The 247,473-nt window shown below is 42.9% G+C and overlaps 3 protein-coding genes and 2 pseudogenes across 10 annotated transcripts; 3 read left to right on the top strand and 2 right to left on the bottom strand.

Annotated features, from left to right (window-relative positions):
• Gm7395 (predicted gene 7395) lies at positions 31,087-32,128 on the bottom strand (annotated as a pseudogene).
• On the top strand, positions 86,127-144,287 carry Ube2q2 (ubiquitin-conjugating enzyme E2Q family member 2). Of its 4 annotated transcripts, none has more exons than NM_180600.3 (13): positions 86,127-86,584; positions 99,726-99,827; positions 104,961-105,065; positions 112,949-113,005; positions 117,231-117,371; positions 119,860-119,944; positions 121,662-121,722; positions 122,428-122,518; positions 128,600-128,658; positions 131,745-131,793; positions 132,182-132,277; positions 140,459-140,525; positions 142,718-144,287. In NM_180600.3, the coding sequence occupies exons 1-13, from the start codon at positions 86,393-86,395 to the stop codon at positions 142,747-142,749; spliced, it is 1,137 nt and encodes a 378-aa protein (NP_850931.2). In that variant the 5' UTR covers positions 86,127-86,392; the 3' UTR covers positions 142,750-144,287. The 4 variants fall into 4 exon arrangements, with proteins under 4 accessions (NP_850931.2, NP_001333586.1, XP_030099863.1 ...); NM_001346658.1 differs by lacking the exon at positions 86,127-86,584 and adding an exon at positions 86,841-87,159; NM_001346657.1 differs by lacking the exon at positions 104,961-105,065.
• A 1,405-nt stretch (positions 144,288-145,692) lies between these two features.
• Positions 145,693-161,191, top strand: Fbxo22 (F-box protein 22). Of its 2 annotated transcripts, NM_028049.2 has the most exons (7): positions 145,693-145,946; positions 146,111-146,249; positions 150,667-150,754; positions 151,661-151,756; positions 155,073-155,237; positions 157,780-157,945; positions 159,998-161,191. In NM_028049.2, exons 1-7 carry the CDS (start codon positions 145,810-145,812, stop codon positions 160,413-160,415), a joined length of 1,209 nt encoding a protein of 402 aa, NP_082325.2. In that variant the 5' UTR covers positions 145,693-145,809; the 3' UTR covers positions 160,416-161,191. The 2 variants fall into 2 exon arrangements, with proteins under 2 accessions (NP_082325.2, XP_006511522.1); XM_006511459.3 differs by lacking the exons at positions 145,693-145,946; positions 146,111-146,249 and adding an exon at positions 146,257-150,539.
• Nrg4 (neuregulin 4) lies at positions 156,980-220,412 on the bottom strand. 4 transcript variants are annotated; one of them, NM_032002.2, is made up of 8 exons: positions 220,255-220,383; positions 219,309-219,374; positions 217,648-217,741; positions 178,819-178,965; positions 173,198-173,277; positions 164,611-164,696; positions 163,374-163,512; positions 156,980-158,166 (listed from the first exon to the last, which is right to left on the bottom strand). In NM_032002.2, exons 2-6 carry the CDS (start codon positions 219,316-219,318, stop codon positions 164,680-164,682), a joined length of 348 nt encoding a protein of 115 aa, NP_114391.1. In that variant the 5' UTR covers positions 219,319-219,374; positions 220,255-220,383; the 3' UTR covers positions 156,980-158,166; positions 163,374-163,512; positions 164,611-164,679. The 4 variants fall into 4 exon arrangements, with proteins under 4 accessions (NP_114391.1, XP_017169195.1, XP_017169194.1 ...); XM_017313706.2 differs by having other exon boundaries at positions 158,056-158,166; positions 163,374-163,474; positions 220,255-220,412; XM_017313705.2 differs by lacking the exon at positions 156,980-158,166 and adding an exon at positions 158,183-158,370 and having other exon boundaries at positions 220,255-220,409.
• Gm15625 (predicted gene 15625) lies at positions 242,046-243,141 on the top strand (annotated as a pseudogene).

Consider the following 247,473-nt stretch of genomic DNA (forward strand, 5'->3'; position numbering starts at 1 on the left):
AAGCAAGCAGACTCCAACTGAATCCAGAGTCTGATGGAAGCATTCATTGGTCAGCTGTTCAGAGCCCTAGAGATTCTGCCCCTGAGGCCAGGGCCTCCAGAGGAAGGGAGCTAGAGGAGGGCTTGGTCTCTGGCTGAGCAGTTGGATGCACCCAGCCCAGGTGCTTTGTGTTCTGGCCTCTCCCTTTCCCCCTTCAGAGGAGCAATGCACCACTTGAAGAATGATTACATGGTAGATTCTGACACCAGGGTGGGAGCCAGGTGTCTAAATTCTAACAAGCTCCTGGGTCCTATCTAATAGAGGCTCAGAGTGGAAGAGGGTCAGAGATAACAGGAAGGGACTGGGCCTGTGCTGTGCTATCCTCTATGAGCACAGCTCCTCTTCGTCTCTCTGTACCCTAGTCAGTTGTCTTCAGTAACCTTTCTCAACACTGCTCCCTACCGACAGTGCAAAGGAAACATCAGGGACCCTGTGCTCTTGTCCCTTGAGGGTTGGGTACCTAATAAAGACCCCAGATGGCAGTTGAACAAGCTCTCTCTTGCTCTCTCTCTCTCTCTCTCTCTCTCTCTCCCTCCCTCTCTCCCTCACTCCTGCTCCCTGCCCCCAGTTTTCTGGGGTTTTTTGGGGGGGGCCTGCAGAAGAGGCAGCTGCTTGCCACATGCCCCCACCCCTCACCAGCTTGCTCCTGCCAACTTGACAGAACCTAGATCATCTGGGAAGAAGGAACCTCAATTGTAGAGTTGCCTTGATCAGATTGGCCTGTGGTCTGGCCCAACATGGGTGGCACAGCCCTCGGTAGGAGAGCCTGAGATACAGAACAGTAGCTGAGCATGCGCCAGAGAGGAAGCCCATAAGCAGAGTTCCCTATGGCTCCTGCCTCTAGATTTCTGCCTGGAATTCCCTCTGTAATAGGACAGGTTGTAATGTGCAACAAACCCTTTCTTTCCCAAGATGCTTTTTTTTTTGCTCATGGTGTTTTTCACAGCAACAGAAAGCAAACCAGAACAGTCAGAGACCCAAAATATAATGTGGAGAACAATGGAGGAAAACAACATCCACCAGCTTATAGCCTATAGCCTACAGCACACACACACACACACACACACACACACACACACACACATACACACACACACACACACACACATACACACACACACATACACACACACACACACATACACACACACACACACACACACATACACACACACACACATACACATACACATACACACACACACACACACACACGGGGGGGGGGGCAGGGAATAGGGTATGACAAGATGGATCAGCAGGTCAAGTCACTTTCCTTGTAGCCTGAACTTGATACCAAGGATCCTCGTGGTAGAATGATAGAACTGAGTCCTATAGATCCTCTGAACCTCCACTCACTAGTGTCATGGCATGCACATGTCACTCCCACCACCACACCATAATGTAAGAAAATGAAATTTTAAAAATTGGTAGAAATGAAAAAAGACAGGATTTAATTTTTCTCCAAGACACCTATTAACATAATTTTGAAACAGGATAAATAACTATATATGAAAAAATGATACTAAAAAGATAACTAGACTAAAGCAAGCCAGCTGAAGGAGGAAGATTAGTGTTAGGGCCAGCCTGGGCTATATAGCAAGGAGCCTGTCTCAAGGAACTAAAAACAATCAGACAAAAGGATTTAGATAGAGTTTTATATTTATCAAATTCCAGTTTAACAAAAAAAAAAAAAATCAGACATTATAGAGGAAGGATTTGAAAACATGACTGAAAATATTTTACATGAAATGTACAATAGACTCATAATAAACTGGGAGAATGCAATAGTATTAGTCTCAGGATTCATGGCAGCAGGAATCAGTAGGAAAAAGACATTAGAACAGGGCACCCAGCATGGATGTGTGGTACAACGTAAGTACAAATGACCAGTAAGCATATGAACTATTTGTAAATGTACCAGTGATGTTTTTTAAATGCAACTAGACTCATAAGATACGTATTTTTATCTTCCAAGCTGGCAGAGACCAACAAGATAATCTAGGAAGGGCATCCAGAGAAGGAAGGATTTGAATCGGAGAGGCTCATCCTGCTCCTACTTTATTACTGTTCTGTGGGGCCAACGCCCTGGAACCTTCTATCTGCTGGCACCGGAGGTCTAATTTCTAAAGATGGTTCCTATCGAGATAACCAGGCACTCGGCCAGCGAGGAGCCATATGTCTCCATTGCAGAGCTCCCAGACATGGAGCCTCACATCCAGTCATGGCTCCTCCAGCTCTCCCAGGTTGCTTCAGTCCTCCAGTCAAGTTTGAGAACAGGAATAGCTGTTATTTCTGCTAATGAGCCGTAACCCAGTTTTCTCTACCTTGAACCTCTTAGTGCCCCGCCCACCGAGTCCTTGTGTGTAGGGAGGCAAGGAGGTCAGTTTTCTAGAAGAGTAGAATGTGTCTCCTAAGACCAGAAAAGGATGGTTGCTAGGATATCACCTGTCCTCTTGGTGTCTAGAAGGAACAACAAACACTTCCTGTTTCCATAGGGACATGCTTTGGTTTCTATTATTTTATTTTACTTTTTGATAATGTCTCCTGAAGCTGCCCAGGCTGGCCTCAAGCTTGCTATTCTCCTTCGGCCTCCCCAGGGCGGGATTGCAGGTGTATACCTCCACACCTGGCTGCTTGATACCTCTGCCCTGGACCCTAGAAACTCCCTGGCAGCCACCTGGCCGTAGGCCAGCACCTCCAGGCTTCCTGTGCAGTTTCTGGGCTTCTGCTCCCTAGGGTTTGCCCCTAAGATCTTATCTCCTTCCCACTTTTCATTGGTCTACTATTTGGCTTGAATCCTGCTTGCCACGAAGCCTCACCACTTGTCCACTAACTGCAGGTGTAGGATTGTCATCCCTGTACTTTACACCAGGTGAGGTTTCTGAGCCTGCTCTCCTGCTCCTCACTGGGGAAGTCACCATGCTCCTTTTGCCACCACCATCTCTGATTCACCCAGTTGCTACTCATCGGCTTCACTTTCCTGCCCAGGGCTGCCTTGATCCTGCCACCTCCAGATTCCTTCCTACGCACACTGCCACAGTGGACTTCCAGATACACAGGTCTAAGCTCAGTGCTTCCCTGTGTGAACTCTTCAGCTGACCTTTAGAGCCAGCTGGGACAGCTCCGCTATCCTTAGCATGACATTAGAGGCCTTTGGTGAACTGGCCCCTGCCTGTGCTTCTTTGTAGTTTCTCAGTGAGCCATACTTTCTTAGCAGCCTCCCAGCCTTGGCCCATGCTGGCCACAGAGTGGAGTGCCCTTTCATTCCTTTTATTCCTGGATAGTTCAAAGCATTTGTTAGTGGGAGGAACCCTTATACTCCACCTTCATTGTTTCCTTGAATGTAGAAGGACATCTATTAATGAAACACCCCTAGAGTCCCATCTTACTATATAACTCTTTCTCTGCCTTCAGCTGCTCTTAAGAAAGCTCTCTGTGACTTCCCAAGTTGGGGTTGGTCTTCCACAGTTAAAATGTGCATATTTCATCTTTTCTAAAAATTATGTTTATTTACTTACCTATTTTCTCGCTGCACGTGTATGTGTACACACGTGGATAGCAGTGTGTGGAGGGACAGGGACAACACACAGGAATGTTCTTTCCTTCCACCATGTGGAGACTAAACTCAGGTCATCAGACTTCTTAGCAAATGCCTCTACTCACTGAGCCCTGGCCCTGGCCCTATTTCAGCCTTCTGTAAAGCTGGAGCACTGGCGTAGAAAGGTGAAGAGAGTCTGGAGTCTTTCTCCAACTTGGTCAGACTGTAAAAGAAGAGGAAAAGAAAGAGAGAGAGAATAAATGAATGAACGAATGAGTGAATGAATGAAAAAGTCTATTTTCTTTTCCAGTCTCGTTTTTCTAATTTCTTTCCAGACCCAGAGAATCTAAGGCAACAGAGTGCATACATTTTACAGACAAGCTTTCTAAGTCCACATTGTAACTAACCTTGAAGAAGTACAAACCACTTGTTGAGTTTTTGTATCTTTTTTTTTCCAATCCACAATTGTCTAAAGGAATGACTAAGGCATGCGCCCCCCTCCTCTGTGACCCAACCCCCACCCCACCCCCACTAGGCACTGATCACATCCTAGCCTGCTTCCATGGGGTTTATAAAATAAGGATAAACAGAGAGCCAACAGGTGGCGGGGAGGCACAGTCCACTCTCGGGAACCAGCAGATAAATGAAGGTGTCTGGGGCACCCAGGGCTCCAAATACTTAATACTTATCAGCGTCTAAAGCAGCTGACACAAAGATGCACTTAGCCGGGCTGCTCCAGGGAGAAAATGAGGGTAATTGAAATTAACTTGGCTCCTGCCGTTTTCTCCCTCCTCTGCTAATCACCAGGAAATCTGCTGCTGGCTGAACAGGAGGGCCTAAGGGCCAATGCCCTAGGGAGTCCAGGGCTCAATTAAGCTCTGGAAAATTGGATTTCTGGCCCTGAGGCCAGGGGGCTGGGGTTGGCATTGAGGCATGAGCTGCCAAAAGGTATTAGGCCAAGAGCTGCCCAGATGGGTTCAGCAGCTAATTCAATCTGGCTTCCCAGAAACAAGACTTGGAAGGTTGGAGCCGTAAGCCTGAAGAGCCATGACTCTGGCTCCTAGGGCACTGCCCTGTGGTATACTGGGCTCTCTTTGTGGTCCAGCTCAGGGAGCTCTGTGCCTGGCACCTGGCCTCTGTCGGCAGCACATTGACAATCTAGACAACCAGTGTCGAGTAGTGTTAGTGCTAAGAAAATCCATCTCCGTGTGGGTGTCAGCTCGATAGAGAAGTGGGTGTGGGTGACCCTGCACCACAGGCACTCACATTTCTGCAGCCTGTCAGAGTCTGTTAGGGGGGGAAAAAAGTCAGGAAATGAGGTGAGAGAGGCTGACAAACAGACCATGGGCACAGTGTGCAGGACACAGATCCTCAGAACGGTGACAGAGGACAGGTAGAGATATAAACAAACGGCAGAGGGGAATGGAGGAACACTAGGCAAAGTGGGACAGAAAGAAATTTTGACAGGCAGCTTAGAAAAAGGAGAGGAGGGAGAGGGAGCCCGAAGTGAAGGAGACAGGCAGGAAGGCAGAGAAACCCAGACACGGAAGCAACCAAGGGAGCCTGGAGCAGGGCTTCTGGGGGTTAGGGCCCAGAAGGTGGGAGAATTCAGTCACAGCTGGGAGCAAAAGCTCATGTCTGTTGTTGGGATAGGAAAGGCTGTGGCAGGAAGACAGCAGAGCCATTACTTTTAAGTGGGACGTTTAGGACCTATCTGTGACTGGAGTCTCCTAGCTCTGTCCCTGGGGTGCTGAGGATTGAATCTAAAGTTTCGTGCACACTAGGTAAATACTCTTCCTGACTCTGAAACATTTTTAAAACTCTTCCTGCCTCAACCAAGAATTATAAACTTTTAAGCACCTACATTTCCTTATTCTTGATTCTTCCTCTTTATTTTGTCTCCCTGACTCTCTTGTTGCTTTCTTTCCTGGCTTCTGAATCTCAGATTTTGACGTTGGTGACAGTCTTCCCTGAGCCAGCCGTGTTCTGGGCTGTGTTAGCGCTGTGATGGATAGGTGCTGTCAGGCTTGCATACTATTATTCCCATAGTACTAACTGACATGTCAAGGTCCTCCATCCCTTCCAGCTAGTCCTTCCTCCCAGAGGAAGTGGGGAAACTGTTATGTCTCAACCCCAAGGCAAATGGCTGCCTATTTTACATGACAAAATGGACTTGGATGCCAGGTTCTCCCAGCATCCCTCAGTCCTTACCTATTACAAGGTATGGCTGGCATGCCCCGCCCCCTATCCTAAACTTCTCCAGGGACTGGGCTGCCCTGCCTTACATAATCTAGCCATTTGTTTACCTGGTGTTTTTCCACCCTCTACCCTCCTGGCCCCTTGGTCTCCTGGTCTCCTGGTCTTCTGGTCTCCTGGCTCTCCTCTCTCCTGTCACCTGTCACCTCACATGGTTCGGGGTCCTGTTCACTCTGGACTCCCCAGATGTCCCAACCTCTGGCTATGTATGCTCTCCATTTTATCTGCAATAAATCTTCTCCACCATACCTAGGAACACTCATGTCCTTCCTTTTTTTTTTTTCCCCCACTCCTTAGTTGTGTAAACCTCGCTCCCCAATTTAAAGCTATTGATTAAATAAAAGTGGCTACAGCAGCCAATTACTGGGGGAAATAGAGGGGAGGGGGTCTGCAGGTAGAGAGGGGAGTGAGGAAGAGAAGAAAGAAGACAGAGAGAATAGGAGGCCTCCATTGGACAGGATGGACCAGGAGCACGTGGCTGGAGAAGTTTTCCCCAAGGACAGACTGATGGAGCAGAGAAAACCCAAGTGAGACTCGAACAGTGAGCATCTTGAAGCACAACTGGGAAATGGCCAATCTAGCATAGAGAAAGAGTTTAGGGGGAATCGTCCAGTATTCTTGCTAAAGCTGATTAAATAAATCCATAGGACTATTGGGGGGGGGGAGCTGGGTCATAATACAACATAATAGTTATTATATTCTTTACAACAACATTCCATCGTTGGTGGGAGAGCCCCTCATAAAGCCCCATTCTTCCCTAAGGAGACAGAGGCAGTCTGAAGGGGGAGTCACTTTCCTTCAATGGTGTAGCCACTGGTGAGTTGTTTAAGTAACACCCCATCCACACATATGCAAGAACCCTAAGTAAATCCAGTGGGCCACTGGGCAGGGTGGTAAAGAAATAAGGGCAGGGCTGGAGAGATGGCTCAGGGGTTAAGAGTGCTTGCTGTTCCTGTAGAACCTAAGTTCAGGTCCCAGCACCCACATGATGACTCACAACCATCAGTACCTCAAGTACTAGGACTCCGACATCCTGACTCGACCTTTGCAGGTACAGCATGTCGCACACACATATGCAACTAACATCCATGCATATAAAATAAATAGACCTCAAATCTAAAAATAATTATAAGAGAAATAAATAAGAAAGAAAAATCACGAAAATAGGTGAGGGGTTATTGGAAGAAGTGATTCGATAGGAGGGGGAAGGGGTCCCAAGGGGGAGTATGAACAAAGTATATATGTATGAAGTTGTGAAGGTTGTATGCATACATTTAAGAAAAAGATGGTGTTCTTGAGCCATGGCTTCCCGAGTGAGGAAGAAACTGTGAATGCTTATTTGACAGAGGCCCTAAGTGCTGGCTTCAGCTGGAATGGAACAGACAGGAAGGCAGAAAGGTGATGCCTAGAATCCTTCCAGAACCCCATGTTTTTTACCCTCTAGCCAGAGGCATGACTGCTCTGTCCCTTCAAGAGGATCTTCAGGGTTGCCTGCTTGCTCCTGTTGAAACATCACCCCTAGGCAGGCAAAGGGTTCAGCCCTGAATTGCCTGAATTAGTGCTATAGGCTCAGGCATGGGTACCTACTGGAACTGAGATAAGAATCCCTGTCCCTGCAAAGGCCCCAGACAGTTCCTTCTCATTTCTGAGTCTCACCCACTTCCCAAATTTGTAGATCTCTCACTTTCAGGGAGTCTTGCGCGCGCTCGACTCGACCAGCAAGAACGACGCTGCAACAGGATCCTTCTGCACACGTTTATTGGGAGAGCTTGATTGCAGAGGCGAAAAGACTTCGAGCCCAGAACTGGTGCTGCTTTTATAGGCCTAGGAGGGGCGTGTCTCATACCCGGATTGGTTATGCACTAAGCCTCATTTGCATGTTCCTCATCTGATTGGCTACTCTCTCTCAGTACCTCACAGAGCCTCATTATCATATCTCATTTGCATGTCTCACATCTGATTGGCTACTCTCTTAGTACCTTACAGAACCTCATTATCATGCCTGGGCCAGGCAGTGTTTTTGCAAAAAACTTTCCTGCATATGTACACATTGGTTGTTTATCCAATCTTATGTGTGGTGGCCAGCAGTAGTCAGTGCCACTCAGCAACGGCACATGTGGCTTCCCACATCTCCCCCTGTTTGTTTTAATAAAATGAGGCTGGACTAGGCCTGTGCAATTATGCCCATCCGCCGTGGCTCCTGTTTTAGGTCGTTCCTCTAATGTCACAGCCTTACCCGTCATAGGGTAACCCTATCGCCACCGGGCCCCATGTCTTAGGTTGGACTGTGCACGAGGAAAGTTGCCCGTCTCTGGATACCGCAGTGCTGTGTGACAATAACTGCTAAATGACCTAGGGTGAACTCTGCAAAAGAGGCCAGCCAAAAAATGAATTAGTGGTGAAATCATGATCACTCTATCGCTTGCAATGAGGAAACCTCAGTGATGTGCAAGGGCTGATCAATGATCGTTGAGTCTCTCTCATCTCAGTGCCGTGGAGTGCAAGAGTAGAGAACTCAGATGCCAACTAATTCTTGAGCATGGATAACCAAATTTCAGGGGAGGAGCCGTTTTCAATAGCTAAAAGTGCCTGAGTTATAATCACCTTGTCACGTTTTTGTTGGGTTCTGAATTTGCATACCAACCAGAGCATGAACGCCAGTCCACAGCATATGGCAGCACCAAACAAAATCACTCCCACCCATTCCTTAAAGTAAGAAAAAGCAGAGGTAAACCAAGAGGTAAAGTCTCCGAGGGTCACTGGTTCCACTCTGGTCCCATTAAGGTTCAGGATCTGCATCTGCAGTCTCGTCTGCAACCTTTCCAGCTCCCGCGACCAGTTCCCTTTCAGGTAATTTGATAGGTCTGTACTTTTAATAAAAGAATTATTAATATACTTATTGGGAGTAATGCACACATGCGATGTGGATGCCACACAACTCATTTGTATGACATCCATCATCCGTTCCATATTATGTTGTAAAATATCCACTCTCTGATTCACTAACATTAACCCTGAGGCGATATGAGAATCCACCTTTTGCAGGGTAAGCAATGCTTCAGAGGATTTTTCTGCTATCTGACTTATGGTGTCAGCAGTATTAACTTGATGGGCCATTGCAGTTCCTGCGGTAACTGCTGATGCCGCGGACACCACAATGGCTGTAACAATGGCAGCTGTGATTCCAAAACCTCTCTTTTGCCGAATAAGACTCGTTATTGGGAACTTCTCTGGATCTGCCTCAACAGGCACAGGGACAAAGATTGGTAGATGAACCACTAAGGCTAAGAATTTGGTTCCATTCCAGCATTGCATCAAAAAACAAGTAACATTTGTACAATCTAACCATTCTGTATTATTTTGAAATTCAGCCAATATAAAGAAAAATGGAGGATTGACACAAACTTCTACTGGAGAAGTAGTCATATTTTTGATAATTCTATTAGTTGTCACATTATCTAAATGAGTAGAGGTATTGGAAAGAGTGGCAGAAACATTCAATATCTCATGAAAGGTTCCAGTCAGCAATGCAAAGGCTGACAGACTGGTACTAGCACCTGCCTCATTGCTTAAAATCCATTGGTAATATGGCCAAATATTTTCTTTCCCTGTAGCATCTCCTTTATCGCTCATTATAGCAAAATCTAGTGGGGGTGACAAGACAAAACCCTTTGCTATTTCTTTCCGAGGAAAAATTTTTGATTGACAAGGTGAAAAAACTATAGGAAATGCGAGGTCTGGATGACACCAAGGCATGCTGCGTATAGCAGTAGCATTGCCAACAGGCCATCGTGATCTTTTGGGAATGGTCACCTTTCCCTTTATCATAATAGTGGTGATGTTTATAGGTGAAGTTATATTATTTTCAACATCACCTGAGCCTGATTGCGCTCCTTGAGCAACTTGCGTTAAAGCATTAAACAACACTCCAGAGCTCACCTTATTTTTGGCTAATGGGATCTGCCCAATTAGAGATAATCTTTTTCTTTAAAAATATACAGGGTGTAAAAGGTTTATCCACATTATGCACAAAGCATAGTGTATAATTCAAATGAAAACTAGTATTATTATACACCCGTGGCTCTTGAGGAGTTTGTCGTGCACAAGGCGCATCCAAATAACATTCCGTTGCAAAAAATAAAGGCAAGGTAGAAGAATTGGAATGTACCGGTAAAGGTACTGGCCATGATCTTACTATGGCCCACAAAGGTATACTTATCCCAGTCTCAATCATCAGGAGCAGGAGAATCATCTTGGGGTTCATCTTGCTCTTTCACGGTCCTTGTCAGTCGTGTCGGGACCCAAAGTGGATTTTCTTCACCCTGTGGAAAAACACAAATAGCTCCCCGGGATCTGATTAAGATAGGATCCGGGCCATACCATTTATTATCAAGGACATTTTTCCATTTGACCATTTCATTGGGCGATTGAGGCCATTGTCCGTGCCTTTCAGCTGGTGATCTTCCAGCATCATCCAATTTTTAAAAATTAAGAGTAAATATTGTAAGGGATAGAGCCATCTTTGGCGTCATAGCCTCTATTCCCCCTTTCTGTTTTTGCAAATATTGTTTCAGAGTGCGATGGGCTCTCTCAATTATGCCTTGGCCCTGTGGATTATAGGGCAATCCAGTAATATGTTTTACTTGCATTTGTTTGCAAAATTGGCTAAATTTAGAAGAAGTATATGCAGGACCATTATCTGTCTTTAACACTAGGGGCTTGCCCCATGCAGCCCAAGCCTCTAAGCAGTGAGATATGACATGAACTGCTTTTTCCCCTGTCAAGGGAGAGGCATGTAGGACACCAGAACTGGTATCGATGGATACATGTAGATATTGTAATTTCCCAAAAGATGGGATATGCATGACGTTCATTTGCCAAACATCTAGGGGTCGCAATCCGCGAGGATTAACACCCACGGAAGGTGCATTAACAAATTCTACACATTTACCACACTGTAGGACAATATTTCGGGCTTCTTTTCGTGTGAGCTTAAACTTTTGTCGTAATGTAGAAGCAGGGACATGATAAAGTTGATGAAAAAAATTTTTTGCACTTTCTATAGAACCTTGTAATAGAAAAACCATGTCTCTTGTGGCTGAGTCAGCAATGGCATTTCCCTTAACCATAGGTCCAGGTAATGATGTATGTGCTCTAATATGTTGAATATAAAAGGGATGCTCACGCATCAAAATACAATTTTGTATTTTCATCAAAATTTCAGATACAGGACTGGACTGTTTAAAATTTCCGGCAGTCTCTAATGCTAGAACCGCATTAACTACATAAACAGAATCAGAGACAATATTTATGGGCATAGGAAATCTTTTAAAGACTTCTAAAACCACCAAACATTCTACCAATTGAGGGGCTCCTGGTGTAAATTGCAACCTTACAGCCTTTTCATTGATTACATAACTTCCAACTCCTGTTTTGGATCCATCTGTATAAATAACGATGGCTCCCTTTAAAGGGGTATCAGCCGTTACCTTTGGAAATATTACTGGATGTAATAACATAAAATGTAATAACGGATGTTTAGGATAATGATTATCAATTAAACCAGAATAACTGCATCTAAGAATGGCCCATTCATCTATAGTAGCACACAATATTTGCATTTGTGCGACAGCATAAGGGACAATTATGCTATCAGGCATTTTTCCAAAGTGAGTGATTGAAGTTTTTATCCCTTTGTGGGCCATATTTACTACCATGGTGGGATAATGCTCTATAGTCTTATTAGGGGATATATGTGGATGTATCCATACTAAAGGACTATTTTGCCATAACACAGCAGTTGGCAGATTGATGGTGCGTAATATGCATAGGCACAAAGGTTCTTGCTCATTTATACGAGTTAACTGTGCTGTTTGGATCGCCTTTTCCACTTTCCTAAGAACATCAGAAGCCTCAGGTGTTAATTGTCTCAATGAGGTAATATGTGAGTCTCCTTCTAGAATTTGAAATAAAGGTTTTAACTCCGAAGTAGGGGTCCTTAAATAAAGTCTAATCCAATTTATATCTCCTAATAATTTTTGAAAATCATTTAGTGTCTTTAGATGATCTTTTCTAATACTAATCTTTTGTGGGGTGACACATCGTAAAGTAATAGTGGCTCCTAGAAAATGACTAACATTAGACTGCTGCACCTTTTCTGGTGCAATACTCAAACCATTATTTTTAAAGTTTCATTAAGCAAGCCATAAGCTTGCTGTATACTTTCTTCTTCAGGTCCACAAATTACAATGTCGTCCGTATAGTGACAAATTTTTTAAGGAGGGGGAACCATCCCTAACCGGTTGTAAAGCTTTTCCTACATATAACTGACATATGGTAGGGCTATTTGCCATTCCTTGGGGTAATACCCGCCATTGGTACCTTTTATCAGGTTCCATATGATTAATAGAAGGCAAGGTGAATGCAAATCTAGGTTTATCTTTCTTATTTAATAGAATTGAAAAGAAACAATCCTTAATATCTACTACTATAATTCTCCAATCCTTAGGTAGAGCTGAGAATAGGGGGAGTCCTTTTTGTACAGGACCCATAACTTTCATTTGTGCATTAATGGCTCTTAGGTCATGTAACAATCTCCATTTACCTGACTTTTTCTTTACAACAAAAATGGGGGTATTCCAGGGTTATTGAGTGGGTTCCACATGTCCCAGGTCTAATTGTTCTTGTACTAATTCTTTAGCTGCTTTTAACTTCTCAGAGGGTAAAGGCCATTGAGGCACCTACACCATGTCCTCCGTATGCTACGGGATGGGCACAGGCTCTTCAGTGGCCCCTAGAAAAACCCCAGCCCTTTCTTGTCTGCCTTTACAGTGGCTTTAACTGGTGAAATTCTACCTTGCAAAATTTTTCCAAGACCTAGTCCAGGTATATATCCCATTCCTTTCATCATTTCCTTGCTTTTCTGAGAGTAATCATTAGTCAATATAAAGTTCATAGCTGATAACACATCTCTCCCCCACAAGTTTACAGGCAAAGGGAGTACATATGGTTGAAAAAGCCCTGTCCTTCCTTCTTTATCTTTCCATTGTAAGGATTTTGCACTTATAGTTGGGGTAGCCTCATATCCTAATCCTTGTAAGCTATGTGACGATTGATTAACAGGCCAAGAAGCAGGCCACCACTTACTAGATATAATGCTTTTATCTGCTCCTGTATCCATTATACCTTGAAAGGGTTTTCCTTCTATTTGTAAAGATATGTACTTTATTTTCAAACATACTCTTTCTACCCTTTGTACACTGCTTTTGCATATTACCTGTTTTCTTATGTTGTTTAGAATAACTCCAACCTTGGGTTTCCAATTTTAAGCTAACTTTCTGTTACAATCAAAAGGCTGCCTGCCCCTTTAAAAGCTCCATTTGCAATCAGCCTTCAGCAGGGCTTTTTCAGCTGTACTTGACTCCCAGCCACTGTGCAGCTAACTTGTCAATTTTTGCTGTGCAGACTGAGACTGCTTTTTTATTTTTCAACATGAAACACAGAACAACAATCATTCAATCATCCAAGCAAAAACAAACACGAGTTGACAGACATATAGACAATTTGGTGCACCAAAAAACAGAAAATAGAACACAGATATCCTATTCGAAGCTAAAAATATTTCCATAGGAGCCAGAGAGGAAGCAGGACGTCTCCCGTTTTCCGTCTGTCCCTAGGAGGGCTCTGAAATAGCTTATTTTCATTTTTTTTTCCTTCTTCTAGGAATTCTGCACAGTGGCTGCTTCTAATAGTTACTCCTCTTTCCCTGAGAGCTATCTTTAAGCCTTTGATGAAGGCTGCCTCTTTAGTCAAAGTCCTCGAGAGGAGGGTAAATTGACTTAATTTTTTGTTCTTCATTTTTTATATTATCCTTTATATCTTTATATTATCCTTTGTATCTTTACATTTTATATTATCCTTTGTATCTTTATATTTTAGCTTCCTTTCTTTTTCTCTTTTTATATTTCTTAAGTTACTTATTTTTCTGCGCGCGTCTTCTTTTTCCTTTCTCTCTGTTTCTGATATGCCTTCCTGGTACTCCTACATAGTCGCTGCCCTTCCTTAACAGCTGGTCCCACACAAACCCAGCAATAATTACCAGACCCACTGCGTAAGAAAGCATACCTCTCAGAGACTTACCTTAATTTCTTTATACTTACTGGTACCACCGTTCCTCAGCTGAAGAGTTCTGAATCCACGCAGTTGAATCCTTCTCAGCAGTCTGTTTTGCAGGAACCTTTATTAACACCGCTCCCCAGCTGAAGAGTTCTGAATCCACACCGGATCCTTCTCAGCAGTCTGTTTTACGGGAACCTTTATTAACCGCTCCTTCCCCGCGATGCAGTTCTGAATCCTCCCTGTAGCAGGGGGTCTTCGCTCGTGCCTGAAGATGTTTCTTGTCCCGGGTTTTCGGCACCACTTCTTGCGCGCGCTCGACTCGACCAGCAAGAACGACGCTGCAACAGGATCCTTCTGCACACGTTTATTGGGAGAGCTTGATTGCAGAGGCGAAAAGACTTCGAGCCCAGAACTGGTGCTGCTTTTATAGGCCTAGGAGGGGCGTGTCTCATACCCGGATTGGTTATGCACTAAGCCTCATTTGCATGTTCCTCATCTGATTGGCTACTCTCTCTCAGTACCTCACAGAGCCTCATTATCATATCTCATTTGCATGTCTCACATCTGATTGGCTACTCTCTTAGTACCTTACAGAACCTCATTATCATGCCTGGGCCAGGCAGTGTTTTTGCAAAAAACTTTCCTGCATATGTACACATTGGTTGTTTATCCAATCTTATGTGTGGTGGCCAGCAGTAGTCAGTGCCACTCAGCAACGGCACATGTGGCTTCCCACAAGGGAGAAATGCTCACTGGGGTCAAGTTCCCAGAAGCTAGGCCTTGGCAAAGCTAACCACAGCCTCTGGAGGGGAGTTGGTTACCCAACTTTACCTACCCAGAATTGCCCAGGCCTGCGAGGTCCAGGTCGCCAGAGCTAATGGCTAATGTAACTACAGAGGTCAGGCCTCTCCCCAGATGGACTTGCAGAGAGTGAGTTCCAAGGAGGTACTTCCTGTGGACTATTGTAAAAGCTTCCCCGTGGTCAGCCGGGGGCTGTCATTAGCAACCAGGTCACTGGTTCTGGTTCCTGGCAGGCTTCTGGGGTCCCTGGAGGATTTCACATCCTGGGGCATGAATGGAAGAGCTATGAGTGGTGGTGCAGTCGAGCCAGCTGAGAGACAAGGAGTGGTCAGCCTCTGAGGGCCACTCACCGACCCAGACCTCCTCAATTGACCCCAGATGGGAATGGCCACCTGGGTGACACCAAGGACAGTTTTGTGACCACAAACTCTAAAGGGAATTAGAGTTTACTGAGTCCACTAGCTCCATCACACAGCCAGAAAAGCAGGCTCAGAGAGGGGAGACTCTCAGGTTGTGACCAGCAACTAGCAACAGAAAGCTGCCATGAGATCAGGCTGTGTCCTGTGGGAGGGTGGAGCACAGACAACTCAGTGTGCCAGTGTGGTCCACGGGAGGATGGGGCACAGACAGGTGAGTGTGCCAGTGTGGTCAATGGGAGGCAGTGTGCCAGTGTGGTCCACACTATGTGAAGAAGCCAAGAGAAGTTAGACCTGACCCCTTCCTCGAGAGCTCTGGATAACCTGAGAGGCATCAGCCACAAGTGCAACAACAGAGCTTTGGGGGAAGAAGGAGTGGGAAGGAGAAAGGCACAGCTGATTGATGGCAGGAATAATCCATGGAGGACAAGCCCTGGCAGCTTGTGCTGACTTTTCTATCTTGCTCTCGGAGTTGCTCCATTTTTAAACCACACCTCCTACCACATACCTAACACCTACAAGAGAAATGGGGCATGGAAGGTGGACAGAGGTTTCTACCCCGCCCCCCAGCACTGCCAGCATCTCACCAGATACTTCAGAGGACAGAATACAATTACAGGCATGGTGGGAAGTGTAGTCGGGGCAATGAAAAAGAAACTCCATCTCTGCATCTAAAAGCAAAAAGAAAAAAAAAAATTTTACCACTTAAAGAAGACTAAACAGGTGGGAAAATTGCCTGGTGGTAAAACCTTTAGAGAAAGCAGGTGAATGCTTGCGAAGCTTTCTGGGCCAGTGTTCTTCTAAAAGGACTAAGAATAGCAAGGCTGGGCAGAAATGGGGGACAGCAAAAGGTTGGAGGAATGCTCTCCCCCAAGCAGAGAACAGAGGTAGGAAAAGAAAGGGGGTAGGAGTGTGATTGGGAAATGCAGGTGAGCTTCAGAACTCCACCCCCACCCCCACCCCACTCCCACCCCACTCCCACCACCTCCCACCACCCCAGACCCACCTACTCCAGCCCCCTAGAACTGTGACAATGGCTTTGCATCCAGGGGCACCCAGCTTACAAACTATTGCCACCAACCAGGAGTTTGCTCTGTGCTCCCTACCCTCTCTTGGAAACTTTGGGGCTTTTTGCTTTGTGTTTCTTACACATTTGGTTTATTGTGTGTCCTGTGTATTGGTGGGGTTCCTGGCTTAGACCTGGAGCTCCAGGATAGGTCTGGTGAGGGCGGGAAAGAGAAAGGGCAAGGCAAACCAAACTGAGTTTTCCTCTTCTTACCTGGGGCTTGGGGGATTGTGTATTAGTGAGGGTTGGATGGCTTGTTGATTAGCTGGTTGGTTTTGAAATAGCATCTTGCCTGACAGCCTAGAACACCTAAGGACTGACTTACTGTGTACCTAAACTGACCTCAAACCAGAGATTCTCCTGCTTCAGTGATGCACCACTATGGGCAGCTCAAGAAAGTTGTTTTGTTTTTTAACTGTTGTAAAATACGCATAAAAGTTACTATTTAATCATGTCAGTGTAGTCTCCATTGATGTTCTACACTGGGCCCCCCATCTTGCCCCAGAACCTTGTCTCTGTGGCTTTGCCTGAGTCAAAAAGATGTTTTGATGTTTGTGTTTCATTTAAAATGCAAATAACCATAGAGGACCCAGAATTTGCATTTTCAATTCATTCAATTCAATTTTCAATTTCATTCATTTCCACAACACAGACCATCTGCCCTCCTCCTTTCCTGAGTTTACAGAGAAGACACTAGACCTGAGGAGACCTGGCTTCCCGGAGCTCCTGTCAGAGGCTATGAGATACCATGAAGGATTCTGATTATCTCTGGGCTTCAACATCCCTCTCTTAAAGCAGGAGATGTGGACTGAGCAGACCTTCAACCCTCTTCCTGACCCCTGTATAGTAGTAGAACTGTACTGCCTTGGGGTTAGATGCCTGCAGTTAGGTAAAACTTTGGGTACCACTTAAGGCCAGACCTGCCTGACCCACATTAACTCCCTGGCTTGTCTCTCTAAGTTAAATGTAGCCAACCTGCATTTAATGGGAGAGCCTCCTGGCTTCTCTGGGCAGCTGTGGCCAGTGTGGTCTGGGGGATGGAGGGGTTCAGAGAGCAGGGAGAGTGGCTGAGTGATAGGGCACAAGTACCTAGCTGGGCCTTAACCTTTTGTCTAAGATCAACTGCAGAGTCTTTTGGATACCACTTGCCCAGCCTCATGGACAATGGGGTCTGTGATCTTTCTAGGACCAGGGCTCTGCAGTGCCTGTGTAAACAGACATTGCAACAAAGAAACGCAAGCATTTGCCATGGCCTCTCCTCACTATGAGCAAAAGGAGGGTCCCTTGTTTGTGGTTCTTGTCCTCCTAGACGTTATCATGTAGTGAAATGGGGCAGAGCGGAAGCTGAGAAGGCCAAGCCAGAGTATTCGAGGGAACTAAAAGATGGCAGGGAGGACTTGAGCAGGCCTGAAAGAGAGTGTTCTCCTGGTGTGCTCAAGGAGAGGGCGGAGCAAGCTCAGGAAGTCAGGGCGGGTGTTGAGTTTCCTGGAAAGCAGAGAGATTAAGTTATGGACACTTGTGGAAGGACTGGGCTTTGGGACAGCAGTACTTAGAAGAGATGCAGGGATGTTGGATGGCATTGTATGAGACATCGGTGTGTCCTCTGGACCGCCAAGAAAGCAGCACTGGGGGGGGGGGGGGGCGGGGGGGGCGGGTCCTCTGTTCCAGTCCCGTCCTTTTGCTCTCGGGTTGGTTGGTTATATTCTCTGTATTGGTTCCGTTCCATCTGAATTACAGAAAAATATCTCTAGTGAGTTTTATCACTATTCAATTAGCCAAATATGTGGCTCCCTGTTTTTCAGGTTATGTTAACCACTTTAAAAGCCTGTCTGCGTTGGTGGCACCTTACAGATCACCTCCAGAGCGCTGTCTCTCTAGTTCAGGGTCCTGAGTGGGTAGCCCATTCAGAGGATACATTGAATGGGGTCCTGTGCTCCAACTGAGGCAGCTTGCTCCTCCCTGCTCTTTGCGCTCCTAATACCTTGCCTCAGGCTTCCTTACACCCGCTGAAGAACAGACTTCTAAAGCCTCTTCTGCCTGCCTGAATGCATAGTGGGCCACCAAGGCTGTCACAGGATTCCAATCAGGGACAGGCTCTTGGGACCAGCAGGATAGACATCTTTAGTATAAAAAGTTCTTCCACTGGGATACTTGTATTGCTCCAGCAACACAAGGAGGCTCTGTGCCTGTATCCACTCCAACCAGCTTTGAACCTGCCAGAGTAGCCTTTTGGGAAGATGTGGGTCCCTGGCCTAACCACAGCTCAGCCTCAGAGTCCATGTACCTGTTTGTTTTCTCAACGATCTCATCATGGCCTCAAACCACCTTTGAAGTAAGTCAGTAATGTCTTCTTCTGTGGGCAGCTGGGAGGCCAGAAAGAGTAGATACAAAATGATGCCCCCCCCACCATCCCACACTAAATTCAATGAGGCCCTGAAATAAAACAAGCCCAGAACTTGGATGCACCGCTGCTGTGTGTGTGTGTATGTGTGTGTGTGTGTGTGTGTGTGTATTGATAGCATTTTGTCTAAGCTCCGCCCCACAGCTACCTGGCAACAGCCAGGTATGCTTTGCCCCATAGTTACCTGGCAACAGTCCTGTATGCGTGACTCACTATAAAAGGGGGCTGCTGCCCCCTCCTCTCTCTCTCTCTTGCTCCTCTCTTGCCCCCTCCTCTCTTTCTCTTGCTCCTCTCTTGCTCTTGCCTTCTTGCTCCCACTCTCTCCCTATTCTCCTTCCCCCTCTCTCCATGTGCTCATGGCCATGGCCAGCCTCTACTTCTCTACTCTTTCTCTCTCTCTGCCTTTCTCTGCCTCTACTACCCCCTTGACTCCCTTCTCCATGCCCTGAATAAACTCTATACTATACTATCCTGTGGATGGTCCCTCAGGGGGAAGGGATGCCTCAGCATGGGCCCTCGGAGGCACCCCTTTCCCCCATACCTCACCACACATCCATAGAATATATTCCCCCTCTCTTTATCTTTTTATAAATACAGTGTGTGTGTGTGTGTGTGTGTGTGTGTGTGTGTACTCTTAGAGGATATCAAGGACACTGCATGTCCTGTTCTACCAGCTCCCTGTCTTATTTCCCTTAGACAGCATCTCTTACAGAATCAGAGCGAGGTTGGATAGGCAGCAAGCCCCAGCAATCTTCCTGTCTCTGCCTCTCTACCCCAGGGCTTTTCCAGGAGCGTGCATGGTCATGCCCAGCATTTTACTTGGGTTCTGGAGTTTGGTTTCAGGTTCTCATGCTTGCACCAGCACCCATACCTGCTAAGCAATCTCCCCAGTCCTCACCCTTGACCTCAAACACAGCTTTTACATTTCCTTCCTGGGTAGTCAGGAAGACCTCAAGTCCGTGGTCTTATACAAAGTCAGGAGCTATAGGATGCAGAAGGATACCTTTATCTCTCTACCCAGCTTGCTACTGAGGCTGCCATCTTTTCCTTCATCGTTGCTACCCCATGGAGAACATAGGGTCATTTTTGATACACCATCCTATAGTCAGGACTATACCCTGTTTATAGCTCCCTGACTCTCCTCTGTCACCTCCCACCCCGTCCGTATCAATGAATTAAGCTGCCCCTGCTTAGGAGTAAAAAAAAAAAAGAGGACAGAAGCAGAGAAAAGCGATAATACCTCAAAATACGGTCCTGTTACAATTATCTGCATGTGGGAGTAAAGCTGTCTCCCTGAGCATCCCTCGGCCTCCCTGCAGCAGTAGGGCCTTGGGCCAGAAGGGAGGCAGGCATTTGTAGACATGAGGTCTCAATGGGGAGGGTGCAGGGAAGTTCAGAGTCTTGTCCTTCCTGCGGATGCTTCCCACAGCCCCTTCCTAATTACTTTGCTTGCTTTAAAGCTAATTATCTGAGAGCAGTAATGGGGTTTCACAGCGGGGCTCCTTGGCCATATGGCTCGGAGCCTCCTGGGTACTCCAGGGATGGCATTTGGGAAGCTGAGGAAATGACAGATGGGCTTGGTGACATTCAGCAAATTATGCAGACCTGCTCAACCATGGGCCTGGGGCCCTGATTCATGGTGGGCCTTCGAGGCCAGAGCTTGAGAGGGAGGACAAATATGAATTAGTGATCACGGGAGTGTGTCCTGCCAGCTGCTTTGAAACTCAAGGGCCCTTTAAATAAAACTGGTAACAGATGTGCTTCCGGGCAGGGGTTGGGGGGTGGCAAGGGGGGGGTTTCTCTCTTCCCAGGAACTGACTTGTACTGGAGATAGGGGAGTAGATTCAATGCAGTCCTACCAAAGATACAGCCATCTCACACATCTTTCTGAGCCTTGGACTCCTGTCTGTGAAGTGGGGTACAGCTACCTTTCTTTGCTGAGGCCTGAGTAGAATTCTGTATGTATATAATCTCACCAGTATCAGTACTGATAACTGTTTAGTATTCTACTCATAGACAGTCAATGCCTTCCTTGCTGTGGGGAAAATGGATGTTATTCTGAAATAGTTACCACAAGGGACACAGGGAGTAAGGAGAAACAGTCACCTCCCACCCTCACCTCAGGGCCTCAGGAGGAAGGAGGAGGAAAGGAAGGCAGGCCCAGTGTCCAAAGGCAGACAAGCAAAATCAGACACAGGGTCATCTGCTGGATGGGTGCTGCTCATGAGTCGGATATGGGAAGAACTGTGGTTAGATGCCTAGTGAAGAATGCAGACCTTCTGCCAGCTCTGGGGAATGATTGAAGACTCAGGAAGTAATATGTGTGCTAGCACAGAGCTGGAGATACCATAGAGAGAAGTCTAGAGGTGTTGGGACCCCCCCAAGGTGCAAACTATGTGTTAAGGGCTAGGGAAGGGTGGAAGAGAGGACACCCAGAGTTTTTGTAGAGGTTGTGTGGTACATCCAGCAGTCACATAAACAGTGGCCATAGTTGGTGAGGAGAATGGTATAGAATTATGTCCTAACAGCTTGTTCTGAAGTCCAGGGACTGGAATAGGAAAGGTGCTTAAAATGGCCTTGAGAAAGGTGATGAGATTGTGTTTGAATATGGTGTGCCTAAGGAGCGATCCAGGAAATGACCAGTAAGATGAGTCAGAATCCCAGACATATCTTGTTTGCTTGAGGGTCTTCAGGCACCCTTACTCAGATGTCCCCTTCACTGCTGTCTATGGAGAAGCAGGACAGTGAGGCTTAACAGTGTTTGATGCTCACTGCAGCTCTTAGTATCTGACACTGGGTGCTAAGCCTGGCAGAGAGGAGGGATCTGAAGTGTGGTGCAGCCACTCTACGCCTCAATCCTATGGCAGGCAAAGCAAGTGTCCTTGTTTGGGGCTCAATGCTGTGGCTCTGCTGCCCTGGATTCTGCACCTTCAATCTTACAGGGTCTCTGTGCTGGCTAGAGAGAATATCCCTCAGAACGGGAGACTGGGACTCTGCCCCACCGTTAGATTAAAAAGAAAAAGTCATGCCCTTTTAAATCTCAATTTCCTTTTAATTTCCATTTTAAAAAGGCCATTTTAAGATAAATTTATTTTTCCTTTTGGACTCAATGACTAAAAATGAAATTGGAATTTTAATTCTCATGCTCCCTGGCTGAAGTGAGCAGGGTCAAGCCAACAGGAGGCAGCCTTCTAATGCGACGTCTTGCCTGGCGAAGGTACTACCGAGGCTTTCACGGATGCTGCTGGAAGACGCAAGCAGCTTGCTGGGCAAAGGAAAAGGCTTGCTGGCTTTTGTTAGGAATTCACCATTAACTGCACAACGCCTCAGAAAATGAAATGCACACACACATAGACACACACACACATACACACACACACACAGACATTCTCTCTTTAGATTCTATAAGCTTCACTTAATGGTGTTGTCTCACCATCTCCTGAATGTCTGCAGCACAGCTAGGTTTTGGAGACCATGTATGAAGACAAGAGTCCACATAGATGAGTCTGGAAGTTAGGGTACCTCAGGATACGTGAATGTCCCCATGTCTCCATCATAATCTATACCTAAGCCAATCAGAGCACACCATACTCCCAATCCTAACGATCACATTAAAGTATGAATTATTCTATCAGAGCCAAAATTAGAATGTTCATTTAATAGTTAAAGAAAATAAAAGTTTTCTTTTTCTTTTTTTTTTCTATTTTGACTCAAACTCTTTTCCCAACTGGGCCCCTTTGTAACAGAGGAATTTTTCATTATTTTTCTCTTATGTGCATTGATGTTTTGATTGTACATGTGTCTGTGTAAGGGTGTCAAATCCCTGAAACTGGAGTTATAGACAGTGTGAGCTATCATATGGGTGCTGGGAATTGAACTCAGGACCTCTGGAAGAGCAACCAGTGCTCTTAACCACTGAGCCATCTCTCCAGCCTTCACCAGGGGGATTTCTAAGCAACATGGGTTTGTAGGTATATTAAGTCAAACATTTAGTGATAATAAATCATAAATAAACTTATTTTAAAACAAATACTTAGTATAAAGATAATTTAGCAGCTATAAGAGAGGAAACCAAAGTCACATCACATGAGGAGGGCATGCTTATTTGTTCTCACACAAGGAATTAAATTGTGACTGATGCTGCAGGATAGAGAACATGTTTGATGATTTTTGGAGTTGAGTGATATATTGATTCCGTAATCTGCAAAGCCGAGAATAGCACTTTATATAAATCTGCAGTACAAAAATGGCATAAATATGTTTAGGCCCATTACAGAAAGTGGAAACTCTGTTGTAATTGTTGACACTCTCCTGGGGCAGATGCAGGAAGGGCTCAGAGTAAGGTGATTGTCCTCTCTCAGCAAGATCCAGAAGACATCATCGCCTTGACAAACCTTTGCAATGGTCTGTCTTCAGGCATCACATTGCTACCGTAGAGAATTTCACATGTTAATGAATAGACAGACTCTACTTATTCTAGAGTTTGACCTCTACTGGCCCATGTTGTCTTACACAGATAAACTGTTTCAAGAAGGGACAACCCATACAATAAAAAGTATGTCTAGCCGGGAGGTGGTGGTGCACACCTTTAATCCCAGCACTTGGGAGACAGAGGCAGGCGGATTTCTGAGTTCGAGGCCAGCCTGATCTACAGAGTGAGTTCTAGGACAGCCAGGGCTACACAGAGAAACCCTGACTCAAAAAAAAAAAATGTCTAGGCTCCCAAGGTCATTCTGTGGGTAAAGGTGTTTGCCTTCAAGCCTGATGACCTGAGTTATAATCCCTAGGTAGGAGATTGTAGACGGAGAACCTACTCCCGAAAGTTGTCCTTTGACCTCACATGAATTTTGTGGCGTGTACCCACGAGCACGTTTGCGCGCACACATACAAACACACTAAATAAATAAATGTAAGAAATTAAAACCTGCTGGAGAGATGGCTCAGTGGTTAAGAGCACCCTGACTGCTCTTCCAGAGGTCCTTAGTTCAATTCCCAGCAACCACATGGTGGCTCACAACCATCTGTAATGGGATCTGATGCCTTTTCCTGGTGTGTCTGAATGTCTGAAGAGAGCAACAGTATGCTCACATAAAATAAATAAATCTTTTTTTTTCAAAAAATAAAGAAAATTAATTAAAACCTATTCCTCTACAAAATAGTGAAATGTGTAACTTTAATTTTTTTCAAACCTTATTTTTGATGATTAATTTAATGATCTTAAATGCTTTAACCTTCTTTGTAGCCCACCATCCGCCAGAGGTAGTGGGGAAGAAAGAATATGTGAGAAGTGAACCTGTTTAGAAAGGTTCTTTGGAGCAACTCCCATCTGTGTTGTCTGGATATTGGCAGTTCAGCTCACAGGTTAACAGCAGCAACTTGATCCACTCACAAACACTTCACAGATACACTAGCAGTTGAGTTTAGTAGAGTCGGGTTAGCAACAGTGGTGACATGACCTAGCAGAGACAGCCAGGCCTCAGCCTTGGCTTGAGTCAGCAGGAGGGACCAGCAGGAACACCAGAAGTTCTCCACTGTGCCTCTCTCAGGGAAGTGAAAATCAACAAAGATTCAAGACCCACAAGCATTGCCCAGCTAGCTGTACCAGCAAGACAAGCTCTGTCTCTGTCACTCACTCCACTGAGTCCTATTTATACCCTCCAAACATCACCTGTCCTCCACATGCTCAGGTCTTGCCTCAGAACATACATCCAATCAGCCCTAGTCCACAGAAGTAGCAAGAAACTGCAGCATATCACAAGAAGTTTTTTAGTGCATTTTTCTCTATGGAGTCCCAACAAATGCAGCTCAATTATGCAATGTAAAGCAGATCAATACATTGGTGGTGGTAGCAAAGAATCTTTTTTTTTGTTTACTATTTATTTATTTATTCGTTCATTCATTCATTCATTTATGAGTGCACACCTGAAGAGGGCATCGGATCCCATTACAGATGGCTGTGAGCCACCATGTGGTTGCTGGGACTTGAACTCAGGACCTCTGGAGGAGCATCCAGTGCTCATAACTGCTTAGCCATCTCTTCAGCCCAGCAAAGAATCTTTTATCACATGTCCTTTCACGTGCTTGCTTTAGCAGAACATCTTCTCTCTTGTGTCTGCTTTAGTGAAACATTTCCTTCATGAGTCTGCCTTAGGCTTTTACCTGTGTCCACTTTAACGAAACGTTTCTTCATGTGTTTGTCCCAGCAAAACACCATCCAACTAACTTTCCAAAGAACTCTTAAGTTTCTACTTCAGAAATGTCCATTTAATCATCTACGTCTGAGCCCTACACAGGTGTTCCACCCAGTAAGACCTAATCGGCTGGGACACTGACTTGGGAACATCAACAGATTGACTATGTTATCTGCCTCTTCAACCTTGCCACCCCATAAAAGCAGCACTCGAACCATCTCTTCAGAGTCTGCCTCTGCAAACCATGCCACAGTATAAACAGGCTACTTTTGTGTTTTTCTGTTTTAGTGAATTCTTTCATTTCTCATACCTCACTGGCATGCCAATACCATGGTACACTAGGCCAAAATTCACTTAGTATTTTATGAAATTCAAGTCAGCCATTGAATCAGCATTTTTCTAAGTTGTTTCTTGTTTGTTTGTTTGTTTAAGACAGGCTCCCTCTAGGTAGCCCTGTCTGGCCTGGAACTTACTATGTAGACCAAGCTGGCAGTGAAGTTCTATAATGCATCATGAGCAAGTATATCCAGAAACATCATGGATTTGTCATATATTTGAATTATTATTATTATTATTATTTATTATTATTATTATTATTATTTTGAGAAGGGTTTCTCTGTATAGCCCTGGCTGTCCGAGAACTTGCTCTATAGACCAGGCTGGCCTTTAACTCAGAGATCTATCTGCCTCTGCCTCCTGAGTGCTGGAATTAAAGGTGTGAGCCATCATTGCCTGGTTTGAATTTGAATTATTAATAATGTGAGTTGTTTTACATTCAGAAACCTTCTACCACTGCTAGCTCTTTTGTAACTCCCATATTTGGTAATGTGACCCCCATGGGGTCTCCTCCTCATTTAGGACCTAGACTCTGGATGATGCAGAGGGTAGAGATGAGACCTGAGTCAGGTGTGGTAGCTCATCCATTTAATGTGAATTTGAAACCAGAATATCTACATAGTGAGTTCTAGGACTTCCAGAGCTACATAGAGAGACCCTGTCTTTAAAAAATAGAAAAGGAAGGGTTAGGGAGATAGCTTAGCATGTAAGGACACTGGCTGCACTTCCAGAGGTCCTGAATTCAATTCCAGCATCCACATGGTGGCTCACAACCATTGGATCTGATACCCTCATCTATCATGCAGGCATACATGTAGATAGACAGAGCACTCATACACATAAAATACACACATAAATAATTTTTAAAGAAGGAGAAGGAAAGGAAAGAAGAAAGGAAAAAGTCAGACCTGAAGTACCGTCTGCTATTATGTGGTCATGAAGTCAACGGATGTTCAGTAGAGGGCCAAGCCCTGAGGATGTCATGGAACACCCCCAAGTTCCAATCAATCTTTGACCCATTGCCAGACTTGATTGGCCACTCTCCACATTCCTCCTGTGTAAACCAATTTGTATCTGATAGAGTTCTAATTGAAATAGGCACATGCAGTGTACCTGTCATTTACTTGACAGATCTAATTTAGTCCTCACAACAGCATTCTCATATTAAGATTGACAGCTTTGTGGAAATGCAAAATCCAGAGGTGAAATGGTGTCCTAAGAAAGTAAGTGTGTGTGTGTGTGTGTGTGTGTGTGTGTGTGTGTGTGTGTGTGCATGTGAGATAGACCAACAGACTAGACTATTTGCTGTGTTGACTTGGTATCCACCCCTCTTCACCCCACCCCTTTCTGTAGAATCTTCCTGGGTGGTTGCCCTTTAGACAAGGTCTCACTATGTTGCTCTCACTGGCCTGGAAGTCACTATGTAGACTAAGCTTAAACTCACTCTATAGACCAGGCTAGCCCCAGGCTCACAGAGATCTGGCTTCTGCCTTCTGAGTTCTGGGATAAAGGAATCTGCCAACATAACCAGCTTGTTTCTCTGTTGTCTACAGGAGGAAAGAAAGGACCTAGCTTTGTGTTTGAGTAGACAGGCTTATAAGACAGACCTGGAAAAGCAGCCCAGATCTCAGCAGATAGTTTGGGGATGTTGGTCTTATCCATGTGGCATTGCAGAATTAGGACCACAGGTCATGAGATACAAGAGGCAGGGGCCAGGCTGATGGCTAAAATCATTGACTTGCAGAAACAAACATCTGCCCCTTGATGAGTCTCCTGTCATTGCATACAGAGTCTGTTTGGCATTAATATAGATTAATTCCATCTTGACATTTGAACTAAAGGAACTATTAACCCTTCCCCTCCTGCAGGCCTGACCGGGAGGTGACCCCATCAAGCTGTTTTATTCCCTCGCCCCGCCTCACATCTTTCTCTAGGACACAGGAGTTATGATCGAGGGGAGGCACAGCTGCTGTTTCCTGAGCTCATTTTTCACACTGGCCATTTGGGCAAGAGGCTGTCAGAGCTAAGTCTCAGTGGGTGAGCAGAAGGGGCAGGTGGTGGCAGGCCGTGTACTGACCTGCTCAGAGAATCTTTCACATGCCCTTTGTAGTGCAATTTCAAGACTAGAATGAGAAGAGCTTTGTTGACAGTTGTTTTCCTATAGTGTTTTCCTCCTGCTCCTGCTCCTCCTCTTCTTCTTCCTCCTTTTCCTTCTCCCCTCCCCCCTCCTCCTCTTCTTTTACTTTTTGAACTATGTGCTTTCACTCTGCTGGTTCACCTGACCCTGACCACAGACCTATAAAGGACCAGGCTTGTGCTGGAGTGGAGACCTTTTCAATATCAAAGTTCAGTGAGAACAGGTTAGTTAGTTTTCTCGTTTGTTCAGTGTGTCAAGTCAATGCTTTTAGCCTCTGACAAGGACCCTTTCTACACACTATACTGCTTCCTTCCTATAAATAGAGGAAAAAGTTTAATGACTCAAGGGCTGTGGATATAGCTCAGTTGGTAGAGTGCTTGTCTCTGAACACACACAAATGCGCACGCACACACACATACACACACACAAAGCCCTGGGTTTGCTTGCCAGCACTCTATGAACAAGACATGGTAGTATATGTCTATAATCCCAGTACTTGAGAAGTAGAAGTAGGACAATCAGAAGTTCAGGGTCAGTCATCCTCCACTGTGAGTTCAAGGCCAACATGGGACACATGAGACCCCAGAGGGGGAAAAAAAAGAAGAAAAAGACAAGAAGATAAAAAGACAGCTAAAACAGTATGTACCAACTGGCCCAGCCAGCCCTTCTGCCAGCATAGCTACCAGGGCCTTCCCATGTGCCCTACAGACACTAGGTATTGCCAGATCTCCTCTCAGGGAACCCATGTCCCTTGGAGCTGTGAGCTAGTTGTGGAATCTCTCTTGGCAGAGCTATAGAGAATGTTCCTTCATGGAGTATCACTGCTGTACAGTATATAACTTCCTTTTACAGATATTTAAATGGTACTGTGGGGCCTTTAACATTCTTGGAGCCTGGCCACTAGGTCCCTGTTGTGTCTTCCCATTCTTTAAATCTCCTAGCTATTTCCAACCCTCCAGCAGTGGTTGGAGTTGGGTGGAGAGACAGTAGGTAGTTCTGCCCACAAGCTGAGAATGTGCCTTTTGGACTAAGATGCCCGTGGATCCAAGCCTTTCTCTCCTTTCTATAGCAGAGTGGACTTGAAAGTGGGGCTTCACCGGGCAGTGGTAGCACACACCTTTAATCCCAGCACTTGGGAGGCAGAAGCAGGTGGATTTCTGAGTTTGAAGCTAGCCTGGTCCACAGAGTGAGTTCCAGAACAGCCAGGGCTACACAGAGAAACCCTGTCTTGATAAACAAACAAACAAAAAAACAAAAAACAAAAAACAAAAAAGAAAGAAAATAGGGCTTCTAGATCTTGAAATTTTGCCCTAGGAAGTAATCATGAATGTGACATAAGCTAAGGGGTCAAAAGCACAGGACTATGCCAACGTGATGTATTTCTAAAAACTAAGAAACAATGTTAAGTCCTATTGCTTTAAGTACCACGCCTGCCTATGCAGTAGGTACTCAACAAAGAGAATTTAATCGTTTTATTCTCAGCATCTACCTCAACAATCAATCATGTTGTGGTTTGCATAAGAATGGCCTGCATAGGTTCATGTATTTGAATGCTTAGTTATCCGGAAGTGACACTATCTGAACCGATTAGAAGGATTGGGAGGAGGATGTGGCCCTGTTCGAGTTGGTGTGGCCTTGTTGGGGGAAATGTGTCACTGGGGTTAAAGTATCACAAGCCTGTGCCAGGCCGAGTCTCTCTGTCTCTCTGCTTTCAGATCAGGATGTGCCTTGCTTTCTGCCATGCTCCATGTTATGATGATAATGGCTCATCCTCTGAAACTGTAAGCCAGCCCCCAATTAAATGCTTTCTTGTATTAGAGTTGCCATGCCCATGGTGTCTCATCACACACAGCATTAGAACAGTGATTAAGACAGATAGTAGCAATAGAAAACATGTATTGTCTCCCTATTATATATCAGTGAGCAAAACACCCAGCTCATTACCCCCACTAATTCCCCATGCAATCCTGTGACGTGGGTCCACCTTAGAAATGAGGCAGAGCATGGCCCACTGGGGCTGCCACTGCTTGCCTGTTGGGGCCACAGCTACACTTGGGCATGTGCATGCCACTTGTGTGTAACAGACATGTGTGGTCTTTAAAGCCTACAGCATTTCCCATCTGGCCCTATGAAAACACATTTGCTGACCTTGAGCTACACAGCTCATCTACTCGCCAGGGATTCTAAAAGCAGAGAGAGCGAGAGCCAGGGTCCAGAGCAACTCAGTCTGATTTCAAAGGTGGAGTCTCATTGTCAAACACTAGTGGGTTCTGGGGAGATTTTTACATGGTGGTTACTGAGTGAAGAGTTGAGAAATGTGCGTTTTAAAATGAAATATTCTAGTTTTGTCATAAGGCATCTAGATATTTTAAAGATGACTATGCAACCATCACCACTGCCCTGTTCCAGAACTTTCACCATTCCAAAGAGAAACACCCAGTTCAACAGCAACATCCAACTACCTTCTACCCCAGCTGCCAATTAACTGTTCTATCTTCTGCCTCCTGTGAGTGGGAAACACTCTGCCTTGATCTTTATTTTATTAGCACACTGTTTTTAATGCCCATGCTTATTGAAGATGTATCAGGATTTCTTTTTCATGACTGAGTAATATGCCAGTGTATGTTAATAAAGAAAACAGACACAGAGTACAAAATTCTGGATGAAACAAAGGAGGGCTTTGGGGGTGGGGGCTATGCAGTAGGTACACCTGTAAGCATAAGGACCTGAGTGTGGTAGCAGAACCTACATAACAATGCTGGGTGTCGTGGCACACACCTGCAACCCCAACACTGTGGAAGTAGAGGTCAAAGTTCCGGACCTGGAGCTCTCTGACCAGCCAGTCTAGCCTAATTGATAAGCTCCAGAGCTCCAGGCTGATGAGAGACACTATCTCAGAGGAGATGGACAGCTTAGATTTCCTCCGGTCTCTACCTGTATGCACAGAATGAGAGAGATGAGATGAGAGAGAGAGAGAGAGAGAGAGAGAGAGAGAGGAACCAAGATAAGGCAGAGGACCTAACTTGCCGAGCAAATCTCTCTCCTCTCTGTACCCCAGCCCCCCTCCCATGACAGCAGCTGCTACATAACACTAAGGATCCTTCCTGGCGTCTGGGCAAGCACCCTGCAAGCACCGTTATGTAGCATCTGTGAACACAGTTTCACACGGGGATGAATAAGCCAGACACGTTCCTGCATCCTGCTGATATTCTTTGTTTGGTTGGTTCATTTTGTTTGTTTGTTTGTTTGAGTCAGGGACTCTCTGTACAGTTCTGGCTGTCCTGGAACTCATTCTGTAGATCAGGGTGTCCTCAAACTCACAGAGATCCACCTAAGCTTGCTTCCTGAATGCTGGGATTGACGGCAAGCACCATCACTGCCCAGCTTTGATAGACTTTTTAAATTTTTTTTTTTAAGTTTTCCATGTATATTTAACCATTGCTACCCAGGGCCTTGCTTGGGTCCGTGGTCCTGCTGCAGCTGGGGGAGGTATTAAAGTTGGTGGCCTGTGTTACCACTGAAGGTCATGCCCTTGTGTCTGGTTTGTGCTGCCCCCTGCCCCCAAAGTTATGTTGACGTCACTGGCCTGTGCTGCTGTTGAGAGCTACTGTCTGTGGTTCTTGCTGTGGCAGAAGGCCCAGCTGATGTCCAAGATCTGTTCTGCCACCAGAGACCATGTGGATGTCTGTGGTCTGTGCTATCACCAGAAGCTGTGTGGAAGTCCATGATTGATTGGTACTCGAGCTGAAATACGGTGTATGAGATGCCTTAGTTCTCCATGTATTCACACTCTCAGCCCAGGCCTGGGCAAACTGTCATCATCTTCGTCCTCACATAAATATTTCTCAGTGATGTCCAGGGCACCATTTCTGATGTAAGTGTTGTGGTGGTGCTGTAAGGACTCAATTTTGTCAAAGCCACCAACGTCCTCTGTCTGAAAACACAGCCTTTTCTTCTCCTGTAGATTGTCTATCAAGACACTGAGTTCCAAGCTGGTCATAGCTCTACAAGCCCGGGCAAGATGCGGTAGTCACCACATGATGGATGCACTCTTTGCCACCCTCAGTCAGGGAGGACAGGGCCCAGCAGGTATCTGAGAGGACCTCATTATCATGATGCAGCAGGAGCTGAGAGAGGGTAGGTAGCATCTGCCTCACGGTGTGGATTTTTGTTTCTGCATGAGTTGGACAAAGTCCATGTGATGATCTGAAGAAGTGTGATTGGTATGTTTTTGGATCAGGTGCGGGATGGTGGTATTGGAAATGACATTGTCTCTGAATTTTGCACAGTCACCAGCAATATTCCCAGGGACCCACACTGCCTGCTCAGACATGGTCAGGTGTAGGGAATGGAGGACTTCAATCAGGGGCTGAATGGCACCCCCTTTCACAACGGTTCAGGTCTGCTCTGAAGTTCCTGAGGCAATGTGGTGAGCGCCCATGCAAGTTAGGGAGAGGTGTCGCCTTCAGGAAGTCCACCAGCTTAGGGATGAGCCTGGCCTCCATAATCAATTTTAGAGGAGGGTTATTTTCCTGAGATAGCATTTCCCTGGCAGCCTGGGTGTTGAGGAAACGCAGAATTGTATCTGAACTATTCACCCCTTGGATGTTGTCATCCGGAGTGAAGTGGCCTCTTTGACTAGTGCTTGAGGAACCATGTCACTGGAGAATAAATCGATATTTCTTCTCTTTAACACCTGCTCATCTATCCTGGTCTTCCGGAGTTGTATGCTGGAAGCAATCCTCTATTGTTACAGCAAAGACTTTTCTTTGCATTCATTGGTACTTATATTTCTTCAGTCTCTCTTCAGGAGCCTCTGAGGTAACCATGTTGACTGGAGGAAAGACACCACCTTTTTTTTTTTTTTTTTTTCCCGAAACAGGGTTTTTCTGTATAGCTCTGGCTGTCCTGCAATTCACTTTGTAGACCAGGCTGGCCTCGAACTCAGAAATCTGCCTGCCTCTGCCTCCCAAGTGCTGGGATTAGCCTCACTCAGCACGTTCCCAGCCCTCTTCACAGTGTTCCATTAAGAGCAGATCCTGAGCCTTCTAGTCTGGGCCGGTGCCCTGAGCAGACCTTGGTTTTGAACTCTGCAGCCAGTCCCACAACACCCAGAGGAAGCTCCACTCCCAGGCTTTCTGACACACCCAGGATCATAGGATCAGAGGTGAAGAGGACACAACATCTGCACCAATACTGAAAGTAACTGGGACCAGCGGTACCTGAGCACCCAGGAACTCCACCTCTGGCTTTGAGAGTCTTGACAGTTGATCTTGAGGCTTGCTTTCTCTACCTTTGGGTCCACTTCAGTCTTCTCAACAATTACAGATAATTCTACCAGATGAATGTGCCATCATTTATCCATAATACATGTGTAGAACTTTTTGGTATTTTCCTTGGTTGTTCATGGTGTTATAGTAAATGCCCTTAGCTACACTTTTCCTTTGCTAAACACTTGCTATGTAACAAAAAAAGGCTTCAAAATCAACGAAGGGCCACTTCCCCCTTGTGTGTCTTACAGACTCTGTAGGTTATTTTTGGTGGCTGTGTATCATGTAGAAAGAAGTTGGTACTCAAGTGCCAAGTTTCAGGTTTCAAGTGGAGGGCAGTAAGATAGAAGGGGCTCTGAGTAAAAGCATTACTCAATGTGGGGTAAAATCTTCGTGTCAGATGTGCAGCCCTTGGTTGCTGGGTGATGAGAGAGGCAAGAAAGTGCTGCTCCCTGCAGGCCCCAGTGAGAGAAGCCTGAGTCCCAGGATGCAACAGTACCTCCCCAGAGCTCACAAGCCAATCAAGTGTTTCCGCTCTTCATTCCATGCTCTCTGTGACCCTATGCATTGGTTACATGTGTTGCTCTCACAAAGTCTCAATGGGAAGCCGGTATATAGGGAAGGAAGGGTTTACTTGGCTCACAGTTCCAAGGTACAGGCCACCATGGCTGGAGGCAGCTGGTCGTGTTGTATCCATCGCCAGGAAATGGAGATGTACACTGGTACTCAGCTCACCTCCTTTTTATTCAGTCTAGCAGTTAGGATGGGTCTTCCCACCAATTAACCTAATCTACACAGTCTGCCAGATATACTGAGATATTACCCTGATCTGCACAGCCCCTTACAGGTATGTTCAGAGGCTCACCTCTTATGGTGGTCCTGTGAGGTTGGTAATATTAACTATTACGACCCACAAGAACTATGGCTTTTGAAACAAGTGAGGTGACACAGATGAACAATAAGCCAGCTTGTAGGAGGAGGTAGCTGTCAATCCTTTCCCAGGGGACACCTCACTTCTGATACATAAGGGGGGTGGGGGTGGGATGGGGCAGGGCTCCTCAGAACAGGATTTAGATAGGGGAGGTTAGAAATCTTCTATAAAATGACCTTTTCGGACCGCAACACCTTAAAAGGGGACAGTTTAGATTACACATCAGTGTGTATTTCTGCTTTGGGTAGTCTTTCCTTGGGAGGTTAAATTGCTTCTCAAACCCAGTGTTAATTCTACTCTTTGCAAATTGAGCTTTAAATAGCAGTGAAGTCTCACAGTGAGTCATCAGTCCTGTGAGGTTCTCATCTTTAACCCTCATTTCCTCACCTGGGCCCTCAAGGTTTCTCTCCCCTATTGGAGGTGCCCCCCCTTCCCATCATTCTTTTTTCTTCTTTCTATTGAGGCCTTCCGAGCGATGAGAATGGGATGCAGATCTTTCTGGAGAGGTGTATCTGAGTGGCCTCTGTCAGGTTCACAGTATTGAGCTTAAAGAATGGAAGAAACTGAAGCAGCACACACAAATAACAAAACAGCAAGGGCTTTTGCCCAGAAGCAGAGCGGAAGTGCAGGTAGACACTGTCGGAGAGCCACAGGCTCCGCAAGAGTTAGGCAAGCATTAGTAACCTATTACACTCCCTTGTGAAGGGTCAGGAGGAGGATGAGGAGTTAGCTGTTAGCGATGGGATAGAGATGGTTTTCTGTTTTGAATGACAGACTTGGATTATATAAGCCTTTATTTCTTGCACGTGTCCTTTCCCACGATATATCTGATTTTAAGCGTGGGCATACAATGGTAAATGGGGAATTCCCCTGAAAGCTCATTCGGGGACAGAGGTTACCTTTCTGTGTGGGCACCTAAAAATAGCTCAGCCTGAATCCCATTTCCCTTGGTTTCGGGATATGCTTTAGAATGTACTTGGTCATAGAAGGGGGGTTACAAAGGGAGGAGGCACACATTATGATGTTTGGAGCAGAGGGCACATGCAGCTTAACGCAGGTCGGATGTCCAAGGTTGCTAAGCTATTCTGAGTGGTTTCTCTGCATCAGCTCCTGGGAAATTCTATATCCTTCCCTCCTCCTTTCTTCATTCATACATCCAATTAATTGTGTTTAGCTTTTCTTTTGGTGGGGGGGGGGGTTTGGGGTGTGTGTGAGTGTGTATGTGTGTGTGTGTGACAGAGAGAGAGAGAGAAAGAGAGAGTTTATTTTGTTACCTGAAGCTCACAATTCTTCTGCCTAAGTCTCCTGAGTGGTGAATTTAATTTGTTTTGAAACCAAGGTCTTACTCTAGATCCTAGGTAGGCTTCAAACTTGCAGCAATCCTCCTGTCTCAATCTCTCAAATGATAGGATTTTAGTTGTGTGCCACCATGCTTAACCCATGTATAGTTCTCTTCTGTTCCATGGTGCTGGGGACTTAACCTGTGTTGTGCACACTTAGCAAATGCTCTACCTGGAAGGCCTCCAGCTTCCATCTCCCAAGTAGGGATCATAGGCCTGAGTCACAATGCTGAACACTGTTATATAGACACACAACTTTGCTGTGTTCCCTTTGAAAACAGAGACTGCTATCACTCTCCATGAAGCAAGGGATGTGGGGTGAGGCTCCAGGGACTAAGTTCACCTGAGCCTGCACAGTTCGTGTGCAGCATCAATCTACTGAGACTGAGTTTTAATTCAGTAACAATTTCTAGTGCCACACTCATATCCAATGTTCTCTTGGGGCAGAAGCAGCTGCATGGTATGTGGCCTGAGGCTAGGAGAGACCGGACTGCTGAGGCAGAGAGGCCCATTGCCTGAATGTCTATAGGCAGCCCCAGGTCCTTAATGTCACTAAAGCAGAACCTCAGCATGGTGGGAAAGGACAGCAGGGTATTCTTGGTGACCCTGAATGCACTCTGTTGGAGGACACTTGCTTCATCTATTAGCTTTCGAGTTCTGGCCATGTGCGAGGCATTGGCTCTGCCCGGGCATCCCACACTGTGCCCACCATTACTGTGTGTCTGTGTCTCTGATGCAGCTTCAGGAGCTCACTCTCCCTGCTTCCCACTCTTGGAGGATCTTGGAGTAGGGTCAGACCAGCCCTATAATCTCTAAGCTCCTGGGTGCCAGCAGCCCACGCAGTAGGGACAGTGCCGACCAGAGTTGTTCCTCTGCTGCTCTGGGTCCAAGCCAGGGATGGCTCTGCTCAGCTGTGTCTTCCCTGACCCCAGCTCAGCTCTAGCACACAATGAGGTTCAAGTTGTGAACCCTCAGTGAATTGGCCTGGTGAGCCCCAGATGAAATGGTAGAGCCTCTGTCACTGAACCTGTTGGGCCATTAGGGTCTGGTGGGGGTAGGAAAGGGATGGATAATAACACGGGAATCTGTGCTAGCTCCCTCCCCCGCCATCCTAGTTAAAGCCATGAGGCTCCAGTAGTGCTACCCATCCCTTGGTGTGCATGACAGTCCCCAAAACGCACAGAGTGGGATGAACCACTGAATGGGCAAATCAAGGCAAGTATAGTAGGGTAACTATGATACTGGTTCTTAGGAGATTCTAGATGAGTCCAGCAGTTGGCATTTGAATCCACAAAAATAATCTGTCTCCAAATATTTATTCATATATTTATAAATAGAAAATTTCAGGAGAAAACACCAATGTCTTTGAAGCTTAAATATGAGTGTTTTGCAGAATTACAATTCTGCTTTCATTTGAAATATCTCCCTGGGAAGAGGTCCTAACGTATCTTCAATGCTTAGAGTGTTCAAGGTCAAGGTCCAGCCTGCAGAGCTAATCACAGCCACTGAAGGATGGAGCCAGCAAGACCCAGAACTGACTCCCACCCTCAGATCTGGACAACCCAGGTCAGTTCAGGCACCTCCTTCTGATTTCTCAGTGGAGAAGCAGAGAGCTGGAAAGCAATGAGGAGGAAGTGGGAAGGGGTTGAAAATCAGGCCATAGAGTTTTGGATTCCTCAGGGCCTTACTGAATCCAGGAGCCTTGTGTCTGTGTTCCTCATGAAGGATTAGTGTAGCAAGAAGAAAAGACATGAGAGCTTGCTTCCAAGACAGCATCTCTGCAAGGGAATCAGGAACAGCATCTATCAGAACTTGACCATGCTGGTAGCCTGATCTCAGACCTCCAGCTTCACAGGACTGCAGGAAATCTGTGTCTGTGTTATAAGCCCACACATCTGTGGTGATCTGTGGTAGCAGCCTGACAGTTAGGACAACAGGCTGCTCAGCCAACCAGGCTCTCTGCTCTCTGTGCTTGCTGCATACACACCCAGAGCTTGGAAGCATGGAGGCCAGAGGTCAATGTTTGGTATCTTTGCCTCTTCACCTAATTTTTTTTTTGAGACAGGGTCTTAAGTCATCTCCTATTTACCATCTTATGTGTATGCATACTTGTGTGTGCACCTGAGGGAAAAAAAACATTATAACAAAGGACACAGTAGGGAAAAAAAAATGAATGTGTGACCCAGGCTAGCAATGAAATCAGAAAGTCACCTTTATTGTGCCCTTAGACGTCAGAGTCCTCCATCTCTTGAGACCTACAACAGGAATCTCAATCGACAGTGAGAGCGCCCTTGCGTATCTTCACTCCTGAATTCTGATCTCTCTGTTGCTTTGCTACTTTCATGAATCTGAATGGGCTTTTATTTCACTTCCTTGATAAAGAGGCTCAGAATCTGGAAACACGAAGCCCCGCCCACTGGGAACACCTGGACCCAGGCAAATCCAACCAATTCCCCAATTCACAGAAGGGTTTCCCACCTCTGTCTTGGTGCTCTTTCCATGACTTTCCTAGGAGTCCAAATGTCCCAAGTCCAAATGCTATAAACTGAATCGTGTCTTCCCCAAATCCTGATGTTCAAGCTCCAACATCTAGGTGACTACATTTCAAAACAGGGCCTTTAGGAGAGAATTGAGACTATATGACAGTTGTAAGGGTGGGCCCTAATCAGAGAGGCATGGTGGTGGTCAGGAGGCAGCTGCTGTAATCAGAGGCCTCTCACCAGACATGGGCTCTGCCAGTGCCTCTACCTTGTTAGTGGACTTCCTGTGTTTCAGACTACGAGAAAATACGTTTTTGATGTTTAAGCCACTCACCATGTGGTATTTTGTCATAGCAGTCGAAGCTGCTAACATGCCTAGGATGTGGATTCTGTGCTAAGTCCCCCAAGATCAGAGCTTCTCTTGACCTCAGCCCACGCTGCTCCTCTGCAGGCCCAGCTCACCACGGCACTTAATAACTTGAATGAGGAACAGAACAGGTAATAAATGCTATGGGAGTGAGACCAGAGGGCAGGACTCACCTGTAGGGCCACAGTCAAGGGAGGTTCCCATAGGAAACTTTCAGAAAAGAAGTCTGTACAGGCACAAGAAGGAGATGGGAAGACCTCAGAAGTGGCCTCATTCAGGCCTGGTAGAGATGATCAATCAGGTAGCAACCAGACCAGAGCAGAGGCTCCCTGGAGAGACAGGAAATGGCCTGGAAAGAAGGATTTGGCGCTGCCAGTCACAAAGGCAGAAGAATGGTCTTAATGGCCGTTGGAGATAATGAACCTAGGGGGTCAATGCTGCAGTCTTTATCATTTGAAAGCCCCAGAGCAGTCTTCCAAAGTAAAGCAAGATGCTCATCTACTGTAATTACCGTGTGTAGCTCAATTAGCAAAGTGCTTGCCTAATGTGCATTAGGCCCTGGATTTGATCCCTAACACCACTGGAAATGACTGATATACAACTGTAACCCTAGCTTGAGGAAGGTGGAGGCAGGAGAACCAGAAATCCAAGGTCATTCTGGGCTGCATAATAAGTTTGAGTTGTCTCAGTTACTCTTCTGATGCTGTGATAAAACACCATGACCAAGACAACTTACAGAAGGGTTTATTTGGGTCTTGTGTTTCCAGAAGGTTAGAGTTCATGATGATAGAATAACAGGCACTTTTCTAGGAGCTGCAAAGCTGCCCGCTGCCAGCCCCATGTAACCATGGAAACCAAGCCATAGCATATGTGTGTGTGTGTGTGTGTGTGTGTGTGTGTGTGTGTGCATAAGTGTGATAAGGTTGGAGTAAGGACAGATTGATGAAGTAATATGTAAACACCTTAGTTAGGATTGGCTGAAATTAGCTTAAAATCTCCAGTCTGGCCACTGTGACTCACTCAATCCTGAGTCCAACAGAGATGCTGAGAAACGCATCCACGTGGACACCCACTGCCAAATGAGAACGAACCCACATTGCATGAAACCAGCTCCAAGCGGAATCCCGAAAAGCAGGAGGAGACATCTCCAGCCTTACCTGCCGCCTGCCGCCATTGAGCCAGGCTACCACATTGGCCAGACTGGCGGTTACTGAAGCATGTGAGTGTGAACGAATGTGATCCCATTTTGCCATTTACTTGTTTACTGCTACTTATGATTAAATAAGCGGTTTTAACCTTTCCTCTGAGTGGGGGTTCCCTTCTTACCTCTATCATCAACCCTGATTCATGACAGTTTTGCGACAAGCTGAGAGCTCGCATCTCCAACCACAAACAGGAAGCAAAGAGAGTACACTGCAGTGGCCTCTCAAACCCTACCCACAATGCATTCTTTAAGTAGCGCATACCACACCTCCTAAGCTTCTCAAATAAGGTCACCAAGTAGGGACTGAGTATTCAAATGCACAAGAATGTGGGGAACATCCCATTTAAACTACCACACTGAGTCACGTGAAAACTTGGATGGACACATACACACAGAGTGAAAGAGAAGGAGAGATACAGAGATAGAGCCACAAGGAGATGAACTCACTTGTATGTTCTGGAGTAAGGACTTTGCTCAGCGAAACCCTGGGGTTCACCCTCATTGCCACATGAACCAGGCTTGGTGGTACACACCTGTGTGCTAGCACTGAGGAGGTGGAGACAGGAACATCAGAAGTGCAAGGTCGTCCTTAGCTAACTGAGCTACAGGAAACTTAAAACAAGCAAACAAAACCAAACACAGCAAAAGAAAAGGAGCGTGGGAAAGCTCAGAGAAGCAGTTTCTGGTTATTTTCCCACAAAACGGCACAGTAATGAACTCTGCCAGGACAACGGGCACAACTCACTGAGTCTCCTCAGCCTTGGGTTCAATGCCAGAACAGAGATCCGTAAGAACCCCTCAGCCCTGGCCACACTGGCTTAAAGGACATCTAAGGTGACTGGAACCCACTCTATGGTTTATTACAGGAAAGGATACAAATGAAATCATCCAGAGACCAGAAAAGTCCCAGACATGGAGTTTCTCTAGTCTTCTCCACAAGTGGTCAGAATGAGCACCGCCCCCTGGCCTTGATGGGCGGCTGTGATCACCAACCAGGAAGGTTCCCAGGCCTCTACACAGCCACACAGTAATTCAAAGCCCAACCCTACATTCATAGATTATCCTTTGTGACATTTGTTTCCCCCCAAGAAACACAGATGCTTGCTGAGTCCAGCTTGACCATGTAAGGGACAGTAAGACATGGTTTCCTGCCTGTGGAACAGACCGAGCAGTGTGTGGAACTCCACAAGTGTTGATGGCTGCTGTGGGCATAAGGCTTGTTTGAATGATAGTGTACACATTTTCACGTTCCTCCTTCAAGGAATGTCCTCTCTGCCAAGGTTAATGCCTCCATGATAATTAGAGACAGCAAGAACTGGGGAGGAGAGGGTGTGGTTACATCTCAGCAAAATGGTAGAGTGCTGTGACCTTCAGGGCAGCCCTTAAGGCTGTGGGAATGAAGTCTAAAAATATGAGTTTGAAAATATATAATTTCTCAACTATGCAAAATATAAGGATGCAATATGAATTATACGAGGGGCTTTGAGGACCTAGAAAAACAGAGGCAACTATACTATGAGCTAGTTTGACAGAAAGATACAAGGACAGACAGATACAAAGGCAGTAGATTCCTGAGTTCAAGGCCAGTCTGGGACACAGCAAATTTAGGTCCAGGTGTGGTTGGAATGCTAATCTCAGGGCAAGGTTCAGCTCCTCCCCCCCCCCCAACCCCCAAGCTAAATTTATAAAGGCAAGCATATCTCTAAATTCTTCTCTTGTAATGCTTTTTAAAAATGTACTTGCTGTTCTTTATCTAAGAGCCAAGGGGCTAAGGTCATAGAATGCTGATTTGTGGGATGGTCCGAAGGGAACCTGAAATAAATAACTGAATTGATACGTAAATAAAAACTGTGCTTTTTGGTCTGCATGAGATGAACTAGCAGAGAGTAAGAACAGTTCTTCAGAATTTTTCCTAGCTGTCTAGAGATCTATGGAGAGCGAGCACAGCTCTTCAAGGTTTTTTTCCTAAAAGGATTTCTGATTTTGGTCAGAAAATATATGGAAAGCTAACACAGCTCTTTTAGAAGTTTTCATTGCTCTTTTAGACTTTTTTTCTAACAGGATTTCTGACCTTGGTTGTATACGGGTCCCAAAATCGTTGAAGGAAGACCCCAGTCTCAGATAGTATGCAAAAACAAAGAACATTTATTCTGCAGAAACATCCAGTATGCAGGGATCAACAATTCTCTAAAATGGTAACAGAGACAAAGGCATGCAATGCAGGCCTTCTTATAGGGAACCAGAGGAGCTCTCTAGAAGGATTAGGTCATCTAAAATGTCATTGGTGGGTGCTAGGGAGTCACAGGTGGTCACTGGTCTGCATTCCTATGTCTTGAACACTTAGCCTTAGGGCTAAGGCTTAGATGAGATAGGGCTGTCCAGCACAGATGGCCCATTCTGAGATAAGATTTTTCCCTATCTGGTTATTCCCAGATGGGAAGTTTGGGAGGGAGTTTTATGATCTTGTTCTGGATTTTATGGTCTGTCCCTGGAGCTGGTGTCTTGTGGCCTAGTTTCTGGGACTTATGGTCTGTTCCTAGAGCTGGTGCCTTAGGGCCCCTTTTTAAATTCTGTTTGGTTCTTAAATGGAGACAAATGGGGTTTATGTTGTCCTTTCAGTTGGAAATACCAAGAATTACATAGAGAGCTGACACAGCTCTTTTGGAATGTTTTCTAGCAGCTACCCAGAGAGAAAGCTGTCCAAAGAGTAAACACAACTCTTTTAGAATTTTTTCTGGCTTTCTGATTTTGATCGGAAAATCCAAGAATTACTTTTATAATTTTTAAAACAGGACTGATTTCTGACGTGGTGGGAAGATCCAAGAATTTTTATAGCAGCTTTTCTGACTGTGGTCATGGTCGGAAAACCCAGAGCATTTAGACATGTCTCAAGCAGACTATAGAGCCAAGAACTGTCTAGGGCACTGTCTCAAGCAGAACCTAGGCCATCAGCTTGTCCTAAACAGCTGAAGTACACACAGATGAACATGAGCATAAACATTTGATTTTGTTTTGTTTTTCAAGACAGGGTTTCTCTGTGAGCCCTGGCTGTCCTGGAACTCACTCTGTAGACCAGGCTGGCCTCGAACTCAAGAGATCTGCCTGCCTCTGCTTCCCAAGTGCTGGGATTAAAGAAGTGCACTATCACCACCCAGCTAACATTTGCTTTTTATAAAAAGAGCACAGTCACATTTTATCCTGTAGAAAGGAATCTGCACACACACTGCTGCACACACACTGCTGCACACACTCTGCTGCACACGCTCTGCTGCACACACACTGCTGCACACACACACAGCTGCACACACACTTCTGCACACACACTGCTGCACACACTCTGCTGCACACGCTCTGCTGCACACACACTGCTGCACACACACTGACCATGGATCCCGTGTTGTGTGTTCTGAACCAGCCTAAATCTGGATGTTACCCAAATGGCCGCTCAAGAGAAGCGTGAGATTTGGTGGTCTTGGTGTAAGCCCCGCCCTGTTCCCCTTCAGCAGAGTCTCAGCCACAAAGTCAACCTCATGGTCAGAGAAGCAGGAGTAAACTGTGGATTGGCTGATTGTTTTTGTCCCCTCCCTAAGTCACCTGCTGGCTAAGGATGAGAAGGAAGACAGACCTTCAGGAGCCTAATCTGGTCTCAGGTTGTTGGCCCTCAGATAAAGAAATTTCCCAGGGCTGATGAGAGGTCTCAGCAAGTAAAGATACTTGCTGCTAAGCTGGATGACCTGAGTTCAAGCCCCAGGACCCATGTGGTGGAAGGAGAAAACTAGAGTGTTCAACACATGCACACAGGTGCCCATGCACTCTCACGTATGCACACACAGACACACACACAGACATGCACACACACAAAAATAACAGAGGCTCACTTCCTTTTTCCCCTATATGTCAACACCAAAAAAATCATTGATCCCATGTGTGGTGGTTTGTATATGCTCTGCGCAGGGACTAGCACTATTATAAGGTATGGCCCTGTTTGAGTAGGTGTGGCCTTTTTGGAGTAGGGGTGCCACTGTGGGTGTGGGCTTTAAAACCGTTGTCCTAGCTGCCTGGAAGCCAGTATTCTGCTTGCAGTCTTCAGATGAAGATGTAGAACTCTCAGCTCCTCCTGCACCATGGCTGCCTGGATGCTGCCATGCTCTTGCCTTGATACTGGATTGAACCTCTGAGCCAGTAAACCAGCCCCAATTAAATGTTCTCTTGTAAGAGTTGCCTTGGTCATGGTGTCTGTTCACAGCAGTAAAACCCTAACTAAGATACCATGCTAATGGCCAAAGCTCAGATGACCCCACTTAAGAAACATCTTTCTTAAGCCCTCTGTACTCAAGTAGCATCTTCTCTTTCTCAACAAACTAGGAACCCACAAACTCTCCCATTGCTCCACCAAGGGGCAAGGGGAGTGTGATGAGGGTTCACTGTGAGTTATTCCCGTGGCTGAGCCCAGCTACTCCTCGTAGAGAACAGTGAAATGCAGCTTGGCGCATTATAGTCCTGTCTGATTGCAGCCACGGGATAAGCAAATCATTTTTATTTAAAACCAAAGAGCCCTATAATTTATTCATGAATGCCACACATTAGATCCTCCATTCTGATTTAGTTGCCTTCTTTGAAGCAAATCTATAAGATCTGAATTATGCACAAAATGCTCCCAGGCTAATAGAAGAAAATGCTCAAAATATCCCCAATACAATACAGTGTGGTGGTGAAGGGCACAGGTTCTTAAATCAGACCACAGTGCATTCAAATCCTGGCTTTATTACCGCAGGCAAGTTATCCTCTCTGTGCCTTGATTTCCCTATTTGGGGACTGGTGATGCTGATAGTGGTATCGCAGAGCTGTTGAGAGGGTTACAGAACAAGCATGAGTATAAAACACCAGGAACCATAACAAGTGCCACACAAGCATTTGTTATGGTTATTTCAACATTTCTGGTGTAAGCCTCTGCCCAGTGAGATGCCTTGGCAGGTAAGGGCAAGCCTGACTTTGATCCCTAGGACCTACACAGTGGAAGAAAAGAACTGATTCTTACCTCTGTCCTCTGACTGCCACACTTACCTTCACATGAACACACACACACGTATGTGTGCACACACAATAAGTAAGTAAATAATACATTCCTTAGATGATAGACATCCCCAAGCTGATGTTGCAATGCACATGCGTTTCTTAAATTTCCAGCTCCCAAACAAGGAAGAACCATGGAGGCAGGAGGAGGGATCTTGCCTAAGATTTGGGTAGTTTGGGTTCTTGGGCTTGTTGGTGCCAAAAATACAGCTCTCACCTCAAAGGGCATAGGGATAGTTTATTCTGGAGCTGAAGTTGAGTGACCATGGCCTGAGAAACATGGAGCAAAGTCACCCTGGGGGCCCACGTTCCGTGCAGAAGTGGTTCCATATAGATCAGAGAAAGTTAGAAATTAAGACAAGTTTAAAATGAGTCGGTGGGTACAACAGAGAGGTGGTAACAGCAAGATGAGGGAAGTCTGGTCTGTAGGCCTCAGATGCTACCTCACAGCACTTTTAGCTTTTGAGTTCTCAGGAGTTAGTGGTCTTTTAAGCTTATAGATTCCAAAAGTTTTTTTTTTTTTTTTTTTTTTTTTTTTTTTTTTTTTTATCTATTAGTGACAGCATGTTAGCTCTGACATGGAAGTGGGTGAGGAAGTGGGTTCAGGGGTCTAAAGCTAGTCCACAGAAAAGTAATTAGCCTCTGGACCCACAACATTCCAACCCCTCCACATCCAGTGTGGTTTAGCTCACTCATGAGCATCCCACCTCATAATTTTGTTACTGAAAGAGGGGTTTCCCCTTTGAGATTCTTATACAATTTAATAAGAGAACTTAGAAATGAAATCAGGGGCTAGAGAGATGGCTCAGCGGTTAAGAGCACTGTCTGCACTTCTAGAGGTCCTGAGTTCGATTCCCAGCAACCACATAGTGGCTCACAACCATCTCAAATAGGATCTAATGCTCTCTTCTGGCATGCAGGTGTACATGCAGATAGAGCACTCACAAGCAAAATAAATAAAATAAATCTGAAAAAAAAAAAGAAGGAAGAATGGAAATCAGAAGCTGGAGGATATTTTATTAGAATTTGAGAGAAAACATCAGCATAGGCAAGCTGAAACCCCTGCCTGCTGCCTGGAGGAGGGGATGGAGGTGAGGAACTGGTGGAGCCTTGTAAGTCATGGCCAAAGAGAACAACCAGGTTTGGCAGCAGAGGCCAGCAGGCTGGTGAGGGTGAGGGCTGGGAAAGCAGCTGCTTGGCGGGAGGGCGGGGAGCTTCCTGGTGTGTGGGAAGTTTACTTAGGGTTTTGGCCAGTACCCAAAGGAAAACAACGAAGGAAAAGGGAAATTATCATTTCCTGAGAGGTGAGAACAGTGAGCAGACACCACGGTGATACATGAGGACGCCCTGCAGGTGAGCATGCCAGGTAGGACTCCCTGTGTGCCTGCTGCCTTCAGAGACAAGTGGAAACCGTCGGATCCAGTATCCTAGGGAGGGGGAGCCCATGAGCTCTTTGGGGAGAAGGGTGTAATTAGTCCTCCGGAGTCCTTAATGTGTCTTTGGGTGAATCAGCTTTCATTTTTAGGGGGCTACGTTATTGACAGGGCCAGGTGAATTAACTCTGAAAAGGAGGAGACAGTAGTACGTAATATTTGTGTAACTTAGAATGGCTGGTCACCACGCAGGGACAGGGGCAGAATGGAGACTATTCTTTTCCTTATTGGCCCTCAGCTAGGTCTGGATACTGCTACACTTTCACTTGGTAATTATGAAGGGGGTTCCCGAAAAGGGACTTCCCTTCCTAGAGTTTGCGGGAAAGTGCAAGGCAGGGTCTGTTCTCTGTGGCCTCCAGGGCTGATGGTGTCTGTAAAAACCTTAAAATCAGTAAGGGATCAGACCAAGGACAGGAGCCCTCGAGTGCTTGTGGCATGTTTGGCATCCTTCCAGGACAGGTTCTTTCTAACTTCTGCCAAGGACCTGAGCCAGACCCCTGACCCCAACTACACTGAATCTCTCTCCTACCGTCAGTGATGTGAGCATCTTCCAAAGTTGAGGACCTGAAGCCTTTAGGAGCTTAAGGATTTGTCTCCTAATTTCATCACACGCAGATTAAGTTTTAATACGAATTCAGACAATACAAACACTGAAATGATAGAGGAGATATTTTACTGAAAAGGAAAGACGATGGAGCTAGGTATAGTGGACATTCCTGTGGTCCTAGCCCACCAGAGACCAAAGAAGGAAGGTCTTTAATTTTGAGGCTAACCTGAGCTACAAATTAAGGTCATTCTTGAACTATTTAGCGCTATCCTGTCTCAAACAACAAACACACCAAACAACAGCAACAACAACAGCAACAAAGTCTTGTTTCCCAACTTGGCCTTTCCTTAGATTTCGTATGTTTACAGCCCATTTTTTTTGTTTGTCACGTGATAGAGACCCTTAGGGTCCTTCTCAGATGAGAAGGGTTGTAGTAATTTTGAAGCCTCTTATACCTGTGTTATTGGGATAAACCCACATTTCTAACTTAGATTTATGTTAGGACAGAAACTCAGGGCCATTTGTAGCAATGAATGACCGCCAGAGAGACCATTATATAGCACACACAATCCAGCTATAAAGACAAGTATTAGGGCAGGACGCCCAACCAAAGACTCCTTCACGCAAATCCCTTGTTTGAATAGCAATGAAACATCTAAAAGTGGAAATGAGGAAAGTTTGAGCCCTTTCTGCTGCGGATGGATGTTTGTGGGCTATTAACTGAAGAGGGTTCAGAAACAAGGGATAAATGGCATGCTAATTCGGGGTTGAATAGAGTGATGGGACACTCTTGGGACTTTAAGAATCATCTCTAATGGGACTTGTGTATTTGCAATTCAGTGGACCAGTATGCTTAAATTCAGAGATGATGAGGGCACTCGGAACAAAATTACAGAAATAAATTTAGTAAGGAGGGTCAGAAGAGGCAGAAATTGAGATAAGGTCAACATTCTAGCCCGACGTCTATTTCCTAACTCACTAGCAATCATAACTGAGGGGTGGTGTTCTAACTAGAAGCTAAAAGCAGCCCTTGGGCAGATGGTTAGACCCTAGAAGGTGCTGCAGGAGTGATGTCATTGCCAGATCACCTTCGAAGACAGTGATGTTTGGAACAGAACATTGGATGTTTGTAAAAGAGAAACAAAAGGTGACCGAAGGGTCAGTGAGCATATATTCCAGTTACAGGTGAAAATATGTTTACACCTGTCGTCCTGGAATTCTTAATAGTGCCCATTTCCACTCACTGAAGTATGCAGAGTTGGTTGCTAATCACGTCTTCCACAGATGAAACTGGTCAAAGGACCCAGGTTTGTAAATGAGTGTAGACTTACAGTCCACAAGCAGGCCTCTGCCTAGCCAAGAGGTGAACACCCACCCCGGCCTGGCTAGGCCCCGCCCCCGCCCCGCCTCACTGGCCCCGCCCTGCTCCCTCCACCTCCCTTCACTGTCCTTCCCTGAAAGGACTGAACTGGAGAGTCCAGCTTCCACGTTGTTCTAGTGCCACCTGCAGGACATGTCGGGGAATCGCCTGTCTTGCCACAAGCCATGGTTTTGACTAACCCTTGAGCGTGGGCCAAGCTCAGGTTTTGGAGTGAGCTGGAATCTTCAATGAGGTGGACCCAGCTGAAGACAAGAAAACCAAGCTCTTTTTACGCACTTGTATTCATGTTTTATGTCATGTTTTATGTAATTTTCCAGAAGGCAAAAGAAGTCTTTAAGTGCACAGGATTTTGATGCCCATGAAGCAGGTCCAAGCAGCTAGCTGCCTCCAATTTGTTTCCCCATCCTTAACAAAGATCTTAGAAGGGGAGGAAAGCCAGCAAGCTGAGGAGAGCAGAGTGGCCTACTAACCTCTCTCTCTCTCTCTGGAATCTGAACGGGGAGTTTTTTTTTTTTTTTTTTTTTTTTTTTTTAGATTTATTTATTTATTATATGTAAGTACACTGTAGCTGTCTTCAGATACACCAGAAGAGGGCATCAGATCTCATTACGGGTGGTTGTGAGCCACCATGTGGTTGCTGGGATTTGAACTTCAGACCTTCGGAAGAGCAGTCGGGTGCTCTTACCCACTGAGCCATCTCACCAGCTCGAACGGGGAGTTTTTGTGAAACTACTCTGATTTGAGCAGTATTTCAAAATTACAAAAACAAAAGCCCCATACAAATCTATTATTGGCCCATGTGAGGCTGAGTTGTGAATAAAGACAAGGTCTTTTCTTTGACGTGGAATTATTAATTTAGAAAATCTCCTATAGTCACTAAATGACCCCAGACTATGATAATTTTTGATAAAATTTGTCAGAACAGATCTCAGGGGCCTCAAGGTTCTTGGGTGGTGCAGACAGCAGACTACTGGCTGGCCGTGTCTGGAAATGTTGTTTACAAAATGACTGGTTTGCAAGGTTTTTATATCCTTACTAACATTTACCCGGCCTGGAAACCTGTCTCCCAAGCGGCTCTTAGATTTATGCCTTGATAATAACTGTTACATTGCAGGAGTCATTTACACCTTAGTGAGAATCATCTCAAATTCCCATTTCTCCCAAGTTAGGTTACCAGGAGAGGATGGGAGGGGAGAAGGTGACAAGAATGTCTTTGCTCTTGAAATCTCACTTGTCTTTCTAATTCCCTGGCAATGGTGTGAATTTCAGTCTAAATGCCCATGTAGGGCCCCCCCTTAAGATAGATTTGTTTTGTTTTGTTTTGTTTTGAGACAGGGTTTCTCTGTGTAGCCCTGGCTGTCCTGGATCTCACTCTGTTGACCAGGCTAGCCTCGAACTCAGAAGTCTGCTTGAACTCGGAGATCCGCCTGCCTCTGCCTCCCGAGTGCTGGGATTAAAGGCGTGCACTACCACTGCCCAGCTAAGACAGATATGTTTTGCCTGTACTAATTCACAAGACAGAGCTCTGGGAGGGACTGGGACCGGGGCCTGGAGGTAACAGGAAAAGGTTTGTCTTAGGGAGACACTGTATATTCCCGTGCTGCCGGCTTGGAGCAGTAGAGACCCACACCAGTCACCTCCATGGGTGTGGCTCTGCCATCAAGAACTTCCCCATCACAGGGAGCTTTAGTGGTATTTTGAGTAGATTTGATCAATTGCTCTTTTCCTAGACTCTGGGTCTTCAAGCCAGACATTTTCAGTTATATACTCAGAAGCTAGAGGTGTATTTCCAGAGGCTCAGAGCCAAATGGGATTCACTGCGAGCTTCCCCAGAGTTCCTGAGGGCAGCAGCCCAGCCTGAGCAGCCCTGACATGCACACCCTTCTCAGGCCATGCCCCAAAACACCTACTCTCAAGCTTGGGCACCTGGAGGGGCACAAGTGGGAAAGGCTGTGCCCAATGTCCCTTGCTAATTCTCTCAGTAGACAAGTCGTTGTGCCAGCTGCTTTCCTTCATGAAAACTGATCAAACTAAGGCCCCTTCCTAAAGGACAGGCTGAAACTGACCAGCTTCCTGCTTCTAATGGAGGGTGCTCTCCCTGGTGGAACTGTACCAGCCTCTAGTCAAAGACGATCCTTCTGAGTGCCACAAGACTCATCTGAGGATTGTTTCCCCTCACCCAACACAAACAGGAAGTTTAATTCAAATAATACCTAGAAGTTGAGCTGGGGCTATGCCTCAGAGGGTAAAAGCACTCATATGAACCTGAGACCTTGAGTTCAGATCCCAGCAACCACAGAGAGAAAAGCCAAGCATTGTAACCTGGTACTAGCATGTTCAGAGATAGGAGGCACACTGGAGTATCAGGGAAAAATACAGGACACGGTAGAGCAGGACACACAGTGGCATCCTCTGGCCTCCATACACATACTTGCAGGCTCTTACATATGTACATGTTCACCACATGCGTGTGCACACACAAAAATCATGCCCAGACTGCACATGTATGCCACATGCACGCACACACATGCACACAAATCATGCCCAGAAGGAGCTGATGGTCCCGTCCTGACTGCATGGAAATTGAGCTGTGGACAGCTGAAGCTAGTTAGAGCTTCCATTATCACACACCACCATGCAGACCAGCAGCCCGAGCAAGCTGCACATGAATGGTACTAGCCAATGCATGGCACCTTGGTCTGTGTGCAAGTGCACAAATGCATTGAGGGAAAATCTAGAAATAAACAATTTTACTCTTAGCTGCCCTGTAGGTCTTTGTATCACTTTGTTGAAGTTCAGCTTAACTCCTGTAGCCTTTTTGGTCACTTTTTTTTTTTGAGTTGATAATAACTCTGTTTCAGTACCACATAGAAAAGAAAATTATAAGCTGATCTTCTTGACAGACATGGATGCAAACATTTTCAATAAAAATGCTGGCAAACTGAGTTAAATATCACAGCAAAAAGATCATTCATCATTTGAGACTATTTGAGCCGAAAATCTTCTTTTTGCTATACTGGGAATGGGGATTGGGGGTAGCAGTCACAGGTTGAACCCAGGGTCTTCTATATGCTAGAAAAGCTCTCTTTTGGTCACGTTTTTAACTTACTTGTTTTGTGTGAGGAGGTGAGTGTGGAGGTCAGAGGTCAGAGTGTGGAGGTCAGAGAGCAGTATGTGTGGAGGTCACAGGACAGTGTGTATGGAGGTCAGAGGTCAGAGTGTGGAGGTCACAGGACAGTGTGTGTGGAGGTCAGAGTACGATGTACAGGAGGGGCCAGTTCTCTCCTCTGCCACTATTGTTTTATAAAAACACAAACCCCAGCCATTCGGTTTTACCAAATGAAGGCAGACTCTGTGGAGAAAGCCTGCTAGCTCAGAGAGGCAGAGAAAGCACATAGCTTGCCCTCCTACTCTACCGATGTCCCAGAAGGAAAAGGCTCTCTCTTCTTCTCCACACTCTCTTAAATCCCCTTCATCTCAAAGACCCTCTGTTTATTTACATTCACTCCCTGTCAGCTGGTTGCTTGATCTGCCTCTTGACCTAGAGTTGACTTCATTTAGCTCTGGAGTAAAGGTGCATGCTAGGGAGCCATGCCAAAACAAGGTTTTTTCAGTAAGTAACACAATCTTGGGGTTCACAGTGTGATCAAATATCTTGCAACATACCACATAGGTCCTGAGGATTGAGCTGAGGTCGTCCGGCTTGGCAGAGGATACCTTTGTCCATGGAGACATCCTGCTGACCCCATATTTGATTTGATTTTGTTTTTAGTTTGAACAGTTTAGGATAAAGAGGCCTAGACAGTTTCACCAAGTCTCAGGCCTCTGACAATCTTAGTTAGGACATAGACTCAGATAAAGCTACAATCCTGGGCAGGATTGCTTTAGACACAGCATGAACACCTTTCTAGAGGCCTTCAATAAGAGGACACCGAGGATGGTCTTGGGAGAGGAGCCTTGACTCCAGCCTGGCTGTTTGTTGGGAATGCCTCATATCTGCTGTCACACCTCCTTAGATTTTTTTCTTACATATACTTAAACCCGAGGTTAGCTTTCCCACGAGACAAGTACCTGTTTGTATTCCATTTACTATAGAAGCTCTACAGCTTGGGGGTATGGGAGGTGTAAACTAGGAGCCATTTGCAGCAAGTGCATCGGCTGTGCCGACTTGTATCGCCTGTGCAAATGTGACTTCAAGCAGTTGGGCCACTTCTCCCTGCCTAGTGTCCCTAGTGGAGCTGTGGGTGTCATAAGCTGAGAGCTAAGCCCCATTTTCCCTATCTAGGAGAGAGAAAAGCTAAAGAGAGTGCAGACTCAGATGTAGGACTGCAGAATATCTGCCCTGCTTCCCTCTCCCAGGGCTGTGAGTCACCCTTCCAGGGCCTGCAACACTGCCTCTGCAGGCATGGAAAGGCCACACTCCACACCCTCACTCTCAGTTGCTGGCATCTCCAGCTGAGCCATGTTAACAGTAGTACTGGGCATGTGAAAGAGGAAACATAAACCCATTACTTGTCATCTTGAATCTGGGGCAAGTGGGTCGGGGTTGCTGAGGAGGTTGAGCATTTTAGTGGAGACCCCTGGCTGGCCTTGAGGCTCATGTGTGTCCCAAGTATTCACCAAATGACTTGGTGCTCATCCACCATTCTAATTGAGTGGGGCATCCCGTACGGTGCTCAGGCTGTCAACCTTCATGTCTGGGCTTGCTCCATTCCTATACTGCTGACTGCTATGCTTAGCCTCTGCTACATTACCCTGGGCTCTCTCAGCACAAAGAGAAATGAGGCAGGACCCTAGCCTGAAGGAATTTGCTGGGTGGTGCAGGGGGCAAGAATGTGAGCAGAGATTTCCAAAAGTATGCAAACTGTTCCAGAGAATCTGGAGTCCTTGGTGGAACAGGGACAGAGTCAGAAGTCGGAAAAGATGACAGGACAAGAATAGCAAGTCCAGAAGCAAACATGAGTCTGGAGTATTTACATTACAGCCGGAGATAAAACCCCTAAGAAGAGGGCAAGATAGTCCAGTCAGCAAAGTGTATGCTGCCCAAGCACAGGGACCTGAATTAGACCCTCCCCCTTCCCAGAACTCACATAGGAAGCCTGCTGGCATGGCACATGATTGGCCCTAGGGCTCCCAGCCAATCCACTTGCCTAATTGGTGAGCCCCTGGCCATCGAGAGACTCAAAAGATGTACTGCATCCAAGGAACAACATACACAGGGTTGACCTCTGGCCTCCACGTACAAACACACACAAACACATGTGTACATGTACCCACGTACACCATGTGCAGAGTCCCCCAAAAGATCCTTGAGAAGAGAAGAATTATTCAGTACATTCTACTTAACAGCCTGGAAAGAAATCAAGCTAGAATCATCATTGTCTTAAGCTGCATACCCCAAATTAAAGGGTTTAGCTGATATAGAACTATAAACCCACTACCAATCAACAGAAGGGGAAAATAAATGTTTATGTGATCTTCAGGGTGATAAGAGAATTTTTAAGCTAAATACTCAAAACAGGCATTATAAAGAAAATTAAGCCATTGCCACTTTGGTTTTTCTCAGCATCTCTTCTGCCTTTTTTTTCTGGTGTTTTTGAAACATATAGTTTTGACTTTTATGTAATGAAATTTATTAATGTGCATATTCTATAAAAATACTTATCAACCAATAGGAAAGATGAATATATTAATGAGAAATGGATCAAGTAAAGGGATCAACAATTCAGCAAAGAAGAAATTGACAAACATACACACTCTCATACACTTGAATACACACACATATACTCACACATTTACATACATACACACACACACTCACATACTCAAGCACACATACACATGTATATTACACACACACACACACACACATACACACACAGAGGCAATGCAGTACAGTGGGTAGAAGCATTTGTTAAACAAGTGTGAGGATGTGAATTTAAAACCCCAGGGCCACGGAAAAGCCAGATGTGTAATGTAAGTGTCAGCAACTCCAGAGCTCCTGGGAAGATAGTGGGCAGAGAGCAAACGCCAAGGTCCTCACAGGCCAGGGAGCCTGGCATCTGTGGCAGCAAACAGCATACAGGTTCTGTCTCAAAGTGGGAGGTGGGGGTGCACATTGAAAGTTACCCTCGGGCTGGTGAGATGGCTCAGTGGGTAAGAGCACCCGACTGCTCTTCCAAAGGTCCAGAGTTCAAATCCCAGCAACCACATGGTGGCTCACAACCATCCTTAATGAGATCTGATGCCCTCTTCTGGTGTGTCTGAAGACAGCTACAGTGTACTTACATATAATAAATAATAAATAAATCTTAAAAAAAAAAAAAAAAAAAAAAAAAAAAAAAGTTACCCTCTGACCTCATCATGTCTTCTGTAGCATTGCTACACACAGGCACACTCGTGGGTATGTGCACATGCACACACACACGCACAAACACATACACACCAATGTACATATAGTATTTAATTTCACTAGTAATAAAAAAGGAAAAGTGGGGGCTGGTGAGATGGCTCAGTGGGTAAGAGCACCTGACTGCTCTTCCGAAGGTCCAGAGTTCAAATCCCAGCAACCACATGGTGGTTCACAACCATCTGAAACAAGATCTGACACTCCCTCTTCTGGAGTGTCTGAAGACAGCTACAGCGTACTAACATATAATAAATAAATAAATCTTAAAAAAAAAAAAAAGGAAAAGTGTCTTAGGTTTTCCATTGCTGAGAAGGTTCACCATGACCAAGTCAACTCTTATAAAGGACAACATTTAATTGGGGCTGGCTTATAGGTTCAGAGGTTTAGTCCATTACCATCAAGGCACAAAGCATGGCAGGGTCCCAGCAGGCATGGCACTGGAGAGGGAAATGAAAGTTCTATTTCTTGTTCTGAAAGCAACCAGGAAAAGACTGAGTCACACTCACCATACTTAGGCCTTCACAGTGACATACTTCCTCCAACAAGGCCACAGCTCACAATAGCGCCACTCCCTGAGCCAAGAATATTCAAACACAGGAGTCTAGGGGGGCCAAACCCTTTCAAACCACTACAAAAAGCAAGTCTAATGCTTAAGAGGGTTTGAGAAAAAGAACTTTCATCCCATGTTATACAGATGTAAATAGTAGCAGCCTGTACTGGCTATTCAGTCAAATATATGAACTCTAACTAGTAATTACTAATAATTGTTATATATCAGAGAAGACTTAAGTAGACGACGTTTGTTACAGTATAGTTAATGATCGCCTAAACAACAAAACAATACATCCATTCCACAAATAAGGTAACCAAGGTAACCATTGAGTGCAGTGGGCATTCAGTTCACAAGTCCTGTTCTGAACAGCCCCAGCTTCAAGTGTGCTTGTTCTGACCCTCAACTCTCAGAGCATGCCCAGTTTCCTAGATCCCGCTAATCTGTACTAAGATATAAACAGTATACCTTTTTGTGATAGTCTGTATATCCTTGGACCAGGGAGTGGCACCATCTGAAGGTGTGGCCTTGTTGGAATAGGTTTGACCTGATTAGAATGGGTGTGTCACTGTGGATGTGGGTATAAGATCCTTCCCCTAGTTGCCTGGAAGTCAGTCTTTTTTTTTTTTTTTTTATTACGTATTTTCTTCAATTACATTTCCAATGCTATCCCAAAAGCCCCCCCCCCCACTCCCCTACCCACCCATTCCCATTTTTTGGCCCTGTACTGGGGCATATAACGTTTGCCTGACCAATGGGCCTCTCTTTCCAGTGATGGCCGACTAGGTCATCTTTTGATACATATGCAGCTAGAGTCAAGAGCTCTGGGGTACTGGTTAGTTCATAATGTTTTTTCTCCGATAGGGTTGCAGATCTCTTTAGCTCCTTGGATACTTTCTCTAGCTCCTCCATTGGGGGCCCTGTGATCCATCCAATAGTTGACTGTGAGCATCCACTTCTGTGTTTGCTAGGCCCCGGCCTAGTCTCACAAGGGACAGCTATATCACCGTCCTTGCAACAAAGGCTTGCTAGTGTATGCAATGGTGTCATCGCTTGGAGGCTAATTATGGGATGGATCCCTGGATATGGCAGTCTCTAGATGGACCATCCTTTTGTCTCAGCCCCAAACTTTGTCTCTGTAACTCCTTCCATGGAAGTCAGTCTTACACTAGCAGCCTTTGGATAAAGACATAGAACTCTTAGCTCCTCCTACACCATGCCTGCCTGGATACTGCCATGCTCTCACCTTGATGATAATGGACTGCACCTCTGAACCTGTAAGCCAGCCCCAATTAAATGTTGTTTTTTATAAGACTTGCCTTGGTCATGGTGTCTGTTCACAGCAGTAAACCCCTAACTAAGACAGAAGTTGGTACTGGGAGTAGGGTATTGCTGTGATAGGCCTGACCATGCTTTTATTTGAAAGAATGTGTAATTTTGGACTTTGGATTTGGAACTCAATGGAATGCTTTAAATGGGGCTTAATGTGTCATCCTAGTAGGAATATGGAAGACTTTGTTGCTGGGAGTAATTTGAACTGTGTTGACCTGGCCCAAGAGATTTCAAAGGAGAAGAATTTCAGTATGTGGCATAAAGACTGTTTATGTAGTATTTTAGTGAAGAATGTGGCTACTTTTTGCCCTTGTCTGAAAAGTCTGCCTGAGGCTAAGGTGAAGAGACTTGGATTAATTGCATTGACAAAGGAAGTTTCAAAACAGCCCAGCAGAGACTTTGTTCTGTGGTTAAGTCTCACAAAGAGACGTTTGAACAAGCATAGCAAGCTTAGAAAGGCAAAATATAAAATATATGGTTCGAGTATTAAAGGCATACGAGGAAGTGAAATGGAGCAAAATCCTGTGTTCTAGAAAATAACAGATTAAGGGAGTGGGACCTTGGGGCAAGACCCTACCCAGCTGAATTTAAAACCAGGCATGGTGATACACACCTTTAATCCCATGAGACAGGCATGCTGATCTCTGCATTCAAGGTCAATCTACAGAGCAAGAACCAGGATAGCCAAGCTTAGGCAGTGAAGGATTTAGAAAACATAAAGCTAGTGATAATGTAATAGTACAAGGGGATCATGTTCTAGTTCCCGTAAAACATCAGAACTCGGCAGCTTCAGCCATGTGGCTCTGGCTCTAGAGTTAAGAATGGAAGGAACTACTTGATTGATGCTGGTTAGCTGGAGCTAAGGAATTAGCAGTGATTAAGAAGAGACCAGCATCACTGAGGTGAAATCTTCTGGAAAGTGTTTTCTGGGAGCACAAAGAAGCTGTGTTCCAGAGATACCCAAGGTTGTATCTCATGCTGCGGCTGGACTTGGTAATGTGTAAGAATCACTCAGGTGGTACTGCTGTGAAGGAATGAAGGGATCATGGAGAGAAGCTGAGGCTTAGCACTGTGAGAGGCCAGGGAAGGCCATTGGAGAAGGTATAGCCTCAGCTGTAGTTGATGGCCCAGGACTGGAGGGGTCATGCAAAGGATTTGAGACTTGGCACCTGTGAGAGGCTATTGGTGAAGCCTAGTTGGAGTGGAACACCCCAGTGTATTGGAGATGTCAGTACCATAGGATGATCACCAAGAACAGCAGCCGTACTGGAGTGGATCAACCTGAGCTTACAGTGCTACAGAGGGCAGAGCTGGAAAAATGATGCCAGCCCTTAGGAGGAGTCCAAAATATCAAGTGGAATCCCAGACACTGAAATAAGAAGCTGTAACATTGAAATTGCCTTGGAGACTCAAAGATGTTAAAGATGCCAGAGGCATGGGATACATGCTGAGGAAAGCTGCTAACAGGGAGTGGAACCAGCCCAGGAGAAAGCAGTTTGTTGCAGTCAACAAAGATGAAAAAGGAGTGGAGATCTGAAGACCACTTTGACATCAGCCATGGAGATGCAGAGTTTGGAGTTTGCCCAGCTGGTTTCCTGCCTTGCTTTGGGGATTACAGTTAATTAAATTGAATTAATCTCAGAAGAGACCTTGAACTTTGGACTTTTAACATTGTTGTGACTGCTATAGACTATGAGGACTTTGAAAGTTGGACTAAATGCATTTTTGCATTATGCTATGTTAGTATGGCCCCCATAGACTCATGATTTTGAACAAGTCTATGGGGACCAGGGAGTGGAATGTGATGGTTTGTATATCCTTGGACCAAGGAGTGGCACCATCTGAAGGTGTGGCCTTGTTGGAATAGGTTTGACCTGGTTAGAATGGGTGTGTCACTGTGGGTGTGGGTATAAGATCCTTACCCTAGTTGCCTGGAAGTCAGTCTTACACTAGCAGCCTTTGGATAAAGACATAGAACTCTTAGCTCCTCCTACACCATGCCTGCCTGGATACTGCCATGCTCCCACCTTGATGATAATGGACTGCACCTCTGAACCTGTAAGCCAGCCCCAATTAAATGTTGTTTTTTATAAGACTTGCCTTGGTCATGGTGTCTGTTCACAGCAGTAAACCCCTAACTAAGACACTTTTAGAAATAAGTATTTTGGGGGCTAGTGAGATGGCTCAGTGGTCAAGAACACTGGCTGCTCTTCTAGAGGTCCTGAGTTCAACTCCCAGAAACCACATGGTGCCTCACAACCATCTGTAAAGGGATCTGATGCCGTGCTCTAACATGACTCCTACATTTAAAATAATACACATAAATTAAAAAAATTATTGCAAAAAGAAAACACAAAGCTTTCTTTTCTGGAAGATATAGGTCAGAGAGCTAGATGCAATAGCTTATTATAGAGTAATTTTATAAAAATAGCCACTGTCTGGTGGCTCAAGAACATTTTATTCTTCTAAGGGGGTTAGAAAAATCAGGAGTCAGGGCTGGAGGGATGGCTTACATATTGGAGTACTTTCTGTTACACAGCCACAGACATGGTGCTCACAACTGTCTGGAACTCCAGTTCCAGAGCATCTGATGCACCCTTCTGGCCTTTGCAGGCACTGTACATACGTGATGCACATACATACACACTCAAGAATAGGCATACTGTAAAATAAGATCAAGTGTCCCCTATCTATCTTCAAAAGTATTTACTTACTTGGGGTCTTTCTGACATATTCCAGCCTAAATTGGGAGATCCTTACAGATTTCTATGGATCTGGCTTGACTCTTTTGGCCTGGAGGTAATCTAAGAGACAGGAACCCCCAAATTCCAAGGACTAACCTGCAGTTGAATAGTACAGCCAGCATCTACCTAGGCCAACTTAGACAAGCTACCTACTATTCCCAAGTCTCTATTATCCATTAAATGGGTGTAATTGCCAAATTTCTTTTTTAAATGATTTATTTATTTTGTGTGTATGTGTTTTGTCAGGCACACCAGAAGGCATCAGATCCCATGGACTACAGTAATAGATGGTTGGGGGTAGTCATGTGGGTGCTGGAAAATGAACTCAGAATCTCTGGAAGAACAGCCAGCTCTCTAAAGCACTGAGCATTTCTTCAGCCCCTGCTTGCTTGCTTGCTTGAATTTACTTTTTTAAAATTTATTTACTTTTAAAGTGTTATTCCCTTACCTGGTTTCCGGGGAAACCTCCTATCCCATCCTCCCTCCCCCTGCTTCTATGAGGGTGTTTCTCCACCCACCCATCCACTCCCACCTCCCTGCCCTCAATTCCCCTACACTGGGGCATCTATTGAACCTTCATAGGACCAAGGACCTCTCCTTCCACTGATGCATGACAAGGCCGTCCTCTGCTACATATGTGGCTGGAGCCATGGGTCTCTCCATGTGTACTCCTTGGTTGGTAGCTTAGTCCCTGGGAACTTGGGGGGGGGTCTAGTTGTTCTTCCTATGGGGTTGCAAGCCCCTTCAGCTCCTTCAGTTCTTTCTCTAACTCCTCCATTGGGGACCCCCCCCCACACTAAATGCAATGGTTGGCTGCGAGCATCCGACTCTGTATTTGTAAGGCTCTCCCTGCCTCATTTCTTAGGACAGAAAGGGGAAATACCTACAGGGCAATAGTACCACCTCAGCACAGAGCAGGCTCATCTGTTCCAGGCCTCTCTCTCACTTGCTCTCCGGTGGTAAACCCATTCCTTTTTATAGGCAGCTGCAAAAGAGTGTTCCCAACAGGCTAGTACTCAGATTGTATCTTCATGCTCTGTAGTTTTTACCTTGCCTGGGGGCACTTGAACCAGACCCACTGACTGTTATGGGCGTTGAGGAAGAGCTTGGACACACACCAGGTTATCTAAATGCTCCTCTGCGGCCAGTGTTACCTGAGCCCTACTTCCTCTTGTGCAAAGAATGAGGCCAGACCAGTTCCTTCCCAAGCCTTCCTTGGGGCTCCCTAGAGAGGAATGCTGTTTCCATTTGGAAAAGAGGCTGGCCCACTTGATGCTAAGTTGAATCTAGGCAGCTAGCTGGGCAGAGGTTATGAGACATCCTCTCATTATTCAGGGAGGGACAAGATGTTAGCCCGTGCCCATTCAGAGTTAATAGGCTGCTAGTGTGGGGCACTAAAGGTATTTAGTTGCTGTTGGCTATCCCCAGCTCTGGCTAGCATCCTCAGTAAGGCAGCCTCAGAAGGCACCAGATCTTCGCTTCAGCCTCCACAGTCACTGCACACAAACTAGTTTATAGATTCCTGTAGTTTTATCTCATTTCATTTATCTGACAACTTGGAGTTTGTAGGTTTGCCTGAAGAATACTGCCATGACAATTTGTGGATGGGGATGATAGGAAGAGCCAAATTAGGCAATCACATGAAAACTGCTCAGGCTGGCAAAGGGGCCTGGAATTTATGGGGGAGGTTCCTGCCCCAGGTCTGATGGTGGTGGTATACATTCTGAAAAATGCTGGACTGGGAGAGGCGCCAGAAGAGTTTCATGGATGCTTCATCCCTTCACGGTGGAAGGCCTCAGTGGGAGCAGCAGTCCTAACAGAAGGACAGAGAGTACACTGTCCACAGACAGGCTGAGGAGGCTGAGTTCTGCTCACTGAGACAGCATGGCTGCCATTCCTGTGATAGTGAGAGTATCCAGTCACTGTTAGAACTGTAGAGGGGAGGCGGACCCACAGAGTCCATTGATACATTAGTATTCTGTCCAACCATTATAAGCTATAACTTTCTATAAGGAGGAAACGTCTTACAGGTGCCAGAAAGCTCACTGAAACTGACACAGGGGAATGTCCCTGGCTCAGGTTCTATCTGAACACTGAAAGCAGTGGACTCAAGGGGACTGGTACTTAGAAGAAGGGGGACATGCTGGCTCTCATATGACCTTGGATGAGTCAGCCTCATAAAGGACAGGGAATAACCAAACTTTTGCTTCTTTGCCTGGTTGCCCTTGATCTTGCTGGCAAGTTCATCTATCCTGCTGCTGAGCCATTCCTTCCTGGTTTTAGAACCTATTTCTTTGGGATTCAAATGAATACTGAAGACCAGCTGAGACATCCAGCCTCATGGACTGAACAACTGCTGTGTTCTTGGCCTTTCTGTCAGGACACAGTATTGTTGGATTAGTCAGACCACAGCCTGTAAGCCACTCTAATAAATCCCCTTTTGATAATATATATATACACACATATACATTCATATACATATACCACCTATATTGTTGGGTCTGAAACTCCGAAACAACCCAAACAGGCACAAGAGTCCAGCAAAGCAAGATCTTTATTTGAATTAGGCAGCAAAAACTGACCAGTCAGGGGCAACAGCACAGACTCGGGAGCTAACTGTGTTGCACACATTCATCTTAGTATTTAAGCAGATAACAAAAATATCTTGTACTCAGGCACCTACTGATTGATCAGGGCTGCAGAACCGACTTGGGAGCTGGACTGTGACCCCCTGAGCCACGTTGTTATAGAGTTTGTAAGCTTGAACCCCACAAACATCTGTACCATGCTATAGTTACAATTTTTCATCAGTCAGAATAATTTGTTCTTTAGTGGTTAGGAACAACCATTACGTTTTTGGGGAACAAAAGAATAAGGAGAAAATTGGATAGCCATATGGAAAGGTCCCCTAGAGTCTAGGAACTTGAACTTAATTTTATCTTATCAATTTAGTATGATAAAATATTTAATATGATCAAATTGAGTCTGAAAACAAAATGGCAGTACTTAGGACAAGTCTCATTTGTTTGATATATATATCAGTCTGTTCTTTCAAGCAGTGGTTTTTATCTTAACACTATGACCCTTTAATACATTTCCTCATTCTATGATGACCCCAACCATAAATTATTTTGCTGCTACTTCATAACTGTAATTTTGCTACTGTTGTGAATCATAAATATCTGATATGCAGGATATCTAGTATGCGACCCCCATGGTGGTCAGGACCCACAGGTTGAGAACTACTGCTCTAGAGACTCCTGACTGAAGCATAGAGGGTGCAAATAAGGTTTATCTTGTGCTCTGATAGAATGGCTGCATAGAGAACTATGTAAGAAAGGATTCTAAAATAGACCAGGCTTACTGGTGCACTATTCTGTGATTGATTAGCAATGCCTACCATGGGCATAGGCTTGGAGACAGGAGTATGCACCAAACATCTGCCAGCTCTAGAAAAAAATGCCAGTCCCCACTTCTCCAGAGCTGGTATGCATCACTTTGACTAGCTTTTTTTGTGGCTGCTGAGGTCCCAAACTCAGGTCTTCGTGTTTGTGTGGTACTTTACCAGCAGAGCCAACTCCTTCCCAAACTAGTGAGCAAATTTTGTTTGTGTCTTCTAAGTGCCAGAAATCTCACTGAACTTGCAACAGGAGTTTTCCTGGCTCAGGTTCTATGCACAGCTGTTCTTGGAAGGGCTGTGTATTTGTTTGCTTGGTACCGAGAATTGAACAAGTGTGTACTCTGCCACCAAGCCATAGCTGCAGCCCCAGGAGGGTTCTTTAAATTGGAGCTTTAGGAAAGTAACAGGAGGAAACAGTTATTACAGATGATGTTTTCAGCTTTACTGAAAATTCTAAAATAGTTCATAATTTCTGGCAGAGATCTTTGAAAGCAGATATTTTTTTCCCACTTTACTAACAGAGAACTGGATTTGAGTAGTGACCTGGTTCATGATGGAACCTCATTATTGATACATATAGACACATTTTAATATATTCTGCGGTGGTTTGTGTGAGAATGGCCACCATAGGCTCATATGTGTGAATATTTCCCAAAGGTCCATTATGTTAAAGACCTGGTCCCTCGTCTACAGTGTTTTGGGGAGACATAAAACTCTAAGATGGGGGTGGGTAGTGGAAGGAAGTTTCGTCAATGCAGATATGTCCTTGAAGGAGATATGTGGTTTGTCCTCCCTGTCTCTTTTGCTTCCTGACTACCATGAGGTTTCCCGACTGAAACCTACAAAGCTCTGAGCCAGGATGAACTTCCTGTTTTTTTAAGGTGATCATCTCCGGGATTTTACTATAACTTGACAAGCTGGGATGGGAAGATGACTCAGCAAAGCGCCTGCCAGTCCGGCATTAGGGCCTGACTTTGGAGACTCCGGGACATGTATGGCAGCTCATGCCTGTAACCTCAGCCTTGAGGTAGGGTGAGGGCGAAGAGTGACAGACTTCCTCAAGCTCATTGGTCAGCCAACCTAGCCAAATGGATGGGTGTCAGGTCCCATGAGTGAGTCTGTCTCAAAAACTAAAGGTAGAGAATGCTATAGGAAAACACCTCGCACTGGCCTTGGGCCTCCACATGTGTGTGGACATGCAGTCATCCCTTCCTCACCATGCACACAAATAAATACAGGGGAAAAAATGGAAGGCTGACCATCATACCACTACGACCATTTTCAAGTGTGCAGTTCAATGGTATAAAATACACTAAAAGTGCTAAGCAAACAGTTTCTAGAATCATCTTCACCATGCAAAACTAAAACTACCTACTAAATAACTCCTGAGCCCTCTTCCCTGACCTGCCAGACACTCTGTTTTTCTGTGTTTGACTAAACATCTCAGATAAGGTGAGTCAGACAGGATGTGGTTTTTTGTGAGTATACTTACTTAGTGTGGTATCCTCAAGGTCTGTCCCTGTTGTAGTATGTCACAATCCTTTCCCCTTTTATGGACAAATAACATCCCATTGTATGAATGAATGCCTTTGTTTCTTCATCCATCGTGGGTACCCAGATTGCTTCCATCTTTTGAGCATATTTTTAAAAGATTTATTTATTTATTTACTTATTTATTTATTTATTTATATGTAAGTACTCTCCAGAAGAGCACATTAGATCTCATTACAGATGGTTGTGAGCCACCATGTGGGTACTGGAAATTGAACTCAGAACTTTTGGAAGAGCAGTCTAACCACTGAGCCATCTCTCCAGCCCCTTTTGGGCATTTTGAATAGGCCTTTTACATCAAGAGAAATTATAAGCATTAATGTGGAACTACAAGGCGCTCTGCTGTGAGGGTGGGTGTGCCACGCTCCCTCTGCCAGTCCCTTGTGGTACAGTTTTGTTTGTTTCATCTTTGTATAACCCCACAGTATAGCCATGCAGCCCATCTCCCCAGCTGTTTCCTGGGCTTTATAAAGAATGTGGTCCTTTCCTTCCTTGGGGAGTTTGCCTTTTTCACCTACTGCCATTGCTAAGGTTTATATTTCCCACTATATTTCATTATATTTTCATTGCTGTGTGACACATCAGAGTGCACAGAGCCCAAGGCCGCTCACACTGACATTTGGGTATGAGTTGGTGTAGCCACTTTGGAAAGCAGCTTGCCACTACTTCAAGAGGTCAATATTCCTGTACTTTGTACCCTGGCAGTGTCTCTCTTAATGGAGAAGCTCCTGCCTGTGTAAAACCTGAGATGTGTTTGCAGAATGCCACCAGCAGTTCTGATGGCAGCATCAAAATCACCAAGCAAGAGCAACTGACTGGGTGGTCGTGCAACAGAAAGGCTTTCATCCCTGTGGTGGTTTGCATATGCTCGGCCCAGGAGTGGCACTATCAGAAAGTGTGGCCTTTTTAGAGTAGGTGTGTCACTGTGGGTGAGGGCTTTAAGACCCTCATTCTAGCTGCTTGAAGCCAGCATTCTGCTAGCAACCTTCAGATGAAGATGTAAAACTCTCAGTTCCTCCTGCACCATACCTGCCTGGATGCTGCCATGTTCCCACCTTGATGATAATGGATGGGACCTGGGAACCTGTAAGTCAGCCCCAATTAAATGTCCTTTATAAGATTTGACTTGGATGTAATTCACAGACCATATGAAGCTCAAGAAGAAGGAAGACCAAAGTGTGGATGCTTCAGTACTTCTTAGAAGGGGGAACAAAATATTCACCGGAGGAAATACAGAGACAAAGTGTGGAGCAGAGACTGAAAGAAAGGCCATCTAGAGACTGCCCCACCTGGGGATCCAGCCCATATACAGTTGCCAATCCCAGACACTATTGTGGATTCCTGGAAGTGCTTGCTGACAGAAGCCTGATATGGCTGTCTCCTGAGAGGCTCTGCTAGAGCCTAACAAATACAGAAGCAGATGCTCACAGCCAACCATTAGACTGAGTGCGGGGTTCCTGATGGAGGAGTCAGAGAAGGGACTGAAGGAAAGGAGGGGGTTTGCTGCCCTGTGAGGGGAGCAATAGCATCAACCAGCCAACCCTCCCATCCACCCCACCCCCCAGAGCTCCCGGGGACTGGACCACTCCGGCCATACATGTGGCAGAGGATGGCCTAGTTGGACATCAGTGGGGAGGAGAGGCCCTTGGTCCTGTGAATGCTGGATCCTCCAGTGTAGGGGATGCCAGAGCAGGAAAGGGGGAATGGGTAGGTGAGGGAGCACCCTAATAGAGGCAAGAAGAGGGGGGAGTGGTAGGGGGATTTTGGAGGGGAAACCTGGAAAGGGGATAACAGAAAATATCCAATAAATTAAAAAAAAAAAAAAGACTTGACTTGGTCATAGTGTCTGTTCGCAGCAGTAAAACCCTGACTAAGACAATCCTGTTGCCTTTCCTTCAGTCATGCAATGCCAGCATTATTCCTGTAATTAACTTGAGAGCAGATGTCTTGTAGCCATTGATACTTTGGTGACAGTCCTACTTAGCTACAGGACAATTGTTACAGACCCAAACAGGGACAGGGAAGATGAGCCTCCCCAGGGCCCACTGAGCAAGCAGCCAGGTCATGGGGAGGGGCCACAGAGATCGAGAGAAATGTGTACCTGTGGGAAATAGACACGTTGCAAGTCAGTCTTCACAAATACTTCAGTCACTCAGGTGAGTCCAAGTGGCACTTGTCACCTCAAAATGCTGTGAAGTCTATTGGGGTAACCGTTTACGCAGCACCCAGTGTACCTGACAGTGTGCTGTCATATTGATTTTGTTATGTCCTCATCGCTGTGCAAGAGTTCATGACAGTGCACCGCAACAGGCTATGTTATCTCCATCCATAGACGAGGAAGTCAAGACTCAGCATGGTCAAGCAACTCCTTAAGAGTCACACAGCTGGAGAACAGCTGACTCCGAAACTGCTCTACCGGTAAAAGCAATCATTGCCTGAGAGCTCGGGGCAAGCTCTCTCCCAGTAAATCTTTCTCTACATGCTCTAAACATAGCAAGCCCTCATTCTTCATACAGTGAACAAAACCAGCAGCTCTTCCTTTTCAGAGACAATTTTAAGGGCAGCCTCTAGGGCAATGTTCCAAGCCAGAAGAACTCTCCTCCACATCAGGCTCTGCAGGAGGGCCCTGGTGTGTCCATGTATGGAAGGATTCCCCAAGGTGGCCTTCTGGCCTCCAGCACTGTCCTCAGATATGGGTCAAAGGCAGCACAGCACAGCCCGTTCACATCCATTGCAGGAGCCCACTTGGCCTTTCAACTAGTTTTCAAAGACGCCCTGAGCAGCAGGCGATGTGGTGATACTGTCTGACTCCATTGAGCTCCTAAGGTGGACAACCCCTCCGAGTCTCAGAGCTGAGCACGCCATCTGTACATACAGCCCCGGGCCATGTCCCAGACCGTCTTCTGGTTAAACACATGTTATCCCTCTGCTTCGCTCTCACAGATGGCTGGAGCTGCCAGAGGTCCCTGAAGATGTGCAGCCTGGGCCTGTCTTAGTTACATCACCCAAGAGATGCCTGTAGGTGACTCCATTTCCTTCCCTTGGTTCAGTGACTCCCTTTAGAGTGTGTGTGTGTGTGTGTGTGTGTGTGTGTGTGTGTGTGTCCCAATGAACAGGCACTGCTGGCTACAGGCAGATTATTAGCTCACAATCTGCTGGCAAAAGATGTTCACGAGAAAGCCACATGCTGCCTCATCTCTGGAGTGACATCGTGTGGCTTCTGTTGTACAAAGATCATTAGGGTTTTGTTCTTGTTGTTCTCAATCTAATCTAATTTCAATGGATTGTATAAGTAGAATTCTTCCAAACTCACAGTCACCTACTTTAGACATAGTTGAAAACACACACCCCAATTTTGTATAGCTGACTCTAGATTCTATAATGACCAAGGGCATAGGATCTGGGCTCAGATACGGGCTCAGCACACACAGGCTGTAAAATACACAACAGCTTATGGTCTTAGTTGCTTAGTGTGTAGCAGGGATTATTAACTGAGACAGGTGTGAAAAATCAGCACACTCCCTGGTTCAGAAAGCCACAAGCATGATCACTACCATTCTGACAACACATACATTAGTGAGACAGAAAAGTACTCATAACCACAGCTGAATGTGTGTTCACGGTAGGAGGAGCATACATCTACATGCTCTTGCCTTAGCTCAAAGCCCTGTTCTAGCAAGGCTCTTGAACTCAGTGCTCAGTTTGCATTACAGCACAGCTGTCACATGGCCTGATAAATAAAGTTGACATAACACCCTGCTTTTTAAAATCATTTTGTTCGTTTACATTTCAAACGATATCCCCCTTCCTAGTTACCCCTTCACAAACCCCCCATCCCATTGTCCCTTTTCCCCCTCCCCTTTGCCTCTATGAGGGTGCTCCTTCACCCACCCACCCACTCTCACCTCACCGCTCTAGCATCCTCCTACGCTGGGGAATCAAGCCTCCATAGGTCCAATGGCCTCCCCTCCCATTGATGTCAGATAAGGCAGTCCTCTGCTATATATGTATCTGGAGCTGTGGGTCCCTCCATGTGTTCTCTTGCTTTCTATGTATCAGTTTCAGCAGTAACCATGTGTCAGGGTCAAGAAAAGCGTGCTTCAAGGGCTGGGAACATGGTTCACTGGGTAGAGTACTTGCTATGCAAGCATAAGCGCCTGAGTGTGGATCTCTGTCACCAGTAAAGACCTGGACATGGAGATACTCACCTGGAACCCCAGCACTGCAGGTGGGTGGGTGAAGACAGGATGATCTCAGAGCCTCACTGCTCAGCCAGATTAACCAATTGTTAAGGTCCAAGTTCAGTGTGAGACCCTGTCCCCAAAACTAAGGAGGAGAGTTATAGAGGATGGTACCTGCAGTCAGCACAGGTGAGCACATCTGGATATGCACAAGTTCACACATGCATAGGCGAACACACACACACACACACACACACACACACACACACACACACACACACAAACACACATAGGAAGAGCATGCCTTAACTGGTCGAAATGAACAGTCCAACTTGGGGAAGAACATTGAATTATCATGTTGAAATGTGGAACTGTGGAATGTTTGTGCCATCTCTATGAGGTCAGTGACTGCCCTGGGTTAAGAGATGAGCATCTCACCAGGTGGTGGTGGTATATGCTGCTAATCCCAGCACTTGGGAGGCAGGTAGATCTATGAGTTCAAGGTCAGCCTGGTTTATAGAGCAAGTTAACAGTCAGGGCTACACAGAGAAATTCTGTCTCAAACACACACACACACACACACACACACACACACACACACACACGAGGGGGCGGGGATTAAGTGGTGCCATCACCAGTCACCAAGATGCCCACACTGGGAGAGATCAACTTTGAATCAGGTCACAAAGAAAGATAAGGAACTGCTGGGCAAGATACCATGCTTTCGAAAGTTCCCTTGGGCTCAGCAACTTGAGCAGGGACACGGGAGGCCAAGGCAGCTGCCACCTGAATTAACTCAGTGCCTTGATTGAGCAGGGCCACAGAAAGAGCCTGTCACTTGAATTGGCTCAGTGACTTGAGCTGGGCTGTAGAAGGAGCCTGCCACCCAAATCCAGGCCTCTATTCCATTTCTTTCTTGAAATCTGATCTTTATTATCTAATCCAAGATACAAAGTGAAAATTATCGAGGATCCTCAATAGGGGCTGGAAGAGTCTGTGGAGCCCAGTTTGGTGCTCAGGACCATGTACCAAAGCTGAGTGTGGATGGGCAAGATGGCTCAGCAGGTAAAGGCTCCCTGAGTTTGATCCCTGGGTCCCACATGGTACAAGGAGAGAACCAGCTCCCACAGGTTGTTCTCTGACTTTCATAGGAGTGACCTGGCTGGCACCTCCCCAACCCCTGTATACAAACAAACAAATATTTTTTAAAACTTCAAAAGTAGGTATGGTGGTTTGAAAATGGCCCCCATAAACTCATAGGGAGTGGCACTTCTGGAGGTGTGGCCTTGTTGGAGGAAGTGTGTCCAGCAGGTGGGCTTTGAGGTTTCAGATTCTCAAGCCCAGTCAGTCTTCCTGCTGCCTGCTGGTCCAGATATAGAACTCTCAGCTACCTCTCCAGCACCATGTCTGCCTGCATGCTTCTATGCTTCCTGCCACAATGACAATGACAATGGCCTCTGAACTGTAAGGCAGCCCCAACTAAATGGTTTCCTTTATAAGAGTTGCCTTGGGGGCTGGTGAGATGGCTCAGTGGGTTAGAGCACCCGACTGCTCTTCCGAAGGTCCAGAGTTCAAATCCCAGCAACCACATGGTGGCTCACAACCATCCGTAACAAGATCTGACTCCCTCTTCTGGAGTGTCTGAAGACAGCTACAGTGTACTTACATATAATAAATAAATAAATCTTAAAAAAAAAAAAAAAAAAAGAGTTGCCTTGGTCATGGTGTCTTCTCACAGCAATGGAAACCCTAAGGTTTGATGGGAGGCTAAGACTAGGGCAGTAGAAACAGGCAGATTCCTAGGGCTAGGTAGTGAGCTCCAGGCCAGTGTGAGACCCTGTCAAGAAAATCAAGGTGTACTGAGAGAGAGAGAGAGAGAGAGAGAGAGAGAGAGGGAGAGAGAGAGAGAACGAGAACATATGGAGCTGGACTGCATAGGCTCTAAGCCTCGTTACAGCTGGGTGAATGCAGGCTGTTCCCCCAAACTTTCTGTGCCTCAGTTTACCCATATACAGTTGGAACAACCACAGCCTCTCTTCTGAAGCATTACTGGGAGTACTGAAGGACTAGTTTACATTCTGAGAGCCCAGACTTTCTATGCTACCGTCACCACAGTTACAGCATCCAGATTGCTCTGCCCTTGACTTTTCCTCTGGCTTTGTGTTGGAGTTAAGTCCTTCTCAGTTACTCCTTGTGTAGCTCAAATTTTATATTTGGTTAATTCCAGGATACAGTAAAACTTCAAGCCCCTAACCAAGGTGTCCCATGAATGGACCAGACTTTCCCCTTCCGTCATTTGGCTTCTGTGGCTCTGTATAGGCCATTCCCTTTGCTGATAGCCCTGCCCCCACTCTGTCCAGCTTATCTCCTGGCCACTGTTCTCATCTCTTCTTCATCTCTTAGTTCATCATGTTGCCTAGAACTTCACTGCACCCCTTGCCACCCTGCCTGAACGCCCAGGCCCAGGGAGATAGGGTTCCAGGACCTCACTGCCACCAGGTGGTCTATTTTCCTGTTACCTTGGGACACTGGCTGTGGCTTTTATGTCCTCTTAGATGTGACTTCTTCTCTCATTCTCCTTCCTCTCCTCTGTCCTGGAGGCTGGCCAACTCGTCTAGACATCCTGGAACACATAACCAGAAGAAATATAACGTAGAGAGAATGTAATTATCAAAACTATTCATGTTACTCGGTGAAAGTGCACATGGTAATAACTGTGGGGACTTGCCATGACTTCACAGCTAAGAAGACCTTGTCATTCCACAGTCACCGTCATACCAAAGCATCATGAGGTTCTACAGTTGCCCATACTAAAAGCTTGCACATGCTCTAAAAAGGCAATGTGTGTATCAATACTTGACATTTTTATAATTGTTTGTTTTGTTAATTTATCTAACCTAGGTTGGAGTGACAAAACTGATAACTAAAGGGTACACACACACAAATATATATGTATATATATATATATATACATATATATATATATACATATATATACACACACACATATATATATACACACATACATACATATATATACACACACATATATATACATACACACAAATATATACATACATACACATATATACACATTCATATATATGTGGTAAGTGAAACATTTTTAAAAATTATACTGTGTTAATAAGGTACGCTGACCCTGTCCTGGTTAGTTTTTTGGTCAACTTGACAGAAGCCAGACTTATCCGGGAAAAAAGAATTTCAGTTGAGAAAGCACCTCCATTGGCCTGTAAGCACATCTTTAGGCATTTTTTGAGTTGATGTGGGAGGGCCCAGCCTTCTGTGGGTGGTACCAACCCTAGCAGGTTCTATAAGAAAGCAAGCTGAGCAGTATACAGAGCAAGCCAGAGAGCAGTGATGCTTCATAGTCTCTGCTTCAGCTCTTGCCTCTGTGTTCCTGCCCTGGATACCTTCTTTGGCTTCCCTCAGTGATGGTTATAAACTGTAAATGGAGATAAACCCTTTCCTCCCCAAGTTGCTTTTGGGCATGGTATTTATCACAGCAACAGAAAGAAAATTAAAACAGGCATTTGTGGAAGATATGTCCTAAGCAATTTTAGAAAGCTTGGACTATTCACTTGTAAATTTCTAAATGATGCAAATAATACTGCTTTCAAAATTCATCTTTAATCTCTGTCATTAGCTGAAATGAACAGTTCCTCCTATGAAATCATAGAATTTCTGGGTCTATCCATTTCTTGTGTGACCCCCCTCCTTTGATATGAGAATCCAGTGCTTTAAAATCGAATATGTTCTATCAATTGCACAATGTGTTTGGTGTGAACTTTTTATACATGTGACGTGCACCAACCTCTCTGGTGACTAACAGACCTATTCTACCAGCTATTTGAACTGGGAGAAGGTCTGTTTTTCAAGTTTCTAGTCTTTCCTTTTTTCCTACAAAGATCACTAGTTACGCAAGACCTTAAGCCAAAAGGCAAGATGGTCCACACCCTGGAAGTTTCGTTGCCAGATGAAACACTAAGGTTTGGTGCTAACATTCAACTCTAAGTGCAACGTTCCCTTCATCACCCACCATCCTTCAGCATGTAAGCAAAGCAGTCTGTGCTCAGCTTCCTACGACATCACATGAAAATGTCTCCAAATGAACACCTGAGCCAGCCTTTGTGGGTCTTTTCCCATGTCACCTATGATACCAAATGCTTCTGTGTGTGTGTGGGGGGGGGAGGTTTAGCACCACGACTTTCTTTGTGAAGGGGCCACATGCCCTCTCACCTTCTGCTGCAAGCACCTTAGTCTTTGACTATCATTTCTGTGGCATTATCAGACCATTTTCCTACATAGAATCCAGCTATATCAGCTGACAAGGTCATGTACTTGGATGTCTGACAATGGCCGACTACTTACTGTGTTCTATGTGTCTGTTTTTGATTACCATCCACATCCTGTCACCCACCTCTGCACAGCACACTTTGGATGATACCACTCTATCTGGTTCCCTTCTCCCCAGCTTCAGCCTGCATGCGCTATGCCTCTCCTCTGCTCTCTCTAGGTCCCTGCTCTCTCCCTCCTCTCCCTCATGTCACTCTCACAACCACAATAAAAGATGCTTTGTTATCATTTATGGACTTCTTTTTGAAGCAAGGTCTTACTATGTAGCCTTGGTTGGCCTATAACTCATTATAGTAGATGAAGTTGGGCTCTAGTGGTAGCGCGCACCTTTAATCCCAGCACTCGGGAAGCAGAGGCAGGCGGATTTCTGAGTTCGAGACCAGCCTGGTCTACAAAGTGAGTTCCAGGACAGCCAGAGCTACACAGAGAAACCCTGTCTCGGAACAAACAAACAAACAAACAAACAAACAAACAAACAAAGAACTCTGCCTGTCTCTGCTTTCCAAGTGTTGGGATTAAAGATATTAAAGGCTGTGAGGTATACACATGCATGTGCATGCGTGTGAAAGCCAGAGGTTAGCTTCACGTGTCTTCTATGTCACCTATTACATCACCGTCATCATCGCCATCACCATCACCACCATCATCATCTTTTTTGAGACACCCTCTCTTACTGAATTTGTAACTTGACAATTTGGCTAGACTGACTGGCCAGCGAGGCCTTGGTGTTCCTCCTGTCTCCACTTCCCCAGTGCTGGGACTACAGATGCACACTGTCACACTCAGCTTTTCATGTGGTTGCTGGCAATTCGCACTCACGTCTTCATGTTTGCCTGGCTAGTTAGCTGTTTCTCCAGTTCTCCATAATTTTACCTTGGGTTTTTAATAAAGATCTTGAGTTATCCTAAGATTGGTATCTTTGTTCTCTTTGAACATGCCTTTGATAGAACCTCCCAGTGTAGCACTTCAGTCATCCCAGAGAAGACAGAAGATACATGTTAACTGGATAAATAACAGCTATCTGTTTTGAAGGAAGTCAAATGAAGAAAGAGCAGACAGATCTAGGGACTCCCAAGGTGTCCTGTTTGCTCTGAATCTGGAGTCCTTGGCAGAGACATTACTGCCTTGTGTAATGCAGTTGTGTAAGTGGGAATAAGGCTCAGGCGTTGGAAGGACACAGCCCCTCCGAATCATAGGGCTTGAGGTATGGGCTCCCCAATCCAGGCATTCCTTGCTTAAACAATGCACGCAGTCTTGGGTCATTCCATCTTAGATGGTGATGTATTACATGGGATTCTCTGAGGCAGCCTTCTGCCACTCAGAATTTGTGGGAAAATGTTATTCTTGTTTGCAGGGTGATCTTTTCCCACACATTTTCTCTTTGGCTTCCTGGGTAGAAGAGGAGAGTCCTTACTGCCATTGTGAGCAAGTAGTAATGTAGTTTGAAGGACCACAGCAGTTCTGGGAGAAATGCTTCTGAATATAATTGTGTCGTCTCTGGGAGGCTCACTGCCTCTCTGTGACTGAGAGCAGCCCTGGGGAGCGGATGGGGGTGGGGAGGAGGCACTGGGAACAATTTCTCTCTGGCTGGAGCTCTGCATCACTCCCACAGTGGTGTACTGATCTCAGAAGTGGGCTAGGAAGCCAGGAGGAGGAGAGTAGTGTGAGGAAACCAAACAACTGTCAGTACCTTGTGATTCAGACCTTCCAGTTGTAGAGGGAGTGATTTGAGTTGACACGAATTCCCAGAATGCCTGACACACCCACAAGCAAGCGGGCCCCAACCCATCCCAGGAACCTTCTGTCGGCCAGCTGAGAGCTTGTGTGGCTTCTCTCAGCACCATGTTCTGCTCTACAACAGCATGTCCCCACGAGATCATCAGTGAGAGTTTGTTCCTGTGGAAAATGGTTCAGGAGGCTTGCCTGATACTAACCCCTTAATTTTCAATGGGGAAGGTTGTTTCAGGAGAACTGGTGTCCTGTCTTTGCTGGAAGCTTGACACACCTTAGCTTCTCTTATTTCTTAAATTACTCAAGCAGATTGGTCAGCGGTTGGCTTGGTGGCAATGACAGGAATATTTACTTTGTAAGCCTGGGAGGGCACAGGAAGGTCTGGAGAAACACCTTTCCCTGCGGCTGCTGGAGTCAGCACTAGAAAGGAACACTCTCCGTATCTGGGAAGCTAAATATATTACTGCTGAAGATTACCCAGGAAATGATAAAGTCAGGGTTAGAGTCCATGTTGGATGGCTGCTAGTCCCGTGTAACTTTCAGTATGCTCTGTGCCACCCAGCATAAATGTCTCTCTATTCATCCATTTGTTCATTTATTCATTCACTCATTAACTCCATATTTGTTGAACAATCTTAGTTGGCCCTATGATATGAGCATATAGATCTAGAGCCATAAATGAGATAGACATGACATTTAAGTGCCATAAGACACATTAATTGGGGAATTATCCAATAAACGATGGCAAATGTGGCTCCTTGCAAGAATCCGAGGGGGCCAAAGATACTGGCAAGTATAAACCTAACCTGGCCCTGTTGTTGTTGTTGTTGTTCTCCTCCTCCTCCTCTTCTCCTCCTCCTCCTTGTCAAGGAGATACAAGCTAGTTATATGGAAAGACAGCCTCAATTAGGAAAATGCCTCCGTAAGATTGCCTGGAGGCAAGTTTGTAGCACATTTTCTTGAGTCCTGATAGATGTGGGAGGAGCCAGCTTGCTGGGGCTGGAGCCTGGGTTATATAAGAATGCAGGCTGAGCCAGGTTATAGTGCACACTCATGCTTTTCATCCCAGGAGGCAGAGGCAGGCAAATCTCTGTGAGTTCAAGGACAGCCTGGTGTTTTCGGAGTGAGTAGAAAAGTCAGTGCTAGCTACATGTGGGACTTGTTTGGAAAAAAAACAAAACAGAGAGGATGGGCAAGAGAGAGCCATGGGGAACAAGGCAGAAAGCACTGTTGTTTTACAGACCAGTTCTTGCCTCTAGGTTCCTGCCTTGGCTTCCCCTGATAATAGGCTGTAACCTGTAAGCCACAACAAAAAACAACCACAAAAAACTGCTATCTTAATGGCCATCAAGCCCCAGGACTCCAACTGTCTCGGTCTCCCCAGAGCTGGACTTACAGGAGTCTGCCACCTTACCTGGCTTGCTTGTGTGTTTGTTTTAGTTTCGTTGTTTTGTTTTGTATTTTGAGACAAGGTTTCTCTGTATAGTCCTGGCTGTTCTGGGACTCGGTTTGTAGACCAGGCTGGCCTCAGCTCACACATATATGCTTGCCTCTGCCTCCCATGCCATCACACATGGGTTCTCCTATCAAACTCAGGTCTGCATGTTTTTACGGCTGTAATCAGGTTTGCATGCTTTTATCAGCCTTGACTGGCTGAGTTATTTTCCCAGCTCCTCCCATCCCAGTCTTCTTTTGAGTGTTTTGTGTGGAACAGCTCAGAAGTCAAAAAAGAAACAATGTAATCTGTTTTAGCCAACACTGAGACAGGCCCCTGCCCGCCTTCCCTTTCTTAGGACATTTATTACAAAAGGAAATATTTTCTATGTCTTTGGTGTGTGTGTCCATCAACGCATAGTGTTTTGCTCAAGGACCCAAAAACCATTACTTTGAAACGTATCCATCAGAACGGACAGGGAAAAGTGGATCCTAACTTTGAGAGTGGCACCATCGCATCCCTGCAAGCCCTCAGCAAGCTCTTCCCCTAGGACCAGTTCACTCCCCTGACCCTCCTTCTCAACCTGACCTGTCACCGATGCACACACTGGAACGGAGCTTGGCCCTTTCCCCTGTTGTCAGAAGTTACTGAATGAAAAATCTGTTCTCCTCACTTTAACTATTGTCTGGCTTTATTTAATCACTGTCAGAACCTTCCCCAGATACAAAGATTATTTAAAGAATGGTTGGCAGCCGTGAGTGATGCAAACATCAGTAATAGGTTTATTTGTTCTTTTTTTCTCCTTTATTTTCCCTTTGTGACTTGTCTCTTTCCAGGAAGGACACAGTCCAGAAAGAGTAATACAATAAGGCCCAATGGGAAGCCAACTGTCCTGAGAGGGAGTCTGTTGGTTAGGGAACATGCTGAAAACAAAGCACCTAAAATAGAGTACTGACATTCGAGAGCTTCTTTCTCTCTTACATAGTAGGTAGGAGGTGAGTTCAGCAGGAGAAGGGCAGCTGTGATCCCACTCTGCCACCATGGAAGTGATAACGTCTTTTCCAGGTGTACCCCCTTGTCCACATCTTAGCTATTGGGCCCCACTGATAGTGGTGGCTCACACCTTTAACCCCAGCACTCAGGAGTCAGAGGCACGCAGATCTCTGTGATTTTGAGGCCAACGTGGTCTACAGAGTGAGTTCCAGGACAGTTAGGGCTACACAGAGAAACCCTGTCTCAAAAAAAAAAAAAAAAAAAAAAAAAAAAAAAACAACAACAAACCAAAACAAACCAAAAAAAAAAAAAAAAAACAAACAAAAAACCCAAACAAACAAAAAAACCAACCAACTAACAAACCAACAAACAATCTCCTCAAAAGGGAAACCCAGGTGCAATTGGCATAGTGAATATCCAAAACAGAACAGAAGTATCCTGGGGGAGGGGGGAATGAAATTGGGGTCCAAAGGGATTCTAGAATATTACCAGTTTTATCAGAGAGACCATATTTGTATTTGGAATCCTTGTTCAATGGCTTACTTCTGGGACAGTGCCGACTAAGACCAAATCTGGGATCCTTTGAAATTCAGAGGGAAACTACACCACATAACTGTTGCATTTAGAAAGTAGAAGAGAAGTCAGTTCTTCAACCAAGACAAAGTATTTCTCCCTGGCCTTCTCTGTTCTCTGCCAGGAAGCACTACTAACTACTGGGCATGCCTTCTGTCCAGCTCCTGTGGCACTTACGTTTGCTCTGTTCTCACACCTGTGGGCTCCTTGACCATTTCAACCCTTTGAGCTAGCAAATTCCCTCACGCATTCTTGGAACTAAGCATGTCTGGATGGTGGAAAATATGAATTCTGTCCAAGACCTCTTGACACACAAAGAAATCAAGTATCAGAGAATGTGACTGGCCACATGTTCCCGGGAGAGTAACCCCGGAAGCCAGCTCAGTGCCATTCTGGTATTCTGCCATGAGCAGATTTTGTTTTAACCTCTGAGTGGAGCTCCAGGCTTTTAGCTGGAGCGTGTTTGTAACTGGTAAAGAGGCCTCCACCCTGAGTGGGCTGTGTTGTCTACCCTTGCCCATGAGATTTGAAGGACTGTGCTCATCACTATTTAATTTTTCATACTTTGTAAGATGAGACCTAAATGTAACCAGGGAGATAATCTATTGATTTCAGGCTATTCAGAATCCTATAATGCATTCATTGATTATGGAAAATGCAAACAGAATCAAGCTCTTGTTTCCATGAATTTCTCTTGGAAATCACACCCCTTGATGACCCGAATCTGATCCCAGAGGAGGAAGACCCCCTTAAGCCAAAGTGAAAGCACCAAGACACTTACTCAGCTTGGTCTGGGGAGAAGGATTTTTTTTTTTTTTTTCTGAAACAGGGTACCATTTAACATTTGTGAAGCATCAGTGAATTGGCTGTTTGTCTAGAAGCCTGGTGTTCAGGTGTTTGTAAATCAAGCTCTGAATCACTTCTATTTCAAGAGTCCTTTTGTGATTAGAAAACAGATCAAATCAAACCAGGAGCTGGGGAAGTAGCTCAGTGAGAGTCAAGGGCTCACAGTGTAAACATGAGCTCCCAATTTGATCCCCAGCAGTCACATAAAAAAAAAAAAAAAAAAAAAAAAAAAGATGCCTATAGTGGTACAAGCCTATAACTCCAGAGCAGGGGAGGGGGGGGGGCGTGCAGGAAGATCTCCCAGCTTTGCTGACCAGCCAGTTCAGCTCAAACTCTGAGCTTCAGGCTCAGTGAGAAACCTAAAATACAAACAAACAAAAATAAAGTTGGGGCTGGGAGGTAGGGCAGTGACAGAGTGCTTGCCTAGCAACTTATGAGGTCCTGGGTTCAAACCCTAGCAAACCAAACAGATATGTACTGACTTTTTAAATTTTCTTTTCAAAATTCTTCCATGACTGACATCTCTCTATCTTAAATATGTAGAGACTAGTTTAAAATTATGTATTTAGGCTACTGACATGTATCTATCCAATACCAATATTTTGGAAAATATAAATAAGCAGATAGAAAATTGAAATAGCCTCAAGTCACTGCCAGGAAATGTTCATTATTAATATGATGGTGCATCCTTCCAGGTACTTATACAGCCTGGATAAAGGCCCTCAGTTATTCCACTGGGTAGTCCAAAATGTTTGAAATGTCCAGTTCTAAGACTTGGAATCCTATTTTATCTTTTACAATGATAAAAGTGCTTTTCTATGCACAGACATACATATTTTGTGTGTGTTTTATATGTGTATGCTTGCGTGCACACACACACACACACACACACACACACACACACACACACAGTCTCCTATATAGAGGCCAGAAGTCAACATTGGCTGTCTTGCTGAATTGCTCTTCATGATATTTTCTGAGACAGGGTGTCTCACTGATTCAGTTGACCTGGCTGGCCAGGAAGCCTAAGATCCTTCCATCTGCCTCTCCAGGCTGAGGTTATAGTTTTCTGTTACCAAGCCCAGTTTTTAATTTTTAAAAATATTCCTTGCCCTATGTTCCTAGGTGCAGACCTGAGATACAAAGTCTCTATCCGGAGATACAAAGTCTCTATCCTGAGGCTCCCCCTCACCCCCAGCACACCACAGTCAGCATCTCTTTAGGCTGTGTGGCATCACTGCTTTCCTGCCGGTCTTCCATCCTATTCACTATTACTCTGAATAAAACTCTTTCTGGACTATCATCACCCCTCAGATTCAGCAGCTCTGCCCCAGGCACGTCCCTAGAGTTGGCAGGATACTTTCTGATCTCACTGCTGCTCGCTCTGCTTCAGCTTCTCTCACTACTGACGTGGGCTGATCCAAAGTCTCTGAGAAATTGTTTGTTTGGGCTGGAGAGATGACTCAGCGGTTAAGAGCACTGACTGCTCTCCCAGAGGTCCTGAGTTCAATTCCCAGCAACCACATGGTGGCTTATAACCATCTGTAATGGGATCCAATGCCCTCTTCTGGTCTTTCTGAAGATAGCTACAATGTACTCACACATAAATAAATAAACAAATAAATAAATCTTTTAAAAAATTGTTTCAAAAAAAAAAAAAAGAAAGAAAAAAAAATTTAAGCCGGGTGTGGTGGCGCACGCCTTTAATCCCAGCACTCAGGAGGCAGAGGCAGGCGGATTTCTGAGTTCGACGCCAGCTTGGTCTACAAGGTGAGTGCCAGGACAGCCAGGACTACACAGAGAAACCCTGTCTCGAAAAACCAAAAAAAAAAAAAAGTTTCACCAGAGCATCCTCTCTCTCTCTCTCTCTGCCTCTCTGTCTCTCTCTCTGTCTCCTCTTCTCTCTCTGTCTCTCTCTCTGTGTGTCTCTCTCTGTCTCTCTCTTCCCCCCCCCCCCCCCGCCGTGTGTGTGTGTGTGTGTGTGTGTGTGTGTGTGTGTGCATATGCATGTAGAGGCCAGAGGACAACTGAAGTAGAAACAACATAAGGGTTCTTTGGAAAGTTAGTATTTTGCTGGGGCAAACACATGAAGGAATGTTTAGCTGAAGCAGACACAGGTGAAAGGATGTTCGGCTAAAGCAAGCATGTGAAAGGACATGTGATGAGGGATTCTTTTCTAACAACATGCATGCATTGGTCTGCCTTATATCTCAGAGTTGAGCTGCATTTGTCGAGACTCCATAAAGAAGCATACCAAAAAACTTCTGTTAGTGCGCTGCAGTTTCTTGTCACTTCAGCAGACTTGGGTTGATTGGTAGAGTGATGTCAGCTGAGACGGACACACATGCTGAGGCAAGACACTTGGAGGACACCTGATGTTGGAGGGTATAAATAGGACTTGAAGGGCAGAGGCAGAGGCTGAGCTAGGCTTGCTGACAGAGCTAGCTGTGCAACACTTGTGGGTCTTGAGTTTTTCGCTGATTTTTGCTTCCTTGAGAGAGGCATAGCTGAGAACTTCTGGTGTTCCTCTTGGTCCTTGCTGCTGGCCACTGCTGAGGCTGAGTCCGAGTTGGCTCTGCTAGTCAGTGCCTCGGCTGCTGATTCGTGTTTGCTATCCCAGCTCTACCAAATTGGACTGCTGGTGTATCTGTCAAGTGTTTGGGCGTGGATCAACCTGCTGCCTGCTAACCTGTGAACTGAACTGCTGATTTCCAGACAACATGGACGGGAGTTGCTCCAAAGAACCTTTCTAAACAGGTCTACTTCCCCCCTATCCTTTCTTTTCCACTACCTCTGGTGGGCTACAAGGGAGGTTAAAGTGTTTAAGAACCATGATTAAAACTAAGGTTTGAAAAAATAAGATACAGACAAACCTCGCTGTTGTTCATCAGGAGTTGTCATTATATATATATATTTAATATATAATATATATATATTTTAATAGTCTTTCATTGGCCTGTGGCTAGCTGGTGACCCCCAGAGATCTGCTTGCCCCAATCCCCTAGTGATGAGGTTACAAGCATGCACTACTACATTTGGCTTTTAAAAACTATGATTTTGGGGGGGGGGGGCGTTGGTTTCCTGGTTAGCTTTCTACTGCTGTGATAAAACACTGTGACCAAAAGCAACTTAGGGAGGAAAGGGTTTACTTCAGTTTACAATTTCTAGTCCATTACCCATGGAAATCAGGAAAGGAAGTCAAGGCAGAATCCTGGAGGCAAGAAATGATGCATAAGCCATGGATGAGTGCTGCTTGCTGGCTTGCTCCTCCTGCTTGCTTTCTTTTTCTTTTCTTTTCTTTTTCTTTTTTTTTTTTTTTTTTTTTTTTTTTGGTTTTTTGAGACAGGGTTTCTCTGTGTATCTCTGGCTATCCTGGAATTCACTCTGTAGACCAGGCTGGTCTCGAACTCAGAAATCCACCTGCCTCTGCCTCCTAAGTGCTGGGATTAAAGGCATGTGCCACCACCTCCCAGCTCCTCCTTCTTTCTTATACCACTTAGGATCACCAGCCTAAGGGTGCCACCATCCCTAGTGAGCTGGATTCTCCCACATCAATCCTTAGTAAAGAAAATGCCCAGGGAAAGGCAAATCAAAACAACCCTGAGATTCCATCTCACACCAGTCAGAATGTCTAAGATCAAAAACTCAGGTGACAGCAGATGCTGGCGAGGATGTGGAGAAAGAGGAACACTCCTCCATTGCTGATAGGATTAGAAGATGGTACAACCACTCTGGAAATCAGTTTGGTGGTTCCTCAGAAAATTGGACATAGTACTACCTGAGGACCCAGCTATACCACTCCTGGGCATATACCCAGAAGATGCTCCAATATGTAATAAGGACACATGCTCCACTATGTTCATAGCAGCCTTATTTATAATAGCCAGAAGCTGGAAAGAACCCAGATGTTCTTCAACAGAGGAATGGATACAGAAAATGTGGTGCAATTACATAATGGAGTACTACTCAGCTATTAAAAACTATGAATTCAGCCGGGTGGTGGTGGTGCATGCCTTTAATCCCAGCACTCGGGAGGCAGAGGCAGGCAGATTTCTGAGTTTGAGGCCAGCCTGGTTTACAGAGTGAGTTCCAGGGCAGCCAGGGCTATACAGAGAAACCCTGTCTCGAAAAACAAAAAAAAAAAAAAACAAAACCCTGTCTAGAAAAAACAAAAACAAAAACTATGAATTCATAAAATTCTTAGGTAAATGGATAGAACTAGAAAATATCATTCTGAGTGAGGTAACCCAATCGCAGAAGAACACACATGGTATGTACTCATTGATAAGCCCAAAAGCTTGAATACCCAAGGTACAATTCACAGACCACATGAAGCTCAAGAAGAACAAAGTGTGGGTGCTTCAGTTCTTCTTAGAAGGATAATAAATTACTCACAGGAGCAAATATGGAGATAAAGTGTAGAGCAGAGACTGAAGGAAAAGCCATCCAGAGACTGTCCCACCTGGGGATTCATCCCATATACAGTTATCAAACCCAGACACTATTGTGGATGCCAAGAGGTGCATGCTGAAAGGAGCCTGAAATGGCTGTTTCCTGAGAGGCCCTGCCAGAGACTTACAAATACAGAGGCAGATGCTAGAACCACTGGACTGAGTGCAGGGTCCCCAATAGAGGAGTTAGAGAAAGGACTGAAGGAGTTGAAGGGGTTTGCAACCCCATAGGAAGAACAACAATATCAACCAACCAGACCCCCTGGAGCTCCTAGGGACTAAGCCATCAACAAAGGAGTATTCCAGCTGCATATGTAGCAGAGGATGGTCTTGTCATGCATCAATGGGAGGAGAGGTCCTTGGTCCTATGAAGGCTTGATAGATGTCCCAGTGCAGGGGAATCGAGGGCAGGGAGGTGGGAGTGGGTGGGTGGGTGGAGGAACACCCTCATAGAAGCAGAGGATGGGATAGGGGGTTTCCGGGAGCAGGGGAAACCAGGATAGGGGATAACATTTGAAATGTAAATAAAGAAAATATCCAATAAAAAAGAAAAAGAGAAAGAGGAAAAAAAGGAGGAAGGAGAAAGGAAAAAGAAAAGAAAGAAAATGCCCCACAGGCTTGCCCATAGGCCAACTTAGAGGGCATATTTTTCTCAAATGAGGTTCCTTCTTCTCCAAGGACGATAGCTTGTATAAAGTTGACAAAGCAAGCAAGCAAGCAAGCAAGCAAGCAAGCAAGCAAGCAAGCAAGCAAGCAAGCAAGCAAGCAAGCAAACAACTCTAACCAGGACAAGGGGATCTGCACATGCTACTGCATGTGTGATGAGGATGGAGAAGTCAGCTTTCTCTTTCTGGTTTTACACAGGTTCTAGGAATTGAACTCGGCTTCTCTGGCTTCAAGTCCAGCGGGGGCTTTCACCTGCCGAGCCATTCTGCTGGCCAGTGCCTGGCGTTTTTCTCTTCGGGGTTCTGGGTACCAAACTCAGGCCCTCATGCTTGCCAGGAGAGCACCTGATCCAGTGAGCTCTCTCCCCAGCCCCCATCAGGACATTTTCATCCCTATGCCACTATAGTTTGTTCTTATTTGTGCTTCTTCCTGTCTCCCACGCAGCTCTCCTGGCCCCCTCCCTCTCCCCTTTTTACTTTCATGACACATATTTTATTACCTGCCGCCCCCATTTCAGGATTTCCCCCTCTCCTTCCCCAATCCTCCTACTTTTATGTCTTCCATTCTCCCCAGTCAGAATGACTGAGCTGTAGAACCTCACAGATGGTTATAAGCTACTCCACTGAATTAGGGGTAGGGCACTATGGAAACAGGCTGGCACTTGTCACATAAGCATGAAGACCTTAGTTTGATCCCCAGAACCCATGTAAAAATCTGGGCACGTGATAGAGACAGGAGACTCCTTGGGGTTTGATGGGCAGCCTAGAAGAACCTATGTGTAAGCCCCACACCAGTGAGACAGTGTATTTCAAAAAGTAAGATGGACATCTCTGAGGAATGACACCGAGGTTGACCTTTGTGCACCACCCCCCAATGAACACACACATACAAAATAATTTTTAAAAATTAGGGGCAGGCCAGATTTAGAGAATCTGGGTTTATTGCCTCCCCTTAATGGCTATTTTGTTTTCTTAAACCAGGATTCATTCTTTTTGTGTAGTAATGCCAAACTAATTGTAAAACTAGTGACCCTCACCAGGTGAAACTATAGTTTCTGGCATGTATGCCAGGGCTCCAAAATTTAGTCACACATGACATCTCAGCTTGATCGATCTCCTGGCCCCTGACTGGACTGTAGCCAGGAGAGATATGTACTGGCAGGGTTCTTGAAAAGGCTCCGAAGTCTTGCAAGGAGAAAGAGCTAATGTATCCTTCCTGTCTCTGATACTTCATCTCTATGTGCTTGCTTTCAGCCTGACAAACTAATCTGAGGTTTTGATGACATTATTAAGCACCAAGCCAACCAATCCTGGAGATGGGTTTGCTTTTGGATATCTCATGACATGAAGCAATGTATTTCTTTATTGTTTACGCTATTTTCAACCTCTCTCCTGTTATTTGCAGCATGGTACACCAGGAGACAGTGTTTTGTTTTGGCTCTTTTTTTTTTTTTTATGTGATAGATTAAGCTTCTTTAATTCAGATAATCTACTTATCTCTTTATGCCTCTTAGGGCTTGGTCCACTTTGATCCATTCAACAGAATAATTGTGAGATTAATACTTGTATATATCTCTAAGATATAATAGGTAAGATTAATCACAATACAGGAGCTTTTTATCATCTTATAGCATTTAGAGATAATCAACTGAAACCTGTTCCATGAGACCCAGTTCTGACCAGAATGCCCCCTGCCCTTTTTTTTTTTTTTTTTTTTTTTTTGCCAATCTTTGTTTAGAGCAGCTATGTCTGTTAGGCTCCTGAGTACCAGGGACCAGAAAAAGGAAATGACTGGTCACATCTGTGCTTAGGGCAGCAGTCACGCCTGTGCAGTGCCTTACTTCTAGCTCGAGGCCCAGGTATACGGTGCTGCAACTGTAAATCTCCATTAAGTACAAGGTTTATTGGTGAAAGTATTTTTCTGGAAAGATAAGTTGCAACTTTTCTTGGGTTCTCAGTGGAATCTGGGCCCCTTCTGAAAGCTAAGACTCACCATAACATGGTACCTCACAAATGAAAACAAAACAAAACAAACAAACACCAAAAAAACCCCAACAACAAAAACCCCAAACAATGTCTCCCCATGTTGTTCTGTTGTAATTTTAGGAGGTCAGAATCAGGTACCTCAAGACCAGTGTAAAGGGAGAAAGCAGGTTCCCTCACAGAATATAAGAATTTCAAAGCCTAGTAGTATATGCCTTTAATCCTAGCACTCAAGAGACAGAGGCAGCTGGATCTCTGTGAGTTTAAGGCCATCCTGGTCTACATAGTGAGTTCAAGGACAGCCACTGCTACATAGTGAGCCTATTTCCAAAAACAAACGAATGCATTCCTAGTCTGGCGGTGGTGCAGGCCTTTAACCTCAGCATTCAGAAGGCAGACAGTCCGATCTCTGTGAGTTCGAGGCCAGACTGGTCTACAGAGAGTGCGTTTTAGGACAGCCAGGGCTACATAGTGAAACCCTGTCTCAAAAACAAACCAATAATAATAATAAAAGAATTTCAAGATGGTGACAGCAGGGCACTAAACCAGGCCCGGGAGCCTTACTAAGCTAGGAACCCTGGGTACTACATAGGTGACATGTCTAGAAAGTTGGTCTTGCCTCTGGAAAAATGTAGTCCTCTAGTTATTTGTGAACGAACCTAGGTTATTCCAGAATTGTGTTAAGTGCTGGGGAATCAGGTAAGAGCAAGAATTTATTAAATGACACAGGTGTCATTAGGCTTTTCCTCCCCTCAATCCTAGGGGTGCTTCTCTGAATGAGATTTCAGTGTTAAGCAGAGACAACAGAAAGAAGCAATAAGTTAACCTAGGAAAGGGATACATGGTATCTACATGGTTACTTTAGCTTAGTTGGTCAGGAAGGATCAGTCTGACACATTTGAGATGTGACTTCAACAAACATGGTCCATTCTGGGAAGTCCAGCAGAAACTCAGGACGCAGAGTATCCACATTAGCGCGAGCACATAAATGTTTACGTGAAAGATTGAAATGATGATGGGAAGAAGCTGGCAGGCTCTATCATCGTCTTCGGCAAATGGGAGCGAAGGAGGGAGTACAAGTCTGGAGAGAAGGACCTTTCGGGAGTCACACTTAGAAAAGTGGTGGGTGGTTCAGCGCGGAGCGAGAGCAACATACGTGAAGGTGCTAGGCGCACACCTCTCATCTCCCCATCCCGGCCGCGCCCAGGCCAGGTGAGTGGGTGGCCGGTGGACAACCACGCGGAGGAGCAACCTCCAGGGGCCCGCGCGTTTCCTACCCGAGCCGACGTGGCCGGCGCGATAGGCCGCGCACGTGTCTGGCCAGAGGCCCCGGTGCAGCGCAGAGGCGCGCAGGGGAGCTCAGGTTCATCCTCGTGCGGTGCCGCCGGCCCAAATCCTCGGGGCGAGCGGCGGGTGCTGGGCGCGGAGCCCCGGTGTGGGGCGGAAAGGGGCTGGGTCATGAGAGGAGGGGGCGGTCGGGAGCGCGCGCGGAGCTCGCGGGCGCGCGCCGGGGCGGGGGCAGCCCTCTCCCAGGCGGCGGTGGGGGCGGCGTCGCTGTTGCCCTTTTAAGCCGCGGGGCCACCGCCTCCTGCGGGTGGAGTCGGTTACAAAGGCAGCAGCCGGCCCGGCTCCCGCACGCTCGCTCGCTCCCTCGCTCGCACGCCCGCCCGCCGAGGCCTCGCGCTCCTCGCCATTTTCCAGCCGCGCTCGGACGCGGGTCGCGGCGGCGGGGAGAGGCGGAGCCGCGAGAGCGCGGCCCGGGCCGGCCCCGCGGGGCGGTCGCGGCCGTGACGGCGGCTCCCGGCCCCGGCTCCCTTTCCTCACCCCTCCCGCTGGAGATGAGGGGAAGATGTCCGTGTCAGGGCTCAAGGCCGAGCTGAAGTTCCTGGCGTCCATCTTCGACAAGAACCACGAGCGATTCCGCATCGTCAGCTGGAAGCTGGACGAGCTGCACTGCCAGTTCCTGGTGCCGCCGCCGCCACCACCGCCGGGCAGCTCGCTTTCGCCGCCGCCGCCGCTCACACTTCACTGCAACATCACGGTGAGGCGCCGGGTCGTAGCCCCTCGGGGCCGGGCGGGGGCGGACCTGGGCGCCGCAGTCCCGGGACAAAGGGCGCCTGCCCGGGAGACCCCCGGTGTCCCGGGCACGGCCGGTTGGCGGCTGGGCCCTGGGCCCGGCCGGGAGCTCGGGCTGCCTGGTCGGGAGGAGGTGGAGGCGCGTCGCAGCACGGCGCGGGCCGGCTTTGCTCTGTTGGCCCCTCGCGGCCCCCGTCGGGCCCCGAGGTCGCCATGGCCGCCCGCAGCCGGCCTGCTCTGGGGACCGCGGCTCGTCCGTGGGCTCCTGTCAGTCGCTCAGGTGGAAAGGCTCTCAAGTATCTGTTTTAGCTACTCGTTTTCCCATCGGGTTCCAAAACCCACGTCCTTGCTTGTTCAACCAGTTCTCGTTTGTGTTTTGGTCTCCGAGGACAAACGAACACTGAAAGCCTACGTATTTAAGGAAAAAGTTTAGGACGCAACCCCGGGGGATGGTGTGGAACCATCGTTTAGCCCTGACCTGGCTTTGCGCTTACGTGTTTTGGAAAAGCTCATGGAACCTTCCACGCGGCAGGTGGTGTGGTGAGTGTGCAAGCTGTCCCACCTGTGCCCTGTGCGGAAGCCTGGACGTTACCAGGAGGGGAAAGGAGATGCTTCGCAGTTTATTACCGGGGAAGATCAAGTGGGATTGGAAGGCTGGAGAAACACGTGGGAAGTTACTTTTCTGTTTAAGGGAAATGCTCTTTAGAAACATTCAGTTGGTAAAATTATCAGATTGTAAGTGAACTCTCTCCCCCCCCCCCCTATCGAAGTGTATTATGAGGCTGACTGTTCATTGTGAAATTGATCTCATGTGCAGAAAATACACCTTATTACAACTGGAGTTAAGGTGGTAGTTTTTATATGGCTAAGATTCCTTCTGTTAAGTCAGCCAATAGATAACCCCAAGTGTGGTGGGAATTTCAAAGGCCTTAACTTTATGATAGTTATCAAACTCTATTGGAGAAGGTGGATAGTGTTAGTACTATTAGGTACTGCTATATCTGGCAAAAGAAAAAACTGCAGCAGTGTGCTTTAGTGAGGAGGGAATTCACTTTCTGAATATCTTGTTAAGCTGTTGTGGGTACTAGTGTTTGAGAACTTGGCAGGCCAGTGCCTATACAGAGAACTCAGACTTCTTGGAGCGTTTTATATAGCTGCGACAACTACTTTGATGTTATGAAATCTAAAGGGAGCATCTAATTTTGCGTAGGGAGCTGTGTTGACTAGTTTTCTGTTAACTTGACAAGTAATAAGAGAGGGAACCTCAATTGAGAAAAATAACACCTCAAGATTGGCCTGTAGGCCAGCCTATGGGGCATTTTCTTCACTAATGATTGAGGAAGGGCTCAGCCAATTGTGGTGGTTTACCCCTGGGTAGTTGGTTCTGTGATGGTGGGTATGGGCTTTTTAATCAGCACTGCATAGGCAGAGAGGCAGAGAGGGAGGCAGAGAGGCAGGCAGAGAGGGAGGCAGAGAGGCAGAGAGGCAGAGAGGCAGAGGCAGAGGGAGGGTCTCTGAGGCCAGCCTGGTCTACAGAGTGATTTCCAGGACAGCCAGAGCTATACAGAGAAACCCTGTCTTGGAAAACAACAACAAAACAAGACAAAAAAACTCACAAAAAACAAACAAACAAACAAACAAAAAAACCCCACCTAAGTAAGAAGTGTCCTCACCCCCTGACTTCTGCTTCAGTTCCTGCTTTGAGTCTTGCCCTGACTTACCTCAGTGATGGAGTGTGACCTGAGAGTTGGAAGCTGAAGTTACTCTTCTCCCATCCCCCAAGCCCTTTCCCAGTTTGCTTTCAGTCATGATGTTTTATCACAGCAATAGAAGCCCTAAGACAGGAACTGAAGGTGTGCCTCTGAGAAAGCTTTGAGTAGTTGAATGGGTGAGTACAATTTTGGAAGGCTGGCATAAGCGAGGGTGTTCCAGACCTAGGAAACTCCACCCAGATGAAATACCGACTCTTGAGAAGGATGATTTCGTAGGAGTGGACAGTTAATGCTAAGACTTGAAAAGTCCAGGCTTGTAGGCTGGTGAAGATTTTCCAAATATGGAAGGCAGAAAGTAGTAGTCAGTGAAAAGGATGGTAAGTAGACTGGCCTGGACAGCTGGAGGGTTATTCAGGTAGAACTTGGAGGTATGGGAAGAAAAGGAACAACTGACCTACATGATAGGACACTCAATTTATAGACTGGGAAGCCACACCCTTATGTTGATAAGGTGAGAAATGGTGTCTGCTTTCAGAACTACCAGTTCTTTACAGTGGTGTGGTATTAGAAAATGCATGAATGTATGGTTTTGGTTATTCCCATGAGTGTTAGGTGATGGTGTTGGTGTGCTGGCATTTACTACCAGGGGATGCAGGCAGTCAGCCATGTCAAAGAATTATCTGACCTAAAGTGCCAGCAGCATCCCATGGGGAGAACCATTTTGAAGACAAATAGGTCAGACAAAGGATAATGCTGGTGAGGATTAGGTAGTGGCAATGGGGATGGAGTAAGAAAAGACTACTAAACTGGGTGAAGGATGTGTTTACGTGTGCTAGTGCAGTGGTGCTGCTAGCAGGCATTATCACAGTTGACCTACTAATGATTGTGGCCAGACACGATCAGAAGACAATTACAAATTCTCTAGGTGTGTATGTTAGCTTTATTGTGGAAAACTAACAAATATACAGAGCAGAACAGAGAGACATTGTGCACCCAGGCTCAGCTATGATAAACTTTTGGCCAATCTTATTTCATGTATATGCCTATTGGATTAATTTGAAGAGTAGTCTAGACATACAATTTTTTCTATAAAGATTTCAGTATGTGAGTATAAAAGGTATACTTTTAAAATATGTTTTGATAATGTATAGGGCCTGCTTTTATAGGTGTAATTTGCTCAGAAGGGAAAAATGTTGGAATTCAAATACAAGTGCCTGGTCTACTAGGTTTGTGACCTGCTATTTTGCACAAAGTTGTAGGTCATTAGTGTAGTGGGCTTAAGTCGTTCTTGAACTTTTCCTCTTTACATAGCAGTATTTATTAAGCTCTCTGTACACCAGGTTTCCAAGCTCCCAAGCAACATGTGAATGGCATCGTACTTGTGGACCAGCTTCTGAATAGTCCTCTGAGGACACTGCTCACTTTCTTCCTAACCTTCTATATCAGCTGTTCTTCCTCAGTGGGACGAGCTCCTGCCTCTCGCCTCTGCCCTGTCCCAGCCTGCCTTTTCTATGGTTGATTGCCTTTTAAGACTTTCTGTGTCACGCGCAGTTCATAATAACATTTCCCCTTTTTCCTTTTAGTTCTTGTGATTTCTGCTTTTTTTTTTCTTCCATGTTTACTCATAATTCTGATTATCTTTTCTCCAAGTTGTAATAGTGGCAGAATATTATATAATTATAAATTTGTGCCTTATATTTTCTTTCAGTTCATACTTGTTCTATTGACTATATGGCCACTGTTGTAGTTATATTTGAAGGGAAGTTTTCCTGCCTTGAAAGATAGCTGGTAAGAATTTCTCAGACAGTATCATGGGCAGTAAAGAGATACTTAAAAGGTCATTGTAGATTTGATAGGACATCTGTAGGAAGACCAGTGTCAGAATTAAAACCACAACATGAGTGTCTGCTTTCCTGGGCCAGGGAAAGTGGGCTGGTTTGGTTTATTTTTTCCATCCTGTTTTATAAATTTGTTGTACTCTCGAATATGAAGCTCACAGAGTCTTTATTTCTTGTTTTCTGTGGACTCATGAAAGATTATCTGTTACATAAACGTACGCATTGCTTTTTCCATTTCAGTAAACAGGCCTGGTTGCCAGTCTTCACTAACATCTAGTTGTTATAATCACAGTCCAAAGCAAAGCAGCTTATTTTAATAACCAGTATGGCCATTTTGGGAGCTAATATGTGGCTTTTTTTTTTTTTTAGTCATTTTAAAAATACTTAAGGTAGCAGTTCCATTACTCCTTTTGGGGGGTTGGGGGGTGGGGGACGGTTTGTTGAGATAGGATCTCTCTGTATTGCCTTGACTGGCTTGGAGCTTACTCTGCAGACCAAACTGGCCCTGAAACTTCATGACTATCCTTAGAGTGCTGGGATTATAGTCCATGTATCTGGCTCCATTCCTTCTTGTATAGACTTGTTGGAATTTTAAGAGAGAGTGTGTGTGCATGTTCATGTGGGTATATGTGTTTGTGGGTACAGGTAGAGGTCAGAAGTCAGCTTTGGGTGGTCTTTTTCAGGAGCTATCTACCTTTTTTCCTTTGAGAAAGGGTGTTTCATTGGCCTGGGGCTCATCAATTAGGTTAGGTGGATAGCCAGTGGGCCCAGGCATCTGCCTGCCATTACCTCCTTGCTACTTGGCTTAACAGAGTGTGCCACCATGCCTGGCTTTCTTTCTATTTTAAACATGGATTCTGAAAAACAAGCTCAGGTTGTCAGGCTTGTGTAGTAAGCACTTTATAGTCTGAGCTATCCCCCCCCCTTGTTTTTCGTTCTCTCTCTCTCTTCCTCCTCTCTCTGTCTCTCTTTCTCTCGTGTGTGTGTGTGTGTGTGTGTTTGTGTGTGCGCGCGCACGTGCGTGCGTGCGTGCGTGCGTGCACGCACGACATACATGTGTTTATAAGAAGACCAGAGGCCAACCTTGAGTGTTTATACTTAGGAGTTGTATACGTTGTGTTTTTAAATTTTTTATTTAGTTTTGTTGGTGTGCGTACATGTTCATCATATAGTTAGGCATCAGCCATGGTGTGTGTGTATAGGTCAGAGGTCAGTCTCCACTATTCTTGTCTTCTGCTTTTTTGAGGCAAGGTCTCATTGTTTTCATTTATTTGACCAGTCAATAATACAGGGTCAGACTCCTTGTGGTTGTCTGTCCTTCTCCATCTCCATTTTAATGCATTTAAGGTCTTTTACCTTTTTAAAAATTTTTTTAAAGAATATTTTCACTACTGTAAGGCCAGATAATTGGCCTTGGTAGCTGGCTAGTCACTGTCTCCCCAGCACTGGGACTATATGAATGTACCACTATATTGGCTCTCTGTGCATTCTGAGATTCAAATTCAGGCTCTTGTGCTTTTTGCAAACGTTACCAACTGAGCTGCCCATCCCCCCCCCCCCCCCCCCAGTTCTCCCCACCTATTTTTTTAGAGTCTCATGTATTATAGTTCAGGCTAGCCATGAACTTACTTTGTGAATGAAACTCCTGATCCTCCTTTCTCCCCTCTGTGTTCTCTTTCACATGCCCAGGAACACCTGGAGACTCTTGGTACTAAGTTGCTGTTTTAGAGTTAAAACAAAAAACAAGAAACAAAAAAACTCCCACAGGAAGTATAAATTGGTATTAAATTGAAACTTTATTCTTTGTTACTTGTATACATAAATTATTTCTTAATGAATGATTGTCAGGCTAGTTTTGATGAAATACTTTTTGTTTAGCTAATTTCTATTCTTTGTTATTAAAAAACACCTTTCCCAAAAGCAAGCTACTAAATTAACAAATATTAGCACTGAATCTGGGAGGGAGAACTTTAAGCATTACTTAATATTTAGGATCTTAAATAATTTCTTTTATTGTTTCTTCATAAAACAGTCCCCCTTTGCCCTGGGATGTATTGGAAAGCTTCTTGTCAACAGTATTGTACTATACTGTACAAATGGGAAAGTGATAACCTTTACTTAAAAATACTCTGAGCTGGTAGTTCAGTGGTAGAGTACTCCACTTTGCCTAGTGTATGCAAGACCCAGTACAAAGGAAGGAAATAAATTATCTGCTTTGTAACATCTTTTCTTGGCAAATAAGGCAATGCTGTTAACTTCATGCTTTGCTTTTCTAGTCTGTGTACTGATACAAAGTCATTCGGCTGAAGTTGTACAAAGGAAATTATGAACAAAATGACCACAGAGCCTAAGGATCTTTATTTAGCTTATTCTCCAGTGACAGCTTACCTTTCCAAATTGAATTCATGGAGAAGCTGTTGGAAATAACAGCGCTGATGTGTTAAGATCCTAAATGGTACTTTCAGATTAGAAAGACTCATTGTTTTCATTTATTTGACCAGTTAATAATACAGGGTCAGATTCCATGTGGTTATCTGTCCTTCTCTATCTCCATTTTAATGCACTTTCTTGAGAGAAATGGGATTATGAAGAGGCTTGGGTTTCCTTTTTATGAATGATGGTATACGTTAGTAAGTTTTTGGTGATGTCTGCAGGGTGGGAGTGTTAAACTTAGACCTGGCAAGGAGTAGTGTTGGATAAGTGTCAGGTAATCGAGGGAGGGAGTAGAGACAGAATGCTAACTATAAAACATTACAGGAGAGAAACACAACAAGGCTTGCCCCTACCCCAAGGCTTTTGTAATAGTGGTCTCTAATAGCTTCTAAAGATAATTATGAAAAACAATGGCTAATCAGAGCTACAGAAATCATCCAGGGGAATTTGCAGCCTAGTTGATTCAGATCAATTTCATTATTTTATCTGCCTTAGTTCATTTTAGAAAAATATTCTGAGTATATGTAATTTGTTCTCTACCTTAGCTAGTTAAGCAACTTTTCGAATATGATGCAGAGTTTGTGTTGAAAGTTTTTTCCAGTAGTGTGGTGGAATGTATTTTGTAATATTGAAAACAAAACATTGTTGCGAAAAATTTAGAAACCAGAGAAGCAAAACAAAACAACACAACCTCTCTAATTATACTACTCACTGCTATAAATTTTGGATTAGTATCTTTCTAGTCATTATTCCCCTCTGTTTTATGCGGTTCCCCCCCTCCCCTTTTTTTTTTCTTTTTTGGGGATAGGATCTTTCTGTAAAGTCCTGGAACTCTGTGTAGACCAGGCTGGTCTTAAATGAACAGTCCTCCTCTGCCTCTTAAATTTTGGGGCTAAAGGCATATGCCATCACATCTGGCTACCATTTTGAAAAATGATAAATGGGATTGTTTTGTCATATTCTTCTCACTTAACAGTGTTGTGACTCTGTATCTTTCGTTGTTTGCTCTTCTATGATACGATAAATCCATCTAGCGAGTTCTGTCTCCTAATATTGGCCATGCAGGTGGCTGTTGCATCTGTTTTCCTATTTTAAGTAGCACTCTGAGCATCAGTAGATGGAATCCTAGTGCACATAGGAAATGCCCGTGAAGTTTTCCTATAGGTTGCTTTTAATTCTTGTTGCAGATTTGGTTTCTGAAGGTAGAACAAATTATATTGTACTATATAGAAACTTTGCTTTCAGCTTCCAGTTTTATCAGATGGGTAAAAATGTTAGCACTGGGTACTGAGTGAGATCACCACAGTAAGACAGGAGGTATAGTTATCTATAGCCCTCTGACCTCATGCGTTCTCGCAGAACGCTGAGTACTCCACACTAGCCAGAATTTACCTGTGACCGACCCCAACTGTCCCACAACAGGACAGTCAGAGAGAAGACTTTGTGGCTCCCCCCACCTGAAAGCTCATTATTGGGAATGGTTAGAATGTGTTCTGGCTAGTTTCATATTAGCTTGACACAGGGTAGAGTTATCTAAAGAGGGAACCTCAGTTGAGCAAATGAAAACATAAGATGGGACTGTAGGCAAGCCTGTAGGGCATATTCTTAGTGATTGGTTGGGAAGGGCCCAGCTCATTGTGGGTGTTGTCATCCTGGGCTGGTGGTCCTATAAGGAAGCAGACTGAGCAAACCAATATGTAGCACCCCTCCACATCCTCTGCATCAGCTCTTGCTCCCAGATTCTTGTCCTGTTTGAGTTCCTGCCTTGGCTTCCTTCAGTGGACTACAACTCAGGATATGTAATCCATATAAACCCTTTTGATCATGGTGTTTCATCACAGTATTTGGTCAGGTTTTGTGTCAAGGGAGGGAGGTATCAAAACCAGCCCCAAAGGAACATGTAGGTTAATGGAGAATGGAGAAAAGGAGGTGTTTTTTTTTTTTTTTCCCAGGAGGAAAGGCTAGGGGATTTGGCAGGAGAGAAGTTGGAAAGTTCTTAATATTTTTGGGAGTCAGGACTTACTTAAACTCTTAAATATATCACAGGTCTAAGGAAACTTCATTTTTATCAGCTATACCTTTGATATTTATCATTAAAAATTAAAACAGATATTTAAAACATTAATAACTAATACTGCAAGTTTCTTTGATACTTGTTCTGTCATTTGCTTCTGCACTTTTACATATATACTTAAATATATTTATATGTATTACAATATATACTAATTCTATGTATTTAAAATATATTTTTAAAAAACATTTTTATAGTATATGGATTGTAAAACTATATATTCTAAAAATTTTTGTTTGTTTTTGCTTTTGTTTTTGTTTTTTGAGACAGGGTTTCTCTGTGTAGCCCTGACTGTCCAGGAACTCATAGACCAGGCTGGCCTCGAACTCAGAAATTTGCCTGCCTCTGCCTCTCAAGTGCTGGGATTAAAGGCGTGCGCCACTACGCTTGGCCTAAAATGTATTTTATGTGTATGTTTTGTCTCTTATGTATGTCTATGCACCATGGGCATGGCCTGGTGCCCGTGGAGGCTGGAAGAGAAGGTATTATTATATTTGCTGAAAATGAACCACCATGCGGGTTCAGGGAATTGAACCCAGGTCCTCTGCAAGAGTAGTCATGCTCTTAACCTCAGAGTCATCCCTCCAGCCCAGTTGTTTGATGCTTTAATTGAAGTAATGTGAACAAAACCCAACTTCGATATCTGGTTGAAAAAAATTAATTTTAATAGCAATAGCCACTTTAGATAATTGGACTCTCAATGTCCTTTAGTGCTGGGAACTGAACCTAGGGCCTTCAGCATGGCAGGCAAGTGTTCTGACCACTGAGCTGCTTCCCAGCTGGGAATATTTTTGAGTGAGTGGGGGGGGGGCGGCGGGGGAAGACTTTACAAAAACTTGATCTTTTTCTTGCATGATATTATAGCATCATGCATTGATCATTGGGAAATATTTAGTTGATAAATCTTCTAAAACATTGATAAGTTTTACTATCCAACATCAAAATACAATTTCACTACCAGTCTCCTCAGAATACTTTCTGAAGCTACAGGCTCACACTAGTGGGTACAAGTCTTTCAAAGTTTGAATGGTTTTCTCTAAAGTTTGACTTTTATTATTGGTGAAATATACTGACTTTTGTTTTGAAAATGACACTCTGTCTCTTATTTTTGAGAAAACATCTTCCAGAAACTCAGGTTGGAATAAGCATTGCAGTCATCCTTTCAAGTAAAAGTGTCTGTTTCACGTCAGTTCATTTCACGTCAGTTCATTTCACGTCAGTTCATTTCACGTCAGTTCATTTCAGATGGAGCCACACATGCCTACTCTCAAGTGTGCTACAGTGACTCCTGTGTGCTCCCCGCGCCATTACCATAGTATTAAAAAGGCTTATACGGTGTAAGGGACAGCACATCACTGGCATTCTGAAGGAACGCCTGGTTTCTTTTTCACAGCTCGGTTCATTTAAACACTAGCAGGGCAAGATTCCAGCAGACCACTGTTAAGACCTTCACTTGTGGGAAGGTAGCAGCACTTTCCAGTAGAGTAATTCAGTAGGAAGAGGATCATTGACATTTTAGTCTTGTACTGAGGGGTGCAAGGCCTTTGAGAAACATTGAAATGAGTGCTTAGACTTGCTGCCTATCCTGCCTTTTCATGTACAGGATTTAAGATATATACAGATCTCAAGTGCAACTGATTTCCCTTCCCTAAATTTCTCTTAACATGGGGCAAAGCACTTCATTCCTCTTTAAGCTCATGTTTCTTCATGCAGATATTTACTAGATAAACACAAGTCTGTACGATGAGCTTCTAGATGGGTTTTTATTTTGTAAAAGCTAAAGCAAGTGCAAACCCCAGACAGTAGGTTCCTAAGCTAGGATGAAGGATGTGGAGATGAAGATACCCTGCTAAGTGCCTTTCTTTAAGAATGGGGTTAATTCTGAAGGTGCTTTACCTTTCAGCCTGTGAAGAGATTTGGAGCCAGTAAGAAAGAAATACAAAGATAAGCCAACCAGTGCTGGACAGGTACATGGACACCACTACTGACCACTAATCTCTGTAGTTTTTCCTTAAGATTTAGTAAAATGTTTTAAAAATTTTTAGTTTCTGTGCTATTAGTTCTGTTTTGTGTATGTGTGTGTGTGTGTGTGTGTGTGTGTGCGTGCGTGTGTGTGGAGGGGATTATATATGCACCATATATGTATATAATGAGATTATATATGGCATTAAAGAACATTGTTCTTTAAAACTATTTGTGTAGTGCAGTTTTCTACTACTTAAATATATTCATCAGCTAGTATCTACCAATGATGTCTTTTCCCAGATTCCTAGTAAAAATCAGAATAAAGGAACAACAACAGTAACAACAACAACAAATGCCTGTTAGTGAGTAAGAGCATGTAATGCTTCCTTAATTCACTTAAAACAACAGCACTTCGTTTTAAAAGATGCATATTATTAGTAGCATTTCTCAGTAGTTCTTTTTATGGTAGGATATTGTAATTCTATCATGTTTGAGTTTTTTTTTTTTTTTTTTTTTTTTTTTTGGTTTTTCGAGATAGGTTTCTCTGTGTAGCCCTGGCTGTCCTGGAACTCACTTTGTAGACCACTGCCTGACTTAATTCTATCATGTTTGACTGGCAATAGATGTATTTCTCTGTAACAAAAACTTAGAAACTTACTTATTTTGCTTAATTTATCTTATGTGTAGAGGTGTTTGACCACATGTATGTCTGTGCACACATGTGTGCAGTGCCTGCAAAGGTCAGAAGAGGGCATCAAATCCCCGAGAACTGGAGTTATAGGTATTTGTGAGCACCAAATCTGGGTCCCCTGTAACAGCAATCAATTCTTTACTGCTAAGCCATTAGAACTTTTTAAAACATGTGTATATGTTTGCTCTCATGAGTTATGTGTACCATCTCTGTGCAGCAGCCTACAGAAGCCAGAGGTTGTTGGATTTCCTGGAACTGGAGTTAGAGCTGGTGGTGAGCTGCCATGTGGTTGCTGGGAACTGGCCCTGCTCCTCTACAAGAGCAGTGAGTACTCTACTCACCGAGCCATGGCTTCAGCCTCCTAAATTTAGAACCTTTAAGAACAAATGTTACTCTTGGTTTCTGTGGATCAGAGTCTGTGTACCACTTACTTACCTTGGTTTCTCTGACCTGTGGTCTTCCCAGTGCAGGAAAGTGTTGGTGGAGGCTACAGTGGTCAGAAGGATGGAAAGGGAGAGAACCGCCTCCAAGGTCTCTCTCATAGTTGTTGGCAGGATCCTTCTCATAGGATGTTAGCCAAATCTGAGAACCTTGGTTTAATTTTTAGAGTTCTTTTTCAACTTCTTGCCATGCAGAGTTCTCCATAGGTGGCAGCTGATTTTCTTCACCCGGATTAATTGCAAGACCAGGAGATAAGCAAGACAGATCTTAACTTTTTTGTAACTCGATTTTAGAAGTGGTGTTGGTACTTTTGCTGCATTTAGACATGAGTGGCTTAGTCCAAGAAACAGGATTTTTTACAAGACATGTGATACCAAGACATGAGAATTAACTGGGGCCAACTTAGAGGTTTCCTGGCAGAGTGTTGAGATCTCCATTGACATTTTCTTCAGATAAATGTTGTAAATATCTATATTAGGAGAAAGGCTAACTCAGAAGGCCACCCCTGTGGCAAGTGAAATCTAAGGATTGTGGTAGCCCTGTGCTGCCGTTCACTCTGCTCCTAGCACCTGTTATAGTTAAAAAGCAGTCTTTAAGGATTTTGGTATAGTTCAGTGGTAGAGCATGCACCTATGCATGACCTCATGTTTGATCCTCAGAGCCCCAAAAACAAAACAGGAGAAACTACCACCATTAAGAAAATGATTAGGCAGCATCAAATGAAGGTAATCTTATTTAATGTGTCTGTTTCCAAGAAATTATATTCTGAAGCCAGCTAGCAATCCTAGCACTTAGGAGGCTGAGGTAGGAGGATGTGCAGATTTGAGTCTACATAGTGAGACTATATCTCAAAGAACGAAAGAGAAATAAAACAAAGAAATCAACTACATTCATTGTTACAGTCTAAGAAGGGATGGAAAAACAAATGGATTAGTCCATCCTTTAGATATTATTTGTGTGTGTGTGTGTGTGTGTGTGTGTGTGTGTGTGTGTGTGTGTGTGTGTGTGTGTGGTGTTATACACAATGAGTACAGGCCTAGAGGTGCCATATCCCCTAAAGCTGGAGTTACAGGGAGTTGTGAGCCTGCTGACATGGTGCTGTGGTGAAGTGAACTCAGGTTCTCTGGAAAAACAGTCCATGTTCCTAACCACCAGTCCATCTCTCCAGCTTACTTTTTGAGGTAGGGCCTTTATGTCTGTCCTATCCCTCGAGCTCACGGGCTTCCTACCTAGCCTTTGAGGTGGCCACCCCCAAGCCTGGCTCAATGTAGTGAATTTTATACAGGTGAAGGAGAAAGAAAACCTTGAAGAAGTTTCTATAATTATTTTACATTGAAGGCCAGAACGCTGTAAGTAGAGGGTCTTGGAAAAAGTACGTAATGTTTAGCATGTGTGAGGATTTGGAGACGTTCCTTGGATTATTTTTTTATAGTTCAGGACTAGGTATCTAGTTAGAAATGTAGCATTATTAAAAGGCAAAGCTACTGTTCAAAATCTAGGCTGAACTTTAAAGTTGGGATTTTCTTTTTAATGTCACTTTGAGAGATTATTATGATTCCATATTTTAAAGCTCTGAAAAACAAAAGGTAAAAGCTAGAAAATTTGGGTCATGATAGACATGTTGTTGCAAGTCTCCAGTGGTGCTTGACATCTCCTCCCCTTAGATAATTTTGGTTTTAATCATTTTGCTCATTGGTTAAAGTATTATTGTCTGCTTTTAAACTTACAGATTGTATAACATGGACTACGCAAGATTAAGTTGTTAAACTTAGTAATTTTAATTTTTAAATTCCACAGAGGAATCTGGTCCCTCTCCACATGAATTTCAATGTTGCCTTTCTTCTTTTAATGAACTTTATGCAGATCATAATTACCTGCCCCTTAGTGGTATGGTTTAGTTGCATCTCTGGGTTGGTCTATTTGTAATATGTTTCACCTAGTTGTCTTTGTAACAGGAATCTTACCCATCTTCTTCACCAATATGGTTTGTGGACTCTGATGACCCAAATCTGACATCAGTTCTGGAACGCTTAGAAGATACTAAGAACAACAGTTCGGTAAGGAGATGAACCAGACTTTCCTTTTTCCTTCTCATGGTCTTATGCAGAAACATTAAATATTAAGCAGTTATATGATAAAAAATTTATCATACTAAAATTTACTCCATTTATTTCCTTTTCCTGATAATTTTCCATCCCTTCTAAGATCGTAATACAAGTTGTTATAGCATGATTAATAATGACAATTTTAGCAAGGTTACAGACCTTTTGAAGTCCATCTCCCTCTTTCTACATGTACATTCTATTTACATTAGGAATTGAAGTTCTTTTTTCCCCCCTTCATTCTTGCCATTAAACAAAGCAAACATTTTTGATAGACTGTTGGGTGAGGTGAGAAAGGACAAAGATGGTAAGTGAGGTAACATAGGATAGCATCAGGATTTTTTTTTAACTTTTTTTTTTTTAATTATATATATAAGTACACTGTAGCTGTCTTCACACAACCAGAAGAGGGCATCGGATCCCATTACAGATGATTGTGAGCCACCATGTGGTTGCTGGGAATTGAACTCGGGACCTCTGGAAGAGCAGTCAGTGCTCTTAACCACTGAGCCATCTCTCCAGCCCAACATCAGTGTTTGTGTTAGGGAATTCCTTTGCTAGTTAAGGCCCACAAGTCTGCAGTAAAAGCCAAATTTATTGAAAAGGTTTGTTGGTTTGTTTGTGATCCATAGTCATCCCCCTGTGCATACATTCCAAGACTCCCAGTAGAAGCCTGTGGGTATCTCTGAACTGTATAAAAACATGTTTTCTTCAGGACACTGCATATGAAGAGATTAATAGTAGCTAGTAAAGTAGAACCAGTGACAATGGGCTCCATGTTAAAGAACTATAAACATTGTGTACTTTCAGTTGGTTTATGGGGACCTTGATAAACCCTGGAAAGCAATATTTATCTCTGGGTTAGAGGGGGGTGCTTTGTAAAGAGATGTATCTTTCTAGGCTGGGAAGATGGCTCAGGAGTTTAGGACACTTGCTGCTCTTACAGAGGACTTTAGGTCTGTTCCCAGCACCCAAGTTGCAACAGCTTACGAGTACCTGTAACTCTAGCTCTGGGGATCTGATGCCTCTGTTCCCTATAGGCACTGTACTCAGGGGTACAAACTACACACAATTAAAAAATAAAAATCTTATAAAAAGTATCCTTTCCTTTTTTTAAATATTAAAATGTTTTATTCTTTGATTGTAAATATCTAAGTACCCATTGTAAGAAAACTATTAAGTTGTAGATAAAAAGAGGACATTTAGCTTTCTTATAATTTTCTACCTAATATAACCACTGTTGACATAATGGATATTTTCTGCAGTTTTTTCTTTGTTAGAAAATACATATGCTATTTCATATGTTTTTAGATAGTTGGGGTCATGTCTGTAATCTTACACCCCTTTTGAACTTACTGTTTTTTCCATATTAGTAAATCCTTATAGAACATAATTGTTCTTTGTAGATGTCATGATTTTTTAAAAATACTCCTCTTAAACTCATATAAACTGCAAAAAAAAATGAGCTGGAGAAAAACAATTAATTTGTTGAAGATCTGTAATAACTCAAATGCTGCTTATTACCAAATAGAAGATACAATGATATTTTATTGATGATTGCAACAAATTAAACACCTAGGGTAAATTTAAATATGGGAGACTTATATGAAGAAAACAACAAAATTTTGCACCAAAGAATGTAGACTTAGATACTGTGGACAGACAGATGTCTGAGGTGTGACAAATGCCACTTATCCTGTGTCCTAATATCTATAAATCTAATGCAGTGTCACTGAAAATGATTTATTTATTTTGGTGTTTAAAGACAGGGTTTTGCTATATAGTTCAGGCTGTCCTGGAACTTGCAAGCCTCTTGCCTTAGCCTTTCCAGTACTGGGATTATAGGCTATGCCGCCATGCCTGAGAGCCATCATATTTGTTTCTGGTATTGTCAGAATGACTCAAGAATAAGTAATAAAATACAAAAGTTTAAAAGGTAAAAAATTTGCCCAAACAGTAAATGAAATAAAATATTAACTATTAGAACTAGACCAACAGGCAATAGAAATTTAGAAACAGCCATGCAAATGACAATTTAGAATAAGTAAAGCTGGCGTTTTAACCCAGGAAGGAAGAATCTTTCTATAGATAATTTTAGAACTGGCCATTTTGGGAACTTAGACTCTTTAGCTCTTTGTCTTGTCAAGGTAAATGGTTTAAACATGTTCTTAAAATTAAGAACACTGGGGCTGCTGCAGTGGCTCAGCAGATGAAAGCATTGCCTCAAGATTGATGACCTAGCTTGGGCTCCAGGACCCACATGGGAGAGAGAGAGAGAACTCTTCCTACAGCTGTCCTCTGACTGCCACACTGTCATGGCACATGGCATCCCTCGCTCTCCCAACCTCCATAAGTGTAAAGAAGTTCTAAAACAATGAAGAATATAAGTTTCAAAAGTTTGTAAAAGAGTCCAGATCTTAAGAGCCATGAAACTCGGAGTAATTAAACCCAGACAGGTACATGTTTCATTTTCAGCAGACTGGTGATGGGAAAGACAGACAGACATAGCTCTCTAGCTGTTCCTCCTTAAATTGCTTATGAGTTAGGCCTACTGGCACAGGCCCATAATCCCAGCTACTTGGAGTTAAGGCATGGATATTGCAAGGTCAAGGCCAGTCTGGTCAACAGATTGAGATCCTGTCTCAGAAGTGAAGATAGGGTTGAAACTATAACTCATTGGGAGAATGCTCACCTACTTTGTGCAGGGTCCTAGGTATAATCCCTGATACTAAAAAAAAACCCCAAAAAACAAAAAACAGAAAACAAACAAAAAAAAAACCTGTGTCAAGTTAAATGGAATAGGGCTTATATTGGATCTAATTATAGAAAGTAAGTACATTTACCTGAAGGAAAGATACACTTTCACTCTGATAGATAGCCTCTGCCGATTTCTCATAGCCTGGTTTCTAATAACCTTGTTTTGTTTTGACTTTTTAGTTTACTTACTGGAGTAGAGAATCTGCCGTTGTATAGACATTTCTTAGCTGTCCAGTCCAGTGGCTCCTTTTTAGTACTAAAGCATTTTTCCATGGTTGAAATTTTGTTCCATCAACATGTATTACTTAATGCCCACCAATAAAGAGCTGGTTAAGTTACTCCAGCTTAGTAAAAAAAGAATGCAGCCAGCCCTTTTCCATAGTACACATTGCAAGATATAAGTAAAAAACAAGGCATAGAATATTGTGTAATCTGTCCTCTTTTGTATACAGTATTGTACAATACATATTAATGATGGCTTAGCTGTGCTTGCATTCTCCTTCCTGTAAATGTAGGAAGCTGTTAACAGAACACAGAAAAATACTTTAAGAGTATCGATTGACTTCTCTGAAGCTCTGTGATAAATGATGTGTATTCAAAGCCAAGGTTTGTCTGTCCTGTGCTAATTGATAACCTAGTGGGGACCTCTATGAGACCACCATTCCTTGGCTCTCTTACTATCTCGTCTTGGTCTCCTCTGAGATGCTCTTCCTTGGTATGTCTCTTTATTATCTTTTTATTCTGTGTTTTCTCTGTGCAAGCTCTTTTACTCTCATTACTTAAGTCATACTTTATTTATTGCAGAGATCCCTAAATCTGTATCTCTAGCCAGAATGTATCTTCAGAGGTTGAAACCCATACACTTATGTTATTGATCCTCTCTATCTAGGGGATCTTGCTTAGATGTGCCATGGGATGTGCTTGTCAGTTTCAATTTGTCTCCATCTTGTTTTCCCTCACTAATTCTCTCCGTGAAAACGAAACAATGATACTGGTCATCTGTGCCTGGCCCTGGGAACTTAAGAGTTCTTTTTTATACTTCTGTTCCCCAAACCATAAACTCTAGTAACTACCAAAAACTTGTTCACTTACCTAAATAGTTTAGACCCTCCCTGTGATCTGAGTTTCTTCCACAGTCCCTGAAGAGGAGGGAAGTGTTAAAAGTTAAACTTCCTGGAAAATAGACTCCCTGTTTTTCCTGTGGCTTGGTATGGAGCCATCATACTGCTATGACCTATAGCACTGCTGCAGGGTCCTGAGGTGGGATCCGCGGTCAGGGCTGTTTCCTGGCCATCCTGTCATCTCATGAAGTACCTACCTACACACACACATCCACAGACGTGGCGGCCCTTTGTTTCCCTTTGAGCACGAGGGCATTTGTTTGATCTAATTTAGTGCTTAGCCTTCCTCATGTCTACTTGGAAGGGCTTGCTTGTTCTTTGCTGGACTTAACCCATTCTAATCCTGTTCCTGTTTTCTTAGTCCTCCATAAACCTGCTTCTTCTTCATGTCTTTTCTTCATCAGAGACACTGAGCTAACTATTCCTGCCCAGTGAAGTAAGTTGCCTTATCAGCTCCCATCTGAGTCTTAAATATTGCTTATCTTTTATGTTGAGGAAAAACCCTACATAATGAAAAGTATGTTTGCACAGTTTTCCTTGTTTGCTTCCTTAAAGTAAATATACCTACAAAAATTTAAAATGGAAATTTAAACAGCTATTCTAATATGGCAGTTTTGCTAATTTTTTTTTCTTTTCTTTTGGAGAGGCTTAATTTTAATTACTCCTTACTGTCATGAGACAGCCTTCATTTCTGTTTTGCAGATGGCAGAGACTAAAGCCAGGGTTTAGGTATATGCAAGGTTATTTATTCTAGGCTGAGTCTACTAGGCCACAATTGCCTTATGGTTTTAAATGAATCTGATTGTTGCAAATGTAATTTTATAATCCATATGCAACACTTTCTTTAGTTTTTTGGTAGTCTTACGAATGCATTAATGTTCTGTTGTTTAAAAAGCTGCAAGTTTCTAAGATTAGTTAGCAACTAGACACTAGGCAGTGTCTGACCCTTCCTTCTGTGCCTTTTTGTTGGTGTTACCTACTAGATACCATGCTATAAGGACATACTAAGCTGTAATAACTTTTCTAAAATCGTGATTTTCTTACACCAGCAGCTCTAACACGTATCAGAGACTGCTTCCATCTATGGGCTGCAGTTAGCAGGAGCGCATTTTCCTTTCCTTCTGGATTGACTAACAGTAGTTGTAGCATTATTCAATGTCGTCTAAGGGCTCTTTAACATAATGCTTATTTACTGAAATATGTTTTGTAGCTCCGTCAGCAATTGAAGTGGTTGATATGTGACCTCTGCAGATTATATAACCTTCCTAAGCACCTGGATGTTGAGATGCTAGATCAACCACTACCCACGGGTCAGGTAAAGTAAACGTTCTCTAGTGTTGAAGAGCTGAACTCATTGTCTTAATTGAAAGTTAAACTAGGATAATTTAAAATTATTATACAGCCTATTTGGAAGTTAGTTTTGTGTTCCTAGTAAATTGCCTTGCTTTAGGTGCTAACACAGGCTTTTCATTTCTTGGGGTTGTTTGTATTTTACTGTAATAGGTGAGCACTGCTCTCCGACCCCTCCATTTTGATTTTTGTTAAAATCAAAATGATTTGTGTGTTTCTTCTTTGACTGGTTGTTTAGTCAGTTTAGTCCTTTGACGTACCATGTCTAAAAGTCTGTCTGTGCTTCTTAAGATGAAATGCAAAGTTAGCTCTCCCAAGCCATGGAAATTTCCACCAGTTCAGCAATCATCCATGACATTTAGACTTACCTAATTAGCTATTAGTTAACTGACTTTTTATTACAATAAATGAGGATTTAGCTCTTATATAAACTACCTACTTAACCACCTACTGCTTCTAAAGCATTGCTTAGTCATGAACGATCAGTGCTGTGAGGACTTTGGGGAGCCATGTTTTCTGTTATGGCATTTCCATACCTGTGCATTCTTTTACTTCTCAGGGTTCTTTTTATAGTAATACTTCCCAGTTTATAAATGTCACATGCTCTTTCTGGGATCCTCTGTCTATGGAGTCCCTGTCTCTTCTGCATTAATTAGTCTTTGTGAGTTCTCGGATGGCCTGTACAGTTGTCACCTTGAGATTTTTCTTTTCTGCTATCCTAGAGCGAATCTATTGATTCCTGGATCTCATGTCATCTCTATTGGCTTTCTTTTTTCTTGTTCGTCTCTATTTATTACACTGTCGGATAAAGGCCGAAGCATGAAGGAATGGCATATTTCCTGAGTTAGCTTTTGAAAAACCTGGTTCAGAGTTGGTGTTAGAACAAGCCCGCCCACACTGGTTCCAAAATGTGGTTCTTGTTGCCATCTTCCTAGTCTTTGACCACTTCTCACTTGTACAGAGTAGTCGGTCGGAGTGGTTTGTCAGCACTGCAGGTATTCTAAAAGCAGTGCGCAGTGCTGTACATGGGAGTTGTGTGGCCTCAGTATCAGCTGCTGTTGTGTTCTCTTTCACTCAGTGTTTGAGTGAATAATAAATCTAGGCTGAAATTTTTGCCTAAGAATTTCAAATAACTATGCTGTTGTCTTCTAGCCAGTGGCGTAGCTGAAGCTGATGCCACCCGGAATCTTATGTATGATTTTTCTTTGGAAGCTTCAGGGAATTTGTGCTTTCTTTGGTGTAATGCACTGCAGCAGTGTCCTTAACTCAGGATCTTTTCTCTTTCATTGCGCTGGACGTTGAGTAAGGCTGTGTCCCTTTCCAAATTTGAGTCTTGAGTTTTGGTACATATTTTTGTGTGTTAACTTTGCTTGTCTATTTTGTTTGTTTTGGAGTTTATTAACTGGACTTTTCAATTTTGTTTTTACGTTTTGGAGACATGGTCTTGTACACTTTAGGCGCAGATTTCAAAAACCATATGTAGCTGAGGCTGATGGTTGTCTTTATCCTGAATGCTAGAATTACAGGCTGTATCGTCAATGCTGGGCTGCTTTTAGATTTTTAGACCTCTTGGTTTGAGTCTTTACATCTATTGTATTATATTCTTTTTCTTAATTTTATTTTATTTTTATTTGTATATGCGTGTGTGTGTGTTGGTATGAACGTTGGTGGCACTTTTATGGAGGTCAGAGAACAACTTGCAGGAATTGGTTCTCTCCACCATCTGAGTCCCAGGATCAAACCCAGGTGGTCAGGCTTGGCTACAGGCACCTTTATCCACTGAACCAACTTACCTTTTCTCTCTTTCTTTTAAAATTTTGCTGTACTGTCAACTTTTTTCTATTTCACACGGACAATAATAAGTTTTAAGGTTTTAAAAAATATGTGTATGAGTGTTTTGCCTACATGTATGTGCACCACATGCAACAGTAGAGAATCTTGGTAGTCCCTGGAAGTAGATGTTGTTAGCTGCCATTAGGTGCTAACAATCAAACAGTAGGCTTCTACAAGAGCAGCAAGTGCTCTTAACCACTGAGCCATCTCTTTAGCCCTGAAGTTTTGTTTTTATTGTATATGTTTACCCTATTTTCTCAGAACTTAATGGCTTAGAGCTGGATGTGGTGGCACACGGGAGGCTGAGGCCAGCCTGTCCTACAAATGAAGACTCAGTCTCAGAACCCCCAAACAGGCTGGGGATGGATGGTAGTACTCACCTTTAATCCTGGCACTTGAGAAGTAGAAACAGACGCATCTCTTGAATTTGGAGCCAGTCAAAGCTGTACTGTGAGACCCTGTCTCAAAAGATTAAAACAAAAAAATCTTAATGCCTTAAAATAGTAATTGTTGCGATTGGATGGATTAGTTAGGCTTAGCTGAGTATCTATTGGTTTCATTTGGTGACTGTTGTGTGCAGTCAGGTGCACACTCGCGATAGTATGGCTGTGGACAACTAGTGTGATCTTTATCTCGAACAGCTCTCAAGTGTTCACACATGGCTTCCTTTTTCCCCCACTCTTCATGTATCTGGCATCTTTAGTGTTTCTTTGCCTGGCATTTTTTCTGTACATGACATCATCCTGAAGGGCCTCTTCATAAGGCTTCTGTTTCCTCAGAATTTCAGTCAGAACTCTTCAAGGATACAAGAGGGGAAGTTGCTGGGCATTTTTTTTTTTCCAGGACAGGGTTGCTCTGAGTAGTAGCCCTTGCTGTTTGGCAACTCACTCTGTAGATCAGGCTGGCCTTGAACTCCTTTATCTACCAATGCCCAGCTTAAGTTGCTGGGCATTCTTAAGGCTTAAACCTGGAGCACGCCAGTGAGGGGTTTGTGAGCTGAATCATTCTCCAAGCCAGCGCAGGTTCACTGTGGGCTGTGAGTCCTAGGCTTTAAGCCTGGTGGTGTGATTCATCTGGAGGAGGGAGTCATGTCCAGTCTCGGAATGTGAGCCTGAGCTTAAGAGCTCTCTGATTGTCCCTTCTTCCTAGCATTCTGTACAGGTCATATAGATGTGGTAGAATCATAAACCAGCTTATTGTGGCACTTTGGCCTGTTTAGCATCTGTATTTTTTTATTTGCTATATATTTTCTCAGTTTCATCTTGTCTTGTATATATTGTAAAGCCTGTTCTCAAGTATTTTTGTGTCCTATCTTTACTCATTTGTATTTTGATGTTTTTTAAACATACCTTTCTTCATTTGTGCCAAATAAATGATGTGGAGTTCCTTGTAGCCAACACTTGTCACCTGATAGCTTTAGGGGGAGTTTATGTTGATTCCCAACCACTCTTCCCCCTACTTTTCCACTTGTTAGTACAGGGTAAAAGATGGCTCCAGTTTCTCTGCAGATGACATTTTGTCTGACAGATAATCTCCTGGGTTCTACTTAAGGAGGTGGGGAATGCAGAGCATTTGAGGGCTGTGTGGTGTGTGTTGCAGGCAGGCTTTTGGTTAGTCTGTAGGTTTCCATCCTGCCTGCTGCTCCTGTTGCAGTGTATTTGGTGTCTTGAGTCTGGAGCCTCTGAATTGAGGGTGCTTTTTGCAGATCTCTCCTTGGTCACTGCTGTCTCCTGACCTGTACTTGCACTTGTGAGCTTCACTGATCACAGCTCCTATTTACAGTCATCTAATGGAAATGGTGTTTTATTGCTCCTCATAAGTCCCTTTTGCTTTTCAAATTTTTGTATTTATAAAATGTTTATTCTTTTGTAATTTAGTGGAGCCTAAAGAAAGATGAGAAAAATGTTTAATTTTTCTAACTGTTCAGGTTTTATTTTCTAGAGGGTCCATGGTTTTGTTTTTTACTTACAATATATCCTGAACTTGAAGTCTGTCTTGTTTTTCCTGGGTGTAGATTGGACAACAGTGTAGATATCCAAGTTAATTTGTGAATTATGTAAGAAAAATGGCCTGATTTTGAATCATCCTTTGTGTTTTGGTAATTAATATTGTTAGGATAGATGTGGTAATTTTTTGTTTTCACTTAGAGTCTAAGGTTGTTGAATGGTTTTGTTTCTTTTTTAGGCTCTTGTTTCACTTCTGCATCAAGGTTCTGACTTAGGAAGCTTTGCTGTCTCTCCAGCCCTCACAATGTTTCTCTCTGCCCTGGAATTTATCCAGTAGGCTAGGCTGGCTGTCCAACAAGCCCCAGGGATCTGCCATATCTGACTTGTACATGGGTACTAAGGATCTGAATTCAGGTCCCATGTTTACTGCCTGAGCCCCTCCTTTAGATCTTCATAGCTAGCCATCTGTCCTTACTTTCCTCTGACTTTATCCTTCATGCGTGCTTACTTCTGTATAGTTTAGTGTTGCCTGTATTGAGCTTTAAGAGTCACACTATATATATTGGCATGTTTTCTTTGCAGTTCCTTTTTTATTGCTATGTTCATTTCGTTGTTCAAAAAGATGAGAATGCCCATTTTCCACTTGAGTGTTGATAGATAATGGTAGGCTGTTTCTAGTTTTTTGATCTTTTTGTTTGGTTTGTATTTCTGTTAAGAGTCCTACTGTGGATTTTCTTGTTTGTATTTCTGGATACTCTTGTGCAGTCATTTCTCTGGGGTACATACTTAGGGGGTTGCTTTGCTAGGATTATCTCTCTCTCTCTCTCAGACCTAAGAGTTATCTAGACAGAACGGTACAATACTTTTCAGGTGACTTTGGGTTACTCTTGTTTTTGTCAGTACATGTGACCTTGCAAGTGATGGACTGACCCGCTGCTGTCAGTGCTGTTACTGCTACTCCCTGGGGGATCCCTCCAGAGTGTACTCTCGTCTTGATTTCCTAGAAAGGTTTGGTTTATGGAGATAGGTATGGTATGCATGGAGAGTGTTGTATACTTGGTGTCTGTTTTTAGCATGGAAAGTGTGTTGGTGCGGAGAACCCACATATACAAGTGTGTACACGTACAGAGCTTCTGACTGAATGGTGCCAGTTCCAGAGTTCTAAGTTCCTTAGTGGGTGTTACATTTAGTGTTAATAGATACAACTCCAGTGGCTGTGTGATTCCTCTTTCTGTGTATTTCATTTTCCTGTCTGATTTTTCTCTGTAACTGTGGTCTCTGTTTTGTTTCTCAGTATTTCTTTGGGGGTAGCCAGAAACACTTACTATCCTAAACTCCTCGCAGAGCTTGCCACCATGCTCTTTGCCTTGCATATTTTTCCTCTTGTTCTCCAGATGAATGTTAGACCTTTGTGTTCCTGTCTTCCAGGTCCTTTGAATGCTTTGTTCAGAGGAGACTGCTGGGTTTTTTTTTTCTTTTACTGTTTTTCTTCAAATGTTTCTTTCTTTTTTTTTTTTTTTTCCTTCAAATGTTTCTTATTTCCTAGAGCTGTCTTGCCCTTTTTATAGTAACTTGTTCTTGTTTTGCGGGTGCAGTAGCTTCTCAACAGGCATAATGATTCCAGTTAGATTTTAGCTCTGTCTTCTTCACTAGTTGTGCTTCAGGCCATGTGTGTGGCTTTTCTGTGTGGTACCCTCAGGGTCTGTTTTCTTCATGGTACTTGGTCATTTGCTTGTTTCTAGGAGAGGTATGGTATCAGCCAGTACCAGTTTTGACAGATTTCTGTAGGATGCTTGTCTCTGTTGTCCAGTATGTAGACCTGGGTTCTGCTGAAGCTGGAGGGTGGAGCTTGTGCGGCTTCCAACTTCAGAGTGTGTTAGGAGATTTCATTCTTGGGTTGAGTTATAATAAAGAGGTTTTTCCTTTTCTCTTTGGTTCTACTGCCCATCAGGGTAGATAGGGTTCCTATAGAATAGAATGGTCCTTTAATTAGAGCAACTTTCCAGCAGTTCATTCAGTTGTTTTCCTGTGGCTTTCTCAGTCAGGACATCTAAAACTTTAGCAACCATAGGATCCATCTGCTCTGTCTGCCGCTGCTATAGTTGTGGGTCTGTATATTGTTTTTCTATAGTTGTGGGTCTGTAAATTGTTTTTCTAGGTAGCAATGTCATTTATTATCAAAGTTCGTCACCTCTCCTCCCAACCTCTGTTTTGGTTTTAAGACAGGGTTTCTATTCTCAGCTCAGGCTGTCCTAGACTAGAACTCACTATGTGGGCTAGCTGACCTTGAACTCACAGCAGGCCTCTTGAGTGCTAGGATTACAGGCCTGAGCCACTGTGCTTGCTTTCAATGAGCTTTTGAAAAGAAGCTAGCCTTGCTTGTTAAAATGAAGGCCTTAGGACTTCATGAGCCTAATTGGCTTTGTGTTTTTGTCAAATTACTTATCCTTTGGGGAAGGGTATTGCTTACCTTTCTCATTTATAAAATGTTAGGCAGGGACGAGTCTGATGGTCACAGACATAGGCTAGAGCTGCATGTCAGAATCACCTAAAATGCTTTTTAAAAAACTTAACTTTTAAAAATTAAAATATAATTATATTGTTAGCCTTGTCCTTCAAACACCTCCAAAGTACCTGTCTTGCTATCTTTCAAATTCATGGCCTCTATTTCTTCACTTGTCTAACAAACACACATACACACACACACACACACACACCCAGTCCATGTAATATAACTGTGTGGTCTTGGTGTGCCCTCCGTTGGGGAGGACTACTTCTCCGATGAGGAGGATTTCTTCTCCGACTGTTGCACAGCCCGCTCTGTGTTTGCATTTCATTGTTGTCATTCTTGTTCACATCTTATTTAGATAACCATCATGGTGAGACTTCAGACTTCCTCTTCCTTCCTCTGGCTCTTAAAATCTTACGGCCCATCTTCTGCTATGAGCCTGAACCTTAGATGTAGGAGTTGTGTTGTTAGATACATCAGTTGGGGCTGGACACTACCAGCCCACTTATTCTTTGTGTTTTGATTGGTTGTGGTTTTCTGTAATAGTCTCTAACTCTTGCATTGAAATGCATTTGAAGAGAGATTCTCTGGGGTAGTTAGCATCTCAACAATGCTTTTTACCCTTGGTGCAGACTTGTGTTTGGGACCTTGGGACTGCTTGGTAGCTGTGTTATTTCTATTTTTGAAAAGATACCAAAAATAATCTGGTTTAGAAATACAGAAAAGGGTAAACTACAATAATTTTGGGAACTGCTTGCTTTTCTTATTTTGTCCCAGGAAAGGAATAAGTGATTAGAGAGATGCAGATTTTAGAACGAGTCTGAGCTTACATGTACCTGACAGATTTTTCCAGCTCACTGATTTTGAAGAGTTAATGATAATGAATTAATGAGGGTGTTTTGTTTTGTTTTGTTATTAAGACTTGTGCTCTCAGAGCATCTAAAAACAGGCCTTGAGACTCCTAAGATCCTGGTGTTCTGATTTGATCTCTGAGTCCTAGTTTCTTGATGTTTTAGATATTCTGGGTCCCAAACTAAACCTACCTTTATGAATACAGATATATTTCCCATATTGAGAGATGGCAAACTTTGCTCTGGCAAGAGACTTCATGTGCGACTGTAAAATCCCACGTGACTGCTGTGTGGATGAGTAGCAAGCCCTGCCTTAGGAGAGGTGCTTCACAGCAGATAGACTGGCTCTCAGTCACTCTCAAGTACTTACTTCTTTATAACATCTCACCATTTAAAATGCAAGGCAGATGAATTTATAGAAAAATCAATGGTTTTTTGGAGGGGGGTGTTAATTGGGTAGATAAGGAAAGAATAATTTGGATCATTTATTAGAGTAGAACATATAAGTAAAAAAATTAAAATTAGGTTATCTTTAGTTTTTAAATTTCTTTTATATTTGATTCCCTTTGTTCTTAAGGCATCTGCTACATTGGATTGACTTGAAATTATTTAATAAGCTCTGCTCATGGGACTGTAGTGACAGTGACTAATAGTGGCCAGCTTTCCTATGTGCTCTGTATAGCGTTGGCACAGTCTTTCTCTGTTTCAGAATGGGACAACTGAAGAAGTAACTTCAGAAGAAGAGGAAGAGGAGGAGATGGCTGAAGTAGGTATTTATGTAAGAATAGTACTTCATGAATATCTAATGGTGTTTTCTCCTTTTAATTTTATTTGTTTGTGTGTGTGTGTGTGTGTGTGTGTGTGTGTGTGTGTGTGTAGGTGTTCGTGGCATGTAGAGGTCAGAGGGCAACATTTGAGAGTCCATTCTGTGTTTCTGCCATATGGGTTCAAGAATTGGACTCAAGCCTTAGACTTAGACTCCGGGGAACTTCCCTTTATTGGCTGAGTGGTCCATCTCACTGGTTCACATCTCATGAATACCTTAATATTTGATCATTTTAGTAATCCTTTAATCTTCTTTTTGAAGTAATATTAGTGTTGAATAACAAAAACATTTGGTATTTCAAATGAGATATACTTTCTAAAATCTGGTTTTGTTTCTAATTAACAATATGCCTTTGAACAAATTTTTTTTATTTGAGGGCAGTAAAAATTGTTTACATTTAATAATAGTATTTTGCTTATAATTTGGTTAATTTTAGGAAAAACTACTAAGTTTAAAGTTTTGTGTTTACAGTTGGGGAGATGGCTCAGTTGGTAAAGTGCTAGCTATGCAAGTACGGGTACATGAGTTCAGATCTCTAGCACTCATGATTAGAAAGAAAGAAAGAATCAAGTGCTGCAACTTACATCTGTAACTCCAGCTCTGGGGAGGTAGAGACAGAAGGGTTCCTGTGACTCTTAGTTAGAGCCAGGCAGCTAGACCTAGGTTCAGAAAGAGATCCTGTTTGAAAAAAATAAGGTAGTGACTGAGGAAGACTCATTTGTTGTCCATACACACATGAACCTAACATAGGCAGGCAGACAGACAGACAGACAGACAGACACAGAATTATGTTTGAATGAAAGGTAAGTTTGAGGGCATCACAGGGACTGGACTGCTTGCTAGAAGACATTATCTCTTATTGAAAAAACATCTAAGGGCTTTCTGTTAGTCTGCTTTGTGCTGCTAGAATTAGAATACCCAGGACTAGGTCATTTATATTGGTATAGTTTTGAGAGCTAAGAAGTTTAGAATCGGGTATCTTGTGAGGATTTTCATGCTGTGACCTCAAAGAATAGAAAGGGAAAGGACAGGAGAACTTAGGCATATAACCTTTTGCGCTTCCTTTATAAAGGGCTTAATTCCATGATCAAGGAAGGAAGGCTCATGCTTAATCATCTGTTAAAGGCCCTATTTTTTAAAAATCTTTTTTGTTTTGTTTAAGATAGGATTTCCTTTGTGTAGCTCTGGCTGTCCTGCAAGGTTGCTCTATAGACCAGGCTGGCCTCAAACTCAGAAATCCACCTGCCTCTTGAGTACTGGAGATTACAGGCATGAGCCACCAATGCCTTTTAATATTTTTAATTTTTATACTTTAATTTTTTAATTGAAATAGAATGATATCACTTTCCTTTTCCTTACTCTTCCCAGCTACCTTCCCTTGAACCCTTCCCATGTCCCTCGACTCCCAAGTTGATAGCCTCTTTTTCTTCATTGTTATGTATGTTAAATATGAATGAACAAGTGAGTGTGTGTGTCTGTGTACACATAACCTGCTGTGTCTGGTTTTGCTTTTGTATTTGGTTTCAAGCCTGACCATTCTGCAATCGATAAGGAAGCTGGCTCATCCCTGGGAGAGGCTATTTTTTCCTAAATTTTTCTAAAAAGTGCATGCCCTCACTAGTTCTAGGAGAGCTGCCAAGTCTCCCGGTACCAGGCATGACTCCCCTCCTGTTGAGTGGGTCTTTAGTCCAATTAGACTGCTGTTGCTGCCACCAACATCTGAGTGCCACCTCCTGCCCCTTGATGCATATCTGCCATGATGAAAATGGCGGTTCATAAGTGTTACCCCTGGGGGGACTGCTCCCTTCCTTAGCAGCTTGCATATTATTTAACTGCAGCTGTGGAGCTGGACAGGACAGAAGCCTTCAGGACAGATCCAGCTCAGATCATCAGAGTCCTGTCTTAAGAGTGGTGACATTAGCAATAGGGATGGTCCTTGTCTTAATACTATCATAACACCATACCTGATTTTTGGAGGGGAACATTTAAATAACAAGTTTTGTAGCAACTTTCCAAGGCATTAAGATAATTGTCAGTTACCAATAGATCTTTAGGCTTTTGAACATTTGAATTTAAATTCAGGTTTTGAAATAAAGATCCAAAGCTCCATTGACCAGATAAAATGCATAAGAATTTCATGATCTTTAGCTTTAAGAAAATTGTTTTTTGTTTTGAATCTTATAATTATATTCAGACTTTTACCTTATTTTGTTTGAAAAAAAAATCTGTTTAAAATGTACTTTGAGAATGGGTCAAAGCAAAAGGAGTCATTTGTTTTGTGTCCAGGAGTAGAATAACTCTTAAAATTCTTTAATCGGAGCGACTTCGGTGGATGGGCTGTATGCTTTACGGTTTTCATGAAGTTTAATTTAGGAGGAACAAATTGCATGAGAAGATTAAGCTTCCCCAGCCTGGCTGCAGTGAAACAGACTTTGTGTTCAGTTTCTCTGCTTTTCTTTTACTTCTCATGAGATTGACAAGGGGCAGTGATACTTAGGGAAGTAACACAGAAGACTCTGCAATTTTACTAGAACTAGCGTGGCTGACCGGCCTGAGTGTAGTGTGCTTCAGGCACTTAAGCAGAGGAGAGGAGGCTCCTAGAATACACTGGAAGGGAAAAGCAGAGTTAGAGACAACATGCTTGTTGGATAAGGTTGTTGGTCATATAAGCAGAAAATGGTTTGCTGTGGATATTGTTTTCGGAAGATGAGGTACATTCAGGATTTGCTGACTAAAGTGCAGGTAAAGTGTGTGGATGGAGATGACTTGAGGTTGGAGGAGGAGATACAGGTTAAGGAGACGTTATTGAAATTCTGAAGAAAACAAATACAGGACAGGAGAGAAGTCTTCATAACATGAAGCCCTGTGTAGAATCTGGCTAAGAACACAGTGTAATTTGTGAAAGGAGACCTGCTGAGTTGGTTTTGTATTGAAGGTAGTCATTGTCCTTCAATTCAGATTGCATGGAAAGTGGAGGTAGTGGGTAACTCCTTCAGAGATCTTGCTAATTGAAACTTAAAGCAGTACTAAGATACTTGGAAAAGCCAGTACCAGATAGCTTGGGCATAGATTTGTGTGTGTGTAAGAACAAATGATACAGGAAAGAGAATGGTCTGCAAAAGATGGTCTGCAGGTGTTTTTCAAATTCTTTTTCTAAAAACTGCCCTAAAGTTGTTTTTAAAAAAAATCTCAAAAAATTAGCACTTTGCGTTTCGGTTCTTATTCTGAGAGCATGGAGATTCTGTATTTCCTTGTTTTCATTTCAGGGTTTTTATTGATAGAAAAAAATTATGCTGGCTGTGTGTAGCTTGATTGGTAATGTGCTTGCCTAAGCACGCACAAGGTCCTGGCCTTGACCCCCAAGCACCACACAGAAGTGAGCATGTGGCACTTACTTAGAATCCTAGCACAAGAGCTATTCAGTAGGAGTATCAGAACATCAGGATTATCTTCAGCTACATAGGGCATTTGAGCCAGCCCATGGCTACATAAAACCTTGTCTCAAAAAAAAAAGGTGATTTAGTATCCTAATGACCCCATAATGGATGATCCTTTGAATTAATTGGTTTTTGTATCTGTAGATTTTTTTTGTACTTATCAGAACGAGATGGGTATAATTATGCCTAAATTATTGTTCATATTTCTTAGAATAAAACTCTAGCTGGGCAGTGGTGGTGCACGCCTTTAATCCCAGCACTTGGGAGGCAGAGGTAAACGAATTTCTGAGTTAGAGGCCAGCCTGGTCTACAGAGTGAGTTCCAGGACAGCCAGGGCTACACAGAGAAACCCTGTCTTGAAACAAACAAACAAACAACAAAAAAACAAAACCCAAAAACTGTAAGGTCAGGTTTCTAGAACAAAGTATGAGTAATTAAAGGGTCACTAAATTGTTTGAAAAGTTCCTCATAATTGGAGATTTTTAAAGGTGGCAGATTTGATAATAGTCACAACTTAATGAGGCTGTGGGATCTGCTTTCCACAGAACATAAGGTATTAAAGGAGAAAACCTTGTGAGTGGAGTCTGGGGCTTTCCTCCTCCTCCTCTTCCTCCTAGAATGGATGCATCCTTTCTTGCTTGTGCTTTTAAAATTTTATTCAATTTTTTTTTCTGACTAGAAACCAGTGAAGAAGAGAAGCATTAATAAGCCTTTTATTCTCTTTGTAGGATATAGAAGACTTGGATCACTATGAGATGAAGGAAGAAGAACCTATTAATGGGAAAAAGTCAGAGGATGAAGGGATTGAAAAAGAAAATTTGGCAATATTAGAGAAAATCAGGAAGACTCAAAGGCAAGACCATTTAAATGTAAGTGTGAGTAAGTATCTAGAACCTGAATTTCGTGATTACATAATTACAGATCGAGATACCAATCTCAGCTCCCTTTCCATCCTTGACTTAGTAATGGATTTGGTCATTTGTTGACCTACGCTGCTTCTCCTGATTGTTGACAGCCACTTTCTACCCTGTTCATCTGTTCTTCACATCTTGAAAACAAACTGCTGTCTCTGTATAAGAATCCTGTGTTGGTTAGTTGTAATTGTCAACTTGTCATAACCTTAGAATTATCATGGGAAGAGGGATCATCTACATTGCATTGGCCTGTGGGCATGTCTGTCAAGGAACTGTCTTACTTACTTAACTGATGCAGGAAGACTCAGCCCACTGTGGGTGACACCATTTGCTAGGTAAAGAGTCTTGAATTCTGTAAAGAAGACAAAAGCTGAACTGCAGTCAAGCAAGTGGGTAGGATTGTACATGTTCATTTGTCTCTGCCGTTGTCTGTGGATGTGGTATGACTATCTATTTGAAGTTATTTCTTTGACTTTTCTGTAGTGATGGACTGTAACCTGGTATTGTAGATTGAAACAAACCCTATTCTTTCCCTAAGTTGGTTTTTTGTCAGGGTGTTTTTAATCACAGCAACAGAAAGGAGTAGAAGGACCTCTCTCTCCTTCATCCTGTTGCTGCTGTACTTACTCCCGTACCATAGGTTCTGTTGTGTTCAGATTCAGCCCCTGCAAACTATTACTCTGCCTCTGCTCTCCCTTAAACCCGACCTCTGTCTTTTGCACCCTAACCAACTCAAAAGTAACTTTTCTCTTTAGGTTGACTCATCCCTGCTCCTTACCCCCAACAGAGTCTGAACTATGTAGCTATGGCTAGCCTGGAACTCTGTGTAGACTAGGCTGCCATTCAATTCAGAAATCTGCCTGCCTCTGTCGCCTAAGTTCTAGGATTAAAGGTGTGTACTACCTACCATGCTAGATGATTTAACATACTATTTATGAGAAGAAACATGGCAATATAAGATGCATAGTTTAGTGAAAAACATGCATGTGTGGCTTTGGATTGTTCAACTTTAAAATGTAGTCAGACAGTATATACCTTTTGGAAGTCTTGTGAAAAATGAAAATGGGTTGGTAGGGTATGTCAATGCCAATATGCATTGGCAGTCTGGTTGTCTGACACTTCCTACCTTGTTTTAGAGCAGCTTATTAAGCTCTATAAAGTCAGGGCCAGCTGCTTTGTTTTAGGCAAACACAGTGAATGGATTGTTATACAAGTTAATGTCAAGAATGAATTATAACAAGTAAATTCTTTTCCTTCCTTCAATCATATTTAATACACTATTTTAATTGGCAAGTCTTTTGTTGCAGAGAACTTTAACCAAGCCCATATCTTGATTATTAAAGTAAGTTTTGTAGCACCTGAATTAATACTTTATTTGCTGTGTCTGATGATGGACTTCAGTTTGTATGGTTATAGTTAGAACATCTGCAAGCTATTGGATACTCTGACATAGAATAAGGCTAAGTACTTTATATTACCTTCCCATTTCATCTTCATAGAATCTTTATGCCATTGTGGGAAATAGACATTCTTCATATCTTATAGATACAAAAACTAGGGCTCTTAAAAACCCAGTTTAAGGGCTGTGAGATGGTACAGTGGCTAAAGTGGTTGCCTCTCAAGCACAAGCGTTAGGACTGGTATTTGAATCTCTAGACCCCACATAAATGCTGAGCGTTTGTGCTGGCCAGCCTATACTTCCACTGCTCAGGAGGAGGAGACAGGATCCCCTGAGCAAGCTGGCTAATTAAACTAAACTGTTATTCAGTGAATAAGGTGGAAAGCAACCAAAGATGATGATCTACTGCCCACATCAGCCTTGGGCCTGTACATGTGTGGGTACATGAGTGAGTCTACAGATATGCAAATACACATGTATACCACACACACACACACACACACACACACACACACACACACACACACACACATATATATATATATATATATACATACATTAAAAAATCTGACTAGGTTGCACAGCTAGGAAATAGATCTTTAAAAACCTTTAAACTCAGAGTAGTACAACCTTCAAACTTTGATTTTTAAGAAAAAATACTCTTATTTTGTATGCATGTGTATGGAGGAGAGGGTGCTTGTCACAGCACACCTGTGGAGGTCAGAGGACAACTTGTGCTGAAGTTAATGCTAAAATGTTATAGTGAGGGTCTTGTAGCATTTTTAGAAGTTGTAGTTTGGAATAGACTCATACTGAACTCTAAACTGTCAGAGTCCATGGTGTTCTGGGCATACTATGAGGCCTCCCCTCAGGATAGAAACAAGCAACACATGTCTTCAGTTTTCTGTTTTTCTTAACATTTCATAGTCCTTTAATTGCACTTCTTGATTTCTTAATACTGAGTGGTAGTCATTTTTACAATGTTACTGTAAAATTTTACATCAGGCTTTGATACCTTAAGCCTTTAATTATTAATTGTTTCAGGGTGCAGTGTCTGGGTCAGTACAAGCATCAGACAGACTGATGAAGGAGCTCAGGGACGTCTACAGATCACAGAGCTACAAGGCAGGTGAGGCCCTGGCTCTGCTGGCCATTTGCTTCTTTACATGGAATGTTGTTTCTCTTTTGCTTTGCTTTCCTTTTGGGGAGTGATGGGGGGACCATTTAGCGCAAACTGTTTTTGAACTCACTATTTTTCTGTTTGGTCATGATGGGGTTAGATAATGTGGGGCCACCACACCAACTTTGTGTCATTTACTGTAATGTAGGTAGACAGAGTTGGAAATTTTTATTAATGTTATTTTAGAGATGTGAAACTCAGGTTTAACGAAATTCTAAAAGATAAAAGAGATAAAATGAGTTTATCTTTTTGTTTGTATTTTTGCTTTTTTAGACAGGGTTTTTCTGTGTATCCCTGGCTGCCCTAGAACTTATTCTGGCCTCAAACTCAGGCTGGCCTTGGACTCAGAGATCCACCTGCCTTTGCCTCCCAAGTGCTGGAATTAAAGATGTGTATCACCACTGCTCAGTGACTTATCTTTTGTATTTAAAAAACAAACAAACAAACAAACAAACAAACAAACAAACAAAAATTACAGGGGCTGGAGGGATGACTTAGTAGTTAAGAGCACTGACTACTCTTCCACAGAGGTCTTGAGTTCAATTCCCAGCAACCACATGGTGGCTTACAGCCATCTGTAATGGGAACTGATGCCCTCTTCTGGTGTGTCTGAAGAGAGTGACAGTGTACTCATATACATAAAATAAATAAATCTTTTTAAAAAATTACATAACTTTTTTTTGCCCTTTTTTCTGATAAAGATATAATATATGATTTTTATTTTCTGGCAAAAGCATGAGTAGTACTACTTTTAAAAGTAAGATTAATATATTTTGTTGTACAAGGAAAACTTGCTGGATTTATTTTCATAGTTTTCTTATTTTGAAACAGAACTTACAATAGAGGTGGTATTCTTTTTAAAATTGGTAGATTTCATTCATTTCACAATTCCATGAAAAAAAATTATTTTTCAAGACTGTAGCTGTAGCTCTTGGGTAGAATACTTGCCCAGTGTTCTGCCTACTTGACATGGGGCCCTGGGATTCAATCCTCAAAAGCAGGAATTTTTTTTAAACAGATAGTAAGATTTGTGTATTGTAGAGCCTGAGGAAAAATACACTGCTGTAGTGTTAATAAAAATACCAATTTAGGAATAATTTATTAAAAAGAATAATATAGAGTTGTTTAAAAGATTAATATTAAGAGCTGGAGAGTAGTTAAGAGCACTTTGTGCTTTTGGAGAGGATACAAGGCCAGTTTCCAGACCTCGTGTCAAGCGGCTCACAGCTGCCTCTAACTCCCAGTCTAGGGTATCTGATACCCTACGGCCTCCATAGGCACATACACAGGTGGTATATATACATCGACACAGACACATACATAATATAGTACAAATACTAAAAAGAATAAATTTACATGCATGCTCTAAAAATGGGGACAGTAGAAAAAAGATGTCTCATAAAGTGAAGCTTAAAGTAATATATATAGAAGGATATTTTCTTAGAAGTGTCTATATACATTGAACTGTTACTTGCATAATGTTTGTTTTTCAGTGAAAGTGAGTACTAAACAGTTTTTTAAAATTCATTTAAGTATCTTTTAGTTGATAGCTTTAGTTATTTTGATAGTGAAAATTTGCTGTTATTGACTGTTTAGTATATTTAGAGTTAGCTTACACCAGAGTAATGGAAATGAAGAGTAACCAGTGTGCCCTATGTCTCCATAGGGATTTATTCAGTGGAGCTAATAAATGACAGCTTATATGACTGGCATGTCAAACTACACAAGTAAGTACCTTCTGTGCTAGCTACCCTGTTTTTTACAATGAAATGTTGGGTTCTCTTTCCTTTTTTGCCTTATCAGTCTCATAGTTTTATATTCTGCATGTGCCTGGGCAGCACTGCTGGAGAAGTTGTTAAGTTACCATAGAGAGCTCATTCTGAGCCTCAATGGGGAGAGTCAGACAACGGGGAGGAGTGGATAGGCAGGAAGTGTTTGGCACGCTTATGAGAGTGTGACAGTTTACAAACAAAATGTATTCAGATAGCATGAGCCTGTGATCCTGTTTATGTTTGAAATAAGGAGATTTAGATAGTACATATAGAAGAATTATAGAAAAAATGTTTTTATAGTGATTTACTTTTGGTGGTATTATTGGCGGTAAATTTCTTTTCTTAAACTTCTTGGTTAAAAATATAATTTTAGGAAAGGAAAGCATCAAAATGTTTTTCAGTTGTTTGAAAAGTTATGTGTATCTAACTGTTGTTCTTTGGAATGACCATTAATTTCAGATTTCCTTTGTTCCCAAGGAGCTAGAGAGCCCATAGTGACACCCCCCACCCACCCCACCCCGGACTGTGGCACACTTTAGAACTTCTGTTTAGAACTTACCTTGGAGGCTCTGTTGCCCCTTTTGGACTGGTTCAGTTGGAGCTTAGTAAGAAAGGTTTCTCTAATCTTGTTTGAACTGGCTTTTGTTTTGTTATTCTTAGGGTTGACTCTGATAGTCCTTTGCACAGTGATCTTCAGATCTTAAAAGAAAAAGAAGGCATAGAATATATTTTGCTTAACTTCTCTTTTAAGGTAAGAATATTGTAATGGGATTCATGTCCTTCTAATGGGAGTATGTAAGTGACTCAGCTGCCTTGGAGAACAATTTGGTAGGATTTGAGTTCAGGATTTTTTTTTTTTTCCTTTCCTTTTCTTTTTTTTTGAGACAGGATTTCATTGTGTAGTCTCAGACTCACAGATCTGCCTACTTCCCTCCAACTCCCAAGTGTTGGAATTAAATGTTGATACTGAGTTTGGCTAGTTAAGGAGTTGTTGAGGTGTATACTCCACAAAAGATGAATGCTTAGACACCTGGAAACACACAAGAATGTGTAGAGAAGCATGGTTTGTCATAACCACAACCAAAACAATCCAGTTATAGTAAATTGGAGAATGTGGCATCCATAAGAGATATTGACAAGATAGGTCAGTCTTCTATATAGTATATATAAGTAGAAGAAATTAGACTTAGACTTTTAGCCATTTTGTGTAGTTCCATTTATATAGAATTCAAAAATTGTAAAATTAGTTTTGTATAGGGCATGCGTTTTGAGTGCAGGCAAGGGAAATTTGGTCCTGTAAATGAAACATTCTTAGGTGTTTTAATGGTCTTTAGCCACAAAAACTTCTCTTGTACTAAAATTCAATGGGGCCGGGAACCCTGCTAAAACTAGAAAAAACATTTCTAGGTAGACTTTTTAGGTACGAAACAGTGAGAAAAGAAAGCTCAAAAGCATGAAGTCAGTGTTCATACCTGGGCAACAGGACCAGAAGCGAAGGTGTGATCACCATAAAGAGTTACTGAGTAGACAGAGACATCTGTAGGCTTCCTGTTAGTCACGTGGGTATCCTGTTTACAATAATTGCTAAAGTTTCCCTGTATATTTATGTCCCTTTTGGAATTACTTAGTAATTTGAAGCTGTTAAAAATAAAGGTTAAAAAAGAATAGCAATGGGCTCTAGATAAAATGTTAGTGATTTAATGTATATAATATGGTAAGATCTAACGATTGGACATCTCAACTAGATTGAGGTGCTTTGAGGCTTTCTGTTGAAGTGGCCAGGGCTGCTGTGGTGAGCTGAGGAGGAGATTAGGGCAGTGTCTGTCCACAGACAGTAGTTTATCAGAGTGACTTTGATATCCTCGTGCTATTTAAGGGCTTGGATTTACAGTCCTCTCTGGGGTAAAAGGGCTTTTCAAGAACATACTGAAAAGTCTTACAGGCTCTGGGATGTGCTCTTTGTGCTGTAAACCAGCCATAGGGGGTTTTTATTTGAGGGCATAGTTGGTCTGTTCGGCTTCTTGTTTTGTTTTAAACAGTTAGCTCCCTTTCGTTGGCACTGGTTGATAGTACATAGTTGATCTCTGGCTGACTAGTTGGAGGCTTTTACTTAATCTTGCAAAGAAATGATGCAGAGCTTGTATATATGGCTTTGGTGCTACAGGTGGCACAGGTGGATATAAGATGTTTGAAAGGAAGAAAACATAGACATTTGTCTTAGTCAGGGTCTCTAGTCCTGCACAAACATCATGACCAAGAAGCAAGCTGGGGAGGAAAGGGTTTATTCGGCTTACACTTCCATGCTGCTGTTCATCACCAAAGGAAGTCAGGACTGGAACTCAGGCAGGTCAGAAAGCAGGAGCTGATGCCGAGGCCATGAAGGGATGTTCCTTACTAGCTTGCCTCCTCTGGCTTGCTCAGCCTGCTCTCTTATAGAATCCAAGACAGCCAGCCCAGAGATGGTCCCACCCACAAGGGGCCCTTCCCCCTTGATCACTAATTGAGAAAATGCCTTACAGTTGTATCTCATGGAGGCATTTCCTCAACTGAAGCTCCTTTCTCTGTGGTAACTCCAGCTGTGTCAAGTTGACACAAAACTAGCCAGTATAATTGACCCCTTGTCAACTTGACACACAAACACATCACTAGTAAGCCTCAACCCTTACATTCTTATTCATCCCCAAGGTCTAAATAACTTTAAACATCCCACAGTCTTTACATATTCTTAAAATTTCAATCTCTTTAAAATATTCATCTCTTTTAAAATCCAAAGTCTTTTTACAATGAAAAGTCTCTTAACTGTGGGCTCCACTAAAATAGTTTCTTCCTTCAAGAGGGAAAATATCAGGGCACAGTCACAATCAAAAGCAAAAATCAATGTCCAACCTTCCAGTGTCTGGGATCCAACTCACAATCTTCTGGGCTCCTCCAAGGGCTTGGGTCACTTCTCCAGCCATGCCCTTTGTACCACACGCGTCGTCCTCTAGGCTCCAGATGCCTGTACTCCACTGCTGCTGCTGCTCTTGGTGGTCATCTCATGGTACTGGCATCTTCAAAACACTGCATGACCCCTTCAGTCCTGGGCCTTCAATTGCAACTGCGGCTGCACCTTCATCAATGGCCTTCCATGACCTCTCACCGTGCCAAGCCTCAGCTGTTCTTTGTGACCCCTTCATGCCTTCAAAACCAGTACCACCTGGGTGACCCTTACATATTACCAAGTCCCGTTGGAGCAGGAGTACAACCTTGGCCATATCTGGAACACAGCCTCTTTGTGCTTTCAGAAAACACTTCCCAGAAGATGTCACCTCAATGATGCTGGTCTCTTCTTAATCACCGCTAATTTCTTAGCTCCAGCTAACCAGCATCAATAGTCCCAGTAATGCCAAGTTTTTGCTTTAGTAGTTCTGGTATCTTGTTAATCACGGCTGACTCTTCAGCCCCAGCTAACCAGAACCACAGAATCTTCACAATCAAAGCAGCAATGTCCCTGAAAAGAGTCTTTAATTTTCCCTCTGAAATTTCACAAACCAGATCTCCATCTTCTGCACTGTTCTCAACATTATCTTCCAAGCTCCTACACAACATCTGACAGAGCTCTTAACAATGAATGGATCTTCAAGCCCAAAGTTCCAAAGTCCTTCCACAGTTCTCCCCAAAACATGGTCAGGTTGTCACAGGAATACCCCACTCTGCTGGTACCAATTTGTCTTAGTCAGGGTCTCTATTTCTGCACAAACATCATGACCAAGAAGCAAGCTGGGGAGGAAAGGGTTTATTCGGCTTACACTTCCATGCTGCTGTTCATCACCAAAGGAAGTCAGGACTGGAACTCAGGCAGGTCAGGAAGCAGGAGCTGATGCAGAGGCCATGGAGGGATGTTCTTTACTAGCTTGCCTCCTCTGGCTTGCTCAGCCTGCTCTCTTATAGAATCCAAGACAGACAGCCCAGAGATGGTCCCACCCACAAGGGGTCTTTCCCCCTTGATCACTAATTGAGAAAATGCCTTACAGTTGTATCTCATGGAGGCATTTCCTCAACTGAAGCTCCTTTCTCTGTGGTAACTCCAGCTGTGTCAAGTTGACACAAAACTAGCCAGTACAACATTAAAGAATATTTTCTTCTTAGAATTTGTAAAAAGCTTTATTAGTTGAATCCCAGGGCACAGCTTATGGAGAAGCCTCTAGGCTCTGAAGTAGAATTACTTTCTGGAATTTCTGAAACTGAAGGTAGTTCTCAATCAGTCAAAAGAGGTTTTATAGTTCATTTGGGATCATATATTTAAATAAAGACCTATTTTAATAATAATTTTGCTCTACCAAGCTTTGTATCCATGCTTTTATTATACTATTAAATTATAGATAGATTTAAAAGTAGATGAAAGTGTCACTGAGTTGGCATCTTGTATGGACAGGTGTTTTCATTTTCTAACTTGCAGTAGAAATGTCGCACTGGACAAACCCATCCTTCGCTAGGAGGGCTGGAGAGTGTGCTAGTCATTTTCCACTTGTTTTCTTGGAAGTAATTGGATGCGACATGTTTAGTTCTATCTTGCCTCAAAATGAGTTTTTAAAAACCATTACTTCATGTTGTTTGAACATAAAAATTGGACATAATTTTTGTTAGACTCTCTTGGCCTGCCATCATCAGGAGCAGGAAGCCTTTCCCCCTCCAGCTGCTGTAGGAAGTTAGAAGCAGCTTTCCTTACCTGGCCATCAGGGAACTAATGTCTAACACTCTTGCCTGCTTTAGTTTCTGTCTGTGTGACATCGGATGACTCTCACCTTTTTAGGGCTGGAGTGAGGCAGGGTCTCTGACTAACCTGGAGTTCTCCAGGGTGTCTAGACTGGCTGGCCAGTGAGCTCAAGAGACCCTCCCGTCCACGTGTCCTCAGTGCTGGAAACACAGGCCTGTGCCAGCAAACCTGACTGTCGTCTTTGGTTCCGAGGCTGGAGCTCAGGTCATTCTGCTTGCACAGCCATCTCCTCAGCACCACCTCTGACTTTTTGAAGCAGCTTACCCATTGTATTGAATGTTACTATTGTTGCTTACCATAGTATAGGTGATCTTTCTACTTGTCTTTTTGTGTTCTATCTCTCTTCCCCCATCCTGTTTCCTATTGGATTTTCTTAGGACTCCCATTTCCTGCCTTTTAACTTAGTAGGTATATGTTCTCTTACTCATGCTCTATATATCTTTGAATTGTCAAAGTCCAATATTCATTTTTTGCCTTTGTAATGTCATAGCCTTTAGCAGTACTTCTCAAACTACCTAATACTGTGACCTTTTAATACAGTTTCTCATGTTGTGGTGACCTTCAACCATAAAATTATTTTTGTTGTTACTTCATAACTAATTTTGCCAAGTTATGAAACATAATGTAAATATCTGATATGCATGTTATCTGTTATGTGAGCTGGGTTGAGATCCACCGCCTTAGGTTCTCAGTACATGCACTTACAGTCTTTACTTGGACTCTGAGACCAGCCAAACTTATTCTCTCAGGTTATAGCTAGCATTATCTTTTTTTTTTTTTCTGCCAAACTATTGTTAAGTTTTCTTTTTAGTATGGCTTTGCAGATGGGAAAATGCATATTTTATTTCTGCTTTATTTCTTTTTCTTTGAGACAAGGTCTTGTTCTGAATCACAGGCTGGTCTCAAGCTTGTTACCCTCTGGTCCTGCTTCCTGGCTGCTGGGGTTGCAGGTGTACACTGCTCTGCCTGGCCGTAATTGCATTTTTGAGGAATATAGATCTTTAGGTTTGCAAGTTGTCAACTCCTTTCAGCTCCTTGAAGACAGATATCTTTCTTAGCATTGAAGATTCTAGACTTTCCTGAAAGTGCTTACAGTGGTCAAGCATTGAGAAGTCTTTGGAGAATTCTCATCCATTTTTCTTGCCCTCTTCTCTCTTCTAAGACTCAGACATGTGTGATAAAGATTGTGTCATTATTTTCTGCATTTTCTACCTCTTGTACCTTTTGGGGTCTTTCCCAAATTCATTCTGGTTGTTTGTTATTTATTTTCCTATTTATTGAATCTCTGTACTGCAGTTTGTTGACATAGTCTCAGTTGCCCATTGGGTTTAGTTCCTGCTGCTGTGGCTCCAGATCAGAATCTTTATGGGTTCTGTTGTAATGATATACAGTTCTGCTGTGGTTTGGTTTCATCTTCTCTTCCTTCCAGATGTTCAGCAGTTTTGCAACATGCACCTGTTGACTCTGTCTCATTGTGGTTGTCCTGTTGGGCTTACATCTAAGTCTTAGCATTGATGGACATTATGTGTGAAAGGCTGCAGAGGAGGGTTTCAGTATTGTGGAAGGGATTAGCATTTGCCCTGCCAGGGCCACAGACTGGGGATACCTAGGCAGTCAGTGATGGAGATTTCTGAGAGCCAGACTTGACTCCCTACAAGGGTAGTTGGCCGTTGGTCCCCCGTGGCCCATCCTGACGTGCGGAAGGCCCCAGGATGTGGCCTCTGCTGTGCTGCAGCTCCAGCTTTTGCCTCCCTGGCTGCAAGTCTGCATTCTGTTGTTTGCTAACCTCTTCCATTCCTCTTCTATAGTGGAAAGAAAAGGCCTCTCCCAGGCTTGACCACACCATGCTGCTCAGTGTATGGTGTGAGTGAGTGAGTGCAGCTCTGCGCTGTTCTGTCCCTTATTTGATGGCTTTGCTGCTGTTGCTTGTTTCTCATCTGTCCTTTGATACTAATTTCACTTTCATGACTAGGTAATAAAAGAGGATACATTTCTTTATTGATTATTTGAAAACCTTCTAGATAATGCAAAATTAAAAATAATGTTCTTAAAATTGATTAAACTTACTTTTTTTAGGATAATTTTCCATTTGATCCTCCGTTTGTTAGAGTGGTGTTACCTGTTCTCTCAGGAGGGTAAGTTTACATATTTACTTTTTTTGTGATAGTATGTGTCAGAGTCCTTTGCAGAACTGTCTGGAGCCTGGGAGGTCAGGATTGCTGGACTTGACACAGGATTTTGTGTCAGGTAGGTTGAAGGGGCTTGAGAACTTACCTTTCTGAGAAGTTCTCAACTGAAACTGATAGTTTGGGGTCCACATTCACAACCACAGGTACAAATTACTTACTTATAAGCAGACATCCTAATGGAGTTTATTTATATGTGTTGACTCTTTAGAGATGAGTTTCAGCTGAGTGTACCTGCCTGTAATCTCAGTCTGTCAGAAACTGATGCAGGATTGTGAGTTCCAGGCCAGCTAGAGAGATCCTTCCAAATCTGTATCTGGATGTTAGGTAATATGGTCAGTAGCTATCAAAATACTGTCTTTAAAAATGTTTTTCAAATATAAACCACGCTTGAGGATTTCAGGAAAGTTTCCGTTACTGTGGTTCTCACAGGCCTGTGATGCTGAGTGTGGTCACAGTGATAATCCGGTAACCCGAGGCAGCTGTGGAGCTCATCTCTGCATAAATAGTTACTTAATACAATTGACTGGTGATTGTCATACATCCGTACTGAATTTTGTCCTGCTTCTTTTTGTAGTTATGAAGCTATGGGAGGCATGACAAAGATCAAGTTAATTATGATATATTATACAATCCCCCATATGGGCTTCACTAAACTACTTGTAGGGGAGCAGGGGCGATGGCTCCGTTGCTTAGAGTAGTTGTTTCTCTTGCAAAGGACTCAAAGTCAGTTTCTAGCACCCATGTGAAGTGACTTACGGCTACCCAGTATTTCAGCTCCAAGGGGTTTAATCCCCCTTCCGGCCTCTGCAGGCACACACATAAATGGAAAAAAAAAAAATCTTTTAAGAGTTCTCAAATCCTCAGCTAATTCTATTTTGTGAGATGAGTTCTACTGTAATAATAAAATCTAAAAACATTGCCCATAAGCTGATAATTCATGTATTTGAGACAGTAGTAGTGACTCCTAAAGAAAGACTTTAGATCTTCTCAGAAATAGTCTCTTTTAATATATAGATGTACAAAACAAATATAACTATAATTTTTTGTTTTTGTTTTTGAGATCACAACCTGGTAAAATTTCTCAATATAGTGAGAATATGTGTGGCCTGATGTTGGGAAGTAGAGTATGGCACAACTGGCCATGTGTCTGTAAAGCCCAGCAGGAACAGGCCTGTGTTTGTGACGTGTTGAGCCATTTAGATGTCTACAGTACTATCACGGAGTACTTCTTTAACAGATGACTTAGGTGGTCCCTGCAGCCTGCTCCTTTGTTACATCTTCCAGAAAGTTATGTGGTATATTAGGCCTTATGAACATCAAGCTCAATGATACTCATTCCAAAGGGACTTGTTGAAGACTTGGTGTGAATTTTTCCCCCCCACAAAGTCACTAAATAACAGCTCCTATTCTGTTTTCCACAAATCACTTAATAACTTCTAATTTTTTGTGGCCTGTTGGCATCTCAGAAGATGGCATCCTCTGGTTTACTGTTTGGGAAATGTTGCTCTTTCAGAAACCCAAAATCTTGAGCGATCCTCAGCAAGGCTGAAGTGATCCCTTAGACATCTTGCTTCTGCTTTTGGCAAACAGTTACAACGCTGATCACAAATGCTGTTAGGCTGAGTGGGAAATCACACACTCAGAGGGCACACACAAAGATGTTTCAAGTTGTCAAGTTTCATTTCGTTACCTTTAAACATTCCCGCATGCTTCTGGGTTAGGCAGTGAAGGTAGTTTTTCTATCATAAAGCCCATGGCTATTTTTGGAAGGAGAATATTAGGTAACCTAGCCAAATATTTACATACACAAAATAAACATAGGGTGGAAATATAGTGAATTTTAAACTTTTGTATCCCTTCCTCAGAACACCAGCCCTTTCCTAGCCAAGTGTAACAACATTAATTTTTTTTTACAGTTTAGTGTTGCTATAACATTGTAAATTCTGTCACAAGTATTTTTTTTCTCCTTTCTCTGGTAAGCATATTTAACGGTGAATATTGGATTTATCTGTCATTAACTGGTATGTAGGAAAAAGGAAATAATTTTTTAAAATGTTCTAGGAATGGAAGAGATGGCTCAGTTGGTAAAATGATTGCTGAGAAATTAGGACCTGAGTTGAGATCACTAGACCCTACATACAGTCTGGGTATGATGGCTTATTCCTGAAGCCTGAGCACTGGGGATGTGGGGAAAGGAGAATCCTTGAAGCTGTCTGGCTAGCCAGACTAGCAAATTGGTGAGAGGTTCATTGAGATACCCTGTCTTAAACAGTATGATGGGTAGCTGGGGTTACTTCTAGCCTCCATAGTGTATGTAACAGACACACACACACACCACATATATACAAAAGCGAGGAAAAGCACCCATAGTGATGGGTCCGACCTAAAGACTATAGATGAGATCCCATTGCCACAGGATCAAGTGTCAGAAGACCTAATGGAAGGAGGAGGAAGGTGGGAAAGCCTAGTGAGGGAACACCAAAGTAGCTTCTTTCATAGCGCAGCTACAAAACGAAGAAAAACTATTGGCTGATCTCAAACAACAATCTCAGAATCAGAAGACAGCTTAAATTTTGTATAAATCTATAGAAATGGAGGCATGTTAAGGGGGTATGTGGGCTCTATTGTGCCATCTCAACAAAACACTGAAGATTGAGACTGTACAGCTGTCTGCAACTTTCAGCAGAGTTGTCAGCCTTGCAACAGAGGTGCAGAGAAAGCTCCAGAGACTGAATAACATGAGTGTGTGGCCATTAAGAAAACAGATTCTTTTGCTCCTGTTCTCTGGGATGTTTGGAGCCAAGTTTTTAATTTTTGACATCAGAAAAGTTTAGTATTCTGTTCAACTTATTTGACAAGTTGATTATATTAGAGTAATGACTATAAACATTTGAAATTGGCCGCAGTCTTATGTCTCTAACAACAGTTTTTATTTTGGTATATTATCTTCTAATTTTGTGTGAGTACTGTCTTAGTAATGTACTTAAGTATTTTAAGGAGGATTTTGTATGCTTGCTTTCCTTTTTTTAAAGGTATGTGTTGGGTGGAGGAGCACTTTGTATGGAACTTCTCACAAAACAGGTAACTCTTGTGTACAGTTCTTAGCCTTAGTGGACTATTTTCCTAGATAAGATGGATTCTAAGAGGAAAGATCTTACATGTAGTAGCACCTACTTTTATAAACAAGTTCAAGGTAAAGTAGTAAGTTGTTGTTGTACTTGGAGCTTGTTCCATGCTGGAACAGCCATTGAGAGTGATGTTAATCTGAAATTATAATCTCCTCAGTGGCATTTAGAACAGGGGGTGGTTTGTGAGATTATAGAAGTGGCCCAGTGTTTTTCCTGTCACTACAGATTTGTTAGCACTGATTTGCTGTTGTTGGGGTCCTCCTCTGTGATGTTTTACTAGGTTTTTCTGAATGGGAATTGTGAAGACTGCTGAGTTTAGATGCACCTTGTTCTTCCCACAGGGCTGGAGCAGTGCCTACTCAATAGAATCTGTCATCATGCAGATCAATGCCACCTTAGTGAAAGGCAAAGCCCGGGTGCAGTTTGGAGCAAATAAGGTACTTGACGAAGAACTCCACAGACGTGCTGGGGTGCCCAGGCTAGCATGCCTCACATCTGAGGCATCTTCCTGTCTTGATTCTATTTTTAAAATTTATTTTTGTGTGTATGAGTGTTTGCCTGTGTGTATGTGTCTGTACTGTATGTGTGCCTGGTGCCCTTTGAGGTGAGAAGAGGGCATTGGATGAACTATAGTTATGGACAGTTGTGAGTCACCATGTGGGTGATTAGAATTGAACTCAGGTCCTCTTCAAGAAAAACACTCCTAACTGAGGAGCCTTCTCTCCAGGCCCCCATCCCCCATTGTAGTTTTTTTTTTTTTTTTTTTTTGAGACCATTTATTTCTATTCTTTTTTATTTGGTTTTCTTGTTTTAGAAAAGTGTAGGTAGAAAACATAGATGTGTAAGAGAAGATACTCATTACAGTTCCTTAGCCACATTGTCTTCCATAGTCACAGTCATGTTTAGAGTCTGAGCTTATTATGGCTAAATATAACACGCTAAGTAAAAAGCTTGGGTGGACTTTGAGATTTCTCTAAACTGGAACCATGTTAGCATCGTTAATTTTCAGCCAGTGTGTACATGCTGGACTCTATTCTAATCTACATCGGTAACCACTTCAACCCTTTCATAACCTAAGAGAAATGTTCTGTTGTCTTCATTTTATAGATAAGGAAACTGAGGCACACAGGGTCTGATAACTCCTAAGGTCAAGGACTCAAGACAAGGGTTTCAGTTGGGCAGGCATAGTCTAAGCACTTATTCACTGAGCTGTGTGCTGAATTTACTTCTTTCTGGGTGAGATTGCAGTTATTCATAGATATTCATGATGTGTGTTTTGAAAAAAACTTCTGTGATGGAAATCAACTTTGATCTGATACTTTTTTGTATAGTGAATGTTTCCCCTAAAGTTCTTTGTAAAATTTCATTGCTTATTCAGGTAGTAAGATTTATAGTTATATTTTACTTCAAATCATGAGATTGAGATTATTTTAGAATGTTAATCCACAGAAAAAGGAAAATGTAAAAGATCATGTGAAAAATCAGTATTTGGGCTGATAGTGTTGCTTGTAACAGCTGTTTGTTTATATGGAACAAAAATGCCATTTGTTTAAAATCTAAAGTTAGGCAGCTCACCAATGTCCAATAATTCATATCAAACAAGCATTTACTTATTTATTTTGTTCGTTTGTTTGTTTTTGAAGACAGGGTTTTTTTTGTGTAGACCAGTCTGGCTTAGAACACACAGAGATCCACATGCCTCTGCTTCCTGAGTGCTGGGATTAAAGGCATGCGCCTTCACCAATGAATGGGTCAGACCAACATTTCTTAACAGTATATATGACTCTATTTTTTTATCTTAATGTGTCAATAAAATGATCATGTTGTATAATCTAAAACTTTTTTCCCCTTCCCTTCTCCCTCCTCCCTCTTGCTCTGGCCTCGCTCGCTCCGGCCCATAGTTTTTTTGTTTGTTTGTTTCTCATTACGGATGGTTGTAAGCCTCCATGTGGTTGCTGGGATTTGAACTCCTAACCTCCAGAAGAGCAGTAAGTGCTCTTAATTGCTGAGCCATCTCATCAGCCCAATCTAAAACCTTTTTAATGTTAAAATATTTGCTCATGCAAAGTTCCTAAAGTAAATAATATCACAAAAACCTGAAAAGGTGACTTGTAATTTTGAGTACCTAGAAATAAGGCACTGACATGTTCTTCAGTGCTTTCTTCCTGGGATCTATTTATATAGAGAATTTGATGTTAAATTTTACATGTTTTCCATTTTAAAAGAAAATTAGAAGGGCATAGAACAGTGATTTTTGTTTTTCTTCTTTCTTTTTGGGTAATTGAAATCTACCTGTATACCGTGCAAACTTTTCTTCTCCTGAGAACTGTGTATCAACTACAGAAGGGCAGGGGAATTTAAGTTCTCTATAGTTTGAAATTCTAGAACCACCAGTATTATTTGTTCCACTTCAATTACTTTAAATCTGCATTTTTTTTTTATGATGTGTAGTTTTCTTGGCAAGTAAGAAAAAGCATTATACTTAAGATGCTAAGTCAGGCTGCTGAGTACTTTTGTATATTGAAGTACGCTCATACATTGCTTAATTGTGGATATCTTTTTGCAATTTTGTTATATAAACTATAGCACATACCTAAGATGGCTGTAAAGACATAGCTTATAGAATCTTTGAGACCATCATCCTGTATGCTTTCATGGTTGACAGAAGTGACTTTATGTGGTTAGTACAGTAGAAGGTGAATTCAGGGAGATTTTTAGGATAAAACCTCACTCTTTTTTTTTTTTTTAATTAAAAAATATTTTCAGCTAAGAAAGTGGAAACTTTGTACAATATAATAGAATTCCTGAATTACATACTCTGCAGGGGATAGTCTTAAGTATTAACTTAAAAAAAAATACTACAAAAGTCTGACATGGTGATTCATATCTATAGTTCTAGCAGTTGGGATGTTGTGCCAGGCTACCCTGGGCTATGGAGTGAAACCCTACCTCAAAAGCACTAAAATCGCCGGGTGTGGTGGCGCACGCCTTTAACCTCAGCACTCGAGAGGCAGAGGCAGGCAGATTTCTGAGTTCGAGGCCAGCCTGGTCTACAAAGTGAGCTCCAGGACAGCCAGGGCTATACAGAGAAACCCTGTCTTGAAAAACCAAAGCCAAACCAAACCAAAACAAAACAAAAACCACTAAAATCCTAAACAATCAAAAAAGAAAGCTGAATGGTGAGAGGGCTCAGTGGGTAAACACATTTGGCACCAAGCCAGAGAGAGACCCTGAGCTCAAACCCAATGGGAGAACCAATTTCCAAGGTTATCTTGACCTTCACATTCACATTATAGTACATGTCTCTCCCTGTGTTCCCACATACACACATAAAATAAATGCAACAAAAAGGGAAGATACAGGGCTTGAGTAGATGACTCAGCTTTTAAGAACAGTTGCTGCTCTTACGGAGAATCTGTGGCAACCAGTTTACAGTTGCCTCTAGCTCCCACTGCAGAGGGATCTGAGGCTCTGGGCATCTGCACTCATGTGTACATACTCAACATAAAGACATATATACACCTAATTCAAAATAATAAAAGACCAGCAAGTCAATTCATGAGATAGAACTGCTGCCACACAGGCCCGATGAACCAAGTTCAGTTACAGTGGAAGATCAGACAGGCAAATGCTAATAGCCATTGTTACTGATTAGGGGACTTTTAAATACAAGTAGGGTTAAGTTAAAAATGAGATTGATATTTTGTGCTCTACAAATTTCTGTCATATATTTATTACTTTAGAATATTTTAAATATTTACATTTGATTTTAGTCAAAAAGCCAAGATGCAATATCTTAAATATATTGTCAGTTGTTGGTTAAAAGTAATTAAGAGTGCTTGCCTTTTAAAAAGCTGAATTAACTGATACGCATGCTGGAAATCTGAGTTCTTTTCAGTAGACATGATTGAGACTGGGTTGGGTTAATGGTACTGAGAACTGGCAGCTTTGTCCAGGCAAGAGCCTATGGAGAGATGGAAGTACATTCTTGCCATCAGCTCCCCCACTCCCCGACAGTGAGAACAAGGAGTGAGAACAAGTCATGGAGTTAGAAGGATGTAGGCCAGGGTGTTTCCTGTTCAATTACTAGGAAATAAAGTCTGTAGCATTAACTTGGGGCTATACAAATAATAAATTCTTTCAGAGTATAGGCCTGTTCATAGAAATAGTTCCCAGCACTTGGAGAGCTTAGGAGGGAAGATTGTAAATTTGAGGCCATGTGGGCTACATTGTGAGACTAGACCTAACTGGGCTCTATAAGGAGACCCTATCTTCAAAACTAAAAACTGAATAAAGCAAGCTAATGTGTTAAACATGCATGTTACAGAGGGACCATCTGTCAATGATAGTGAAGTCCTAGAACACACAGCCTTGGGGCAGTGCTGACCCTGTTTCTGCAATCAGGATAGGAGCCTTCTGTTGCTGCCACCTACTGTAGAACTCTTCGTAATGGCCACAAGCCGGGGAGTGACTAATCCCTGGCCCTGTATTCATAAGTGAGTTGTGCTGCCAAATATAGGAGCCTGATTCTCCACAGGGGCTATTCTGATCCCATGTTAACTGTATTCTCAGCTCTCACCAGAAGCAGACTAATCCTCTAGAGAAAAGTGTTTCTAACTGAAGCTTGTAGGCTTCCCAAGGATTAAAATCAAACAAATAGGGAGTTCAGTTAAAGATCACAACTAGGCCACCCAGGCACAGAAATGACAGAAATATGAATGTTATATACATGTCCCCAAGGACTGGTTCTTGAAATATCAGATCTCAAGATAGGGGTAAGGGATAGCTGAGGTTGTAGCTGAGTGGTAAAGTGCCTACTTAGCATGTGTTCAATCCCCAGCGCCTCAAAGCACAAAGCAGAACAAAATAAAAACTGCAGTTATTGAAATGCAATAAAATAGTTATATGAAATGTCAGAGGAAGAAAATAGCTAAGTAAATGGTCATATGTTATAACCCCTGCACTTAGAGAAGATGGAGACAGTAGGATCAGAAGTTCAAGGTAATGTTTGGCTACATAGTGGGTTCAAGGCCACAGTGGCCTAAACGAGATTCTATCTCAAAAAGCCAAAGAAAAGAAAACATTTAAAAATGGAACCATGAAGCCAGGCGTAGTGGTGCACGCCTTTAATCCCAGCACTTGGGAGGCAGAGGCAGGCAGATTTCTGAGTTCGAGGCCAGCCTGGTTTACAGTTCCAGGACAGCCAGGGCTACACAGAGAAACCCTGTCTTGAAAAACCAAAAAAAAAGTGGAACCATGAAAGACTGGAAATGAAGTTGAGAGATCTGAAGAATCCATACAGAATAGCTTAAAACTGGGGAGAAAACCCTCATAAATGCACAGGGAAATCCAGATCAATATACCAACAAAGGAAGGGCTGCATATGTTGTCTGCTGGCTAAACCAGCTGATCTCTGCTCAGTGTGAGATGTCCTGTGTCTTATCCAGACATACATAAGAAACTGAAAAAGTTCACAGCAAGGCAGACAACATAAAAACAGTGCTATCTCCCAAAACTATATAATTCAATGTAATTAAGTTAAAAGATAATGAAGATTAGAGTACAAATGAACTTGGAAATTTAAGTGTATTTCTAAGTTATAGTAAAAAGAACATGTAAAACTAAAAATAATTTTGAACTGTAATGGCAATAGTAAATTTCTTGAAAAGAAGATGTTTAAAGTTGTTGAGTAAAGACAACCCATAATGCTGAAAAACATAAAAGAAGACAGACACTCTCTGATCTAGTTAAATAAAGCTTACGTAATTTAATATGCCAGAAATATACAATGTCCTGTGGAAATTCAGACTTTCAGACTGTTGGTCAAATAGGAATTTGAAAATAAAATTCTGCAGTGTCTGAGATAGCAGCAACAATGCAGTCAGACACTAAAGGAGGCTCCCAGCAGCAGGAAAAGGAAGGACATGACACCTGGGCCATGAAAGGGAGAGGCTGGACGCCATGAAGGTACAAGGGTAGGGAAGGTGAGGGAGAGGAGAGTCTACAAATGCACACCTTGTTCCAAAATGCTGAGAGCTAGTTCCTTGTATGCTGAAGTGCAAAGTGAACCAATAACAATAGATCAAAATCCAACTCATTGATAGAGAGGAGTCAAAAGGGAGAAATTAGCAAAGATGTAAGGAGCAGTCTACAGTCCTGACCTGGAGGTCAGTCATCAGCTGTGTCAACTGTCCACAGTAACAGGTTCCACTTAGGAGAGTGGGTGCAGTGTTTCCTGATCTGAGAGTATGTCATGTGTATTTTGTTAGGTTTAGTCTATCTCTCTTTCTCTCTCTCTCTCCCTCTCTCCCTCTTCCCCCTCTCTCTTTTTTGTTGTTTTCAAGACAGGGTTTCTCTGTGTAGCCCTGGCTATCCTGGAACTCATTCTGTACCCCAGGCTGGCCTCGAACTCAGAAATCCGCCTGCCTCTGCCTCCCAAGTGCTGGGATTAAAGGTGTGCGCCACCACACCCGGCTCTTTTTTTTTTTTTTTTTTTTTTTTTATTAAAGATTGATTTATATATGTGAGGACACTATAGCTGTACAGATGGTTGTGAGCCTTCATGTGGTTGAGGGAATTGAATTTTTTAGGACCTCTGCTCACTCCAGTCGGCCCCTCTCGCTCAGTCCCTGCTTGCTCAGGCCCGATATATTTATTATTATATGTAAGTACACTGTAGCTGACTTCAGACGCACCAGAAGAGGGAGTAAGGTCTTACTACGAGTGGTTGTGAGCCACCATATGGTTGCTGGGATTTGAACTCAGGACTTTTGGAAGAGCAGTCAGTGCTCCAACTTGCTGAGACATCTCACCAGCCCCATCTATTTCTCTTTTACTTTTCTTTTTGTGTAAATAAATTAGTGTGAATTGATGTTTTGTCTGCATTTCTTCTTTGTGTACTGTATACATGTTTGCTGCCTGCAGAGGCCAGGAGAGTGCATCAGATCCCTGGAACTGGAGTTGTTATCCACTGTGTGGGTGCTAGGAATTGAATCTTGGTGCTCTAGAAGAGCAGCCAGTGTTTTTTAACCACGGAACCATCTCTCCAGCCCATGAAATTAATTATTTATTTATTTATTTATTTATTTATTATTATTATTATTATTTTTTTTTTTTGGTTTTTCCAGACAGGGTTTCTCTGTGTAGCCCTGGCTGTCCTGGAACTCACTTTGTAGACCAGGCTGGTCTTGAACTCAGAAATCCACCTGTCTCTGCCTCCCAAGTGCTGGGATTAAAGGCATGCGCCACCACTGCCCGACCCATGAAAGTATTTTTTTTTAAAGTTTTATTTATCTATTATAGGTAAGTACACTGTAGCTGTCTTCAGACACTCCAGAAGAGGGCGTCAGATCTTGTTACAGATAGTTGTGAGCCACCATTTGGTTGCTGGGATTTGAACTCTGGACCTTCGGAAGAGCAATCGGGTGCTCTTACCCACTGAGCCATCTCACCAGCCCGAAAGTATTTTAAAAATATCTTTGAGATGATTATTTTTTGTCTTAGGTGCCTGCGGCAGGAAATAGGGTCTATAGGAAATAGGGTTTGTTGACAGAAATAAAAATAATAGCTCACAAATGCATGGAGACTGGCTCAGCTGAACTGAATAGTAGACCAGCAGGCTGGAACCCCAAGGAGAATGTGGCTCAACAGAGTTGAGGGGCTCCTGGGAGGCTTTTTGGAGGAGCTCACAGATGGATGGCCTTGCAGCCCATGTGGAGACCTGAGCAAGGCCTCAGTGTAGCAGAGGCTTAGCCTTTGGTGCAGAAGCATCATTCCAGGTGGGTTTTGCTCATACTTGGCCAGTACATAGTTGGTCTTTGGAAAACATCCTGCACATGAATGTCCTTGCAAAAGCGTCTAGAGAAGTGTACGAGAAACTAGTAAATGTAGCTCAGTATAGGGGAAGCAGGGACAGGAAGGGATTGGTTGTTGGGAGACTGTCTGTACATTTTGTGTCTTCTGCACTTGTCTTTGTTGTAGACCAGGTTGTATGATGTGCTGCTGTAGATGGGGTGACCTGTTACGGAGAGCGTGTCTGGTATTTATTATTTGAAGTTAAGAAGTAAGCCATTCAAACTTTTAAGGCAAAATTCAATCTGAACTTGGCTTCTTAGAGAACTTACCTTCTTACTTTAGCCAAAAGAGGTACCTTGGTGGCAATCATGGACATTCTTACATTTAAAATATTTACAAATACTAAAATGTACAAGTATTTACATTCATGGTGCCTGAAGCTTGGTGTTTTCTTATCTGGAATCATGATCTCATAGACTTGTCGTTTGGATGAAGTTAGAAGGAAGAGTTGGGGTTTTACTCATCCACGTGTGTTTCCTTTGACTTACTCAGACAGTGTGGGGAGACCCACACTAGGACTATAAACTCTCATGCTTGACCAGTGGTAGGAAGACTTTAAGACAACAGTTTGGAAGCTTTGGGGTTTTATTGAAATACAATTTTGGTTTTGTTATTCTTATAAAGTTATACTAAGTATGGAAAGTAACACAAGTTGTCTGAAAAATGAAAATGTTCTTTTAAGCATAGTAATGATGCATCCAGAAATTTACTCTGCTTTTCATTGGCCTGCAGTTTTGATTTAATAATGTATATTTCTTTTTCAGAATCAGTATAATCTAGCACGAGCCCAACAGTCCTATAATTCCATTGTACAGATACATGAGAAAAATGGTATGTTTAATTCAATAAGTACTTATTATTTATGAAGTTACATATAGCACATTGATGTTTGCCTTGTTCATTTTTGTGTTAATTTTTTTATCAAATACTGTTAATTACAGTGAGGAGAAAAACATTTTCTATATTTGTAATCTTCTAACAAATCTTAACACTCTTTCTATCAAAAGCTGATGCCCTGAATTCCTTGACCTAAGTGCCTTTGAGTCATTGCCAAGAACTTAGGTTAATAGATAAATTCCTTTGCTCACTTGGAATATACTCTGTAAGAAAGGAGTTGTGCTAGCAGCTCTGTATAGGGGCTCTCCTGAAGCAGAGCTAATGTAAAAGGACCACGGACATCTGCTTCTGAAACATTGTCAGATGCCTTCCTACCTCATGGTCAAACCTATAACCCTACCAGGCAAAAACACTGGACTTCTGAGATAGAGCTTTACTGTGTGTGTGTCATCTGGTTCTTGATTCTCTTTTCTTGTTTTTGTTTGACTTTTTAAGACAAGACCTCATTAAGTTTCAGGCTGGCTTTGAAGTCACTCTGCAGGCAAGGCTTGAACTTGAGTCCTTTTGCTTCCGTCTTCCCAGTAGCTGGGATTATAGGCCTGTACCACCTGGCCTAGCTTGGAAGACCTACTTGCAAGTGCCATTTATGTCACTCCCTAGCTCTGTGGCTTTAAGCAAGTCCTCAGATTTATTTAGAAGAGAAATCTGTTTCTGTGTGTATTTGCCACTGCACACACTTTGTAGGTGCTGAGAGTCAAACTCAGGTTGTCTGGCTTGCCAGCAAGTACCTTCACCCATTGAGACATTTTGCCAGCCTCTGTGATCTCTTTCATCCCGAGTTTCCTCATCTGAAGGTGGCAAAGTGTCTGTTAGAAAACATGAAGAAAAAGAATAGTGCCTATGCAGAGCACTGTGTAACCAAGAGCCCTGAATAAGGAATTCATTGTAGTAGTGAAAGGGAAACTAATGCTCTTCTGTGCAGAGTGGAAGGAGCGCTACCTTAGGGCAGTACTGTAGTACATGCTCCTACCTCTGCTAGAGGTGTGTTAGTTGGGCTGGGAACTTACCATGCATGAGGCCCTAAGTTCTCAGAATGCACATGAAAAGCCAGGCGTGACAGTGGATGCCTCTGATCCCAACTGTGGGAAGCAGAGAAGGAAAGAGGCTTGGGTTTGCTGGCCAGCCAGTCTGAATCTTTGCACTGCAGGTTAAGAACCTGTCTCAAAAAAAAAAAAAAAAAAAAAAAAAAAAAAGATTTGAGGAAGACACGGTATGTTGCCCTCTGTGTACACACTTAATTAGGCGTATTAGTTTGTAAGTTTAGATTTGTGTCTTACACTTTATTTTATTTTAATGACAAAGACAACTTGTCACTTTTCCCGTGACTCCCTTTAGTAATAGTATTCAAAATCAAATCTTGAAACTTCAAAGGAAGGTCTTAAAATCTGAAGTTAAGCCTAGGCTTGTATAGTAGTCATTTCTAGTAAGTGCATCAGATGAGTGTGTCCTAGTGCCTGCTCTGTTCCAGGCAGGACTGAGCATCCAGGTGCCTTTCTGTGAGAGCTCACTTTTGTGGAGCCTGAGCAAGCAGACACACTTCCCCCTTTTGGTTTCTCAAACAAACCCTACAATTGGTGTTCTCAAAATGTTTATAGAAAATGTATTTGAGTGAGACAGAGAGTTTTGCATTGATGGGAGAGCAGTGGATTCGGGTCCCTATCATGAGTAACTTGATGTGTAGTCATACATTATAAGATTACTAACTCTGATGAACTGCCTCACATAGCTGGAATTTTAATGTGATGAGAGCACTTTCCCTACCAATGCTTTTGTTTGTTTGCTTTAAATTCTGGTCACCAGGATTTTGTGTGGGGGATACTTTGAGTGAGGTTTGCTTTTAAATACAAAACTGAGATGGAAGGTTAACATGTAGCTGTTAGTCCATAATGTCACTGTCAGCTAGGAGTACCATTCATACAGAGATGCTGAAAATCCAAGCATGCGTTAGTCATAAGCAGTAACCAAATCAGATATAAAATGTTGTTTAGTTAATAACTAAACAAGTGTAAGTTTCTACAGTAGGATTAAACAACACAGTTACGAATAGAGCTGGACCTGATCTTAGTAATGCCTTTTTCTAACTGCTTCAAGATTGATGTAGTTAACCTTTTCCCATTTTATTTCAGGCTGGTACACACCTCCAAAGGAAGATGGCTAACTACATTGACATATGTCTGGACCAATGTTGCTTTAAAGAAAATCGTTCCAACGTACAGACATAAGCTTTTGAGTGCCCGTATAACAGCAGTACCGAAGATATTAGCTAATAGATCATTTAGTGGATAATCTGTCAACTGACATCCAGTTACAGCCTTTTCATTTTGCTCACTTTAGGTATCTTGGACTGAGCAGTGGGGCCTTTACTGTATTTTTCCTGATAAGTACACACAATAGCCACTCCCTACCACCTCTTTCTTGAAAAGTGAAATCTTTTAAGCAGGGAAGTGAGCATCCGTTTACTGCAGCTGTGATTTTTACAGTAACCTTTCTATATTGAGCCTATGGGGTATGAAGATTTGCAAAATCTTGTTTGTTTAGAGCCAATAAAAGTTTAACTGATGGTCAATACTGGTTTAGAAATTTTAGGTCTTCTAAACCATAGCTTTTTCAGGTCTGAAATAATTTTATTGCCAAAATTATGACAGGAAGCCTCCTCATTAAATTGTTACACTTTTTCACGGTTGTGTGAAAGTTTGAACTAATCTAAAAGTATGATCGTAATTGTACCATATTAGCGTACAGCAAAACGAGGCAGCCACTTGTGAGCAGTAATTTCCACTGGAGCAGCAGGGTCCTAGTGGACCAAACCTGCTTCCTGTTGGTTCAGCATTTCTTGTGAGGAAGAGCCACAGTGCAGAGCCTGAAGTTCTAAAGTATGAGGTCATTTTACCTTTCCATTTATTAGCGGGGTGTTGCAATTGACGATAAACTAATAAACTTATGGAATGGTTGGCACAAAGACAGACTCTTTGAGCAAAATTATGAAAGATACCTAAATTGGAGATCCTTAAATTTTTGCTGTAGTCATGCAGTGGCTTTTACATCAGAAGACCAGTAGGAGTTCAGCCTGTGTTAATTCTTTTTTAAAATGTGACACAGATCAATGTACTTTGCATTTTTATTACCTTTCCTGAATCAATCCTCTTTGGTTGGTAATAGACTTTTTTGGATCCATGTTTGATTTGAATCTAGCTACTTAAGCACTTTTAAAAGAAACCTCGAAGCACACTCCTGCACGACCCAGTACAGAGTTAAACGGCTTTTCTTATATATTTGATTTGAGATTTTTTTTTTAAACTTTGCAAACCACATCTAGGAGATGTGGCACTTGTGCATTTTATGTGTGGTGTTAGTTTCTCTTGATTCTGTTGGTTAAGAGGGCAGAAAAGATATCTGGTATTCTTGGTCACTTGGTTACCCTAAATATATGATTGCCAGTGGCTCAGATGACAAGTGACAAGACAGAATTCTTCAACACATTATTAAGTTCCTTATGCCTAAGGCAAAATCTTGAATACATTATTGAATTCTAATTTCCTAATGGCTAGCAGATTGACAGCTGCACATTTGGCATGCTTTGGGGTTGGGTTTTTTTTTTTTTTTGATTTTATTTTTCATTGCAGATTTATTTGGCAATGTACAGTAAATTTTGTAAACTTGCATCAAGTTTATGAATAAAGAACCATTTAAAAATCAGTTTGTCACCTTTCCCTCTTATGAGATGCTATAATTCAGGCGTCTATAGGCTCTATATTGAATTTCTAGTGTAGGCTGTTTAAAGAGAAGATGGGGTGTGGGGAGGTTTCAGAAGTGGAGATGAAGATACTGAGAGGGATAGGGAACCTAGAATTGGTGTGTACACACATAGTGTATTCAGTTTTTCTTTAACCATTCCCTTACTGCGTTCTTTAAATTCAAATACATGTGGGTTTCTAGTGCTGTTTTAATTAATGTCTCTAATGTTCTTAGGGTACTATTAGCACAGTTCCTCTTGTACACTCAAGGCCTCTATACACACCACTATCTGTAGATCTCATCAGAATCTCAGCAGAAGGAAAGCCTTTTCTTTCCTTGACTGAAATTCCTGTGCCAGTTTCATGTTTGGTTTGAATGTTATGTCTCCATGTACAGCCTCCCTACTTCATTCAGAAACAGTTGTTTTTTCTGAAGGTTGCCTTAGCTGAGGAAATGTTCAGAAGTCCTCCTCTTAAACATACTGACCCTTGGTGTTCATTCCCTAGTCGTCATAACATGTTCCCGCACCCCACCCCCACCCCAACCAGTGCCTGGTGAGAAGAGTGGAGCCACAGAGCAGTTTGGAAGTTCTAGAAGTAGGATTTAGGGCTCCTGGAGAGCCCAGAGCTGCTGGGGTTTTTTATTAACGGGAAGCATTGAAGTTTTCACACATTCCCAGTGTATCGTGGTGTTTTGGAGACTGTATGATGCGTCCATGTTTGCTACTTAAGTCTTAAGGTTTCCAGAGTAAAGTGGCTGCTGCTTGTTGAGGGCTTGTTCATGTTTTTTTGTGTTATCTTACATATTTTGCAGTAGGGTCTAGATTGTTTTCGGCTTTTGACCCTCCTGCCTCCAGCTTGCTAGATGCAAACATGCATCATCTTGTCCAGCTCAAAATGTTCTAATGGGTTATCACAGTGTAAAAGATCTAGAAGCCAAAACAAGAAGCACCAGGTCAGGCCAAGTAGCTGGGGACAAAGTGCCCCTCAGTCAGGAGACAACCTATTCAGTTGAAATGAAGCAGCCTCTACTGTTCTTTCATTTGTGGTTCGGGAATGTATGGTGTTGGGCTTCATCCCCTGTGATTCTGTATGTAGCCCTGCAGGGAAGAGCCAGCAGGAGCCAAAGAATAATGGCTCCTGTGTGAAAATATCTATCTGGTTTGGCATGTGCTTTCTGTAGCAATTAATAGTGCCAAAGAATGGCGAGTGCTATTTATGTCTACTCGCTTAAAACTTAAGACCTAACGAGTTAACCAGATTGACCAAATAGTGTTTGCAGCCGGCTTAAACGCCAGGCTGCCTCCGGTCCCTTCCGGGCGGAACTGTGCAGGCCGGTGCACCGCCGCAGCGGCGTGTCCAGTACCGGAAGCGGCCCACCGGAAGTGGCGCGCGCCTGCTCAGGGAGCTCGGGTTGTAGGTGGTGCGCCGGCCGCTCCGGTACCCCTGAGACTCTGTAGGGCCTTCGGGCCGGTAGGCGAGGAATGGAGCCGGCAGGCGGCGGTGGCGGCGTCTCCTCCTCCACAGATCCGCGAAGCACCTACGTGCTGAGTAACCTTGCGGAGGTGGTGGAGCGTGTGTTTACCTTCCTGCCGGCCAAAGCGCTGCTTCGGGTAGCCGGGTGAGGGCGAATGGGGCGGGAGGAGACCTTCGTCCCGGAGGGTGGCGGGGTCGCCTCTGCCGGGACCTCTGCCCGGGTTTCCTAGTGCTTAGCTGGCGCTGCGAGGCTGCTGACGGTGGGAACCGGCCGCCCGGCGGCAACCCTTTGTGCTTTTGCATCCCCAGAGTATGCCGCCTGTGGAGGGAGTGTGTACGCAGAGTGCTGCGGACCCATCGCAGCGTGACCTGGATCTCCGCGGGTGTGGCTGAAGCGGGCCACCTGGAGGGACATTGCTTGGTGCGCGTGGTAGCTGAGGCGCTTGAGGCAAGTATGGAGTTATGCGTTGGACAGTCACTTGCAGGACTGGTGGGCCATCTTGGAGAACTTTTTAAAAAATCAAGATTGTGATACATATCCTTGCTTTCGTTAACTCGGAGAACCTATGCTCGTATTCTGGCTTTTGTAGTAAACGTCAGGTTTTGTAGGGGCGTACTGCGGTTTAGTCATTATTAGATGTTGGGCAATTGAAGTATCCAGGTGTCCACTATTACAAGGCCGTACAGAGCCTTCCTTAACTTGCCTCAATTTTGCAATGAAGGTGTTGGGTATCGCTTGCCCAGGGTCTCACACTAGAACCGGAAGAACTAAAACTTCTACCTAAATACGTAAACCACATTCCTTTTCTCATTTTTGTCCCTGGATCCAGGAGAGTCAGTGTTCAGGGAGGTGAAGACAGATTATAGAGCTGATAGATAGTGAATCTCCAGTATCTCACTGAGTGGCAGGGGCCCTCGTGAGGAAATTGCCAATTTGATGCCCTATTATCGCTTAGTATGTATAATAGGCAAATAGGAATGTTCTACTTAACCACAATATAGTCTCCACATTGGGAAGTTATCATTGATGTATGTGTCGATTCTTTTGGTGTTGAGTTTGGTTTTCAACTTGATCCAGAAAGAGGGAACTCAAGTTAAGTGCCTGCCAAAGATTGACCCGTGGACAAATCTGTAGGCCACTCTCTTGATTAATGTTTGGTGTGGGAGCCAAAGTGCCCCAGTGCTTTTCTTAAGAGCAGAAGGATTTGATTCTGTTCCCAATGAGTAACTGAAAGGCGCGCTCCTTTGGTTTGTATGTTTCTCCAACCTGACTTTCTGTACCAGCCCCAACACTTAAGAAAATTCAAGGCACAAGTTGAGTGTGACTGGGATTTATTAGATTTTTTTATCCCATTACCTTAAATTCCTTGATTTAAGAGGTGTCTGCCAGAAACTTCTGCCTTTAAATTTTCTGTCCTGTTGCAGTTAATAAGTATTTGTCTGTAGAGAAGCTTTGAAACTTACTTTTCATTCTCTTCCACTTTGTTCACACAGCACTCATACATACGCTTGGTCTCTTGTGTAGAGCTGTACCTGTTACTGTTAGACTCTCCTTGGTACTCACACAGTCTTTGTGTGGCTAGTGAGCACTCAAGCCAGTTTTATTGTCTCTTAGGGATGACCTTTCTTTTGGCACCAGTTGTCTTCAGCTTGTATTTCACCTGCTTCATTCAAGAACTTAGTAGTTTCACTAATAGTCTTGGTTTCTTTTAGTGGAGAATGGTATTTAATTTAGACTCTAAGGTCAGTACTGTGTAAGTCTACTCACTGTTTTAAGGGTTTGCTTCCTCTAGCCTAGACAGGAATATGTGTGTATGTATATGCATATGCAATTGTTCTTTGGTATTGTCAGGGTAGTCGATGCACCATATTGAATTCCACAGCTGCTCAAGTTCCTTATAAAGTGGTATAGTATTCTGTTAACCTATATTGCCCACCCTTATTTAAATTCAAATTTCTAGATTATTTATACCTCATATAAGGTATAAATGTAGACTATATTAGGAAATAAAGACAAAAAAGTTTGTAAATATAGCATAGATTCGGCCCCTCCCCCATTTTAAAAAAAAATAGCTGCATTTGACTCATTGGATGAAGAGAGAGGTGATGACTTTATGTGTGTCTGGAGCTGTATCTCTGTCAGTGCATGGGGACACATGAGTTGCCTTAGGTACATCCACTTCCTCTATGTTCATATTTACACCTCCCTTATCGTCAGTGAGAAACTTGGCTCAGAGTTCCTCCCACCCACCCCTTCTCCTCTGAGAGGGGGCCCCTCCATACATACCTCCCCCAACCCCCACCCCAAATACCATCAAGTCTCTGCCAGATTAGGTATTTCCTCTCCCACTGAGGCCAGACTAGCTAGCCTTGGAGACTGAGCTGCATGCAGTCTGCTGTGTATGTCCAGCCATGTATGTTCCTTGGTTGGTGGCTCAGTCTCTGAGAGCTCCCAGGGGTCTGGAAACCTGGCGCACTCGTGCTTCCCCCTCCTCTCTCTGTGTGTCTGTTTGTCTGCCTGCCTGCCTGCCTGCCTGCCTGCCTGCCTGTCTGCCTGTCGTGTATCTCAATATGTATACGTGTGCACATGCCCGTGGAGGCCAGAAGAATGCATTGAATCCCTTAGAGCTGATTGTGATCTATATGAACTTTGTCCTCTGAAAGAGCAGCAGTCCTCCGAAATGCTGAGCCATCTCTCCAAACCCTGGTTCTTATTTTTAGTGTGCTAGCCCTGAGTGTGGTGTCTTTTTTCCATGCTGTCTTGTGTGGGTTTTCTTCTTTGCTCTTTTGGACTCTTGGACTCACACCCAGACAGCTGGCTAGCATCTCGCTTGTCTGTTGGATTACTGTTTCTCTCTGATACATTGATCAAAACCCACAGTCCTTATTGGAGCATCATGTACAGTGAGGAAGCTTAAATCTGCAGTTTGGTAAAATAAATCATTAAATTATAAATCACAAAGTACCTTCAATGATAAGAAAATCTTGATAAAGGGGCTGGAGAAATGGCTCCGTGGTGACCGATAGTTGGCTTCTCTTCCAGAGGATCCAAGGTCATTCCCAGCATCAGGGGTCACAGCTGCCTACAGCTACAGCTGGTTTCTGAGGGCACACACACACACACACACACACACACACACACACACACTCACGACGTACACTTAGACATATACACATAAAATAAGAATTTTTTAAACATTGATAAATTTGAGAAATAGATTATTAAGTTATATTAGGATAGTCTAGATTAATACAAAGGAAGCGTCATAAATAAGCTAGGATGTTAAAGTTTTCTGTGGGGAAAAGAATCCATGTGATTAGTTTTTTAAATGCTCTTTTACATGTCCTGTCGTTTTCATCTTTTTACTGCAGTAGGCATTATTCTACATGTGGTAGTGGCTGTTATAGACAGAGAGTCTTAGATGTTAACGCAAATTTTTGCTCAAGCTAGCAATGTGGCTTTGACCTCTCCAAGCCGTGAGTTCTTTTTCCACAAATTGAAAAAGAACAATAATTCCCTTGTACCCTTAAAGGGTTCTTAAAAGGATTAAATGGCAAAAAGATAATGCATATAACATGTTACTTATGGTATAAGGCTATATATTTTCAATGGATATTAAGGACTCTTGTAATATCACTATGAAAGTTCAAATAGCTTTTAAAAAATTAAACTCATGGTGAGACAGAAACATGGCGACTAAGTCATCTATGCTGTTTTCTCTGTGTTTTCCAGACCAATTGTGGACTGAGTATTTTAATAGATACAAGGAAAGTTGCTTAACTTCCTATTAGAAATATTTTGAACTTTTTAAAGACAGCTTGTCATTTGTAACTTTGAATAGTATTGTCCTAGCTGCCTTATGCTACAGTGAATGTCTCATTTTGAGGCTTTTCGTAGTCAGTTCCCAGTGAGAATTAGAGATGAAGCTTGTGTTTGTTTAAATGTAGGAAGCTCAAGAAACTAAATACCTGCTTTGTGAAAGTTACCTTCTGTTGATGGCAGAGGCAGGACCAGGCCCTGACTCCTTGGATCAGCAGGCATTACAGACAGAAATAACTCAGTGTCAGAAAGAAGCCCAAGAAGGTCTAGTGGCTGTAGGTATTGGCAGGTCTGCATAGCTGTAGCTGAAAGGCAAGCAGTCTGAGTGTTGCTGTTATTTTATCAAAAGGATTGGAAAAGTCCTGTGGAATTTTAAATTGTGGCAACTAGTTAGATTTTCTAGAAATGACAGGTGAAATCAAGGTCTTACCACCCCACCCTGCAGGGTGTACTGTTCAGTGCGTTTCATGAGTTTATCATGACCCTCTCTGAAACTGTCTGCATCTCCCCTGGTTACCAGGCAGTGATGTTGTGCTGCTCTTCACTCCATTCCTGGAGGAAACACTTTCATTTAGTTCAGCCTTTGAGACCTGTCTGCCATGTGAGGCTTAGGAAAGCCAGCAGTCTGAGGAGGCTCTGCTCAGAGTTGAGACTACACAAGCAGGCAGGGCTGTAAAGGATGCCGCATGGAGGTACAGATACACAAGGTGAGAGGTTTGCTCTGCAGTGCCTAGCAGCAAGGGAACTTGTTTGTACCAGTGTGAGCAGGTCTGAAATACTGAACTGAGGGGCTGGCATGGAAGGCCCCATGAGGGGTGCAGCCCCCTCTGACAAGAATCTTCTTACTGTGACCTCTGCTCTAAAAGATCAGTGAGCTTTGTGAAAATGAACTCAAGCTGATAAGAGTTGGAGCAACAGGTGAGCTGTGAGGTGGGGGGAGGGCCTGGGGGGGGGGGGAGGGCGTCCGGTGACCTTGGACTGGGATGCCTGGGAACACAGAAGCAAGCACTGACTCACAGGATCCCATTCTTTTTTTTCTTTGCAGAATGTTCGAATCTTACCACAGACAGTTCTCTACATGGCAGATTCTGAAACTTTCATCAGCCTGGAAGAGTGTCGTGGCCATAAAAGAGGTAGCTATGGAGACAAGAGTTGGGTGTTTTTGCTGTTGTTTATTTCTGTTTTTGTCATTGTCCTCGTCCTAAGAGCAAGCCTTCTGAGACTTGGGCACTGCTCCTATACGAATGCCTGTGTCTGCTGCAGACTGATGTCTAACCTCATTGTACAGATGGATGGATGGAATGAGGCTTTTCAAAAAGATGTTTTTTCTTGTTTTGAAATACTTTAATCCTCCAGGTATACTTCTCTTTATTAAAATAAGAGCCTGCCTTTGGTTATCCAAGCCTGCTCATGTATACAGTAGTACTGCGAGGTTTTATTACCAAAGCTATTTACTCTTGGCCTGCTAAGGGGAAATACGAACCAAGAATCCAAGATGGACCCTGCAGCCCAGACTTTGATTTGGACCTTGTCTGACTTGAATCTAAATGACGGGAATCAAGTAGTAGTCATGTTGTGAGATCAGGTGGATGGAGAGGTCCAGAATATAGCACCTCTCAAACTCAGTGCTAAGCCAGAGCTTATGCTAGAGTTTGAAAAAAAGAGGCATTAAAATGGAGAAAACTCTTACCCATCCACCCATCCATCCATTCATTGTTTTTTCTTTGAGACAAGGTCACATGTAGCCCAGGCTGGCATCAAAACTCACTCACTGTATAGCCAGGGATGCCCCTGAACTCCTGATCATCCTGCTTCCACCTTACAGTGCTAGGATTGCAGCGTGCGCCTGCTCAGGGTTTATGCAGTGCTATGGCTGATGATTGAACCTGGGGCTTCTGGCATGCATTCTACCAACTGACCTACATCACCAGCCTCATAGCCTGTTTTATTGTTAAATATAGTTTTGGTTTTTTTAACATTGTCAAATTTGACATAGAAGCTGCATAGTATTTAACAGTTGTTCAACTGTATTGTTACAGCGAGGAAGAGAACTACTATGGAGACAGCATGTGCCCTGGAGAAGCTTTTCCCCAAGCAGTGCCAAGTCCTTGGGATTGTGACCCCGGGAATTGTGGGTGAGAGAAACTTAACAGTTCTTTTCTTGTCTTGGTTTGATGTAGGGTCCCAAAGACTGGTGAAGTATTTATAGCTGAGAAGTACCTTTGCATTTCCGATCATCTGAAACAATAGCCTTAGTCATCCTTGCAGTGGTGTTTGTTACCTTGTACTTAAAATCTCTCAAGTCGATGAGGGTCATAGTTCAGTTCTCCAGGCAGCCTAAGAGCAAAGTGTAATCTCTGTCTTCTCAGCCAATCACAGGGAGGAAGGCTCTCATTCTACCTCCCCCAGATTAGGAAAGACCTGCAGCCAGTCCAGTCTGCTCAGCTCTCCCACTCTTGTTTCTTGCAGGTGGGAGCGACTGAGAGTGGCAGGTTTGTGGGCCTTATCTCAAGGCTTGTTTCTCTGCATGTTGCCAACATGGCACATGTCTGCTGTTAGTGTTTGTATTGTTTCCTGTTGATTTAGCCATGGTGCAGTGGTTAAGGCATGCGGGTTAGGATTCCAGCTGTACGTACTACTTAGTGCGCCTGTGTTACTTTGGACAGCTTCAGTTTCTTCATCAGTGAATTGTGTCTTTGGAGGACTATGAAGATGTAGTGACGTAACACTTCTGTGGCATTTAGAACAAACCATGCAGCAAGAAGATGTTAGTTAGCGATTGCTATTTTCTGGAGCTCTAAACAGAGCTTGGTGAAGTGCCTGCTGCACAAGCCTGAAGACCCTCGCCACCCCTGGGTCCCCACACAAGTGTCCTGAAACATTTTTGCATGTCCTAGTCTTGTGCAGTGACACAAAGGGCTCCAGGTGTTTGCAGATGAATAGGAGCTGTTGTAGCTGCTCACACGCTAATAAAGCAGTCAGTGGCTGTGCAGTGGTTTCCTCCAGTCTGAATGGCATCAAGTGGCTAGAAGCCTTTCTATCATTACTGATTAAGTAGCTCTCATTCCTCACATCTTAGTCTGTCCTTACATCCACTGTTGCTTTCCTAGACACAGTCAAGTTCCTCCTTTTTAAGTTTTCTGTTTCAGGAACAGGGGCAGGAAAGAAAGGGCCAGCCTCCGGTGGCAGGCCTGAGTCCCCTGTGAGTGGGTAGCAGTTGCAGCTTTCTCTTTGTTGCTGCCCTGTCCTGAAGCAGCTTTGATTTTTGTGTTGCTTTAAGTCCTCATGATCTTATGCTAAGGGCTAAATATCACCCTCTGCTCCAACCAGGGTGTGGCCTCTGCTGTTTGCTGGGAGCTTTCCTTTCCTCTTTGCTGGTTGTGTTGATTTAAATAAGAAAGGCCCCATAGCCTCTCGGAATGCCTGGTCTCCTGGGAGAGGAACTGTTTGAAAGGATTACAAGGTGTGGCCTTGTTGGAGGAAGTTTGTCATTGAGGATGGATGGGCTTTTAGGTTTCAAAAGCCCATGCCTAGCCCAGTCTCCCTCAATGCTGGTGGGTCTGGGTGTAGTTCACAGCTACTCCTCCAGCACCATGCCTGTCCGCCTCTGTGCTCCCAGCCATGATGATAGACTAAGCCTCTGAAACTATAAACAAGCCCCCAGTTAAATGCTTCCTTTTATAAAAGTTGCTTTGGTCATGGTGTTACTCCATCTTTGAACCTTAGTAGTTTCTTTATTCTTTCCTGACAATGTCCCAGAACTCCTCTTCTGACTTGTGCGGTTAGTCTTGCCTGTCAGTTCCAGAATGGTTGCCCATTTTGTCTTTTAGCTCTTTCACTCAACATAAATGTGGTTTTGAGATTCATTTATGTTCTGTCTGTCTGTCTGTCTGTCTAAGTGCATGCGTGAGGTCAGAGGTTGTCAGGCATCTTCTTCAGTTCTTTTGATACAGGGCCTTTCACTGAACTTGGGCTTGCTGTTCTAGCTAGGTTTCTTTTTTCTGCTTCCTCTAGACCCTTGCTTGTTTGGGGTTAGGTGTGGGGAGACTTCCAGACTCTGGTCTTCATGCCTATACAGCAGACACTTAACCAAACTGATCCCTGTCCCCAGCCCTCCATTTGAAGCATTTTCTGTGATATAAGGGACAAGACTTATTTCCTATTCTGCTTTTCATGGACTGGGTTTCTGGTCCTAGGTATCGTGAATGACGATGTTGCTTTTGTGTAAGTTTCTCTGAAACTTAAGAAGTGAACTTGCTCGTTTTTAGCACTGATGTATATTTAACTCAAAAAGAAACTGCTAGTTTTGCAAATTTCTGCCACGGTGTACTCAGTGAGCAGAGTCTGAGGGTTGCAGTTGCTGCAAATCCTTGCTACTCGGATCACAGCTTGTGGCAATAGCCTGGCTAGTATGTGTGTAGGTAGATAGTCCTTTGAGTATTTCCTTGGAATCTCTCTAATGACCAGCTGCTTTGAATACCTTTTGTGTGCTTACTAGGTACTTGTATATTGACTTGTGATGTGGCTGGCTTACTCTGCTGTAGTTTTAATTTGGACCGCCCTGCATCTTCTCACACAGTTAGACACTGTTTAGGTTTCCCTCCTAGGCTTTGTAGCAGAGTAGCTCATTTGCTGTTGCAACAGAATACTTGGCAGATGCTGTCTGGGTGGGGAACTTGCTTAGTTCTCTCTACAAGGGTGCATCCTTGTAGAGAGTCATGTGAGAGGCTTGAGAAGGCCGGTCACACTGTCCTTATTGAAGGAGCCCAGTGTGACTGCTCCAGCTTGGCTGTAGGACTCCAGGCTCTGGGGTGGTGCTGCCCAAGTGCAAGGTCTCTCTTATTCCCAACCTAATCTAGGTCCCTCACAGAGTGCCCAGAGTCGATGGTGGTTCTAAATCTGTCAGGTTAACCACCAAGACACCATCACAAGCCTTATCAGAAACTTGCATTTTTCTTTCATGTTTTAAGCTCACAGTATATGGGATTTGTCTTCTGCATTTTTTTTTCCTTTGAATATCCCCCACCACAACCTGGTTTGAGTTTTTTATAGAAACTTAACACTTAAAAAGATTTATGGCATCTTGCCTGCATGTATCTCTGTGCACTTCATGCATGCCTGGTGCTCATGGACACCATAAGAGGGTAGCGGATCTCCTGGGACTAGAGTTAGACTTGGAACTGAAACGAGGGCCTCTGAAGAACAGCACTTCTGATGAACTTCCCTTTCATCTGGACTCCACAGCTGCTCAGTTTGTAAAGATTCCTTTCTGAACACACTTGAAAGTGTGCTGCAGGCATTGCCACCCTAACATTGCCAGCGAGCTCTTTCTCTAGGAGAAGCTGTTTGATGGCCTGCCCTGCGGTTGGGAGGATATAATGGGCTGATGATGTCTCTTACTAAGTGTAGTTTCTATGAGATGTCCTCATGAAACTCTCTTTTTCTCCCTAGTGACTCCAATGGGATCAGGTAGCAATCGACCTCAGGAAATAGAAATTGGAGAATCTGGTTTTGCTTTATTATTCCCTCAAATTGAAGGAATAAAAATTCAACCCTTTCATTTTATTAAGGACTCCAAGAATTTAACACTCGAAAGACACCAGCTTACTGAAGTAGGTAAGTTACTGTTATTTACAGGTTGATTTGTTTGGTTTGAGACAGGATCTTACTATGTAGTTCTGGCTATCCTTAAACTCACTCAGAGATCCTCCTGCCTCTGCGCCCTGAGTGCTGGGTTTAAAAGTGCATGCCTACACTGACATTGTTAATTACTATTACTTGCTCATTTTGTTGATTACCTTACTCTGTTTTAGTTCTGGCCAGCTAGGCTGCTGTTGACAAGGCTGTGGATGAGGGGTAGAATTGGTTTCTAGTTATTTTATTTGCTATGAAATCCTAGATGACTAGAGATGAACATTTTTCTAAATATTCTGCCAATAAGCTTGTATGAGTGTTTTGTTTGCATGTATGTAAGTGTATGTAGCATATGTGTGTCTGCTGCCCATGGAGAGCAGAAAAGGACATCAGATTCCCTGGAACTAGAATATAGACACTTGTGAGGTAAGGTCCAAGCATGCATGCATGCATTCAATTGTAATTGAATTTCAAAAGAGTTCTTGATCTTCAGTAAGTGATTATTGATAATTTTGTCTTAATTTTGTTATTTAAAGCTGAAAAACTTAAGCTCTTAAAAAATTTCTAGTAACTATTTATTATAAAAGTTTTTAGAAGAAAAAGTAGAGATAGTCATGAAGTTGGTATACAGTTAAGATTACACCAGAGTTTGAGGAAGCAAGCGTGATTGCAGTAGGTCAGGAATCAGCAAGGCGCAAGGCAGTGTGAAAGCTCTTCATCATCCACACCTGCAGAGGGCATGGTTGGGCTTAAAGTACCACTGCTCATAAAAGTTTCTTAGTGCAAACTCCACATCTATGTGTAGATGGGCTAGCCAGAAGACATATGCCTCTGTTACACAGCGGCCCTCAGACTGTCACTTCCCAATCTTCTCTAATCCCTTTAGTGTTCTGCTTTCACATTGTTTATATGTAAGTCACCTCTTGAGCCCTGTACCTAGTCTGGGCAGCTAGTTTTGCTTTACAGACAAGGAAATGGGTTTGGAAAAGTTAAGAAGCTTTGTCCCAGCTAAAAGACTAGCTATAGAAAAATGGTGTAACGACAAAGGAAAGATGGGGCTTATGCATCAGGAAGGATACTGTTGAGAATGGCTTCTCCGCTGTTCCCAGCAGTGTAGACAGGAGAGGAAGAGCTGAAGCTGGGAGCCCTGCAAATAGCCTCAGTGTGGAAGAGGGTTGCACAGGTACAGGCATCCTGCTCCTGTAGTGTAACTGTTTAAAATAGAAAAACAAACAAACAAAACAAAAACAGGTGTGGCCTGCAAGGGCTCAGGCTTGGAGGCTACTCAGGCAGGTGCAGGTGTGGAGACCTAAGGCTCGTATTGGGTTTGTGTCTCAGTGTCTCTTCACACTGACTTCTTCTGAATAGCCATGTCATTGCCCCAAAGTAGTCATTTCCCTGGAAGTAACAATCTTGTTTCTAAAATAGACTTGACTCTTGCTGCTACAGACTTTTTCCTTCTCAGAAAATTGGTTCTACAAAACAACAGGTTCTTTTCTCAGTGTGCCAGGCTCGTCTGTAAGAAGGCGGAGCCTTGAGAGCTGGCTTGAGATGTAGGGTGCTAGGAGGTGCTGTCGTTTCCACTGTGCGCACCTGCGGAGCAGGGTCTGAAGGGTTATTTGTTAGAATCATCTTGTCAGAAGCAGTGGGGTGGAAACACTGCTCCACACTGTGACTTTCAGGTAAAGCTAACCTAGATTTCAGCACAGAGAGTAATTCCAGGATGAGCTAGTGCAAAGTAGAGTCGGAGTTTATTAAAAGGAGGTTTTCAATACCAGTTTCCGCACAGGGTTGAGAGACACTCAGAAAGTGGGCTCTGCAGAGGAGGGCCACATGTCGTCTCTACAGGTGCTCTGCCATTAGAGTTTAGCTGGACTCTGGATGGCTGCTGGGGTGCAGGGCGAGGTAACATTGGGTAATTAAAACTGGAGGTCTCTGGCGTGTGTGGAGTTCGGTGTTGATGTGCTGGACTCTTGGTCTGCAGGGCGCCGCCTCCTTCCCCTGTGGCCTGCTTCACTCTGGCTTAGTGAGTGGCCTGGCTGCTTTGGAAGTCGTGTGGCTGAGTTAAGTGGGATTATCCTGTTCAACACTGACTGGTCTCAATGAATGAAAAGAAAGTACCAGAGGTTCAGTGGAAGCTCTGGGGAGAGATGGCCACTGGCTCTCGGAGCTCTGCTGCCTGCCAGTGATGCAAGCTGCTTTAAGACCACATCTGAGAAGATAAGCTCGAGGTCACTGGTGTGCGAGGAATGAAGATGTGGAGCTGGCACTGCAGTTATTCACTTCAACATGTCTGTGTATAGCACTCTGCAAAATGCCCTTGCTTATGTGAGGCATATTACATTCAAATAGCCATAGGTTTTATTAATGGAAAAATCATAACTAAGGCTTGAGTGAGTAATCTCAGGCTCTAAGAATCGGAGAACTGAGCACTTCAGCACTGCAGAACACACTGGGAGTGCCAGTCAACAGGAGCAACAGTTCATGCTGTTTAAGGCTGTCTCTGTCCCTCACTTCTCTGCAGGTCTTCTGGACAACCCTGAACTTCGTGTGGTCCTTGTCTTTGGCTATAACTGCTGTAAGGTGGGAGCCAGTAATTACCTGCATCGGGTAGTCAGCACTTTCAGCGATATGAATATCATCTTGGCTGGAGGCCAGGTGGACAATTTGTCTTCACTTACTTGTGAGAAGTAAGCCTGAGTACTTTGCTCTTCCCCCGTGGGTAAATAGAAATATTTGATTTCAGGTCCTCAATACTTTTAGGTTTTTAAAAAAGAAATTAGAGGAATCAAGCAGAGTATAGTGTTGTTATGCCTTTAATTCCAGTAACTCTGAGTAGGCAAAAACAGGTGAGTCTCTTGAATTCAGGGCCAGCCTTATCTATACTGCTGACTTCCAGGCCAGTGATGACCTGTCTCAAAAAAAATACAAAAGAAAAGGAATTGATAATATACCAATTCATTCCATTTTACTGTTGCCAAGATGCTCACTAAACATAATTCTGCTGGCAGGCAAAGAACTAAACTTGGATTTGTTGTTTTTTAAGAATGTCAGAATCAGGCTCTTTTAGCATTACCCGTTGATATATTTTAGAGCTCTGGTCCTTGTGTTGCTCCTGCAAATGAAGAAATCATTTGAGTAAGGCTAAAATAAATTAATACACATGGCTTTTACTTCAGTAGAATTGAGTGTAACTGGGCAGTAGAGGTTTCATAGAAACAAATAAGGAAGACTGAGTTTTTAAGGGAAAGGGGAATTCTAAGGTGAGGTTGAGGCACCTTGTTGTAAACAGTGTTCCATGGCCCTTGTGTGGAAGTCATCTTAAATGAGCTGAGACTAGCCTGGTGCTGAGATCTCTGCATATGCTGAGTACACACAGGAGGGACGATTGCAAGGAGGTGGGCAGCAAATGAGCAGAAGTCCCACAGTTGGACCCTGCAAGCTCATCTTTCTAAGCAATTACTTGAAGATTGAGTTCTTATGTCTAAAGCAAACTTCAGCCTCTTAAAGACATCTCTGTGGTTCACAAATTATCCTGGTTAGACTATAAAGTTGTTACATGGGCCAGGTCTTCATGGAAAAACTTGTCAGGCTCTAACCACTTGCATTGGAGGCAGGATCTCTCTGTGGCATCTCTAACCTTTTTCCCCCAGAGAGCAGCAGCTTATGGGTATATTACTAGTATTCCTTGGTCTTCGTTTTTGGGAAATGTATACCAGATTTTATTTTGCGTGTATGTATATGCCCCAGTGATGCTTGATAGCTTTGTTTCTTGTTACCCCAGAGAACTTTGCCCATTCTATAGAGTCAGTTGTTGATAAATGTCATAGGGACTTAAGGTGTATGTTTCTTCCCAGTGAGTAGTCAGTATAAGTTTTATAACTTAATGCATTTTCTTTTGTAAGGATAAAAGTCCCATTCATTAAAAAAAAGTCTTAACAGGGCTGATGCAGCACTTGTCACAAGAACTGACAACCTCAGTTCAATCCTTGGCCACACAGGTGACAAGAGAAAGGACTCCTGAGCGCTCCATCCAAATGCTGTCTGTGTAGACTGAGCACATGAGTGCAGGTGCCCGCAGAGACCAGAGAGGTTACTAGTCTCTGGAGCTGGAGTCACAGGTGGTTAGGAATCGCCTGATGTAGGTGCTCAGAACCAAGATGGGAGCTTCTGTAAGGGCAGGAGCTGCTCTTTCCCTGAGCCACCTCTCCAGCTATCCCTACCCCAAGTTGTGAAGCTTTAAAATTCAAATGAGTCAAATTTCAGGCTCAAAGCAATAAACCAGCAGGGAAGCTGAAACCTGCAGAGTTGAAATTACCCTCCATGATTACATTTTTAATATATCTTTTTCATAATTTAACAGTGGATGGGCTGAAGTGGAGGAAGGTGCATGCTTTGCCTAGGTATCGAGGGGTGGGACGTCAGTCAGTGACAGTGCTTGCCAACACCTCCACTGCAAAGCCATGTCTATGTGCACCTACCTACTAGGTTCCGTTTAGAATGGTCAGATAGCGAGTTACTGGGAACTACTAATCCAGGAGGAGCTTTTGTATAGTGTATTTGTGCCTGAAAAGGGCAGCTGCTTGCCTTTTTTGATCTGCCCTGTTTTTTAATAACAGTTTAATTTTACTCCTTGTCTGAGAGGGATAAACCTCAGACCAAAGCTTAGGTTGCCAAAGGCAGCAGATCTTTTCCCCTTAGTCAGTCAGGAGGTGTTGATGGTTTTCTGTTTCTATTTCCAGGAACCCTCTGGATATTGATGCCACAGGTGTGGTTGGACTGTCATTTAGTGGGCACCGAATCCAGAGTGCCACAGTTCTCCTCACTGAGGATGTAAATGATGCCAAGACCGTCGAGGCTGCTATGCAGCGCCTCAAAGCAGCCAACATCCCTGAACAGAACACCATTGGCTTCATGTTTGCATGCGTTGGCCGAGGCTTTCAGTACTACAGAGCCAAGGGGAATGTTGAAGCTGATGCATTTAGAAAGTTCTTTCCCAGTGTCCCCTTATTTGGCTTCTTTGGAAATGGGGAGATTGGCTGCGACCGGATAGTCACTGGGAACTTTATACTGAGGAGATGTAATGAGGTAAAGGAAGAGGACCTGTTCCATAGCTACACAACCATCATGGCTCTCGTTCACCTGGGAACCTCTAAATGAGCCGCCTCGCTGAGAGCACCTTTCACACCATGTAACTTTGGGGGTTTCTCTTTTTTAGGAAAATGGAAACTCGGGATCCAAATATTTTAAGCAAAACTAGCTATGTGTGTTTTGTAGCTTTGGGTGACGCTCTGAGGTCACTTTGGGATGATTTTTTTAATACATAGATGAAGGACAGCATTAACATTGTAAGCACACAAGTCAAGAAGTGAGGCTGTGGTTAGGCGCAAGCAAAGCTGCCGGGGCTGAACTGCCCCAGATTCTGTAGCCACTGCATAAGCGCCCTGCGAGGTTGAGGGCCACCAGGAAGGTGGAGGTTTAAATAGTGCTTGATGAACTTTTAGCAGAATCATGACTTAAGAAAGGAGAAAATTGCCAGGCGTGGTGATGCGCACCTTTAATCCCAGCACTCGGGAGGCAGAGGCAGGCAGATTTCTGAGTTGGAGGCCAGCCTGGTCTATAGAGTGAGTTCCAGGACAGCCAGGGCTACAGAGAAACCCTGTCTCGAAACCCCCACACACCCCCCCTAAAAAAAAGAAGAAAGGAGAATTAAAGAACTGGTTTGAGAAGTTTTGCAGAAGCTGTAACAAATATTACTGACTTTTTACTTTTCTGATGAACAGTCTGTTTTGTTACTGTATAAAGTCGTTCTTTTTGTGAGTTAGCTTTTTCCTCTTCATAGTAAAGAGACTGCAAGGGAACAGCCTTTATCACACAGTTCTGAAAATCATCACCATATTTTGTTTGTACACCAATAAAACATACTTCCCACTCAACTGGTGTTGTAATTATTGCTGTTGATAAGAGGATGAAGGATATAACTGGCTCTTAACAGTAACCCAGACTGAGGGGGAGGTGTGTAAGCAGCAGCCCCTCAGTATCCACGTTTACATTGCACACTTTACTCATGCCTGCCTTCCCAACAATGGCGTGACCTTTGTTTGCTCTGTTCTTATTGCTTGGAATATGGGCAGGTCACCTTGGACACTGCAGAGATGTCAGTACTCCATTGTGGTGGGGATCACAGAGGGATCCTGGGTCTCTTTACACTGTGTTGTTGGCCCCTCACAGTGGACCCAGGCTGCCTGCTTCTAGCTTGTGTTACAGGCAGAAGTTAACATGGACTTGTTGCAGGATGTTCTTACAAGGTAACATTTCTGTATTGTTCAAAGGTTTGTACTAATAGGACAATAGATACTTTATAAATAAAATCAAATACAGGTATTAAAAAAGTAATTGCTGGTTTGTCACAAAAAAACAAATGCCTAGAAATGCCAACTGCTGATACTTAACGAAGCTGCAAAAAATAATCACATTTTTTTAAAAAAAGTGATTTGAGCACAGTAGTGAAGGCATGCTCACATACTGAGCTGTCATCTCAAGCAAGGCTTAGATCTACCAACAAGGCTTATCAATTGCTGCTTTCTCTGTATACGAACAATGAAAAGTGCTTCTGGGACTCTGGTTTGTTAGACAAGGGTTGCCTCAAGAATGCATTTTCACTCCCTTGATCCAAGGAAAGTGGAAGTGGAACCTTGAAGCCGAGGTATAGATATCCAGAACCATTACCTGTACAGAAAAGTACAGGCGGCCTGCATTCACGGTGTAATTCAGGTGTGCCACTGTTCTAATCCTTCGTTAATTGCTTAATGTGGCAGAGAACTGAATGCTGCTGGAATAGAAGGTATTGTCCTCTTAACAGCCCATTACCAGCTTTCTATGTGTGAATGCTTGTCCTTCCTCACCTGCCCAAAAGAGTCTCTGAGATTATCATGTTAAAAACCTCCTTAAAGGAGATTTTGTGGCCCTCTTCTGAGCCAAAGGGGTGGATCAGGCGTTGTCCTGCTGCTGACCGGAATGTAGCTTTTTGTAGAATAAAGGCTGGCAGCCAGTGGCTGGACAGGAAGTGGAAGGTGGGGCTTCCTGGTAGGGACTCTGGGAAAAAGAAAGGGGGAGAGAGGATACAGAGGTGACTATGGGTTTGGAAGGGATAGCTAGCCATGTGATAGGACGGGGCTAGATGGTTGAGATAACTTACATGAACTAATTGAAAGTCTGCCTAGCTAAGGCCTAAGCTTTAAGATATTAAAAGGTCTGTCTTTATTTTTGCTGAAGTGCCACCTGGGTCATCCAACAAACAGGCATACAAAGGCACAGAGAAATGAGTTCTATTCAAAGATAAATACCAGCAAGATGACTCAACAGATGAAGGTGTGCTTGCCCCCCAGACACAGGGTAAGTTTGATATCCACCGCCCACACACTGGAAGAAGAGAGCTGACTAATGAAAGTTGCCCTTTGACCTCTGCACACATGCCATAGCATGCATTTGAGAGTTCAAACACAGATAATCAAAAAAGAAGCAACATAAGCTGGCACAACTTACTAGAGACTTCAGTACACCCACAGGAACATGGTAAAGGACAGAATCTGTGTCTACAAAAAGGAAGGAAATGTGAAGAGACAAACCCCAACCCCTTAAGAGAAAAGACTAACAAAAGACCTCCTCACCAGGAGCTTTCAGAGAGGGACAATGAGGAAGAAAGCTAAAAGCTGGAATCAGAAAAGTATAAACAGGAACAGATGAACCCAGCATGAAGAAATTGTGGGATAGAGATACAAGCCACTGCCCAATCCAACATTCGTGTTGTCAAGGAAAGACATTTGGTAAAAACCATCCTTTTGTTATTAAAAATAATGAATTAGAAGTAGAGGGAAATTACCTCAACGTAAAAGCCACCATGAAAATGCCCACAGTGAAATCACACCCACTGGAGAAGTAGAGAAAGCGCCAGATGCACTGTTGCTAGGCAACATGGCTAGAGCCACTAAGCAAGTAAAAGGAAAGGCATCAAGCTGGAAAGAAGTAAAATTATCTGTTCATAAATTATATGATCTTATACCCAGAAAAGTAAAGATTCCACAAAAGACTTTCAGAACCAATAAACTAACTACTTACAGTAGCAGGGTGCAAGGTCAACACAGGAAACCAGCGTCATTTCTGTATGTGAACGATGAACAATCAAACAGTAGAGCATCAAGAAGAGTGAGATCCTGGGACTGCCATAGAAATGATGGGACACATCCATGATGATGGGCTGGAAAATTTAAATGTTAGCACTACCTAGAGCAATCTACAGAGTCACTGTAATCCCTATCCAAACCACCACATCACAGTGCAGTTTTTTATTTTCTGGACAGAAAAATGCACCCTAAAGTTCAGATCCAATCTCAGGGGACTTGGAATAGCCAAATCAATCTGGAATATTAACCTAGGATACGTCATCTGGTTGCAGAACAGAGTGACTCTTGCACCAGGTTAAGCTGATGGAACAGGAATCCTTAGATAAGCAACATCTGTATCATGAATAATTTTTGACAAAAGTACCAAGACTATTTTCAATAAGGAAGAGACAATCTTCAAGAAATGCTGGAGTTGGAACCTTAAGTAATACCATTATGAAAATTAACTCAAAAATTTAACAATAGTAGCTTAAAAAACTATACAACTTTTGGGAAATCAGGATAATGAATTTTTCAATGATTTTGTGGAGTGTTACCAAATATTTAGGGATCAAAAAATAGATCTAAACAGAATAATTAAAAATTAAAATTTTGTGCATAAAATATATCATACTTAAAGAACAAAAAGGTTATACATAGAATTGAAAAGCATATTTGCAGCCTTCAAATGAGGACTTAATTTCCAGAATACAAAACCAAAGTGTAACAACACACACACACACACGCCTAATTAAAAATGACAAGGGACTTAAAGTCTCCGAAGAAGATACATGAATGACTAACAAACAGTATGGCAGTATGGTCAACTTCACTGATGCAAGGGAAATGCATGTTAAGCCAGTGATAGAGGACAAGGTGTGTATGTCTCCAAGTATTTTCTGTTGTATGTTTTGTCTTGTTTTGATGTAGGGGTGATACAAATGGGAACCTGAAGAAGTACAAAGGTTCAATGTGGGATGATGAAAACGTTCTGAGCAGAGATAGAGCCTATGGCCATACCCAGGGTGAATGTGCTTCATTGCCCTGAGCTATGTCCTTCAAAGTACTTTAAGCCAGTAAACCTCCCTGTGTAGCCCTTGCCCTGTGAGCTGCAGCTTCTCTCCTATACAGGCTGTCTTGACTGGGGCCACTTACCAACCCTGTGTCTAAGACAAGGGGAATGAAAGCATTACCTTCTCTCGTCGTATGGTCCACAGTCCGCCTTTGTAGGTAATGATGCCCTTCACTGGGGATGTATGTCTTCAGTGTTCTCTGTGGCCTGTGGAGAGTAAGATATGAGGCTTGGACACTTGGTTTTCTACACACACATACCTACCTGCCCTCTTATCTGCACACATAAACCCACAACTTCCACTTGTGGCAGGAGACTTGGGGTGATCGTACCTCAGACATCCATACCCACAGCAGCTGTCCCACAGTACCTGTGCACAGAGTGCCAGCAGCCCCATTCCAGTCTCTCAAGTGCCCACCTCTGCCTTCCTGCCCTTTTTCTGCTGCCTAAAGTTCTAATAAGCCTAATGGTCTTTCTGGGGGAAAAAAAATCACAATTACAAAAGCTGGGTGAGAGGAAGAACGCCAAGGTGAGTCACTGACAGCAAAGACAGCAGCAGGTGCCAAACATGGGAGAAATACCAAACTCAAGGACCGGAGACTCCTGAGGGTTAAGCTCTGGCCAGAAATCCCCAGGGACCTGTGGGCAGCCATGTGCAGTAGGGAACATTGGAGGCCAGCCACACAGCCCGGCAACGCAAGGCTAGTAACTAGTTCAGTCCTCAGACCTCAGTACTGCCAGGAACAGAACTGATTCTAATACTGTCCTGTGACCTCTGCACACCCCTCTCTTAAAAAAGGAAGGATGGGCTGGCAAGATAGCTCAGCGGGTAAGAGCACCAGACTGCTCTTCCAAAGGTCTTGAGTTCAAATCCTAGCAACCACATGGTGGCTCACAACCACCTGTAATGAGATCTGACGCCCTCTTCTGGAGTGTCTAAAGACAGCTACAGTGTACTTATGTATAATAATAAATAAATCTTTTTAAAAAAAAAAAAAAGGAAGAAAAAGTAAGAGTTGGAATCCAGGCACATCTGGGTTTAAATTCTTGCTCTATGAGTATCTAGATAAAGATTCTTTATCTCTGACCCTCAACTTTCCTGTGTGTAGGAAGTGCCACTGACCCCAGAAGGCTCTTACAAGTTGTGGGGTTTCTCTTTCTCTCTCTCTCTCTCTTTCTTTCTTTCTTTTTTTTGGTTTTTCAAGAGAGGGTTTCTCTGTGTAGCCCTGGCTGTCCTGGAACTCACTTTGTAGACCAGGCTGGCCTCGAACTCAGAAATCCGCCTGCCTCTGCCTCCCAAGAGCTGGGATTAAAGGCGTGCGCCACCACTGCCCGGCTGTTATGGGTTTTCTAAAACAGCAGGTGAGGAAGCTTACCTAGAAGTCTGCATTCCCAAACAGCAAGGATGTGAAGCTGCCTGTTCTGGTTGCTGGTGGACTGAATCAATGGCACCACCGCCAGGTGGTGTCTATCACTCACCTCTACGTTCTCTGACCTTTATCAGTTTACAGCACGGGTCTGAGCTGAGGCTGTTGAGCATCTCCTCACGTCTGTACCAGGCTTGCCACATAGATCTCATTTCCTTCTCTGTGTTCCCGCCTTAGATACTAACGTTTGGCCTTAGAAAATGCCTGGTCATATATGCTAATTTTGTAAGCTGATACTCACCCTATCCCAGCTTTTGGTTGTTGTTATGGTCTCATAGTATTTTTCTTCCATTAAAAAAAAAATGCTCATTTCTTCCCAGCATGGCGGGTTACTCCTGTAGTACCAGCACTTGAAGTTTTAGGCAAACTTGGGGTATACAGTTAGTTCCAGGGCATCCTAAGCTATAGAGTACAACTTAATCTCAGAAATAAACAAAATCCTAACTAATATATAAAAACAAAATTTGAATTTAAGATTCTCCCCAGTTTAGGGTATGATGGAAAAGCTGCAAAAATTGCTTCCTATTCTTTTTAATATTTTTAAAAATATGGCATGGGGCAAGTTATGTATACACGGAGTCAGAGGCATAGGACCCCCTGGAGCTGGAGTTACATGTGGTTGTGAACTGCTCAGCACAGGTGCTGGGCACTGAATAGCGTGTGCTTTTAACCACAGAGCCATCTTTCCAGCCTCTTCTTTTTCTTTTTACAAATGTGTCTTTGTAGCCGGGTGTGGTGGCGCACGCCTTTAATCCCAGCACTCGGGAGGCAGAGGCAAGTGGATTTCTGAGTTCGAGGCCAGCCTGGTCTACAGAGTGAGTTCCAGGACAGCCAGGGCTATACAGAGAAACCCTGTCTCGAAAAACCAACTAACCAACCAACCAACCAAACAAACAAACAAACAAATGTGTCTTTGCACATAGGAAAGGGCTAAACATGCTTTATCTGTGCATAGTTTATAAAAGGCAAACCACTACTGAGTTTTACTGATCCATCAACTACTCTGATAGACCATATGCAGAGAGAGAGAGAGAGGGAGAGAGAGAGAGAGAGAGAGAGAGAGAGAGAGAGAGAGAGAGAGAGAGAGAGAGAGAGAGATGCCCACAGGGTCAGGACTCATGCCAGAGTGCTGCTTCTACACACGCCCCTTCCATTGGGCCCCATTTGTGTTCACCAAACCCTGCAGTTTTCTTGGAGGACTTTGGTTGGTTCACCATCAAGCATTTTATCAAGGAGTGTGACTGCAGATATTATTGCTACAGAGTAAGCAAAGGGCAACTCAAACCATTAGTTAGAGCTGCCACTAAGCAGTAAGGGGCACGTTCCCTCAGCATCTTGAGACTGTGATCATTTTGAGCACATGGAAGCTCAAAGCATCATCTGATAACATCTTCCACTCTGGTTGACTTTGTTGTGAAATGTGTAACAGAAGTTACCATTTTAGCCACTGTCAAGTTTAGTGATATCAAAAGTCACAGTCACATAAAAGGAGTCACCATCATCTCTAGAAACTTTTCATTATTCCAAACTAAAATTCTATATATTAAAGAACAGCTCTCTCCATGGTCCCTGGTACAACAACAGTTACATTTTCTGTCCCTGTGCATTTGGGTGCTCTGGGATCTCACTTTAGTGGAGTTACACAGTACTCATTTGAGTCTTGCTTTTTTCACTTAGCATAACATCTTCAGAGTACAGTATTCTTCGTATATAGAGTCTTCATATTATAGTATCAGAATTGTATTCCCTTTTAAGGTTAAGTAATGTTCCATTATATGCATCCACTTGTTTTATCCATTCATAGATCAGTGGACATCTGGGTTGTTTTCCATCTTTGACTACTATGAATGCAGCTTCTAAGAATGAGGGTGTACAGGTACTTGCTCATGTGTGTAACCTCACACTAGTCAACTGTTAGATAAAGTGGCAACTCTATGGTTTGTTTAAGACATGTCACACTGTGTATCTGGGTGACTCTAACATCTCATATTCTTACCAGCAATACACATGGGTTCCAATTTCTGTACATCCTTGTCAACACATGGTCTTTAGCAGTCACCGTCCCAATGAGTGAGGAGTCCACACACCCTTTTTTATGTCCCCTGTGACTAGTGATGCTGAACACTTCACAAGCTCGTGGAGAAATGTCTGTGGAAATCCTCTGCCAATTTTTGAATTGGGTTGTTTCTATTTTTTACGATCTATTTATTCAGGAGTATTTCTTGTTATTAATTTTAAGTTGCTATTAAAACAATACTTATCATGATGATCACGTGTATCACACATGTTGCTCACACTTGTCCCTTATTACCTTTGACTGATTGCCCCCTGCCCCCTCTTTACTGCCTCCTATAGTGGGATGAGTCCCGAGTCCTGGCAGAGTAGCCCCATCTTGCAGTAAGATGCCATTTCAAGGTTCTGTGTGCCGGACTGCAGCAGAAAAGGGCTATCCTTTGCAGAGGTGGTCAGTATTACTGACAGCAGCAAGCACCCTTAAGGGTTCTGTAAGCATCTTTGCAGAGTCTAACTTGTCTGTGCCTTGTTGCCTGAACCTGCCGTCACCTCTCCTGACTTAACACTAGGTAGCACTCTGAGCCCAGGTTTGTACCGATTCTGCTGCCAACTGAGAACCATCCAGAGCAGGAGCTCCGTGAGCAGGCCTTGATTCTTGGTGTGCTTCGAGTCACCTACACCCTGTAAGAAAGCCTACCGAACTCATCTCTCCTGTCCAGCTGAAACTGCTAGAATCTCTCTCAGGTCTGTCTGCTCTTGCATGAGCTAAATAGATGTTTCTTTACATTTTCCCAGGGGAGTCACACACGCTTCAAAGACAGCTCCTGTTTCTTTTTATACATACATATGGGTACATGAAATAAATTCTCTAAATTAAGTCCTAGTGCTGTGTGGATTGAAAGGCCTTTTCTCCTGTTTTGTGGACTGACTGCCTTTCCGTAGACAGTTGTATCAACTGTAGTTATAATAACTTTTCATTTGTAGATATGTAGAAATGTCTTAGTTGACTGCGTTGGTGTTATTTATATCCATTGTAGGGTACTCCTCCTGTTTTCCTTAGAGTCCTATAACTGTGGGTCATCTGTGTCGTCTCTCATCCACTTTGCGTCCATCTGTGCCCAATGCTAGTGTGCAGCTTCCTCTTTCAATGCACACAGACCCAGCCCTGGCACGGTTAGTTAAAAGTCAGACTTTTGGCAAGATATAACCCACAACTTACAACATTCAGCTTCATATACAGTTCACTGGCTTAAAGTCAACAGTCTCCAAGTTGTAACCATGAACCAGTTTTAAACCGGTCCCTTACCCTGGAAATACTTTTCAGGGCTCTCTGCAGTCACTGCCCGTTCAGGGTCTGAACGGTAGGAAGCCACTCTTTTTTTTTTTTTTTTAAGATTTATTTATTTATTATATGTAAGTACACTGTAGCTGTCTTCAGACTCTCCCGAAGAGGGAGTCAGATCTCGCTATGGATGGTCATGAGCCACCATGTGGCTGCTGGGATTTGAACTCCGGACCTTCGGAAGAGCAGTCAGGTGCTCTTACCCACTGAGCCATCTCTCCAGCCCCAGGAAGCCACTCTTAACACAAAGGCAAATGCACCTAGCAGGCTCTCAAGTCCTACCTCACAGCACAACTGAGTCACATGGCAGTGAATGTGACTGTGCTGTATGGCTGTCCATTTTACAGGCACAGCAATGGACTTCTGGGCGATTTCCACTCGTTGGTTACAGGGAGGAATGCTGTTGTGAACATTCGGTTTCTTTATACAAACCCAAGTTTTTGTGTACTTGGGTAGCTGACTAGGAGGGGACTTGCCGGGCTATACAAATGTGTCTTAATAAACTGTCCAGCCCTCTAGTCCCAGCACCACTGAATTGCACTTTCCCATATCCCAGACTTAGAAATCACAGCAGAGTTAGTGCGTTAATTGGTATTGTATTTTGGCTTTTCCATCTGCTAGTGAATTACAATGTCATGTACTTTGCACATGCTTATTTGTAGTCTCTCCTCCCCCAGCCTGAACCCTGCTTGCTCTGGGGTGGAGCTTCCTGCTCATTTGTTCTGCCACGCCCACTGCTGGAACCTGCCGCCTTGCTGTTCCGAAGCCATCACGTGCTCACCCTGCTACTGGACTCAGGGATTATTTGGCGGGAATCGGGTCCCCTCCCCCTTCCTTCATAACTGACTGTCCGCAACAGTAAAATTGAGCTTTGATCAGAGTGACTTTTGACTTGGCTCCGTTCTTTCTTCTGCCCGTCTAGTTCTTCTCTTTCAGCCCGAGTTGCCATCTCAGTTGAACCATTTGTTGCGAGCTGCAGGCCGGCCACAACACTTATTGACCATTTGTGCATTTTCTTTGGTAAAATGGTTGCACTTCAGTTCTCTCATTTTCTGTTACTGAGTTTAGATGTTTCCGTTGAATGAGTTCTTGTGTATATTATACCATCTGTCAGATACATGCTTTGAAAATATTTTCTCCTATTTGTGCCTTACATTTCATTTTTACAGTGGAATCATTGGAAGCATGGGGATTTATCATTTGCACACAGCCCAGTCTATCAAGTACTTAACCAATCGTGCGTCCCATACTCTATCTTTGCCTAAAATGAGGGCATAAAGAGTTTCTCCTTCGAGGTTTATATGTTAGTTCTTAAATTCATAGACACTGTGAGCTATTTGTGTCTAGGGGAGAAATGAATTTATCTTCTTGCATGTGGCCCTGTGACTGTCACGGCATCCTGTGATACTGCTGTGTGGGAGCCTGTGCCTAGAGAGCTCACACCAGCACTATGCTGTCTAAACTATGTCAGATTTGCCATAAGCTGGCTCTCGGTAGTTTGAGCCCTTCAATGTGCTGTTAAATCACTGCTTCCCTGTCTGAGGCCCTGCATAGTCCCAGTGTGTGTCCCAGTCACCCTGTCAGCTATCACAAAAGCACCTGCTACAATTTACTGGGATGTACTGTCTCTAGGAAAATTCACAGTAAGGAGAACTGACATCTGAATATTATACTTTCCAAAGCCACCATCAGCACAGAAATCCCCGCGATTAGCTGGGTCTGCCTTCTGTTAGAACTACTGCAGACTTCTTGGTGCAGACCTGTATTTGTTATGTTTCTACTGGTGTGATAAGGTGCTGTGGCCAATGTAATGGACAGAAGGAAGGCTTTGGTTGGCTTATAATGGTTCCAGAGGGTTGAGAGTCCAGCATGGCAGGGAAGCATATCAGCAAGCTGCAGACATGTTCTCTGGAACACAGCTGAGAGCTCACATCTTGCCCCATAAGCAGGAGACAGAGAACACACTGGGAATCGCATGAATCTTTAAAAACCTCAAAGCCCGCCCACAGTGACACACCTCCTCCAACAGGCCACGCCCACTAATCCTTCCCAGGCAGTTCTACCACCTTGGGGCCAAATATTCAAGCGCATGAGCTCTTGGGGTCATTTTCATTCAGGTCACCACAGGTCTTCTACCACTTTTGTTAGCTCCATCCCTGTATACTCTGAGATGCTGTTACAAAAAAAGTGTTGTTTTTAAAGCTTTTATATCTAGCAGTTTCTAACATATGGAAACATATTTTACCTCTTTAAATTAACCTTGCAACATCACTAAACTACCATCTTGTCTTATATTCTGTACTCTCTTCAGTATTTCATAATGAGTTTATCAAGAGTGATTGTTGCTTCAGTAGAAATTTGGTATAAGTTCAAGTACTTGGGCCTGGACTGTCATTAAAGAAAAGTTTCTACACAAATTCAATCAATGAATGTAGTACTATTTGAATTATGATTAATTTTTTTAACTTTTTATATCACTCTCCAGATTTTATTTTTTTGAAACAGGGTTCATTAGAGCCCAGGTTGGTCTCATTGTAGCTGAGGATATTCTTGCACTTCTGATCTTCCTGTCTGTAATTCTTCTCAGGGGCTGGTATTATAGGCATGCATAACTGAGTCTGGTTTTATGTAATGCTGAGGACAGAACCAGGGCATCTTGCCTGCTAGGCAGGCATACCACATGAGAGCTGCAGCCCCAGCCCCTCAAGTTAGCCCTTTCTTTGGTAGTTTTTCTTCTTCAAAGGGTTTGTCTGTTTAATCTAAATTATGCCAGAGCTTCTCCTATTGCCCTGTCTGTAATATTGCTAGAAATGCTACTTAATCTTGTTGTTGATATTGCTAATTCCTGTCATTTTTCCCCTCTCCTTGATCATTAGTAGTTTTTGAAATAGGGTCTCCTACTGAGCCTGGGTCTGATTCAGTAAGATTATGAGGCCAGCAAACCCCAGAGATCTTCCTGTCCCTGGCTGTTCTCGGAGTAGGATTATAGAACCCTGCTATCAAGCCCAGCATTTAAAAAAAAAAGATTTATTTCATTTTAGTGTATGTGCATTTATGTGTACATGTGCATGTGTGTGTACATTCATGTGTGACCATGTGTGCATTTGTGTGTATGCATGTATGTACACACATGTATGTGTGCATGTGTGTGCACCTGTGTACTCATGTGTACACATGTGCACACATGTGTACTCATGTGTATATGTGTGTGTGTGTGTGCGCACGTGTATGTGTGCACATATATGCATGTGTGTGCATGCAAAGATGCAACTGCACACTGAGAACAGAGGTTAACTGTTGCTTCATGTGGTTTGTTCATTTTTCATTCTTTTCAAGTAAGAGAAAGGAAATCCAGTGCGTGCTGTCTTATTTTGCTCGAAACCTCAAGAAGCTTGAAAACGCTGACTTGCTACAGTTTTCCCTAAGGTAATTTCCCTGCCTGGCTCCCAGCACAGCCCACATCAGAGTGGTTCTAGAACACTGTTCCTCAGATCTGCTGTAGCACATTACAGCTGAGTGCATCACTTCAAGTGCTGAAATTCATATAACTTCACATATTTATTTTATGAAAAAAGTATTACTTCTGTCACACTGCTAATAAAAAAAATTAATCCTCTGGGCAGTGGTACCTCGTGCCTTTAATCCCAGTACTCAGGAGGTGGAGGCAAGCAGGTCTCTAAGTCCAGCCTGGCCTACAGAGTGAGTTTAGCCAGGGTACAGAGAGAAATCTTGTCTTAAGGAACAAACAAACAAACAAACAAACACAGAAAAGAAAAAAGTATTCTCTTGTGAAAAGTAACAACTAGCCCGAAATCCAGGGGCAAGTCTTAGGCCACCCTTCTTTGAATGGCTGTGAACATAGTCCATACACACAACAGCAAGGATCTCACCTGTGCCCTTAACCATCCCATTTGGACTTTACTCACTGTGACGGGTTCTGGTATTGTTTGTCTCTACCAGGCTGATCTCACACTGGACTGAACTGGCCCTCTGAAGGTGGCCCTTCCTGGCATCAAAGAGAAGAGAAATACAGATGAAAAATGGGTAACTTGAAAACATGTCAGAAGAATCAGAAAGGAAATTAATCTTGAATATTTGGAAGTACATTCTTTCTTCAGCGCTACCTAATGTCGTAGAGCTGCCCTAATGTTTAACAAGCCCCGCCCCCCCCCCCTCCCACACACACACACTTTAGCCAACCTGCCCGCAGAGGTGGCGGTGCGACTCTGGATACCGCTAAGCTGAGCCTGCAAGCATGGCATTGATGCTGAGTCTTAGGGAGTTTCTGTAAAGAGGTTACTCCCACCACTGTGGACCCATTTATGAAATATGGGATAGCTTTAGTGAACAACTCTAGTTCATGGTGAAAGATCCTGAGAGAGAGTGCAAAATTATTTAAGCCTCTAGACTTGTGTCCAAAATAGACCTCACTAATGGCAGGGAGTAAAAGTTTAACTTGCCCCATTGTTCCAGGATGTACTAACCACAAAGTAGAAGTTTAACTTGCCCCATTGTTTCAGGAAATGTTTGTACAGAATACTCCAACCGTTCCTTGAACCCGTTATACTTCCCAAATGCTATAGCCCAATGCCAGGTGTTTGTGGTTTCTGCCTTTATAAACCTCTTACCCCTTGAGCTCGGGGTCGACTCCTCTACCCCTGTGTGGGATATGAGTCGCCCCCAGTGCACTGGCCTTTCCTGAATAAACCTCTTGCAGTTTGCATCAAGATTTGTCTCTGTCTGTCTGTCTGTCTCTCTCTCTCTCTCTCTCTCTCTCTCTCTCTCTCTCTCTCTCTCTCTCTCTCTCTCTCTCTCGGTCTCTCAGCTGGGCGGTGGTGGCGCATGCCTTTAATCCCACCACTGAGAAGGCAGAGGCAGGAGGATTTTTGAGTTTGAGGCCATCCTGGTCTACAAAGTGAGTTCCAGGACAGCCAGGGCTATACAGAGAAACCTTGTAAAAAAAAAAAAAGATCGATCGGTCTCTCGTGAGTTCTTGGGCATCGCGTCATCCTGGGACTTGAGTGAGCCCCCCCACCCCCGTTTGGGGGTCTTTCAATGGCAATAAAAATCATTTTGAACCTAAGCTTCATCAGCTTTGGGTCATCTGATTGTAACCTTATATAGGCTATAATCTGTCACCGTGTGAATTAAAAAAAACTATTCTAAATATTAAAATGAAAATTGAAATGTAAAAAATTGCTTTTTTTTTTTTAGTATTTCAACCCCAATGTATTGATTTATGTTAGTGAAAACAAATTAACATCATCTCGCCATAGCAAAACAGCATTTTCTAAAAGCACACCGGCCCTTAATCCTAAAATGCCAGTCTTAGACAGGGTTTTAGCACAGGGCTCAGGGGACATTTTGAACCTCGTCATTCGGGTAACATCCTCTTCTAAGTCACAGAAAGCCCAAGGCCTCAGGTCGCAGCACTTTCAGCCACCAAGTGGTCAGAACCGATAGAGAACGATTTGTTTTCGTGACTAAACATTTTCTTCTCCTCTGGGCTAGCTGATTGGTGAGCTGGTTCCCACCTCTCTCCACCCCCATCCCAAACACTGGGGGTTCAAGCACATGCAGTGACACCCCGCTTTTATGTGGGTGCCGGGGATTCAAACTCACAACCTCGTGCTTGTAGAGCAAGTACGTACTCACTAAACCAGCTTTCCAGCCGTCCATCCCCTCACTTTCAATTTTTTGGAGTTGTATCCCAGGCTGGTCTAGAACTTGGCAATCTTCCTGTCTACTTCTCCCAAGTGCTGGGGTCACAGGCATACACTCCATGCCTGGCTTAGTTTTACTCTTAGAAGAATATTTCCTAGCTCAGAAACACTGTACAAAGTTAGTAGACGACAGCACACAGCCTTTGTCTAGCTCTCATGATCAGTAACGGCCAGGTTGATTCTGCCTGTGAGGTTAGGGCACCTGTCATCTCTGCTCAAGTTGTCATTAAAAATGCAAAAGAGGATCTAAGAAGAGAGCTCACTTGGTAAAGTGCCTGCCTCGAAAGCACGAGGAGAGCCTGGATCGGATCCCCAGAACCCACATCATTAAGTGTGTGTGGTGGTATATCCTGGTGATTGAGCTCTGGGAAGGCAGAGACAGGCAGACCCCCGGGGCTCACTGGCCAGACAGTCTACAACACCTGGTAAGTCCAGGCCAAGCAAGGTAGATAGTGCTTGGATAATGACAGCTGGTACTGTCCTCTGGCCTGCACACACATGTGCAGGTACACGCACACATACATGGACACATATACATAGAAAATATGTGATTTCAAGCACATTTCAGTCTGATCTGAAAACTATTTTGATATGTTATTTTATAAGACAATTGCTATCTTAAAATTAAATTATATCAATTTTCTAAATGTTCAGGTTTCCAAAGTCTAACTTTTATGACTAGGAAGAAAACTTATGCAAAACAAGACATATAATTAAAAGGGTGACTACAGATAGTTTTTTAAGAATCCACGCTCAGCCAGGTGTGGCAGCACACACCTCCATCATGACACCTGGGAGGTGAAGGTGTGGAAGATACATAGCAAAGTCATTCTTGGCTGCATATACTGCCACATATATGTCACATACTGCCACACATATGCCATATACTGTCACATATATGCCACACACTACTGAATATATGGCAGCATGTGACATATATATGTCACATACTGCCACTCATATGCCATATACTGCCACATATATGCCACATACTGCTGAATATATGTCACATACTGCCACATACATGTCACATACTGCTGCATGTCATATACTGCCACATATGTCAATATTGCCACATATATGTCACATACTGCTACATGTATGTCACAAACTGCCACATATGTCACATACTGCTGCATATATGTCACATATTACACACATACAGGACAATGTGTTTATTGTTGAAATTACACACCACTTCTTTAGTCTTCCTTTTAGCATCTCACATATGTCCTGGAGGGTCAGTTCCACTCGGGCCCTTAGGAAGAAGAATTATTGGGGAATAACTCTAAGTTCTACACAATCACAATTATCTCCATTTCTCCTCCATTCTTAAAAGGTGTGTTCTTCACCACTGCAGAGGTTTGGGGTTTCTGGGTCACCACATCTGAGAACACTGCAGACGTCATTGCTGCCCCAGGCCCCTGAGTGCTCAACATACTTCACCACTGGGTGTGGGAAGACTTGCTGTCTTGTCTACTTAGCGATTTTCTCCTTAAAATCACTGTTCTGTAGTTCTATAAGGCTGTGCTATGCACGTGTTCTTCCATAACCTGCCTGACACCTGCTGAATCTGTGGGTGACTTGACATTCTGAATGTCTCAGCTAACACCCTCTTCAAACACTGCCTCTGTCCCAAGTCTTTTCTTCCCAAACTCCAGAAAAAAAACATGAATTAGACATAGTCACTGTTTGCTGTGCTTCTTGGTCGTTCCTTAATATTCTATGGCTCTTTTTTTTTCTTAAGTTTGGGGTACTTTTTCATTTTTCATCTCTCCTCCCGTGTTCCTTGTTTTCTTCTCTCTCTCCTCTCTTTTTGTGTCTGCCTTCCCTCCATCCCTCCCCTTACCATTTCCTGGAGCTCTTTTCCCTCTTGCATGGCAACCAACAGCACTTATGATGGCAGTTTTGTAGCTTGAGTCCTCACAACTATGTTTAACACAACCAATCCCTGTGCTAACCCATAAGGACCATATACTATGAATAAGAAAGCGTTTGTTTTTAAGTGATTAAACTATTAAGGTTACATCATTCATTCTGCAGGGCCCACATGGTCCAATTACCACTCAAAAGCCCAACATTTCAAACACCATTAACAAAGGGCTTTAGGGAAGTTGTTTCTAGTACATGAAATCTGAAGAACAAATTCAAGCCGTTGTAAGTTAGAAGACTTACTACACAGAATAGCCCAATCAATAGAAGATAAAAATCAATGTCCAAGTCAATATTCATGTAAATAATGAGAAATTAGAATTAGTTAAGCTGATCTTTTTCTTAGCATATTTTACTGGAAAACATACACAGAGGGATCATTCAGTTTTTCCAAAATGTTTTTCAGTGAAGGGCAAACTAAGATGGCTCATTTAATACTATCATAATATGCTACCCTAAACTCAGTAGATTAAAATTTTCTTTCTCACGATTTTACTGGTTGACAGCTGAACTTTTTTTTTTCCTTTTTCTAACCTGGGTGCCCTCTGTGTAATTGCAGGCGACCAGTAGATAATCCAAGCCAACTAAAGGTTCGAACGAGCAAGATGTCTAGGGTGCCTCACTCAAATGGCCAGCTGTTGCTGCTGGCTGGGAACCCAGCTGGAGCGGCTTGTTTTCCCTGCTTAGGTTTGTTATGAGATAGTCTCTGGTTCTAAGATGGAGCTTCTAGTCCATTTAAAGTCTGTGTTCTTAACTATAGCATTTACAACAATCGTAGTCATCACAGTGCCTGCCTAAAGAAATAAACTATTTCTTATCACAGTTCGATGGCTTGAACCCAAAACCTCATGCCTGCTAGACAAGCACACTATCACTGAAGGACATAGACCAGTGCTGAACTCTAACCGGTGCTGCCTGAGTAGCAGGGCCACACACAGTAAGACAAGGCGTGCGAGCAGGAATGGCAGATCACCTGGGAAACACAGCCTGGTGTAATGAGCTTGTAACTCTTTGTATCTGAAGCATTCAGATGCAAAAATTATGAGATAACATCTACTAAATGATACTTTGAAATAAAATGTGCAGCAACACATCTTTTAAAGGAACAAAGTCCCTCCACATTTTAATCAGGGTTTATGAGATATTCTTGACATCCTATCCTTGGGATATTAACTTCTCAAGCCAACTTGGTTTATGATGACTATCAACTCCATTTTTACAATCACACGAGAGAAACCAGTGCCCATTTAATACTTATTAATACAAATACTAAACTAAATTCCCCCTTTTAAAAACTTTTTCCCCCTAAAACATGAAGGTCAATTGAAAGGAATCAATAAAAGTACTCTTTGATATACAGCCTTGCAACACGTAATTTTTCCTTTTGTTTCTCTTAGGAGTTACCAGATTCTCCAATTTAACTTTTTGGTTTTTTATCTGTCTCTCTAGATTTAAATAGTCCATAAATGTAGGTGGTGTTTCTACCTTGTTGGCTGCTATGTTCGTTGTGCCCTGCGCATGGTAAGGTAGACATCCGCCGGGCACCTTAGGCTTCTAAAGCAATGGCACAGTCACTTTGTTTTTCATATTCAAAACTTACTAAGAAACATCTCACCCAAATCCTCAAGTGACTTAAGCACCGCACGGTGGTGAGCGTGGGTCCACCTAGCTCAGAGGTATCAAGGCTAGGTGGACCCAAAGAAGGAGGTAAAACTGTTTAAGATGCGTTCAAAGCGACTTATTAGTTTATAACAAAATTGTATTAGAGAGATAATGCCAGATTTAAAACAGTATCTGCGGAAACACTAGAAGCAAAGAGCAGCATGTTTCTTAGAGGCCGCTGCTTTGCGCATGGCTTCCCTCTTTCTGAGGGCCAGTTCCGCTTCAGTTACCTGCACAGGAAGCAGAGCGCCGCGATGGTAAGAGTGAGGAGGACCGCCAGCACCACGAAAGCTGCCGACAGATTACTTTCGCTTGGGATGCTGGAGCTTGGGAGAAAAACCTCTTCGCAGCGTGCTCCGGTGTAATTTTCAATGCACCTACAGAATAAAAGTTTAGATAAAGATCACACACTGATGTGGACAAGACTCAGTCTCCGGCTGGAAGGAAGGGAAAGGTCTCTGCTTTTCAGATTGTCAACGAGGCGCAGACCTGCTCGATGTGGTGCGCTTAGAGCCACGGCTACAGACAAATGCATTAGTTCACACTTGCCTCCTTCCCTTAGAGTTCTTCAGCAGCTTAGAGTCTGGAGGGATCAGGTACCACTCAGATTCCACAAGCCGGCAGCGCTAATGTCTTCTGGGTTTGACTTCTCTGCCTGCCAACTTTTACAGAAGTGTCTTGCAATGTTGTTCCTCTAGGTGTCCTCAACCTCCTCCTCCAGTGATCCTCCTGCCTCAGCTTTTCAAGTAGCTGGGACTGCAGGTATATGCCACCAAGGCTTAAAGTCTACATTTCCAGGGGGTAACTATATAACTCAACTTCATCTACAATTTATTTGATTATATCTTATATAGATGTATAGATGATTACAACTTTTTCCTCAAAATTACTACTTCTTCCAAACCCTGAGTTACTCGATATTATATCTCTTCCGTACTGTTCAAAAAATGCCTTCTTAAACTTCCGCCAACTTCACTAACAGCATTTCTATTTTTCTTCAGAGACAACATGAAAAAGCAAAGAATACCACAAGAAGCAGTCTTTGATATGGCCAGTTAGCTGTTTTTCCATGGTAACATGTTCAAAGGATTACTGCACATTAAGAAGAATTATGCTCTTTGGAGTCCCACCCATTTATATTACAGTTGAATGTAAAATAAAATTAATTTAGCTGGAAATGTTGGCACGCATCTGTTGTCCTAGAACTTGGGAAACTGAGGCAGGAAGATCGACTCAGATTCAAGGCCAGCCTGGGCTACATGGTGTGTTTTAGGCCAGCCCATCCTGGAGTGTCAAAATATAAAAACAAAGTTTTCTTTTTAATATGAGCATTTGTCTATAAAGCAGAAGTTATATAGGAAATTCACAATGTATCTATACTAACAATGCTATATAAAAACGAGCATGTACACACACACGTACATACTTTAAGCTATTTTTTACAAAAAAAAATTGTAAAGGTTGGTTTTATAAAACTAGTTTTCCTCCTCGCCTCTTTTCAGAGTTGGTGAGCTTTTAGATGTTTATTCTCTCTGCCTCCCACACTGTGCTAATGACGACAGCAGGCCTAGAGGGCTAGATATGAGCTAATGACTGGTTTAACAACCAACCAGACAGGAGAACTAGCAGCTTACATGTGCAAAGGACAGTTCTGCACAGAGAGTGAACTTTAACTGACCAAAGAGCATTATAATCCTAATGCCACCCTGTTGCAGGCAGGAGGTTACTGCTGTTGGCTTTGTGGGGACTTCAGGCAACACAATAATCCAATCACACTACTGCACTGAGTGGTTTGTAGAGACAAGGACAGGGAGCCTAAGGGCAGATACAAAATAACACGTGAGATATTCGGGGAAAAATCATAGTTACTTACAGTGTAAACATTAAAATACTATCTTGCTGGGCATGGTGGCTCACGCCTTTAATCCCAGCTCTTGGGAGGCAGAGACAGGTGAATTTCTGCGTTCAAGGCCAGCCTGATCTACAGAGTGAGTTCCAGGACAGCCAGGGCTACACAGAGAAACCCTGTCTCGAAAAAACCAAAACAAAAAACAAACAAAAAAACAAAAAACAAAAAAAACCAAACCAAACAAACAAACCAAAAAAACCCCCAAAAAACTATCTTGTCTATGGGGCTGGAGAGGTAGCTCAGTGGTTAAGAGCACTGGCTGCTCTTCCAGAGGACCTGGGTTCAATTCTCAGCACCCACATAGAGGCTCACAACCATCTGTAATTGCATTCCTTTCTTTTGGTCTCTGACAGCACCAGGTATGCATGAAGTCCAGACAGACAGACATGCAGACAAATCAATCATACACATAAAATAAATAAACGAATAAAACATGAAAGGATTGTCATTCCCATAGGCTCAACTGAATACACATGAGAGGAAAGGAGAAGTGAAAGTTAAACTGAATCCATGGTGACTCTACTGAGCTTATCTCCCTACAGGACAGCCTGTCCCTGCAGCTTCTTCCTAAACACACTACACACACACACACACACACACACACACACACACACACACACACACACACAGACACACATTACTCGATGTATGTCATCACCACACAACCCTGACAGATGCTGCCTGTTGCACCTCGGCTCAGATTTAAGACCAGAGTACACTGTAAACTGCAGTGTTCTTAATGTGCATGCAAAGTTTTCTATTATAAAAACCTAATGGCTTAATTATGGGAAACAAAGGCTTTGATATATTCCTCTTCTCATTCCTTAGTATATCTTTGGATTATATTGTCAGAATATTTGAATTTAAAATTGCTATTTAAGTTGCTAACTTTTTTGTTTGTTTTGTTTTGTTTTGTTTTCCAAGACAGGGTCTCTCTGTTGTAGCCTTGGCTGTCCTGGAACTCACTCTGTAGACCAGGCTGGCCTTGAACTCAGAAATCTGCCTGCCTTTGCCTCCCAAGTGCTGGGATTAAAGGCGTGTGCCACCACCGCCCGGCAAGTTGCTAACTTTTAAATTAAAAAATAACTAAATGAATTTTGGCTTGGCATTAGGGCAGAATGTCTAGTAGTTTCTGAAATGGCCCTAATATGCTTCTGCTGTTCCACACTATATATCATGGTGAAGGAGGATCATAAAATACCCATCAGCCCTGTAAAGTGCTGGAGATGCTTCCTGGCATTCAGTATCAAATATGTAAATTTGCTTTTATCACTAATAAATATAACTAATATCACCAACAAATAACTAAATTATTTTAGCAAAGAATTGTTTTAAAAATAAATGTTCTTACCGTTATCAGTAAATTTCTGGCATGTATTCCAATTTTATACACATTTATAATCTGGGGTCAGGAGAGGTTTCTTAGGTGAAAAGGGTGGAGGGTGGAAGGAGTTGATAAATCCCCTAGAAAGAAACCCAGTGGGCCTGTCTCAGCCAATACACACAGTGCAAAACAAACACAGGAAAGGCAGCTTTCCAAAAGATAAAACCCTACTCTGCATTCACTCCTAAGAGTTGTTCCAGATGCACAAAAATATAAATAAAAACTCTCTCACAATTCCCTTAAGATTATTTCTGGAGCAGAGACTGTAGGAATGACCATCCAGAGACTGCCCTACCTGGGGCTCCATCCCATATACAACCACCAAACCCAGACACTATTGTGGAGGCCAACAAATACTTGCTGACAGGAGCCTGATATAGCTGTCTCCTAAGAGGCTCTGCCAGAGCCTGACAAATACAAAAGTGAATGCTCACAGCCATCCAGTGGACAGAGCACAGGGTCCCCAATGAAGGAGCTAGAGAAAGTACTGAAGAAGCTGAAGGGGTTTGCAGCTCCATAGGAGGAACAACAATATGAACCAACCAGTACCCCCAGAGCTCCCAGGGACTAAACCACAAACCAAGGAAAACACATGGTGGGACTCATGGCTCTAGCTGCATATGTAGCAGAGGATGGCCTTGTGGGACATCAATGGGAGGAGAGGCCCTTGGTCTTGTGAAGGTTCTATGCTCCAGTATAGGGGAATGCCAGGGCCAGGAAGCAGGAGTGGGTGAGTTGGTGAGCAGGTGGAAGGGTAAGGGATAGGGGATTTTTGGAGGGGAAACTAGGAAAGGGGATAACATTTGAAATGTAAATAAAGAAAATATCTAATAAAAAAAGAGATTATTTTTGTATTTAAATAGAATTCAATTACCATAAATGCCTTACAAAGGTGGGTACTTTTCTTTGTTTTGTTTTAAAATTTTTTAGCCACTGAAAGAAAGCCTGGCGTAGTCCAGGAATGGTGTGGGTGCAGCTCATCAATCAGAGGAGGATTGAAGCAAACAGAAAGAGGCAGGAGAGAGAAACGATCAGTCGAGTTCTCTACCATCCACATCTGGGAAAAAGTAACACGCTGGTGGCAGTTTTAAGCAAAATAACATCAAAAAATGTTGTTATTCTTTACCTCATTAAACCTGAACTTGGAGAAAGGAACAGACACATTGTACCATGTGGCTAACCTACAAGTGAATTTTGTTTTTCCAGGTAATTATCATATAAATAAGGGAACACTGCCCATCCGATGGTGCACATAAGGAGTCTGCTCCCGGTAACTTATGAAAATGTTACGGCTTCAGCTGTAACACAGATGTTACATTTCAAGCAAACGTTAAGTCAGGGATGGCAGAGTAGAGACAGCGGACATGGAGTCGAGCTAGCGTGAGTTGAAGGTCAAGTGTCACGGAGGCACTTGCCCAGAGCTGAGCAGCCTCTGTCTTTATGTAAGTAACTCTTGCTAAAGTATTCCTGGCCTTTGCTTCTCTACAGGCTGTCAAGTCCCAAAAGGTTGTGTCATCTAATTTGATGAACGTCAAGAGTTAACACACTTTCCTGGAACTGAAGATTAACGACAGAATGTGTACAGTTGCCCAGTGATGCCTCAGAATCCATGTTGTACAACAATTTTCTAGGTGCACTGAAGAGTTTCACCAGAAGCTTTGAAGCCACGTTTAGTGTACTTGACATGAGAAAAGTTCATCTGATTTTAGTGTTCAGGAAAAGTAGCTATGATACTGAAGGTCTTCAGCAAGAGTAAAGGAACCAAACTTTAACTTGTGAGACAGGAGGATTTCCATGAGTTCAGGGCCAGGCTGGAATATTTGGGGTGACCCCCTTTAAAAGCAAAACAAACAGGAACCAAGCCACAGGAACCAAGAAGTTGTGAATCCTGAACAGATGTGGCTGTGTTCCAAAAAATGAACACTGGACTTCAGGCTAGAGAAAACTAGGTATGTAGCTGTCATGTGGCCTGATCTTGCTGCGTGCCACTTAAGCTCTACGACATGAAGCCAAAGTGGTAACCCCTGCCTTAGTTCTTTCACTTAGTTATTTTCATGATTGGTCAAGACATCTGCCAGTGCCAAGGACAGCACGATGCTGTCCAGGTGAGAGAAGAACATGAGTAGTCTCTTTTCAAATGCCAGGCTCCAGGTAAGAAACTTAGGAGGACCATGGCGGCTAATAAAGATGCTACTATTACTACTATAAAAGAATCACTGCCACCACCACCACCCCCACCACCACCACCACCACCACCCCCCCCCTCAAAAACCCCTCAACTCCAGCGCCATTCCACTTGGACAGAGCTACTCAGGAAGGAACAATCCTAACACGGTGACCCCAGAGCTAACCCAACTTCACGAACCCCATGTGACAATCAAAGTTAAGCCTAAATCTCATAAAAAAAATGAGAACAAACCAAAAATAAAGCCTTTACAAGAGTTCAAGAAAATATACTGACATGGTTTGGATCCACTTAGTCCAAGGCTACACTGATATACAAACACATAGCCAAAATCCTATCAAATGGCACAGATAGATATGCATAGACCAAGAACTCAGAGATGACTGGCTGGCAACCTTTGCCACTCTCATTACCTGGTGCCATAAAAGCATTGAACATCTCTAGCTTGATTATGCCTAGAGATATTTAGTCAATACCCACTCTTGTAAAAATAGCTATTTATGTCAAGTGTGTGACATTTGTACCGTTGAGGACTGATAATTATGAGTACTTCAAGTGGCTTAGCCTGATTTAAATCTAGTTAAAAAGCAAATTTTAGAGTTCTTCACGATTGACTGTTAGCCAGCAAACTCATATGTGGGATGCGTTTCAGGGAGCAACAGTCCACACGGAGAACCATCCGCATTTGCCATCAGGTGAGTTACTGCTTATGGGGGCTTGGAAGTTTTACTTTAAGTAAATCACTGAAAACTTCAAGGACCTGCTGAAAGTAGCCAAAGTCCAGCAAAACACAGAAGTGCTGTAAGCACGAAACAAGCAAGTCATAAGCTCTAAGCACAACCTTTGCCACCGAGTGTGCACAGGCCGGTCTGCCCCGATGAACCCTCAGAGAGGAGGACCCAGAGAACGCTTCACAAACTGAGACAAACCTGAGACAAACCTCTGTGATTGTTAGCTCTCCCTCCCCCACAAACCATATAATTTATTGAAGTCTCAGTCTCTGCCTTCTCCATTTTGCTTACCTCAAAAAGATGTTTAAGGAGAAAATTCTAAAAGTCACCCCCTGAAATAAAGTCTATTACTTCTTAAAAGGTTGGGAAATGAAGTAAAACTAAAAATAAAAAGTATGCATACTAGGTGCTCATGCCTACAACGGCAGCATTCAGAGCGGGGATGGGGTGGGGATGGAGATGGGGGGGGGGATACAGAGTTCAAGGGCTGGGCTGGAGATAGCTCAAAGGAGAAGGGCACCATTGGCTGCTCTTCCAGAGGACCCCAGTTAGATCCCCAGAACCCCCGTGGCAGTCCACGGCCATCTGTCACTACAGTTCCTCTTCTGGCTTCCTCAGGCACGGTCCATGGTGTTCAGACACATGCTGATAAAACACCCACACATGAAATAAAATTTTAAAAATCTGAAAAAAAAAGTTCAAGGGTGACCTCAGTTATACTGTAAAGTTTGAGGTCATCCTGGGCTACATGAGACTCAGCCTCAAACAAAAAAAATAGATGTATACTTTTCATCACTTATATCTTAGAGACAATGTGTATGTAGACATATATATATATATATATAGTATTTATACAGAACAACTGCTGTCACTTTTTCTTTTAAGTAATAGTTTTAGTATAGAAAATATATTTAAAAATAAATAATATATAAGTGGGCCTTCCAACTTGAGAGATTTTCCCTGTTCATGTCTTTTAAGGGTTCTTAGGAACATCTAGAAAGACTGGAGTAGCTAAACCACAGTTTGAAATGCACAGTGTTAATGCTGGCATCTTACCTTCCCAGGGTGCAGGGAAAATCTCATGACCCAACTTGGAATAAGACAAAGAGAAGCCAGCAACAGTTCACTTCCTGACAAAAGAAGTTAAGCATTAGATCTATGCACAAGTCACGGCTGCTAGCATTGCTGTGTAGAAAGTAAGGCTTATAGATAATGAGGCTTTTTTGGGAGGTGTCACCAGGCAAAGTCAGAGGGTCTGAAGACTTATGCTCTTAAGTTTTGTTCTGAACACTGAGGTCGAGAGAGATGCATCCGTAGTTTCTGCTGAGGACACTAATGAGGGAGTCTGTAATCAGAAGGAAGGTGACTAAAATAAAAAGCATTAACAAAATGCATAAACGGAGCAGCTGCTGGATGCATTTGCATTTGGTCTATTATAAGCACCGAGGTTGTTATTTCTGCTCCATAAAGGTGTTCTAGAGATCAGCCTAATTCCAGATGTTTAATAAAGCTTATGACGTACTGTCAAAGATAAAAGCAAAGGGGGTTCAGCTGTATTTAATAGCAGAGGCGTTTTGGCTGTTTTCCTTAAAATACAACCTTCTACTAAATTTAGAAATGCAAAGGCCGAAACTTATCCATAAGGCATGCCAAAAACTGACCTTATAACAAAAACAAAAACAAAAACAAAACCTTAACATTTTCTGTGGTTAATAAAGTGAGCCACAAAGTTCTGAAATTCCCTTTAAAAAGAATTTGGTAAAACATACGGTGGTGTGGTGGTTTGAGTAAGAGTGGCCTCAAGAATAAGCTCATATATTTGAATGCTTAGTCATCAGGAGTAGCACAACTTGGGAAGGATTAGTTGGTGTGGCCTTGTTGGAGGTAGTATGTCACTGGCATGGACTTCGAAGTTTCAAAAGCCCAAATACAGGCCCAGGCTCAGTCTCTGTCCCTCTCTCTGTGTCTCTCTCTGTCTCTTTTTCTGTCTGTCTCTGTCTATCTCTCTGTCTCTCTCTCTCTCTCTGTCTCTCTCTGTCTCTGTCTCTCTCTGTCTCTGTCTCTCTCTTCCTGCTGCCTGCTGATCTGGAAGTAGAACTCTCAGCTGCTTCTCTAGCCCATGCCTGCCTGTGTGCTGCCATGCTTCCTACCATGCTGCTAATGGACTAAACCTCTGAAACTAGAAGCAAGCTTTAGTTAAATGCCTTCTTTTATAAGAGTTGCCACAGTCACAGTGTCTCTTTATAGCAATGGAACACTGACTAAGTCATATGGGGGCCAAGAATGCTGAGACAAAACAACAATCTACAAGTAAACAAGATGATGTGCCAAATACAGCAATGCTGTAGATGTAGATTTCCTACATCTTATTTTTGAACAACTAGTTTTCCACAGATTGCATTTGTTTTCCTAAACCCCACTGTCTACACAGAACTCAGTCTGTACAGTCACCTAGCAAATGTTTCTATCTGCCCAAGAATACCATCGCTATTGCTGCAGATGGGACATGGTGCTCAGACACAGTCACAAAAGCAGGAAGCCACTCTGGTTGGGTCTTGTGATCACACGAGGAACCTACTGTTCGCCAGGATCCTGGTGAAGCCAGAGTTCACTTAGTCACTATGGGCAACTGTTCCACCAGGTAATGCTTTGCCAAGTTCAGCTCCAATCACAAAGTTGAATGCAGTGTATTTGTTAGCTCTGATCTTTGGATAAGTCACAAGGCTGAGAGGAAAGCAGGACAGCCCACAGGGCCTCAGCCAGCTAGTGGTGCAGGTACCGATAAAGACAAACCTCTCCTCTACTCCTGCTGCTTCAACTCTGTAAGTTCTGGTCAGAAGTTCTACTTGGCTGCTTTTGTGTCTAAATGACCAAGCTGATCAAGATGCCAAAGGCTACAAGGCTCCTGGGTAGATTGCTTTTCAGAGAAAGACTTTGACATCATCCACAAAACACGTTCCCAGACACAAGGCAAACATCGCCTTCTTATTATCCAACTCCATAGAGGCCCTGTCCTTTCACCTTTGAGCTACTTTACAACTCTGTAAACCATAAACCTTGGGAGAATGCCGATGCACTCTGCTTGGTATGGGACAACAGATTGCTGTGTGGGCCCACATCAATTTCATGCTATTTACATGTGTGCACAGTACTGAATTTTTCTGAGTCTCCTTGTAAATAAGCAATTCTTCAAATACAATCCTAATACATGCTCATCTTTTTTTATTTGTGAAAATCTGATTTTCTCTTTTATAAATTTTAAAACGTTTAGACTATTTGCTGAAATGCTCAGTAGACTCGTTAGGTAGAGTGAGATCAACTGAGGTGTCACAGAAGCCTGTACACTGGGCCTTATAAGCCGGAGAGGACTGCATGCCAGGCCTGTGGGCTGGGGCAGACTGCACACTTGAGCATCTTCTCCTAGTTTCAGAGGTGAATCCAAGGGAGCAGAACTTCAGATTGGCTGGCTCCCTTCATAGTTCTGGACTTCACATTCTCTATCATTTATTTCATGGGTTTCGTTCTTGGTTCTGGTTCACTTGGGTTTAAGTTTGCTTCCATTAGTAAGATCATGAGGAAGGCCCTGGCTCAACTCTCCAGACATTTAAGCAGGTGGCTAACACTCAAGATTATCTTCATTGGGAGAGAGAGGAGATGACGTGGAGATAAAGAATCTATCCACAGAGGAGATAGTTAGAGTATAAAATCAAATTCAAGGAACTCTATGCTGCCTGATGTATATACTGAACAGCCCTAAAAGTCCGTTGTAGGACAATAAGAAATATACCTAGTATTATAATATCTTAAATATCAATGAATTAAATTAAATTATTATCATCAAAACCAAGAAACATTTTAAGAACTCAAGTTATATTAACAGATCTTTGTTAGAACACTGCTTGCTGCAGCTGTGGCTCAGAGGTTAAGAGCACTCACTGCAGATGCAAAGGACCCTGGTTCACATCCCAGCAAGTGCTGGGTGGCTCCCAGCAGTCTGAACTGTCATGTCGGGCAGTGGTGGCACACGCCTTTAATCTCAGCACTTGGGAGGCAGAGGCAGGCGGATTTCTGAGTTTGAGGCCAGCCTGGTCTACAGAGTGAGTTCAGGACAGCCAGGGCTACACAGAGAAACCATGTCTTGAAAAACAAAACAAAACACAACAACAACAAAAAGAACACTGACTGCCCTGAGTCCAATTCCCAGCAACTACATGCTGGCTCAGGGCCATCTATAAGAGGGCTCTGATGCCCTCTTCTGGCATGCAAGTGTACATGCAAAGTACTACATTTTAAAAAATTAGCGGGGCTGGAGAGATGGCTCAGTGATTAAGAGCACTGACTGCTCTTCCAAAGGACCTGAGTTCAAATCCCAGCAACCATATGGTGGCTCACAACCATCCAAAATGAGATCTGATGCCCTCTTCTGGTGTGTCTGAGGACAGCTACAGTGTACTTAGATATAATAATAAATAAATCTTAAAAAAGAAAAAATTAGCTTAATTTTGACTTAATAAAAACAGATGGTCTTTTCTCTGATTAAGAATACTGAGTGCACTGTGCATACATTTTATCTGACCTAGGTCTATTTTCCCTAAACTTATATGGGTTCACTGATCAAATAAACTATTAGTTCTTACATATTGTTAAAAAATTTAAGGATGTTGTTAGACAGTGGTGGTGCATGCCTTTAATCCCAGCACTTGAGAGGCAGGGCCAGGTGATCTCTATAAGTTCGAGGCCAGCCTGATCTACACAGCAGTTCCAGGACAACCAAGGTTACACAGAGAAACCCTGTCTTGAAAACCAAACCAAACCAAACTAACCAAACAAAACCGGAAAACTCAAGAATGTAAAACTGTTCAACTAAATCATTATTTTGATGCTCTACTTAAACCATAGTTATTTTATATCATTTATGCTTTATAATAGAATTTTTAAAGATATCTTAAAAATCTGAACCAATTAAATTGATTTTAAATAGGGTAGGACCACTGAAAGGTTAATCACCAAGTTGAATTTGTACTTAGATTTCTGTTTCTTGCATAAGGAATTTTCATTATATTAATGAAGATTTTGCCTCTTTAGTGGGTTATATAAAGGCTGTGAGTTGTACTGAGGGCACAGCTCAGTGGTGCGAACCTGCTCAGCATACAGGATGCTCTGGGTTTTATCCCTAGTATCATTTAAGGGGAAGAGAAGCAAAGTTAGAGTAAGACCCATATCTAAAAACAATGCAAAAATAAAGGTCCAGGAAGATGGCTCAGAGCGTAAAGGCACTTGCTGTAAAACTTGATGTCCTGAACCCTGTCTCCAGAACGACATGACAGAAGCAGAAATGATGTCTACAGTTGCCTTCTGACCTCCCTACATAAGCTGTACCACACACACACACCATAAAGAAATGTAAAAAAAAAAAATTAAACTTTAAAAAGTACATATGTAGCGGCAGAACGAACGGTGTGTGATGTGTCTGCGACTTGTCTACTGAACTGTCTCTTACGCTTTACAGTCCCAGATGACCCTGAACCTAGTTTTCCTTGTGAAACAGACATCAGTTACTTGGTCAAAAGCTATAGCTGATGCAAGCGAGGAGACTGCTAAGAATAACAGAGATGCATGTGAGGGCACACACTTCTGTTTTTTAAAAAAAAGTAGTTTTGCTTGAAAGTAGCAGTTCTCAGCTTTTTTCTTTTCACCTCAAAGCCAAAGGTGATGACCTTACATGGGTCAAAACTGCTATACTGGAAACAGAAACACAATGAAGAATATTGATTCATTTGAAATACAAATGATGGATACACATACATACAAATAACAGCTCAGCATTATTGACTAAGAGACTGTTGCCAGGGGTTAACTAAGGTGTTTGAATATGAAAAGATCTGTTTTGGAAATTTTGGAATTTCATTTTCTTATCATGTAAAGTGTGTTCTTGGTTCTCGGTTCCTCCCTGGCTGGGTTTACAGAGCAGATGAAATTCTGTTCTTTCCTGGACCAGACCAGAAAGCAGTGACTCAGCATCTGCCCAGGATGTGTTTCTGTGCCTGATGCTGAAGTTTGCATCCTGGATTACTTATGGGAAGAAAAATATTAACTCAAAAAGAAAGAGGAAGAGGAGGGAGGGAGAGGCAGGGACCAAGGTTCTGTATAGCTATTCTTTCTACTTTTATTTTAAATGTTGTTGTTCCTCTGAGGAGAGAGACAGCCAGGAACCCTCTCTCAACCACCGTGATGCTATAACCAAATGGCCCAACCTCTTCAATAAGGTTTTAATTTTACTTTCCCAAAACTGAATCTTGAACACAGAAAAAAAACCCCTCAAAATATCATTTATACCCCAAAAAGATACTTCAAAGTCACTGTCATTTCATTAGAGAAATAAAGACAGTAGTTAGAATAGGAACTGCTGTCATTTACATTAGAGAATAAAGACAGTAGTTAGAATAGAACTCATCACATTAAAATCTCTGGATGCTTCTGGAGGTTTCTCAACATATTTGATTCCATATGTTTGTATGTTTGCTTGTTTGCTTTAATATGGGATCATGCCTTTCTTGAACAGTTGGGCTAGTGTGATCCTCCTGAGTTGCTATGGTCACTAGCATATACCATCATGCCCAGTCACCATAAAAGATTTTAAAATACAGATCAAAACCCATTTGAAAAAGTTATTCAATATATGCCGGTAGAGGATTTTGTCCTTTTCCATTGTGATATTAATGACCACAGGAGGAAATTAACTATAGCCATTATTTGCTATATAAAAGACTCATGTTTCCTTGTTGTGCACGGTGTGTGTGTTTGTGTGCATGTGTTCATGTGTGTAGGCATGTGTGCAAGTGTATACACAGGACAGAGGGCGATTTGACGTGCTTTTCTTGATCATATTTTCTGAACCTGGAGGAGGTCACCAATTAGACTAGAGAGACCGAGCAGAGTGCTCCCAGGGTCCTCCTCTCTCTGCCTCCAAGCTAGGAGTACAAACACCTGGCTTTTCAGCTGGCACTGAGCATTAGACACACAGCAAAGTGCACCACACACATTCTATACTCAGAGACATCTCCAACACAGTTTCTGTTTTAATTTGATGTTTGGCAAAGTCTCTGAGTTGCATAGGAAATAAATGACAAGTATGGCTTAATTCTTCAAAGAATAGATTCTTGGGAACAAGATTCTAAGATAATGGATATTAATAGAATGTTCACTCATAACCAAAGGCCTGAGTCAGGATTTCCCGTCATCCATTGCGCTTCAGAGGACAACACAGGAAAGCAGATTGGTAACCCCAAATCGTGACGAGCACGGAAATGTATGAACTATGGAGGGACAATTGTTACAGGTGCTTGCTTAGATTACTATTCATATTTTATGCTATGTTCTTTTTATATTTAAAAAAATCTTCTCTTCAGAAGATATTTATATACTACAAAAATTCAGTAAACATTGCTTTCATAAACTGAAACTAAAATTTGAATTATCTGATTTTTGTTGATTTGAATTATCTAGTGTCTATCCATTCTTACAGAACTATGCTGTTTTTACTTGTGGGTCCTACATCTAACCAAGCCTACTCAGGACAAATGGCTTGGTCCCTGGCTTACGGTCCCTGAAGAATGTCCTTGGCTACCAGGCCAAGCACCTCAGGAAACTGGATGGTTCCAAGTCAAGAGGAACTGGCTTAAACGTCCATACTACCCATGAAATCTGGGGGATAGTTTCTTAGGCGTGGTTTCCTGTCCTCTTGACAGCCAAGAGGCCTGGGGACCTTCATTCCAAGACTCTTAGGAAATGTCTCAGAGCAAAGTGAGTGTTGTAACTTTCATAGACTCATTGCTAAATGGCTAAGACTTGTAAGAACAAACTCATGGTGGTATCAACACACTTCCTCACTCACGTAAGCCTACACCAGCACTTCTTTGACCAGGAATAACTGAGAAGCCCAGCATAGGCTGTAAACCCTAGCTACTCAACAGGCGTGAGCAAGACTGCAAGTTCAAGGCTAGCCTGACCGGGGCAAATTGTTGAAAACTTGTCTCAAAATAAAAATATTTTTTAAATTTAAAAACATTTTTTAAAAATCACAAACAAAAAGCCTGGGCTGGAGAGACAGCTCTGCAGTGAAGTGCACTGGCAGCTCTTGCAGAGGACCCAGGTTCAGTTCCCAGCATCCATGTGGTGGTGACTCACAACCATCTGTAACTCCAGTCTCAGGGGACATGTCATGCACGTGGTGTGCATACATTCTTATAGACAAAACACTCACATAAAGCTAAAGAAAAAAATCTAAAAATAAATATTTAAAAAAGCCTTTTTAAACATGCAAAAATTAAACATTAGAAACCACCCAAATTACCTAATCTACTGGTTCTCAGCCTTCCTAATGTCGTCGTAGTCCTTCACACTTTTTGATGTCATAATGTTATTTTTGTTGCTACTTCATAACTATAATTTTCTACTGCTTTTAATTGTGATGTAAGTCTCTGTGTTTGATGATGGTCTTAGGCCCCTGTGAAAGGGTCATTTGACCCCAAAGGGGCCATGACCATGTTGAGAACTGCTTATCTATCAGTGAATGGGGTGATGAACAGAATAGATAATTCTCAAAAGAAGATGCAAATCAACCAATGAGAACTCACCAAGTGTTCAACATCCATAACCATCAGGGAAAAGCAAATTAAAGCTGCTTTGAGACCCACTCCATCTTGATCAGAATGGCTACCACCAGACATCAAGGAAACAAACGATGACAAAGGCCAAAGAGGACGTGGAGAGGAAGAAGTTCACTGATGGCTAAATCGTGACCTTGTGAAGCCATCACAGGAATCAGCAGTAGGGTCCTCAAGAAACTAACCACTGAGCTACTGTGCTCTCAGACACACCACTTCTGGACACATGCCTGAAGACACTGATACACATGTATCCATTCCATTGCTATTCACAGTAGCATGGCAATGAAATCAGCCTAGCTGTCCATACACAGACAAACAAACAAACATAGGATTTATACACAATAGATATCCTGACATTTGCAGGAAAGTGAATGGAACTGGAAACTATTATATTACACAAAACTCCCCACATCCAGAAAGGTAAATATCACAACTGGTCTCTTATTTGTATGTGTGTATCTATTAGCATACATTTGTTTGTTCTAGTGTGTGGATGTGTGTGTGTGTGTGTGTGTGTGTGTTAGTGTGTGTGCTCATGTGCATGCTCCCATGGGGAAATGATCCTGAGAGAAGAGAATTTATGTAACAAGAAAGCAGAAGTGGGGATAACTGGAAGAAAAAGAGAGCCAGCTGGAGGGGTCTAGGGAGCACGGGACACAGCAGTGCAGGGAGGAGCAACTGAGGACAAAGCATGACACACATGTGTGAGGAGTGAGAATAGAACACAATTCTGCATGCCAATCTAGAAAATTAGTAATTTTAAAACATTGAGCTGGACATGGTGGCACACGCCTTTAATCCCAGCACTCGGGAGGCAGAGGCAGGTGGATTTCTGAGTTCTAGGCCAGCTTGGTCTACAGAGTGAGTTCCAAGACAGCCAGGGCAAACAGAGAGACCCTGTTTCAAAAAACAAAACAAAACAAAACAAAACAAAAACCTAGTAAGATAGTCAGCTGATAAAGACACAGCTAAACCTGACAACCTAGTTAGTTCCAGGAACCCATATAGGAAAAGGAGACAACTGACTCTTACCTGTTGGCTCTACATGTGTGCCATGACATGTGTGTGCAGGTACACATGTGCACGCACACACACACACACACACACACACACACACAAGTGTAATTAAAGGGGATATATCACATGGTTGTTGTGATACATATAAACAAGTCCTAGTTCATATCTCCAGCACTGAGAAAAATGAGTGACTTTTGAGGTTACTAAAATCATGAACAAGATATTTATAAAAATTATGAAAGAATTTGGGATGTGTAAAAACTTAAAAAAAAATTGCTGGGATCCAGGCACGTGTCACCTATAGTCCTGGCATTTGGGAGACCTGGGGAGAAGCACCAAGGGAGTTCAAACCCAGCCTGAGTTACTGGAACCTGTGACTCACAGGAAGTACCAGGTGTCCACGATGGGATGAGGAGGCTCAATGTGCTATCTCACAAGTCTGTAATTTCAGACCATGTACAGTATTGTAAGGGACCTTTCTTACAGAAATCCAAATATATTTTATCTGTTGGGACACAAGTGATTAGTGACCTGCAAATATTGTTCAATTATCTATTTATCGGGTCTTTTCAGAATTCCTAATATCTCTGTATATATCTGTTGCTTGAAGTTTTGAGCTATTTATGATATCTTATTGATTTCCTAATAACTAATTAGTTATCAATCTTTGGAAAGTTCCTTTTTATATGAATATGCTTTTACCTTTTCAAAAAATATTTTTAAAGGGGTTCTGAACCTGGAAAATTCTTACCCCTGATTGAGCTGTCAGTGGAGAGGAGAGAGACTATACACATCACATGGTATTTGGTGATTTCATGATTTTTCACAGGTTTCTAGCCATCCCACCAAGGATTCGCAGAAAACAGATTTCAAGCATTCAGGAACACACTGCATGAGAACTTAGGAAGACAAAAGTCACAATAAAACAAATTACCCTGGATTAAGTTAAAAAAATAAATAAAACTAGTAAAAGAACCATACTTTTGAAGTTCAATTACCACACTCCCTTTAATGAGTAAGGATAGAAAATTAAAAATGCAAATTCTTTCAGAATTACAAATTCTACAGGTTAATTTTCTGCTATATATACACACTGAACTAGGGCAGTATAATAATCTCAAAAGTAAATTTCAAAAGGGATATCAAACAATAAAGCAATGAAATTTGTATCTTATGAAGAACCAAGTGGTAGTCTGATATAAATCCCGTGTGAATAGGCCCGACAAAGTTCACATCAGCCTTGATGTGATCGACAGGAGAGTTGGGGCCACCATTTGCTTCTGCTCTCCGTTCACCTGCAGGACCTGAGCATTTAGGGGATGATATTAAGCTACATGGAGGCATTTATACTTTAGGGTAATTGGAAATTTTCAAAAAGAATGCATATTATAAGGGGAAATCATTACCTAAAAAGAGACCAAAAAAAAAAAAAAAAAAAAGAAAGAAAGAAAAAAAAAGGTATGTTTCTGGTACTTCACAGCTGGTCTCTAAGAGCAACCATCTATTTGGGGGGTGGGGGGCTGGGGGACTGCCTGTAGTATGCACGCTCCCAATTACAGCCCTGGGTGTACATAGTAAACAGGTACGTGAAGGAGAAAGAAAAACTGCCTGAAACAAGTTACTGACATCTGGAGTCTCACAGTCACCTTGGGGCGCGTCAATGGAATAAACTCCTTCAGAAACACTGGGTACACCAAGGTGCCCAATTGCACGAATGGTTTAAGTAGGCAATGTCTTAGAAACAAATGATAAAACCTAGAAAGAGATAATATAAAGATTTCTTTGTTGTTGCCAGAGCATGAATGCAGAAATTATACATGCTAAATTACACACTCTACCAATGAGCTATGTCCCAGCCCAATAATGCAAATTTTGATACACTAAATTCTCATTTAATTCTGAAATTATGCATAAAACTATAATAAATTACATAAATACAGAATGTTTGAAAAAGTTCTGTAGATAAAGGCAAAATAATTATTCCATCTTCGGAAATTTCTTTAAGTTTTAGATAGTTATAATTTTTTTAAGTATGTAAGAAGCTAAAAATATAACCAGATATCTAAAAGGTTTGCCATAGTTTCTCCCTATTGTGTTAACAGCCCTCAGTTGGAGTTCAGAAACAATAGCTTGCTTTTATCCCAGACGGTAAATTACAGTAAGTTCTTTCAAGCACACCATGTTCCTGACAGAAATGCTGACACTGTTAACCGTGGGACAGCCCTGCATGACTACACTTAGGCCGGAACAGCGTTAGCCTGCGTGTGTGTCAGCAAAATTTGTCATAAGGCTCTTTTCTTCTCTCCAATTTGAGCAGATTTCGATGTCTCCATTTTTTTTTCCTCTGGGGGAGAGTGTCTGTTTTAATGACATTTATTTAAATATAAAGACTTAAACACACAATTTTATCTCAAATACTATTTGTCAAGGTCAAAATCACCAAAATTAAACTCTGATTTAAAAGACTAAGTTTTTATTTACATTTCTTGTTTATTTTTATTACATTTCCTATTTGAATTATAACTATTTTAAATCAGTAAAATTCTGACCAAAGACACAAAACAAATGCCCCCACAGTAATGCCAGTAACTTTCAATTTCATTGTTTAGACCTTAACTCATAGAAAATGTGAATACATTGCATATGCTTCAATTTAGCAGTTTTTAATGTCAAATTTGTTGTTTTATTAATTTTTCATGCCTCTTGTATGTGACCTTTTTGATAATCTTACTGTGTGTGTGTGTGTGTGTGTGTGTGTGTGTGTGTGTGTGTGTAGCCCCTATGCAGCTCCAGCTGGGAATCCTCCTGGCTCCTCTAGAACACAGGATTACAGGGCCATCCCCCCTCCATCCCCATCCCCACCTTCTGTACTTGGCCTTAGCAATTTCTCATTAAGTGAACAAGACCACAAGAGTCATGGTTGAAATTTACCTCAAATGGCCATTTGGGCATCTTAATCTAGCTCAAAGTTTATAGCCAACGTATGGAAGACTTTCAGAACCAATTTGTTAAAAGAATTATCAAGGAGTTGACTTATTGATATAGGGTCTCACTGTGTAGCACTGACTGACCTGGGACTTGCTATGTAGAGCAGGCTAGCCTTGGACTAACAGAGTGCCTGGCTCTGCCTCCTGAGTTCTGAAATAAAGGCTATTCTTAGTCTAATTTATAATTTTTTTTCCTGAAAAAAAATTGTAAAAATAAAGGGTATCTGACTTTTATTGATTTATTAATATTTTGCTTTTATACTATTTTAATATTTTTTACTTTTATGTTCAAAATGATTTAAGAGAATTTTGCTTCGTACAGACGGTAGAACTAATTCCAGAACAAAACCTAAAAAGACCACCTGGGGAGCCTACTGAGAGGTTCTTATCCTAGAAACGGACAGATTTCTAAAATGTCTACACTTGAGAAAGAGTAAAAAGGAAGACAGACTGCTGAAGATGATGAAAAACACTAACAAACCCTGAACAGTTAGAACTGACATTATTTGCTGTAATCAAGTAAAGCGATCCAACAGGAGGAGAAACACACTCAGTATGGATACCAGGTACGACTTAGGGCGCTTCCAAGCAGACAGCAAAGTACCCCAAAATCTTGTTCTTGCTCGCCCACTCATTCACCTTGTATTTCTCTGTTGTCACCTGAGCCCATTCTCTAGAGGGACTCTGGACATTCTATTACAGAGACAACTGGACCAGGTCCCATGCCCCAGATCATACCCTCCGAGGCTTCATCTAGTCTATGTGCTAATGCATGTTTAATTAATATTTAATAATGCCAAAAGGATTAGCTCCCAAAGATCGAAATTTACAGAAAATAATCAAGTTTCACAAACCTAACTTGGTGATGGTTAACCACGTCAACGGGACTAGGTTGAGACTAGCTTAGGAGATTGGGACAGGTACACCTCTCAGTATACCCGTGAGAGCATCCTGGGGAGTATTAGCTAAGGGGAAGACATGCCCGGAGGGTGGTTGGCATTATCTGATAGGCTAGAAGGCCCAATGCAATCAAAGGGGAAGGATGTTTCTTTCTGCAGGCATCCTTTGTGTCCTGTCCATCATGGTGGGCTCCCTGCTCCCCTACTATCACCTACAGTGAGGGACCAAGATGGCTAAGGCTATGCCAAACAACTCCTCCTTTTAAACAGTTTTTCTTGGCCACTTTATCATAGTGATAAAAACTTACTTCAAACAAAAACTCTCAAATAATGCCTGACGATATTTATCTCATTAAAGAGAAATTGAACAATTGCTGAAAGAATTAGCCTTATGGAAAACATTATAGTTAACAGTATAGATAATTAGGCAGGTGGATTTCTGAGTTCGAGGCCAGCCTGATCTACAGAGTGAGTTCCAGGACAGCCAGGGCTACACAGAGAAACCCTGTCTCGAAAAAGCAAAACAAACAAACAAACCCAGTATAGATAATTAAGGCTCTTCCTAATAAAGCACTGTCATAAAAGGAGAGACATTTCATATCCTAGCTTGAAAAGTTAGCCAAGGATAGAGAATCTCTATCCTTGAATCTACCAATGCAACACCTATAACCTCTCATTGAATATGTATATCTTAGACAACAATGCTCCTTAAGATGAATTTTTAAAGATTGAAAATATGGCAGAAGCAGCTACATGCCTCTCTATTTTCATTATCCTTAATTATTTTATCTAATCACAGAATTGGTCGTCATGCATGGGGCTACACAAATTACACTTCTCTGCCCCACCTCTCAATGAAATAGTCATGGAACATGTAGGTTCCAGCCAACAGGATATGAAGAAAAAAGTGATAAATGTCCTTCAAAGGTTAGACTTTCTCCCTTTCCTTGTTACACTGCTTGAAAAGTCGTAATCCAAAGACTCTAAAATGTGTGTGAGAAATATCAGGAGATGCAAAGATGAAGCTGAAATCACAAAGAGTTCCATGGACTAGTGAGGCCAGCGGGCACCACTAAGAGTGCTTCCCACCAGGTATGGTGGTGGCCTGTGCCTTGATTCCCAGGTCTTGAGAGAAAGAGAGAGAGCCAGGGATCTCTGTGGGTTTGAGGCCAGTCTGGTCTAAATAGTGAATTCCAGGCCAGCCAGAGCGGTGTAGTATGTATGCTTGTATGTACCATGTCTTAGACAGACAGACAGACAGACAGATGATAAATAGTAGACAGATGTCAGGTAATCAGATGATTGATAGATAGATGATAGGAAGAAAGAAAGAAAGAGAGAGAGAGAGAAAGAAAGAAAGAGAGAGAGAGAGAAAGGAAAAGAGAAAGAGAGAAAGAGAGAAAGAGAGAGAGAAAGAGAGAAAGAGAGAGAGAAAGAAAGAAAGAAAGAAAGAAAGAAAGAAAGAAAGGAAGGAAGGAAGGAAGAAAGAAAGAAAGAAAGAAAGAAAGAAAGAAAGAAAGAAAGAAGGAGGGAATAGATGATAGGAAGAAAGAAAGATGGAGGGAGGGAAGGAAGGCAGGCAGGCAAGCAAGCAGGCGAAGCAGCGCATTTTGACGTGCAGGAACTAAGTGTCATGTTTGCAGGGATGGAAGCAGAAGTGGAGAGACAGATGGCACAGATGTGCAAGTGACTCCAAGATGCAGAGGATGTTGAGTCCTCTACCCACGGGCAGCAGTGGTGTGGTCGCTGGAAGTCGCTTTTGCTCCAGTATGTAACCTCCCTACCACGCTCAGGCAGGCATGAGATGTCCTATCCTCCAGTCATGGCCCGTGATAACATTCCTGAAGTGCTGTCTACCATAGAGGCTTGGTGCCCAAGGCTATTCCTGGGAGCAGGTCATCTCTGTCTAGCATTCAGCTTCATCCCAGACTTTCAAAAGAAAATTCAGTATAGACTGCATTGCATACACAGTGAGACACACTCCCATTTAAAGTTTTACAGAGGTAAAACTATATGCCAGACAAGTACTGTACAAGCAGGCCTTTCTAGGACAGCTGTCCCAAGTCCGTTGCATTCGCTCTATTCTGTACACCTTGACTAATACACAAAGGACAGCTTCATCTGTTACAAGGTAAATGTTAATTATAGCAATACTGAGTTATCCTGTCCTCTGTCAGGCTGGTAAAGTCCAAACTAAGGACGATTTCTGCTTGGTAATGAGGCAGTTCCATATGTAGTTGGTAAGGACTCAGATACCTTGTCAAGCAATTGGACAATGTCTACCAGAATTACAAATACATATATCCCCTCCTGCGAGGCCAGCTTCTTGAAATGCGCTTGCATCTGTAAAATGAAAGGTTATCTGTTGTGGTACTGTCTGCTTGAAACGACCGGAACTAGTGTTATTCATGTTCATTTAAAGAAACTGACTGCACTGCCAGTCCTTCAAGATTGCTGCCAACCCAAGGCCTGGTGGATGGTTTTGTAGGTATAGAAGCCTGCTACCAATCCTGACAACCTGAGTTTGATCCCCAGAACCTACGTGGTGGAAGAAGAGAACTGACTCCCACAAGCTGTCCTCCATGAGTGCACCACGGGATGCATGTCCTCGCCTTCCATACAGACACAAAATAAACAAATGTTTTAAAAATCACATACATAACTAAATACAGTAAATGATACTTGATGATAATAATTAACTATTATGTGGCTTGGTATTTATTATACTATTTCTGTTAACTACTATTGCTATATTGCAGCATTATAAAGTGCTGTCTACCTGTGAAGTTTCCTATTAAGAAGTGAGCTCTGCTACACCAGCAGTGGGTTTGCAGACCCGTGTTTTGTACACCATGTAAGCCTGCTGTGTTGCTGTGTTGAGTGACCTATATTGCACCACTGTTTGCATAAGTACTTTATCATGTTGGGACAATTTCAGAATGGCTTAACGCGTTTATCCAAACACATCCCATCATTAAGTAACATAGGGCAGTGATGTGCAACCATTTATGCTGGAAGCTTCTAAAGTTGCTCACACGGGAACAGAGAATAGACACGTGACAGGAAAGTGAAGCTGGGCATAGTATACCTATCACTATTCAATTTTTTTTAGCCCTGTGAATTTATTATCAATTTTTTAAAATGACAATAGCTTCTGGGACCCCATTAAAGCAATGGCAGGAGATGGTTGCTAAAGAACAAACATAATCAGAGGAAACTGCGTCCTGAGACTTCTGCTCATTACTCTGCCAGACGCTGGTTATATCTCTGGACAAACACACCCTTAGCTATCTGTGTTCTGTTTGCTGCAGTAGATATTGACACTGAGTAAGGTTCATGATATACTGCAAGATCCAAGGAACCAACCAGTGACGTCACTTTTAATCTGAATAAACAAATCTGTTGGCATGTGTGTTAACTTCTGGGACAGAGACAATGGAGAGTCTGTCTACATATGGGAACAAACAGAGCCTGTTGAAGAGACTAGAGATATGACTTTCCCACCTCTGCCTCCCAGAGTGCTGGGATCAAAGTTGTTCCCTTGTAGATACTGGTTATCTGTGAAATCCCAGAGTGCCAGCCAGCAAGGTGGCTCAGTGGTAAAAGGTGCTTCTTTCAAAGTCTGATGACCTACTTGATCCCAGGAACCTATGGTGGAAGGAAAAAACTGACTTCTACAAATTATCCTGTGATTTCCACCTATGCTATGGCTATGTGCAGGCACACACACAAACTCACTCACAAACACACACACACACACGTGTATACACACACACACACAAATTTAAGTGTAAGAAAAGTCTTAGAATAGAAAATATTTTAATTGTGCTGACTTTTGGGCCATTGATTATGTGTGTGTATATAACTATATTCAAATATATCTATAAATTATGTATTATATATAAATATATATTTGAAGAAGCAATAGTACTACATGTATGTATACACACACACATATACATATATGTTTATGGGGCATCTTCTTAATTACTGATTGGAATAAAAGTAGTCATCTCCCTGTGGGTGGTCCTACCCTTGGGCACATGGCCCTAGATTGTACAAGAATGCCAACTGAATAAGCTGTATCAGTAAGCAGCACTCCTCATGGCTTTTGCTTCAGTTCCTGCCTCCAGGATCCTGCCCCAACTTCCTTTCAAGATGAAGAGTAACCTTTCCTTCCAAAGTTGCTTTTAGTCATTGTGTTTATCACAGCAACAGAAACCTAACTTAGTCTAATTATGCTCTCAGGAAGAAGACACAGGCTCAGTGCCTGCAGGATATCTGCAGCAATATTGTATTCTTTAATTATAGATGTCAGCAATTTTATTTATTCTTTCCTGGGTTCTGAAGCAGAAGTATTTCCATGAGTTTGGGGCCAGCCTGGGCTACACCGTAAGTTCCAGGCTAGCTTGGGATATAATATGAATTCTTGTCTCTAAAATACTTTGTAATAAGAGAACATATTTTATGGCAAGGGTCAGAATATGTATTCTGTTAAGAAAAAGTGGATACTTTAGGTATTGTGGTTCATAGTGTCTTTAGCAGTATTCGACAACATAGCAAAGCAAGTACAGATGATATGTAAATGAGTGTGTCTGTTTATAAAACTATTATAAACATTGAGATTAGAATTTCATATAGATCACCTATGTCAAAAAATAGTCTTTAAAAATACTTTCAAATGTAAACCCGTTATTAACTCATATTCTCTAAAAATTGGTGATGGGGGGGTTGTCCATGTGTTGCTAATCTTTGTTCTGTAAAATTGCAATCACAAGTTTACTAAGGGATTTCTTAGCCCAGCATAAATTATATCTTTGCAACTGTGTCATAAACATTTAATAGAATGTAGATTTTAAGTTCTGTTGGTAGCAGTTTGGTCTAGTGGCTGGTTGGAAGTAGTTCTTGGGATATTCTTTTTTTTTAATTTTTTAATTAGGTATTTTCCTCATTTATATTTCCAATGCTATCCCAAAAGTCCCCCATACCCTCCCCCCCATTCCCCTACCCACCCACTCCCACTTCTTGCCCCTGGCATTCCCCTGTACTGAGGCATATAAAGTTTGCACGACCAATGGGCCTCTCTTTCCACTGATGGCCTGCTAGGCCATCTTCTGATACATATGCAGCTAGAGACACTAGCTCCAGGGGGTACTGGTTAGTTAATACTGTTGTTCCACCTATAGGGTTGCAGATCCTTTTAGCTCCTTGGATACTTTCTCTAGCTCCTCCATTGTGGGCCCTGTGATCCATCCAATAGCTGACTGTGAAAATCCACTTCTGTGTTTGCTAGGCCCTGGCATAGTCTCACAAGAGACAGCTATATCAGGGTCCTTTCAGCAAAATCTTGCTAGTGTGTGCAATGGTGTCTGCGTTTGGCGGCTGATTATGGGATGGATTCCCGGATATGGTAGTCTCTAGATGGTCCATCCTTTTGTCTCAGCTCCAAACTTTGTCTCTGTAACTCCTTCCATGGGTGTTTTGTTCCCAATTCTAAGAAGGGGCAAAGTGTCCACACTTTGGTCTTCGTTCTTCTTGAGTTTCATGTGCTTTGTATCTTGTATCTTGGGTATTCTAAGTTTCTGGGCTAATATCCACTTATCAGTGAGTACATATCATGTGAGATCTTTTGTGATTGGGTTACTCCTATCAACAGCTGTGAGAGAGCCATTGAAATCTCTGATTCGTGGATTTATCTGTTTGCCTCACTGATTTTTTCAATTATTTCATGCATTTTCAATTTCTGTTGCTAGTTTCACACATATCTGTGATTATTACCTTCCTAATTAACAGTTCTTTCGTTATAAAATATTTCTCTTTGATTAAAAACAACTAAGAACTAGAAGCAGTGGACGTGTGCAGTAAAACAGGTCCAGGCAGACGGAACACATTGCCGCACATCTGAACTCATGGCGGCTGGGACTGCAGACCTGCACAAGGTTGAGCCAGGCCAGATCCCAGCATGCACCAGTGAGGGGCTCGTGTGGCCCCATCCCTAGCTGGGAAGCTATTCTCATTTGGTGGCTACTGGGGAGAGAGACCTGTGATTTTCTTCACGATATGATCCCTGAGAGGCTGCCCATGCTTCAGGTGGGCCCATGCCCATTCCCATGCAGGCAACATAAAATAGACTCAGTGGGTTTTAAATTGTGAGAAGAACACATGAAATTTGGAGCGAAGGTGATGGAGGGGTAGGAGAGAGACCTGGGGGGGGTAGGAGAGAGACCTGGAGGGGTAGGAGAGAGACCTGGGGGGGGTAGGAGAGAGACCTGGGGGGGTAGGAGAGAGACCTGGGGGGGGTAGGAGAGAGATCTGGAGGGGTAGGAGAGAGTCCTGGGGGGGGGGTAGGAGAGAGACCTGGAGGGGTAGGAGAGAGACCTGGGGGGGGTAGGAGAGAGACCTGGAGGGGTAGGAGAGAGACCTGGAGGGGTAGGAGAGAGAGACCTGGAGGGGTAGGAGAGAGACCTGGGGAGGGTAGGAGAGAGACCTGGGGGGCGGGGTAGGAGAGAGACCTGGGGGGCAGGGTAGGAGAGAGACCTGGGGGGCGGGGTAGGAGAGAGACCTGGAGGGGTAGGAGAGAGACCTGGGGGGCGGGGTAGGAGAGAGACCTGGAGGGGTAGGAGAGAGACCTGGGGGGGTAGGAGAGAGACCTGGAGGGGTAGGAGAGAGACCTGGGGGGCGGGGTAGGAGAGAGACCTGGAGGGGTAGGAGAGAGACCTGGAGGGGTAGGAGAGAGACCTGGGGGGTAGGAGAGAGACCTGGGGGGGTAGGAGAGAGACCTGGAGGGGTAGGAGAGAGACCTGGAGGGGTAGGAGAGAGACCTGGAGGGGTAGGAGAGAGATCTGGAGGGGTAGGAGAGAGACCTGGGGGGGGGGGGTAGGAGAGAGATCTGGAGGGGTAGGAGAGAGACCTGGGGGGGTAGGAGAGAGACCTGGGGGGGTAGGAGAGAGACCTGGGGGGGTAGGAGAGAGACCTGGGGGGGTAGGAGAGAGACCTGGGGGGGGGTAGGAGAGAGATCTGGAGGGGTAGGAGAGAGATCTGGAGGGGTAGGAGAGAAAAGGCACTGCATTAGATCACAACATTACACACATTTATAAACTCACAAACGGTAAATACATCAAATGACATCTCCTTATCCTTCCTGTCAGGTGACGCTCTGCTTGAGGGCCACCACCTCCAGTGCTGTTCTCATGACTCCCCTGTGGCCTCCTGTCTCCATGGTTCAACTGTTTCTCTTTCCCCTCATCCATTACTGTGTCTTATTAGAATCTCTGGTCCTCTCACCTCTCTCCTCCCTTTCCCCACAGCCCTCCTCCCACGAGGATGTGTGCGTCTTTGTTTACCAGGCATGTTTAGCCTATTTACGGTTAACAACGTCCATAGGTTGATATTGGTCTGCCCTGCATGATTTCCTTTTGCACCATTCAGCTGCTCCTGTTAAATATCCATGAACCTTACAGCTAGGTCTGTATTATGTCCCTGGAGCTGAAATGTGTATCCTTAACTTGTCATATAATCTTCCCACCCTGTCATCAACACCTGCTCCTCTGTGGCCCACAGTCATGGGGCATGCCTTGACCCAGGGTGTTCCACACTACATTTTTGGTTTAAATAGTCATATATATCTTACCTATGTTGAAACATAAGAGTTTCTGGTATGTATGTACACTTTCACTCTTGTTAAGTGCCCTTCGTGCCTCTCTGTAGACTCGGGCACTGTTTTCCCTCAATCTGCAGAGTTCTGCTGTTCCTCTAGTGCAGGCTGGCCGTCAATGAATGATCTTCATTTTCATATACCCGAAAAATATATCTATATCTTGCTTTCATTTTAAAAGCTTTGTTGAGATATATCATTCCTATAACATATAATCCACTCAACATATATGGTTCAATGATTTTAGTATTTTACGGGGTAATTACCTAATTTTAGGATTTTTTAATCCCATCTAAAAGTAAGAGAAATCCATGAGCGGCCACCCACCCCCATTTTCTAGCTCACTGCTAACTTCTAAGTTCTAACTGCTAACTAAGTTACCTAACCTAACTTCTCTATAAAGCTGCCTCTGCAAGATGTCTGCCATTAAGTTCCGGATGTGGTATTTGCCTGCAGGGCTTTACCAAGTTTTACCAGGGCTTGTCGGGGAGCAAATGGCCATTGAAAAGGAGAAACACACATGGAGACAGTCCCTTTTCCACACGCCTCTTTCCTTTTGTTTCCACCTACCCCCAGTTAGCGTTGGGTGCATTGTTACATTCTCAGAGCTCAACATTTCTATGTGAAAGGACTGGGAACAACTCCATCCTTTCCTAAGGAACAGGTTTAAACCAGAACGTGTTGTGATAGTGCTCCAGCATTAAAGAACCTCGTGGGATTTAAGAATTGAGGTCCTTCTCTCAGGCTGAAGTAGAATGGCCACTATCCATATGAACAGTATTGCTGAAAGGGAAGCTGTAGAAGAAAACTGCACAAAGGGAAATAACTCAGGCTATAATAGCCATTTCTTATACTTGGACTGTGTTCAGATTGACTCTTAGGTTTAAGCAGGAAACTGATGTGGTATGCCGCAGTATTTTGAACCGAAGGATATAAGGTTATTTAATTCAAAATTAATTACAAAGTTAATGAAACAGAGCCGAATAAATCAAAGTTCATTTAAATAATGGAGACTGGCTTAGTATACATTAATGCTCATAAAGAAAGAGCTGAATACCTAGAGAAGTTGTTGGTTGGCAAAGAAACCTAAGTATGGGAAATATCAGTAGTGTGTATTTAAGTACTGTCAAACAGAGGCAGGTCTGGACAGGCAACATGATGCCATTGCAGGCTGATTGATGTGAGATTTTTTTTTTCCTCTCATGGAAATAAATGCATCATGGAAGTTATACATTCAAATTAGATCGTTTTCTTGTTCCCCCACCAGTCAATAATGTCCAAAACCAAATGTTCTGATTACAAATTCGGTTTCCTATCTACGTTAGTCCGTAGGGAGAGAAAATGCCTGGCTCTCATGTTAGTTATACCCACTATAAACCAGTAAGTTAGCAAGCTTATTTTAGACACTAGTTTCTGTAAGCTTAGTCAGTGTATGTCTGATGATGAGAGATGAGGTCCACGTACAGTATAGAAATATTATCTGTCACACCTTATAATCCTTGTCACGGTACTCTGCAAAACCATTAGTTCCCTAGACTCATTAATACTACTAGTTTATGGAGTAGTGAAAAAATTTGTTTTAACTACAAGAGTTTGAGGCTCATTTTTCATATTTTAAAACAAGTTTTGGTGGGTTTTTTTGTTTGTTTTTGTGTTTTTGAGATAGGGTCTCACTAGGTAGCCTTGGCTGTCCCGGAACAATGTAGACCAGGCTGGCCTTTGACTCAGAGAGATCCATCTGCTTTTGCTTCTCAAGTGCTAGAATTAAAGGTGTGTGCCACCATGCCCTGCTACTTTGTTATGCTTAACTATATAGGACAAAGAAGATAAAGATAATAACGCTGGAAAACGAGTAGACTGAAAAGTTAGGGAAATAAAGTAGGTTAATTAGTTGATTAGTTTAGAGAACTGGCTCATAGTCTCTCATTCAAATCTTCTTAGATGCAGCAAAAAAAAAAAAGAAATTCATTCACAAAAGTTAAAAATGTGCCAAATTAGTTCCTAACAACTTACTTAAGTGGCTAATTATTTATGTAGATCACTTATTTGCATGACAGCACTGGATCTTAGTATGCTTATGATGGTGATATTTACTTATAGTCTTATGGGGATCCGATGAAATAGTTATATCAGAATATTAAGGTAAATGGGGTCTACTTCAAACCTCAGAAGTCTTCCAATGAGATGCATTATGGAAGCTGCTTAATGAGGAGCCATAAATACCCGCTCTGCACACTTCCATCTGACCCCCAGGATTGCTGCTGCTATATTTGGAGCTCCACTTCACACATATTGGTTGAGACAATTTGTAAAAAGGATGAGATAGGTGCAAAACAGAGGGCACTGTCTGTCAGGACTCTTCAGGCTCCCCAACCCCCACTGGCCACTTTTCTCAATTTCATACTCTATTAGACTAAAAAGACTTGAGATGCTCCGGAGAGCCGATTCGTTCCTGGGAGAAGGAAACTGAGGTAAGTAAGAGTGCAAGCAGCTCAATGACACCCTTGTACAAAGTCACCGAGACATCTGACGGAGTAATTTATCCACCAGTTTCCCCAGTGGAAAGCAACACAATTTAAAATTTTTTGGTACCAGTTCGACTTCATGAGAAATTTGAAAACATATTACATCACAAGATATTTGTGTGGCTCCCTCTTATTATCGGCCTGACTAGATTTACAGTCACCATGGAAACACACCTTCAGGGTGTTTCCAGAAAGATCTGCCTGAAGAGGAAAGCCCTACCTTGAATGTGGGCTGGGGTCGCAGACCGAATAGAAAGGAGAAGCTGAACATTGACCTCGTTCCTGTTTCCTGAGGGAGGATGGAATAGGACCAGCTGCCTCATGCTCTTGACAAACCAGAAGTCAAAACTAACCCCTCCTCCTGTCATAGCTAACTTCACCTGTCATCCTGCTGTAACCCAGTGTCACTCAGGAAGAGGGAAGTTTAGCTGTCTATCGACTTCTCTATTGAATTAGTTTGTGAGAATGTCAAGGGGAGGGGCACCTTCTCAATTGCTAATTGACATAGGAGAGCCCAGTCCACTCAGAGCAGCAGCATCCCTGAGCAGGCAGGTCAGCAGGCAGGACAGGCTGCTGAGCAGGCCAGAGGAAATGACTCACTAAGCAGTGTTCCCCCAGGGTCTCTGTTTAAGCTTCAGCCTTTAGCTACTGACCTGGCTTTCCTAGATCGTGGACCATGATGTACCAGTGTAAGTCAAATAAACCCTTTCCTTCCCAGGTTTATTTTGACCATGGTGTTTATCATAGCAGTAGCAAAGCCACAGAACTCCCTTATGTTGCTTTTTGTTGCCTGGAAGGCAAACTCTCGAACACTGGTAGGTTAATGGAACAAAAGCTTTTCCGGTTCATTATCCAGTCTAACGCCCAATCCCATTTGGCTGTCTTCTCTACCTCCTGGTTCTGCTTCCTGGAAAATATGGCTCTTGGGTCCCTGGGAAGAATAAACGAGGCCTAGAGTGTTTTAGGAGCTGGCTTTACAAACCAGACTTGCCAGTGGCTGGTGTCCCCTTTGTTGATATCCACTGTGAGGATCTGCTGCATGGACCCAAGGTATCTGCACAAGACTAGGAACTGCAGAATAGACGAGTCTGTACTGGCCACTAAGAGCCTCTGCTACAGTGTGTAGAACAGAAAATGGTAAATTCTTCCTTGAGCGTTTTTATAAAGGATAGAAAGCTTTGGGTGAGTTGTAGTAGTGAGTTCACACTACTGATACTGCAGTAGTGAGTTCACACTACTCATTTTGACCCTATCTGGTGAAAACCCAACTACTATCAGAAATTTTACAAACTATAAAAGACTTCAACAAAGACGTAGGGCATTCATTCATTCCAAAGGTAACCATCCAATAACTGTTCTACAGCTGTTCTATATAGATTTGAAGAACAAAGCCGATAAAAACATATTCCTCTGTGGAATGTATACTCTACCTTATGAGTTCGAAACTAAAGACTAAACAAACATTATGTAGTTTATCAGTAACAGTGGGAGACTTGGAGAACCAGAGTGGGAGAAGGAAGGTGGGCCTCAGCTTTCCCTGAGAGGGCAATAAAAACGTAAAGTAAGCAAGGGGCCTGGCCTTGAAGAAACCGCAGGGAAAGCGCCCAGCGCAGAAGGGGGGCACCGGCAGAAGCTGAGCAGTCCTAGCGCAGGGAACAGCGGGGCAGCTACTGTGGCTCAGGAGATGAGAAGGAAGACAAGAACAAGACGCAAGGCCTGAGCACTGGAGAAGGCTGTGCTTTGTTGGATGTTGCCTTTTACCTGAGAAAGACCCACAAGAGTCCTAAGCATAGAAATAACCTACTTTAACTTACTTTTTAAACTCATCGAGAAAACTGAGTTTAATCGTAAAGCTCAAAGTGTATGGACTAAGCTCCCTTCTGGGATGTTTAAACATCTATACCATGTTGAGGGCATACTGAAGTACTCGAGAGAGGCTCTGGACAAAGGCAAACACACTTTTCAATCCTGGATAAGAAGCTTCGCATTATAAACAAATAAATGTTCCTTCAGTGAATTTAACGCAATTAAAACACCCCCCCCACCCCTCCAAAACCATGTTCTTTTTCTTCTGAACAGATAAATTAATTCCCACGTTCAGATGGAAATATCAAAAGGCATGGGCAGGGGACAGCCACTAGACTTATTGTATATTAAATTTACTATAAAAGTTCAATAGCTAAGAGAAATTACTACCTACTGGCACAGAAATGTAGGCTTCTGTCCACATGGGACTGACGTGCCAATGGGAAGTGGGACAGCAGGAACAGAAAAGCTGGAGGACCAGAGTCCCCAGCCTACCTTCAATCTGTTCTCTCCAAAACGCTCCTCCTGACTTACTCCCTGCTGTGCGCTATTAACAGGCAGAGCGAGCTAACCTAGGCCCTTGCTTTGTGAGGGCTCCAAATACCAGTTTCATAATTTCTAACTCTAGAACTGAGAGGAAACATTTCTATTGTTAGCAGCACAAACACACTAAGTAACCATTTTAAAGGAGATAAACTTAGATCCTTAACCACATAACATAAAAAACCCAAATATTTAAAGAGTCACCTGACACAAATACGTGTGAATTAATTCCTTATAAACTTAGACCTAGGAGGGCATTTCTCAGTATGACTGAAACTCGAAGAGCTTTAAGAAATAACAGAATTTGACTTCAAGAAAACAAAGCTCCCACTGGAAAAAGTAAACAGGTTAGGTTAAAAAGAATAAACTATAAATAATTTTCAATGACTGATGTCAGGAAAAAATCCAAATTTAAAATGGAAGTCTTATAGGGAAAGGAATAAAAATTCTAACTGTGAAAATAAACAAATATGTTATAAAATATTTCAATTATGCTTAAACAATGATATAGTCAACTTAATTTAGAATTAGGAAAATATAACTTAAAAGGATTCCGAGATACTTTTTTTTTTTTTAGATGTTTTTATCTATCAGATTGGCAGAACTCTAGAAGTTTTCCAGGGTATATATAGATGAAGAAAGAGGTACCCAAAGACCTTTTTAGTGGGAGCTCAACTATCATATCAAAAGCTCTCTGGAGAGCAAGGTTGTAACACATTAAAGTCACAAATGTATTTATCTTCAGCCCAGCAATCCCACTTCCAGAAATGCATTTTACAGGATGAGTGGATAAAGGTGCTCTTTAAATGCTACCGAGCCCTTGGTTCACATGGTAAGCATGGAGATGGGCGATGGTAACCGCACAGTACTGAGAAGACTTAATATGCTGATGTGTACATTTAAATGTGCTTAAATAGTAAGTTTTATATCATATATATGGTACAATAACATTTTGAAAAAAGTCTTTTGGAAATAAAGATTAGACTTTAAATTAATCTGAGTGAGAGGCTAGAGCTGGGATTGAGAGAGTATTAGAGTCCAGTTGTCCAATTATGGGATGCAAATACACAGACTGTCAGAAAAGACAGCATGCAAACAGACTGAGAAGAGAAGGAAGGTTTCAAATCAATGATCCAATCTAATTAATTAATTAAAAAAATTAAAATAGGCTGGGTGGTGGTAGCCCATGCCTTTAATCCCAGCACTTGGGAGGAAGAGGCAGGCAGATCTGAATTCAAGGTCATCCTGGTCTATTGAGCAAGTTTCAGAACAGCCAGGGCTACACAGAGAAGTCCTGTTTTTAAAAAACTAACTAACTAACTAACTAACTAAATAAATAAATAAATAGATTAAAAATGAAATTTTAAATGCCATCTAAAACACCAACCAAAACTATTAAAATGCCTATTTTAAAAGCAAAAAGAGTATATGCAACAATACTACAGTAAGACTATAAGACAGGTATTACTGAAGAAAACTTAGCTAGGATATATAACATGTATAGAAATCAGAAGTCTTCAACTTTATTATCAATTTTCCTCATATATGATCTAAAGATTCAATCTCATTTAAAATCTTATGGGCTTTTTATTTTTGGTTTTGTTTTTTTGTTTTTTTTGAAGTTGAAAAGATGAGTTTAATGTTTATCTTTGACACATGATAAACCAGATGAAGTTTCCACATTGAGCTGAAGCCTAGCTGCAAAGGATCCCAATCAGTAAGAGTCAGCCTATCTTACTGTTGTTCTAACCCCCTGCCAGAAGTATCTGTAGATTCTCTCTACTCCAAAGGCCTTATGCCTCTATGGTTTCCATATATGTCTGACACAAAATAAAAAAGTGAACAGGCATAGTGATATCCCAGCACTTGGGAGGCAGAGGTGGGTGGATCTCTGTGAGTTCAAGACTAGCCTGGTTTACTTAGTGAGACCTGCCTAAAATACGTAAGCAAGTAAGAAGGCAGTATGAGTAGTCAAGGGAATCTGATCCAAACTGAGTATCTATATAGAACAACAACAAGCCCATCTTACGATTCTTAGGGACTTGTTTGTTTGTTTGTTTGTTTTCTGAGACAGGGTTTCTCTGTATAGCCCTGGCTGTCCTAGAACTCACTCTGTAGACCAGGCTGGCCTCAAACTCAGAAATCCGCCTGCCTCTGCCTCCCAAGTGCTGGGATCAAAGGCGTGTGCCACCACTGCCCAGCCCTAAGGGACTTTTAAGGTACATTGATCAGCCAAAACATTCTTGAAAATGAAAACTGGAGAATTCTCCTTTCCTGAATTAAAAATTAACTATAAAACTACAATATCAAATACTGTGATAAGGGCTGGCAGGTTTGCTCAGTGGACAAGGGTGGTTTCCATTGAGCGGGGTAGCATGAGTTTGATTCCTAGATCCCACATGGTGGAAAGAGCCAAGTCTGACCTCCATACATGCCATGGCATGCACACTCCCTCCCATATAAATAAATGTTAAACAATTAAAATGTGATAAAAATGTAAGTGCAGGGGACTGGAGAGATGGCTCAGTGGTTTGGAGCACTGGTTGCTCTTACAGAGGACCTAGGTTCTAGTCTCAGCATTCACATGGTGGCTTGAGACCATCTATAACTACAGTTCTAGGGGATATTATACTTCTTTTGATCTTCTGGGGCACTAGGAACACATGGTGCACACATATACACACATACAGTGGTGGTTTGAATATGCTTGGCCCTGGGAGTGGCACTATTTGGAGTTATGGCCTTGTTGGAAGAAGTGTGTTACTGTGGGGTTGGGCAATGAAAGCCTCCTCTTAACCACGTGGGAGTCAGACTTCTCCTGTCTGCCTTTGGATGAAGATGTAGAACTTTCATCTCGCCCCACGCCTGCCTGGATGCTGCCATGCTCCCACCTTGATTATAATAGACTGAACCTCTGAGCCAGTAAGCCAGTTCCAATTAAATGTTGTTCTTTATGGTATCTCTTCACAGCAATGGAAACCCTAACTAAAACACTCAGATACAAGAAAGACATTTATACACATTTAAAAAATGAAACACACACACACACACACACACACACACACACACATATATATATGCAGACTATCAACCAAATGAAGCAGAATTACAGAGCTCAGACATAACTCTTCACATATTGGGACAAGACATCAAGACAATTCAATGAAGAAAAGACAGTTTTCACCACATGATGCTAGAAAACCTGCACAGGTACATTAAACCAACCAACCAACCAACCAACCAATCAACCAATAAACCTTATCTCATACCAAACACAACGATTAACATAAAATAGATCAAAGGCCTAAACACAGATATAAACATTTCAGAAGAAAACAAGGGGGAAGCTTCATGATAAGGGTCTGGCAATGAATTCTTAGAATGACAAAGACAAAGTACCTAATTGTGGCTTAATAAATCATGCTAGTGTGACTCTGGGGCGACAGGTGCTTAGAAAGAACCCAGAAGGCTTCATGGGGCGTGGAAATCTATGTACTCCACACACAGAGGAGTACAGCATCTTTGGCAGGAGAAGCAGCATGGAGTCAGGCTTAGCACACGTGTTATACAGTCTAATTAGATGTACGTAGTTCAAGGTCCTGGAACTAAAGGCAAGTAGGCAGCTAGGCATGGTACTAGCACATGCCTGGATCCCAGCCAGCCTGGGTTATGTAAGAGGAGTTCTAGGCCAGCCTGGGTTACATAAGTGCAGTTCCAGGCCAGCCTGGGCCAGTGTGAGATCTTGCTACAAAAGAAAATGAAAAAACAAAAAAACAAAAAAACAAAAATCCAAAAAACCCAAAACATATTGAAAAAACCCCAAAGGAATCTTTAAAGCAAGAGACCACAAGGGAAGATGGTTACAAACCAATCTAAAATTTTAGTAATATAACCAAAAAAACAAAATTTGATTAACTCTTATTAAAAGAAAAACATTTCAGACTGAATTTTTTTTTAAAAAAAGCTTACTCTTAATAAGCTTTTAAAATTAAGCTTACATTTAAAATAAGTTGAAGAGAAAAAAAAATCTCCTATTCAAATACTCAATAAAGGACAACTAGTTTACCCACCCTAATGTCAATGAACTATATGTGCAAAGACAGAAAGCATTATTAGGGACAAAGAAGGTCAATATCATACAATGATGAAAGGGACATTTACCAGAAAATAATCCATTATACATTTATATGGACTTAGTAATATTATTTCAAAATATTTTAAGTAAAAATGAGCAGAAACCACATTGAAGATTCAAAATTACAGAAGGAACTTTTGGCATAGCTCTTTATTGAGAAGTCAAACAGATAAAAACACAGGAAGGATTTTAGAGAAGCAAGAAGCTTGGTCTAATGGACATGTACAGCCCTGGACCCATCACTAAGAATTCACACTCTCCTCTAGTACAGGCTGACCACTTCAAATTCTGCCCATGAACCAGGCTTCGAGGCCAGTTTTAATAAACACCAAGGACAGAGTCTGCCATCATCTCCCAGGCGGGACATGAACCTGCAGCGATCCTACTGCCTTCAGCTCTGAGTACTGAGCTGCCATGCCCAAGTGGTACTGAGGAATTAACATCAGCTGTTCAATCAAAATGTTAGCTTAAGATCATTTATTTAAAAGTCTAGCAAGTTAAATTCCATAAAGAAAGCCAGAGTAGGTTCTGAGAAAGTTCAACACAGAAAGATGTACAGACAAGAGGAGAAAGTGCCACTTACGGTATGCATGGGGAGATCATGTCAGAGCTGCGAAGTGTATTTAGACATGGCCACTGTAGCATTTCAATTTTTTTTTTTTAAATAATTCACTTACCTGTTTCCCTAAAGAATAGTGATCACTGATTCAGACTTAAAATTATTTCTAAAACTTCACCATGGACGATGGATCATTCAGTCTACAGGTAGTGAGATAGACTAGGGGCTATTTATATTTTAATAAATAGTATAGAGTATATAAATGACCAAACATATAAAGCAATAACTTTCCCGCATTTCTGTAGAAGTGCACAGGGAGAACTCAGCTCTGGTCTGTGGTGGGGTTAAGGATCGGGGAGAACGTAGCCTTGAAATATTAGTAGGTTTTGAATGTGGCTACATACAGAGAAGAGACAGAACAGTTGTAAATATTAGGTAATCAGCGTAATGTAAAGTGTATCTAATGCAATCAGTTGCTTCTAGATCAAGCACTGACCGAGCTTGAGGCAAAGGCCACGAAAGTAGGCTTGGTTCCAAACTGTAAAAAAAGCCCTAAAAGCTAAGCAAAACAGTAAGGTTTTACTTCATAGAGAGTCAGTGTGCAACTGTAGATTCTGTTGTTGAAGTTTTCTTGATTTCGCAGGTACAGAGATGCAAAAGGGGCTCCAGGAGTTAGTTTGGGAATTATTTCTGTTAGACAAACCTGGGGCCAGGAAGGTCTGACAGTAAAAAACAGAAAGGACTGGAGAGATTAAAGAGATAGAGCAAAGAAGAAATCCAAAGTGACAACTGGCTGAACCAGAAAAACCAGTCAGAAATGAGTCTGGGTTTATCCATGACAAGATGATTGGGAATACAGGGAATAGTATGGACGGGATGGAACATGAATTTATCACCCTCAGATATTGCTATTTCAGTCTATAATAATAACAACTATAGAGGTCCTAAGGTCATTGAAAGGAAATTATTTTTTAATAAAACAATACATGATTTAAAATGTCTGTCATTGAAACCCCCTGAACCTTTAGACCCTCAGTCTCCCCTGTCCTCCCACCTCACCCAGCTCTGACCCCTCTTCTCCAGGGTGTTGAACAGCTCTTGGTTACATGGCTTACTCGTTGTTAGGGCCAACCCCCCTGACTTATGGCTACACACTTCGGTGGCCAGCTCTAGAGTCTTACCCTCTACCCATCACAAGCTCAGAGTGTGCTGTTGGCTATTCATCAACTGCTGTTCAAAACTGGAAACAGAAGGAACTAGACACATTCTTAAATTTAGTGTTTACCAGCAAACTGCCTGTTCACTTTCATTGAGGGTAACTTTTCAAAAATGTACTAAAGACACATTTAGCCAAGTAAAAAAGCTGCAGGCAGCCAGGCTCCCTTCCCATTTTAGTGACTCTCCTGATCCTGCATTCTTAGTGCTGTCTTTTAGCTTATTTGGTGCAGAGACAGCTCGATGGTTCAAATATTCTGACCACGATGCAATTAATTTATACATTAAGGGATTAAAACCAAGAAATAATATCCATAGGTTAAAGAAAAAGTCACAATGGAAAATCTTAAACTTGGAACTGAATAATTAGAATTTGGAGGATGAACTATGATGTCCTTTAAATCTCTTACAACAGTAGTTCCTAACTATTGGAAGAGAAGGTTAAAGACTATTTGGATAGCTTGCATTTAAGCATTCTAAATTAAAGCAAAATGTCTTGTTTGAGCTTTCTATCCTAGCGATTTCTCATGATGTTTTCTAACAATGTTGACCAGATCATTTTCCCTGAACTGCTAAAATTCTAAAATTCAGAAGGGTCTCTCGAGTGAGTTCTTCTTCATAATCGGCCTAAGCTCGTAACTACCAAACCAGGTTTGAAAATGACCACCACATGGAGCCTTTTCTCTGCTGCCTTGTTCTGTTCTCTTCCAGAAGCTAACTGTCCTGCATCGAGAGACCAGAACATCCCCGCTCCCCTTCATCTTATACGGTCCACCTTCTTTTCAAATCCAATGATGAAACTGAAATCACCCTCTCCCCCGGGCCAGGCCGCGGCACTCACCTACAGAATGGGCTGGGGATAGTAGGGATCACATAACAAATCCCCCCATTGAGGCAAAATGACCTGTGCCTGGGACCACAGGGCTGCTCGTGATCTACAACACACATGCACACGAAATAGACACCGTTAACGCTTTTCTGAGGCCGCCTGGAGTTCAAACGTCTCATCTATGAACGAATCAGCATTTGGTTTTTTTACAAAAGTGAACTCTCTTTTCACAAAGTGAAACAATTTTATTCCTTATTTCATTGGCAACAGGATCTATCCCTTAAAAGTCATTCTAGCCCAAGGATATGGCTGCTGACAATAATAAGTGTAGAAGCTATGTAACAGAAATAAGAAATCTTCACCGTTAAAGAACAGTCTTACTACAAAACATGCCTGTCCCTTGCACAGCCTGTGGATTCTGTAGTATTTAGATACTTCCTAGACAAAGCTGTATTTATATCTTTATTTTACTGTTTATGTCTCACTCACTCATTCATATATATATATATATATATATACACACACACACACACATATATATATATAATTGGAATTGTAGTGGGGAAAGATTTAGATAATTGAAATAGATTCTGATTTCTAAAAACACTTTTACATATCAATGTCCAAAAACAAAGGAACAATCACATGAGGGTTGATTTGAGGGATTCCCGTGCTAGCTCCCCTCACCCCACCAAAAAAAAAAAAAAAAAAAAAAAAAAAAGCCTTGAAAATTCAGCCTGTTGCTTAGATCTGGCCGGAAGGACAGACTACTGAGGAAAGAAGTCACGTTTTCTCTCTTGCTTTCCTCTTTGCCTGCTTTTCTTCCAGCTTCACTTTCTCTTTCACCTTTGACATTTCCTTTACCAGTCTTCATCAACTACTATTTACATGGGAAAATTGAGACTTTCTCCTTAAAGAGAACACCATAGAGCTTTAAACTGCATGTTGCTAGTTTGTTTCTACCTAAAACATGATCTAGAGTCATCTCATGTGAAGAAGAAAATGGCAGTATTTCCTTTTGACATCAACTTGGCATTAAAAAACAATATGCTGTTAAAAAAAAAAACAAACTTGCTAGTATTTTGACTTCTAAAATATTGATACCTATCAACATATAATTGCAAGGAGCTAGAAATCTCCAGTCTGAATTTGAAAAGTTTAAATTTTCCTTTTACTTTAGAAACAAGAATTTCAGGTTGCGACTATGAATGTATCAAAAAAAAGGTATATAATACCGAAGAAGAAGAAAAAACACTACAAAGAATGTAGTGTTACAGAAACAAAAATGAACTGGTTCAAACGTTTTTTTTTTTCAGATTCCCTTTTCTTTTTTATACAAAGCCATGTCTTAATAAACCAACTTCTAACATTACTCACCTAACCTGAATTACTACCTCTTATGCTAATTTTATTCTGATTTCATTCACTTAGAATTTGAGAAGTTGATATCAGATAGAAAGCTAGAATCTGTCACTTTGTAAGAAGAAAAAACCCAATAAAACAAAAATAAAAAATAAAATAGATTTATGTTATATAGGTCTTTTAAAGCTAAACTAATGTTTTTGGAAGGCTTTGCATGGGAAACAATATAGCTTTATATTAATATACATTGGTCATTTTCTTACTAAATAAACTCACACATAGACAAGAAGTATGAACTTACAAGAAATTACCTGTTGGCATCTTAATTTTTAAATAGTTTCATTCTTGATGGAAGAATTAAGGTTGAAAATCAGCACCTAAAATAATTTAAAATTTATATTTTAAGGGAGGTTATCCTGTTTGGAGGACATTATAATGCGCCAAATGTTCCATTAGCAAAACTCTAAAATGTTGAAAATAAAACACACATGGCAGTATTCGAGCATCTTAGACATACAGACAATGCTGAAACATGAACAGATAAAAAGAAGATCGACATTAAAAGGGTAGTGTTGGGTGAGAACGGTGGCATAGCGTCTTGGTTGAGAACACCATGGAGACGTGCAGACACACGCTCAACTGAGCCACCTCCAGCGACATCTGTGCTTTTAAACCACGTAGCCCGCAGAAACCTAATTTCCACAACGAACCCATGACCTCCCAAATTTTCAACTTGTTGAAAATGGCCACTCTATAGAAAAACCTCAAAAAAGGATTTAAGCACTTCGGTTACAGCTTCAGAACCTGCACAAGTGCGTGTCCACGTTTGGTAGGCAGAAGCTACATAGTCTGCCTGCCAATCAATTGACAAACGCCCTTCCTTAAAATGGTGTCTGAGATTTGGCAAGGCAGTAAATGAGACACACTTATGAGAGAAGTTTGCTACTGTAACAAACAAAGGCATTAAGAGCAGATGAAGGATTTAGCCTTACATTGGGATTGCAAGCTCTTGTCATAGTACAAATACTATAATGAAAGTTCAATCTACCACTTCATATAAGAACATTCAAAATTAAAGTCTTCTAAAGGCAATCTCTTTTACAGACAAGCAGAGAGAGGAGAAAGAGGTGAGGAGAGGGGAGAGAGGGGAGAGAGGGGAGAGAGGGGAGAGAGGGGAGAGGGAGAGCGCGCACAGTAAATGTATAATCACTGGCTCATTTTTTTTTTCTCCTTTTTCCCCAAATAAACAGGGCTTACCTCAACAGAAATTTATATTCCCATAAAAAAAGAAAATTTTGCTAGACATGCAGCGTTTCACAAGTGTTTGAACACTGAGGACTTCAGCAACTGTGACTCGAACTTTACAACGTGTCAAAAATCGGATTTATGTCACTTCAGTGTGGGCGAGGTCAAGGCAGACCAAGGTGTGAGCAGAGGTCGCAAGCAGCCAGGGGAACCACGCCCACACAGAGGTCAGGAGCAGCCAAGGGAGTCACGCCCACACATTTCCAAACCGCAAACGGGTAGGATTTCACTAAGAAAAGGAGCTGCGGTAGGTGGCACCCCTAAAGCGCGGTCCAAGTTTCAAAGTTATGAAATAAGCCACGTTCTTTAGAGCCCTTACTTATCTCTGCATGTCTTGGTAACTGATATGTGTTAGGTAAGTATGTGGAAAAACAGCATTGGTGTGAAACTAATGCACCACAGAGTTTACAAAATAATTTCTCTTATAGAGTAAGTAAAATATACAAATAATGACTTGAACTTATCAGACTGAACGAAGCAATAGTTGAAACGGAGCTCACATTTATCGTGGCACCTCTAGCGATGCAGCTAGTGGATCTGATGATAGAAGTTCTCAGGAGACCTGTGACACAGCTCTCTTAAGCGCGCCTGTGTAAGTTCTGTCGTGTCTGGGAAACGACTCTCCTTGGAGTCACCCATTACCTCTGGCTCTTAGAATCATTCCTTCTCCCCTTCTGAGAAGATCCCTCAGCCTCATATACACTAAGAAAAGTTAAGTTCTAAAAGTCATGTTTTAAAATGTTAACATGTAAATCTGTTTAAATGAAATATGGGTTTCCCCTTTAGATAAAAGTATACTAAGCATTTAGATGGTTTTATTTTCCAAAAATCACAATTCAAACAAATATGTGTGTGTGTGTGTATATATATATATACATATATATATATGTGTGTGTGTGTGTGTGTGTGTGTGTGTGTGTAAAACATGCTTTTGACTATAGATTTATTTTCATTGCTCATATTATCTCCCACATCAAATGAAATTCTATAGATATAGTTAGCACATATATGCATAATATATGTGTATATATACATATGTACATAAGTTATTTTAGCACACAGTATTTGAGACTGAAAATAAGATGATAAAAATAACCTTTATTTATTTTATTTGAACTAGGAAACTATTATGCTGCCAATTAATATAGAAATGAACACTAAACTGCACATGGGGATCATGTGAACTTAAGCCATTCAAGATGCATTTATTAAGAGACATGTTATGATGATTTGTACTGTTTTTTATACATGAGAAATTAAAAACCGGGGGAGCTATGTGATTCCTTATTTTATTATTTAAGACAGAGTCTTGAAGGACCCATAGCTCCAGCTGCAGAGGTAGCAGAGGTGGCCTTGTTGGGCATCACTGGGAGGAGAGGCCCTTGGTCCTGTGAAAGCTAGGTGCCCAGTGTAGGGGAATGCCAGGGTGGGGAGGCAGGAGTGAGTGGGTGGGTAAGCACCCTCATAGAAGTAGAGGAAGGGGGGATGAAATAGGGGTTTGGGAGGAAACTGGTAAAGGGGATAACATTTAAAATGTAAATAAAGTAAATATCCAATAAAAAAGAAAAGACAGTCTTTATGTGTAGCCCAGGCTTGCCTGAAGTTTATAGTCCTTCTGCCTTAGTTTTCCAAATGTTGGGTTTGTAGATGTGTGCTACCCAGATATACGTGATTCTAAATTTAAAAAAAAAAATGAAAAGATTTTCAAGCTAGCATTTCACTGAACGAAAGCCTTGGTACTTAAGAAAATTTCTCCATTTAACTGTGAACAAGTGTACTAAGCAGTGGATACCTTTTAAACAAATGCCCCCTACTGTTGGACACTGGATGAAAAACAGAACAAGTAACTAAGTAAACTCTTTCACTGACTCATCTCTGTGGTTTGGATCTTAAGTGTGCTCACACCTAAAGCACACGTGTTGAACAGTTTGGTTCCTATCTGAAGGCACTTCTGGGAGGTAGTGGAGCTTTTAGGAGGTGTGACCTAGTGGAGGGTGTTGGGTCTTTTGAGATGGGCCCTTAAACTAGGATACTAGGACCCTGACCCATCCTGTGTTTTCTAGATACCACAAGATGAAGAGCTTAGCTCATACTCTTTGATGTGACGTTCTGTCTAGCACAGGCCCCAAAGCAATGAAACCAACTAGCTATGGACCACAGCTGTGGTCCAAAATAAACCTCTTCTCCTTCCCTTTACTTTCTCAGGGTTTTTCCACTGGGACAGAAAGCTGACACAAAAACTCATATAAAGGAGATTTTTACTTAGAACAAGGATAATTTCATGTGGTTCTATCTAAGATACTTAACAATGCCTGTTATGTGTGATATTTTAATATTTAACCCAGAGTCTTGCTGTGTAGCCTAGGCTGTATTCCACTATACAAGCATACACACAACAAAAACAATAATGCTAGTTAACTAATAAGGGAAAGTGAAAGACTCCAAGAAGTGTTACTGTTCACATGTAACCTTGGGAATAGAGAAACATTTGCAAGCAGAGATGGATGAACATACCACACGGTGTTCAAAAGCACAAAGAGAGAAGAGGCAAGGTGGCCGGCTTATTGTTAGTAGGTCACAGGCCAAGATGCATGCAGGGCACAGAGGTGAAGGTGTACAGATTTTTAGGAGTGTGAGATAGCAGAAAGAAGGGGACCAGGGGCGACGAAAGCAGAATCCAGACATAAACATCATCTGAAAGGCAACAGGAAGGCCATGAAGAGCTTTTGGGAAAGGAATTGCATGGCCATAGCTGCATGCTATAAAGCTTATTTTCTGATAGTATAGAAAACAGTTGGTATGAGAAAAAAAGTTTGGAACTTATTAAAGAAGTGAAATTACGGGTCTACACAAAGACCTTTACACAGGTGGTTAGAACGCATTCAGTCTTGCTGTCCCCCAACTAGAAACAATCTAGATGTCCATCGCTGACAATCCACAGACGCTGGAAGCAATTGGCGTGCCCATCCACTGACATACAGATAAACAAGTCGTGGTGTGGCCACACAATGGAATACTGTTTGACAACAATGAGGAATTAACTAGTCACATGTGTTAAAACACTGATGAACTTCAGAACATGTTAAGTGAAGACGTGAGTCCTAAGAGAGTACACATATGACCTTACTTACATGAAATGAGTAACAGCTGCCTGGGCCTGGGGCTGGAAACATAAGGGACCTTTATAGAGAGAATTGTTCCAAAATTGGGTTATGGGAATGTCTGTACAACTCTTAAATGTAAAAATGCCACACAAAGATATGTGTATTTCTACTGTTGAAAACAAAAAGAATAGAGAAATATATTCCATGAGTAAGATAATGATTTCTATTTAAAACACATTTAAAAAATATTTTTATTTATGTGTAAGTGTGTCTCTAAAAGTGTATGCCATTCATGGGCGAGTACCTGCAGAGTCTAGAATAGTTGTTCTCAACCTTCCTAATGCAGGGACCCTTTTTTAGTTTGGTTTCTCATGTTATAGGAATGTCAACCATAAAATTATTTTGTTGCTACTTCATAACTATAATTTTGCTACTGTTACGAATCATAAATATTTGATATGCAGGACATATGATATATGATTCCTGGGGGAGAAGTGTGACCCACAGATTGAGAACCTCTGGTCTAGAAGGTGTCAGATCCCCTGGAGTTAGATTAACAGTCAGTTTTGAGCTTCCTAACACAAGAGTTGGGAACCAAACTTGGGTCCTCTGGAAGAGCAGCAAATGATCTTAACGGCATCTCTCCTGCTCCCTAGATACACTAAGCTTTAAGTGACATGAGGACACGCAGAAAGAGAAGTTTGAAAATCCAGACACTGCACTCAGGAAAACAATCACATTATAAAAGGGTGCTCTGGACTTGAAGCCATTTATTATGCACATGCTGTGTGACACAAAGGCCGGGGACTGTCTCAAATAAGATACCACATCTAAGCGTTGGTGGTTGGAGGAGTGCTAAGGAAACAGAAGAACAAGAAAAAAGCCATAGCCTCTCTCCCCAGAGGCAAGCTCTTCCTAGCATGTTTCCGATGTGAATCTCCATAATTCAGCACATAGTCCTCCTTTCTATATTTATTATTCTAGACAAGGTCTATGGCCCTGCCATAGATGTAGTCTCTTAACATTAGCTCCTACTTCTTTAACTTTCTTTATTTCAACATTTAATAAGTTGTATACTTTATTTCCCCTCTTGGCTACACTTGTAGTTTCAAATGAGATAGATGGTCTCTTGGTATTTGCCAGGGATAAGTTCCAGAACTTCTTGCAAAGGCCACAATCTATGGGCACTTGAGGGGACACCTTTCCTATATGCATGCATATATATCTTCTCCAGATCACTTATAATGCCTAACCTAATCCAATGTCAATGCTACATAGATAGTGGGACTAGGATACTGTTCAAAAAAATAAGTCTCTGTATGTTCACTACAGACATAACTTCTCTTGAGCATCCACAGGTGTCTGAGCTCTCCAGTTGTGGACCCCTTTGGATATGGACGGTAACTGCACCTCTACAGCTTTATCAGCTGGGGTCAGTACACAAGCTGACTTTTGAAATACTTATTTTTCAGGACCTGTAGGTAGGGGTGTGTAGTGTGTGTGTGTGTATACCACATGTGTGCTTGGTGTCTGTGGTGGTCAGAAGAGGGCATCAGATTACCCTGAAATTCAATTGATATTGTAACCATAGACAGATGGCTGTGAATCATTATGTGGGTACTGGAACCAAACCTGAGACCTCTGTGAAAGCAGTGCTCTTAATTTCTGAGCCACTTCTCCAGTCCCACAAGCTAACTTCCTATTGTGCAAAGTAAGTAATGGTACTTACTGTCTTCTTTTTCCCATTTCCCATTTCTTTATCAGTCATGTCTTGACCCTTACACCATGATGCTTTTTTTAAAATATTCATATTCTGATCTATAATCCTAACGAACTCTTTTATATTTTACCTCCAGTTTACTCTAAAAGTTGGGAAACAATAAAAAGCAAGTGCATTATTAAGCCTATTTAATTAGCATTCCTGACAGATCTGAGGTATGCAGGAATAACACACCTTTTTCTCCCCAAACAGTCTTTTCTTGCCCTCTGTAGGATGGTTTAACACCATTCTATATTTTATTTGCATCTTATTTGCCTTTTTATAGGAGGGGGGCTAAATGTTAACCATATGATAGTTAACCTTAACCACCAGAAATACCAGCCTCGTAGTTGTGTTATCCGAGGCATTTTCCTTAGACACCATCTCTTCCAAAGCTCTCCCCTACCCTGTATTGACTGACTTCCCCCTAGAATTGCTACTGAATGATCAAGCTGGCATTCCAAAGTTTCTTTTCACTGGGTTGGTTCCCACATCCTTGATCCCCTATCTTCGGTTTTGTTTGCCCTCTTATTGGCTGGAACCTGTCACCCAACTTTCTATAACAGGATGCAGTGCCAAATCGGAGTTCCTGTATGTGAATGACATCTTTATTTTGTCTTTACACAGGATAGAATTGAGCTGGTCACACTGATGTACACTGAAAAACAATTCCCAATTTGGATGCTGTATCGTTATCTCTCAGTGTCTGGCAACGGAGAGCATGGTGTGGTGCCTGTCTAATCCTTAAAACCCTGCACGTTACCAGCTCTCTCTTCTCCTGGGAGGTTTTCTATTTCTGCCAAAGGTTCCAAACTTTCATGAGACTGTTACCTAAACTTATCCTTGGGAAGGTTTTCCAAAGAATGCTAGATAGCCATGTGGGTCCTTCCTAGCTGAAGCCTCTCCATCCATTATTGTTTTGCTAACTTTTCTCTGTATCACACTACGGTGTAGTTTAGATTTAGGGAATTCTAGGGTTAATCTTCCTTACATCTACACTGTTTTCTAGGCCATTTTCAGACATCAGTGTCTGAGGGTTTTTCAGCTGTACGTGGTTAAATTCTTGCCTTTGACTTAGTGATATATTTAATCAATAAAGAGTTCTTCATTCACTTATCATTCTCCATGGCTGTAATTAAAAGACAGAATAGCTTCTCTAATCTCTCACAATGTACCAGGTAAAAACATCTTTAGGACTGGAAACGTGGCTCAGCTGTTTAGAGCACTCACTACTCTTCCAGAGGTCAGAGTTCAAACACCAGCTTCCACACCAGGCACTCATAACCACCTATAAGCCCGGCTCCAGTTACACTCAACACACATATGCCCATACATACACTTAATTAAAAATAAAATCTTTTAAAAAGAAAACATTTCTAGGTGCTGTTTGGTTTCCTTTGTTTTATAACTTCCAGGGCCAGTGTTTATCAGGATCTTCTCTAATCAATATTGCTTTTCCTCAACTATTTGAGAAACCTTGATTGCTCATACATTTTAGCTGTTTACTCTTGGTTGACTCTCCTAGATAAGAGGTGTGGATTCCTCTGACATTGTGTAAGTACTGCGGCTTTCCAGCAGACCTCATACTCTGATGGGAATAGGTACTCTGTGTACCTGAGTGGAACATTTGACTGGGAGGTTTGTTTTGGGGGAAGAACTGGCCAGGAGCCCACTGGCAGACTGCAGAGCTAAAACTTCTCTTAGAGCACAGTATAAATCTATTACATACCCAAGCCCAGATTGTTTTTGTAAAATGCCTGATCTTGAGTGTTACACACACACACACACACAAGTTGGAATTGCCCTGGAACTATGACTTAAGTCATAGACTTAAGCTGGCCTTAGACTTGTAGCAATCCCCCTGCCTTAGCCTCCCAAGAGCTATGACTGTAGGGACATCCTCTGTAAGGAGAGTAGTCTGGTATATAAGTCCAAACAGAAATACCCGACAGTTTTAAAAATATTTTAAGGATCATAAACAAACACTTAAAATCACACAGAAAAAAATCACACAAACTGCTCTAGTTTGAATGTGTGTAACCCCTTGAAAAAGTGTGTTGAAACTTAACTTCCAATGACAACAGGTTAAAAGGTTAGGCTTCTACAAGGTGATTAGGTCAAAAGGGGCCCTACCTCACGAATAGGACCAAGGTCTTTATAAAAGAGGCTCCAGAGCTGGAGAGATGGCCAGTGCGTTCTGTTCTTACAGAGGACCTGAGTTGAGCTCCCAGTACCCACAATATGGAAATGCACAACTGTAACTCCAGTTCCAATGGTTCCAATGCCCTCTCCTGGTCTCCATAGGTACCTGCATGTGTGTGTATATCACACACTTTTATTATTGTTTTTAAAGAGCCTTTATATATCATGAAGCCTTATCACCCCCGTTCCCTCATGTTCCTCCTCTTTGGAGGACTTGGAAACAAGGCACCACCATAGAGGCAGAGAATAGTCCTCATCAGACATTCCTACTTGCACCTGACACTGGATTTCCAAGTGTTCAGAGCTGTGGGGAATACTGCCATGTGCTGCCTATCGACAGGAATATATTCTGAGAGATGCATCTGCCATTGGCTTCATCCTTGTGAGATCACAGAAGATACAGCTTGCCGTGGATTTGGCGATACAGCACACCCATCACTGTGTATGGTGCAGTATGGACTGAAATGTCATTGCCTAGTATGTAGTTATGTCTGTGGCACTGTCATTTTGTTATAGCAATGTGAATTGAGACAGAAATAAGTTTATATGGTTTAAAGATCTTAAAACATCTACTACCTGACCGTTTACAGAAATTTTGTTGGCCCTTTAGAGTAAACACACTGGAAGTCCTAGCTCCTTAGATTTCTTCAGCTAAGGAGATTTTTCTCCTGGAGCAGACTCCCTCCTCACTGCTTCTTCAAGGGAGAAGATACTGACGGGGCCCTTCTTACAGCGGGTTTGCATGCTGACTGCAACTGCTACCCGCCAACTGCGTTCAATCTTGTTTCCTTTGCCCAGGTCTTGCCTGGTAGGACTGAGATGGGATCCTCTGGGGACTGGAGGATGCTAAGGCATCAATGTTGCCTGACAGTGCAGCCTGAACTTGGCTTTCAATGTCACAACATCACCTTTCCATCTTCCCTAATACTGTGATTATCTGCCAGCAAGTAACTTTTAAATTTCCTTCCTTTTTCAATGTTGTTTTAAGTTTAACCATCATGTAGGCCGAAACAAGTTCAAAACTAACATACCTCATTAACATACTGGAAGTAGAAAGACATTTCACCTTATATCTTTGCTTGTTTTGTTTTTTTGAGACAAGGTTTTTCTGTGTCCCCCTGACTGTCCTGGAACTCAGTTTGTAGACCAGGCTGGCCTCGAACTCAGAAATCCACCTGCCTCTGCCTCCCAAGTGCTGGGATTAAAGGCGTGCACAACCACCGCCCAGCCTTTGCTTTTAATAGTTACAGAATAGAAATATTTTATTGCTTGGTAAAAAAAATTTAAAAACACATTCTCTAATTTTAAAATACTAGGAAAGACTGTGTCTCAGTTAGGGTTTCTGTTGCTGTGAAGAGACCATGACCACGGCATCTTTGAAGAAAAAAACATTTCATCAGGGCTGGCTTACAGTTTCAGAGGTTTAGTCCATTATCATCATGGCAGGAAGCATGGTGGTGTGCAGCCAGACATGGTGCTGGAGAAGGAGCTGAGAGTTCTACGTTCTGATCCTCAGGCAGCAGGAAGTGAGTGCCACACTAGGCCTAGCTTGAGCATCTGACTTCTCAAAGCCCGCCCCCACAGTTACGCACTTCCTCTAACAAGGCCACACCCACTCCAAGAAGGCCACACCTCCTATTAGTGCCCACCCTGCCTATGGGGTCCTAGCTCTTATATACCCTCTGAAAACTCCCCAGAATTCTAAATTCCACAGAAACTATCTACAGCTGGCAAAGCCATGCCTCTGCTAGAGCACGACAGCTGCAGCAGACAGTCCAAAGCATCCCCAAATCTCCACACCTGGGATCAAAACAAAAACACTTTCTTATATTTCTGTGTTTTTAAAGAAACCAAAATTGCAGAGTTCTCACCACATAGTATTGCTTATGCTCCTTTGCCAAGTGTTCGTTCACTGTCTGAATATTGGTCCATTTCTTGCACTGGCACACTTCTGGCTTTTCTAGTCGCTCTGCTGATCTGTTTATCCATTTAAGCCATGGTGTCTTGATTACATGTACAAATGGTAAATTTTGAATTAGGTGGTGTAAATCCAATGTCTTTCTGCTTCAGCACTGTGCTGGCTATTCCGTGTCCCTTACCTCTCCATTAGACTTTAGAACTAGCTTAGCAGTTTTGTAAGACTAACTGATTAGGAATTCTGATTGAGACTGAATTGAATCTGTAGATTGGGTTGAGAAAAAAATGACATTTCAACAAATTGAATCTACTAGTTCTTCCTTGTGTTTTTCCATCAGATTTTAGAGTTTTATCCTTGTGTATACTTTGCTACTTATGGCTGTGTAGTTCATATCTTGGGGAGTTAATTTAAATACTTTCCCTTCAATTTCCAATTCTATTCGTATTTGTTCAATGCCAGTAAGAGGACAATTGGTTTTTACAGATTAATCTTGTATCCTATAACCTTGCTGTAATTGCTTACTGGGTGAAGAGCGTGTTTCTCTTGGAATACCTACAGAGAATCACTCTGTGCACAAAGATGGTTAACTCTTCCTTCTCAATTTGTGTATTTATTTCTTTTCTTCTCTTAATACATTAGCTAGCACATTCAGTACTGTGTTGTAAAGAAGAGGTGAGAATGGATCTTTTCATATTCCTGGTATCAGCAAAAGATTTTCTATTTTCTCACCATTTAAACAGGTGCAAAGTGGTGGGTGTTTTGAAGGTGTTCTTTATAGGGCTGGAAAAAATGTCCATTCTACTTTTGTTAAATCTTTCTCATGAATGGGTATTGAATTTTTGTCAAATGTATTTATTGATGCTACCATATGATTTTCCTAATAATCTGTTGAAATTATAGATTACAGAAATTCATTGTAGAATGCTGTACACACAGCCTCATATAACTGGCATAAATTCCTCTGGTTATAATTTATGTTTCTTTTTATGCATTATTAGACTTTAGTACATTGAGGGATTCTGTGTCTCTGTTCATGGGAGATACTGGACAGAAGTTTTCTTCTCTGGAAATGTGCTGTTTTGTCATAAGGTTCTAAGGACCTCATAGAATGAATTAGGAAGCACTGGAAGTAGGAAATCTCTTTGGAAAGAGACTGTGGAGAATTGGTACTGTTTCCTTCTTCGTGTTTGCTAAAAATCACCAGTGAGTGCATTTGGCCCAGTGTTTTCTATATTGGATGGTTATTAATCACCAGTACAACTTCCTCAACAGAGACCTATTCGGATTGTCTGTTTCTTCCTATGTGAGTTGGATCGTATTCTTCAAGAGACTGATTTATTCCACCATGGTTGTCAAGTTTGTAGCATATTATTATTATTTTACTGTCTATACAATTTATGTTATCTATCTTTTTTTTTAAATTGAACTTGGACTTTTCTTTTTTTATTGGATATTTTCTTTATTTACATTTCAAATGTTATCCTAGTTTCTCCTCCGAAAATCCCCTATTCCCCCCCGTTATCTATCTTTTGATGTATTTGTGTACATGTTAGTGCATACTAGCGCATGCATGTGCTTGTGAAAGTAGGTATACACATGTGTATACATGTAGGTAGAGGTCACAAGCCAATCTCTGTTTGCTTCTGGAACTCACCATTCAGCTTGGGGGACAACAATCTTCAGGGATTTTGTATTTTCATTGCAAAAATTAAAGGGGCACTCTACACGCCCATCTGTTCATGTGGGCTCAGTGCTTTCAATTTGCTCAGAAGCACTTTCCAGATGGAGGTATTGCCCCTGCTCCTCTTTAATCTTTCATATTGGCAGTATACATAGTAAACAGTTAATATAATGACAGTCTGAGACTTTCCCCCCACTGTGGACAATGGACAGATTGTTCAGATAGAAAATCAACAAAGAGGGCCAGCAAGATGGCTCAGTGGATAAAGGTACTTGTTGCCAAGCCTGATGACCTGATGTTGATTTCAGAAACCCACATAGTGGAAGGAGAGAATCAACTTCTGCAAGTTGTCTTCTGACCTCTTCATGTGTACTGTGCCATGGGCATACACACCACCTACACCCCCCAAATACATAATACATACATACATTACATAAATACATGAAAAAAGAACAATAAACAATGGATGAACAAAAGATGAACTGGCCAAGTATGATGGTGCCTCTAATGCCAACATCCAGGAGGTAGAAACAGGAAGACTGCACACTGAGGCCAGCCTGAGCTACATAGTAGCACTATATCATCTCAAAGGACAAACAAACAAAAGTAATGAACTATAAAGAAAAGAATGATAAATTGGATTTGATCAAAATAAAAACTGTTGTTCTCTATACAGAACTATTAAGACAACCAAAGGTCACACCACAAGCTGGGAGAAGATAGAATATTTTCTATTATATATCTAGTTAAGCACTTACATCTAACATGTATGTATGGTGAGTTCCAAAAATTCAGTGGTAAGACAGCTCAGTTTTAAAATGGGAAAAATGTGAAGTCATTTTACCAAGGAAGCTATCTGAGCAGCTGATTAATAAGCACATGAAAATGTTCAAAAACACAGTCATCAGACAGTGGTGACTTTAAAGCCAGAATGGAGCCCATAGCTCTGCTGGAATGCATAGCAGTAAAAGTCTGTCCATATCAAACATGCACAAGGACATGACTCAGTTCTCGCTCTCGAGGGGAGTATGTAGTAAGGAGCTAACCAAAGACTGAAACTTCTTATAAATTTAAGCAATCAACTACTATGGGAGGAAGCTAACAGTATGGATCCTTATGGACTTTGCTTCTTAGAATTCACACCTGTCCAAACTTTCCCCCTAAATGTGATTGGTTAGGACAGCATGATTGTGGGGAATTGGGCTATGCACAGACAGGCTGGTCTCCAGCTGAGCTGAAGTCTGAACCCTGGGACTCTGTGGTGATAATTCATCTACATGGGACAGAAGGAGTTCTCTCATGTCTCTTGGAACTCTGGCTCCTGCCTAAGTTACCGCCCGCCCGCCCCCCCCCCCCCCCCCCCAGCCTCACAAGAAAAGCATGGCTAGAAGTCACGCATGCAATGGCCCAAGCTTCTGACCTTCAGGCTAAACTCCTCCCCAGTTACCTAGCAACAATAAAATAGGACATAATACTTTAAAAAGGGCTGTTCAGCCCCCGCTTGCTCTCTTACTTCTCACTCTCTTACTTCTTACTCCTTACTCTTACTCTCTCTGTCTTCTCTCCTCTCTCTTCTCTGTCTTCTCCTCTCCTCTCTCCTCACCTCTCTCCCTTTTACTCTTTCTCTCTAGCCTTTCCTCTCTCTCTTTTCTACCTTCTCTCTTTCCCCCTGCCTTTCTATAATAAAGCTCTAAAACCATAGAGAGTCTCTGCTCATCAAGATCTGCTGTACTCACTCTCACCATGTTGGGAACCTCTCTTCCCTCATCCCTCTCTCCCATAACCCCAGTGACTTTAGCAAAGTAGCTCCAGGACTCCCAGGTAGGGCTGCCCCTTGCAGCTTTGACCCGAAGAGTGGGTCAGAGGCTTAGATGCCCACCCGGGGATGAGTGGAAGGTAGATAGTAACCCTCCCATGCCTGACTGACCAGAGCATAGGTAGAACTCTGGCGGGGTGTGGGTCTTCCCCTTCCCCCTCTTCCCCAGGGTCCCTCCCCGCTTTTAGTTTCCAACACATGATCAGATAGATTTCCAAGTCTGGAATTTAGGCATAATGGCTTCTTTCTTGGTTACATTTTTTTTTCTTCTCTCAGGCTGTTTTATTCTGAGGAAAGCCAGATGCCTTGTCACAAGGCTATTACCAGCAAGGAATGTTAGGAAATAGAGTCTAGCTCATGTGATCCCTGAGACAAGCATGCTCTACTCTCCTTGATTGGCTCTAAGCTGGAACCATCTGGCTGAGTCATCCCAGGGTTCCTGATCTCATGAAGCTGAGAGATGATGCACTTTGGTTGTTTTCAGCCTCTGGGTATTTGTTATGCAACATTAGATAACTAATGAACCTGGTGTACGAGTCAGTTATTGCATTCCCATATACTTAACCGAGGGAAACTTTTTTTTTTAAAGCAAGTCTGCATAAAGAGAAGTGTAAATGAATGGTCAGGAAATCGTTATTCACAAATTGCCTAACTGGAAAAACCCAACATGTCAATCAACAGGAGAATGAATAAACAAAGTTGCCACGTTCACACAATGGAACACTGAAGTCAATAAAAAGGAACAAATGGAGACACACAACATGGAAAAGGTTCAAAAAGACTATGAGAGAAAGGAGCCATATATACATATGTATACACATATACGTACACATACACAAACATAAACATATACATAAACATATACCTATAACAGTTAAGTTATTGAGATTACACACACACACACACACACATAGTATATAGCATCAAAACATTTCTAAAATAAGGAATTGGAATGTTGTGATGGTTCTCAGACTCCAGCATGTACCAAAAATACTGGGGGAGCCATTAAATAACAGAATAGCATCCCCACCCATCCCACGATCTTCTGGTGTTGAAGTTCTGTGAGGAGTCTGAGAAGCTGTGTTTGTGAAGAATTCCCAGGCTGTGATAATGCCATTTGAACCTGTTAGGTGGACTGCAGTTTTGAATGTTTACAGCACTCCATGCTGTATGGCATCTTGTGGAATTAACATCAGAGCATGAATTCTGAGGGTGATGTCAGAAAGATGGCTGACCAAAAATTCCTATCATCCTTACTGCTGCCCCACACGAATCCAAATAATGAATAAAGAACTGCATGTCAACCAAAATAACTAAAGAACAATGAACAATCATGCGGCAGTGGCAGCGGCAGCAACAGCAATCCTGCAGAACACAGAAACCCAGGGCACTCACCTAGGGAAGGGAAGGAAACCCTGTGCTTGTACCCATCACCCTGTCTGAGTCAGCCTGAAAGCAGGAAGCAATCCCCTTAAGGGACAAAAGATAAGGAAACGCATCCAGCAGCCCTATTACCATGGTGGATTATCTACCAAAGACTCTTTCAGTCCTTGGGTACCGACCCCGTGAGCGAAAAGTAGCTGATGCTTTGCTTCATCTCTCAATTTAGTTCTGAGCTGTACCATCTAGGAACTAGAGCCACTCCTTAAACATGTCCCGTTCCTGGTGCAAATGGCCATTGCTGAGGCTCCGGATGCTATGCCCGCCAAGTAGTACTTCAACCTAAATGGAACTACTGCTGTGCCCTACCCTGGGGCCACATTATGGCAGAGCTCTCGGTCTTCCATTTTGATAACCAACACATCATACCTCCAGGGCTGAACTGAGATGGTTCCCAACCCCACACAGCACGGAGCATCAGACTTCCAGAGCTACTGCTCCTCCAGTACTACTGCTGGGCCAGCACCTGGCCACCCAAGGATCCCACGCCTCTTTTACACATGAATAGAAGCATCGGCATCTCAAGAGCACTATACATAATGCATATAATATAATGCAGTGCCCTCCACCAAAGATCAAGAGACTCCACTCACCTAAGACATCACATTATCTATGACATCCATTCATCAGTTAGTCATAACTTCATTCAAGCATTCATAACTTCCCCAATACCTGAACTAGCCCCTCCCTCATGGTCCTAGCTGTGATGGCACCTCACTTCTCTGGAGAAGGAGGTTTCTGTACCTTCAGGTCTATTCCACTATACCCAGCCCCACAAAGCCAGGGCTACTGTTGTGATTCAATAGCCATGGGGTCTAAAGTCACAACTCGTAGTACCTTTACTCTGTTGAAGCTGGAGCTGCTTACGCTCTGTCAGCGCTGGGTCCCAGGATAGGTGCCCTGATCCCTGAGGCCTGACAGTCCAAATCATTCTTTCCACTGGGCCAGTGTCAATGACAGCTGAGCCTGGGCCTGCACACAGGGGTGGACATCAGTGCAGCAGATCCTGGTTTAATGGGAGAATTATATTCACTTGTGTACAGAAAGTGAGTGGCATTATACCCGAAGTGTGGCCAGGAAGTTTTGTAAGACCCTGAGCCCAATAACCTGAGTCTACAGCCAGCTGCCTGCATCCTGGATTCTGATGTGGGTGCCTGTGAGCCATAAATCCACAAACCAGAAGTGACACTCTCAGTAAACACTCCCTGCACTGAGAAAGAAACAGAAGGATCCCCTGACGCTCTTGTCCTGGTAGTCCATTCAGCTACCATGATAGCCACGAACTCCTCCAGCTTGTACCACTGACACAACCACAATGTAAGCTACACCGTTTACAACTGAAGCCATATGGAGCCTCCACTCCTTCACCCATATGGACCCAAGAAAGCCTTGCCCAACTTTGGTGATTTCTGACATCCATGTCTACTGCAGCTCTGCTCACAATAGCCACGATACAGACTCACGTCATGAAACAGAGTAGGGGAACTCTAAGGAAAAATAAGGGACCAGGGGCTCAGAGGGAAAAGTTCTTGTCATGCAATTGTGAGGATCAGGGGATTGTATCCCCAGCACCCACTTAAATGTCATTGGGCCTGGTAGCTTGCCTGTGATTCCAGCACATGGGAGGTGGAGAGAAGGGATTCCCAGAGCAAGCGAGCTGGTTAGCTGAACAGGCTTGATTAGTGTGCTCTGGAGTCATGTGAGAGGCTCTGCACCAGTGTGGAAGATGCACAATGATAAAGTTACATAACATCAAATTCTGGCCTGATTACACACATGTGCACATGTGTTCATGTGCACACACACATATGTGGACATGCATATGCATATACAACACAAATCATATACAGGCCAAAAAAAAAAAAATTAAGGAAAGATACCAGTGAAAGGAGAAGGGCTGTGGTAAGGTAAGAACAACAAATAATGATGTGTGTGTGTGTGTGTGTGTGTGTGTGAAAGAGAGAGAGAGAGAGAGAGAGAGAGAGAGAGAGAGAGAGAGAGAGAGAGAAATGTCATTGAAACCCATTCCTTTGTGTGCTAGGAAAAAAAAAACAATGGGAAAGAGAATATTCAAAAGAATCTGCTAAAAACTAAAATTAAGGAACAAATTGGGTAAGGACATGAGATACAAAGTCAATGCACAGAAATCAACTGAACCTATTGGTCTCCAAAGATGGCCAGTAGCAGTCCCCTCTGCGTCTGCATGTGCCAGTCGCTCCATAACTATATGAAGTCTGTTCTCATTCTTGAAACTGGAATGCTTAGTGACTTCTCCAAGCAATAAAAATAACAGAAGTAAATTCAGGGTTAAGCCTTAACTCTATGTTTTCTATAAAAATTATAATAGATCTTATATCAAAATGTAAAAGCTAAATCTATTCAGCATCTAAAAAAACCAAACCAAACAAACAAAAAAACACTGTCAAGGAATTAGCTCACAACTTTGAATAAAGATGCCTCAGGATACAATCAGCATTAGCTACTAAAGAAAAAAATGATCATTCAGATATCAAAATTAAGAGGTTTTTTTTTTTTTAAAGATGAATTCAAAAATAAAAGGGCTAACCCCAGATGAAGACAGGACATTTATATCACATATATCTAATAAAGGATGCATACTCAAGTGTTTAAAGAGGTTGAGAGATGGATCAGTGGGTAAGAGCACTTGCTGCTATTGCAGTGGGCAGAGGACCCAGGTTCAGTTCCCACCACCCATGTGGTGGCAACACAACCATCTGTAACTTCAATGTAGGGAAACTGACACCTTCATCTGGACTTTATGGGCACCAGGAGCACATGTGGTGCGTATATATATATATATATATATATATATATATATATATATATATATATACACATATATATATATACACACATATATATATATACACACATATATATATACACATATATATACACCCTCATATACATCAAATAAATATTTTTAAAGTATTTAAAGACTTTTATTTTGTTTTTCAAATATGTGTGTGTGTGTACGTGTGAGGTCTGGCTATGTGCATGTAATGCAGGTGCCTATTGAGGCCAGACTCATCAGATTCCTTGAGCTGGAGTTGCAGAGAGTTGTGAGCCCCCTGATAGCGATGCTGGGTTCTCCCATTTTCTAAGTTCTCTTAATTCTTAAGTCATCTCTCTAGCCCTAAAAGCATTCTCATAAGTGAATAAGGGGTGGGGGGAATCAATTCAAAATTTAAAAGGGGCAAAAGAGGTTATACTTCATCAAAGATATCTCAGAAGCCAATATGTGTATAAAAAGGTACTTAGTCTCATTAGCTTTAAGAGAAATACATATGAAAACTATAATTAAACGCCACTATGTGACCCTAGGCTGGGCAACATTAACAGGACTGCTAATATCAACATTTAACAGTTGGAGCTTTCAGACTGGCGGCAATATTAAGCAACTTTCTAATAATGTTTAACATTCACCAGCCTATATAACTTGCCTTACGGTAAACCCAAGAGAAATGAGAGCCTATATTCACCAAAAGACTTATCCCAGAAGGTTTACAGCATGCTTTGCAATGGTCATAAACTATGATATACACTGGAACTATGGAATAATCCAGGAATGTCACCAGGAGTGGGTGCACAAACTGTGGTACAGTCACATCATGGAGTATTTGACAATTTGAAAAATCAATAAAGATTGTAGCTTGGCTGGTAACCAGCAGCTCTCTGATTGGATTGAAGGCCCCATTCCACAAGAGGGAATCACGGCTGGCACTGAGGACCCAGCCAACTACTCAAAGCTAGGACAGTCATGGAACTTGGAGGGGAACCTACAACCACAACTTTAGTAAAACAGCATCATTCCCAACAGAGTATAAATGTTTGTCCTCATTACCACAGGTGAGTGCAGCTATCACTGCTCATCAAAGAAACCTTGCAACAGACAGGGACCATTACAGAAACCCACAGCCAACCATAATGTAGAAATAGAGATCATATGGTGGCCTGTCCCAATTGATAAATCTAACACAACTCCTGCACCTAAGACGTAGGGATTGTTGCAGAAGAGGGAGGAGAGATCATAAGAGCTAGAGGAACAGGAAGTGTACTGTGAAATTGTGTCTCCTAGAAATGTCAGAGAGGCCACACCTATGTCATTTCACTATTATGTCTGCCTGGATAAGACCTTAACAATGAGATAACCAATGGATATGCTAACATAGAAGGGGACAGCTCAACTGTAGACAGGTGTTTGTAGGGAACGCTGAGAGCAAGAGAAATAATCTTCTTTAGGGAAGAGTTCCCCCTTCCCAGCCCCATATCAATTATCCAATATCAGGTGGTCAGCTTAAGAGTATATCATACAAGTAACAGTGTACAGGCTGTGCGGGTTGTATTTGTGTATTGAGGGAAATCTATGTGCATGTGTGTGTGTGTGTGTTCAAGTGTGTGTGTGTGTGTGTGTGTATGTGTGTGTGTAACAACATTTGAAGACAAGGAAGCCATGAATACAAAGGGTGACCAAGGGGGTGGCTGGAGGGAAGAAAGGGAAAAGGGAAATGATATAATTTCAAAAAGTAAAATTATTATGAAGGAAAGAGCACAGGTGAGTTTTTGAGATATAATGCTAAGCTAATAAAATCATGCTTATTAAACAAAAATGATTCAACTTATCTACCATTCAAGAACAGAAAAAAGTAATAATGGTTGCCTTGGGGAGCAGACTAGAGCTTCCTGCAGTTATGGAATCTTTTGTACCTTGAGTGGCCATCACAGGAAAACACTAAGAAACATAGAGGCCACACACTGTTGCTTCCAGAAAGAGAAAACTTACTAGTAGGTCGTCCCACCAAGATCTTTAAAACTCCTTGCCGAGGCAGAGAAAAGGTATTTTACAAAACACCTACAAAGTGGTCATGGAAGCCAGGTGTTGTGCTGCAACCTCCACAACCCCAGCACTTTGGGGAGTAGGGCAGGAGGATTACCACGAGTCCCATGACAGCTTGTGAGATAGAATGAGTCCCTGTCTCAAACACTCGAGAGAATATTAAATAAAGAGGTAATGAGTTGTACCAGTGTTTGTATACTGTTCGTTCCTGTGTGGAAGGGTTGGGATACAGCACAGTCACACGGATGGGGAGGACTGTAACTGCAACGGACTTTATCGTTCCCAGCCTCATCTGTACCACAGCTCCACAGTTTGTGGGGTTCTGCTTTAGAATGTCAAGAGTTGCTTTTAAATGGTAATGATTATCAACCACTGGCATTTGGCTTCTTATATGCACGTGCATGTATTATGCCATCATTTCTATTGTTTCGGCAGAGCAATCAAATCCATCCATGCGCCCTTGTAAGTCACTTTAAGCAGTGACCTGAATTTGGACAGTGTGCACTCTCAGGTGGGCTCTGATTTGCTCTAGCCCTCTAAGCACCGTAGGGCATTCCCCTGAGATGAAAACAGTAGAGACCAGTGTCCTTGCATCGCACATTCAGACTGCTAAGGAAAGCTAACAGACCACTCTTTGGGGTTGAGATCCTGTTCAGCAGCCAGTAGATAAGCAAATGGAGTTACAGTGGGCCAGAATTCCATGACTGTAAACCAAAACTAAATTGCTCTGTCAGACTTTCTGGGAAGTCAGGAGAATGACAACAGCTAAACCCAAACAGAGCAGTTCTAGCAGACATGGGAAGGAAGCCTCTCGGCTTTGGCCCTCACAAAACTAACTTGGGGTTAGCAATCTATTGTACTGAGTTCTCCCCTTATTTCTGCGCAAGCTAGTCTTTAAACCAGAATGCTCTGCTGTGATGATGGAGTGCCTTTACATGAGAGACAGCCCAATCCAGGACTCATTTAAAAACAAACAACCCCACAAAAACCCCACTAGGGCTGGAGAGATGACTCAGTAGTTAAGAGCACTGGCTACTCTTCCAGAGGGTCCAGGTTCAATTCCCAGCACCTACATGGCAGCTTGCACCTGTCTATAATTTTAATTCCAGGGCTTCTGACACCCTCATACAGATATACACACAGGGAAAATACCAATGAACAAAAAATAAAGATAAACTATACATTTAAAAAGAGCATAAAGACGAATCATTCTTTAAATGCGTTGAATTCCTTAAAGACATTGGTGCTGCCCTGATCTCTTAGAAGGCAAGCCTGCACTGTGAGAAAGCCCACGTGTAAGTAAAGAACTGAGTAAAACTGCCATCTTCTCTTCCAGCAGCTGTGGGTGTGGCCTTCTGTTCCCATGGGACTCCAGTTTCCAAGGAAAATGTTAGGATTGCCACTTAACAAAACCCAAGGTAAAGTAGGACCTGGACACTGAAAAATATCAAGTGGAAGAAAAGAAATTCTCTGCTTGGACTGGTGCAGTTTCCTGAAGGTGTTCACGAGAGGTTTAAAATGAAGTCTGGGAAGCAAGGAAACCTGACTAAGCCTGCTGCTCATCAAGTAATTAGTACCGCACTAAGCATGGCGAGTACAACTTTGAAAAATAATGACAATACCTAATTTACAAGTGAGGAGACTAATACACAAAATGATTAATTGCTAAAGGTCACAGAGCCTTTGAGGAGTAACATGTGCTACACAGGCACATGCCCCCAGTGTGTGTCACCTCTCAACCTGTCATCTTAATCCAATAATCACAGCCTGTTTGTTTGCTTTTAAGTCAGACTCTAGTAAATAGTAAAAATAGAGGCTGGAGAGATGGCTCAGTGGTTAAGAGCACTGACTGCTCTTCCAGAGGTCCTGGGTTCAATTCCCAGCAGCCACATGGTGGCTCACAACCATCTATAACAGGAATCTGATGCTCTCTTCTGGTGTGTCTGAAGAGAACAACAGTGTACTCACAGACATAAAATAAATCTTAAAAAAAAAATAACAAAACCATATTTAAATCAGGAACATAGCATTGCACAGAGAAGGAATCTAGTCTGAATGGAGCTGGGTTTTGATGACACAGAGGTAATGATAAAACATCTTAAAGACAAGGGGGAGGGACAGGAGAAAGGTGGCAGGAATACAGAAAGTGAACATCACAGAAAGCAGAGCACTCGCGCTGCCAACCGGCGATCAGCAACATGAGACTCAGGATCTTCCCACAGAGACCAAAGTGCAAGGGCTCTGCCATCAGGTATTGGCTGTATAGCAGCAGATTGTTGTGCTGTGCTGCCTTAGGGTTTTACTGCTGTGAACAGACACCATGACCAAGGCAACTCTTATAAGGACAACACTTAATTGGGGCTGGCTTACAGGTTCAGAGGTTTAGTCCATGATCATTAAGGTAGGAGCATGGCAGCATCCAAGCAGGAATGGTGCAGGCAGAGCTGAGAGTTCTACATCTTCATCTGAAGGCTGCTAGCAGGAGACTGGCTTCAGGCAGCTAGGACAAGAGTCTTATAGCACACATCCACAGTGACACCCCTACTCCAACAAGGCCACACTTCCAAATAGTGCCACTCCCTGGGTCAAGCATATTCAAACTGCCACATATACCTTAGTATTTTTTAGGCATGAACTTTTGTGAGGGAGGATGGCTGGTGGCATCCTTGAGACATAGCCTTGAGGTGTTAGAATTATATCACTTTTTGTTTTTTCCAACCTTTATGGTCCTAGGCTGAGGCCAAATGGAGATATGGAGGTGGGGCTCTAGGGTTTAGTCAAGAAGATAATCTGTCATCTACTAAATGTCAATCAAATATATATTTGAATATATTTATATATTAAATATATAAAATATATATTAGAAGATTAGACAATGAATCTTGTGAAAAGATCAGAAACAGATGCTTTTGGCTAGGCTCAGTCTACAGTAATCACTGGAGGAAGGCTCTGCTGAGCCTCCATTATGCCTGGATACCTACAGAAAGGCTTCAGCTGCGTGGTCACCAATGACCATTTGATGAGCAATGAGACCCTTACTGAGGGCAGCAGAGAACAAAAGCCACCAGCAGAGGTGCAGGTGGCATAGGGCCTCCCCCATTGCTCTGCCCCTCCCCTGGCCCCCCATACCAAGAGCTTGGCTAAGGCTGAGATTTAGAACAACTCCAATGTGGTGGTCAGTTGTGTGCAAGGAGTCACAGAAAGATCACAAGAACCTGATGCCCAGCATGTGGGCGTGGCTGACAAAGAGGAGGAGACTGTTGCTGGTGACAGGAATAAAGTGAGCAGGGAGGAGACCTGATCAACACCTTCAGTGTGAAGGGAAAAAAATTTATAGGAGACCCAGAAAGCCAACCACCTCGTGAAAGATTTGAAAAGCCACTTGAAGGGTGAAGGTGGTGAATTTTCAATTGATGGACATTATTGAACGGCCCATCTGAGGCCGAGGTGACGTGGGAAGGGCACAAGGAGGCTGCGGATAGAGGATGGACTGAGGCGATGGATTCGATCCTCGTGGCAAATGTGAATTGTTAGGTACAGTGGAAGTGGTAGATCTGGCCTGAAGCTGGAGGTGGTGGCTTTCACGGACTGGGGAACTGTCAGAGATTAGTGAACTGATTTGGATCAATCAAATGTAACTGAGGAAACCCAGAGGCAGACAGTGAAAGTAATGACAGCGAAGTTGAAGAGATTGAGGAAGAGGATCCACAAGAGATGCCTTCGGATAAGTGGGAAGCTATTTGAAATAAAGACTGAGCAAAAGAAGAATTAAATATCTGAAAACCAAATGAAGGTACTGATGGACAATGGAAAAGGGCATTTGTTCTGCATAAGTAAAAAAAAAAAGTGAAGAGGTTCGTGTTGCAGATTCGGCTGTGGACCTTCATTTCTGGAAGCCAGCAAATGATATAAAGTCTCAAGTGGAGATCAATTACGGAGGCCCTGGGACAGGGAAGACGAGGGCATGGGTGTGGTAGTCATCCAAACCGTGGCCAAAGGACTGATGATTCAAGTGCTTCTAGTCCTGATGTAGATGACCCAGAGGCATCCCAGCTCTGGCCCCACTGGATGCTGTGATGCAGCACTGGTTCCTTTGTGGACCCTGCTCAAAGCTTTTGCATGCTTAAAGATCCCAAATGACTAGAAATTAAAAAGAAAGACCGTCATTCACACCATTCACACCTAGAGACTGAATCTTATCTGTTTTGAAAGCAAACCTCTCTAGCTACACAGAAGTAACAAATGTTAGTTTGTACTTAGAAATGCATGGGGTAGCTGGGACGTTTCCATAATTTCCAGAGATTATGCATTCTTCACGAATACTTTTATATTGCTGCTTACAAATATGCATTTCCAAACTTGAAATTTAGGTGTTAACAGTGTGTACCAGTTAAGAAGAGGAGAGGAGGGGGAAGGGGCAGGGGGAAGGGCAGGAGGAGGGGAGAGGGAGGGGAAGGTTAGATAAGGACACTGTGGTGGTTTGAATGAGAATGGCTGCCTGCTCCCAAAAGCCCACACCACTCCCAGTTAGTGCTACCCTCCTGTCTCTCTCCCTCTTTACCCCCATCAGCCATTTCCCATCTTCCTCTCCCTCTTCTCTCACTATGTTGCATCCAACTCATAGGGATCCTCCTACCTCACCCTCCCAAATGACAGAATTACAAGTACTCACCACTAGGCCAAGTTTAGAACGCCTAAGATTCTTTAAAATCTCAAAGATACAATGTATCTTAGTCCTCAGTTCTCTAAGGATAACATATTAAAAAAAAAAAAGTTCACTTGCAGTCCATCCCCTTAAAATGGAGACCAAAGTTTCATTTGTAGCAATTAGAATTATAAAGGTCATTTCACCTTGTTCACAGATTTTAGTTATAATTACAATTATTTGCTAACCCTGAGAAATGAACAACTCAGGCAGGGGTGTGGCTTAGTAGGTCAAACTCTTGAGATCCTGGGTTTGCTCCTCAGCCCTGCATGAGTGGGAAGGAGAGTGGGGAGGGTAAAGAAAAGTGAACTGAAACCGAGCAGTATTTGGGCATAGCTTTTCCTACAAAATTATTTTAAAGTGGGCAGGAGAGATGGCACAGCTGTTAAATGAGAGGCTCACAACCAAAAAGACACACGTTTATATAAGCAGAACTTGCCTATCTTGTCAACATGGTATTTTCATGAGGTTTTACATTAAACAAATGTCAGATTATTGGCATTTTTCTCAAGGTCTGTTTTTACAAAAACAACTATTTTTCATACAGGAGTCTTTCTACTACATGTATGTATGCATACTGTGGGGGTGGGGGTGGGGAGGGTGCCCAATGAGGGTTGTGTCCCTGGAACTGGAGGCACAGATGGTTGTCAGCAGCCGTGTGAGTACTGGAAACTGAACTCTGGTCCTCTAGAAGAGCAGTCAGTGCTCATAACTGCTGAGTCACCTCTCCAGCTTCCTGACTGCTTTCCATTTGATCTCTACTGCCGTTTTTTAAAAAGAGGCAAGAAAGCCACTGTCGTTCTGTTGTTTCTCTTAGACTTCTGCGGCTGTACTCTGCCAGATCCTCAGTTGTCATTAGTTTGTAATGTCAGTCCACTAAAGCCACTTTATCACCTATCCCACATCTCTTCAAGACACACGATCATCCCCAGATCCTGCATGTTCTATAGGAATACTTAGGAGGGTGGAGATAGAAGACTGTGGAGAAATATAGTATGTCCCTTCATAAAGGGCTGAAGCAATGGATGTCAGCTGTGGGAACAGAAAGGCACCAGAGAACAGCAGTGGACAAAGGAACGGAAAGGTCTTATACTAGCAAGTATAGGCGAGATTTGTACGAGAAACCAAGAACCCTGACTGAAACATAGCAAGCAAGTGGCGAGCCCTGCTCTGTGGGGCTGGACCCAGAGAGAAGCAAAGCCCTGGTGAGCTCCCCAGGTGCAGGGCATGGCATGCATGTGCAAGGTACAGCATCACAAAATAGTTTAAAACAGGAGCCTAACCCCAAAGGACCTTGCCTCTTTATCCCAAGTGACCAAAATCAAGAAAAACAACTGGTACTATAAAATTTAATTTTTACCTAGATGGGGAGATGTTCACTCATCCATCCAGACACAACCTCCTGGGAACCACATATGTTTTGAAAGGACGCCATTCCTTCTCAAGGGGCTGATTCAGGGAATTTGCCTGCTGTGTTTCTATCTGTTCTTTAAGGGTTTTTCTTTTTCTTTTTTTAAGAGGTAATTTTTCTTTAATCTTTCTACTTCTGGTCTGGTATATACACTATCCCTACGCTTTGTGCTTGTCACCAGCACTCCCTGCACATTTCGGCAGCCTGGACGGAGAACTTCCTCTTTGCTTCCAGTCTTAGTCAGGGTTTCTACTGCTGTGCTAAACAACATGATCAAAAGAAACTTGGGGAGGAAGGGTTTATTTCGCCTTACAGCTTGTAGCTCCTCTTTCAGGAAAGTTAGGGCAGGAACCTGAAGGCAAAAACTGATGCAGAGGCCATGGAGGAACACTGCCTACTGGCTTGCTCCCTATGACTGCTTAGCCTGCTATCTTATACCATCCAGGATCACCAGCCAAGAGGTGGCACCACCTACTGTAAGCTGTGACTTTCCACATAAATCAAGAAAATATACCAGAGACTTGCCTTCAGGGCAAGCTGGTGGAAGCATTTTCTTTAAGTGAGATTCCCTCTTCCAAAATGATTCTAAGCTTATGTCATGTTGACATAAAACTAGCCACCATGCCTTCTGTCTTAGGGTCTCCATTACTCTGATGAGGCACCATGACCAAGGCAACTTTTATAAAGGACAACATTTAATTGGGGCTGGCTTACAGGTTCATAGGTTCAGTCCGTTATCATCAAGGCAGGAGTTTGGCAGCATCTAGGCAGGCATGGTGTAGGAGGAGCTGAGAGCTCTACATCTTGTTCTGAAAGCAGCTAGGGGAAGACTGGCTTCCAGGCAGCGAGGCTGAGGGTCTTAAAACCCACATTCATAGTGACACACCTACTCCAACAAGGACACACCTCCTACTGGTGCCACGCCCTGGGTCAAGCATATACAAACTATCACACCTTCCTTAGCCTCTCCTCCATCCAGTACTTGTAGATGCCAGCCGTTTGGCCCTTCGACTACTTAGGATTCTTGAGCTGCTCTCTAGGAAGCCCCCAAGGCCTTCACCTGTGACTCTGCACTGCTGTCACCCAAGCTTAAGTAAGTAGTTCCTGCCTCCTGGGAAACGCCTCACTTCCCACTTGCAGCAAAATAACCCTAGCCATAGTTATCCTTGATAGTGTCTGAAGGCAATGGACAAAGAGTAGCCTTCTATAGTCCACTCCAATTCTTCCTGGGAGACCCTTCATTTTCTGGGTGGCACAGATGACAGTTGTAGTTCATGCACATGGATCTGTGCCTACTGTAAGGACCCTTCTGCCAGCCCTCTCCTTTTCCTCCACCACAACGTCTGTCACAGCTCTCTCAAGTTGGGAGGAGCCTGAGCATGTGGCTTATGGTGTTTGTGCTTGTATAGGAAGTCCCAGTCAGACTTCCTAAATCAAGAGACCTACTAGTAACCAGGCTTTCATTTTTCTCCAAGACAGTTTGAGTCCCCTTCACTTTCAGTCATGGCTGAGTTGATAGTTTTAGTCTGTGAGCTTTCCCTTCAAGGTCAATCTAGTCTGACCCGTCAGGTTGGTTTGGATCCAGAGAGAAACTGTATCCCACCTTTGGGAATTGGAGAGAGACTATTCTAAGAGGATGCCTCAGTGGAATTGGTGCAGGGAGTCTTGGTTTCACTCTGCTGACAGGAGAGGTCTGTTGCCCTCAAAGGTAAATGCACAGCCATGGAACTCGTGTGACAAGCCCTGAGCTTTCTATTCCTTCTGACTCACCCCTGGGATGCTGTCTTAAGAACTAGTCTAAATTTGATTCTCAGACTCTGAAAAAAAAAAAAAAAAAGGAAGAAAGAAAGAAAACAATTTCTTCCACAGCAAAACTTGACCCTTAACACAGTTCCAGATCAATAATGCTGGCTGCCTTGGGGCACATTGAGCTATTACTTCATCCTGCCATTAGATTACGTTGTTTGTAATTTAGGAAAGGACTCTGAGATTTCTTATAACCAAGCTTTCGAGACTGTCACAAGACCACAGATGCAATAGGGATGTGCTATGTATTTTACTAGATTCTCCTGAACTTTGCATTTTCCTCAAACTCAGCCACAGCTGACACCCTTCATAGCTTCTTCTTTGTACATATCCAGGCTTAACTTCCAGCTTCTCTACTGCACCTTCCCCTCCCCCACATCATCCTCTTCAGCTTCTCCTCCTCTCCTTCCTCCTCCAAAGATCTCTTTCCATCCACACCCCTTTTTATCCAGACACATTCTCCCATCATGC

Source organism: Mus musculus, chromosome 9 (genome assembly GCF_000001635.26).
Source record: "Mus musculus strain C57BL/6J chromosome 9, GRCm38.p6 C57BL/6J".
Taxonomy (NCBI): Eukaryota; Metazoa; Chordata; class Mammalia; order Rodentia; family Muridae; genus Mus; species Mus musculus.

Excerpts from the sequence above, each read along its gene's own strand:
- Ube2q2 (NM_180600.3), top strand. The coding sequence starts at position 86,393 with ATGTCCGTGTCAGGGCTCAAGGCCGAGCTGAAGTTCCTGGCGTCCATC. Across the intron at positions 99,828-104,960 it reads ATACTAAGAACAACAGTTCG|CTCCGTCAGCAATTGAAGTG; the intron begins GTAAGGAGATGA and ends TATGTTTTGTAG. Across the intron at positions 113,006-117,230 it reads AAGAGGAGGAGATGGCTGAA|GATATAGAAGACTTGGATCA; the intron begins GTAGGTATTTAT and ends TTCTCTTTGTAG.
- Fbxo22 (NM_028049.2), top strand. The coding sequence starts at position 145,810 with ATGGAGCCGGCAGGCGGCGGTGGCGGCGTCTCCTCCTCCACAGATCCG. Across the intron at positions 145,947-146,110 it reads GCGCTGCTTCGGGTAGCCGG|AGTATGCCGCCTGTGGAGGG; the intron begins GTGAGGGCGAAT and ends TTGCATCCCCAG. Across the intron at positions 146,250-150,666 it reads TGGTAGCTGAGGCGCTTGAG|AATGTTCGAATCTTACCACA; the intron begins GCAAGTATGGAG and ends TTTTCTTTGCAG.
- Nrg4 (NM_032002.2), bottom strand. Across the intron at positions 178,966-217,647 it reads ATCCCCAGCCCATTCTGTAG|GTGCATTGAAAATTACACCG; the intron begins GTGAGTGCCGCG and ends TTTATTCTGTAG. Across the intron at positions 173,278-178,818 it reads GCGCTCTGCTTCCTGTGCAG|GAAGGGCCACCTTCAGAGGG; the intron begins GTAACTGAAGCG and ends CTTTGATGCCAG.